The sequence below is a fragment of the Schistocerca serialis genome, chromosome 8 (genome assembly GCF_023864345.2).
Source record: "Schistocerca serialis cubense isolate TAMUIC-IGC-003099 chromosome 8, iqSchSeri2.2, whole genome shotgun sequence".
In the NCBI taxonomy this organism is placed as follows: Eukaryota; Metazoa; Arthropoda; class Insecta; order Orthoptera; family Acrididae; genus Schistocerca; species Schistocerca serialis.
Window position 1 is genome coordinate 119,068,721 of NC_064645.1, and position 288,358 is coordinate 119,357,078.

The 288,358-nt window shown below is 42.2% G+C and overlaps 2 protein-coding genes across 5 annotated transcripts in view; one reads left to right on the top strand and one right to left on the bottom strand.

Moving 5' to 3' along the window:
- Positions 1-36,264, top strand: part of LOC126416167 (synaptotagmin 1-like) — a 986,421-nt gene extending 950,157 nt beyond the window's left edge. For 2 of the 4 annotated variants that reach the window (XM_050083735.1, XM_050083734.1), the window contains 2 exons: positions 934-1,129; positions 33,025-36,261. In XM_050083735.1, coding sequence (XP_049939692.1) covers positions 934-1,125 — 192 coding nt within the window. In that variant the 3' untranslated portion in view covers positions 1,126-1,129; positions 33,025-36,261. Of the gene's footprint in view, positions 1-933; positions 1,130-33,024 lie in introns of all 4 variants that reach the window. The other 2 variants (XM_050083737.1, XM_050083736.1) reach the window with 2 other exon arrangements.
- A 60,588-nt stretch (positions 36,265-96,852) lies between these two features.
- LOC126416600 (astakine-like) lies at positions 96,853-219,540 on the bottom strand. The gene is made up of 3 exons (XM_050084356.1): positions 219,423-219,540; positions 110,278-110,400; positions 96,853-98,755 (listed from the first exon to the last, which is right to left on the bottom strand). Exons 2-3 carry the CDS (start codon positions 110,390-110,392, stop codon positions 98,562-98,564), a joined length of 309 nt encoding a protein of 102 aa, XP_049940313.1. The 5' UTR covers positions 110,393-110,400; positions 219,423-219,540; the 3' UTR covers positions 96,853-98,561.
- Between the last annotated feature and the right edge of the window lie 68,818 nt (positions 219,541-288,358).

Below are 288,358 nucleotides of genomic sequence, written 5' to 3' on the forward strand. Positions count from 1 at the left end.
ACTTGGAGCTCTGGTACTTTCCCAACACAGATATGACAATTTACAGCTGTTATACCAATGGTTCCTGTATCTACATTCTTCCTGTGTTCGGCCTGCACCCTTTGTGACTGAAGCCCTTCTTGTGTTTTCCTGAGACCCTCTTACCTAAAAAACTGCTCAGTCCATGCCACACAGCCCTGCTACCCATGTAGCCGCCTCCTGTGTATAGTGGACACTTGACCTATTCAGCAGAACCCGAAACCCAACCACCCTTTGGCGCAACTCGAGGAATCTGCAGCCTAAACGGTTGCAGAATGGTCTGAGCCTCTGATTCAGACCCTCCACTCAGCTCTGTACCAGAGGTCTGCAGTCGGTCATGTTGACTATGTTGCACATGAGCAGCTTTACCACTTCTGTTAGCCACTCAAAACCAGAGAGAATCTCTTCTGATCCAAAATTACACACATCATTGGTATCAATGTGGGCAACCAACTGCAGTTGGCTGCACCCTGTGCTCTTCATGGCATCCGGGAGGACCCTTTCCACATCTGGAATGACTCCTCCTGGTATGCACACAGAATGCACATTGGATTTCTTTCCCTTCTTGTCAGCCAAGTCCCTAAGGGGCCCCATAACGCGCCTAACGTTGGAGCTCCCAACTACCAATAATCCCACCCTCCGTGACTTTCAGATCTTGCAGGCTGAGTGGTTTCCTCTGAAACAGGACAGGCGACAGCATCTGGCTCAGCAATTGAATGTTTCTTAGCTTCATAGAAGTCTTCTATCTCCTCAGAATGTGAACATCTTGGTACATAGACTTCAAATTATTTTCATGGGATACATGTTAGTTATTTTTAAAAGAAATCATCTTATTCTGTCTGAGAGTCTTTGATATCAGGAATACTGTTTAAATTTTTATATGATACTAACTTTATATTTCATTTCAATTTTCAGAAAGTGCAGCTGGTGATAACTGTGGTGGATTATGATCGTATTGGTACCTCGGAACCCATTGGTAAGGTTGTTCTTGGGTACAATGCCAGTGGTACTGAACTTCGTCACTGGTCCGACATGCTTGCATCTCCACGGCGCCCCATTGCACAGTGGCATACTCTCAAGGATCCCGATGATGACAAGAAGGATTAAGGAGGTAGGCATGTCTTAGCAACATACAAGATTTATTTTCTCCTTTAACCTCAAATGATGTTATCTTGGATTTGCTGACTCACTTCCTAGAGATATAAGCTATAGTTCTTCTGACTCATTTCCTAGAGATATAAGCTATAGTTCTTTATAAGAGCTGCAGGATATTAGCCAATCAGTTTTTGGAACACCATACAAAGCTACAATTAAGGAAGGAAGTTTAGCATTTAATGTCCTGTCAGTGGCAAGGTAAAGAAGGAAAAATAAAAAGACGAAACACAGGCTGGAATGAAGAAGGACAGAGAAGGAAATCAGCCATTCATGACCTTTCCAAGGGAACCAACTCAGATTTGGGGGAAGCATGGTAAACTGAAACATGGTTAGGTGGATGCAGATTTCAACCACCATACTCTCAAATTGGAGTCCAGTGTCTTATCACTACACCACCTCTCTTTCTTTCCTCTGTTTGCACTACCATTCAGATTTCTTACATTTATGACACTATACCTATCTGTACAGATAGCTGTACCATAGGTTTAACCACAGTGGAGGGATATATGTTAAGAAGCAAGACAAATGTGTGGTTCCTGAAGAGGGGAAATATTGTTTTCAGTAGTTGCAGGTGCAACAGTCTGGATGATTGATTGGTCTGGCCCTATAACGTCAACCAAATCGGCCTTGCTGTGCTGGTACTGCAAATAGCTGAAATCAAGGGAAAACTAAAGTCATAATGTTTCCCAAAGGAATGCAGGTCTGTTGTATGGTTAAATGATGATGGCATCCTCTTGAGTGAAGTATTCTGAAGGTACTGTAGTTTCCAATTCGCATCTCGGGGCAGAGACTACTTAGCAGTATGTCATTAGGAGAAACAATACTGGCATTCTACAGGTCGAAGTATGGAATGTTGGATCTCTTAATTGGGCATGTATCTTAGAAACTTTAAAAATGGAAATGGATAGGTTAAAGTTAGATATAGTGGAAACAACTGAAGTTCAGTGGCAGGAGGTATATGACCTATGGTCAGGTAAATATGGGGTTACAAATACAACATCAAACAGGGTTAATGCAGGAGTAGGTTTAATAATGAATAAGAAAATAGCAATGCAGGAAAACTACTATGAATAGCATAGCGAAAGCATTATTGTAGCCAAGACAAACGTGAAGCCCTCACCCACCCCACTAGTGCAAATTTATATGCCAACTAGCTCCGCAGATGGTGAAGAGATTGAAGAAGTGTATGATGAGATAAAAGAAATCATTCAGATAGTTAAGGGAGATGAAAATTTGATAGTGATTGGGGACTGGAATTCAATAGTAGGAAAAGGAAGAGAAGAAAGAATGGTAGATGAATGTGGACATGGGGAAAGGAATGAAAGTGGAAGCCGACTGGTAGAATTTTGCACACAGCATAATTTAATCATTACTAACACTTGGTTTAAGAATCATGAAAGAGGGCTGTACATGTGGAGACACCAGAAGGCTTCATATTGATCATATACTGGTGAAACATAAACTTTGGAAACAGATTTTGAATTGTAAGACATTTCCAGGGGCAGTTGCGAACTCTGATCACAATTTATTGGATATGAACTGCAGAAGAAAACATAAGAAATTGCAAAAAGGTAGGAGATGGTACCTGGGCAAGTTGAAAGAACCAGAGATTTTTCATAGTTTCAGAGGGAGCATTGGGCAACGATTAACAAGAGCAGGGGAAAGGAATACAGTGGAAAATGAATGGGTCGCATTAGAGATGAAATAATGAAGACAGCAGAGGATCAAATAGGTAAAAAGACAAGGCCTAGTAGAAACTGTGGATAAAACAGGAGATATTGAATTTTGATTAACAGAAGAGTAAAATATAAAATGCAGTAAATGAAGCAGGCAATAGGGAATACAAATGTCTAAAAAATGAGATTGAGAGGAAGTGCAAAATTGCTAAACAGGAATTGCTAGGGGATGAATGTAAGAATTTAGAAGCGTATTTCACTAGGGGAAAGATAGATAGCATCTATAGGAAAATTAAAGAGGTCTTTTGAGAAAAGGGAAGCAGCTGTATGAATATCAAGAGCTCAGATGGAAAACCAGTGCTAAGCAAAGAAGGGAAAGTTGGAAGGTGGAAATAGTATATGGAGAGTCTGTACTTCAGGACAATATTAGAGAAATGGAAGAGGGCATAGATGAAGATGAGGTAGAGGATATTAGATGAAGATGAGGTAGGAGATAAGGTACTGCAAGAATAATTTGACAGAGCACTGAAAGAACTAATTCGAAACAAGGCTCCGGGAGTAGATGACATTCTGTAACAACTACTGATAGCCTTGGGAGAGCCATCCACGCCAAAACTCTTCAATCTGGTATGTAATATGTATGAGACAGGGAAAATACCCTCAGACTTCAAGAAGACTGTGGTAATTCCAGTTCCAAAAAAGCAGGTTCTGACAGGTGTGAATATTACTGAACTATCAGTTTAATAAGTCATGGTTGCAAAATACCAACTAAGTTCTTTACACAAGAATGGAAAAACTGATATAAGCTGACCTTAGGGAAGATGAGTTTGGATTCTGGAGAAATGTAGGAACACGCAAGGCAACACAGACTCTACAACTTCTCATAGGAGATAGGTAACAAAAAGCAAATCTATTTTATAGTATTTCTAGACTTAAAGAAAGCTTTTGACAGTGGTGACTGGGGTATTCTCTTTGAAATTCTGAACGTAGGAGGGATAAAATATGGGGAGCAAAAGCTATTTGCAACTTGTACAGAAACCAGACAGCAATTATAAGAACAAAGGGACATAAAAGGGAAGCAGTGGTTGAGAAGGGAGTGAGGCAGGGCTGTAGCCTGTCCCAACGTTATTGAGCCTGTAACGAAAACCAAAGAGAAATTTGAAGTAGGAATTAAAGTCCAGGAAGAAGAAATAAAAACTTTGAGGTTTACCAATGATATTATAATTCTGTCAGAGACAGCAAAGGACTTGGAAGAACAGTTGAATGGAATGGGCAGTTTGAAAGGAGGATAGAAGATGAACATCAACAAAAGCACAACAAGGATAACAGAGTTTATTCAAATTGAATCAGGTGTTGCTGAGGAAATTAAGTTAGGAAATGAGACACTTGAATTACTAGATGAGTTTTGGTATTTTGGCAGCAAAATAACTGATGATGTCTGAAGTAGAGCAGATATAAAACATAGACTGTTAATGGCAAGAAAAGCGTTTCTGAAGAAGAGAAATTTGGTAACACTGAATACAGATTTAAGTGTCAGTAAGTAATGAGACACTTAAAGTGGTAAAGGAGTTTTGCTATTTGGGGAGCAAAATAACTGATGATGGTCGAAGTACAGAGGATACAAAATGTAGAATGGCAATGGCAAGGAAAGCGTTTCTGAAGAAGAGAAATTTGTTAATATCGATTATTGATTTAAGTGTCAGGAAGTCGTTTCTGAAAGTATTTGTATGGAGTGCAGCCATGTATGGAAGTGAAACATGGACGATAAATAGTTTGGACAAGACGAGAATAGAATCTTTCAAAATGTGGTGCTACAGAAGAATGCTGAAGATTAGATAGGTGTATCACATAACTAATGAGGAGGTATTGAATAGAATTCGGGAGAAGAGGAGCTTGTGGCACAACTTGACTAGAAGAAGGGATCGGTTGGTAGGACATGTTCTGAGACATCGAGGGATCACCAATTTAGTATTGGAGGGCAGGGTGGAGGGTAAAAATCGTAGAGGGAGACCAAGAGATGAATACACTAAGCAGATTCAGAAGAATGTAGGCTGCGGTAGGTACTAGGAGATGAAGAAGCTTGCACAGGATAGAGTAGCATGGAGAGCTGCATCAAACCAGTCTCAGGACTGAAGACCACAACAACAACAACAAGTCTTTTCTGGAAGTATTTGTGTGGAGTATAGCCATGAATGGAAGTGAAACGTGGACGATAAACAGTTTAGACAAGAAGAGACTAGCTTTAGAAATCTAGTGCTACAGAAGAATACTAAAGATTCAATGGGTAGATCATGTAACTAATGAGGAGATATGGAAGAGAATTGGAGAGGAAAGAAATTTGTGGCACAGACTTACTACAAGAGGGGCATGGTTGATAGGACATGTTCTGAGGAATCACTACTTTCTTCATATTGGAGGGAAGTGTGGGGGGTAGAAATCATAGAGGGAGACCAAGAGATGAATACAGTAAGCAGATTCAGTAGGACGTAGCTTGCAATACTTATTTGGAAATGAAGAGACTTACACAGGACAGAGTATCATGGAGAGTTGTATCAAACCAATGCTTGGACTGAAGACCACGACAACACACAGCGTTCTCATTGAAGCTGAGGATACCAGTTTGCTGAGGCTGAGAGTTCTCTTACAAGGCATATATTAATGATCTCTCACAGAAAATGAAAGCAGCTAGCTTTATAATTAGAATAGTGATACATCCAAATTTACTAATTTCATTTGCTTATATTACTTGAGATTGATACCATGGACTTTTTTAAGGAGAACAGCAATGACACAAGAAAGAGGACCAATCTCTGTGTTGTGAGCAAACTCCTTGATTACAGTTGGATTTCAGTCCCAAGCTGTGAGTTCCATCTTGGCAAACTTATAACTCCATGCAATATTACTTTAAGTCCACTTAATTGTGCTATGGGAAGGTAATCCTTCCTAATGAATGAAACAGCAAATAATATTGTTGAATTATAAGTTTTTTGAGTATGTTTAATTGTGTCATGGTATCTGTAACTCATTGAAATCTATGAAAAAGTAGGAAAGCAGTTCATCAGAAGATGATTCAGGCTTGTTCATTTGATACAGCAAAACTGATTTGGGATTTCCATAATTTTCCAAAACTGAACCAGGCAAATACCAGGAGGGTTCCTGCAAATAGACTATGGGCATCATTTTCCCCTTTCCTTGTCTGTTATCAAGAACTGCTGTGTTCACTTTTTGTTTATGCCAGACTGCCGAAACTTGATTTTCATGTGTTCATATCTTCTATCTTTTTCTAACCACTTTTCATTGATTATGTTGTTGCCCTTGTAAGTGATGTTGATGGCCCACATTTTCTTGTTCTTTATGATTGTTATGTCTGGCATATTATGTTTCATTATTCAATCAGTCTGAAATCATAAGTCCTGCAGTACTTTGCCTTGTTCATTTTTGACCACTGTTTTTGACTAATGGTCCTCATATTCTGGATCACTATATCATTGCACGGGTTTCACACAAGATGAATCATTACAAGTTTTCTGTTTCTCCTGTCAAAGATATTATTACCACTAAATTAGCTGTGTCTGCCAAGAACCCAATGAACAGTTCTGCAATTGTTTAGTACAAATGTGTTCTGTAGTTGCTAACACTTGCAGGATGCAGTTTTATGTCCTGTAGGCCCTTCACAGTCCATTTTGGGACAACTCAAGTGTCCCGATACTACTACAGGGATGATATGTTCTGACTTCTGTTTCCACATGGTCTTTATCTCATTTGCCAAGCCCCTGTATGTAGCCAAATACTCATTGCAGGTGGTTTGAAAATTATGGGTGCTGGGTATGGCAGTGTCTGTGAGGAAGATGAGTTGCTTATGGTTATTTGGAGTATTCTGGTATTTCATATTTCCAATTTTTATTATTTAGTTTTCTTAATACCTTGTTATGACGTTGCATCGCTGTCACTGTTGCGCAGTTGAATCGAAGTTGTTATTGTTGCAGTCACCAGTTTGAAGACTGATTTGATGTAGATCTCCATGTTAGTCTATCATATGCAAGTCTTTTCATATGTGCATAACTACTACATCCCACATCCCTTTCAACCTGCTTACTATATACAAGCTTTTTTGAAAATACGTATTAATAATAACTTTACAAATTGTAGTGCATAGAGAACTACAACAAACAATCAACATTCAGAAATATAATGCAAATGTTGCTTGTGATGTATCTAGGGTTTCTTTCATTTGGGAGAACTATGGTTCAAACCCATGTCCAACCATCCAGATTTAGGTTTTCTGTGATTTCCCTAAATCACTCCAGACAAATGTTGGGATGGTTTCTTTGAAAGGGCATGGCCAGTTTCCTTCCTCGTCGTTGACACCACCCGAGCTTGTGCTCCATCTCTAATGACCTTGATGTTGACAGGACGTTAAAATCAATCTTCCTTCCTTCCTTCCTTTTTGTTTTCTTTCATCAAGTGAATAAACTCTCGACACTTTATAACACTTCATTCTCCTTTTTTTCCTTCGCATTCTTAGTTTTTTTTCTCTTTTCTCCCTTCTCCTTCTTCTTCGCCCTCTTATTCTTAAATATGGTCATGTGAGCATTGTGTTGAGCCAATTGCTAAATAATTGTCCTTAGTTCTTATGGAATATTATTATTTGATGTTCTAATTGTATGTGTGAGTAATAATAATTACACATGGCTAAGTGATTGTAAATTATGAATTAGCCATGTGTCTAATAACCCAAATTGGTATGTTGTTTTTGGATCATGGATGCCTTATCATTTCCATATTATTAATGCAATTTGGGGTTCTGCAATCTGTGATTATAAGTTTCCTTTGGATGTAATGGCAGATTTCAGATGCAGTTCCACAGGTGAACTTTCGAGTTAACATGTAAGTGAGACCATATGTTTCACATGTGAAAGTAGGGCTCTGGTAAATATTGCATCATTTGTTTCTTGGTTGCTATTTTTTCCATTGATGATCGTGTACCACATAGCTGACTGATAGAACAATGGTTTCTAAATTGCTTCAGATAATATTCCAGTTTATCTGAAATCGGTTCCCCCCTCCCACACTTACACACACACACAATTCACTTCATCATAAAATAACCAATCTTTGAAGCCTCCTTTTAGTGTAACCATACTTTTAGTCACACTGCACAATAAAGACCATTTTGCTGCAGTTCAGTTCAGTACCTCATCATTAATTACTTCATCTGCCAATCTCATCTATAGCATTCCATCCTGGATTTCCTATTGTTTAATCTCATCTGTAAGATGGATTGCTACTCACCATATAGAGGAGACATTGATTTGCAGATAGACACAGTTGAAAGATTGTTATACATTTAAGCTTTTGGCCAAAAGGCCTTCTTCCAAAATAGAAAACACACACACACACACACACACACACACACACACACACACACACACACACACACACACACACATTCTCACATCTCACACTCATATGCCCCATATCTTTGGCCAAACTGCAGACAGTAACTGCGCCTGATAGGAGCAGCAATCTGGCATAGGTGGTGCAGCTAAGCAGGAGGCGTAGGGTGGAGAGGGGGAAGGATAACAGGGTAGGGGTGGGGAGAGGTGTAGTGCTGCTTATGGAAAAATGCAGTGATGTGGTTGGAACAAGGTAGGGGTGTCAGTCAGGAGGTTTAGGACAGGGGAAGGGTAGTGAAAATGAGGAATATCCTACCCTCTGTCCTTCCTATCCCTCCTACAGTGATGTTCTGCTATCCACTGAACCTACAAAATATCATTGTCCCTCTTCTCTGAAGGGGGAAAAGGCTGTGGGGTGCATTGACAGAATAGAAGGCTGTGTACTGCTGCAATGGTAGCAGTGAAGGGGATAGGTAGGTGGAGGACAGTGACTAGCGAAGGATGAGAGCAGGGAGGTTACAGGAACATAGGATATTTTGCAGAGAGAATTCCCATCTGTGCAGTTCTGAAAAGCTGGTGTTAGTTGGAAGGATCCAGATGGTGCAGGCTGAGAAGCAGTCATTGAAGTGGAGCACATTGTATTGGGAAGCATATTCAGCAACTGGGTTGTCCAGCTGTCTTTTGGCCTCAGCGTGTCGGTGGCCACTCTTGCGGACAGATAGCTGCTTGTTAGTCGTCGTGTCCACGTAGAAAGCAGCACAATGGTTGCAGATTAGTTTGTAGATTTCTTGGTTTCTTTCACAGGTAGCCCTGTCTCTGAAGGGAAAGGAGATTCCTGTGACTGGAATGGAGTAGGTGGTGTTGCCAGAAGAATGTATGGGACAGGTCTTGCATCTAAATCTATTGCAGGAATATGAGACATGAAGCAAGGTGTTGATGGCAGGGGTTGAGTAAGGGCGGGCAATGATATTGTGTAGGTTTAGTGGGCAGTGGAATATCACAGTACGAGGGATGAGAAGGATAGAGAGTAGGATATTCCTCAGTTCAGCAGCCGTAAAATCTGTAGAACTAAGCTGCAACCACTGTGCTGCTTTCTGTGTGGGCATGACAACTAACAAACTGTCTGTCCACATGAATGGCCACTGACAAACTGTGACCAAAAGGCAGCTAGACCATCCAGTTGCTGAATATGCTGCCCGACACAATGTATTTCACTACAGTGACTGCTTCTCAGCCTGCACCATCTGGATCCTTCCTACTAGCACCGGTGGGAACCCTCTACCTGCAACATATCCTACATTCTCATACCTCCCTGCCTTCAACCTTCCCTAGTCACTGTCCTCTACCTCCCTATCCCCTTCACAGCTCCCACTGCAGCACTGCACGACCTTCTATTCTATTGACACACCTCTAGTCTTTTCTGCTTCTGTACTTCTCTCCTTTTCTGCTAATTTGTCCCTCTAGTGAACCTCCTGACTGCATCCAGCACCCCTACCTTATCCCAACCACATCCCTACATTCGTCCACAAGCAGCACTACACCTCTTCCCACTCCTACCCTCTTATTCCACCCCCTCCACATCCCATGCCTCTTGTTTAGCCACACCACCTACACTGGACAGCTGCTCCCGTCAGGCACAGTAGCTGTCTGCAGTTCAGCCACAATGGCCAGAGACACTGGGCATATGTGTGTGAGCTGTGTGAAGGCATGTGTTTTTCCTATTTTGCAAGAATTAATTTTGGATGAAAGCTTAAGTGTGTAGCAGTCTTTTTGTTGTGTCTGCCTGTGACTCAACATCTCTTGTATATTTTCACAAAATAATGTTGTATTCCATCTTAGACTTTGCATACTTTCATCTAATCAATAGCATTCTTCTGCAGCACCACATTTCAAAACCTCTCTGCATCTGTAAATAGGAAGTGTTGGAAAGCTAAGGCAAAATGGCTGCATGAAAAATGTGAAGAAATTGAAAAAGAAATGATTGTCAGGATTGACTCAGCATATAGAAAAGTCAAAACAACCTTTGGTGAAATTAAAAGCAAGAGTGGTAACATTAAGAGGCAATGGGAATTCCAGTATTAGATACAGAGGAGAAAGCAGATCGGTGGAGAGAGTACATTGAAGGCCTCTATGAGGGAAAAGAATTGCCTGATGTGATAGAAGAAGAAGCAGGAGGCACTAGGGAAGAGATAGGGGATCCAGTACTAGATCAGAATGTAAAAGAGGTTTTTAAGACTTAGAATCAAAAAAGGCAGAAGGGAGAGATAATATTACATCACAACTTCTAAAATCATTGGAGGAAGTGGCAACAAAACAACCATTCACATTGGTATGTAGGATGTATGGGTCTGGTGATGATGATGATGATGATCATCATCATCATCATCATCATCATCTGGTGATACACCATCTGTATTTGGGGAAAGTATCATCCACTCAATTCCGAAGACTGCAAGAGCTGTCAAGCGCGAGAATTATTGCACAATCAGCTTAACAATTCATGCATCCAAGTTACTGACAAGAATTATATACAGAGGAATGGAAAAGAAAATTGAGGACATGTTAGATGATAATTGGTTTGGCTTCAGGAACAGCAAAGACACTAGAGAGGCAATTGTGAAATTGCAGTTGTTAATGGAAGCAAGACTAAAGAAAAACCAAGACACGTCCATAGAATTTCTTGACGTGGAAAAAGATGTTCAACAGCATTAATTGGGCACCAGTGTTAAGATTTGCTGATGACATTGCTCTCCTCAGTAAAAATGAAGAGGAATTACAGGATCTGGTGATTGGAATGAACAGTCTAATGAGTACAGAATGTGGATTGAAAGTAAATCGAAGAAAGACAAAAGTCATGAGAAGTAGCAGAAATGAAAACAGTGAGAAACTTAACATCAGGATATGGTGATGAAGTAGATGAAGTTAAGGAATTCTGATACCTAGGCAGCACACGGAAGCAGCAAGGAGACTGTCAAAAGCAGACTAGCAAAAAGACTGGCAAAAAGAGCATTCATGTCCATGAGAAGTCTGTTAGTATCAAACATAGACCTTAGTTTGAGGAAGAAATTTCTGAAAATGTACGTTTGGAGTACAGCATTTTATGGTAGTTAAACGTGGACTGTGTGGAAATCAGAATATAAGTGAATTGAAGCATTTGAGATGTGGTGTTACAGATGAATTTTGAAAATTAGGTGGACTGATAAGGTAAGGAATGAGGAGGTTTTGCACAGAATCAGAGAGGAAAGGAATATATGGAAAACACTGACAGGAAGAAGGGACAGGATGATAGGACATATGTTAAGACATCAGGGAATGACTTCCATGGTACTAGAGGGAGCTGTAGAGGTAAAAAAGACAGAGATTGGAAGACAGAGGTTGGAACACACTGGGCAAATAATTGAAGATGTAGGTTGCATGCAAATGCTACCCTGAGATGAAGAGGTTGGCAGATTCTTCTTGCTGCCACCAGTTATTTTACTGTCCACATAACGAAACCCATCTACTATTTTCATTGTCTCATTTCCAAATCTAATTCCACCTTACTTAATTCAACTAAACTTCATTACTCTTGTTTTGCTTTTATTTGTATTCATCTTATAACATTTTTTTCAAAGCATTATACATTCCATTCAACTGCTGTTCAAAGTCCTTTGTTATCTCTGAAAAAATTAGTGTCTTAACAAATATTAAAGTTTTTATTTCTGCTACTGAATTTAATTCTCTTACAAAATTTGTCATTGGTTTCCTTTACTGTTTGCTCAGTGTACAGACTGAATTACATTTGTGGTGCAGGAGGGGGGGGGGGAGGTATTTTACAACTCTGCCCCCACTCTGTTCTCAACTACTGCCTCACTTTTATGTCTCTCAACTCTTAGGATAGTAGTCTGTTTTCTGCATGACTTCTACAGAGATGAAGTAGTTTTTGCCAACTTCCCATATTTTATGCTGTAAACAGTATTCTAAGCAACATTATCAACCACTGTTTCTAAATCTACAAAAATTATGTTTCAACTCAGGTATTTCAGTGCTCTGTCAAATTTTTCTCGCAGGTTTACATACACCATTTCATCTTTATCCACATCCTTTTCTCCTTCCATAATATTGTCTTCAAATATCTCTCCTTCATACTGTACTTCTCTATATTTTCTGACTTCTCAGTCTTCTCTTCTTTGCTAAGTAGTGCTTTGCCATCTTAGCTCTTCTGTTCACACAGTTGCTTTTCATTTCACTAAATATTTCTTCAATTGTTCTACAAGCAGCATATATCTCTTTTGGAGTCATGCATGTTTTATGGATTTTATTTGTACTCTTGCCCTTCCTCCTTCGCTGCTCTGCATTTTAGTGACGTCAATTTCATATTTTAGGAGTCACTTCTGCGTGTGTCTATCCCTTTTTCCTTTTTTTCCAATTTTCAATTTAAGTCTTTATTTCATAATCAATAAATTAAGACCAGAGTTCACATCTGTTCCCTGAAATATTTTGCAATTAAAAACCTTGTTTCTAAATCTCAATCTTATCATTACCTTTAAACTATTAGAATGTTCAGTGCCTACAGGTCTCTTCAAAATATCTTGTCTTCTTAACCCATAATGAAATTGTACTCTGTGCTTGTACAAGTGCTGCATCCACATTCCTATTTTCTTGCTTATTATTAGACATGCTGTTCCATTAACTCTGTTAGATTTTTTTATTTGTAACACTGTGCTCACATAATCAGGAATACCATTCCTCTTGCCACTCACTTCAGTAATTGCCATTACATCTAATTTCAATGTACTCATTTCTTTAACTTACCTACATGATTAAGAGGTTTTAACATTCCATTCTCTGACCCATAGAACACTAGATTTGTTTTTTCTGATGATAACATGATCTGGAGTAGTCTCCACCTACAGGTAATAATGGAGGACAGTTTTCCCCAGAAGGATCCCATCATCATTAAACCATACAGAAGAGGTACATATCCTCAGTTATCCATCCTTTCAACTTTTTAAATTCTTCTGCCACTCTTCAGGAACTATTTGTTTGTCAAGCCGCTCCAAGGATAGCCTTCTGATGTTGTTTGACCTATGGCTCACTTGTCTCCCTGGAGGATGAGAGAGATTGTGGGATGAAGGAATCTTGTGGGGCTGGAGGGGCAAATAGTGGGGCAGGTACAGAGTTGGAAGCATATTTAGGGCAGGAATGAGTGGAGATGGGCAATAGAAGTAATTAGGAGCTTAATCAGGCACTAAATGGGGTGGTACTAAGTGATGATTGCTCCTTTGTGGCTGCCTAGTGGGCATGGCTGATGAGTTAGCAGTGTGGAAAGGATTAAATGTGTGAGATTTGTTTTGTAAAACTGTATCTTTTTTTGGGGGTTGGGCAGAGAGAGGTTGGGGGGAGGGAAGTTGTGGTAGTTACTGTCTGAAGGCTGTGGCAAAGAGAAGAGTTATACAAGACTCCGTATGTTCCATCCATGGGTGTAAAGCTATGATGAGTCTTGTTGGTGTGGGAGGAACAACAGCTGTTGAAGTTTGGGTACAGTTGGTGGTTAATAGACTTAATTTGGATGGAGGTATTTATGAAATTATGAGAGAGTTGAAGGTAATAATCCAGTAAGGTGTATCATCAAGACAAAGAGTACCAGATAAAACAAATGTGACAAAGGGGTGATGCTGTAGTGAAATGATGACAAAGGTATTGACCCTATGATCATACCAATGAATTCAAATCAAGTGCAAGATTTAGAACTTTGGTTGGCTAAAAAGGACACCTATACTTGGAACATGAAAATGTCATGTCACTGTTCACAGCAATACTTTTTATTCTTCCCATCATCAAGCAACATAGTTGTGGATCACAATTTAGTATATCAAATATGTATTGAGTGATGCAGTTGGCATTAATCAGCAGTGCATAAGGAATGTTGATGTTTGATGTCAGCAAGAGGATGAGAATGGAAGATGGTGACAATCAGAAATAGTGCAAATGTTGAAAGTTGATGAAAGAAAGAGTTGATACCAGTAATAATGACCAGCAATGTAGTCTTAGTAAGTAACGCTATTGTTGGCCGTAGACATATCTGTCTCCCCCAATAGAATGAGCTGACCCCTATGTTTTCTCCTTCCCCTTGTAGGAAGGTATCTCTGATTACAACAGCTAGTTTTAGTGTCTGATTTAGATGTTCCTGTTGAGCAGCTATCTACCCTTATAGTCTCACAGCCAGTAGTGCATTATGATTTTACTATTGTCTATGAACCATGGGTGTAGCCACAATGGAGGGATATCTGTTGAGAGGCCAACCAAACATGTGGTTCCTGAAGAGGGGCAGCAGCCTTTCCAGTTGTTGCAGGGGCAACAATCTGTATGACTGACTGATCTGGCATGTAACATCGACCAAAATGGCCTTGCTGTACTGGTACTGTGAATGGCTGAAAACAAGGGAAAACTACAGCTGTAATTTTTTCTGAAGGCAAGCAGCTCTACTTTATGGCTAAATGATGATGGCATCCTCTTGGATAAAATATTCTGGAGGTAGAATACTCCACTATTCACATCTCCTATGGGTCAGAATATGGAATGTTATACACCTTAATTGGGCACATAGGTTATAAAATTTAAGTATGAAATGGATAGGTTGAAGTTAGATATGGTGGGAATTAGTGCAGTTCAATGCCAGCAGGAACAGGACTTCTGATCAGGTGAATACATGGTTGTAAATACAAAATCAAATAGGGGTAATACAGGAGTAGCTTTAATAATGAACAAGAAATTAAGAATGCGGCTAAGCTACTATAAACAGCATAGTGAATGCATAATTGTAGCCAAGGTAAACACTAAGCCAACACCCACCATACTAGTACAAGTTTGTATGTCAACTAGCTCCACAGATGATGCAGAGATTGAATACATGTATGATGAGATAAAAGAAATTATTCAGATAGTTAAGGAAAATGGAGATTTAGTTGTGATGGGGGAATGGAATTCAGTAGTAGGAAAAGGAACAGAAGGAAAAATAGTATGTGAATATGGAATGGGAGAAAGGCATGAGAGAGGGAGCCACCTGGTAGAATTCTGCACACAGCATAATTTTATCATTGCTAATACTTGGTTTAAGAATTATGAAAGAAGGTTGTATACATGGAAGAGATCTGGACATATTGCAAGGTTTCAGACTGATTATATAAGTAGAACAGGGGAAGACATATAGTAGAAGACAAATGGGTAGCTTTGAGAGATAAAATAATGTAGGCAGGAGAGGATCAAACAGGTAAAGAGATAAGACCTAGTAGAAATTCTTGGATATCACAGGAAATACTGAATTTATTCGATGAAAGGAGGAAAATAAAAATGCACCAACTGAAGCAGGAGAAAGGGAGTACAAACTTCTAAAAAATGAGATTGACAGAAACTGCAAAATGGCTCAGCAGGAATTGTTAGAGAGAAGATGTCAGGATTCAGAAGCATATTTCAGTAGGATAAAGATAGATGCTGTCTACAGTAAAGTTAAAAAGACCTTTGGAGAAAAGAGAAGCAGCTGCATCAATATCAAGAGCTCTGATGGAAAAGCAGTACTATGCAAAGAAGGGAAAGCTGAAAGGTGGAAGGAGTATATAGAGGGCCTGTACAAGGGAGAGAGACTTTAATAGAATATTGTAGGAAAGGAAGAGAAGGTAGATGAAGATGAGATGGGAGGTATGATACTGCAAGAAGAATTTGACAAAGCACTGAAAGACCCTATTTGAAACAAGGCTCCTGGGGAAGGCGACTTTCTGTCAAAACTACTGATAGCCTTGGGAGAGGCAGCCATGGCAAAATTATTCCATCCTAAGTGCAAGATGTATAAGATAGGCAAAATACCTTCAGATTTGAAGGAGTATGTAATAATTCAAATTCCAAAGAAAGCAGGTTCTGACAGATGTGAATATTCTAAACTATCTGCATAATAACTTATGGCTGCAAAATACTAACATGAATTCTTTACAGAAGAATGGATAAACTGGTAGAAGCTAAACTCAGGGAAGAGCAGTTTGGATTCTGAAGAAATACAGGAATACATGATGTAATACTTTGTAGACATAGGGAAATATTATTACAATGTTACCTGAAACAATCTCTTTGATATTGTGAAGGTAGCAGTGGTAAAATACTGGGTGTGATAGGCTATTTACAACTTGTATAGAAATCAGAAAACAGTCATAAGAGTCGAGGGTCATAAAAGTGAAGCAGTGATTGAGAAGGGATTGAGACAGTGCTGTACCCTGTCCCCAATGTTATTCAGTCTGTACATTGAGCAAGCCATAAAGGAAAAAAGCACTCTGTCTTCAGGCCACAAGTGGCCCATTGGGACCATCTGACCGCCGTGTCATCCTCAGCTAAGGATGCAGATAGGAGGGACGTGTGGTCAGCACACTACTCTCCCCATCGTTAAATGGTTTTCTTTGACTGGAGCCGCTACTATTCAGTCAAGTAGTTCCTCAATTGGCATCACAAGGCTGAGTGCACCCCAAAAAATGGCAACAGCGCATGGTGGATTGGATGGTCACCCATCCAAGTGCTGGCCACGCCCGATGGCACTTAACTTCGGTGATCTGACAGGAAACGGTGAATCCACTGTGGCAAGGCCGTTGCCAAGCCATAAAGGAAACAAAATAAAAATTTGGAGTAAGTATTAAAGTCCAAGAGGATGAAATAAAAACTGAGGTTTGCCGATGACATAATTCTGACAGAGATAGTAAAGGACTCGGGAGAGCAGTTGAATGGAATGGGCAGTGTTTTGAAAGGAGAACATAAGATGAACTTCCACAGAAAGCAAAACAAGGATAATGGAATGTAGTTAGATTAAATTAGATGATGGTAAGGGACATAGATTAGGAAATGAGTTTTGCTGTTTGGACAGCAAAATAACTGATGTTGGCGAAAGTAGCTAGGACATAAAATATGTACTGGCAATCACAAGAAAAGTGTTTCTGAAGAAGAGAAATTTGTTAACATCAGATATACATTGAAGTGTTAGGATGACTATTCTGTAGCTAGTTTTGGGGGATGCAGCCTTGTATGGAAGTGAAACATGGATGATAAAGAAGAGAATAGAGGCTTTTGAAATTTTGTGCTACAATGGACACTGAAGATTAGGTGGGTAGCTCATATAAGTAATGTAGAGGCATTGAAGAGAACAGAGGTGACAAGAAATTGGTGGCACAACATAACTAAAAGAAGGGATTGATTAATAGGACACATTCAGGTACATCAAGAGATCACCAATTTAATACTGGAGTGAACTGTTGGGGATAAAAATTGTAGAGGTAAGCCAGGAGATGAATACAGTAAGTGGATTCAGAAGAATGTAGATTGCAGTAGTTACTTAGAGATGAAGTGGCTTGCACAGGACTTCAGACTGAAGCCCACAACAACAACAGTATAACAATTTCCAATTGAACTGGAAGCCTCTTGAAGATAGTTGCAAACTATCCTGAGAAAGTCTATTAACAAAGTTGAAAGAACCAGCTTTAAATGATTACTCTAGGAGTATACTACAACCTCTTACATATCACTCATGTAGAGATTGTGAGGATAAGATTAGAATAATTACTGCATGCACAGAGGCATGCTAACAATCATCCTTCCCACACACCATACGTGAATGGAACAGGAAAAACCCTGATAACTGGCACAATAGAATGTACCCTGTGTCATGCACCTCATAGTGGTTTGCAGAGGATAGATGTAGATGTAGATATCTGATAGGTACTTCTACATCCTACATCACACTAATGTCTATGGTGATGAAGGTATGAATGATTATCTAAATATGACTCATGCTAAGTGTATGCAAAAGAGAACAGAAAGAAGCCCTTATTTGATGTATCTATAGCTTATTGCCCAGATGTCACATCTCATTAGAAATTTATATCTAAATCTGCACTTAATGTACTAAAACAGAAATACATCAATTTTGCTGTGACGTACGTCATGTCTAAAACTACTAAGCCAGTAACATGCATCTTTACAAAAGCCTTTTCACTGTTTATTGTTAATAAGCCTCCTTTACTTGTATCACAGTAGTCGATAACGTATTTCAACTTTGTCAATGTTACAAGGTTGAGCATTGGTATTTTACAGTGAAACACCAAAGGAACTGGTACAGGCATGCGTATTCAAATACAGAGATATGTCAATAGAATGCAGCACTGAGGTCAGCAATGCCTAAATAAGACAACAAGTGTTGCCGCAGTTATTAGATTGGTTGCTGCTGCTAAAATGTCAGATTATGAAGATTTAAGTGAGTTTGAACGTGCTGTTACACTTGGTGCACGAGTGATTGGGTACAGCATCTCTGAGGAAGTGATGAAGTGGGGATTTTCCCATACAATCATTTTACAAGTGTACCGTAAATATCAGGAATCAAGTAAAACATCAAATCTCCAACATCGCTGTGGCCAGAAAAAGATCCTGCAAGAATGAGACCAATCACAACTGATGAGAATTATTCTATGTGACAGAAGCACAATCCTTTTGCAAATTGCTGCAGATTTTAATGCTGGTCCATCAACAAATGTCACCATGTGAACCATTCAATGAAATATCACCAATATGGGCTTTTGGAGCTGAAGGCCCATTCTTGTACCCTTGGTGACTGCACAACACAAAGCTTTATGCCTTGCCTGGGCCCGTCAACACCAACATTGGACTGTTGATGACTGGAAAGATGTTTCCTGCTCAGATGAGTCTCATTTCAAGTGGTATTGAGCAGATGGATGTGTACAGGTATGGAGACAACCTCATGAATCTGTGGACCCTACATGTCAGCAGGGGACTGTTCAAGCTGGTGGAGGCTCTGTAATGGTGTGGAGTGTATGAAGTTGGAGTGATATGGTACCCTTGATAGGTCTAGCTATGACTCTGACAGGTGATATGTACATAAGCATCCTGTCTAACCACATGCATCCATTCATATCCATTGTGCATTCCAATGCACTTGGGCAGTTCCAGCAGGACAATGCAACTCCCCACACATCCACAATTCCTACAAAGTGGCTCCAGGAACACTCTTCTGATTTTAAACACTTCCGCTGGCCAACAAACTCCCCAGACATGAAATTATTGAGAATATCTGGGATGCCTTGCAACGTGCTGTTCAGAAGAGATCTCCACCCCCTCATACTCGTACGGATTTATGGACAATCCTGTAGGATTCATGTGTCAGTTCCCTCCAGTACTACTTCAGACATTAGATGAGTCCATGGCATGTCATGGCTCTTCAATGGAAAAGGACTCACATAAGATCACTATTGTATTAATGGAAAATCCTAAGTGACTTTCAAACTATGGAACTGGAAAATACAAACGCTCATCATTCAACAAAAAGGGTGGTTGGTTGAAGTCCTCCTCCTTCTCACCGCTGCATTGGTATGCAGAGGAAGCATTGAGAAGCTAACAGAAAAATAAACTATGTTTAGATTTAATTATCACAGTTTACAAGCTATGTTAAGTTTACTTAGCAGTAAATTCAGTGGACCTGGTCATAGTATTGAAAATTGTGATGTTTCTCAGATAGATCACTTGCAGAGTTTAACTTGGGCAGTGGCCTTGATTAACTTTAATAGAAAAGAACGATTTGAACCATGTTTAAATGAGTACACTTTAATTAATAACATTGCTGTTGTTGCCTTTAGTACGAAGACTGGTCTGATGCACCATACCACACTAGTCTGTCCTGAGCAAGCATCTTCATCTCTGAATAACTTGTGCAGTCTACACCATTTGAATATGCTTACTATATTCATGCCTATGTCTCCATGTACAGCTTTTACTCCCCACACTTCCCTCCATCTCCAAATTGACAATTCCTTGATGTCTCTGGATATGTCATATCATATAATCTCTTCCTTTAGTTCAGTCATGCTTTAAATTTCTTTTTTCCACAATTCACTTCAGTACCTCCTCATTGTTTATTTGATCTACCCTCAACATTCTACTGTAGCACTACATTCTGCAGCTTCTGTTACTTTCTAGTCTGAATTGCTTACTGTCCAAATTTCACTGCTGAAAATGCCAGACAAATACCTCAGAAATGACTCTTAACTCTTCATTTATGCTGAATGTTAAGAACTTTCTCTTTTTCAGAAATTCTTTTCTTGCTATTACCAGTCTGCCCTTTATACCTTCTCTGCCTGGGCCAACCTCAGTTATTTTGTTGCCCAAATAGCAGAACACAGAACATTGCCACACAGCATACTTAATAAGACTGCCAGAGAGATAAATCAAAGAGCAATTATTTCAAAACTACAAGTCAAGACACCAAATGTACATATTAACGTCATGCACAATCCATAACAACAGGAAAATAATTAACTCTCAAAACTCCCAGTTAATTATTTTTCACCTTAATTCTTTGAACATTTCATCCATCAGGTTTGAGATTGGTTGGTTGATTTGAGGGAGGGGACCAAACAGCAAGGTCTTCCATCCCATCAGATTAGGGAAGGGTTGGGAAGGAAATTGGCCGTACTCTTTCAAAGGAACAATCCTGGCATTTGCCTGTAGTGATTTAGTGAAATCATGGAAAACCTAAATCAGGGTGGCCAGACATGGGTTTGAACCATTGTCCTCCCAAATGCTAGTCCAGTGTGCTAACTGCTGTGCCACCTCGCTCAGTCAGATTGGAGCTCCCAACATGTTTTAATTTGACAGTCTTTTCTGTATGTTCAGAAATTTCAATATGCTGATATTATTTTTCTGTCATAGGTATTCTTCAACACATGTAAGGTAGCTTGATTGTCAACACACAGTTCTGTCAGTCGATTCAGACATGAAATTTTAAGTTCTCGTTGGAAACACAATATCCAGAATATATCATCTATCAAAAAGATAGCAACTTGGTACTCTGTTTCAGCTGTTGAAGTCAACATACACATTGTTTTTGAGTGTACCAGACAATGAGTCCACCATTTGTGATGAGAACTGCACTGGTGGAACATCTGACAGCGACATCAACTCCTAATCAGATCAGTAATGCAAGCAGTGTTGAGTTTCCATCAATAAATTTAAGAACATAGACATTCATAAATTTTGCCTAGAACAGCATATGGAAGCATGTGCAACAGAATTAGAATTTCACAAAAAATCCTTCATAATATTAAGTGTATATCGAGCACCTGCAGGTAACTTTAATCTGTTTGTAAACCACCTTGAAGCTGTACTGGCCCATTTAACAACCAAAAACAAAGAAATAGTGGTTGCGGTGATTTCAATGTAGATTTCCTTAAAGACTCTCCCAATAAGAACTTATTTGAGTTAGTAACACTATCATTCAACTTAATTCCCACCGTAAAGTTCCCCACTAGGGTAGCAACTTGCTCACAAACAGCCATTGATAATATCTTTATAGAAAAGTCCAATGAACAAAATTATATTACAAAACCAATAGTCAATGGCCTCTCAGACCATGACATGCAGTTCCTTCTGTTAAATGTTAATACTGAACAGGATATAAAATCTGTTAAATCTGAGCTCAAGAGGGTAATCAGTAAGCCAAAAATTGATTATTTTAGGACACTCCTCAGAGACATTCACTGGACTGATGTTTACAGTGCTCATGGCATGAATGAAAAATATAACACTTTTGCTAATAAAGTGCTTACCTTATTCGAACACTGTTTTCCCTCAAAACTTACCAATTTTAGAGCAAAGTCTACAAAAAAAGCCATGGATTGCTCGAGGAATAGGGGTATCTTGTAAAACAAAAAGAAAACTGTATTTGTCAATCCAAAACAGTTCCAATGTTGATGCTATAGCTCATTACAAGAAATACTGCAAAATATTAAAGACTGTAATACGGATGACAAAGCAAATATATTACAAGGAAAAGATAGTCATATCAGATAACAAAATAAAGACAATATGGGATATAGTGAAGGAGGAGACCAGTAGAACCAGACATGAAGAGGAACAAATAGCGTTAAGAGTAAATGATACATTGGTGACAGAAGTGTATAGTATTGCAGAACTTTTTAATAAACATTTTATAACTGTTACCGAAAAGATGGGGTTGTCAGGTTCGGTAGATGCTGCTATGGAATACCTCAGACCAGAAATTTCAAGCAACTTGCATAATATGAATTTGACCCTCACTACCCCAACAGAAATAATGTCCATCATAAGATCTTTAAAAACAAAAACATCTAGTGGGTATGATGAAATATCAACAAAGTTAATTAAAGAATGTGATTCTGAGCTAAGTAACATATTAAGCTATCTGTGTAACCAGTCATTTATCAGGGGAATATTTCCTGAATGGCTGAAATATGCTGAAGTGAAGCCACTGTTTAAGAAGGGAGATAAAGAAATAGCATCAAATTTCTGTCCAGATTCACTGTTGCCAGCACAATCAAAAATTTTCGAAAAAGTAATGTACAGTCGGCTTTATAACCATCTTATCTCAAATAACATACTGTCAAAGTCACAGTTTGGATTTCTAAAAGGTTCTGATATTGAGAAGGCTTTCTACACTTACAGTGAAAATGTGCTTAATTCATTAGACAAAAAATTGCAACTGGTATATTTTGTGATCTGTCAAAGGCATTTGACTGTGTAAATCACAATATCCTTTTAACTAAATTAGAGTATTATAGTGTAACAGGAAATGCTGCATAATGGTTCAAATCTTATATCTCTGGCAGGAAACAAAGGGTGTTATTAGGAAAGAGACATGTATCAAGCTATCAGGCATCATCCAACTGGGAACTAATTACATGTGGGGTCCCACAAGGTTCCATTTTGGGGCCCTTACTTTTTCTTGTGTATATCAATGACCTTCCATCAGTAACATTACCAGATGCCAAGTTCGTTTTGTTTGCCGATGATGCAAACATTGCAATAAATAGCAAATCAGGCGTAGTCTTAGAAAGATCAGCTAATAAAATATTTGTGGACATTAATCACTGGTTCCTAGCCGATTCTTTGTCACTAAACTTTGAAAAAACACACTACATGCAGTTCAGAACTTGTAAGGGGTGTCCCACGAGTATATGTCTAACATACGATGACAAGAAGATAGAAGAAGTGGACAGTGTTAAATTCTTGGGATTACAGCTTGATAATAAATTCAACTGGGAGGAGCACACCACAGAACTGTTGAAGCGTCTTAACAAATCTCTGTTTGCAATGCGAATTTTGTCAGACATAGGGGATATAAAAATGAAGAGGCTGGCATACTATGCTTACTTTCATTCCATAATGTCATATGGGATTATTTTTTGGCGTAATTCATCAAGCCAAGCTAAAGTTTTCTGGGCACAAAAACATGCAGTAAGAGTTATATGTTGTGTGAACTCAAGAACATCCTGCAGAAGCCTGTTTAGGGAACTTGGGATCCTAACTACTGCTTCCCAATATATTTATTCTTAATGAAATTTGTCATTAAAAATATATCACTTTTTCAAACCAACCGCTCAATTCATGGAATCAATACTAAAAATAAGAATAATCTTCACAAGGATTTAAAGTCACTTAGTCTTGTACAAAAAGGTGTGCATTATTCAGGAACACACATTTTCAATAACTTGCCAGCAGCCATAAAAAGCTTAACAACCAATGAAATTCAGTTTAAGAGAAGCCTAAAGGATTTATTGGTGGCCAACTCCTTCTACCCCATTGATGAATTTCTCAGTAAAACCAACTGATTTGTGTGTATATATACCAAAATTCAAGCTTTCGCAACAAACTGTTGCCTCATCAGGAAAGAGGGAAGGAGAGGGAAAGACGAAAGGAAGTGGGTTTTAAGGGAGAGGGTAAGGAGTCATTCCAATCCCGGGAGCGGAAAGACTTACCTTAGAGGGAAAAAAGGATGGGTATACACTCACACACACACACACACACACACACACACACACACACACACACACACACATATCCATCCACACATATACAGACACAAGCAGACATATTTAAAGACAAAGAGTTTGGGCAGAGATGTCAGTCGAGGCGGAAGTGCAGAGGCAAAGATGATGTTGAATGACAGGTGAGGTATAAGTGGCGGCAGCTTGAAATTAGCGGAGATTGAGGCCTGGTGGGTAACAGGAAGAGAGGATATATTGAATAGCAAGTTCCCATCTCCGGAGTTCAGATAGGTTGGTGTTGGTGGGAAGTATCCAGATAACCCGGACGGTGTAACACTGGGCCAAGATGTGCTGGCCGTGCACCAAGGCATGTTTAGCCACAGGGTGATCCTCATTACCAACAAACACTGTCTGCCTGTGTCCATTCATGCGAATGGACAGTTTGTTGCTGGTCATTCCCACATTGAATGCATCACAGTGTAGGCAGGTCAGTTGGTAAATCACGTGGGTGCTTTCACATGTGGCTCTGCCTTTGATCGTGTACACCTTCTGGGTTACAGGACTGGAGTAGGTGGTGGTGGGAGGGTGCATGGGACAGGTTTTACACCGGGGGCGGTTACAAGGATAGGAGCCAGAGGGTAGGGAAGGTGGTTTGGGGATTTCATAGGGATGAACTAATAGGTTACGAAGGTTAGGTGGACGGCGGAAAGACACTCTTGGTGGAGTGGGGAGGATTTCATGAAGGATGGAACTCATTTCAGGGCAGGATTTGAGGAAGTCGTATCCCAGCTGGAGAGCCCCATTCAGAGTCTGGTCCAGTCCCGGAAAGTATCCTGTCACAAGTGGGGCACTTTTGTGGTTCTTCTGTGGGGGATTCTGGGTTTGAGAGGATGAGGAAGTGGCTCTGGTTATTTGCTTCTGTACCAGGTCGGGAGGGTAGTTGCGGGATGCGAAAGCTGTTGTCAGGTTGTTGGTGTAATGGTTCAGGGATTCCGGACTGGAGCAGATTCGTTTGCCACGAAGACCTAGGCTGTAGGGAAGGGACCGTTTGATGTGGAATGGGTGGCAGCTGTCATAATGGAGGTACTGTTGCTTGTTGGTGGGTTTGATGTGGACGAACGTGTGAAGCTGGCCATTGGGCAGGTGGAGGTCAACATCAAGGAAAGTGGCATGGGATTTGGAGTAGGACCAGGTGAAGCTGATGGAACCAAATGAGTTGAGGTTGGAGAGGAAATTCTGGAGTTCTTCTTCACTGTGAGTCCAGATCATGAAGATGTCATCAATAAATCTGTACCAAATTTTGGGTTGGCAGGCCTGGGTAACCAAGAAGGCTTCCTCTAAGCGATCCATGAATAGGTTGGCGTACGAGGGGGCCATCCTGGTACCCATGGCTGTTCCCTTTAATTGTTGGTATGTCTGGCCTTCAAAAGTGAAGAAGTTGTGGGTCAGGATGAAGCTGGCTAAGGTGATGAGGAAAGAGGTTTTAGGTACGGTGGCAGGTGATCGGCGTGAAAGGAAATGCTCCATCGCAGCGAGGCCCTGGACGTGCGGAATATTTGTGTATAAGGAAGTGGCATCAATGGTTACAAGGATGGTTTCCGGGGGTAACACATTGGGTAAGGATTCCAGGCGTTCGAGAAAGTGGTTGGTGTCTTTGATGAAGGATGGCAGACTGCATGTAATGGGTTCTACGTAGGCAGAGATACGTTCTGTGGGGGCTTGGTAACCAGCTACAATGGCGTGGCCGGGATGATTGGGTTTGTGGATTTTAGGAAGAAGGTAGAAGGTAGGGGTGCGGGGTGTCGGTGGCGTCAGGAAGTTGATGGAGTCAGGTGAAAGGTTTTGCAGGGGGCCTAAGGTTCTGAGGATTCCTTGAAGCTGCGCCTGGACATCGGGAATGGGGTTACCTTGGCAAACTTTGTATGTGGTGTTGTCTGAAAGCTGACGCAGTCCCTCAGCCACATACTCACGACGATCAAGTACCATGGTCGTGGAACCTTTGTCCGCCGGAAGAATGACGATGGATCGGTCAGCCTTCAGATCACGGATAGCCTGGGCTTCAGCAGTGGTCATGTTGGGAGTAGGATTAAGGTTTTTTAAGAAGGATTGAGATGCAAGGCTGGAAGTCAGAAATTCCTGGAAGGTTTGGAGAGGGTGACTTTGAGGAAGAGGAGGTGGGTCCCGCTGCGATGGAGGACGGAACTGTTCCAGGCAGGGTTCAATTTGGATGGTGTCTTGGGGAGTTGGATCATTAGGAGTAGGATTAGGATCATTTTTCTTCGTGGCAAAGTGATATTTCCAGCAGAGAGTACGAGTGTAGGACAGTAAATCTTTGACGAGGGCTGTTTGGTTGAATCTGGGAGTGGGGCTGAAGGTGATGCCTTTGGATAGGACAGAGGTTTCGGATTGGGAGAGAGGTTTGGAGGAAAGGTTAACTACTGAATTAGGGTGTTGTGGTTCCAGATTGTGTTGATTGGAATTTTGAGGTTTTGGGGGGAGTGGAGCTGGAAGTGGGAGATTGAGTAGATGGGAGAGACTGGGTTTGTGTGCAATGAGAGGAGGTTGAGGTTTGCTGGAAAGGTTGTGAAGGGAGAGTGAGTTGCCTTTCCGGAGGTGGGAAACCAGGAGATTGGATAGTTTTTTGAGGTGGGGGGTGGCATGGTGTTCTAATTTACGGTTGGCCTGTAGGAGGGTGCTCTGAACAGCCGGTGTGGATGTGGGAGAGGAAAGATTAAGGACTTTTATTAAGGATATGAGTTGACGGGTGTGTTCATTGGCTGAGTTGATGTGTAGGTGAAGGATTTGGTGGGTGAGGGCAATGGATTGTTCAGTTTGGAACTGGTATAGGGACTAATGGAAAGAAGGGTTGCAGCGAGAGATGGGAACTTTAAGTGTGAGGCCTTTGGGGGTAATGGCCAATGTCAGAGAAGCCTGAGAAAATAGAATATGGGAACGTAATCTGGCTAGGGCGAAGGCATGTTTGCGGATGGAATGTAAATAAAACTTAATGGGGTCGTTGTGGGGGTGGTGTGAGGGTGACATGGTATTAGAAGGTGGAAAGTGTAACATGAGGCTGAAATGAAAATGAAAATAAAAATATATGGGGAGGGATAAAGGTGGACTGGAGAGTAACTGGAGATCTGGTGTGAAAAAAGGCGAAAAGGTGTAGGTTACAGCTGGGCTATGTTGGACTTGGGTTGGTAGACAACGATGTGCACAAAGGTTAGGTGGTTGTGTTGCCGCCAAAACACGTTAGAGGACGGAGAAATTCGGGAAAATTTCGAAAAAACTGCGAGTAATATATTAAAAGGAGTGGTTTTGTGGTGGCAGACTATGAAAATGGGGCTAACAATTGTCTGACGAAGAAATAATGACGTTAAAGCCTGTGGGAAGCGGCTAAAAATTATCAGTGATGTGGGAAAAACGGAAGTGGAAATAAAGCGAAAGTTATTAGAACTAGCCGAAATGGTTGTTTAAAAGGTGAAAGGAACTGTTTGTGAACTAGAAATGGTGGATTTTATAGCGGCGGTAGTGTTGAAAGCGGCAAAAAAAATTTTTTGGTTATGGTTTGGAAGTGGGTTACGTATTATTGAGTATATATATAGGCGGGATAAAATTGTATAGCAGATTACGGTAAAAAGGAGAAGGTGAATACAAAGTGAAACTACTGGCAAAAACAGAAAGAGAAAATAAGACGACAGAAAAGATTTCGAAATGCAACAGTGACAATAACAAACGTAATTGTTGGGTTCAAATTAATGATATCAATATAATAGAGGGAAACATTCCACGCGGGAAAAATATATTTAAAAACAAAGATGATGTGACTTACCATATGAAAGCGCTGGCAGGTCGATAGAAACACAAACAGACACATACATACACACAAAATTCAAGCTTTCGCAACAAACTGTTGCCTCATCAGGAAAGAGGGAAGGAGAGGGAAAGACGAAAGGAAGTGGGTTTTAAATACAATATAACTTCTGCGCAATTTCAGTGCAGTAATATTGTAAATGTGTGTGTGTGTGTAAGTACAATCTAACTTCTGCACCATTTCAGTGCAGTAATGTGTTCATTGTAAATAAGTATTATAGTAGTTGTATTACATGTATTTTAAATTCAGTGCATTAGTATTTGTAAAATGACTTTCATATAGTGTTCATTAAAAAATTACGATCATTCCACTTGGGACCTGTGGAATGGTACATTAGCTTATTTGTTTTAGTTGTAAATATTTGTCATGTATTGTTGTTTTTCTGACATGTTCCACATCCTGGAGGACCTCCTCACTACGGATCAATTGGAATGAAAGTAAATCTAATCTAATCTAAAGAATACAGCAGACATTAGAGTTTCTGAAAAATGTGTCACACTGTTTTCCAGTGACTCGCCATTGGTTTATTACAAACTCTGTTTAAGCAAGTAATAGTAAAACTGATCTCCTGGTGAAATATTATTGCAAGGTACAATAGACTGCTGATAGCTTATTAGCAGTATTCTTTTGCGTCCAGTGCCTCATAATTCACAAAATTTTATTTTCTGTCACAATTCCATGTTCCATAGGTATAACTACTGGATTGAAGTTATTAAGGTGAAAACATCCCAGGACATTCTCTATAAATATAGTTTGATTTTAAAAAATTCTCTGTGAAATTACTTTAATTTTCATTCCAAAATAGGACATTTGATTCCAAAACATACAGTCAAATGTTATTTCAAACTTTTGGCACCACTTTTTCACAACTTCCCTAATGCTGTCTGTCTTTTTTTCCTATAATTAGTTCATCCTCACCAAACAATGTTATAATGATGCTTTGTATCCATTGTAATAGATACAGTGATTGTCACCTGGATTTACATATTCAAATGTTATAAGAAAATTTGAAAATCTGGTGTTCTAAATCTCTGAAGTTTTTTTCTGGTGATATAAAATTTTCTTCAATTTACAAAATCTGTTTATACCATCATTGCATCTTTCAGCTTGATTCATGTAAACTCTTCTTGCAGATCACTTTATAAGAATGCTGTCTTAACATCAAATATTATGTTCTTTATTTTCGTAGCTATAAGATTAAGAAGAAGCAGTCTAATCAATTCGCAGTGCACCACGGAAGTAAAAATTTATAAATAGCGTATTCGTTCCTCCTGCTCGGAACCTCTTGCAACTAATCCAGCTTTAAAGCATCCATCTTGCTTTCAATGCAGAGCCCAACAACAGCTTAAACGTTTTACATTCTGTGGAAGTTCTTCAGTACTCCAAGTTTTCAGTTTTGTATTTATCAGAGTGTACTTTATGTTAGTTTCTTTTACTTTCAGGATAACTGAAACAGAATGTCTTCAGCTTTTTCTATCATACAAAGTTTGTGTTATTACTATGTTGTACAAGATTCATGTCGTAGCCTGCAAATCTGTTAGGTATCCCAAGGTTTCAAAGATAAAGTTTGAGTGGTGAGACTTTATCTAAGTTATCTGATCTATGCTACTGTCTTTTGAGACATCATGAAGTGAATCATCAGACTTCTGGTTTCCTTCATCTTGTCCTTGCAAAAATCTTAACTTCAGTAGTTCTTCTTTATTACTGTTTTTTTTTTTTTTTTTTTTTTACTAAAAAAAATGTCATTATCAGAGGCCAAAATGTCTTTTCCATGAAGTAGGTAGACTCTGTAAGAGGGTAAATCCAAATAATATAAGACAAAGATTCTTTTCTTTGATTTCTTTCTGGCCTTTCTTCATTAGCGATCTTCAATTAGAATAATGCATTCAGCCCCAGAACTTCTCAACTTTGAAAGTTCCATTTTATGTCCAGGTGATATTACAGTGTGACTTTTTCCTTTTACTGAACACACATCAGTTTGGTTTAGTGTGAAGATAGCAAACTTGTCATTTTGACCCAAAGATTTTTATTCATGTTTCCTGCATATGTTGTTGATCTGCTGACTTGAAAACTGTGTGGAGTCTCCTTCAGTTGTTCTGCTTTGTTGAAATGTATGTGTGTTCATCTTCGTGTGAGAAACTCTTAAGTTCATCTTGTATTTTAGGATGAGTATTCATCATTTTGGTACCATCGCCTGACTTTGAAGTCTCCGGTTTCTTCCCATATTGATTTTCAACTATTTTCATGGAAGTTTCTAATTTTTAAACAGCTTTGTCTTTAATCTTCAGAAAATAAATATATTTGAAGTGTGGAAAATAATCTTTGAACAATTAAATATGTCTTGTTCCCCTAATGACAAGATATTCATTTCACACTACTCAACATTAATTATATTGAGTGTATTCTCAGCTATCTTTGTGTTTGTTCAGTTATATTTGCGATGTTGTTTGCCATAGATACAGCCACCACATACTTAACTCTTCTAGTCATAAATATGGTCATGCCAATTCTGTTTAGTATGTCTTTGACATATTCCACACTTTGATATGGTAACTTTTCATACCACAAACTAATTGAAATTTCTGTCATACATTTGTTTGACTCTTCCTTAGGATACTTCATTTTGTATCGCTGACATTTGTGTGCTCTATTGATACACCCTGTATACAAATTCTGCACTAGGATCATCTTTACATCTACATGCATACTCTGCAAACCACTACGATGTGTATGGCAGAAGGTACATCCCATTGTACCAGCTAGTAGGGTTTCTTTCCGTTCCATTCACATATGGGGTGTGGGAAGAATGAGTGAGCGCCTCTATGTGTTCTGTAATTATTCTAATCTCATGATCCATATGTGAGTGATATGTAGGGAGCAGTAGTATATTCCTAGAGTCATTTAAGTCTGGTTCACGGAACTTTGTTAGTAGACTTTTACACCTCTCTTCAAGAGTCTGCCAATTTAGTTTCTTCAGCATCTCTGTGACACTCCCATGGCTCAAAAAAATCTTTGACAATTCGCGTTGCCCTTCCCGTGTATATTTATTATACCCTGTTCATTATATTTGGTATGGGTCCCACACACTTAAGTAATATTCTAGTATGGGTCACATGAATGATTTTTAAACAATTTCCTTTGTAGACTGAATTTCCCAGTATTCTACCAATAAACTGAGGTCTGCCACCTGGTTTACCCGCAGTTGAGCCTATGTGCTCATTCCATTTCATATCCCTACAAAATGTTAGACCCAGGTATTTGTATGAGTTGGCCAATTCCAGTTGTCATCAATATTATAGTCAAACGATACTATGTTTTTTTGTTTTGTGATGCGCACAGTTTTATATTTCTGAGCATTTAAAGCAAGTTGCCAATCTTTGCACCACTTTGAAATCTTACCAAGATCTGACTGAATATTTATGCAGCTTCTTTTACACAGTACTTCATTATAAATAACTGCATCCTCTGCAAAAAGTCTGAGATTACTGTTAATATTGTCTGCAAGGTAGTTAACATACAACATGAACAGTAAGGGTCTCAACACACTTCCTTGGGGCACACATGAGGTGATGACCCACCATGTAAGGTAACATGCTGTGTCCTCCCTACCAAAACATTCTCAGTCCAGTCACAAATTTCACTTGATACCCCGTATCATTGAACTCTGGACAATAAGTGTAGGTGTGGTACAGAGTCAGTTACTTTTCAGAAATCAAAAAATACTGCATCTACTGGACTACGTTGAGCCAAAGCTTTTAGTATGTTTTGCGAGAAAAATGTGAGTTAGTTTTCACATGACCAATGTTTCTGGAATTCCATACTAGGAGGAGATCATTCAGTTCAAGATATCTCATTATGTTTGACCTTAGAATATGTTCTAAGTTCCCACAACAAATCAATCTCAAGGATATTGGACAGTAGTTCTGTGGAATTTTTGTGCATACAGATGAGTCCTGTGCTTTCTTCCAACTAATGGCTACAGTTTTCCGTTTGTGGGGTCTACAATAGATTATAGTTAGAAAAGGGGCTAACCCAGTCGCAACTTCAGTACAGAATCTGTTACGGGTTCCATCAGACCCTGGAGCTTTGTCCAGTTTGTAATGATTTTGACTCCGGTGCCCTTCTCAGCATGGCGTTCCAAGTGGCCCCTTGTGTAGCTTGGACCTTGGTTCGGCACTGACCGTTCTCTATCTAAAATCTGATATTCAATATCCACCACTCCAGTTTCCTCTAATTCAGTAGTGTTGCCAGTCAACATTTTCATACGTTGACTCAGTATTACAGTATTTGTTAACCAGTACTTTCTTTAGGCTTTGTATGACATCACCACAATTTATTTTGGTCTACTATAACAAGTCAAACACTTCAACAGCATAAGTTACAAGATGAACTGCTGATTGTAATGATAGATGAAATTATCAATAGAAGGAAAGCAAGTTGAAACTCTTGTAGATTCTTTTATCACTAATGATTGGAAATTCCTAACACAATAATAATGATAATAATAATAATAACACCAGTTATGGGTTAAAAGTTATGAATTACAGTATGTTCTTTGTATCCACATTTGAATATACCTCATTCCAAAAGAAAAACAAAAATAAGTGCTAACACTATTTGAGACAGAGAAGGGGCTGGGGTATTTCCTCTATCTGAAACAGAGGATATGAGCACAACTGTTCAAGTTAAACAAAATTTGATAACTTTTAGAACAGAACTCCTTTCTAATGAACTTGTGTTTGGTGCAAATAAGGGAAAAACAAATAGGAACTTAAAGTGTAATGAGAGACACAACAGGAAACAAAATAAAAATGATCCTGTACCAAATACAGGGTACTTAAATACAAAATTTGTTGCAAACATATTACTGAAACACAGAATGTATTTTAATAATAATTTGTGAACTGTGATTTGCCAAAAGCATGTAGAATTTGCAGTTTTGTCAAAATATTGGTTTAAAAATATAATAAGAACAGTCAAAATTTCTTAGTTCCTCATATACACCATAAGTAAGTACAAAGTATCATGAATTATTTTTCTTGTTAAATATATGATTTGCTAATCAGTATGTTATTCTGTTTCAGACTGCCAAACTCCACACTTGTGAGAAATATGTTACTGTATGGATTCACAAAAAAGTGTTAAATGTCAAACAAATTCCTCCATAATCCTACCTTATTTGTGTCACACAACTCTGTTCAATAGAAATGTGCTTTAAAAAAGAACATTCTTGCAAGGAAATCTCCTTCAAGCTATAATCACTATTGTCCCCATACATTGTTCATTTTCTTAAAAAAAAAGATCTGTGTGCATATATCCTATATAATACTACAGAAGTTTTGGAGGTTAACTTAATTCCTATCTGCAGTTATCTGTATTTCCATAACATGCCTCACTGTTCATTCAAGTATTGTGGTTAGAAATTATATTACAGCAGTGATTCTGTATGGTGAGGTTAAGTAAGTAACTGACAGTTGCTGTGTCTGCAGGCTACCACCATTACTCTAAGCCGAAAAGCTGCATTCATTCTTTAAGATGTAAGCTGTTAAAATAATACTACCCACAAAAAAGTTTTCATAATATACCATTAAAAAGTTGTAATGTCGGTGTTTCATATCATGATTCTGGAGATGAAGAGCATTGTATCATATGAATAGGCACCAGAATTTTATCAGATAGGGCATAGCCTAATAGGGTGTAGCCAAAGAGGTTCGTTTTGTATACACATCAGTGACAATAGGACTGTAAGAGATTGCTATATGCAAATAAATAGTATCTTTTGAAGTTCACTAATCTATTCACCTTCATTGTGGCTTATCCAGTGATTTTTACTGGAATAAAAGTTAAAAAGTGCCATGCATATATATGTATATGCCTTCCCTTCCTCAGAAACAAACAGTTTTGATGAATATAATTTTAACCAAGCAGAGCTATTTTGCTACAACAACTGACAATATTGTGTACTGCTTCCCAATTTATAAAAACACCACTGGGTGATATAATAAAGCACCAATGGGGTCTGCGAAATTACATCTGTATCTGTTTAGCAAATTCTGGCAGAAGAAGATCTGCATTCTATAAATGACTAAATAGACAAAATAACTGCTGGAAATATATATAAATTTTAGTCGTTAAAGAAGTGGTGGGAAGTTTTCACTGCAGCTAAATAGCACAATGTTTGATGTAATGAGTTCTTCCATTTCTCAGAAAATGCTTTTGGATGCACCACATTTTTTTCTCAGTTTCTTCTAGTTTTGAAGAGGTCATATGCACCATTTGCATTTATCAGCTGCCATGATGAAGTAGTTTCGATCTCCTGATGTTCCACCTTTAACTATTAAAACTGGTAGTGTATTAAATAATTACAGATATTGTCAGTCAGGAACAATCTCACAGTGAATTACTTGCATATTTTTTTTCTTTTTTATTGGTGATCCATAAAATGCAGATTATAAATGAGAAAGACATGAGAAGCAACTTGTGCAGCAACCGCAGAAATGATGACCAAGCAGACAGAAACATGAAATCACTATACATTTCATATAAACATTTATTATTAAAGTTTCCCATTGGGAAACACTATGAACAAGATTATTAAACTCATAAATCAAGCCAGAGAGAACACTTTCCTTCACAGTGCAAATTCTCTCGAGATGCCAGGATTCTTAGACAGTTTATTTTATTTTAGGATTCCTGTTGTTTTCTTCATGTGGGAAGCCAATGTTAAAGGTTATATACTCCTTTAGAATTTTTTGTAAGATAATCATTTTTACAAACTTTTTTTTAACATATGGAATAGATCATCCATACCCTCCTGTTTGCAAATGAGAATGAGATGTGACTGCTAATGACATGTATTTCTGGCTTTAATCTGTTTTGTAAAAAGAGAGTATTGTTTATATATATATATGAATGTAATGAATAATTAATTCTGCAACCTTGTAAACAGAATGTTACTCAGAAAATTATGTTTAAGACCAGTAAATGCATTTTTATATGCAAAATTATTTACTGGAGGTTAGACAAGTAATACACTATACTTTTTATACAAACAGTATGGTTTTCACAATTTAATGACCCCTGCATTATAGGTTGTGGAATATATATGTGTATATATATGTATGTATAAAATATATTGATATGTGTGACTGTATGCAGCCTGAGAGAATGTAAGTAAATTAGCCTGTGTGTAGAACTTACTGTGTACTATAATAAAGCCGAATACTAGTCCAAATCAGAAAATAGAAAGTGCAGTTGATTCCATCCAGAGAAATTTACCAACTTTATCACATTACTACATAAAAAACATTCCTTCAGTATTTATAATTAAAAATGTAATTCAAGTAGCTACTCCACCCCTGCAAGTTTTTGGGCAACATAGTGTGCCACTTATGGAGAGAGATACTACAGCTGTTATCTCTTCAATTCTTCAAAACATAGACATTCATTTTCGTTTAAATTTATAACAAATAATGTATGCATTATATTTGTTCATTATATGTGTTACTCCTTTTTAGTACAAATGTGCTCATACTCAGTCATAGCTTTTCCCCTCCTCTATGTGGTCTACATCACAAAGCATACAACATTTTTTACAGCTTTCAGTGGATGTATTCTAATAGTGAGACCCATCTGCATTCTGAAAATGAAAATGTTCATTATTGTCTATGTTATTAGCCACCATGGATGTGGAAACATTTTTAATTATATAATTGAAAGGTTTACTTATAAGATCCCTCTGATGTTGTTTAAAATAGACTGTTTTTATGTCTATTTATATGGCTGGACAGTGAGAAAAATATGCTTCACAGGGGATACAACAAATGTGAGAATGTTAACTGTATATTTCTGGACAAAGAATTAAATATTTCAGATATTCCTGTAATATTTATATGACTTTTCAGAAGAATTTCTAACTGCTGACAGAAATGCATGCTATAATTTCTGAAGGCAACAGACGTACTGTAAAATGTTAATGGAATCAACAAGTATAGCAAAAGGACATATGTATCATTTATTGTCCTGAAAGGCATTACCATTTATCAGCAGTACCTGCACTTGTACACCTACTGAAATAGAAGTGTCTGACTTACACATTAATGAAAAATAAACTATATCACAGTTTCCAGAATGAATCTTTCATTCTACAGTGGAACATGCACCACTGAGAAACTTCCTGACAGATTAAAATTGTGGACAGATCTGGACTTGAACCTGGACCCTTGCATATTATGAACAATTTCCACAAAAGACAAGCCTTTGGATTCAAGTCTATTTAGAACACAGGTTTGATATAACTCAGTTCTCGATTCAAAAATCACTTCATTGAACAACGAAGAACCACAAAATCGAAATGAAAGAACATATTTTTTTCTGCTCTGATTTTACAAAACATGTTATTAAATATTGGTCTATATTTACATAGAGCAACTTTGATTTCTCCTTGTATGCTCAATCAAGTTTCTACCACATCCAATAATGCAGACTTCTGTTGTGCTCTGAAAAAAAGTATGTAGGGCAACTGGCAAATGAAATTTAATGGCAACCATTACCTCCAAAAAGGGCTTTGTTTGAGGCATACATAATTCCCAAGGTCAGCCCTGGTGAAAGACCTATCAAAAAATCCTAGGAATTCTGGCCACATGTAAAATCAATTAACAGACTCAAAATCATATTCCAACACAAGGATACTATCTCATACCAATTTTTTATTACTGCATATGGACAAAGATGAGAGAGATTGCAAAATGTCACCTAATACTGAAAATCAAATTATAAGATCATTCAAAGCAAACAATGTGTCAGGCCCTGACAAAATTGCTGAGAGATTTTCGTTGAATACACTAGTTCATTTGTTAGCTGTTGAAAAGTCTTGTATGACAGGAAAAGAACACGTCACATCTGTTTCCAAAAAAGGATAAAAAAGTGGATGCCAAAATAGACCAATATCACTAAAATCTACCCATTGCTCAAATATCATAATAGATGTGGACAAAAACAAGCTTCTCTAGAAATATTGGCATGGCTTAGGAAAAACTGCTCGTGCAGATTCTTTCTTTATTCTCACATTCCTTGCAAATAAGAAATGTAGTTAACAAGGCGAATTCCTACATTCACTAAAGGAGTTCAACACTGATCCACATTGTTGGCTTTGGTGAAAATATAATTATCCTGTGTGCTGCAATGACTGATACTGTAGACCTGAATACTGCTCACTGTCTGCATTCAAATGGGGTATCAAAATGTTAACGACAGAAAATGAGCACATAATGATGCACACATAATGATGACAGATTTACAAAACATATTTTAAATTTTAACAATGTAAGGAAAAGGATAAATTGCTACTCACCATAAAGATGACTTGTTGGGTTGCAGTCAGGCACAACAGAAAGACTCTTATTCATTTAGCTTTCAGCCAAAGCCTTCTTCAAAAGAGGACACACACACACATTCATTCACACAGGGAAGCACATCTCATGCACACATGACTGCCATCTCCAGCATCTCAGACCAAATGAATGTGTGTATGTGTGTGTATGTGTTTCCTTTTCTGAAGAAGGTATTTGCCAAAAGCTAAAAGTGTAACAGTCTTTTCATTGTGCCTGTCTGCAAGTCAATGTGTCATCTTTGCAGTGAGTAGCAATCTATCCTTTCCTTTACAATGCTGGTATTCCAAACTGGTGTTTCCATTCTTTGTTTTAAATTTCAGTTACACTTTTCACTGGATGTGTCAAAAATCTTCATAAGTCAATAGTTTTAAAATAGTAAGAAGTTTTTACTCTCAAGTTTTGTGTAATATTGTGTCTGATTACTGCTATCTTCACAGATGTTTGTATGTCTCAAAGACTTCATGGTTAATAGAATCCAGTATATTTTATTTGACAGGGAATGTTGGGCAGAAATGAAAGTGACATCAGGAGCTCCCCAAGGAAGTGTAATAGGGTTAATATACTCAATATACATAAACAATTTAGCAAGTAGGATCCGCAGCACTATCCAGCTGTTTCATGTTGTCTACAGGAACATATCTTTACTGGGCATTCATAAAATTTCCATTTGTTGTAATGAATAAATGCAAGATAAAATCTGACACAAAGAGAAAAAAAGTTGATAGTGTTAGATTGCAAGACTACTGATAAACTTCAAAAGCTTGTGACATCCTTCATATATTTAGAGGTAACACTATGAAACAGTGTGAGATGGAACAAACAGAAAATCAGTAGCACCTTGTGATATAATTCTATTCAGCTCACCACACTTCTCATAAATGTGAGATCAATTGTGACCGGTCAGTTTATTCCAGTTTGATTACTTCAGATGAAAACTTATTCATCTGTCATAAACTAAGCTTTTAGTATGAAAAGTTGTTTCTGATGTAATATAACAGACACTTTTAGCCTCACCATAAAATTGCTTGAAATTATTGGCCCTTTCCCTATCAATCTTCTTATTTACATTGTTTTATCAGCTTTCTAAGTGTGTTTCAAGTTTTCATGTTTGGTTTGTCTTTCAGAAATAACTGCCAGCTTCACTGGCCTGTATTGGAAGTTAGAACCACTTTTTATATATAGTTACATAATAGGTTTTGTGGAGGAGGGCTTGTGTCGACTAATCTTACAAAGCCTGATGTCGGAAAACTGTTCATCATAATTTTAACACTTATTAAGAAAAAGCCTTTGGAAGCAATGGATGTATTTCAGTAAAAGCAGGAGGTCAAAATATCTTGATTCTGACAGCCAGTTTCATTTAAAAGATAATGTTTTCCTTGCTGTTAATTAATTAAAACACCAATAAAGACATATTAATAACTTTCATAATACCTTGCTTAGACAAAATCAGATTACAGTTTTGTAATACCCTGACCAAATGGAATCACTTGATGTACATCATGATTACATTCTGTTGATTTTTATTTTGGTGTTTCTCTAGTGATCTTTGTTTTTGTAGTTTTGGTCCTTTCCACCCTTTTCTACTGGTTCAGTCAAAACATTATAAACAATTTGCATGCAACAAGAATCAGAAATTTGTGAGGGATTCTGAATGTCATTTGAATGCACTGAACAATCTACATTATTAGTCATCAACAACAAACTTACATCATACTTAATTTGAGACATAAGACTTATTGTATATCTGACGTACGGCTTGTCTGACATAATGAGAATGATGCCACCAGTCACAGCAGCTCCAGCTGATGGGGAACCTTTTTGGTGATAGCACACGTATCAGCAGTTTTCGTGGTGAGAGTCGTGGCAGTTGACTGCTGTGTGTATGTGTCCAAGATGGTGCTGCTCTGTTTTTGCTTTAGATGAAGGTGGCTACACTGGCTTTATGAAGCAATTGACCTGCAGCCCTGGGCAACAAATGTCTATAAGATAAGTACACTATCTGATCAAAAGTATCTGGACACCTTTATGATGGCTTGAACTATGCTCAGGGCACTTTTGGGGTCTGGAGCACAGCCAATGTTATAACTTATCCCAAAGGTGTCCCATAGGGTTCCATTTGGGACTCTGAGCAAGGAAGTCCATTTCAGGAGTGTTATTGTTCACAAGCCATTGCCTCATAGGCACTGTTTTATGGGAGGGTGTCTAATCATGCCAATAAGTCATTGTCTCCAAAATGTCCTCTACTGTCCGCAATACATGCTGCTTTGAAATGTGTTATTATCCTTCCACTCAAGGGCACCCATGCCCTGTGGCAGGGTGGAGGGGGGCTGAGGGCAGCTATCAGAGAAAGAAAAAAATATAGTGTAGTCAGGTGTTTGTCTTTCAAGAAAAGGATTTAGAAGTTCGTGTCATGCAGGTTTTTAACAGGGTCAGACCTGGATGTTTTTTTTATGACTACTTACAAGTCACTATTCATCTTCCAAAATATTAAAAATACTCCATAAACTCAAGTCCAGCCCCCTTACAAACTATCATATGGGTACTCTTACTTACACATTTATAGTTCTATTAAGCACAATAAGGGAACACAACTAACCATGAGAAACACCCCCACATCATAACATGAGCACCCCTGTACTCCACTGTTGGCACTATATATGATGGCAGGTAACATTCTTCAGGTATTCAGTAAACAAAAAGTCTTTCATTGTGTTGCCACAGGGTATATCAGTCATTTTCAGTCATCCACAACCCAGTGGCATCACTCATGTAGCGCCTCAAGTGTCACGTAGCATTGTCTTCACTACAGAAATGTGTGTCTTATGAGGAGCTACTTGACCATTTTGTCCCATTCTTTTTAACTCTGTGTGCACAGTCATTGTGCTAGCTGGGCTGCTGGCAGCACTTTGGATCCGATGAGTGACTTTTTCCTCTGATTTCATGTGATTTTACAACCGCTCTCTTCAATGCTCGAAGGTCCCTGTCCGTCAATATATGGTGTCTGCCTCATCCTGATTTAGCTGTGGTTTTCCTTCACATTTCCACTTTACAAGCACATCACCAACAGTCAATATGGGCAGCTTTAGAAAGGTTGAAATACCCCTGATAGATTTGTTACACAGGTGACAACCATTGACTAGGCCACGTTCAAGTCACTAAGCTATCCAGACTGACCCATTTTGCTGTTGCTGCTTACCTACTGACAACACAATACTCTCTGCCTCCTTCTGTACTTACAGGCCTGCCTCTCAAGACATCTAGTGGTCAATTCTGCTTCATAAAGGGATGCCAAGATACTTTTGATCTGATAGTTTGTATCCATGGGAGTTTTGGATTTGGGAATTAACATTATTAGTGGGAGCTCAGTAAAAAACCAATTAAAAATCAACAGTGACTGGATTTAAAGTTAAGGCCAACTTATGACTTAACTTTGTGAGAAGGGCTCTGAAAAATTACTGTGCCTCTGTAATGGACACCACATACAAGATGCCAGAGAACAATTCTAGAGTACTGTTTTAGCCTTTGGAGTTCTTTTCTTGTAGGAATAGCAGCAGATAACAGACTATATCAGACTCATGTGGGTAGGAGTGTAAAAAGTCAGTATGACCCATATGAAAGCTTAACAAACATGCTCAGAGAACTCAGATATGAACCACTTGGAAAAAAATGCAGATTTTCTCATGAAACAATGTCAGCAAATTTACAGACTGGGTATTTAAGGAAGATAGAAGTTCTACTGCCTGTATCATATTTCTTCTGTAGGTGTCACGAAAACTGATGGGAGAGCGTACACCAGGTACGGAGGCATATTGAGACAGTTTTGCCCTCAACAGAAAATTGTTTACATTGGAACCAAGTCCCCTCTGCCATGCACTTTACATTAACGTGTGCAATTTGAATGTAGATGTAGATGAATATGTAGTGAAACCATTTCATCAGATCTCTAACAGTACTTAGCAATGGAATCAGAAAAGTTATTCTTTCAAACAGACATAACCATTTTTAACTGTCTGTACCTACTGCTTGTGTCGGTTATAAGCTGCAAAAAACTTTATCATTAAAAAAACTATTATTGTAAGCAAAGATTTGCTTCTTTGTAGCCAACACATTAAAAATTATGTCTGACTTTGTTAAGATAAATTTCTTAAAAATGTCACCTTCTTCAACCATGAATAAAATAGTGATGCAGTAGCATAAACTTCATGTTAAAGTGTAGTCTCACATTATATCCCTCTCTGAAGCTAATCACTGGGAGAGAATTATTGGATTCTCAGGAGATGGAAAAGTATAAGTAAGTCACTTCCTTAAAATTTTCATTGTTTTTCGTCATGTGATTTTTTTGTATTGACAGTAATTTTTTAAATCTAAAAGAAATACATTCATTTACAAATATTTAGTTAACAGTACATCACATCTCCCATCACTACCTGCTACATTGATCCGTGCAGCAGCAAAATGAAACAAGAAAACAGAATCATCTGGTTCTGTAAATGCTGGCTACATTCAAAACAATTCTGTACATTACAGTTTCTCACACTGGTTGTTGTGAGGACATTTCTAGAGCTCATATAATGATCTGAAAAAGCAGTTGTTTGTAATTTTTAATCTTACCCTCCACATTTGACAGCAGTGTCAACATTGCTGTGCAGTAAAAGATTAATAACTTTATTGGTTACATCCATTCATTTCGTTTGTCGTATATCATTGCATACAGTCATAGTCACCAGTAACGATAATCATTCTAACTCATTTGTTGTGACATTTCGCCATTCTAGTGCCTCTACTCTCCCCAAAGTTTAGTTACTGCCTGTCAGGTTCCAACACTCACATTCGTGAACTAACCGCGTTGAAGTTTACTGTTGCTGCATACAAACAGTATGTAATCTGTTATATTAAATTATCTAGCAAACTTATTCAGTTTCACTCACAATTTTTGTCTGTTTAGAAATTTAGTATATATAAAACATAGGCCATTGTTTCAACCCTGGTTCACTGTACAAAGTCAGAAATGAACAAGTCAACTGTGTCAAGTTCATTGTTCTAGAGCCAAAAATATTCCAAAATATCTTAGCAATGAATAAGTGGTCAAATATATCAGAGATAATGGCAACAGATAATGCTGAAGCTGTAGATCCTGCAGTACTGGGGCCATCTAACTATAAAAGGTGCACTGATGAGGAAAGGTATTATGACCATTACCTGCTGTGAGACAATACCACCTAGTGGTGTTACAGGCACATGACTAATAAGGAAATTATATATGAAAGGCAGAGACTATGACAGATCATTCTAGTGATGACATGGAGTGCAGATGGGGAAATCCACTAGCATAATGGACTTTGAAAGAGGGCATATTGTTATGGTCTGGCACCTGGGAACGAGCATCTCAGAAGCAGTACAGCAGGTCACCTGTTTGTGCACTATTGTGGTTGAAGGACAGTGAAACCACAAGTAGGCTGAAAATTGGTGGATATCCATGACTTATAGCAAGATTGAATGTCAGAGGCTTGCCCATACTGTAAAGTGGGATAGGCAGTAGTTTGTGGCAGATCTGATAGTGCACTGCTGGTGCAGGCAAAAATGTTTTGGAGCATACCATTCAGCACTGACTGTTGAACATGGGGCTCCAAAGCAGTTAACCTCTATGTGTGGGGTCCTGCCCACTCATCTCTTACAGGGTGCCTAAAGGATGCTGCCTTCTCGGATAGCTATATAACAATTCAAGCAAATCACATTAATAGTTTTTATTACAATAAAGAAGACTGACAATACTTAACTTTGGATTTGCAACAAGTTGTCGCAAGTGATGGGCAACATGCAAACAGGTCAGTGTCCTTCACTATATACAATGCCCATGTAAGTTAAGCATTCACACTCACTCATAAGTCACTGGTATTCTTAATATCACTGCTCATCCAGGCCTCTCTGCTAATGTCTGTCTTCTCCTCCTGATCTACTCCTGTGCGGGTGAGACTGGCAGGAGTGGTACTTATATTCTCTTTGGCTAGAGGTCACTCCTGCCATGGTGCCGTCCTTGTTAGCGGGCTATTGGCTGACATCGTCTCACAGCCTTCTCAGATCTTACATTCTTCATCTTCATGCCAGCACTTGTCGTTAGGCCAGAGCAAATTGTGAGTGCAGTGAGCATGGCATCATTGAGATTTGACTGCAGTTCAGTGAAAGCATGTAGCTTGGATCAATGAATCACATTTCTTGTTACACCAGACTGATGGTTGGGCCTAGAAACATGCCCCTCACAATGCATGCAGGTTGGTGGGGGGGGGGGGGGGGGGCAATATTATGCTATGAGTGACTTACAGCTGGGCTTCCATTGATCCTGTGGTAGTAATCTAAGGCACTAAAATGGTTGTAGACTATGTGAACATTATTACCATCTGCGTCCCTTCACTTTTGATGTCTTCCAAAACAGTCATAACATCTTCCAGGGGGAAAGCGTCTGTGTCATCAGGCCAGAATTGTGCTACAATGGTTTGAGGTGCATGATAGTGACCTCATGTTTGTCTTGGTCACCAAATTTGCCTCATCTGAACCAAATGGAACACATCTTAGATGCTATTGGATGCCAACTCTGAGCCCACAAACCACCAGCTTTTAATTTACAGGAATTGTGTTACGTCTACTGCCACATACACCTAGAAATCTACCCAGGATTTACTGAGTACAAGCCACACTATGGTAATGGGATGTCCTAAATCACAGAAGGACGTAAATGATGACAGTCCAAAAATAAAATGTCTAGCATGACTTGGATGTTGTTCAGAACTTAATTCAGCAATATTGACAATGGATGATAGCCACAAAGTTCGCACACAGTGTTAGGAACAGCCGCAGCCAGAAGGAAATACTACAGCCACTGCTATTGGTTGGTGCACACTGCAGACAGAGTTCCAGACAAGGTGCAGACTGCAGAGGGACCACCTAGCACAATGTAGGCATTAACACCGAACTTGTTCCACACTGGAATCAGTATCAGACAGCACCTGAAGAAGACTCCGAGACACACAGTTGAAATATTGTGCAGGAAGATATGAATAACTGGCAGAAACCCAATTATTCAACATGACAACGCCTTGCTGGGAAAACCTGAAGAATTACATGTATTTTTTGTTTCCATTGAAGTAGTCAAATATCAGTTTTCATAGATGTAGCTTTAAAAGTGGTTTAGTAGTATTAAAATAATAATTTATTTACAAAAAAAAACTTTTGCCTCATATTTTATTCTCTTAGTGGTTAAATTTCCAAAAATGCTGATGTGGCATTTTTTTTATTTCCTGCCAAGAAACCATATGCCAATTTGCATAGCTCTAGTTCCAAAATTGCCTTAATAGCAATATATTTTGAGAAAACCTTTCATTCCATATTTTCCCTCCTTAGGGGCACAATTTTGAAAAATCCCTTCTGAAATGATGCCTAGAGTATGAGATCAACAACCTCCGCAAATTTCAAGTTTTAACACATGACCATTTGGGAATGGCCACTGATCAATCAGTCAGTCAGGCATTTCCTTTTATGTTGTTGTTGTTGTGGTCTTCAGCCCAGACACTTGTTTGATGCAGCTCTCCATGCTACTCTATCCTGAACTAGCATCTTCATCTCCAAGTAACTATTGTAACCTACATCTTTCTGAATCTGATTACTGTATTCATCTCTTGGCCTCCTTCAACGATTTTTGCTCTCCACACTTCCCTTCAGTACTAAATTGGTGATCCCTTGATGCCTCAGAATGTGTCCTACCAATTGATCCCTTCTTCTGGTCAAGTTGCACCACAAATTCCTCTTCTCCCCAATTCTATTCAGTACCTCCTCATTAGTTATGTGATCTACCCATGTAATCTTCATCATTCTTCTGTAACACCACATTTAGAAAGCTTATCTTCTCATCTTGTCTAAACTATTTATAGTCCATGTTTCACTTCCATACATGGCTACACTCCATACAAAATTTTTAGAAAAGACTTCCTGACACTTAAATCTGTACTCAATATTAACAAATTTTTCTTTTTCAGAAACGCTTTCTGTGCTGTATCCTCTCTGCTTCCTCTCTCCTTCTTCTAGGTCCTTTACTGTCTCTGACAGAATTACAATCGATCATTCCATGTCAAGTCATCCAGGCTATGACACCCATTATCTAGTTGTGAACTGAGATTTTGTCTACTGCTTTTGTATCTAATATTATGAACTTTTGTCAATTTTTGTTGCTTTATGTTCATTCTGTTGGTAGCAACTGCTGAAAGTTCAATGCAATACGTTACTTCAAAGAAAATTGTAAAAATTTGAAAATTGGCTGCAGTTTTTAAACAAAAAATGTTATGCTGACAGTTTTTTTCCCCTGAATATCCTTTTGGACATGTATTTCTGAAAACATGTTAGAATTGTTCAATTAAATTTTTATAAATTAATTTTATTTTATTTTATTGTTAAATTAGAAAAAAATATTTTGGACGGTTGCCTCCCTCTGGAAAACACTGGAAAAATTAGAAAGTGATCTACAAATAATAAAGTTTCATCACATCAAAAATGAGTTACTCTTCCACCAACTTTGAGGACTTTTTTCTGAGGAGACTGTTGCTGTGGTGATATAAACTTCACACAGAATATGAGAGAAAGAAATATCACAAACATCATTATCAGGCCAATAGAAAGACAGGGATGGTCATTGAGGATGCATGAACCATACTGTAACATCTCCTTCTTCACAATTCACCTTCTCAACAATCCCAAGTACCAAGAAGAGTCATATGCACATGCAACATAGCAGTTGCGCTGCACATTGCATTCTGGAATTAGTGGTGGAAGTGCATCTGAGAAATCATGCACTATACTAAAATCCATATCACAGCTCAGCCTTTTTGCTCCAGTCTTGGTTGGTGATATTGGTAAAATGTGATGCATAGATCATGTTCCAGGAATTTGCACTTGTGAAGCGCTGAGAAAGATAACGTCTGACTTGTGCCATTTCATCTTTTGAAACAGAGAGATCTGAAATGCCTTGCAGGTTCTCGTGACAGAATTCAAGTACCTGTGAAGCTATAAGTATTTGATCTTTATAAACTCTTTGCAAACTTGTTTTTGTGCCAAGTCTTTTAACAATGCCATCAATACCAACATAGGGAGATTTGCAATGGCTGGTAGCAAAAAAGGGCCAGGTGTACTTTGTGTTGAAGTCGTGTTCATTTTAGCAGATATTTATGAAATTCTTACAATATTTATATTGTGAAACATGACCATCAGTGAAATATTCAACATAAGCAAGATGAATTTCTGGAAATTCACATTTAAAAAAATTCAATAGTCTTCTGAGTCTGGTACACAAAGGCAACATCATGTTCTAGATCATCAGAAACGATACAAATACTTTTTGCATGCAACTGTTTGTCCTTTTTGTAATATATATGGACAGTGTGAAGAGTGCAGCAGCCATTGTTCCAATGGTACCCTTGTGCTTCATCTTGAACAACAAAATTGAGATTTTCACTGAAATCCATTAGAATGAACACTGATCCTTCATCAAGTGTTTCCTTCTCCATCTTCAGATAATCAGATTGTGATTGAGAAATAAAAGAGTGTGGAGTAAGTTTTTCAATTTTCTTAATTAGTGTGTCACAGAATCCTGATAGAGAAGTCATTTGAACACTTAAAGTCATTCTATCAGCTGATACCCATTGACTGTAATGAACCATCTCATCGGGATCATAGTCTTCCATTTTCTAAGTGGGTCTGAATCAATGAGCTGGTGGGGCATTTTTCACACAGATACTATTATTTTACTATTATTTTAATTAGATCTTTGTATGTTTCTTTAATAGAAATGGAATTTAGAAGCAATTTAACGTTTTGGTGGTAAATGCACACGCATATGGTAAGTGTTCCTGATGATATATACACTGTTTGGGTCAAAGAGAAGCAAATTTTGAGAATCCTACTTTGTTGGCAGCCCTGCAGCCAAGCGACTAGCGCGAGGTTTGGTGTTCTCGTAAAGATAAGTTATTTTAGATTATAAAACACATAGATTAGTACTGATTACATGGTAAATAAGTGTATTAGTGTGCCGTTTAAGTGTACCATTAAAGGTTTCATTTCTCATTACGTAATATAGCAGAAAACGCGAAAAGACCGTACAGTCGTATTTTCTGTTTACGTTCTGCTGCAGCAAATCTATAGAATTTCGTTTAGTTGTTCCTTGCTCTCTCCAGCAATTTAACTTAGCGTACCTCTTCATTATTTAACTAGCATTTCCGGAAAGTAGCGTAAAGTTTAACTTGTTGTTTCAGAAACTTTGCACTTTTGTTTTTGTTTACACACAGTTGCGTATAGGCCAAATTTGTGTAACCATATTTTCGTGTTTATCTGTAATTTAACTGACTTATTCTTAATAAATTATTACGTTTATCATGAGTGAAAAGTGCTTGACTTGCCGTAGAATTGTTAGGTCGGGGCTTTGGTGTGATGGGTGCTGTAGTTTTTTCCATGTGGGTGACTGTAGTGGCGTGGGAATAGGGGAAGTAAATGAGACTCATCAGTGGTTTTGTAGGATTTGTAGTAGAGATAGGAAGATACTGGAACAGGAGGGGAAAATTGCTGCCCTTCAGGCTGAGTTAGACAAGGCCAGGGGAGATCTTGACAGGTTAAGGAGGGAGAAGGGTAAAGAGAGGTGGGAAGTGGCAACAGGCAACAGGAGGAACAGGCCTAGAACTTTGTCTGACAGCTTTATGGTGAATGTGGAAAATAGATTTGACCTGTTGCTTCAGTTAGAAGCTGGTGAGCCTCAAGCAGTTACAGGTGTAGACAGGGCACAACAAACTTTCAGCAGCAAATTGAAAAGTAAGAATGTAGGGAAATCAGTAAAGAGAAAGAGAGTGTTGTTGTTAGGTAGTTCCCATGGAAGAGGTGTTGGCCAACTCTTGCAGGATGAACTAGGATCAGAATACCAGGTCACCAATTTTTTTAAACCTAGTGCTGGTCTGGAGCAGGTGACAGAGGATTTAGGATCACTTTGCAAAGATTTCACTAAGGAAGACACCGTGGTTATAGTGGGTGGGGCAGGTAACAGTATTGACAGAGATCCTGGGTACAGCATAGAGTGTGACCTGGCGAAGATTGCATCAGCATCGAGGCATACCAGTGTTGAGTTTGTATCTGTTCTTGGGCGCCATGACCGACCTCATTTGAACTCTTCTGTCAAGAGAGTTAATTTGGAGCTGGAACGGCTGCTCATGTCGGGTGCGGGGTCACACATTGGTGTGGTTCATGTTGATTCTGTCAGTAGGTGGGATTATACTAGGCATGGCCTTCACCTCAACAGGAAGGGGAAGGGTAAATTGGCTGGGGAAATAGCAGGAAAGTTAAAGGGGGGAGGCACTGTCATGAGTGGTAAAATACCAGTGGTTATAGGATTCAGAAAAGACCCTTTTTTAGGGTAGGGAGGACAGAAAGAAAACAAATTTTAAGAGAGGTTAGAACTGAGACAAACCTTCAGTTTGAGAAAGAAATCAAAAAACATAATTCCAGCTTATTACATCAACGTAAACAGCCATTGGTTAAGAATTTTCAACTGTCAGCAGATATTTTAACTCCATCCAATTGTAAGTCAGTCAATGTGAAATGTCAGCTATCTTTATTGCATCAAAATATTCGAGGACTGAGAAATAAAATTAATGAATTAACTATCTGCATAGATGAATTAGAGTCTTCAAACCCAGCTGACATAATCTGCCTCTCTGAACATCATGTGACCACTGGTATAGAACTTTTAAGTGTTACAGGGTTTAGGTTAGCATCTCACTATTGTAGATCAGAAATGGAGAAAGGAGGAGTTGCCACATTCATCAGGAACTGTCATAAATTTAAGAACATAGACATTCATAAATTTTGCCTAGAACAGCATATGGAAGCATGTGCAACAGAATTAGATTTTCACAAAAAATCTTTCATAATATTAAGTGTATATCGAGCACCTGCAGGTAACTTTAATCTGTTTGTAAACCACCTTGAAGCTGTACTGGCCCATTTAACAACCAAAAACAAAGAAATAGTGGTTGCTGGTGATTTCAATGTAGATTTCCTTAAAGACTCTCCCAATAAGAACCTATTTGAGTTAGTAACACTATCATTCAACTTAATTCCCACAGTAAAGTTCCCCACTAGGATAACCACTTGCTCACAAACAGCCATTGATAATATCTTTATAGAAAAGTCAAATGAACAAAATTATATTACAAAACCAATAGTCAATGGCCTCTCAGACCATGACATGCAGTTCCTTCTGTTAAATGTTAATACTGGACAGGATATAAAATCTGTTAAATCTGAGCTCAAGAGGGTAATCAGTAAGCCAAAAATTGATTATTTTAGGACACTCCTCAGAGACATTCACTGGACTGATGTTTACAGTGCTCATGGCATGAATGAAAAATATAACATTTTTGCTAATAAAGTGCTTACCTTATTTGAACACTGCTTTCCCCCAAAACTTACCAAGGTTAGAGCAAAGTCTACAAAGAAGCCATGGATTACTCGAGGAATAGGGGTATCTTGTAAAACAAAAAGAAAACTGTATTTGTCAATCCAAAACAGTTCCAATGTTGATGCTATAGCACATTATAAGAAATACTGCAAAATATTAAAGACTGTAATACGGATGTCAAAGCAAATATATTACAAGGAAAAGATAGTCATATCAGATAACAAAATAAAGACAATATGGGATATAGTGAAGGAGGAGACCGGTAGAACCAGACATGAAGAGGAACAAATAGCATTAAGAGTAAATGATGCATTGGTGACAGATGTGTATAGTGTTGCAGAACTTTTTAACAAACATTTTATAACTGTTACTGAAAAGATGGGGTTGTCAGGTTCGGTAGATGCTGCTATGGATTACCTTAGACCAGACATTTCAAGTAACTTCCATAATATGAATTTGACCCTCACAACCCCAACAGAAATAATGTCCATCATAAAATCTTTAAAATCAAAAACATCTAGTGGGTATGATGAAATATCAACAAAGTTAATTAAAGAATGTGATTCTGAGCTAAGTAACATATTAAGCTATCTGTGTAACCAGTCGTTTATCAGTGGAATATTTCCCGAATGGCTGAAATATGCTGAAGTTAAGCCACTGTTTAAGAAGGGAGATAAAGAAATAGCATCAAATTTCCGTCCAATTTCACTGTTGCCAGCATTCTCAAAAATTTTCGAAAAAGTAATGTACAGTCGTCTTTATAACCATCTTATCTCAAATAACATACTGTCAAAGTCACAGTTTGGATTTCTAAGAGGTTCTGATATTGAGAAGGCTATCTACACTTACAGTGAAAATGTACTTAATTCATTAGACAAAAAATTGCAGGCAACTGGTATATTTTGTGATCTGTCAAAGGCATTTGACTGTGTAAATCACAATATCCTTTTAAGTAAACTAGAATATTATAGTGTAACAGGAAATGCTGCAAAATGGTTCAAATCTTATATCTCTGGCAGGAAACAAAGGGTGTTATTAGGAAAGAGACATGTATCAAGCTATCAGGCATCATCCAACTGGGAACTAATTACATGTGGGGTCCCACAAGGTTCCATTTTGGGGCCCTTACTTTTTCTTGTGTATATCAATGACCTTTCATCAGTAACATTACCAGATGCCAAGTTTGTTTTGTTTGCTGATGATACAAACATTGCAATAAATAGCAAATCAAGTGTAGTCTTAGAAAGATCAGCCAATAAAATATTTGTAGACATTAATCACTGGTTCCTAGCCAATTCTTTGTCACTAAACTTTGAAAAAACACACTACATGCAGTTCAGAACTTGTAAGGGGTGTCCCAAGAGTATATGTCTAACATATGATGACAAGAAGATAGAAGAAGTGGACGGTGTTAAATTCTTGGGAATACAGCTTGATAATAAATTCAACTGGGAGGAGCACACCACAGAACTGCTGAAGCGTCTTAACAAATCTCTGTTTGCAATGCGAATTTTGTCAGACATAGGGGATATAAAAATGAAAAAGCTGGCATACTATGCTTACTTTCATTCCATAATGTCATATGGGATTATTTTCTGGGGTAATTCATCAAGCCAAGCTAAAGTTTTCCGGGCACAAAAACGTGCAGTAAGAATTATATGTGGTGTGAACTCAAGAACATCCTGCAGAAGCCTGTTTAGGGAACTAGGGATACTAACTACAGCTTCCCAATATATTTATTCCGTAATGAAATTTGTCATTAAAAATATATCACTTTTTCAAACCAACAGCTCAATTCATGGAATCAATACTAGAAATAAGAATAATCTTCACAAGGATTTAAAGTCACTTAGTCTTGTACAAAAAGGTGTGCATTATTCAGGAACACACATTTTCAATAACTTGCCAGCAGCCATAAAAAGCTTAACAACCAATGAAATTCAGTTTAAGAGAAGCCTAAAGGATTTATTGGTGGCCAACTCCTTCTACTCCATTGATGAATTTCTGAGGAAAACCAACTGATTTGTATATAAGTACAACATAACTTCTGCACAATTTCAGTGCAGTAATGTGTTCACTGAAAATTTGTGTGTGTGTGTGTGTGTGTGTGTGTAAGTATAATCTAACTTCTGCACCATTTCAGTGCAGTAATGTGTTCATTGTAAATAAGTATTACAGTAGTTGTATTACATGTTTCTTACCTTATAAATAAATATAAAACTTTTTTATTTTAAATTCAGTGCAGTAGTATTTGTAAAATGACTCTTAGTGTTCATTAAAAAATGACGATCATTCCACTTGGGACCTGTGGAATGGTACATTAGCTTATTTGTTTTAGTTTAAATATTTGTCATGTATTGTTGTTTTTCTGACATGTTCCACATCCTGGAGGACCTCCTCACTACGGATCAATTGGAATGAAAGTAAATCTAATCTAATCTAATCTTCAGGATACATTTTTTTATAGAGAGAATACAGTTCAGTTAAATACTTAAAACAAGACGCTTTTGGTCATAGGTATTTTTGTGCTGGAGCTCACTTTGGCTTTTTTTTACTTTTTGCACTGTATCACGTGGCAATGTCTTTCCTCTTTTCCGCTCAGCCATTGGTAAAATACCCTTCTCCATTAAAAAAGCTCTTGCTTGTTGTACCAAATATTCAGAAACCTGAAATTTGGAACTGACTTTCTGTCAAGACCAAGTTGTTGGCACAAGAATAAGTAACTGAATTTTTTCACAATTATTTTCATATTCAATTTTCTGTTTGATTTTGTCCATGAGTTCATCATGAGGTTTTGCCTTTTCTTCCAGTTCTGTTAAATCACTGTCAGGGATAATACTTGCATCAGCAGCCAGCTGAACTTGATATGTATGTGAAATTTTAGTTTTCATAACCCCAGCTGCTGATTCCAATTTTCGTTTGGCTGCTGTATACCGACTATGGCGAGCAACTGAATGCAGCTTTGCAGGAGATACTCCTAAGCTAGTTAAGCTAGTATTGAGCACAGTTTTTTCAGGAGTCTGCACCTTCACATTACTGTCATTTATATAGTCTGATGATGAGTCGTCACTTGCTTGTTTCTCATTAATAAATTTAATACAGGTTGGGAACATTTTCTCCCCAGGAATAATGCTAAAGCCTCTCGTTTTGAAGGTCTTTGCCTTTTCCAAACTAATTTCACTCATTCCAGATGAAACAGATCATTTGTGGAGCTTGAAGGCATGACAGAAAATTTTCTTTTGTAGAGAGAATCTGTTTAACACACACACAAATGAAACACTTAAATCACGGTATTAATGACTGTTGCTTTGCCATAATACAAGTTCTTGTTCTTCACTGGTCAGTTCATTTACACAAGTCAGGGCATTATCACAAATATCTTGCAGATACTTTCCAAGAAAACACTGCCTACTTGTACTTTCCATTCTGCTTCAGTCATAAAACCAATATTTGTCATAAATAATTCAGAAGATGATTGGTGTAACTTAAAAAGTAATTAAATAATGAAATATCATTCTATCCCATTGTTTCATTACAAAAGTATTTCACATTATTATTGTAACATTAGGGGACTTACTTTTGTTTTGGAATGAATAGTTAAAAACTGCAACAGTCGAATTTTTAACCAATAACTGACTCTCAGTACAACCCAGTACAAGAACTCAGAACTGCATGCTCAGTGAACACATGATTCAAAACAATGGTACTGGATGATGCAATACATGCAATGGCAATAAAACAGTGTTCTCAGATATGATTTGTTCCTAGGGAAATCCAGTGTAGCCAACTTCAGTAATTCAGTGGTGACATGGTTGTAATAAATTAGCAACTTCAATATTTCTTTTACAATAATGTTGTTTTTCACACTTCCCATTATTTCTACAAACTGATTCTCTTTGTGTGACGTAATTGAATATTTATAATAATATTGTAAATTTCTCAAAGGTATCTAAGAGGGGGCAATACCTTAAAAAATTATAATGTCCATGCATGGATTTTGTTTAAAAGGAATTACTTACAGTTTTTCTGAGTTGTAGATAATGGATATTCACTACAAGAAGCATGACTATAAAAATATAAACCTTCCTTTTTAACTAAAAAAAAAATTCAAGCTACCACTGCAAAAACTGTAGGAACTATTGCATATTTAAATTATGAAGGAGCTCACCTATGAAAGCCGGAATTCTTGAATCCATACAATTTCTTTGTATCATAAGTGAAAAAGTAATTGACCTGCAACATTTAAATTTTGGACATGTGAATATGTCTAGGTAAACTTCCACTACCCAAAATTTAAAGGATTTGCGTGACAGTGGGTGTCATTTCCTAAAATTTCTGGATGATTTGATGTGGAATGACCATAATGTTGTTGGCAAACCTGTAAGTTTTTATTTCTTCTCTGTGGATTTTAATTCCTACCCCAAATTTTTCTTTTGTTTCCTTTACTGCTTGCCCAATATACTGACTGAATAACACTGGGGATAGGCTACAACCCTTTCTCACTCCCTTCTCAATCACTGCTTCTCTTTCGTGCCCCTCAACGCTTATAACTGCCATTTGGTTTCTGTACAATTTGTAAATAGCCTTTCGCTCTGCCTCTCCTTAACCTATGTTCTAAAATAAGTCATAATGTTTGGGAAAACATAGTAGTGCTTCATTTTTTAATCCTAAGAGCAATTTTTAGAATGTGTCCCCTCAATAGCAACTACACTTCCATCTACAGTAAAAGTGTACTGAAATTAGATTCCATTTTACCATGTACATTTCCCAAGAGATGACTGTTACATGCATCACTTTTAATCAGACTAATAACAATAATTGCATTTCTTAACACAGAATTCAGATTTGAAGAAATTTTAATAGCAGACAAGGTTTCTCAATGAATCATGCAATTAGTAAAAGTATTAAGGACTGATAGTTACTTGCAGATTTAACTTTATCATGAAATGCAGCTGTTCTTTCTGCCATTGCCTCTGCACTGTCAGTACATAATGTAACACGTTTATTCCATGCCAAGCCTATTTCATAAAAAATTCATTCAGGTGTTCTATCTGAAGTCCTTGCTCCCCAGGAGTGGCTGCAGTGTTATTTTCAGGCCTATGGTGTTCAGATTGCCTCTCAAGACTTGGAAGATCATCGTCAGGTATTGTGTCTGTTGTCTGAGGTACCATTTCACACGTGTCCTTTGTTACATGTACTGGGCTATCATCTTCATACTTGTGTCCTATGAAGCCTTGATGTTGCTTCTGTTGTGTCTTCAGAAGCTCGAGTGCTGGGTTCCAAACCGAACTCTGTTGGAAGCTGTTGTCCCAATTAATGAGATTCTCTGTGACTTTAATCTCAATAGATTGGCTGATGATGCTGTCCCGGTGTCTCACTGTTTTATGTTAAAATCTTGGCATCATTATAGTTCATAGAATGATTGAGTTCTAAACAGTGCTCTGCAGTCACTGACTTGGTTGCCTGTCTCCGTCTGGTGTGCCTTTGTTGCTCTTTGCACCTGATGTCAATGGTCCTGGTTATCTGGCTGATGTATGCCATAGCACGTTCACATGGTACATGGTAAATGCCCAGTTTCTGTAGACACATGTCATCCTTCACATTCCCTAGCAGAGCCTTAATCGTGGTTGATGGATGGAACACACTTTTGATGTTATCTTTGAGGAGAATTCAGCTGATTTTGGCAGAAATTGGCTCAACATAAGGCAAATATGCAACCTGCTGCATTTCTTCTTATACCTCTTCAGGAACCTCTGGTAGGGACACAGGGTGCAGTGCCTTTTGAACATCTCAAGAAGAGTATCTATTAATGTAGAACACAGATTGCAGATGTTCTGTCTCTGTTGCCAAACTAACAGGATCTGACGGAGTTCATGCTCAGTGGACCATAGTTCTGAGTACATCATTTTTCTGTGCTGGGTTTTGGCAACTGCTGGCTTGCAGGTACAAGTCAGTGTAAGATGGTTTGCGGTACACACAGTGACTAAAGATACCATCTGCTTTCTCTTAACTAGTACATCTAGGAAAGGGAGTAGTCCATCCTTCCAGTTCCATGGTGAATTTAATGTTAGAGTGGCGTGAGTTTAGGTGGTCCAAGAAAACATTGAGCTTTTCCCTCCCACGGGGCCATATGACAAAGGTGTCATCCACGTACCTAGAAAAGCATTTTGGTTGATCTGGGGTCAACATAATTGCTTCCTCTCCAAATCTTTCCATAAAGAGATTGCCCACCATTTGTGAGATGGCTGCCCATTGCCACCCCTTCCATTTACTTGCAGAATTGACCCCCATACAGGAAGCATGTCAAGGTCAATAAGTGCCTGAGTAAGTCCAGGAGAGCACCGTCGAACTTTTCTCCAATCAGCTTAAGTGACTCATTCAGTGGTACGTAGGTGAACAGGGAGACCACTTTGAAACTGACCATAATATTAGAGTCCTTGATGGTGTTGTAGGAAATCCTCTGAGTTGCAAATGTGATGGGCACATTTCCCCACATATGGAGCGAGCATCTTCTTAATGTGTTGAGCAGTGAGGTAGATGGCTGTGCAAATATTTCTGACTACTGAACGTAGAGGAATCCCTTCCTTGTGTCTATTAGGCAGGCCATTAGGTGTGGTTAGTACTGGTGCTTTAGCCCTTATCTGTTTAATGATCTTTTCTGGAAGGCCAGTTTCCTTTATAAGAACCCTGATCTTATTATCTACCTTGTCTGTGGGATCCACTTCTTCTGGTGTGTATGCCAGGTCATCCAGAAGTTGTCGCACCTTCCTGTCACAATCTGCCTTCCTTAGGACAATGGTAGCATTCCCCTTATCTGCTGGCAACACCACAATGTTGTCATCTTCCCGGAGCTGTTTGAGGGCCAACCTCTCATCACCGGCGATGTTTGATTTGGGCAGCTTGGTTTTAGTGAGCACACTACACATCTCTTGTCGGATTTCTTCAGCCTCACTGGCAGGAAGTTTCAGGGTCACCTGCTCTGCTGCATTGACGAAGGCTGCAACAGGAAAATTTCTGTGGGTTACTGCAAAATTAAGACCCTTGTTCAATATTTTCAAGGTAGTCACATCGAATTCCTTCTCGCTCAGGTTGAATCATCTTCTACATCTACAGTCTGTGTTCTACAAAAATGGACAATCTTCTTGAGATGTTCAAAGGGCACTGCACCCTGTAACACAACATAGGCATAAATACCAGACTCGTTCCATATTGGAATCAGTATCAGACAACACCTGAAGAATACTGCGAGACATACAGTTGAAATATCATGCAGGGAAGAATAAGCAGCAGAAACCCAATTATTCAACAAAAAATACATGTTTCACTGCTTTTGGAAATTCAACCCCTAGAGGGGTAAAATAGGGGATGAAAGTTTTTTCAGAAATATTTTATTACAAAAGCATTTTTAAAACTAAATTATTGAAAATTTGTTTTTGGCTTCTCAGTTAGAAATAAAAAAATCTGTTTCAGTGATTTTTGGAAATTCAACCCCTGAGAGGTGTGAAGTAGGGGATGAAAATTTTTCATTGTGTTAAACCTCTGTTAAATCTAAATCTCCAGAAATTGGTATTTGTCTTGTAAAGAAATGTGTTTTAGGGAGGAAAGTTCCTATGGAAATATCATCACAAGGACTCCAAAGGCAGGATTAACAAAGATCTCCAACTCCAGCTACCAGAATCGCTTTTTGGTCAGAAGTACATTCAGAAAAGACCTTGTTTCTATAGCCTTCATTAGGGTGAAAAGTTTATAAGACGATGTAATTTGTTGACAGCATAAAAAAATCTGTGAAGAACAACAACAAAAGTATGTGCAGTCCATACAGGCTGCATGAGTGAAGCAGTGGACGCTAAGCTAGTTCTGAGTATGTCAGTTTTTTTACAAGGTTGGCTATTCATTTTTATTTTGTTAAGCATATCATAACTGATCATTTGGCATGTTGGAAAATAATTTGCAAAGCAATGTCCCACCAGAACAAAACAATCAGTTTCACTGGAGTCAGAATTATTTTTCCATTGGAATGGGACATACAAAACGTCTTTTGCTAAAATATCAGGAAGAATGTGTAGAAATGTTCTGTCTCAAATAAAAAACTGAAATTCTTTCAAAAAAACTGGAGCATAATTTATAGTACTGTCATTTGCTACCAATTATTAGTGTGATTCGTCATATTCAATAACGGTGGCAATTCATTAAAAACATTGATCAGGTCTTCAGAACAACAAGTGTACCATGAGAACCAGAAGTGACAAGTTTGCAGCATTATTTCAAACTATCATGTCAAATTAAAAAGTCACATCCATTGTATTACAGGTAACTTTATCTTTCTCCAGCCTTCAGTGGAATTTCTTTTTTATATTCAATTTGTATGTCATAAATTAATTAACAGTGTACCAATGAACTTTATTTTTGTTTGCTTCCATTGCTGGCATTTTAATCCACTACTTTAATCATAATAACAATAGATGTATCTTCTTCAAGCACTTTCTCTCAAATATGGTTCACACTTAAGAATTTAGTCACTCAGGATTTCAGCAAAGGAGGTCATTGGAATAGTGTTCATGCAGATGAATTTGTGCAGAAATCAGTATATTGATTGTTTGTATATGTGGTTAATACTAATTACACCAGTGAGTGGGGGCCGGTGAAGAAATGAACTTGTACAAAAGGAGTTGCCTAGGCAAATATTTGAGATGTATTCCTCCAGAAAATGTGGTAAACAAAATTTTTTCCTTCAGCTACTAAACAATGGTTATTTCCTAGTTACTTCTACTGTAAAATTTGGTGACATGAGCACAGATTGGTACATTGATAGTATAATGTGCTTGTTTTTACCTTTTACCTGTCTGCAAAACTTTCTTCAAAATTTTAAACAATTGTAGTTTTAATTAAGTTATCAACTGGAAAATGACTGAAATTAATGTACAGAATTAGATATCCAATAACTCAGTCATAATTGTCGCTGTCCTTTGCTCATGGTGATGACTGAAAGTGTGATATCAACCATCAGGTCAGAAAATCCATTTACTTAAGATAGGAAATGACCCTGCAAACTAATGGCAGCAGAGGTTTATTTACATTAAATATATTTATAGTAACTTCACCATGGTGCTAAGACTCAGCTCTGTAGAGATTTGTGCCTCCTCAAAACACAAACTAGAAGCCTAGGGGCCATTAATTTATAATGCAAGTACACAGCTCAATTTTTTTTTTTTTTTTTACATGACTAATTCCGTAGGACCAAATTGAGGAGCAAATCTCCAAGGTCATGGAATGTGTCAGTACATGAAATTACAACATAAATGTAATAATAAATAAAATAAAATGTTTATAAACCAAAAAAATTCAACAATTCGAAAGTATCCTGCTCTAATGATGACTGACAGAAATGGTGTAAGACTCGTCAATCTGTGTCGATCCTTCAATCTTCAGATAATGTTAACATTTTACAGACACAAGCCAAGTAAACAGAAGACTTGGTGATCACCAGGCAATGTGTGTGGAGAGAAACAGATTGATCACGTAGCAATCTCTAGGAGAGCAATTAAGGAAATAATAAATGCTAAAGTACAGAGAGGTGCCCAGTTTGACTCAGATCATTACCTATCCAAGATCAAAATGAATTTCATCCCTTTCAATAAGGCCGTGAAAACCAGAAATAAAATTGAAAAATATGACATTGCAAAGCTCAAAATCAATAAAAACATATTGGAACAGTACCACCAGCAACTGACATTTGAATCCCATAAATGGACGGACATTGCCTCCTAGATCCAACAAGCAGCTAATACTGCAATCCTGACAGCTAAAAAGAGAAAGCATAGATGGTGGAATGAGGTTTGTGATGAGGTGGTGGCCCAAAGAACAAATGCATGGAAAAAGTGGAAATCGACCAGGAGACCTGAAGATTTTGATGTATTCCATGAAGTTTGAAAATATGCAGCCAGAGCTCTACAAAGGGCTAAGCGATTGTATGAGAAACAGCAGTTAGAACAGATTGATCAGGATTTCTGGAAAAACAATGCCAGAGACTTCTGTCAGACGTTCAAATCAAATTTGAAAGGATACCAAGCCCGTAGTCTTTGTTTTCGACTCGTAAATGGAAAGCTCGACCTGACCAACAAAGAAAACTGCATGATCATGTCTTGTTATTTTGAAAACCTACTTAATTGTGATGAACTGAAAGGAAGATTCCCTGTATGTGCCCCGATCCACAAACTACCCAACTCATCTCCACCTAGTAAAGAGGAGATCAAGGAGATCATCAACAACCTTAAGAATAATAAGGCAGCTGGAGAGGATTCAATAGAGGCAGAACTACTGAAGCCGGCAAATAATGAAATTCTAGATGTACTAATCCAACTTTTTGAGGAGATCTGGAGAACTGGGATGATACCAGCTGAATGGCAGTCAGCTTTAATCCATCCACTACATAAAAAAAGGTGATAAAAAGAATGTCAATAACTATAGGGGCATCTCATTAATATCTGTTCCATATAAGATTCTCTTCAAAGCGATACAGAACAGAATATAAGGTCATCTTGACCAACTGATAGGGGAATATCAAGCTGGTTTCCAAAAGGGCCGTTCTTGCCCAGAACAGATCTTTAACCTGAAGAACATCATCAGGTACAAAAAAACTGGAGGAAATAACAACGAGGTCATGTTTGTTGTTTTTCAGAAGGCATATGACTCCATCGACCAACAGTCATTAATGAATATTTTGGAAGAGTTTGGGATAGATGATACATCAAGAAATCTGATCAAACAAACTCTCACTAACTCAGTGTCAAAAATAAAATTTATGGGTGAGACATCAGAACCCTTTACAATCAGAATGGGCATAAGACAAGGAGATGGACTATCCCCACTCCTTTTCAACTGAGTCTTGGAAAAGGTCATTCGAGAGTAGAGAAAATTGTTAGCCCAAGAAGAAACAAATGAAGAGTGGTTCAGACTTGGTTCTAAGGACAAAGGGGTGTACATTGACTGCTTGGCTTTTGCGAATGACCTGGCCATTTTTGCTAACAACTTAGAGTCAGCAGTCAACAAGATCAATAGGCTGTCAGAAATTGCTGAAAAAGTTGGACTCCAGATCTCTGTTCAAAAGGCAAAATATATGACGAACATCTGTGATGGACCTGAATGGACGATCACCAGTGGGAAAAATCGGACAAGAATATCAGGTATCTCGGTGAAGTCATCCAGGAGAATGGATTAGAAGAAGAAGCAATTAATGTCAGGATGAGGAAGTTAGACCAAGCATATCAACCGAGAAAGAATACCTACAGCAAAAAGTCTATGAGTATAGGGGCCAAGTTGTGACGTCATAATACAGTTGTAAAACCTGAGGGCTTATATTCATCCGAAACTTTGACCATGAATAGACAAGGTCAAGCTGAGCAGCTGGAAAAGCAAGAGTGTAGGTTATTAAGGAAAATAGTAGGTAATAGATAGGTTGATGGACAATGGCGAATGAGAGCAAACGAGGACTTGTGTAGCAAGACAGAAGCTATCACAGCATCCATTAAGAACAGATGATTGCTATTTTATGGTTATCTCATGAGGATGGATGGTGACTGACAACAAAAAGAATTTGGAATTTCATTCAATCTAAGAAAAAAAGGCCAAGATGCTTCGAAGAATGTGAAAAAGATCTTAGGCAGATTGGTATCTCAGAGAGAGAAATTCCAGACAGGAACGAATTTAGAAGATTGGTGAACAACTGCAAAGGTTTTAAAATGGCATCAACACCCAAGAGATGGAGAGGACCATTATCTGAAGAGCATAGACAGGCACTTCTTTGTGGGCTCAGAAGATACTGGCAGGAAGTCAAAGCTGGAACAAGAACAAGACCTAGACACTAAAATGAAATTGGTTGTTACCACACAGTCCATAGAGGCTCAACTCAATAATTAATATATATATATATATATATATATATATATATAGTTATAATAGAGGGAAACATTCCACGTAGGAAATATATATCTAAAAACAAAGATGATGTGACTTACCAAATGAAAGTGCTGGCAGGTCGACAGACACACAAACAAACACAAACATACACACAAAATTCTAGCTATCGCAACAAACTGTTGCCTCATCAGGAAAGAGGGAAGGAGAGGGGAAGACGAAAGGATGTGGGTTTTAAGGGAGAGGGTAAGGAGTCATTCCAATCCCGGGAGCGGAAAGACTTACCTTAGGGTCTGCTTGTGTCTGTATATGTGTGGATGGATATGTGTGTGTGTGTGCGAGTGTATACCCGTCCTTTTTTCCCCCTAAGGTAAGTCTTTCCACTCCCGGGATTGGAATGACTCCTTACCCTCTCCCTTAAAACCCACATCCTTTCGTCTTCCCCTCTCCTTCCCTCTTTCCTGATGAGGCAACAGTTTGTTGCGAAAGCTAGAATTTTGTGTGTATGTTTGTGTTTGTTTGTGTGTCTGTCGACCTGCCAGCACTTTCATTTGGTAAGTCACATCATCTTTGCTATATATATACAGGGTGATTCAAAAATGCATGTAAATATTTCAAGGGTGTATTTGTGAGGTAAATATAAGACAAAAATGTTCTATACAATTTTTTCCATACTTGGCTTATTACAGAGTTATGAACAAAACAGGATAATACATTCAATACAACGTAAGGTATTTAATTCCCAGAGTTCACAGTTTAATTACAGTGCATTTGGACTAACAACGCAAACTGATAAATAAACATGACGTAACAAACTGAAACAATTCCTCGCGAACACTGTATTAATTTAGGTCCTGTTGATTGAACTACAGCAATGCACAATAACTAAGGAAAATTGAAGCATTTTACAGACTGTACTGTACTGTACTGTATTTGCACAAATCTTAATGCAATGCATGTTCAAAATGCTGTCCCTGAACTTGCAGACAGACCCGTGCTCGTCGCATCAATGATCTCTGCACATTACACAGTCCGTTCAACTCTCCACGAATAATTTCACAACCACCTTCAATTCTTTGTTGTAGCACTTCTCTGTTCGGTACTGCAGAAGAATACACCAATGTCTTTAGTCGGCCCCATAAATAAAAGTCTAAAGGGTTCAGGTCAGGTGATCTGGCTGGCCAAGCAATTGGTCCTCCGCGACCTATCCATTGATGTGGATACGCAGAATTGAGGTACGCCCTTACGTTGCGGCTGTAATGGGCGGGAGCACCATCGTGCATAAACCACATGGTGGCTCGTGTTGCAAGAGGGACATCCTGTAACAATCCAGGCAATTCTCCCTCCAAAAATTCGCAGTACGCGTGCCCATTCAGCCTTGGAGGCAGAACATGAGGTCCGAGTAAGTAATTCCCCACAATACCACACCAAATGTTTATGGAGAATTGATGTTGATATCCACGCACAATTCTCGCGCCAGGATTCTCGACAGCCCACTGGTGCATATTATGCGAATTGATTACACCCGCACGAGTAAACATGGCCTCATCTGTGAATAATATCCACCGAATGAACATTGGATCATTCAAATGACGCTCTTGTAACCACTGGCAGAATTGCTGACGGCGAGGATAGTCTTCAGGTGTCAATTCGTGCACTTTTTGCAGGTGAAATGGATGCAACTGTTGTCTCCGAAGCAGCCGCCATACAGTAGATTGTGGAAGTCGTACAGCTGCACTAATTTGTCTCGTACTGATAGATGGATCTTGGTCTACCAGGTCCAAAACATGTTCCTCGACGTTCACTGCATGCTCAAGTGGTCGACCTGAATGTGGCCCAGGACGAATGCCAAACTCCCGCATACGTCTGTCCACAGATACAAACGTCTGATGACTTGGTAACCGTCTTCCTGGAAACAGCTCACTGTACCTTCGTCTTGCTGCAAGTGCATTTCCATCTGCTGCACCATACACAAGGTGCATATCAGCATACTCACTGTTTGAGTACATCATGTGCACGAAACCTTTAGCCTTCCGACGATGAATGAACGACAGGACGTACTTTTCCGTTACCAACAACATCAGCGCCATCTTCCGTACAGTAGGAGTAAACATCACGTGCAAACAAAAACAAACACTATTCATGCAGTTTCGAATCAACTGTTGGGAGATACGTATGTGAATTACGTACCAGAATATGGCATCCTGCTGCTTGCACTGCCGTCGTTTTGATACGGACATGACTTTCGTATTTAACGATAACTCTGGAATTAAACGTTTATGGAAAAACATTTATAGAACATTTTTGTCTTATATTTACCTCACAAATACACCCTTAAAATATTTACATGCATTTTTGAATCACCCTGTATATATGAATGAATTGGCGCAGTCCATAGAGGCTCAACTACCCAAAATTCAAGCTTTCGCAACAAACAGTTGCTTCATCAGGAAAGAGGGAAGGAGAGGGAAAGACGAAAGTATGTGGGTTTTAAGGGAGAGGGTAAGGAGTCATTCCAATCCCGGGAGCGGAAAGACTTACCTTAGGGGGAAAAAAGGACAGGTATACACTCGCACACATACATATATATATATATATATATAATAGAGGGAAACATTCCACGTGGGAAAAATATATCTAAAAACACAGATGATGTGACTTACCGAACGAAAGCGCTGGCAGGTCGATAGACACACAAACAAACACAAACATACACATGAAATTCAAGCTTTCGCAACAAACTGTTGCCTCATCAGGAAAGAGGGAAGGAGAGGGAAAGACGAAAGGATGTGGGTTTTAAGGGAGAGGGTAAGGAGTCATTCCAATCCCGGGAGTGGAAAAACTTACCTTAGGGGGGGAAAAGGACAGGTATACACTCGCACACACACACATATCCATCTGCACATACACAGACACAAGCAGACATTTCAAATGTTGCAGTTTGACTGATCAGATGCACATTTTGTGAAATTAAAACGTTGGGTTTCGTAAATAGTGTGTTAGAAACAGTAAAAACTGAGTCGTACTATGATTTAGCTTAGTTTATTTTTTACAAGCCATGAACATATTTCACGAACTGAACTATTTGAAACAGAGCCAATGTTGCACACAACATCCTTTACTACCAAGCTAGTGTCATCATCAAACAGAAATATTTTAGAATTACCTGAAATGCTAGAGGGAAATTGCCTGTAATACTAGAGGGATATAATTGATATAAATAAGGAACAGCAGTGGCCCCAACACTGATCCCTGGGGCATCCCCCATTTGACCATGCCCCACTCAGTCCCCACATCACAGCCCTTCTCAACACTGTGAATAATGACGTTTTGCTGTCTGTTGTTAAAGTAAGAAGTGAACCAATTGCGAGCTACTCTCCCTATTCCACAATGGTCCAACTTCTGGAGCAATATTTTGCGATCAACACAATAAAGCGCCTTAGTTAAATCAAAAAATATGCCTAGCATTCGAAACCTTTTGTTTAATCCATCCAGTACCTCCTGGACAAAAGTTGTTTCAGTTGTTAAACCGCTTCTAAAGCTGAACTGTAGATTTGACAGCAAGTTATGTGACATAAAATGATCAGTTATCTCTAAATACACAGCCTTTTCAGTAAATTTAACAAATACTGATGGCATAGAAATAGATCTAAAATTGTCTACTTATCCCTTTCCCACTTTTTATAAAGCGGCTTTACTACTGAGTACCTTAATCATTCAGGAAACTGACCAATCTCAAAGGAAAAATTACAAATATGGCTAAGTACAGGGCTAACATATGCAGCACAGTACTTTAATATCCTGCTAGGCACTCCATCATATCCATGAAAGCCCTTGGTCTTCAGTGATTTAATTATTGACTCAGTCTCTCCCTTGTCAGTACCACAGAGGAGTATTTCAGACATCAATCTCGGAAAGGCATTTCCCGAGAGAGTTACATGATTCCCTGTAGAAACTAAGCTTTTATTGAATTCATCAGAAATGACCAGAAAATCATTGTGAAAGACTGTACATATATCTGACTTATCAGTAACAGATATATTTTTACTATGAACTGACTTTATACTGTCAACCTTGTGCTGTTGACCAGACACTTCCTTCACAACTGATCATGTGGTTTTAATTTTATCCTGTGAATTAGCTATTCTATTTGGATACCACATACTCTTTACCTTCCTAATCACATTTTTAAGCACCTTACAATACTGTTTATAATGGGCTACTGTAGCTTGATTGTGACTTCTTCTAACATTTTGATACAATTCCCACTTTGTTATACTTGATATCCTTTTCCCAGTAGTCAGTCACCCAGGCTGCCTTTTACTGCTAGTATCCTGTTTAGAAAGTTTTAATGGAAAGCAACTCTGAAAGAGCATGAGAAATGTTTAAAGGAAAGCTTTATGTTTGTTACCTTTGTTATCAGCACTACAGACATCCTGCCACTCTTGCACCTTAACAAGGTTTAAAAAGCTCTCTATTGTCATTGGATTAGCTTTTCTACATAGTTTGTAATAATATATAACATTTGTTTGAGTACAGTAGCCTTTTAGTGTTAAAATTTGTGCCATTCACCCTTTTACTAACAATGCACACCTAGTAATGAAGAATGAATAAAAATATTGTCTATGGTTGTGCTACTGTTCCCCTGCACCCTGGTTGAAAAAAAAAAACAGTCTGCATCAGATCTTATGAGTTTAGGAGATATACCAACATCCCTTTTCTTGCACAGTCACATACAAAATTAATATTGAAGTGACCACATGTAACAAATGTTTGGTACTTCCTATAAAGTGAACTAAGAACTTTCTCTAGCTCAAGCAGAAATGCTCTGAAGTCAGTGTTAGGGGACCTATAAACAACAACAATTAGAATACTTTCACTAAAGTCAACTACCCCTGCACAACATTCAAATACCTTTTCAGCACAGTGCCATGACTCGTCTATGGACTCAAACAGAATACTGTTTTTTACATACATGGCCACTTCCCCACATCACACAGAACTCCTTGAAAAACAGCCAGCAAATCTGTATCCTGGTAAAGGAAGCCACTGAATTGTCAAATGACTTAAGTAGTGCTTTGATATACCAATATTGTCAGAGTCAACACCTATAAGCAGTTCACTAACTTTATCTCAAATACCTGTTATATTTTGATGAAATATGCTAATTCCTTCTCTGCTTGGATACCTGACTTCCTCTGAAGATGATTCTGTTGTTAGAGGGACTTTGTTTAAGCAGGTATACATATTAGATGACTTCAATCTAAAAAAGGTGCAGCTTTGACACCAACTACTACAGGAATTTTTCCATGAGTGATCCCACCACCATCCACTACACTGTCACCTTTAAGCTTCGCCAACCTCTCCTTCCCATACCTATTGAGCTGCAGGCCATGCCTAGTGAAACCCGAACTATTGATAGACTCTGCTGGCACCACTGCAATGTGAGCCATGTCCTCCACCATCAGTGCCTTCTCCAGCATCATATTAACATGCCTAACAGCAGCATTAAGATGACGCCGATCATGTCACTGAAACAGTTGCAAGAAGTTTGAGTAGCTATCTTTACCAGATCACTACTTCATCATATTCCCTGTCCCTATCCGGACTATTCCCTGTTCCACCCACAGTCACTATGTGATCCTCTTTCGTAAAATTCCTATATAACTCCCATATGCTGTCAGTCACCTGAGCCAACCCTGCACTAGGCTTCACAATGCTGGTGACCTGGTACTCACGCCCCGACACTTCCTTCAACTGCTGGCCCACACATCTACTGTGCGAACTACCTAGCAGCAGAACCTTCTTCTTTCTGTCAGAATTTGCAGCTGACTTAGGCTTCTTAACTGCTGAGGACTGCTGCATGTGTCCTACACCTACCTCCACAATAGGCTCCTCTCCACTCAACTCTGACAGTTGGTCAAATCTATTGTGTATACATGAAGTACAACTGTCTAATATATCCTCCTCCTAGCTGCCTTCTTACTGACTGCCAGTTCCCATTTCCCAACACCCTTCACCCTCCTCAACCTATCTAGTTCTTCCTTTGCATCTTGTAACTGCTCCTGAAGGGCACAGATCTTACACTCCTGCTGCTCTAAAACTACACTGCTCTCTGAGACTGCAGATATTTGTGCAAGTTGCTCTTGCGTGAGTGTGTGTTTGTGTGCGTGTGTGTATGTGCGTCTACTGCTGAAAAAGGCCTTAATGGCCGAAAGCTATGATTGTGTGAACTTTTTATTTTGCCTATCGTGGCTCAGCATCTCAACTATATGGTGAGTAGCAACTTTCCTTCTCTCGTATTGTTACATTCCATCCCGGATTTTCCATTGTTTGATTCAATTAACATTTCTATGTGTCACACAACAGAAGTTTAAATTATTTTATGAAGTGCAAGATGACATACAAACTCTGGAATTAAAACATTATTTTCATTAATGATATACACAGCATGGCCTTTAGCATTCTCCTAAATGTTCATACCACTTTGATTATCTATCAAGAGAAAGAAAGAAAGAAATTCTTCATTTGCAATGAGACGTACATTTTTGGGGACTCCATTGCATTTCAGTAAAATTCACAAATATTCAGTTGCATGCTTCTCAAAAAATGTATAAGTGATGCAGTAATGTCACAAAAAATATTTTGAGAAGCACAACTGAAATTATGAGAAACAATTTCACCCAGACTTGGGGTGAATTTTTTTCCATTTGTAAATACTGTGTTCGTATGTGACTGTTCAGTTGTGGTATAGTGGAACAGTATTACCTAACTGACAGGTACTGTCTTACACGATTGATCCTGAAAAAAAACTTGATATGATCATCAGTATTTATGCAGATTAACTGACCGCAAAGTGTGAATTTCAAAATGGCAGATGTAGTGCAGCTGCCATTTGCATTCGGCACTACCAACTTTAGGTTCATACAAATTTTTATTGCATACTGGCAGAAAAACTCGGCACTGCCTGCATATTTATTTATTCCATTTTTTTATTGGTCTATATCCTCTCTCTCTGCCCATCTCCTCCTGCCCCCTCTGTCCATCTCTTCCTCTCCCATATCTCTGCCCATATGCCCCTCCCCCTCTCTCTATGCATCTACCACTCCCCTCTTTCACATTCCCACCTGTCTCCGTCCACCTCCTCCGCCTCTCCTCCTTCTCTGTCCATCATACTCACGCCAATGGGAGGTTGGCGATTTTTACCACTACAGTGTTTCTTTTCACATAGTGAGTAATACAATGAGGTGACAAAAGTCATGGAATAGTGATATTCACTTACACAGATGGTGGCAGCATTGTGTACACAAGGTATAAAAAGGCAATGCTTTGGCAGAGTTGTCACTTGTACTCAGGTGATTCATGTGAGAAAGTTTCTGACATGACTATGGCCGCATGACAAGAATTAACAGACTTTTAACATAGAGTGGTAGTTGGAGCTAGACACATGGGACATTCCATATCAGAAATTGTTACGGAATTCACTTTTCCAAGATCCACAGTGTCAAGAGTGTGTTGAGAATACCAAATTTCATGCGTTACCTCTCACTACAGACAACACTGTGCCTGACAGCCTTCACTTAACAACTGAGAGCAGCAGCATTTGCTTAGAGTTATCAGTGAAATGAAATGATCGCAAGGCATAGATGGCCAGGAGCCCCACCAAGGGAAGTTCGGCCACCGAGGTGCAAGTCTTGAAGAGCAAAGGACGGACGCAGTCAGCTTCAGGCTGAGTGGAGAGAAGGTGGGCAGGGGTCGAATCTCGATGTCTGACCACGACACCCCCGACCCCCCTTCACCTGTCACTATGCTCATTCTACACATGATACTGGCATTTTTCTAATTTCTTATCTTCATTAATTTTTTTGTTGAAACCTCACAACTGCTATTCAAAAAGAAAAGAAACAAAATCAGACTTAGCAACAACAACAAAAAATTCATTTCCAGTCGTGGCCTGCAACAATTTTTGTTGATTTTTTAAAATTAATTAAACAAAAAAAAAACAAAAAAAAAACAGGAAGGCAAAAATGAAATTAACTCTCTACCAATACACCTAAAAAGAGACCATAATGTAAATACCAAGAGGACCAGTTAACTCAACACATCCTTTTTTGTCAGTTTTACTAAAAGCAAGATATCAAGAATGAAACATTCTAACACAAAAGGCATTCCTCATTTCATCCAACTCCTTGATGATTAAACACCAAATACAGCATATTCGCAGAAAAGCTCATGGTAGTGTGGCATCCTTTGGTATGTCCAATGGACTGTAACCAAATATAGGTAAAAGGTACAAGGGTCCGGCTCATACTAGCTCCCTACCACATAATGAACGTGGTGCCTGACAAACCACATAACTGTATTGTTCTTCGTTCTGGAAAAGAATGTTGAATTGGTAGAAAGAGAATCTCATTGGAGATTGCCTCTTCTCTTATCCTGGCAAGAAAGGCCAATTGATGGTGGAGCTAACTCCAATGTCTGTATACGCAGGTGACCAACCGATGGCACAATGTATCCATTTCATGGCAATGGTAGCACCCACCTGTCTCACTAAGGCCAATGTGACAAAGTCGAACATTTGTGGGGAGAAGGTTATGAACGACTTGGTACTGTGAGGATGCCACTTCCATTGGAAAAATAGGTATGCTGACATTGGGCCAAACAATCTTCCAGTCTTTCTCTGGCGTTAGGGAGAAGCATGATTTGGAAACGTCCGATGACATAGCAGCGTTTTGACAGAGAGATGTGACTGGGAAAGAATATCAATCCCCAAATAACTGATTCACGAATATGCCTTAACTTATTATTTATCCTACCAGCATCTATTGAAGGGGTTAAGCTTGCAGGCCAGAGACAGGCAAAGAGGCGAACTTAAGACACATTAAAAAATAAAGCAGAAGCCTTGGCCCGTACATCAGGGAGGCTCAAACTGTCCCTCAACCAGGGTCTCACAATAACCTCGTAGCGCACCAGAAAAATATAATTTAGTCATCATTGTAGCTGTCGTGACATCATCGCAGGAAGGGGAAAAATTTGGGCAACAAAATAGGTTTTGCTCACCACATAATTTTCCATAGTCTGAACCTTAAGCAGTAACGACAGAGAGCAATGCTCATGTTCAAGGATCACTCCTCGAATCCTGTCAGAGACGCACTACCAATTGAAAGCAGCCATCTTCATCGGACAATGATCTGTTATAACGCCTAACGATCGACAGCGGGCGACCTCCACAGCTCATGGAATCTAAACGCGTCAAATCCCCACGTATTGAGTTACCGACACTCCCAGTCGTTTAGCTGTGCTCCGGTAAGATGTCAAAATGCATACATTACCATAACGTCGTCAGCATATACACGAACGATGACTGTTTCTTCCAATAACAACCAGCCATCCCACCGAACAATTTTCGGATCACAGTAAGGGTTCCAGAAAGAGGACTCCCCTGCAGGACACCTCGACACACGGCTATTCACGTCAATAGATGCCTGATTGCCAGTAGCTAGGCAGGTGAATATTCGCCGTGCGGCATCATCAAAACCAACAGTCGCAACAGAAAATCGTGACTGTCTCGGCCAAACGCATGATAAAAATCAATAAAAAGTAAAGCTCCCGACACAGGAACAGTGGAAGCAATCGACATGAGATCATGACACTCAGCAACGTGAATCAGGAGAGTACGACCAGGGAGACAACTTTGATAATGCGCAACAATGTCAGCAAGCAAAACCAACAAGCGGCTGTTTGTCGCCCGCGCTACGATTTTATAATCAAAATTGAGTTGCATTATCGATAGGACATGATTCACGGACAGTCGTCCCGTATTTTTGGGAATTACAATTTTTCTGACCTTAAAAGAAGGCAGGAAGTGTACTACTTTCACCACTTCATTCACCGTATATGTTATTGTTATCTCCTATCAGAGGCCAAAATCGAATATAAAAAACCCGGCACTTTGCAGGAAGGAGAGCGAACTACAATGTCAGATACCTCATCACGGTGAAAAGCTACCAAACTCCTCATGGAGAGCTGGCGTAGCAAAACCATCAAGGAGGGAAGTAAAATGAGCAGACGGTATACTGCCTGATGCCACTGTAGTTTAAAGATCGGAAAAATGCTGGGGAAGTTCACCCGTTGTTTCAGGTTGAGGCGACACTCACGTCTATCTATAGAACGAACGGTACTGACATTCATCCTTTGAGATCGCGTTCGAAGCCGAATTAAATGATACATAGACGCCAACTCATCATGGAGAACCGAACGTGGCTGGGATCGCAAACGAAGACCATCTAATTGTAGTCTTTTGAGTTTCAGGAGTTTCTCCTTGATGCGGTGAACTTCGATAATTCTTAAACGGGCGTCTCGAGCACTGCCTTAAAAATCACGAAGGACAGTGTAACAAAATTCCCAAGTCCTCCTCATTTTAATCGCTTTACTAGCGCTAAAACGCATGAGTGCAGTGTGAAGCCGAGGCTTGGCAATGGCAATCCACCATTCCATATCTGAGGGTAACACACTTGAGAATAGATTGCTCGCCCCCAGACGGCACCAATGATATCATCCAGAGAGGGGTCCACCAGATATAAAATATTTAGCTTCCAAATAGGACGAGAAATATGTACCCACTGCAGGATGTGGTTCAGAGCCATTGAAATAGCAGTGGTCAGTGAATCTGGCAGGAATTACAGCAATTGACAAAAGATGGCTACATTAGGAAGCAGACGAATAAAAAAGGTCCAGTCGACAACTAGTAGTAGCTGTAAAATACTTAAAACGCACTAATGTGGGATATCTGCAGATCCAATCATCCTGTAGACTCGACGACGCCACCATATCACTGAGTTCACGGCAATAGTTGTTATAGTTAGGAGTCTGATCCACAGGACGTACGAACAGTTGAAATCTCCCCCCATCAAAATGTTTCGTGGATTTTGACGAAGTAAATAAATGGCGTCATCCTTATAAAAGCGCGAGCGATCATATGTACGACCAGATCAAGATGGAGCATAAAGAAAAATTAAGGCGAGATCATAAAACGGACACCCTATGCCCCGACCGTTATCCAGCGTTTCAAAGTCTGTCATCGGAATACCATCCCTATAAAGTATGGCCATGCCATTACAACTTTCTGGTGTAACATTAAAAAACATAGAATATATAGAGAGACAAAACTCATCAAATTACACTTCTTGCAAAAACACATCAACTTGAGAATCACAAATGAACTATGTAATGCAGCAAGCCGTAATGGAGAGCTTATACTGTTAACATTTAGGGTAAGGTAAGTACATGCCTGCATTAGCTAACACAGGCATGCAAGTAGAACTAGACAACAAATTACGCATCACGTCCCACTCTTCACAGTATCGGTAGACGGTGGAGACAAAGGTACAGGATATGATTCCCCTCTGCCGGAAGGTGCAGATTCAATGGTTCAAATGGCTCTAAGCACTATGGGACTTAACATCTCAGGTCATCAGTCCCCTAGACTTAGAACTACTTAATCCCAACTAACCTAAGGACACCACACACTTCAATGCCCGAGGCAGGAATCGAACCTGCGACCGTAGCATCTACATCTACATCTACATCCATACTCCGCAAGCCACCTGACGGCGTGTGGCGGAGGGTACCTTGAGTACCTCTATCGGTTCTCTCCCAGCAGCGTGGTTCCGGACTGAAGCGCCTAGAACCGCTCGGCCACAGCGGCGGGCCGTAGATTCAATCCGAGCTGTACGCTCAGTTTGGGAACGTTGTCACACACCGTGACAACATAACTTTTTGACACGGAATGGTAGGGGGCTCATCAAGGTCCGCAGTGGGGAGGGATGCGTCCTCACTCCACACAATGGAATGCGACAAACTACCAGGAGCGATAAACATCATCATCAGATAAAGAAGACATAGCGTCTGAAGCTGTCTGCATCATGTGACTACCCGAAGATAATCCGCAGTAACCCGTTGCTCCATCGTATCGTATTGAGGAAGGAATCACATTTCACTACAGCACTGGAAAGGCAGAACAGCAGACGAAGTTTCCGTTAAATGATCGGAATCCACCGGGTAAGTAGCACCTACTCCCAGGAGTGTAACAGCACTAGTGTACGTGTGCTACAGATTCTGGCCAGTCATCGCGTTTTTGTTTGTTTACGTCAGGTTTAAGTTCATTACCCTTCAGGATTTGTAAATTAATGCTAGTACGAGCGGAATAGCACCATACGCGAACATTAGAATACGTCTTGCGCTACTGACGCTTCTCCACAGTGACGTCACGCGGAAGCACGCGATCGCTGACGAACGCATTGGCCCTATCTTCTACGTAGGATCCTTGGCCGAAACGGCCGCTTTGATGGTGTCAGTTCAGAGAGCAAAGATAGGGCACAGGTGGCCTGGCCTGGGAGACTTGGTCGCTACTTTCACACAGCAGGGGCCCCAGCCATGTGCAGAGAAGGGCTCTTAGTGCGCCACAGCACCTTGTCCCAGAGGTTTGCAGCATAGCCTTTTACAACTTCTTTACCTGGTCTTAGTGGGCCACAGCACCTTGTCTCAAAGGTTTGTAGCATAGTCTTTTACAACTTCTTTACCCGAGTTATGATGGATCAGCGTTCTGACAATTTATCCCTGTTGAGGAGAGTGCAGTCTTCAGCTGGTATCCTCCTGCTGTAAGGATCGTGAAAAAATTTTACTTCAGTAGCTGAAATGGGCTGGCCCAACAGGATTGCCGGCACACTGTAACCCAGACAGATGTTGCGTTCTTAGGAGTCATGTAGGCACCCACGCCAAGTAGTTTCCCTTGTGAGCAGAGAAACGGTGCCTTGATAGGAAATCCGATGATGACGTCAGAAGACATACTAGAGAATATCTGTTCTCTGTCGCGGAAAGTGATAGGATAGCTTCGACCATAAATATAATAGACTGGCCCTGGCGTCATTTTCGTGGCTCCAACATCTCTGGGCTAAAGTCACGTGAATGTTGGCAAAACATGGTTGTTTCGTGTTGCGCTTATGGCTGTACTCAGCGTTTTGTCGGGGGAAATGGCATTACATTCCACGTTACATTTAAACGCAGCCAAAACCTCTCAGACAAACAGAAGCTAAACGATGTCAAAGTTAGCGTAAGGAGGGCTATGCGTGAAGCGTTCATTGAATTCGAAAGTAAAATTCTATGTACCGACTTGACAGAAAATCCTAGGAAGTTCTGGTCTTACGTTAAATCAGTAAGTGGCTCGAAACAGCATATCCAGACACTACGGGATGATGATGGCATTGAAACAGAGGATGACACGCGTAAAGCTGAAATACTAAACACCTTTTTCCAAAGCTGTTTCACAGAGGAAGACCGCACTGCAGTTCCTTCTCTAAATCCTCGCACAAACGAAAAAATGGCTGACATCGAAATAAGTGTCCAAGGAATAGAAAAGCAACTGGAATCACTCAATAGAGGAAAGTCCACTGGACCTGACGGGATACCAATTCGATTCTACACAGAGTACGCGAAAGAACTTGCCCCCCTTCTAACAGCCGTGTACCGCAAGTCTCTAGAGGAACGGAGGGTTCCAAATGATTGGAAAAGAGCACAGATAGTCCCAGTCTTCAAGAAGGGTCGTCGAGCAGATGCGCAAAACTATAGACCTATATCTCTTACGTCGATCTCTTGTAGAATTTTAGAACATGTTTTTTGCTCGCGTATCATGTCATTTCTGGAAACCCAGAATCTACTATGTAGGAATCAACATGGATTCCGGAAACAGCGATCGTGTGAGACCCAACTCGCCTTATTTGTTCATGAGACCCAGAAAATATTAGATACAGGCTCCCAGGTAGATGCTATTTTTCTTGACTTCCGGAAGGCGTTCGATACAGTTCCGCACTGTCGCCTGATAAACAAAGTAAGAGCCTACGGAATATCAGACCAGCTGTGTGGCTGGATTGAAGAGTTTTTAGCAAACAGAACACAGCATGTTGTTATCAATGGAGAGACGTCTACAGACGTTAAAGTAACCTCTGGCGTGCCACAGGGGAGTGTTATGGGACCATTGCTTTTCACAATATATATAAATGACTTAGTAGATAGTGTCGGAAGTTCCATGCGGCTTTTCGCGGATGATGCTGTAGTATACAGAGAAGTTGCTGCATTAGAAAATTGTAGCGAAATACAGGAAGATCTGCAGCGGATAGGCACTTGGTGCAGGGAGTGGCAACTGACCCTTAACATAGACAAATGTAATGTATTGCGAATACATAGAAAGAAGGATCCTTTATTGTATGATTATATGATAGCGGAACAAACACTGGTAGCAGTTACTTCTGTAAAATATCTGGGAGTATGCGTACGGAACGATTTGAAGTGGAATGATCATATAAAACTAATTGTTGGTAAGGCGGGTACCAGGTTGAGATTCATTGGGAGAGTGCTTAGAAAATGTAGTCCATCAACAAAGGAGGTGGCTTACAAAACACTCGTTCGACCTATACTTGAGTATTGCTCATCAGTGTGGGATCCGTACCAGGTCGGGTTGACGGAGGAGATAGAGAAGATCCAAAGAAGAGCGGCGCGTTTCGTCACTGGGTTATTTGGTAACCGTGATAGCGTTACGGAGATGTTTAATAAACTCAAGTGGCAGACTCTGCAAGAGAGGCGCTCTGCATCGCGGTGTAGCTTGCTCGCCAGGTTTCGAGAGGATGCGTTTCTGGATGAGGTATCGAATATATTGCTTCCCCCTACTTATACTTCCCGAGGAGATCACGAATGTAAAATTAGAGAGATTAGAGCGCGCACGGAGGCTTTCAGACAGTCGTTCTTCCCGCGAACCATACGCGACTGGAACAGGAAAGGGAGGTAATGACAGTGGCACGTAAGGTGCCCTCCGCCACACACCGTTGGGTGGCTTGCGGAGTATCAATGTAGATGTAGATGTAGATGTAAGTGTTTCTATGATATTGCAGATGCGTTTATTGAAATCTGCTGACGTGACTTTTATATGTTTTTTACACTTGAAATAGGGTATCAGGTAAATTAAAGTGTTGAAAGTGATGCCTGTAAAATCAGACTCATACAACATTTTGGAAAGTATCTGTGATAATTCGGTTACAGAAGTAAGTATAACTGTTTCTCGTTCCTACTCATAGGTTTCCTACGGATGACAACCGAAGGCAGCCTTGGATACAGGCCCTGCAACGGAAAAACTTTAAGCCATCTGCACATACGCGCCTTTTTGTATATACAAGTGAAATTATAATAAGGTAAGAGCACCTATAGTCGACACATGAAGAGAATTTTTTTCTATCTTCTAATACTATTAAATAAATGTAGGCTCCAAAATTATTTTCTGAAACTTCAAAGTCTCACCTTTCATCTAAAATATCATTTTTTTTTAAACTGATAGTTTAAACTTTTGTAAAAATAGTAGGAACCGAACCTTTGAAGTGCACCTAAAATTGATACTCTAAAATGGACCTGTTCCTAAAGTCGACAATTTTGGCACCTATAGTTGACATAATTCCCACATCCCATTTTCTTTTATAAGTGACTAGAGCTCAAAACGCGGCGAATTCAATGTTTAAAGTTTTGAGACGAGCCCACTCTTACTGTTTGAAAGAATTTTAACGACATTTTACTTTAATTGATAGTTTATAGTAATTTCGTCCCGCTGCCCACCAGAGGGGCGTTCGATGTATTTTTTTAGATTTTATAAATGGTAGTGTGAACAAATCCAGGTCAAATGTTGTTCTGACATAATTTTTCGCAAATAAAAAAGTAATTTTTGTTGGAAGCGTTTGGCAGTCAACTGAGAAATGTGGGTAAAATACGATACAAACATTTGAAATCCCGCCACGTTTTGCCAACAGTCACGTGGTTTATGTTGGAGCCACACCAGCCCTATAGCTACTGCACAGCAAGGCCAGTCTACTAGTATCTATGGTCGAAGTAGGATAGGCGGAAAGGAATCTTTGTGTCTCCTCGAGGAAGGCTATACGGCGAGAGGAGAATCTGGGACTGGTGTAAAGAAGTGCTGCCGCATTTAGATTAGTAGTTTCAGTTTCTTTGAGCGTACTCCATATGGAGTGTTTTTGGAAATGGTAGTGAAGAGACAGAGAAATTTTTATCGGGCGAGTGAGATGAAGATTCTGACTTTTGACGTGGATCACGTTAGATCGTGGTTATGGACTTCGATCTGGAGGTATGGTCATGGGTCCTGGGACGAGAGAATAAGATGGAGATCCACCGTTCGAGTCGATGCAGAGTCATGGTGGTGGCAACACTGCAAGTGCAGGTGTATGGCGAGCATTTTGCAGCTCTGGCGCAATAGCAACCTTGAAGATGAATTTTCCTCATCCGTGGCGTGCTCTTTCAAACAGGAGCAGTCACTGTTCAATTTATGTATATTGTGGTAGCTCGCAACTTTGCAGTTCACAATCACTGTCACCTGAAGTAGATTCAGCCAGATCACGTTATCCATATTTAAAAACAGAGGCGTGGTTAATTTTCCACCCATTCCCCTACTTTGTCAACCGTATATCAGATGTACTTTGTATTATTAGACAGGTGCTTTAATGTAATTATTGTTGTTAACTTCTGTTTATGTCTGATGTCACCCTAGTTCATTTGTAATAAATCTATAGTTATCTTGAATATTGTCTCTTATTTCAGACGATACAATTCCTTGACGATTTATTGATTTTACTTATTAATGCGGGAGACAACAGAAGTATTCTGGAGTGCAATAAATCTTAAACTTTAGTTTCACTGCTCAGGGCTCGAAATATGCCACTTGCATACAAACCTTCCATTGTGTTTAATTTCACAGTGGTCTAGCTGAAGGGGGGATCTGTGTCATAGAATATTCCTCGGCAGAAATTTGTTACAGGTATTCCCACATGGCATTCCCATCGGACACACTGCATAGTTTTTTGGACAACATGGTTGTGGAGAGAAGCACCGATTAGTATGATTAATCAGTAACTCAAAAAAAGTATTTATCGCAATTATTATCATTATTATTATTATTATACCGCCAACCGGTTTCAACCCGACGTTGGGGTAATCTGAGCGTTTACACTGTGAAGTTATAGATATCCGTCAGAAAGACTCTATTATACAACAGCTAAAATTACGTAAATTTAAAATATGTTACCCATCGGTCGACTGCTGGTGGTGTTATTCGTGTCTACATAACGGCAGGAAACTATGCGAGACTAACCCTTCGTATGGGCTTAAATAGCGTACTGAGACCACGTGAATAGACGGCAACACCCCTAGCGCCAATCAACGGCATTTAATACAGTTTATTATATGTAATTAGTAGTCACCTTGGTTTAACATAAATTTTAAAGTGACAGTAAATAACAGAAAACGGAACCACTCCATTTAAAAAGAGTTACACTTATAGTGTTAATTATAAAATAATAACAAATGTTCCGTAGTCAACTCGTAAAATTCGTAAAAATATATTACATTATTGCCATAATATAAAGTAAAAGAATCTGTGACACACAAAAACTGGTGTCGTCTTGTACTATAATATATCTATTCGTACATTTACGTAGAAAACATTTGCGTCAATTTACTAAAACGGTTAATATGGAAGGACTACAACGCCTTCTACTCCTTGTGGTAGTCTCGCATAGTTTCCTGCCGTTATGTAAACAGGAGTGACACCACCCAGCAGTCGACCAATGGGTAACATATTTTAAATTTACGTAATTTTAGCTGTTGTATAATGCGTCTTTCTGACGGATATCTACAATTTCACAGTGTAAACGCCCAGAAGATGACCCCCACGTCGGGTTGAAACCGATTGGCGGTATAATAATAATAATAATAATAAATGCGATTGGTTCAAATGGCTCTGAGCACTATGGGACTAACATCTGTGGTCATCAGTCCCCTAGAACTTAGAACTACTTAAACCTAACTAACCTAAGGACATCAGACACATCCATGCCCGAGACACGATTCGAACCTGCGACCGTAGCGGTCGCGCGGTTCCAGACTGAAGGGCCTAGAACCGCTCGGCCACAGCGGCCGGCTGTCTGTGAGGAAGGTGGATTACTAAGCTTTGATGATAGCTGTTCTGTCAAGTCTATTAGAAAGTATTGTTTCATTGGTTATTGTGCTGACTCCAGTCAATAATGAAAATTCCGTTCCCCTCAACAGTGAGAGGATCGTATCTGTTAATTGATACAGCTGTCTAATCGTCTGGTAGGTTAGTTTGCTGGCGTCATCGTGCCTTCTCAAATATGCTGTTGGATTCCATGGTTTTACATCCAGATGTAATGTGTGATATGGTCCCCTTTCAATCCCCACACTTTCTGCAGCTATCGTCTGTATCTTGCTCTTTCATTGTGTACCTCAAGTGGTTCCTGGTTGCAATGACCTGATCTTATATCGCTGTCGGAAATCCCACCAGTTTCTGCTAGCAAACCTGCTTGCATGATCCATTTGTTCGATGCCTGCAAATCGATATTATTCTGGGTGAAGTCATTTGTATGTAATAACAATTATTGTTTTATTATTATGTAATGCTCATATTCTAAGCATATTGTAATGTTTATTATATCTCCTCCTTCTTCTGCCACTACTACTATTCTGTACGCTCAATAAGGACGTATTGTTAAATACTAGAGTTGGTCTGAAGGCCACGCGAAATTAATGCATAGACTAAATAATGAATATCTCATACTCAGTTTTTTTTATCCTTTCGTTTTCTGACCAGCTCATTAGAATGGGCTATTTAACATTCGACTCATTGTAGATCTCATTTCCTTTCGGTCAAATGGCAGAAAGTGACAGCTGGGCACTGACATTCACAATTAGGAGTGGATTTCCACTTTTCAGGATTACATTACACGAAATAGAAACCTCACGAAAACCTTGGTTGTAACTGAGGGACTGAAGCCGTTTTTAATTTCTTTCTGTGATAGTGGGTCCCAGACAAAAATTTGTATACCTATCTTGTGCATGCTTAGGCTATCTGCTAGTATATCTAACAGAGAGAAGTTGACGACCTGCTCCAAGGGTGTAATGATGTAAGAAAGTTCGCATACTACGGCAAAATACTCTTTTCTTTGCATGCTGCCGTTTGCCAAAAATTCGTTTTGCTGTACTGAACAGTTTTGAGATATTGTTTGCACGTGTCGGTGGAAACGATTGCATTATTTATGATCGATTTTCTGGAGTTTGGAAGTAGATAAAGATCTCCTCTAAGTTGAAGGAATAATTCAGTATGTTAACTCATTCCAAGCCAAACGTAAACTGACAGAGACTCCTGTTTTTTCATTTCTAACTGTACGAATTTTGTACAGTGGGTTGATTTCGAAATGTCTGAATAACCATGTCTTTAGCACTTTCAGACCTGGATTTTTTCTGGAGGAAGGAAAATTTTCCTTTACGTGCAGTGCTCCTAGGTGACTTTTTAATGGTTGTAGATGGAAGATTTATACAAAAATATGTACCCGTTTTCAAAACACACTTTGTCCGTTGACTTCATTTATGGACTAAAATAAATAATTACGGAATATTATCTATTGTAATAAGTAGTAAAATGGTCATTCGATAATCACCATGCAAAATAACAATATTTAGTTATTTTGGAATACAACCAACTAACAGCAACTGTGTATTCTGATGGTTGCGAGCTGCTGCGCACTGCTACAATGACTTGCTGATATTTTCGTAGTGATGCCCAACAGTTGGTAGCACTTACGCATGATGAGAAGGTTGATATTCACAAATGTGTACCTCAGTTTTCCAATGGGAAAAAAATACTTCTGTTGCAGCTAAGACACAGTAAAAGTTGTTGTACACAGTTGTAGCCAGACGGTCTGGAAGGGTTACAGAGAATATAGGCAGTTCACCTTAAACTCATCAGCGAGGCTCTAGAAGGCGAAAAAACTTTTTACTGAATAGTTTACTTAAAATCATACGGCAAAAGGTGCAGAACAGGCGGAGTATGTGCGACGCTCTGGTGGGGCTGGTACTGTTAACAGCGACTGACAGGTTAAACAGCGTCGTCCGTGTGTATTTGCTGTCGTAACTACACCCCCCCCCCCCCCCCCCCCATGAACCATGGACCTTGCCGTTGGTGGGGAGGCTTGCGTGCCTCAGCGATACAGATGGCCGTACCGTAGGTGCAACCACAACGGAGGGGTATCTGTTGAGAGGCCAGACAAACATGTGGTTCCTGAAGAGGGGCAGCAGCCTTTTCAGTAGTTGCAGGGGCAACAGTCTGGATGATTGACTGATCTGGCCTTGTAACATTAACCAAAACGGCCTTGCTGTGCTGGTACTGCGAACGGCTGAAAGCAAGGGGAAACTACAGCCGTAATTTTTCCCGAGGACGTGCAGCTTTACTGTATGATTAAATGATGATGGCGTCCTCTTGGGTAAAATATTCTGGAGGTAAAATAGTACCCCATTCGGATCTCCGGGCGGGGACTACTCAAGAGAACGTCATTATCAGGAGAAAGAAACTGGCATTCTACGGATCGGAGCTTGGAATGTCAGATCCCTTAATCGGGCAGGTAGGTTAGAAAATTTAAAAAGGGAAATGGATAGGTTAAAGTTAGATATAGTGGCAATTAGTGAAGTTCGATGGCAGCAGGAACAAGACTTTTGGTCAGGTGATTACAGGGCTATAAATACAAAATCAAATACGGGTAATGCAGGAGTAGGTTTAATAATGAATAAAAAATAGGAGTGCGGGTTAGCTACTACAAACAGCATAGTGAACGCATTATTGTGGCCAACATAGACACGAAGCCCATGCCTACTACAGTAGTACAAGTTTATATGCCAACTAGCTCTGCAGATGATGAAGAAATAGATGAAATGTATGACGAGATGAAAGAAATTATTCAGGTAGTGAAGGGAGACGAAAATTTTATAGTCATGGGTGACTGGAATTCGTCAGTAGGAAAAGGGAGAGAAGGAAACATAGTAGGTGAATATGGATTGGGGGGAAGGAATGAGAGAGGAAGCCGCCTTGTAGAATTTTGCACAGAGCATAACTTAATCATAGCTAACACTTGGTTCAAGAATCATAAAAGAAGGTTGTATACCTGGAAGAATCCTGGAGATACTAAAAGATATCAGATAGATTATATAATGGTAAGACAGAGATTTAGGAACCAGGTTTTAAATTGTAAGACATTTCCAGGGGCAGATGTGGATTCTGACCACAATCTATTGGTTATGGACTGCAGATTGAAACTGAAGAAACTGCACAAAGGTGGGAATTTAAGGAGATGGGACCTGGATAAACTGAAAGAACCAGAGATTGTAGAGAGTTTCAGGGAGAGCATAAGGGAACAATTGACAGGAATGGGGGAAAGAAATACAGTAGAAGAAGAATGGGTAGCTCTGAGGGATGAAGTAGTGAAGGCAGCGGACGATCAAGTAGGTAAAAAGACGAGGGCTAATAGAAGTCCTTGGGTAACAGAAGAAATATTGAATTTAATTGACGAAAGGAGAAAATATAAAAATGCAGTAAATGAAGCAGGCAAAAAGGAATACAAACGTCTCAAAAATGATATCGACAGGAAGTCCAAAATGGCTAAGCAGGGATGGCTAGAGGACAAATGTAAGGATGTAGAGGCTTGTCTCACTAGGGGTAAGATAGATACTGCCTACAGGAAAATTAAAGAGACCTTTGGAGAGAAGAGAACCACTTGTATGAATATCAAGAGCTCAGATGGCAACCCAGTTCTAAGCAAAGAAGGGAAGGCAGAAAGGTGGAAGGAGTATATAGAGGGTTTATACAAGGGTGATGTACTTGAGGACAATATTATGGAAATGGAAGAGGATGTAGATGAAAACGAAATGGGAGATAAGATACTGCGTGACGAGTTTGACAGAGCACTGAAAGACCTGAGTCGAAACAAGGCCCCGGGAGTAGACAACATTCCATTAGACCTACTGATGGCCTCGGGAGAGTCAGTCCTGACAAAACTCTACCATCTGGTGAGCACGATGTATGAGACAGGCGAAATACCCTCAGACTTCAAGAAGAATATAATAATTCCAATACCAAAGAAAGCAGGTGTTGACAGATGTGAAAATTACCGAACTATCAGTTTAATAAGTCACAGCTGCAAAATACTAACGCGAATTCTTTACAGACGAATGGAAAAACTGGTAGAAGCCGACCTCGGGGAAGATCAGTTTGGATTCCGTAGAAATGTTGGAACACGTGAGGCAATACTGACCTTACGACTTATCTTAGAAGACAGATTAAGAAAAGGCAAACCTACGTTTCTAGCATTTGTCGACTTAGAGAAAGCTTTTGACAATGTTAACTGGAATACTCTCTTTCAAATTCTGAAGGTGGCAGGGGTAACAGGGAGCGAAAGGCTATTTATAACTTGTAGAGAAACCAGATGGCAGTTATAAGAGTCGAGGGGCATGAAAGGGAAGCGGTGGTTGGGAAAGGAGTGAGACAGGGTTGTAGCCTTTCCCCGATGTTATTCAATCTGTATATTGAGCAAGCAGTAAAGGAAACAAAAGAAAAATTCGGAGTAGGTATTAAAATTCATAGAGAAGAAGTAAAAACTTTGAGGTTCGCCGATGACATTGTAATTCTGTCAGAGACAGCAAAGGACTTGGAAGAGCAGTTGAACGGAATGGACAGTGTCTTGAAAGGAGGATATAAGATGAACATCAACAAAAGCAAAACGAGGATAATGGAATGTAGTCAAATTAAGTCAGGTGATGCTGAGGAAATTAGATTAGGAAATGAGACACTTAAAGTAGTAAAGGAGTTTTGCTATTTAGGGAGTAAAATAACCGATGATGGTCGAAGCAGAGAGGATATAAAATGTAGACTGGCAATGGCAAGGAAAGCGTTTCTCAAGAAGAGAAACTTGTTAACATCGAGTATAGATTTAAGTGTCAGGAAGTCGTTTCTGAAAGTATTTGTATGGAGTGTAGCCATGTATGGAAGTGAAACATGGACGATAACTAGTTTGGACAAGAAGAGAATAGAAGCTCTCGAAATGTGGTGCTCCAGAAGAATGCTGAAGATAAGGTGGGTAGATCACGTAACTAATGAGGAGGTATTGAGTAGGACTGGGGAGAAGAGGAGTTTGTGGCACAACTTGACTAGAAGAAGGGATCGGTTGGTAGGACATGTTTTGAGGCATCGAGGGCTCACAAATTTAGCATTGGAGGGCACCGTGGAGTGTAAAAATCGTAGAGGGAGACCAAGAGATGAATACACTAAGCAGATTCAGAAGGATATAGGTTGCAGCAGGTACTGGGAGATGAAGAAGCTTGCACAGGATAGAGTAGCATGGAGAGCTGCATCAAACCAGTCTCAGGACTGAAGACCACAACAACAACAACTACACTTGACCAAATTTTCACCTACATTGGCGCTTGGCTGTGTTAGGAGTCAAAACGCAACTTTCTTCGCTCGGCTAAGAGTTGGACCACTTGGTGAGACAGATCAGTGGCGTGTTTAAAAATGCGCCGCTATACAGCAGCTCCCATTACATGTGAGGAAGTCCTTTTGTGATCAAACGTGGTGCAAAAGTAATGCTGTCATTTTCGTTTTAGTTCTGGGGAGTTATCACGTTCTCTGTTTTAGCAACCCGAAAAGTTTTATCCTGTAGTTACATTATTTTAATATTATGGCTTAGTTTGCACAATATTGAAGCAACTTTTTGCTGCAACGTTGACAAAGGTGTAGGCATGAAACGAAAGTAAAATGGCCGGCGTCGGTATGGTACTGGGTGATCAAAAAGTCAGTATAAATTTGAAAACTGAATAAATCACGGAATAATGTAGATAGAGAGGTACAAATTGACACACATGCTTGGAATGACATGGGGTTTTATTAGAACCAAAAAAATACAAAATTTCAAAAAATGTACGACAGATGGCGCTTCATCTGATCAGAATAGCAATAATTAGCATAACAAAGTAAGACAAAGCAAAGATGATGTTCTTTACAGGAAATGCTCAATATGTCCACCGTCATTCCTCGACAATAGCTGTAGTCGAGGAATAATGTTGTGAACAGCATTGTAAAGCATGTCCGGAGTTATGGTGAGGCATTGGCGTCGGATGTTGTCTTTCAGCATCCCTAGAGATGTCGGTCGCTCATGATACACTTGCGACTTCAGGTAACCCCAAAGCCAATAATCGCGCGGACTGAGGTCTGGGGCCTGGGAGGCCAAGCTTGACGAAAGTGGCGGCTGAGCACACGATTATCACCAAACGACGCGCGCAAGAGATCTTTCACGCGTCTGGCAATACTTTTTTTTGTTCCAATAAAACCCCATGTTATTCCAAGCATGTGTGTCAATTTTTACCTCTCTATCTACATTATTCCGTGGTTTATTAAGTTTTCAAGTTTACACTGACTTTTTGATCACCCGTTATATCTCTCCCAGACAATAAGGAGATACGGATCACGAGTTTTAATGTAAAAGAGAAGGAGCACTATTAAATTCAGCTTCAAGGCATGTGGAATAATCTCACTGAAAATGGTTTCAGTCCCAGACTATGCTTATTTGTCGGAAGATATGTCTGTGCCAACAAACAGAAGAGCAGACTCACACACACAGGCCAACCATCCACTTCAAAGCTCATTAAGAGAGCAGAGTTATCTGCTCAAGTCAAATTCCTCCATGGACACAACTTCGGACTCCACTCTTACTAAACCTGGAACTTCCAGGATTACCACCTCAAAACTGACTGCTCCTAAGCCAACACAGACAAAACTTCTGGAAGAAACGTCATTCGTTTCTTCTCCTGATAAAACCATGAGTTTCAAGAGGCAGCAACTGTATCTAAAGGGCTAAACTCTGCTGAAAATATTGAAACTGAAAAGGAGGGATAAGAAAAGAAAGGCAATAGAAAAAGGGCACAAAAAGATCACCAAAGGCAAATACTAGTGGAGATAAAAACAGTCTGAAGAAATTAAAAAAAGAGAAAGACTGCGAATAGTTCACTGTGTTCACCAGGTGCAGACATTATAGAAAATTATGAAAATAATGTTGATGAATGGGATGAAGATGAATGTGTTGGGTGTAGTGAAATCTATTACGAAAAAAATAAAAATGACTATTGGATTGAGTTTGTTTCCTGTTCCCGGTGGTCACATGAATGTTATTCAGCATTTGGTAACAAGTGTAACTGCTGTGGTGAGAGAAAGACAGGCGTTTGAGTAAACCTAACAACTCATTAGAAAAGCCAATGTTGAATCAAGATTTTTAATGAACTGATAAAATGTTTAACAGCATAATTCTATAATCATTACAACACATTCCAAATAAAAAATATGTGACTGAATTGATTCTTTCCTTCATTTATAGCCATTTTCATATGGTCCATCCCCCCAGTACACTGGTCCATATCACCCATAGACTACATATATGGGTGAGATAGGCCACTCATGTATATGTTCATTTTATCTTATCTCCAGTATTTTAAATGGTGGTGTCCCAGTAATATATTGTACTTAAATTCATATGACATTCTACAGTATATGACCATGCTGCCGGAAGTCAAAAAAATCTGAAAAACACACATTTTTTTCGCTGAAGAAGAAAAGTGGTCCAACTCTCTCGGACTTACCCTGCACCGAGACGCAAGGGCAGCAATACGCAGAGCAGTGCGCGTAAGACCAGGAGCGCCAGTATACGGTAGTTACTGACTGGGACACAGACAACCCATGCATGGAGTCTTATGCATCTTCACGGCACACCAGCCCACAGTTTGCAATTGCTGGTTAGTTAGAATCTGAGGCACGACGCTCATCATAGAAAAATACATCGCAGCTTTGAATCAGAATCTGATTTTGACACATTTATTGTAGAGTTTTTCCAGTTATAAGCAAAACTTCTGGCAAAGCAAGTACGTTAAAAAATGCAGTTCTCGTGGACTTTTTGTATTCATGTGTGAATTTTCTGGTGACCAGTTTAAAAACAGCGCAGTGCAGTTCTTAGCTTGATAAAGAACGGCACTTTCGAAGAAAGTTGAAATTGTTCATCATAAACTTAATTGAAAACCGCATCTGCTTTTCGTTTCTCTGTGACCTGTAAATACTGCATGCAGTAGCACTTTTCCTGTTTTCCTTCTGATTGGATCTCTGTGGTAACTGCACACTTTCATACACGAGGCTTTGACTACTGTATTCGATTAGTCTTATAAACGAATTGGCTATAGGTACAGAGTGAATGACACAACAGTCTGGAATTGTCAGTGCTGTAACATGTGCAATATGGGAAGATACGAAGGGTAGTCATAAAGTTTCAGTTACAGTCACGAAAAGCTAAAATTAATGCTTTGTTTGTTTGCTGAATAGTTACATGTCTGCAGTCCTGGTACTCGCTGAAATTCCCATACCATAGTACCGCAGCAAGCAGCTAGAGCAACGAAAACAAAATGACGCAACCCACTGATGAAGTGGAGATGCGCTGCACTCTAGCGGCGTGCTATAACAAACACTACGGGGCGGGTATATCGGTGTGTACCAGCAATGCAGACAGACACTGTGGACAACTCATGAAACATAGAGGAAAATTGCTGTCGTCCTCCAAATTACGTGTAAATTCTCGCGTCGCTGTGGTGAAACATACAACTGTAACTACAGCAGCAGTATGAAATTTGACATTGTTTGCGATGAATTTGAAATACATTCTTTTACTCACAAATGTCCTGACTGCACATGATGGATAGATTACAGTTAACTACTTTCGCCTCTAATGAGTTATATTCAGAACTAAAAGCCCAGTATCTTGCTATGAAATTAACCCATTACGTAGGCATCAAGCACACTTTATTGCAATGACAGGACTTGAGAGATAAAAAGCGTGCTAAGCTTGAGAGGGATTGTGTAAGCTGTGTTCACTGTGTGTTACGGCACAGACAATTCACCGCAATCCGCGCGCTTGAGAATTAGCGTATTTCCAGCTGCGAAAGAAAGTAGCTGCGAAAATACACTCTGTGTGGGTGATGATATTCTTTGCTGAAATAGCGTCCTTGACACTGGATTGATAATACTTTTTACTATGGCTTGAGATACTGGAATAGAAAGACGGGTTGTGGAAGCGGATCTAAACGTATTGCTGCACGACAGCCATTTTAGTTAGAGAATTAAGCTTATTTGAGCACTGTGGCATAGTATCTTGTGAATAGAAATACGAGAGTGGTTCTTTTGTTAAAGAGAACTATCGTATAAATAAATGTTTATTCAAATGTGAGCAATTTCACCATTTTAAGAACTTCGGAAATTTGTGCATTTAGTTTACATATAAGCAGAAATTCATTTCTGCAGCTTTGTGAGTGTCAGTTCGAGCCTCAGTGCGGTCCAGTTCCGTATCAATAAGTCGTCTTTGCAATGGAACTGTAGTTTACTAATATTTTCTCCCCCCCAAAGCTGAGCCGACTACAGTCATACATTCCAGAGTGTGCTACGAGTGTAGGTGGTCATGCATGTCTAACGTGAGAAATAAATAAGGTTTTCAGGAGAGCGGCACGCAGCAGCAGCGGTGCGGAGTCGGGAGGCTACAGCTTAATATCACTGCCATTTAATCATTACGGCGATTGTACGGACCTACATCATACAAGCAAAATTATGAAACGTAGGCACAGCTGGACAATCCTGAAAGCTTAGATCCATTCAAAGGCACTCTTAATTAAGTTTAAAATCTTCTTTGTGAAGCATATTAACATTTAACTTGAGATTCAAGTGACATTCATTCCAACTTAAACATTTCGAGTTTCATATTCACTGAAGAAGATCGCAATTTAAACTTCTCTCCCTTTATTTTTCTGTCACCATATAAAGTTGTGATAACTTAACATCAACTGGCAAGTGACTACAGTGTGCTCTTGATGACAAATTAACGAATTACCAGCTGTGGTAAAGTCGTCTGCCTTATCGCACTTGGGAAACAATATACGTGGAGTGGCAACACTGCAGGATGGGGAGTTGTGTGCAGCGAAGGCTAACCCCACTGAAAAACCAAAAAGTACAATAGTGAATACCGAACTGTAAAAAGAAAATTGAAGTTCAGCATTGTCATTATTAAACTTTGTTCTTTGTGCGTTCAACCATAATATAAGCAAATGCCCTCTCAGCTCCCTGAGTGAATATGAAACAGTTATTTAGCTCGTGGCACGCAGTTACGTAGGCCTATGTGAGTATGGGCAAAAATAAAATGAAAAATATTATCTTATTTATTAATATTCCCGAGGATAGGTCGACATAATCTAGTGTTTAATTCATACTAGTTGCCCTGTGCAAATAATTTACAGTCTATCCTGATCAGTCACTAATAGCAGTAACAAATTATAGTCTCACTGTAAAAATCGACATCATTACGTGCACTATGGTTAACTGTAAAACATAAAAAGCAGATACAGGCGTTGTCATATAAATTTAATTTTTTTAAGCTTCTGTATGTAATTTCTTTTAGAAAAATGGTAGTAGTTATAGTGTGATCATCGTTTAGTCGTTTTGGCTGTATGTGTCTTTAGCACAAAATACATATGACTGGCTGTGCCATCTCGTGAGAAACCCACATATAACTGTCCATGCGAGAAACCAGGTTCTGCTAAATACAAATCTACCCTTTGAAGCGTTTGACCTTGTACTTCTTTAATAATCATAGTGAAGCCTAGTTTTATCGGGAATGTTGTCTTATTTGGAAAGGCATGATTGACTTAGAAGGCGTGAGATTAGTGCAGCGTTTGAGCACAGTTTTATCGTAGGCAGTGAATTTAGCAATGATGAACTCGCTTGAGTGAGTTACCACTAATCACAACATTAATTGACTGATAAGCGTTAGGATTATTATGTTAATATAATAACATCATTTTTCTTTAAAAGCAATTGATGAAGCGGGAAACTGATCGGATTCAAGGAGTTAAAAAATTCTTTGTGGTATTCCTGAACATTGCTTTTTCTCTTCTAGTTGGACAGAATCAGAACATAAGTACACTACTGGCCATTAAAATTGCTACACCAAGAAGAAATGCAGATGATAAACGGGTATTTGTTGGACAAATATATTGTACTAGAACTGACATGTGGTTACATTTTCACATAAAATTCAGACACACACACAGAGAGAGAGAGCACCCAAAAAAAAAAAAAAATCACACACACACACACACACACACACACACACACACACACACACACACACACACACACACACATACACAAACGCACACACAAATGCATACACGAACAGACCACAGATACTTCAATAATTACACTCATAAGTTTCGATCTTTGGCAAAAACATTTGACAGTCGGCAACAGAAACAAAAACATTGCATTAAAACAAGCGTTCAGTGCATAGTGCTGTGGAATGTGGGAAAAAACCGCAAATTGGCGTTCATAAGAAGAAGAACAACACCAAAAATGTAACAGGAGCATAATATGTAACAAATTGTCCACGCAACCTGTAAGTACAGTTCAAAACATTACTATTTAATAGGAAATAGCAACCACCAGAACTGTTTATGACCTATAGGCACAGTGACAAAAATGTAAATAAAATAGCTATCATATGTACATATTCCAGGCCACTGATGATGCCTTGTAGAAAATAAAGGCGAAACGCGTATGGCACTAAAATTGTGTTTTATTCAGTTGCTGTCAGACGGTCCATACGTACAAATTATCATATACCGTAATATTACACGCAACTGAGGAAGACAGGACTACAAAAGTTGAAGATGTCAATACAGCTATGTCAAGCATTCCCTGTCAACGTGTACAACAGGTTCAAGAAAATACATCTGAGACTCCATAAGACGATACAGCACATAAAATTCAACAAAACATGCAAAAAGAACGATTTAATTCCAAGTTACATTAATGTAAAGGTTAAAAACAGCTCTACAGTGGCACAAAAGTCGAAATCATTTGCAGAACGATATTGGATACTACATGAAGGTAAGATGCTCTATTCGAAAAAACAACACCTAAACATGATGCTCTATGAGACTTATTTAGAATTGGCAAAAATGTGGGAAACGCCGCAGTTTTCATGGCACTAGTAGAAAAAACTTAACACAACACATACACAGCAATGAAACATTTACAAAACAAACACAAACAGAAGATAATGAAACTAACAGTGAAAAAGATGCAAAAATACATTTACATTTTAAATGTGAAACCACAAGAACACCAACACACTTTCCATCCACGCTTAGTTAACCTATCAGAGACAGAACTACACGAAAATGAAAAAATGCTCTCGGAAAAAGGTTTGAAACACTGCACCAATAGCAAAGTGAACAATCAATACATAGCAAATCTCATAGTAGAAACTGAACACATCCTTACACGTGAAGAACAACAAAATAAATGTGAAATAAACATAGGACTGACAAGAGAACTAGTAAAAGAAGAAATAAAAGGCATACTAAAACAAACACAGCAGACACACAATAAGAACAACCAAACAGAAGCAGCCACTATGAAAAGGTTAAAACAAAAGTTAACAAACAATAACGTATTAATAACAAGAGCAGACAAGGGAAATGTAACAGTACTCATGGATAAAGAGCAATACATCACAAAAACCAAGGAATACATAAACACCAATGCCATACAAAAACTGAAGTCAGATCCAACTACACGATTCCAGGCAAATGTGAAACGAACACTGAAAAACATTGAACACACACTCACAGAAAAACAGAAATACTACTTAACACAGAAAAACCCACAAGCACCAACACTCCGCAGTCAACCGAAAGTACATAAAGACGGAATGCCAATGAGAGCTGTTATCACCTTCAAGAAAGCTCCAACATACCGCGTAGCCAAACACCTCCAAAAGTTAGTTACAAAACACTATAAAGTAGATAACAACAGAACAGTGATAAACACAGGAAACCTAATACAAAACATACAGAACATACAGGTACCACACACAGCCCACTGATTTCATTCGATATAGAAGATATGTATACCTCCATCCCTATCACAGAAACAATAGAAATCATAGAACAAAACCTCTCGTCCCACAGCAACCTCACCACAGACGCAATAAAAGAAATAACAGATATGCTCAGACTGACAACTGAACAAAACTACTTTCAGTTTGAGAAAGATTATTATCTACAAACTGATGGACTGCCCATGGGATCCCCAATATCAGGAACACTAGTAAACATTTTCAGCAGTCACCTAGAAAACCAGATATTTGAAAAGATAACCACAAATGAAAGTTTCAAAATCATATATTGGTACAGATATGTGGATGACATTATTTGTCTGGTAGATGAGCCAAGTGAGAAAATAGATGAACTCCATTCAGAAATAAACAAAGCTCATCAGAACATAAAATTCACACTTGAAAAAGAAAATCAAATAAATTTTCTTGACATTACAATTAAAAAAGAAAATGGCAAACATACATTTAACGTCTTTAGAAAACCAACAGCCACAGACACAATAATACATTCCACATCCAACAACCCCCACAGCCAGAAACTTGCAGCACTAAGACACATGTTACATAGATTAAACAGAATCCCACTCAGCAAGAGAAACTATGAACAAGAAATGAGAACAATCATACAAACAGCTAGGAACAACGGGTATGACACACATGTGGTACACAGGCTCAATCAAAAAATAAAAACACAAATAAAAAACAAACACAACATTTCCAGAATACAAAAGAACTCACAAGCTGAAAACTTACAAACACACTCAACAAACACACACAATGACAACACCACATAGAAAAGAACCAGATGGTACACCATGACCTCCACACATAAACTAACACACAGAGTTGCAAACATCCTAAAGAGACAGGGCTTCAAAATAGCATATAAGCCTGGGCAAACCCTTCAATCACACCTAAGCCAGCCAGCTACCAAGAGGGACAAATTCCAACAATCAGGAATATATAAACTTGAATGTCAAAGTTGTGATGCAGTATACATAGGCATGACATGCAGGAATTTTGAAACAAGATACAAAGAACATATCAGATGTTGGAAGTATGAAACAAGCCATTCCACATTTGCAGAACATTCAAAACACTACAACCATCATCCTACAAACATGGAACAAGAAATGAAAATAATGAGAATAAGCAACCATGACAAACATCTTATACAAATACAAGAAAACTTCCACATCCAGAAAGCCATAGCAGAAAACAAACATGTGATAAATGAACAAACACACATCAGCACAGGCTCCCTACTACACTTAATAAAGGAAATGATAACATAAAACAAAAAAACTCTTCCCCACACCATCTGGACACACACACACACACACACACACACAAAAAAGAGAGTAGAAAAAAATTATACCACACAAAAATTCAGACACACACACACACAGCATTTAAAAAATATATATGACACCAAAACACATACACACACACACACACACACAGCACAAAAAATAAATAAATAAAATAAAATATTACACACACACACACACACACACACACACACACACACACACACACACACACTCACTCACACACATACACAAACGCACATACAAATGCATACACGAACAGACCACAGATACTTCAATAATTACACTCATAAGTTTCGATCTTTGGCAAAAACATTTGACAGTCGGCAACAGAAACAAAAACGTTGCATTAAAACAAGCGTTTAGTGCATAGTGCTGTGGAATGTGGGAAAAAACCGCAAATTGGCGTTCATAAGAAGAAGAACAACACCAAAAATGTAACAGGAGCATAATATGTAAGAAATAGTCCACGCAACCTGTAAGTACAGTTCAAAACATTACTATTTAATAGGAAATAGCAACCACCAGAACTGTTTATAACCTATAGGCACAGTGACAAAAATGTAAATAAAATAGCTATCATATGTACATATTCCAGGCCACTGATGATGCCTTGTAGAAAATAAAGGCGAAACGCGTATGGCACTAAAATTGTGTTTTATTCAGTTTCTGTCAGACGGTCCATAAGTAAAAATTATCAATATACCGTAATATTACACGCAACTGAGGAAGACAGGAATACAAAAGTTGAAGAATTTCACGCAGTTTGGGTGCATAGATCCTGAGAAATCAGTACCCAGAACAACCACCTCTGGCCGTAATAACGGCCTTGATACGCCTGGGCATTGAGTCAGACAGAGCTTAGATGGCGTGTACAGGTACAGCTGCCCATGCAGCTTTAACACGATACCACAGTTCATCAAGAGTAGTGACTGGCGTATTGTGACGAGCCAGTTGCTCGGCAACCATTGACCAGATGTTTTCAATTTGTGAGAGATCTGAGAACGTGCTGGCCAGGCACTTCTGTCTGTGATGCAGCGTCAAGGGTAACCGCAGCCACGGTCTCCGAGGTGATAGTCCGTGCTGCTGCAAACGTCTTCGAACTGTTCGTGCAGATGGTTGTTGTCTTGCAAACGTCCCCATCTGTTGACTCAGGGATCGAGACGTGGCTGCACGATCCGTTACAGCCGTGCGGATAAGATGCCTGTCATCTCAACCGCTAGTGATACGAGGCCATTGGGATCCAGCACGGCGTTCCGTATTACACTCCTGAACCCACCGATTCCATATTCCGCTAACAATCATTGGATCTCGACCAACTCGAGCAGCAATGTCGCGATACGATAAACCGCAATCGCGATAGGCTACAATCCGACCTTTATCAAAGTCGCAAACATGATGGTACGCATTTCTCCTCCTCACACGAGGCATCACAACAACGTTTCACCAGGCAACGCCGATCAACTGCTGTTTGTGTATGAGAAATCGGTTGGAAACTTTCATCATGTCAGGACATTGTAGGTGTCGCCACCGGCGCCAGCCTTGTGTGAATGCTCTGAAAAGCTAATCATTTGCATATCACAGCATCTTCTTCCTGTCGGTTAAATTTCGCGTCTGTAGCACGTCATCTTCGTGGTGTAGCAATTTTAATGGCCAGTAGTTTAAATCACTGCCTCTCCTGGTACCGAATTGGAGATGATGTATTCGTTAACTGTTGTACAATCATAATTTTTTGGGCATAGAATCGCCGTTGAACAGAACCGCGAACCATTTTGTTCATTGACTTCTGTGGCGTTGAATATGGTGGTAATAAAACTATCGTAAAGACAATAACAGCGGTTAGAAATTTTGATGGTACTGAGGTTAGTAGAAGTGTAATGGTCCTTTTGTAAACGCTGTTAATTAACGAAGAATTAAGTTATAAAAGTAAATATGTGGATTAATGGTACTGAGGTTATCAGAAATGTAACGTAACATTAAAAACCCTGTGAAGTAATGACTAATTAAAAGTTAAATAAAGTAACCGTGCTTACCTGTGATGATGAACGTTGATATAATTCAGTTTATTTGCGCAGTACACAACGCTTTTTTAAATAAAGTAAACAACACCAACTGCTGTAGTGTATAATGGTAAAATTAGATTGTCGATAGATGGATCCTTCTAAATTCACTACATCCACGTTTGTGACCGAAATCGCGTCATAGACTACACTTGCATAAAGAATCGAAACAACAGCAATGGCTGTCACGCATGTTAGCTAAATAGACTATCAACAGATGGCATCTTCTACACTGGCTTTATAAAAAGTCTTCAAAATAAAGTTTTTTTAACGAAAACAATAACATTAAGCTAATTGTGTACATTTCGTCATAAGTGGTGAACGAAATCTTGGAAATGATGTTTCAGTCATTAATTGCGATTAAGAAAAACGCGAGATATGGCGTACCGCCAAGAAAAACCATTGAGAAGTGATATATATGATATGATTACGAGCGCTAGTAAAGCAAACACATCTAAATACGTTAGGGAGACTTATTGCCTCGTACGTAATTAACAGAATTGGAAACGGGGCACTCATTGAAACTTATAAGTTCCCAACAACTTCCTTTTCCTTTGAGCATGTTACTATCATTCGTAAACACTGTCCTATGTTTCCTTTACTTTTACGGGCAGCGTGGACGGCGCAGGAGGTGAAGGTCGATATTTTTGAACATATACTGACAATATGTGTAAATTCAGCGCCAAAACAACTCAATATACCATAATACAGCATGCACAAGCTTCTAATCTTCAAAAGAATGAACTCGGATGAAATGTATCAATCCAGTCAATAGTCATTTTTTATGCGAAAGAATGAGAAATATCCAGTTTTGTGAAACCATATACAATTTTATTTATACTTGATTGGTGTCATGTCTTACAAACACTGTACACAGCAAATATAATAGTGGAGCTCATTCTTCACTTCTGTGTGCAGAATAGTCAAATTACTATACAGCAACTTAAAAGTAAGCCGCAGCAAGTTAACAGTAAGTTAACAGCATGGTCAATGTGCGATACAATCTATTTGCGTAAATAAGCAATATTTTTATTTAATTTCCCATTCACGTAATTTATTGGCGAAGAATGGGCACTTAGTAAAGATGAATGATGGGATGGAAACGCAAGCAGAAATTTTTATGGAATTTATCATGGTTAGCATTTGACCATTTCCAGACAATAAGGGGCAAAAGTACAAGGAATCTACGGAAAGAAGTGTCACGATGTATTCTATAAATAGCTGAAACAGGTGCGTAAGTTTCAAAAATCAACCATTTTCTGCAAAAAAATTTATCGGACACGGGATCTCACTGATAAAATCAGTGGAAAATGCTGGCATTTTGAGCATCACTCCAAATCATGAGAGGCACTACATTTTCAACATGAGAGACACTACATGTTCAAGATCACAAATGCACATTTGACTGTATGACCGTGTTAAAAGGGAATTTATTGACAAGTGATGTAGTTGTTTTCTTTGTAGAGGCCAATACCAGCCTGTGTACTTCGATTTCTGAATTTGTTAACGCGAATCCATAGAGGGACAAAATTAGGGTTCAACGTAATGTCACGATGGCTAGGAGATTGGAGTACAAACTCTGACTGTACAAGGATCAAGAATGTGGCAGGAAATCGGCCAAGGTTTTCTCTTTTATTCCTGGAGAGAACTATCTCGGCATTTGACTTGGGTGATTCAGGGAGACCAAAGAACATCTTAACTGAGATGGGCAGAAATTTAATTTGAACGACATTCACCTGGAATACGAAACCGAAGTCCCTCACTCGCAGCGTAGCCTCACTCGATACATTCTACATTATGTATTCCAGTCGTATACTATTTACGTGTAAAACGACAGATACTGTCTTCTCACACTAGGGCTGAGTCTTGGGCAACATAGTGCACCAGAAAAAGGGAGCGGTGATTTGAGATTGACAGATAACGCTTGAAGAGTTTCGTTTTCGAGGTGATGCTTTATTATGGGTAGAGTATTCTGTTCGATTAATGTCTTGAAATGTCCTTAATAGGAAGTGCCCTTAGAACATCTAAAGTGTTCCTGAAGCATATCTCGATGTATAATTTAAGCGTGAATAATGCTCCGAATACCATAAATGGGTTTAATATGTACTAACTACAGTGCTTTGATGAAAAACTCAGCGACTGAGCGCGATATGAGACATGATGAGATTAAGCCTAGGTGGGAGAGGGGTGGGAACGGTGCAGAGAGATGATAGTCGATTAACAATAACAGTCTACAATGTATTAAGGTGAGATACGTTTTTCAGTTGGAAGTGTCCACAATCTGGCAACTACAATTCCATTAAAGTGACTTCATGATTGACGACAGACGGAAAGGATGGTGGCAACGGTGATATCAGATGAAACCTGTGGCAAAACAGCGTTCGTCCACTTGACTGCCGTGACGTATTGTACGTTGTACTGGTTTTCTACTCTCTGAATATTCCAAAGTATGAATCTTCGAGTTCGCTCCGTCGTGCTGATGAAGTTGTCGCGGTGAGTCGGTGAGCGGTTGAGGCAGCTAGATGCAGGTTCCACCGGCGCACTCCAGGCCCGACTGGCAGGGACATACGGCCCAGTAGACGTCCGTGTACAGGGCAGCCGCTTCGAATGGGCCGGCAGACAGCGTGAAGTTCTGCGGTTTCGAGTGTGGCCGGCAGGTGTCACCACTGGCGCGCAGAGGGTGACAAGAGGGCGTGCCGTATCTGACGCCGGCTGTAACAAGAAGGAATAGTCAAGATTGCAGTTCGGATTCACAGCTGCGCCGTCCGCAGCAGGGGAAGAACATGTTTATATTAATTAAAAGGTTGTATAGGGAAAGTATGGCCGGCGGCCGCCGCTTTGGATACATCGCGCTGCTGCCCGTACGTCGTCCGCTACGGTATACAGCATTTAGCTATTTCTAGTACAGAAGCGAGCCGAGTTGCCTTATGTGCTGCTAAGGTAGAGATCAGCTTGGAGCTGAACGTCTCGAATCCTCAACAACAACAAAAGTACGCATAACCTGTCGAAAAATATCTGCCTCACAAGGGCCGTTTCTATCATTAGGCAACACTATTAGGCTGCCACCTAGGGCACCAAAATTTTAGGGACGGCAAAGGGCTGAAAAAATTAATTTCAAACTAAACAGCGAAAAAATGGAGCAAATGAGGGTGAGAAAATTAAAAAAGACAAAAAACTAAAACCCTGGAACTTTTTCAGAAGCATACAGAACAGCTACTTAACTCTAGCAACACCAATGTATTTTCCACAAGGCGTAATACCAAGGGCGGGGGAGTATACCTTACGCCGACCACAAAGGTAGAGATCAGCTTGGAGCTGAACGTCTCGAATCCTCAACAACAACAAAAGTATGCATAACCTGTCGAAAAATATCTGCCTCACAAGGGCCGTTTCTATCATTAGGCAACACTATTAGGCTGCCACCTAGGGCACCAAAATTTTAGGGACGGCAAAGGGCTGAAAAAATTAATTTCAAACTAAACAGCGAAAAAATGGAGCAAATGAGGGTGAGAAAATTAAAAAAGACAAAAAACTAAAACCCTGGAACTTTTTCAGAAGCATACAGAACAGCTACTTAACTCTAGCAACACCAATGTATTTTCCACAATGCGTAATACCAAGGGCGGGGGAGTATACCTTACGCCGACCACAAAAAAAAAAAAAATTAAATTAAAAATACAAATATCGTCAATTATCGTTAGGTTTTTAACAAAATTTTTAAATGAACACTGATGTATAAATATGGTCCAGAATCTGAAAATATCTTTCAGGACATTCTTAACAATACCAAAGCATTTTCTGTAATGAGTGCACAGAGAGGAATGGTGCTTCATGACAACTGCAAAAGATTAAAAAAATACAAATATCGTTAATGGTCGTTGAGTTTAATGCAGATTAAACTTTTAAAGCTATATTGATGCGTAAGAAGAATCCTGAACTTGAAAGTATGAATGTGACATTTGTTGCGAAAAGTTATGTTCAAAAAATTTGTGTGAAATCTTACGGGACTTAACTGTTAAGGTCATCAGTCCCTAAGCTTACACACTACTTAACCTAAATTATCCTAAGGACAAACACACCCATGCCCGAGGGAGGACTCGAACCTCCGCCGGGACCAGCCGCACAGTCCATGACTGCAAGCGCCCAAAACCGCACGGCTAATCCCGCGGGGCGCGAAAAGTTACATTCACTACTATGACTTAATATTTTGGGTTACGTTTTACTGAAAAATTTAAAAAATTAAGAAATCGTTAAAACAATATATATATTCTTTTTCAAAATTTTAAAATATAAATTAACGACTAGATTACAACATGGGTATAAAGTAATGCCCCCCCCCCCCTCGCTTGATACTTTTTCTGCATGTCTCCCATCAGCACAGCACAAATTCTAGGAAAAATTAATTCGCATCAGAAATTAGTTCCACACCATTATTAGTCCATTTTCTTGCAATTAAATAAAATAAGTTATTGATGCAAAATTTGGTTGAACTTTTATATGAATTCGCATCAGTTCAGATTACACTGAGGTAATTAAACTAGGAAACGAAACTCTGAAAGTGGTAAAGAGTTTTCTACTTGGGCTGCAAAAATGAATGACTGTCGCAGAAGTAAAGAGGAGTAAAATAAAGAATGGCTTTTTTAGAAAAGAGAAATCTGTTAACATCTAGTATAAATTTAAGTTGCACGGCTGTCGGTAGCTTTACAATATCGGAAGTAAGTGCATCTTTGACAACACCGTAACAGGTGTTTTAGTTGTCAGGCTGCAGCACTTAGAATATGTTACGATGGAGTACTGCTTCTGATTTATCTATGTGACATAAAAGAATGTGATGAGGGCGATATATAATACATGACATAGCAAATGTGCTTGATAATGTCTCACGGCTGAAATTAGCTAGTAGCTCGACTTTAATAAAGCACAATACAGCATACAACGGGCAATGTATTTTTTATTAATTCAGTCAGCGGCAGGCAGAATTACAATTTAACGTGGACTGTGTACTACAGGTAAACTTACAAGTCAGTATTTTTCACATTAACAAATCACCGTCAGACGTGTAAGGATAACAAACCCACGTTGCTCAACGGTCTGGTGCAAGTGAATCAGACGGGTGACGACGGCGATTTGCATGTCGCTAACCGACCGTTGTAATGCTGCTGGGGAAATGAGACGTACAGTTTGCAGTTGAATGCAAACCGCGTGTCATTTTTGGAGAATCTTCACACCACTGTAAGGTGAAGGCCAGGTTAAAGGCAGACGGAAATATGCAGCATTCCCACACCCCTGAGTAGCCAGGCGTGGGCTTTCCTGTAAGACCACGAGGCCCGACTTTGCTATTGCTGAAAGAAGCTATGACCGACAGAAAAAAGTTGATTACAGCTATCTCTAGATCAAAAACTAATCCTGAACCTCGATCTACTAACGACTCAAAAAGAAGTTTGCAGTAGGCTACTAAACTGCAAAATACAGAAATTGCACATCACGAGACTCTTCAGCTAATTTGTCTCATTTTCAACTTTGGACGGTATCACACGGCATCATGTACAACCTAAAATATTGGAATCCTGACCAGCTACAACATCGCAGGGGTCAGCACTTCTGCGGACGGCCAGCTATGCGACTAACAATAGCAGAGTACATTGCTGCCAAAAATAATTATTCAGATCCAGTGATTGAAGTAGGGTAACTTGAGCGGAAGGGAAATTTCCGACCCCCCCCCCCCCCCCCCCCCCCGTCCTGCTGAAATCACACTGTTGCTTAACACATTCCATTTCGAATCAGCTCGTGATTTCCTTTCACAGACATCTGCATCTGCCACCTACCCATTTTAGTGCCCTACAATCCTTTCCCATCTTCTCCTTCTCTTTCTTCTGTGTCTACTTCTCCTTCTCCCTCATTCTTCTTATTTTATTTTGCGCTTCCTCAATGTATTTTTGCCAATTACATTGATGCCCAGCACAAAAAAGACGCCCTAGTTGCCGTACCCTTCAGTAGAATCGGCGAAAGAAGGGCCCTCGTAGATGGCACTGCTGTTGCCAGCTTTCAACCGCGAAGTGTGAATATCTGCATTTCGTGGTCAAAGTTCTTTGACATATTTCTTATGAACCAGCTCTAACTTTTATAAGAGATACAATAAAAGTACCACAGTGCACCCCCAAAGATTTTACGAAATGTCGCTTATAAAAGATTTTAGCTGAGTACCTGTGGTTGCCTGAGTATCTTATTATTCCATTCTTCCGTTCATCCATCTGATCTCCCCCCCCCTGTCCTCCCCCCTCCCCCACTCTCTATCCATCACCTCCCTCCGTTCTCCCTGTCCATCTGCTCCTCACCTTCACTCTGTTGATAATCTCCGGTCCCCCTCTAAGTCCACTCCTCTTTTCCCATTATCTCCTCTCATCTTCTAAGTTAATCTCCTCCTCCTCCCCGCTTCCTTTGTCCATATCCTCCCCCTTCTCTCTCTCTTTGTCACTCTGACCATCATCTCCCCCCTCTCTCTTACCATCCCCTTCTCCTGCCCTCTCTCCGTCCGTAGCATTCTCTTCCCTTTCTCTGTCCAGTTCCTCCTCCCGTCTCCCTGTCCACCTGTTCCTCCCCCTAACTATGTCGCATCTACTCCTTCACCCTCTCTGCCCATCTCCTCCTGTCCATCTTCATTCTCCATCACCAAGTTAGCACACCCATCACAACAACAGGCTGGTGATTCTTACTTCCACAGTATTCCCTTCGAGATAATAACTACACTATTGGCCATTAAAATTGCTACACCAAGAAGAAATGCAGATGATGAATGGGTATTCAATGGACAAATATATTATACTAGAACTGACATGTGATTACATTTTCACGAAATTTGGGTGCATAGATCCTGAGAAATCAGTACCCAGAACAACCACCTCTGGCCGTAATAACGGCCTTGATACGTCTGGGTATTGCGTCAAACAGAGCTTGGATGGAAATGGAAATGTCGTGTGGCTAGGGCCTCCCGTCGGGTAGACCGTTCGCCTGGTGCAGGTCTTTCGATTTGACGCCACTTCGGCGACCTGCGCGTCGATGGGGATGAAATGATGATGATTAGGACAACACAACACCCAGTCCCTGAGCGGAGAAAATCTCCGACCCAGCCAGGAATCGAACCCGGGCCCGTAGGATTGACAGTCTGTCACGCTGACCACTCAGCTACCGGGGCGGACAGAGCTTGGATGGCATGTACAGGTACAGCTGCCCATGCAGCTTCGACACGATACCATATGTAACATCCACGAGATAAATTTTTGGCTACAGTGCGACGAGAGGAAATTATGCCTCTAACAGTTATAAACATTATGTATTCGACGTATGAAAAAACAGTAAAACTTATAAATATTAATTATTTATATAATATTCTATGATGTAATTAGACATATCGATGTGTATCATACAAAGACAATGATAATTGTAAATTCCATTTATGATCTGCGTTTGTCTTCCTTTGTTTTTACCTTTTGTTGGTTGGCTTATGTAGATTGCGGACGCATATCAAACTGAGGTCTGTTAAGAAATTGTAATTATTTGTTAGTTATTACTTGAAAATAGAGTTCGTTATTATTGTAAATATGAGTGAATAATTATTTGTAACTCTAATTCCTCTCTCAGTAAGCATTATCTGTGTTAATTATTTCTTTGCGCTGCAACGAGCGCAGCCATTGATGATAGCGATTTGTATCGCGTTTTTCTCTGTGTTTTCCTTAGAAACAAATCAAATGTTTGCTTGATGAGGTCTAAATAGTGCACAATATGGAAATATAGTTCGTAGAGTTAAATAATCATTTCCAATACTTACTTATTTGGTCTAACAATAGAAAGTCTCTATCAATTGTCTGCCGCCATCTTCACAATTATCTCAGCGGCAAATTCAAATTTCGCAACTCTGCATAAAAGCCGAACGTAATACAAATGTGTAAAAATAAATGTGCACCGGTGGTCCCGAACTCATTTGAATGAAAATAATTCGAATCAGATTGGTTCTTTAAAAACAGTGCTCATAGCACGATCGTTATAACAAACTTTTCTAGCTGATGTATGGAGCCGAATTTAATTACGCACGAGTTGCGAATAATATTGTTTCAGGTAACATACGTCAGTGTTGTGCACGGCTGATATTCTGTAGTTTTAATGATCATTTTGCTGAAGATAACTATTTCCATCATATTCAATAGTTGTATAGAATATGTTGTATGAACTGTGGTTTAGAGACACTTCACAACTTACAGACAACACTTTAACACGACGTTAACTTGGAGTTCTTTAGCAATTTGATCAAATCTTTAGCCGGGAGAAAAATTATTTAGTAATTACTCAATGTAATAAAATAAGATTATCATTTCCATTTACAAATTAGTTAAATACCAAACCACTGAATAACCCAGCGAACGCCACACACAGTTCATCAAGAGTAGTGACTGGCGTATTTTGACGAGCCAGTTGCTCGGCCACCATTGACCAGACGTTTTCAGTTGGTGAGAGATCTGGAGAATGTGCTGGCCAGGGCAGCGGTCGAACATTTTCTGTATCCAGAAAGGCCCGTACAGGACCTGCAACATGCGGTCGTGCATTATTCTGCTGAAATGTAGGGTTTCGCAGGGATCGAACGAAGGGTAGAGCCACGGGTCGTAACACATCTGAAATGTAACGTCCACTGTTCAAAGTGCCGTCAATGCGAACAAGAGGTGACCGAGACGTGTAACCAATGGCACCCCATACCATCACGCCGGTCATACGCCAGTATGGCGATGACGAATACACCGCGATGTCGCCAAACACGGATGCGACCGTCATAATGCTGTAAACAGAACCTAGACTCATCCGAAAAAATAACGTTTTGCCATTCGTGTACCCAGGTTCGTCGTTGAGTAGACCATCGCAGGCGCTGCTGTCTGTGATGCAGCGTCAAGGGTAACCGCAGCCATGGTCTCCGACCTGACAGTCCATGCCGCTGCAAACGTCTTCGAGCTGTTCGTGCAGATGGTTGTTGTCTTGCAAACGTCCCCATCTGTTGACTCAGTGATCGAGACGTGGCTGCACGATCCGTTACAGCCATGGGGATAAGATGCCTGTCATCTCGACTGCTGGTGATACGAGGCCGTTGGGATCCAGCACGGCGTTCCTTATTACCCTCCTGAACCCACCAATTCCATATTCTGCTAACAGTCATTGTATCTCGACCAACGCGAGCAGCAATGTCGCGATACGATAAACCGCAATCGCGATAGGCTAGAATCCGACTTTTATCAAAGTCGGCAACGTGATGGTACGTATTTCTCCTCCTTACACGAGGCATCACAACAACGTTTCACCAGGCAACGCTGGTCAACTGCTGTTTGTGTATGAGAAATCGGTTGGAAACTTTACTCATGTCAGCACATTGTAGGTTTCGCCACCGGCACCAATTTTGTGTGAATGCTCTGAAAAGCTAATCATTTGCGTATCACAGCATCTTCTTCCTGTCGGTTAAATTTCGCGCGTGTAGCACGTCATCTTCGTGGTGAACAATGTTAATGGCCAGTCGTGTAACATGTGTACCAGGTTTGATTGAAATCCATCCAAGGTTTTAGAAGTAACTTTTTACTTGCATCTTTGTCAGAGTATGCACATATCACATATATTTTTTACATTTAATACATATTTCTACACGTATTTTAGCCGTATCTGTAGCGAATTTCGCCCTGCAGTTTCGTATTCACGCAGCTAAATCTTTATGACGTCATGTCTCCTGAACATTTTATCGTACAATGTTATAATTTTGCAGGTACATTTGCCTCTGTCTGTGAAATGTTCTGCGAATACTGTTAATAGCAAAGAAGTAATAAATTAAAACGTCATGCCTGATGGGGCAGTTTTTGTGGCTCAGCAGCAACAACATAGTAAGAGACGAACTATTTTCCTTTGTCATTTTGTGGAGGTTGTCAGCCAGGAAAAGCTTAGTAATGGTTTAAAATTGTGTGTAAAGTCTGTCGCAAGTCGCTTAGAGCTCTCATTCTCAAAAATTGCCTGAGTAAAGAGTGGGTATTCGCACGTAGTGGGCTACTCTTCTGTTTCACCCCCCACCGCTTCCCCTTTTATAGGTAGATGGTTATTACCCCCACAGCAATTCTTTTCAGGCAGTAAGTGATACGTGACCAAGTTTGGTTTAATGGTTCAGTGGTTTACGAGGAGATGTGGAATAGCATACATACATTTTTATAGAATGAAATTTTCACTCTACAGCGGAGTGTGCGCTGATGTGAAACTTCCTGGCAGATTAAAACTGTGTTCCGGACCGAGACTCGAACTCGGGACCTTTGCCTTTCGCGGGCAAGTGCTCTACCGACCGAGCTACCCAAGCACGACTCACGCCCTGTCCTCACAGCTTTAATTTCTTCTGTGATATTGCAGAAAGGCTTTGCAGGAGTGTAGCTACTCTACATGACTGCTGGCAGTGGTGGTCATGAGAATGTGCGGCTACAAGAAGACCGGGCTCCAGAAGGCCACGTGGCACTACCGAGAGGGAAGAACACGGGTTCGGCGTACGGCTCTGGCGTGTCATCTGCAATAGCAATCTGAGCAGCAGCTGGCACCAAATTGGCACAACGAACTGTTGCATATCGGTTACTTGACAGAAAACTCCGAACCAGCCACGCTGTGGCGTGCGTGCACCGACCCCAGTCCCTGCAATTTGCGCCTTCAGCGGTGTCAAGCAAGAGCTAATTGAAGGGCAAGGTGGAGACAAGTGGTGTCTTCTGATGAAAGCTTTTTATGAATCGGTGCAAGTGTTTGGCGTGTGTTGGCCGGTTGAGGGACTGCAACCAACCTGCCTCGTGCTGGGCACACTGGACCTACACCTGGAGTTACGGTCTGGGGTGTGATTTTGTATGAGAGCAGGTGGCTATCCCATGCACCCTGTGCGCACATCTGAACGTCAGTCTGGTGATTAGACCTGGCGTGCTGCCATTCAGGGGGCGTTTTCCAACAGGATAACGTATGCCCATAGACCGCTGTTGTAACCGAAGATTCTCTGCATTGCCTTGGTCTGCTCGACCACCTGATATGTCTCCAATCGAGAGCATATGCGATGTCATCGGGCGACTCCCGTGTCATCCACAAACAGCATTAACAGTCCCTCTACTGACCGACCAAGTGAGACAGGCATGGAACCCCATTCCATAAACCGAAATCCAGTACCTGTTCAACACAATCCATGCTCATTTTCATGCTAGCATTCGACATTCTGGAGGTTATACCGGTTAAAATTGTACCAGCATTTCACATTTTTATTATCTGTGTGGCTGTATATACGCAGACAGAAGCGACGAATGAAAATTTGTACCAGGACCAGGATTCGAACCGGAATCTTCTGCGCACAAGGTAGATCTGCTAATCACTACACCACCCTGGCTCGGTGCCTTTGTACAACTGCACAGGCTACTGTAGCACACCTCCGTCCTCCATCCAAATTCCTATTCATGCCTCAGACCATTTGGTATTCCCTCTAAACTCAAACAGCATTGCAGAGGCTCTCCAGCAATATTGGAACAGCTCCTCAGCATCGAATGAAATGGGAGATCCTGCCTGAAACCCAGGCACAGATACCTTAAGCAAAGGAATCTATATGGTTCCAGAGACCTTTCCATGTCTCAAATATCTACGATGTATACAGGGTGGTCCGTTGATAGTGACCGGGCCAAATATCTCACGAAATAAGCGTAAAACGAAAAAACTACAAAGAACGAAACTTGTCTGGCTTGAAGGGGGAAACAGATGGCGCTATGGTTGGCCCGCTGGATGGTGCTTCCATAGGTCAAACGGACATCAACTGCGATTTTAAAAAATAGGAACCCCCATTTTTTATTACATATTCGTGTAGTACGTAAAGAAATATGAATATTTTAGTTGGACTACTTTTTCGTTTTGTGATAGATGGCGCTGTAATAGTCACAAACATATGGCTCACAATTTTAGACGAACATTTGGTAACAGGTAGGTTTTTCAAATTAAGATACAGAACGTAGGTACGTTTGAACATTTTATTTCGATTGTTCCAATGTGATACATGTTCCTTTGTGAACTTATCATTTCTGAGAGCGCATGCTGTTACAGCGTGATTACCTGTAAATACCACATTAATGCAATAAATGCTCAAAATGATGTCCGTTAACCTCAATGCATTTGGCAACACGTGTAACGACATTCCTCTCAACATCGAGCAGTTCGCCTTCCGTAATGTTCGCACATGCACTGACAATGCGCTTACGCATGTTGTTAGGCGTTGTCGGTGGACCACGATAGCAAATATCCTTCAACTTTCCCCACAGAAAGAAATCAGGGGACGTCAGATTCAGTGAACGTGCGGGCCATGGTATGGTGCTTCGACGACTAATCCACCTGCCATGAAATATGCTATTCAATACCGCTTTAACCGCACGCGAGCTATGTGCCGGATCCATCATGTTGGAAGTACATCGCCATTCTGTAATGCAGTGAAACGTCTTGTAGTAACATCGGTAGAACTTTACGTAGGACATCAGTATACATTGCTCAATTTAGACTGCCATCGATAAAATGGCGGCCAATTATCCTTCCTCCCATAATGCCACACCATACGTTAACCCCCCCAAGGTCGCTGATGTTTCACTTGTCGCAGCTATCGTGGATTTTCCGTTGCCCAATAGTGCATATTATGCCGGTTTACGTTACCGCTGTTAGTGAATGATGCTGCGTCGCTAAATAGAACGCGTGCAAAAAATCTGTCATCGTCCCGTAATTTCTTTTGTGCCCAGTGGCAGAACTGTACACGACGTTCAGAGTCGTCGCCATGCAATTCCTGGTGCATCGAAATATGGTACGTGCGCAATCTATGTTGATGTAGCATTCTCAGTACCGGCGTTTTTGAGATTCCCGATTCTCGCGCAATTTGTCTGCTACTGATGTGCGGATTAGCCGCGACAGCAGGTAAAACACCTACTTGGACATCATCATTTGTTGCAGGTCGTGATTGACGTTTCAAATGTGGCTAACACTTCCTGTTTCCTTAAATAACGTAACTATCCGGCGAACGGTCCGGACACTTGGAAGATGTCGTCCAGGATGCCTAACAGCATACATAGCACACGCCCGTTGGGCATTTTGATCACAATAGCCATACATCCACACGATATCAACCTTTTCCGCAATTGCTAAACTGTCCATTTTAAGACGGGTAATGTATCACGAAGCAAATACCGTCCACATTGGCGGAATGTTACGTGATACCACGTCTGTGACTATTACAGTGCCATCTTTCACAAAGCGAAAAAAGTGGTCCAACTAAAACATTCATATTTCTTTACGTACTACACGAATATGTAATAAAAAATGGGGGTTCCTATTTAAAAAAACGCAGTTGATATCCGTTTGTCCTATGGCAGCGCCATGTAGCGGGCCAACCATAGCGCGATCTGGTTTCCCCCTTCAAGCTAGACGAGTTTCCTTGTTTGTAGTTTCTTCGTTTGATGCTTATTTCGTGAGATATTTGGCGCGGTCACTATCAATGGACCACCCTGTATATGGAGACCAAAGTGATGAATTAAAATTTGTATGAAGGTCTGGATACGAAGACAGGTCTCCCGCTCATTAGATGCACTAACCACTACACCACCCTGGTGCAGTGACTTCGTACAACTGCATCGACTAGCGTAGCATGCCTCCTTCCTCAATCCAAATATTGTGCAAAGCCACTGTGCAAGGGTGGCATAGTGGTTGACACACCTGCCTACTGAGCAGGACACTCGGTTTCGAATGCCGACCCTGTACAAATTTTCCTTCGTAACTTCAGTCTGCATAGATGTCTGAGACTTGAAAAGGTCTCTGGAACCATATAGGTTCATTTGAATATGTGGGGATTTGGAAATATATTTTACAGCATAATACAGGCCCAACCGATGTAGGGAAGACAATAGTCTTTTGCAGAGCTGTGACTACACTGAGGCGCTGTCACAGAGAAGTAAAAAAAAGTTACATCATGTGATTGGTTGCGGTATACGTGTGAATCATCTCCGATGATCCCGCTTCATAGATCTTCTTTCGCCGACTCTACCATAGCTATGCCACCGTTCAGTTCCTAACATGAATTACAGACAGTTTTGTGCCGAAAAATGGAACAAAGACGCTGCTCGCTGTTCCGGTAGCTGCGAAACGTGAGCGAGGTTGTAGCAGGAAGGGTCGTCTGGAGTACTTACTGATCATGCAGCACTCGCCATCGGGACATGGCTCGCCCTTGCCGCAGGGCTCGTACTGCGCTTGCGCCCTCAGCACGATGGTAACAGCAAAGATGGCGACTACAGCGGTCCTCATGGTGGCACCTGCAACAACACCAGCGGACACATTCTTCAAGAGTTATGCACTTGCAATTGTTAGTTTCCCACTTAGACAATGAATGGACATCATTTAATTCCAATATGATGGGCGAAAAGGAATTACGGGCAAAGTTTAAACTGATTGTAAATCGCGACATGGACAAGTATGTACTGAATTGAATTGAATTGAATGAAATTTTATTGTCGTTTAGCTATTACAGCAATTGACAAAGTCAAGTTACATATATACAAGTTATACAGCGTATATACATGAAGATCAATATGTCACTGTTGGTTTTCCATAAAATACAGCATTTAAAATCAAATAATATGAAAACATTGCATCGTAAATTACTCAGTTAAAGAAATTAAGCTGTACTCTCCAAACCAGTACCACTATGATATTTTACAGTCATAAAATTCCTGAAGTGAGTAGCAAGGATTCGTAGCTAACCAACTGAATAATTTGTCTTTAAATAAATCAAATGTAGCTTCTACCCATTCTAGTGGCAGTTTGTTAAACATCTTCATACCCACCACTTCGTAGCTGTTCAGTGACTTTGATAATCTGTAGTAAGGTATGTCAAGATGGCCACTATTTCTGGTTCCATGAGAGTGTGCATCTCTTCTACGCTGGTATTCTGATAAGTTGCTCTTTATATGCAGTAGGGCAGTGTAAATATACAAGTTTATAACAGTTACAATTTTTAAGTTGATAAACAGTGGTTTGCATTGGGCCAGTTTATCACTGTTTGTGATAATTCGAATTACTTTCTTCTGAAGCACCAAAATGTCCTGTAGGTGTCAGCTATTGCCCCATATTAAAAGCCCATAAGATATATTGCTTTGAAAAAAAAACCGAAGTAGGCCGATCTTACATAGGCCGCAGGTACATGGTTTTTTAAAATCCTTAACAAATACACCACTCTAGACAGCCTTGCACTAATGTATTTAATATGTGGCTCTCAAGTCAATTTACTATCTATAACAACACCTAAGAACTTAACACACTATCCATGAAGTCTGCTACTGGCAGATCTCTTAAACTAAATAGAATCTTTTGAGTTTTACTCTCCTTAAGCAGCAACCCATTAGCTCGAAACCAGACTGATGCTTGTGAAATTGTCTCATTTGTGACAGTTTGGAGCATATCCATGTCTGAGCTGATACTGAAAAAAGTGGTATCATCTGCATAGAGAATGGAGGGAGTATTTATGTAAGATGGTAGATAGTTTGTCATTAGGATAAATAGCAGAGGTCCTAATACTGAGCCTTGTGGCACACTGCGCTTAACTTCAGCTAGCTGTGATCTCTGTTAACCAATACAAACAATTTGTTTACGGTTGCTGAGGAAAGGTTCGAAGATGTTGTCAACTTCACTGTTTGTGATTCCATAATACACTAGTTTGCTGAGGAGTGAAATGTGCTCCACACAATCGAAGGCTGAAGATCACAAAAGGTAGCTTGAGCAAAATTTTTTCCTTCATAAGCATTAAGCACTTTTTTAATCAGGGAGTCAATGGCATGGACTGTGGATTTGCCCTTCCTAAAGCCAAATTGTACCGCAGTAATAATGTTATTACATGTCAGATAATCAACGACTGGGAGTTGATGATGGATTCCAAAACTTTAGATAAAATAGGTGTCAGAGATATTGGGCGATAGCTAGATGGGCAATTTTTGCCTCCTTTCTTGTAAATGGGCACTAGCCTGGATAATTTTAATATATGAGTAAATGGATTAAGGACAGAAAAGACCTACTGTGGTTTAAAACACTGGTGTCCCAAATTAAAGCAATAAACCTCTATTTCCCCGTCCTCTGTTTAATTCACTATATAATGGTACAAACTGTCATCAGATGTCCGTACGAATGTGTCCTGCACGGAAGATGGCACTCCGGTCAACGGACAACCACTCCAGCCGTGGCGTCATGGCACCTCTCAAATGGCATACTGTTTGCCGCGTAGTCCCATATCCACAATCACCGTGTACACAGCCACAAACGGTGCACCTTGGCACAGAAGACGCCTACCAGTCTTCCTGTGGTGGAGAGTCGTAGGAAGAATGGAAGCAGGACAGTCGCATACTGATGTGGCCCGACGGCTTAACGTGAATCATTCTGTTACTTCTCGGACGTGGCGTTTACAGAGACCGAAACTCTATCCCGAATACCAGGCCAGGTCCCACCACTTCTGACATCAGAGAGAGAGGACCAGTTTTGGCTGTAAGGGCACGACAGCACCGCCTAGGTACTGCACTGCAACTGGCATCTGACCTCATAGCATCCAATGGACGTGTTATTTCGAGGCAAACGGTGTACATAAGGCTTTGACAGAGTGGTGTTTACTGTAGGAGATCCGATGTTTGTGTACCTCCGACGCGTCTTCACTGAGGAGAACGGCTAGAGCGGAGTCGTCAACATGCCATCTGGACGGTCGAACACTGGGTCAATGGTCTTGTTACAGATGAGTCCCGAATTTGTCTGGAGAGTGATTCTCGACGGATTCTCATCTGGAGTGAACGTGCAACACGATTTCGGCATCCAGACATTGTGGAAACAGACCGATATCGAGGAGGATCCCTAATGATGCGAGCACGGATTATATTGGCCAGTCGAACACCTCTTCACAAAATTGTATGGGGGAATCAGCAAGGTTTTACTGGTGACGAAACCTTGGGACCTCACGAGTGGTTGTTGCGAGGAGCTGTGCGCCCAGACTTCGTACTGATGGACGATAATGCTCGATCTCTTAGAGCACACGTGGTTGATGTTTCCTTGGAGACTGAAGATATTGCACGCACGGTGTGACCTGCCCGCTCTCCCGACTTGAATGCCATAGAGCATGTCTGGGATGCACTATGGAGACGCGTCGCATCACACCTGCATCCACCAACCACTCTCCATGACTTGCGAGTAGGTCTGTAGGACTAACGGGCGTTATTGCCGCAACATCAGACATGATTTACAGAGTTCACAGTCGATATCAGGCCTGCATTGTTGCCAGAGTTGGTCATACCCCATACTGAGCACACTAACAACTTGTCAGAATGTGTGTGCAAATTCGACAAGTTGGAAAAAACAACGAACATGATTGTCTACCTCTATGCATGTTGCAGCTGCTTACGTTCTGTATTGTTTACATTGTTTCTACTTTACTATCACCTGTTCATACTGTTTTGTGGCAAAATAAACGTAACCTTGCAAAATTTCCGTTTGTTTCTCTAATTTTGGACACCAGTGGATTATTATTATTATTATTATTGTTATTATTATTAGAGTCATCAGTCTTAGGTGATGCTGGCCGCCACAAATTCCTCCCCTGTGCCAACCTCTTCATCTCAGAGTACATCTTGCAACCTACATCCTCATTTATTTGCTGGATGTATTCCAGTATCTTACTTCCTCTACAGTTTTTAGCTTCTGGAGCTCCCTGTAGTACCATGAAAGTTATTCCCTCATCTTTTAACAAACGTCACATCATCCTGTCCCTTCTTCTTGTCAGTGTTTCCCATATATTCCCCTCCTAGCTGATCTCCGGAGAACTTCCTCATCCCTTACCTTATCAGTCCATCTAATTCTAAACATTCGTTTGTAGCACCACATCTCAAATGCTTCGATTCTCTTCTGTTCCGGTTTCTCCACAGTCCATGTTTCACTACCAATTGTTCATTCCGAGAAATTTCTTCCTCAAATAGAGGCTTTGTCTGATACTAGTAGATTTCTCTTGGCCCGTTTTAATAAAAAAAATCGGAAAATACTGAGGAAGCACAGACTGTTGCACTCTCGTTTCAACAACGAACACACTAACGTCGACAGGCAAAAGTTAGTAGAAATTCGTGCGTTTGTAAGAAGATGGATGCCTGAAGCATGCCAGCACTTCTACTGTTATATCTCAACGAAAGATGTTGCCGATAATCTGAGAAAATTCTGGTCATTCGTAAAACCGCTAAGCTGTTGGAAGGCTTCTATCCAGTCACTCATCGACCAGTCTTGGATGGCAGCAGAGGACAGCAAAAGGCAAGCTGATGTTTTAAATTCCACGTATAAGAAATGATTCACGAAGAAGGTCCATACAAACATGCCATCGCTTGTTGCACAGGCTCTCCATGGAGGCATCACTGGCGTAGAGAAACAGCTGAGAAAGTTGAAAACAAATAAGTCACCAGGTCTGGATGGAGAAGGCTGCCAGCTCGGCATTGGTCCATTACTTAGCTTGCATTAATGGCGAATCTCTCTGCCAGTCCAAAGTCCTAAGGGACTGGAAAAAAGAGCAGGTGGCTCCTGTATATAAGAAGGGTAAAAGAATGGAGCCGCAAAATTACAGACCGATATCCTTAACATCAGTTTGCTGCAGAGTTCTTGAACACATTCTGAGTTTGAATATAAAAATTTTCCGTGAGACAGAAATGCTTTTGCCCATAAATCAGCACGGATTTATAAAGCATGACTCGTGCGAAACTCAGCTTGCCCTCTTCTCGTGCGATATCTCCCAAACCATGAAGATCAACAGGAAGATTCTATATTCTAGATTTCCAGAAAGCGTTTAACGCGGTACCCCATGCCAGACTATTAATGAGGGTCTTAGCATACGAATTTGGTTCCAAGATATGAGAGTAACTAATACACTCCTGGAAATGGAAAAAAGAACACATTGACACCGGTGTGTCAGACCCACCATACTTGCTCTGGACACTGCGAGAGGGCTGTACAAGCAATGATCACACGCACGGCACAGCGGACACACCAGGAACCCCGGAGTTGTCCGTCGAATGGCGCTAGCTGCGCAGCATTTGTGCACCGCCGCCGTCAGTGTCAGCCAGTTTGCGGTGGCATACGGAGCTCCATCGCAGTCTTTAACACTGGTAGCATGAAGCGACAGCGTGGACGTGAACCGTATGTGCAGTTGACGGACTTTGAGCGAGGGCGTATAGTGGGCATGCGGGAGGCCGGGTGGACGTACCGCCGAATTGCTCAACACGTGGGGCGTGAGGTCTCCACAGTACATCGATGTTGTCGCCAGTGGTCGGCGGAAGGTGCACGTGCCCGTCGACCTGGGACCGGACCGCAGCGACGCACGGATGCACGCCAAGACCGTAGGATCCTACGCAGTGCCGTAGGGGACCGCACCGCCACTTCCCAGCAAATTAGGGACACTGTTGCTCCTGGGGTATCGGCGAGGACCATTCGCAACCGTCTCCATGAAGCTGGGCTACGGTCCCGCACACCGTTAGGCCGTCTTCCGCTCACGCCCCAACATCGTGCAGCCCGCCTCCATTGGTGTCGCGACAGGCGTGAATGGAGGGACGAATGGAGACGTGTCGTCTTCAGCGATGAGAGTCGCTTCTGCCTTGGTGCCAATGATGGTCGTATGCGTGTTTGGCGCCGTGCAGGTGAGCGCCACAATCAGGATTGCATACGACCGAGGCACACAGGGCCAACACCCAGCATCATGGTGTGGGGAGCGATCTCCTACACTGGCCGTACACCACTGGTGATCGTCGAGGGGACACTGAATAGTGCACGGTACATCCAAACCGTCATCGATCCCATCGTTCTACCATTCCTAGACCGGCAAGGGAACTTGCTGTTCCAACAGGACAATGCACGTCCGCATGTATCCCGTGCCACCCAACGTGCTCTAGAAGGTGTAAGTCAACTACGCTGGCCAGCAAGATCTCCGGATCTGTCCCCATTGAGCATGTTTGGGACTGGATGAAGCGTCGTCTCACGCGGTCTGCACGTCCAGCACGAACGCTGGTCCAACTGAGGCGCCAGGTGGAAATGGCATGGCAAGCCGTTCCACAGGACTACATCCAGCATCTCTACGATCGTTTCCATGGGAGAATAGCAGCCTGCATTGCTGCGAAAGGTGGATATACACTGTACTAGTGCCGACATTGTGCATGCTCTGTTGCCTGTGTCTATGTGCCTGTGGTTCTGTTAGTGTGATCATGTGATGTATCTGACCCCAGGAATGTGTCAATAAAGTTTCCCCTTCCTGGGACAATGAATTCACGGTGTTCTTATTTCAATTTCCAGGAGTGTACTTCTTAACTAACACAACTCAAGTCTGACAGGACCGTTATCATTTTCTGTATACGTAACTTATCTGTCAGACAGGATGAGTAGAAATCTGCCGCTGCTTGCTGATGATGCTGTGGTGAACAGGAGGTATCGTCGTTGAGTGACTGTAGGAGGATACATGACGACTTAGACAAAAATTTCTACTTGCTGTGATGAGTGGCAGCTTGGTCTAAACATAGAAAAAATGTAAATTAATGCAGATGAGTAGGAAAAATGATCCCGTAATGTTAGAATACACCGTTAGTAGTGTGCACCTTGACACAGTCTCATCGATTAAATATCTAGGCGTAACGCTGCAGAGCAATAGCAACACGAAGGAAGGATCGAAACAATTCAAAGGCGTGCTGCTACATTTGTTACTGGTAGGTTCGATCAGCATGCCAGCATTACAGAGATGCCACATGACCTAAAATGAGAATCCCTGGAGAAAAGGAGACATTCTTTTTCGAGTGATACTGTTGACAAAATTTTATCGAACTCGCATTTGAGCTGACTGCAGAGTTCAACGTACATTTCGCTGAAGAACCATGAAAATAAGAGAAATTAGGGGTCGCGCCATTTGCAAGTGGAATAGTTGTGATGAAAGGTACCCTCCGCCATGAACCGTGCGGTGCCTTGCAATGAATTGGTGCACAAATTCGTAGCGTTTTTCCACATGTTTAATCAGCACAATCGATACACGTAATAGGGACTTCAGTCTTCAATAATTATTCTCACTCACTATTTACAACTGTCTGGGTAACTTGGTCACATAATCCAGATACCGATTGCTCCAGTATGCCGATAACGACTCATTTGAATGTTTGTACGTGAGGTGCACATGGGGACTGAAGATGGCATATTGAATTGCCGAAACTGGTTGTGTAACTAAAATAAAATAACTTCTCTAACTGTGTTACTGTTTGGCGATTTTACTTGTTAAATATTGACCAGCCGCTGTCCCACATCCACAATGGATCACCACCAAGTTTCTAGACATGTGGTTGCGGAGGCGACGTTAAAATGTTGCTATCACACTGGCTGTGATCTTTTCAATTTGCTAGGTGTTGTGGGAAACAAAGTGCAAACACATTTGCATAGCACGAATTATACCTAAAAAGTGTAATTCAAACACACGTATAGTTAGTAGCTGCAAGAGTTCTTTTGTCGGGATTACGTTTTCGCCTTTCTCTTGGTTTAACTCTTGTTTTTAAACACCCATTTGAGAAAGATGTTGCCTGCACTAAATTTACAACAAACTTAGTGAGACTGCAGTTTATTCACTTGTATATATGGTGCCTGTTCTTTCTGACATCGGGAATCGGCGAAACGCCGCGAATAATGGGGATAATGGACAGAGGCATTACGTCAGTAGCGTGTGGATAATTTGAGAATTTGCGCCTGACGGAAGGGATTCGTTTCCCCGTGTGGCACAAATTTTCAACTTTCCCTATTCATGTAAATCAATACCCACTAGCAACTAAATGTCATAATTCCTTTGTATCTTTATTCACATGTAGCTCAGATTTCATACATGATCCTTTCATGCACATCTACCAGTCCACTTTCTGATCTTTTGCCATGTACATTTTTTAAAGTTATTCGCGGAGGAGAATGAGTTTCTGTCGGTCCCTTACACGGTACAATATATTGCACAATATGTTGAAAGAGCGTCAATATTTTTAAACCTTTACAATCTTCTTTAACATATTGGTAAACAGTCGATACCGTTCTTAGATGGTCAGTACTATCGCACATTACTTATTACCGTGCAATAAATATTCAGTGCTGTGAAGGGTCCTTAAGGATCACACCTTCTCCCATATTTACAGATCTTATTTTAAGACACAAAGGAATTACCGACACTGGCTGCGAGCAGGTATTAATTGAAATCAATGGGGAAAGTTGGAAATTTGTGTCTGCCCGGGATTCGAACCCTGGTCTCCTTTTAGGTAAACAGATGCACTGAGCACTGAGCTAACTGGACACAACGGTCATTGCAAATGCACTGTCTATCCCAGCACGCCTCCCGTCAGATTCAAATTCCCAACTTATCCACACGATGCTAATGTAGTCCCCCTAAGCCCATTATCCTCATTACCGGCGGCATTTCGCCGATTCCCGTAAGAGTTCGAGCCTGTCGTGCTTCTGCACTGAAGAGATCATTGGTCGTCTCGCCCTATAGATATCAGATGGTCATGTGGAAACCGAGTAACCATCATTATGACCTCATAGAGGGTACAAAAGTCGATGTCGGCTATGCTCAATCTACTTTCCTCCTTATGCTAATAGATGTACAGCTGCCATTCACGCCCGATATCCACATGATGAGCTGGTACCATAGAACAGCCCGAAGATGATGCAATGAGACACCGAAATTGATTGCAAATAAAATAAGAGCTATAAATGGAGCTGGAGGAGTAATGAGCGCTACATAAAGATGAAGCTGATTATGTCTTTCGTTGAAATATTGTCCGTAAAAATGAAATCGTCAGCTGTAAGCCTTAAAACTTTATTTACACTACTGGCCATTAAAATTGCTACACCACGAAGACAACAACCATCTGCACGAACAGTTCGACGACGTTTGCAGCAGCATGGACTATCAGCTCGGAGACCATGGCAGCGGTTACCCTTGACGCTGCATCACAGACAGGAGCGCCTGCGATGGTGTACTCAACGACGAACCTGGGTGCGCGAATGGCAAAACGTCATTTTTTCGGATGAATCCAGATTCTGTTTACAGCATCATGATGGTCGCATCCGTGTTTGGCGACATCGCGCTGTACGCACATTGGAAGCGTGCATTCGTCATCGCCATACTGGCGTATCATCCGGCGTGATGGTATGGGGTGGCATATGTTACACGTCTCGGTCACCTCTTGTTCGCACTGACGGCACTTTGAACAGTGGACGTTACATTTCAGATGTGTTACGACCCGTGGTTCTACCCTTCATTGGATCCCTACGAAACCCTACATTTCAGCAGGATAATGCACGACCGCATGTTGCAGGTCCTGTACGGGCCTTTCTGGATACAGAAAATGTTCGACTGCTGCCCTGGCCAGCACATTCTCCAGATCTCTCACCAACTGAAAACGTCTGGTCAATGGTGGCCGAGCAACTGGCTCGTCACAATACGCCAGTCACTACTCTTGATGAACTGTGGTATCGTGTTGAAGCTGCATGGGCAGCTGTACCTGTAGACGCCATCAAAGCTCTGTTCGACTCAATGCCCAGGCGTATCAAGGCCGTTATTACGGCCAGAGGTGGTTGTTCTGGTTACTGATTCCTCAGGATCTATGCACGCAAACTGCGTGAAAATGTAATCACATGTCAGTTCTAGTATAATATATTTGTCCAATGAATACCCGTTTATCATCTGCATTTCTTCTTGGTGTAGCAATTTTAATGGCCATCAGTGTATGTTGAGCGTCAACTGTCAGCTGACGCACCAGAATGTTCGTCCTGTATCTGAAGATCTTCCTTTATTTCCCAACAATTTCCTGGTGCTACATTCTCTCTGTGCACAACAACGTCAAGCAAAGGTGTCCGTAGAAGCCACTGGCCGTGTACTTTATCGTCCTCGCTGTTGGCACCCTCTCTTTTTTCAGTCGCTGAGTCGCGGCCCACTTGAAAGCGACGGGAGCAGGTTCTCCGCCGCACAGCTGCTTAGCATGCGAGGGACAAGGTCACACTCTTGACACACTGCCTTAACGCATCACGACTGGCGGCACGTGAGTGTCTCCGAGAAGCAGCCAGAGCAGCCGCCTACGCCCGAGGGAATACCGCCTCGTGTCTTATCGTGCCCTGCTGCTTGTTTTTGTCTCGAAGTTATTCCTTCATTGTGTCTACCGTCGTTTTCCCGTCCTGCCGTGATAGCGTAATGCTCCGTGACTTAACGAGCGCCTAGTGCGCAACCGCTCTCAGCTTGGAACACAGTTGCAGACCCCCCTCACATCCCAACATGTTGTTAATCTCTAGTAATGGTGGCAGCACTGAAATATGACATTTTTCCTCCACATGCTATGCACGTTGATGAGTTAGTACACCTTTGAAGCGCAATACTGCAGCGATTCTGCACGGCATTGATTCGACAAGCCCTCGATAGGTTTACGGAGGTATGTGGCACCAGACGCTCCCGTAAATTGCGGCCCAGGGACTTGTGGGTGCGGAGACGAAGTCCTATAGTGTCCCAGATATCAGATGTGTTCCATAGGTTTTAGTCCAGGCAAACTTGATGGTCAAAACATCTACGTGACTTCATTATCATGCTCCTCAAACCACTGCAACACGATTCTGGCCATCGGCGTGTAAGACGCGTATATTTCTATTGTCTATTGTCAAACCACAATTTATGAAAGATGTTTATACTTTATAAATAGGATTAAGTAGGAATAATTAATATTTGTCATTTCGGAAATAATTATGGTAGCTGGGAATGTCTCCACCAAAGTATTGTTGGCGGCAGAGATCGCACATTGATATAATTTTAAAAATGACGGGAGAGACCGCGTATGGATACATTTTAAGAAAAGAGCGGGAAAGACCGCGCATTGATACATTTTGTAATGGTAGCAGCGATTGTCTGCACCAGAAAGCATTGTTGGCAGGAGAGACCGCATTTTAGCGTTCGCAGGAAGTCAGTAGTAAGCGAGATAAGAAGTGAGTCGGTAACAGGTCTGAAGCGAGAGGTTGAGAGGAGCGATGTGCCTGCCAGCCACTAGCTATGATTTACAAGAGATTATAAACGGATGTACAGAGACATCAGCTAACTATTATCATAAGATGAACTAATATTATTGAATTATTTTTTTGAGAAACTCAAGACTACTGAAGGTATGTTTGCGCAATGCTAGTTGTAAGATTATTGTAAAAAGTAAGTCCCATTTGAACGTTTGTAAAATCATTTCATTACTAACAGTAAATACCTGAAGAATCGTTTTCAGAATATAATTAATTTTTGCCAGCAATATTGCATTACAGATTATTATCCATCGCAAAAACCATCAACGTAAAACTTTGCAAAATTTTATTGCTGTCAAGAAAAAGTTTAACAATGAATTACGTAACTTTAGTCAAATTAATTAAAGAATAGCGTCAGCTTTACTATTAAAGAATAACGTCAGCTTTGGTAATAAATACAGCCACTTATTATGACAGCCCACCAGCAGCTAATATAGTAAAACAGAGTAAGTATATTCACGTCGCAGTTCGATGTAGCAGTCAGATGGCGATCCAGTAACAGTAAAAAAAGGTAAGGAACAGTTTTGGCTTATTGTAGGTAAAGACTGAGACCCACGACAACGACACATACTATGTTTCGTCGAAATAATTAGCAAATCACTTTTAATAAGCAGCATTTAAATTTGTATGCGAAGACTGCACTTATTATTATTGAGAAAGAGAATTAATTTCAAAGGGAAGATTTCATCTGTTATTATTAAGCAAGAGATAGAAATCCTAAGGGAAGGTTTCATAGGTTACTGTAGAAGGGAAGGTTGCATAACAAATGAGATATAAAGGAGACGGGAAGGTTTGAGGCGTCAGGGAAGACATCAACGATGAAGGGATGCGGGTGGTCCGAAATGATATTCACGTCATTCGCAGATGTCACAGCACCTTACACTCCTACCACAGGTCCAGGGATGCTCATATGAATGCCCCCATAGCATACTACAACCTACACGGACCTGCGCCCATGGCACGGTGCATTCTTTCGAGCAGTCGTTCGCCTGGTTGACGGCATGTTTGGACACGACCACAAGACCAGCGATTCATCCAACCAGGCGACACGTTTCTGTTGATCCACGGTCCAATCTCGATGATCCCGTAGCCCTTGCAATCCTAATTTACTATGTTGTTAGGGCAATATGGGAAGACGTGGGGTCGTCTGGTGCAGCGCCCCAAGTACAACAATGTACACTGAAAGGTGTGTTCTGAAATGCCTGAACCGGTAATGTACTCTGATATGAGATCTCCCACAAATCACTATCTACCCTGTTCTGCGTTGTAGGCAAGCCTCTGGTCTCCACGTTCTGTGATGAGGAGGCGTGGATTTCCAACACTTTCTCGTCTTCTCGCGGTTTCACAGTCCTTCAGTCGCTTACATTAGATGCTCGCAACCGTAGCAAGCGAACCGCCGACCAGTTTCGCTGTTTCCGAGATGCCCATTCGCAGAAGCCAGGCCTTAACAGTCTGCCCTTTGACACAGTCGCTCGTATCAGGGAATTTGTCCAATTGCGGTTCGCACCCTCGCTAGAATGATTCCCTATTTTTCTCTGACCTGCTAATAAACTTTCCTTAAAGCGTCACGCGTTTTCATTGCCATTATGCAGCATTCGCTCTTGCCGTGGCAATCGCCTTAATGTTTTGGCTTATCAGTGTAATGAACCCGTTAATACGTTTTCTGGGCTCTAGTATTTGAAATGGCTGGATGCTCTTCTCTATCATCATTTACGTCTATATTCCATATTACATATTTGCTGCTCCAATCGCAAATAGCATGCGAAAGAGTGATTGCCAGTAAGCCTCCGTATTCTTCGAATACCTCGGATTTCCATTGGGCTCCCAGAGTAATTTCACGAGACGTGTGTGCTAGAAAGCAGTATATCCTCCGACTCTTCTTCGGACGTACGCTCTCGAAATTTTCACAGTAAACTTCCACGTGATATTCAACGCTTCTTAAATAACGTCTGCCACAGGAGTTATGACCATCTCCATGAGGCAGCAACTGGAAACGTACTCCAAAAGTACGAGAGACAGTACGATTCACGTGGGCAAAACGTCTAAACTGCACACAGATTTCGGCGGTATATGGACCAAATGTAATCTTGCGTCCTGTTGTATTGAAATGATGCCAACAATTTGACTAAGGCCGCATAGAAGTGAGTAATGCTTACTGGGAAAGAACGCCATCGATATCGCCGCCAGACGACAATGTCCAGGCCGTCTAGGAACTGATTGGTAACAATCGCAGATATACTCTGTGATCGAAAGTATCCGGACACCCCCAAAATCATACGTTTTTCATATTAGGTGCATTGTGCTGCCATCTACTGCCAGGTACTCCCATATCAGCGGCCTCAGTAGTCATTAGACATCGTGAGAGAGCAGAATGGCGCCCTCCGCGGAACTCGTGGACTTCGAACGTGGTCAGGTGACTGGATGTCACTTGTGTCATACGTCTGTACGCGAGATTTCTACACTCCTAAACATCCCTAGGTCCACTGTTTCCGATGTGATAGTGAAGTGAGAACGTGAACACGTGGAGCACAAAAGCGTATAGGCCGACCTCGTCTGTTGACTGACAGAGACCGCCGACAGTTGAAGATTGTCGTAATGTGTAATAGGCAGACATCTATCCGGACCATCATACAAGAACTCCAAACGGCATCATGATCCACTGAAAGTACTATGACAGTTAGGCGGGAGGTGAGAAAGCTTGAATTCCATGGTCGAGTGGCTGCTCATAAGCCACACATCACGCTGGTAAATGCCAAACGATTCCTCGGTTGGTGTCAGGAGCGTAAACAGTGGGCGACTGGACAGCAGAAAAACGTTGTGTGGAGTGACGAATCACGGTACACAATGTGGCGGTCCGATGGCAAGGTGTGGGTATGGCGAAAGCCAGCTGAACGTCATCTGCCAGCGTGTGTAGTGCCAACAGTAGAATTCGGAGGCGCTGGTGTTATGGTATGGTCGTGTTTTTCATGCAGGGGCTTTGCACCCCTTGTTTTTTTGCGCCACGAATTTGTAAGTCATTTTCAGCCAGGTGTCCGGATACTTTTGATCACATAGTGTATTTCGACGATGAGGACGTTCACACGGCGGTTTTCGAATGGCTCCGTGACGATGGAAAGGATTCCTACCGTCGTGGAACTGAACCATTGCTATAACGTCCCGACTATCGTTTGGAAAGCCTTGGCTATTGTTTGAAAACAGCATCACGCACTTGTGCCACTTTGAAGTATGGAACAGCATTTCAGAAAAGTTATTTGACCTGCCATAATAATATGTAACTTACCTTTTTAAGTCACCTCGTACCTCCTTCGCAAATGACATCCTCTTTCTTAGAATTATTCTTGTGATTGTCATTCTGAAACTTACTTTTTCTACTACTGGTTTTATGTGTTTGTTCCGTTTAAGGTCGCTCTGGGCTGTTACTTCCAAACATTTTACGGTTGTTACAATTCCAGTGATTTTTCCAGTGATTAGCCCTTACGAACCGTCAGTCCCTTGCTGGCTTTCCTACATTTCTCTACAGTTTTCTTGTCCCGAAATTTCCTGTTTTATGCTACAATCTTCATCTTTGTATATGCCACTTTCAAGGGTACAGAAACGGTAGCCACGTACCACCGCGAAGAAAAGGTGATGGACAGTTTTGAGTTTTAAAATAGTATTCAAAACTCCTCCCTGTAAGTTATGGCTTTCACTGATGCACTTGATCAAATGGTACAGTTTATAATGTCACAAATGTTTTCGAGAAATTTACCCCAGATAATGTAACTATGACAGACATCTATCGATAATATATCGGTAATCATATAAAGATCATAATGTGTAAATCATAACGTGTAATTAGTATAAATAGTAGTGAAACAAGGGAACAGCTCTCTTTTGCTCTTTCCTTTTTGCTCTTTACTCTCTTGGTTAACTTGATTCATGTTACGCAGTTAATTCTGCGGGTTGATGAAATGGTCGTAGGAGATGTTTCTTGGACTGTTACTTGATTGTTTGCAACTGCAACTCTATTAGTAATCAGAACATCTAGTGCGTTCATTTGAACATCGCGCGTTTCATGTAGACGATCTTTTGTTTAAAATATTAGCCATCAAATGTTTGCTGTGGCGAATAGAGTAAGTTGACAATTATGGTTATTATAGTTTACGTCCACCATTTCATGGGCCGAAGTCTTTTGCTGTGAAATACTATTGAACCTGCAATCACTTTAATATCAGGAATAAATTTAATACTAACTTCCGCAGGGAAACGTATTTAAATTCAGGATCAGTAACATATTTTACCAAAATATTTCCTCTCCAAGCGAAAACTTTCAGAAGAAATTGCATTAACTTTCGTGAAAGTTCAGAATTAAGTCAGTCATTTAATGACAGAGGCTTCCGTTTTTTATAACGTTGCCGCCTTTGCTTTTCATTTGAACATAAAAAGAGTTCACAACCCGAAATTACCTTTCATATTAATTGCAAGTAAAATAATTAAATCTCAATTAATGGGTGGCGATGTTAAAAGTACCAGCTCAAGAAGAGATATGAAACTGTTACAACGCTAACGTACATGCTGGGTAATTAGATGAAGCCAGTAGTATTCTCCGAAAAATAAATTTGTGTGTAAATAATTACTGTATTTAGATATTTAGGAATCTATAGTCGTTTGAAAGGCATGTTGTAATTAATTAATTATCTAAATACTGTGGAGAGCAGCGTAAATAAAGTTTTATGCTGTGATGCAGTGATATGGTGCTGGCTTATTTTCATGTATAGCTAGGAAAGAGGCGCAGTTTATTAGAATCTGTAAGAGGGGTCATAAGGCCAAATGGAGGACTCCAGAGGGGAAATTTCTTACAGTACCTGTAACCTCGTCGTACTCCTGATTCCTTAAATAATCTAACTCTCATGTAGAAAGCAACTTCAAACTGTGATTACTTTACAAGTGGGTTAGTGTGTCTAATATTTGACGTTAAGTATGTGAAACTTTTATGATTGAGGGTGATAAAACCTAATTATGTTGGTTTTATTAGTGTAGAATTATTCAGCCATAGTCTAATAAAAAATATGAAGATGGTATCTGTTCCCGAAAGAACAGATACCATTGATGACCGTGCAGCTTCTCTAGAATGAAATGATAGTTAAATCAAAACCCTTAGCTGCCGACAGGTGTTGTTGATGTACATCACTGGGGACAGGTGAAAATGTGTGCCCCTACCAGGTTCATGTCCCGGTCGGGGCACACATTTTCACCTGTCCCCAGTGATGTATATCAACAACACCGGTCGGTAGCTAAGGGTTTCGATTTAATTATCATTTCATTCTAATAAAAAAGTCAAGTTTTTCACGCAGTGTTTATAACGTCCTATCTCTTGGACTATGTATCGTGCAATGACGTAACTTTGCACTACAGTTGGTGGTTTATGTGGATACTGTTTGCAAAATCTCTTAGGAGTAGAGTTTATAGTAAAGAAGTAACAAATCTAAACCTCATATCTGATGTTGAAGTTTTATTGCGTGAACAGCGAAAATATTATGCTCGGGTAGGAACACGAAGAATGAAGTGCTGGGATTTAATCTGTGTAACACAGGGATGCAGTCTTCCGCCTCTACTGTTCAATATATACATCGAAGAAGGAATGATAGGTATAAAAGGAAAGTTCAAGAGGTAGATTAAAATAAAGGACGAAAGGATATCAGTGATAAGATTCGCTGATGGTGTTGTGGTACTCAGTGAGTGTGAGGAAATGCAGGACCTGCTGAACAGTTAATGGACACATAATATTGACTGAGAGCAAAGCGAAGAAGGACGTAAGTAATGAGGAGCAACATAAGTAAACTTAACATCAAAACTGTAACAATAAATGCTGCAGATCCCACAATACAGAAACTTATGGCAATATCTTCATACAAAGAAAAAGGGATGTTCCTGCGATTAATTCGCTTAAAAGTAAAACTGAGTAAAGCCACTGCAACATAAAATCAGCGATGTTTCAAACTCAACATCATCCTTCTCGTGTGTGCATTAAGGTAACAACATAAACTTTCACAGCAACGCAAGGACACTATTGTCACTTTCTTTCTGTTTGCCGTCTTTCCCTTAGGTGCTTTAAATTCTTGGTGGTATGTACCGTCTATGCAACCAATTGAAAGCAGTTTGTTTGTTGCCATACACGTTTCGCTTCATTTATCCGGGAAGCATTATCAGTGGCCTGTAATACATTTTCCTTTTTTACATACAATACACGTATTATGTGGTAGATATAATATGCAGCTGTATTACATTTTGTAGTGTCTTTCTCTTGCTTTTTAGGTTAAAATCAGCTTTTGTAGCACAAAGTTCGTAATGCCAGAAATCGGCCAGCTGGAGTATGGAAACTAACGAATACATTCTAGGACCACACACATGTGTTAACAGATTTGGAAATCGTAAGTAACACCGAACGATAAGTTCAGATTACGAACTTTGCTCAGCAAACGTTGATTTTAACCTAAAAGACAAGAGAAAGACACTACAAAATGTAATATAGCAGCATATTATATCTACCACATAATACATTTATGGTAGGTAAAAAAGAAAACATGTATTACAGGCCATTGATGATGGTTTCCAAATAAATGAAGCGAAACGCATATGGCAACAAACAGACTGCCTTCAGTTGGTTGCATAGACGGTTCATACCTCCAAGCATGTACACTAATTTGGGACAAGACTTCAGGTGTAACAAGAAATCAAGACTAAACTACGATACAAACAAGATTTGAACAAGAAGGATATTTGGCGAGTCGGCATACGAGCAACAGTGTTACTCTTCTAACAGGATGATTGTACACGTGTTAAGACATCAGAGAATAACTTCCGTGGATCTACAGGGAGCTGTAGAGGGCAAAAACTGCAATGAAAGACAGAGATTGGAATATATGCAACAAACCTATGTAGTATTCAACAGGGTTCCTACCGATCAGTCACAACCTAACAAACACGTCAAGTTGTCTTGATGATGGTACACAGCAACCCTCTAAATTAGTTTCGTCTCTTCCTTCAGGCTGACTGAGTGGTACTTCCAATCACCAATTCATTCTGCAGGAGAGCTTCTCTGGAAAGTAAGAGACGAGGTACTGGCGGAACTAAAGGTGTGAAGATGGGTCGCGAGTCGTGCTTGGGTAGCTCAACTACTAGAGCATTTTGCTGCGAAAGGCAAAGGGCCCGAGTTCGAATCTCCCTCCGACACACAGTTTTAATCTGCTGGGAAGTTTCAAACCCATAATAGTTCCAGTCATCGAACCAGTAACCAAGAACGGATGTGCCCCACTTTTCCAACCTACTACAATTTTCGAGTCCTCAAAGCGCACAATAGAGCGGGACTATGCCGAGCTGGCGACCATGGTGGGCGCCGTTTGCCGCATGCAGACGGAGGGCCTGTAGCGGAATAATGGCCCGTTGTTCCGCCTACTACCGCCGCCTACCACTGGCGCTGCCGTCGCCACCCTCGGACCCGCAGTCTAGGAGCGGGGCACCTAACGACAACACTGCTGAGACACTTTGTATCGAAACCTGGCAGAAATTCAAAAGAGATTCTGGTCGTATGTGAAGTATGTTAGCGTCAAGAAGCAATCAATGCCTTCTCCGCGAGATAACAACGGAGATACTATCGAAGACAGTGCTGCCAAAGCAGAGTTACTAAACACAGCCTTCCGAAATACCTTCACAAAAGAAGACGAAGTAAATATTCCAGAATTCGAATCGAGAACTACTGCCAACATGAGTAACGTAGAAGTAAATATCCTAGGAGTAGTGAAGCAACTCAAATCACTTAGTAAAAGCAAGTATTCTGGTCCAGACTGTATTAAAAAAAAAAAAAAAGTTCAAATGGCTCTGAGCACTACGGGGTCATCAGTCCCCTAGAACCTAGAACTACTTAAATCTAACTAACCTAAGGACATCACACACATCCATGCCCGAGGCAGGAGTCGAACCTGCGACCTTAGCGGTCGCGCGGTTCCAGACTGTAGCGCCTAGACTGTATACCAATTAGGTTCCTTCCAGAGTATGCTGATGCATTAGCTCCATACTTAACAATCATATACAACCGTTCGCTCGACGAAAGATCCGTACCCAAAGACTGGAAAGTTGTATAGGTCACACCAATATTCAAGAAAGGTAGTAGGAGTAATCCACTGCCCGCATCTCGTGGTCGTGCGGTAGCGTTCTCGCTTCCCACGCCCGGGTTCCCGGGTTCGATTCCTGGCGGGGTCAGGGATTTTCTCTGCCTCGTGATGGCTGGGTGTTGTGTGCTGTCCTTAGGTTAGTTAGGTTTAAGTAGTTCTAAGTTCTAGGGGACTGATGACCGTAGCAGTTAAGTCCCATAGTGCTCAGAGCCATTTTTGAGTAATCCACTAAATTACAGGCCCATATCGTTGACGTCGATATGCAGCAGGATTTTAGAACATATATTGTGTTCGAACATTATAAATTACCTCGAAGGAAACGATCTATTGACACACAGTCAACGTGGATTTAGAAAACATCGTTCCCGTGAAACACAACTACCTCTTTATTCACATGAAGTGCTGAGTGATATTGACAAGGGGATTTCAGATCGATTCCGTATTCCTGGATTTCCGGAAGGCTTTTGACACTGTTCCACGCAAGCCGCTCGTAGTGAAATTGCGTGCTTATGGAATATCGTCTCAGTTATGTGACTGGATTTGCAATTTCCTGTCAGAGAGGTCACAGTTCCTAGTAATTGACGGAAAGTAATCGAATAAAACGGAAGTGATTTCAGGCGTTCCCCAAGGCAGTGTGATAGGCCCTTAGGTGTTCCTTATCTATATAAACGTTTTGGGAGACAATTTGAGCAGCCGTCTTCGGTTGTTTGCAGATGACGCTGTCGTTTATCGACTAATAAAGTCATCACAAGATCAAAACAAACTGCAAAACGATTTAGAAGAAATATCGGAATGGTGCGAAAAGTGGCAGTTGACCCTAAATAACCAAAAGTGTGAGGTCATCCACATGAGTGCTAAAAGGAACTCGTTAAACTTCGGTTACACGATAAATCAGTCTAGTCTAAAAGCCGTAAATTCAACTAAATACCTAGGTATCACAATTACGAAAAACTTAAATTGGAAGGAACACATAGAAAATGTTGTGGGGAAGGCTAACCAAAGACTGCGTTTTCTTGGCCGGACACTTAAAAAATGTAACAGACCTACTAAGGAGACTGCCTACACTATGCTTGTCCGTCCTCTTTTAGAATACTGCTGCGCGGTGTGGGATCCTTACCAGATAGGACTGACGGAGTACATAGAAAAAGTTCAAAGAAAGGCAGCACATTTTGTATCATCAAGAAATATGGAAAAGAGTGTCACAGAAATGATATACGATTTGGGCTGGAAATCATTAAAAGAAAGGCGTTTTTCGTTGCGACGGAGTCTTCTCACGAAATTCCAATCACCAACTTTCTCCTCCGAATGCGAAAATATTTTGTTGACACCGACCTACGTAGGGAGGAACGATCATCATGATAATATAAGGGAAATCAGAGCTCGTACGGAAAGATATAGGTGTTTATCCTTTCCGCGCTCTACGAGATTGGAATAATAGGGAATTGTGAAGGTGGTTCGATGAACCCTCTGCCAGGCACTTAAATGTGATTTGCAGAGTATCCATGTAGATGCAGATGTAGATGTAAAACATTCTCTCACACGCCATCCTTAAGTACAGGTGTTGAGTTTGCAACATTACTTTACTGCGGAAATAACAGTTACCACCAAAAGCAAAAGAGGCTCGTTTTGCAGTCTAAGGCAGTCATTTGTCCTTCAACTGGCCTGCGAGGCCTAACATTGCTGGACGTTATCGGTTGAGGTTTGCATCCTTAGCTTTTGGTAGTCCCCTGCCTTGTCAAACCTGCAAGGCATCAGGTTCCCCTCACACCGTGCGTCTAGTTGACCAGCATCATTGCCCAGGTGATAGCTCTAGAAGATAACAAGTGAGAGTTGGATGTCTGATGTGTGCCAGTCAGCCAGGTTTGCCTTAGGTTAAGAGATATTCAGACAAACTCGAAAGATACTACCTCTCCCAAACACTCAACAACACGTCGTCTAGAAATTTACACAACAACCAAACAGGTCGACAACAAAGTGCAAGCCGCAGAAATGAACTCCTTACGAACTATGGTCCATAAAACTAGGGCGGATATGGTAAGAAATAAGAAATTAAGGGAAGAAGGTACATCGTACACATTCTTGAAAGTAAGTCACAGGGTCCTATTAGAGATGGATTTGGCAAGTCAAATGAAAGGACGAGGGAAGGAGAACAAAATAATGGCTATACTCAGATGTGATTAGAAGAAGATTATGGAGAAGATGGCTGGACCAAGTGATGGGGGATACAGGAAAAGGAGGAGTCAGTTGGGATACAGTCCCGAGAGAAGATTATTGTACGAGTATATGGACAGACGGAAGTGGAGAGCGCTCGTAATTCAGACCCGGGCAAATGGATTGGAGAACCGATGATGATGATTACAACCAAAGAAGGAAAATCACTATTACATTTAATTTAACACGGATTTAATTTGTTAGTCAGAGAGTCTCCGTATAATAGCAGGGAGTGTCGACACAGCCACACTCCTCCTCCCAGCCCCAACTGTCACTGGTATTTAGGGCTTAAATGAAAGTGGTGTCCAGAACGTATAATCACTGGATGGTTTTCGTGCCGTTGCGATGCTGCTGGCATATTCACACGCTCACGCAGGAATAAGTGGGGTGTCGTGTTTGTCCTCCTTGGTCCCCTTGTCGGCGTTCCCCCTGACGTCAAGGCTGGTCTTAACCTATAGCCCGAAATGGCGAAGTGTGCTTGTGGACGTCAAATGTCTTTCACAACTTGTGAAGATTTTATTGGAATTATCACGTTCAAGATCTTACGCAGGATCTGAATCCTCCTATTTTTCTATACAAGTACAATCGTTAGTGCTTATTCCTATGAAAGACAATATCATTGCAGCAACATTTTTATTTTATTTTGATGTTTATCTCGCGTACGTACAATTTCTGAATGTAATACTTGACTTCCTGTGTTCAAACGTTCCCGTTAGATTATACACTGAAGCGCCAAAGAAACAGGTATAGGCAAGCGTATTGAAATACAGAGATACGTAATCAGGCAAAATAGGGCGCTGCAGTCGGCAGCGCCTATATAAGACAAGTATCTTGCGCAGTTGTTAGATCTATTACTGCTGCTGTAATGGCAGCTTATCAAGATTTCAGTGAGTTTGAACGTGGTGTTACAGTCGGCGCACGAGTGATGGGACACGGCATCTCCGAGGTAGCTATGAAGTGGGGATTTTCCCCTACGACCATTTCATGAGTGTACCGTGAATATTAGGAATCCGGTAAGAACTCTCCGACATCGCTCCTGCCGGAAAAAGATCCTGCAAGAACGGGACCAACGAAACGACGACTGAAGAGAATCGTTCAACGTGACAGAAGTGCAACCCTTCCGCAAACTGTGCATATTTCAATGCTGGGCCACCAAAAGGGTCAGCGTGCTAACCATTCAACGAAACATCATCGATATGGGGTTTCGGAACCGAAGGCCCACTCGTGTACCCCTGATGACAGCACGATTCAAAGCTTTACGCCTCACCTGGGCCCATCAACACTGACACTGGACTGTTGATGACGGGAAACACATTGCCTGGTCGGAGGAGTCTCGCTTCAAATTGTATCGGAAGGATGGTCGTATACAGGTGCGGACACAACCTCACAAATCCATGGAGCCTTCATGTCAGCAGGGGACTGTTCAGGCTGGTAGAGGCTCTGTAATGGTGTGGGGCGTGTGCAGTTGGAGTGATATGGGACCCCTGACACGCCTAGATACGACTTTGACAGGTGACACGTACGTAAGCATCCGGTATGATCACCTGCATCCATTCATGTCCATTGTACATCCCGACGAACTTGGGCAATTCCAGCAGGACAATGCGACACCCCATATGTCCAGAACTGCTACACAGTAGCTCCAGGAACACTCTTCTGAGTTTGAACACTTCCGCTGGCCACCAAACTCCCCAGACATGAACATTATTGAGAATATCCGGGATGCCTTGCAACGTGCTGTTCAGAAGAGATGTCCACCCGCTCGTACTCTTACGCATTTACGGACATCCCTGCAGGATTCATGGCGTCATTTCCCTCCAGCACTATTTCAGACGTTGGTCGAGTCCATTCCACGTCATGTTGCGGCACTTCTGCGTGCTCGCGGAAGGCCCTACACGATATTAGGCAGTTGTACCAGTTTCTTTGACTGATTAGAAGAAAGACAGTTCCGATGACAATTCGTCCAGATCAAGTACGATACAGTCAATATGCAAATACTTCACATTGAAGCAATCATCGATATAACCAACAGCAAAAGAAAAAAATAGACGCAGCTGGTTGACTGAGAAAACAAAGTCTAACACAATAGTTCACGGAAGAAGCAGAATCAGAGCTACAGTCAACAACAATGCTTGATGCTTCTACGTCAGGCCAACAATTACACAAGATGGGCGCGTCAGAGACTAACAGATATCGGCTACATTACCAATTGACCAGCAACAAACAAGACACCTCAACTTCCGCCGCTCGCCAATATAGAGGCGGCAGATTGATCAAAGACGCCGAATCCTGTTACTAGCCGCGCGGGAATAGCCGAGCGGTCTTAGGCGCTGCAGTCATGGACTATGCGGCTGATCCCGGCGGAGGTTCGAGTCCTCCCTCGGGCATGGGTGTGTGTGTTTGTCCTTAGGATAATTTAGGTTAAGTAGTGTGTAAGCTAAGGGACTGATGACCTTAGCAGTTAATTCCCATAAGATTTCACACACACAATCCTGTTACTAGCCTATTCAAGAGATAGCAGATGAGGAGATTACACGTCGCCTGGGGTTCCCGTTGCCTAGTCATCCGAGAGGCAGCCGAGGTAGCAGCTGATCAGACTGTGATTACACCCAGCACAGTCTGGTCCAACTCCCTTGCGAGCAAAACGACCCGAGGGGGAATTGAGCGCTGTATGTAGACCGTCGTCTCAGACGTACTATCTGCCCACTCTCCGATTGTAGCATCAGAAAAAAAACGAAAAATAAAGATTGTATATATTTCGTAATATTATTGTTATGCCATATTGTGAATTGATTTAGCGATGAAATTTATAGACACGGCACTTAAACTGGGCCATTCTTAAATTATTGAACCATAAATGGAAATATTTAAACCTTGAATTATTTAGTAAGCTCTTTCTTAGGCTCGAAATACTTTAATATCAGAATAATTAAAATGTGAAATATTTAAACAGGCAAATTTCTAAGGTCTTCATAGTATTAACCATGAAATACTTAAATTATTAGTTCAAAAGATATGAAATTCTTAGACGGGCAACATTGTTAGGCCCACAGTTTAAAATATTGACAAATACCATTGTATTATAATGAAGTTTGTACTATGCAATAAGGAAGTACCAATGACAGTCCGACAATCATCGCACCCCACTGTAGAAACAAAGGGGATTGCGCTCATTACTGTCCGGGGGGCGTTTCCTTTAGACGGAAAATGAAGAATATAAAATAGTATCCCGAAGCCCTAAAGTACCAAAAATCAAGTTCCAAATTTTATAAATGAAAAAAAAGAAAAAAAAACAAAGTCCCATTTGGAATAATGTTGCTTGAATAGTAGCACGTGGACAGAAAAAAAATTCAGTACCAAGTAGCTTAGCGTTTTGAAAGAGAGAGAAATAAAAACGATAGAATCCCATTAGTTTCAAAATAAAATCATAGTAGATCGCAAAGAAATCACGGAGTAGGACGAACGATGTGTTACGAGAGTTTGCCGAATCAAGTCGTACCTCAGCGTGTGCTCGTTATACGTGGACGCGACGTGTTTTTTTTTTTTTTTTTTTTTTTGGACGTTAAAGATTTGCGATTTACTACGACGCACTGAACTTGTAAAAAGTGAATCAGTAACATCAGTAACTTCAAATAGGACACCACGTAGAATCCAGACAGTGAAAGATTCGAAATTGTCTTAAATTGAATGTTTTCCACAAAAGACTGGACATTACGCAAAGTCATAAACTATTAATGATGGACCGATATAGAGACTAAACTTTGAAACCGAATTTTGAGAAAAGAATTAACTTTCGTAAAATCAGTTAATGGACTCTGGAACTTGCATAATATCTTGGACTTCAGTATACGTCATTAATTCCACCCAGATAGGAAAAGCTACTTCCTTACGGCAGTGTTCGGATGTGAAAACAGTGCAATAAACCAGCGTTCAGTGTTATTACTTCGTTAATAACTTCTTTCAACCCATTCAGTATTGTGTACTCAGTAAACAATTATCTGTGCGACGACATTGATTGTCCAAGGAACGCGGCGTGCGTAAGTACTCTTTGCCGCATTAACAAATTATCGCTCTGTTACGAACTATCAGGCTCTAGTAAACTAAAAAACTTTAGTGGAGATATTGGTGTTGTGTAGGTAATGAAGCTATGACTAATACCGGAATAGCAACTGATATATCCCTACGTGTAACTGTGTTTAAATACACCGGGGAGCACGTAATTGCTTGGCTTGATCGAGACAAATAATACGCACTCGGTGGGATTTCAGCGCAGCCCAAACAGACTTCTTATGTTGTGTTGTGGTCTTCAGTCCTGAGACTGGTTTCATGCAGCTTTCCATGCTACTCTATCCTGTGCAAGCTTCTTCATCTCCCAGTACCTACCGCAACCTACATCCTTCTGAATCTGCTCAGTGTATTCATCTCTTGGTCTCCCTCTACGATTTTTACCCTCCACGCTGCCCTCCAATACTAAATTGGTGATCCCTTGATGCCTCAGAACATGTCCTACCAACCGATCCCTTCTTCTGGTCAAGTTGTGCCACAAACTTCTCTTCTCCCCAATCCTATTCAATACTTCTTCATTAGTTATGTGATCTACCCATCTAATCTTGAGCATTCTTCTGTAGCACCACATTTTGAAAGCTTCTATTCTCTTCTTGTCCAAACTATTTATCGTCCATGTTTCACTTCCATACATGGCTACACTCCACACAAATACTTTCAGAAATGACTTCCTGACACTTAAACCTATACTCGATGATAAAAAACTTCTCTTCTTCAGAAACGCTTTCCTTGCCATTGGCAGTCTACATTTTATATCCTCTCTACTTCGACCATCATCAGTTTTTTTTCCTCCCCAAATAGCAAAACTCCTTTACTGCTTTAAGTGTCTCATTTCCTAATCTAATTCCCTCACCATCATCCAACTTAATTCGACTACAATCAATTAGCCTTGTTTTGCTTTTGTTGATGTTCATCTTATATCCTCCTTTCAAGACACTATCCATTCCGTTCAACTGCTCTTCCAAGTCCTTTGCTGTCTCTGACAGAATTACAATGTCATCGGTGAACCTCAAAGTTTTTATTTCTTCTCTATGGATTTTAATACCTACTCCGAATTTTTCTTTTGTTTCCTTCACTGCTTGCTCAATATACAGACTGAATAGCATCGGGGAGAGACTACAACCCTGTCTCACTCCCTTCCCAACCACTGCTTCCCTTTCATGTCCCTCGACTCTTATAACTGCCATCTGGTTTCTGTACAAATTGTAAATAGCCTTTCGCTCCCTGTATTTTACCCCTGCCACCTTCAGAATTTGAAAGAGAGTATTCTAGTCAACATTGTCAAGTCTACAAATGCTAGGAACGTAGGTTTGCCCTTCCTTAATCTAGCTTCTAAGATAAGTCGTAGGGTCAGTATTGCCTCACGCGTCCCAACATTTCTACGGAATCCAAACTGATCTTCCCCGAGGTCGGATTTTAGTAGTTTTTCCATTCGTCTGTAAAGAATTCGCGTTAGTATTTTGCACCTGTGACTTATTAAACTGATAGTTCGGTAATTTTCACATCTGTCAACACCTACTTTCTTTGGGTAACATCAATATATACAGCTCTACTGCTAGTTAGCCAGACTGCGACGTTATACGAGTAGATTGTGACAGTATTTTGCACTTTTAAATAAATCCATAACTGTTACTGCATCTGCGATCTGGTAACCGTTTGACCATTTTAGCTGATTAGTGATACAGATTAGCACTTATGATCAAGAAAAGAAGGAGACAGACGCACTGTCTGTCGCAGCGACTCGCGTGTCAGCTGAAAAGACCACCTACATCTCACAACGTATGAACAAACAGTGGAGCGGTGATAAACTTCTGGAGTACATGGCCCGGGAACGTCAGCACTTGTAAATGGGCAGCGTTATTCTTCCGCTGGCTGCGCCGCGCACTCAACCTGTCCCGCCGAGGTCGCGAGAACGTGCCTGCGACACTCCTGTCGTGCTGTCTGCTTGCTATGGCGGTTGCGTCTTGACCTCGAGCTGCGCTTTGTGGCCTTGCCCCGCCCACTTTGTTGTACACCAGCTGAGCTGTTCTCCGGCTCAGCTGCATCAGTTTTCTGACTCCCACGTTCCGCATATCCAGCTCTTTGAGAGAGAATCATAAATCTGCAGTTGAAACTTCCGGGCTGAGAGGCCGTGGGCGATGTATAAAATTTCTACCTGACGTTTCGTCTCAATCTGTTACATTAAAAACTCGGCGCATTTTATTGAAAAACTGAGGGAGATTAACGTCAGCCCAAGTGATATTCTTGTTAGCTTCGATGTAGTGTCTTTGTTCACCATGGTGCCTGTAAACGAAGCTATTTCATATAAAGGGTGTTACAAAAAGGTACGGCCAAACTATCAGGAAACGTTCCTCACACACAAATAAAGAAAAGGTGTTATGTGGACATGCGTCTGGAAACGCTTAATTTCCATGTTAGGGCTCATTTTAGTTTCGTCAGTATGTACTGTACTTCCTCGATTCACCGCCAGGTGGACCAATTGAAGGAAGGTAATGTTGACTTCGGTGCTTGTGTTGACATGCGACTCATTGCTCTACAGTACTAGCATCAAGCACATCAGTACGTAGCATCAACAGGTTAGTGTTCATCACGAACGTGGTTGTGCAGTCAGTACAATGTTTACAAATGCGAAGTTGGCAGATGCCCATTTGATGTACGGATTAGCACGGGGCAATAGCCGTGGCGTGGTACGTTTGTATCGAGACAGATTTCCAGAACGAAGGTGTCCCGACAGGAAGATGTTCGAAGCAATTGATCGGCGTCTTAGCACGGAACATTCCAGCCTATGACTCGCGACTGGGGAAGACCTAGAACGACGAGGACACCTGCAATGGACGAGGTAATTCCTCGTGCAGTTGATGATAACCCTAATGTCAGCGTCAGAGAAGTTGCTGCTGTGCAAGGTAACGTTCACCACAGCACTGTATGGAGAGTGCTACGGGAGAACCAGTTGTTTCCGTACCATGTACAGCGTGTGCAGGCACTATCAGCAGCTGATTGGCCTCCACGGGTACACTTCTAAGAATGGTTCATCCAACAATGTGTCAATCCTCATTTCAGTGCAAATGTTCTCTTTACGGATGAGGCTTCATTCCAGCATGATCAAATTGCAAATTTTCACAATCAACTTGTGTGGGTTGACGAGAATCCGCACGCAATTGTGCAATCACGTCATCAACACAAATTTTCTGTGAACGTTTCGGCAGGCATTGTTGGTGATGTCTTGATTGGGCCCCATGTTCTTCCACCTACGCTCAATGGAGCATGTTATCATGATTTCATACGGGATACTCTACCTGTCCTGCTAGAACATGTGCCTTTACAAGTACGACACAACATGTGGTTCATGCACGGTGGAGCTCCTGCAAATTTCAGTCGAAGTGTTCGTACGCTTCTCAACAACAGATTCGGTGACCGATTGATTGGTAGAGGCGGACCAATTCCATGGCCTCCACGCTCTCCTGACCTCAACCCTCTTGACTTTCATTTATGGGGGCATTTGAAACTCTTGTCTACGCAACCCCGTACTGTGGACGGCTGTGATACAATACGCCATTCTCCAGGGCTGCATCAGCGCATCAGGGATTCCATGCGACGGAGGGTGGATGCATATATCCTCGCTAACGGATGACATTTTGAACATTTCCTGTAACAAAGTGTTTGAAGTCACGCTGGTACGTTCTGTTGCTGTGTGTTTCCATTCCATGATTAATGTGATTTGAAGAGAAGTAATAAAATGAGCTCTAACATGGAAAATAAGCGTTTCCGGACACATGTCCACATAACATATTTTCTTTCTTTGTGTGTGAGGAATGTTTCCTGAAAGTTTGGCTGTGCCTTTTTGTAACACTCTGTATAGCAGATATTTTTACGACTGACATGGTGGCTTTATTTAAACACTGCCTGACGACAACTTATTTCCAGTATAACAACGAGATTTACGAACAGATCGACGGGGTGGCGATGGGAAGCCCTCCCAGTCCAGCTGTTGCCAATTTATTTATGGAGATCTTCGAACAGCGAGCGCTGCAGACTGCCAGTAAAAAGCCTACTAAATGGTACCGCTATGTTGATGGCACATTTGTAGTATGGACTCAAGGTGAAGAAGAGTTGGATGTCTTCTTGGTGCATCTGAACAGCACTAACCCGAAGATACAGTTTACGATGGAGAAATAGAGCAACGGTCAACTCAATTTCCTGGATGTGACGGCAATTAAACGGGTGGGTGGGACGCTCGGCCACAAGGTATATAGAAAGAACATTCACACGGATCGATACCTCCACAAGGAATCTAACCATCATTCTAGGCAAAAAAGAGGTGTCATGAAAACCTTGGTGGACAGAGCCAACAAAATCTGCGAGCCGGCTTACTTACAAGATGAACTGAATCACCTACGGCCAGCCTTTATGAAAAACGGATATACCAGCAAGGAAATTGATCGAGCCTTCCATCAAAGAAGAAAAGAAGCCAATAGTCCAGAGCAACAACAGTCACCTACTGGAAAAGTTTTCCTACTGTTCATTAATAAGGTCACGGACTATATCGGGAAAGTTCTGGCCAAGTATGGGATCGAAAGAATCTTCAGACCCACCAAAAAGATTAAGGAATATTTAAGAACTGCAAAAGACGCCCGACATCCCCTAGCAACACCTGGGATATACAAAATTCCATGCAGTTTTGGACAAGTATATATTGGAACAACGAAAATATGTGTGAACAACCGCTTAGCCGAACATAAAAGAAAATGTCGCTTAGGACACATCGAAAAATTAGCCGTAGCTGAGCATGTTTTTCGAGATGGTAATTGTGGTGTCACCGCCAGACACCACACTTGCTAGGTGGTAGCTTTTAAATCGACCGCGGTCCGGTAGTATACGTCGGACCCGCGTGTCGCCACTGTCAGTGATAGCAGACCGAGCGCCACCACACGGCAGGTCTAGAGAGACGTACTGGCACTCGCCCCAGTTGTACAGCCGACTTTGCCAGGGAAGGTTCACTGACAAATATGCTCTCATTTGCCGAGACGATAGTTAGCATAGCCTTCAGCTACATTTGCTACGAGCTAGCAAGGCGCCGTATTCAATTGATAATTAATATTATGAAGCATGTAACGCAACGAGAGATGTTCTACAATTATGGATTAAAGTTAAGTATTCCAGAAGCTACGTACTTTTCTTTATAGCATTCATTACGTATCCTGTTTCAGACCTCACGCCAGCCTGCGTGAGTTTAAGCGCGTGCCTTTCGGCTTCCTCTCATTGTGTCTAGGCTGTCTTGTCTAGACACAACAGTAATCACGAAATTAAATTTAATGAGACAAGCGTTCTAGCACGAACGTCCCAGTATCATGCGCGCATGTGTAGAGAAGCAATAGAAATTCACAAACACCATAACAATTTTAATAGGAAAGAGGAAGTTTTAAAGTTGTCCAAAATATGGATGTCGACGTTGCGCCAGCAGAATGACAATCGATTACTCTTAATCGAGGATGCTGACGCCTTCCAAAGATAAGCATACCGTCGGCATCACGTGACGAATGGTGGTGCGCTCTATAAATGCGAGAGTACCTGGAGCCTCAATGGCAGTAGCCGGACGATCTCAGAAGATGTCTCCCGCAGACGGAGACGAAACGTCAGGTAGAAATTTTATACATCGACCACGGCCTCTCAGCCCGGAAGTTTCAACTGAAGACAACACCGGCCGTGAAAGCCTACATTCTAGAATCATAAATGTTCGGGGTAATGGTCGCACTATAAACACCTACTTGAGGTATACTTCCACTGAATTGCTAAACTGGTTTAAATACATTCTCATCCGCATTTGGATGCAAAATTCGTCTTGCGGTGTGCTGTCGAGAGATGTCGACTAACATCTCACCCTACAAGAGGTTCGTTCGAAAAAACGTCACCCAACAGCAAGTGGCAATGTACAGAATGATTCTACTACATCTACATGGATACTCCGCAAATGACACTTAAGTGCCTGGCAGAAGGTTCATCGAACCACCTTCACAATAATTCTCTATTATTTCAATCTCGAACAGCGCGCGGAAGAAACGAACACCTAACCTATATCTCTCCGTGCGAGCTCTAATTTCCCTTATTTTATAATGACGATCGTTTCTCTATGTGTACGTCAGCGTCACCAAAATTTTGTAATAACCAGGTATTTAGTTGAATTTACGGCCTTTAGATTTGACTGATTTATCATTAACCGAAGTTTAACGGATTACTTTTAGGTCAAACAGTTCAAATGTCTCTAAGCACTATGGGACTTAACATCTGAGGTCATAAGTCCCCTAGACTTAGAACTAAGTAAACCTAACTAACCTAAGGACATCACACACATCCATGCCCGAGGCAGGATTCGAACCTGCGACCGTATCAGCCGCGTGGTTCCGGACTGAAGCAACTACAACCGCTAGGTCACAGCAGCCGGCGATTCCTTTTAGTACTCATGTGGATGACCTCATGCTTTTCATTATTTAGGGTCAATTGCCAAATTTCGCACCATACCTATGTCTTTTCTAAATCGTTTTGCAATTTGTTTTGATCTTCTGATGACATTACTAGGGGATAAACGACAGCATCATCTGCAAACAACGTAAGACGGATTCTGAGATTGTCTCCTAAATCGTTTATATATGTAATAGCAGAGAGCCTATAACACTACCCTGGGGAACACCAGAAATCACTTTTGTTTTACTCGATGACTTTCCGGCAATTACTACGAACTGTGACCTCTCAGATTAGAAATTACAAAAAAAAAAAAAAAAAAAATGGCTCTGAGCACTATGGGACTTAACTTCTCAGGTCATCAATCCCCTAGAACTTAGAACTACTTAAACCTAACCAACCTAAGGACATTACACAAATACATGCCCGAGGCAGGATTCGAACCTGCGACCGTAGCGGTCACGCGGTTCCAGACTGTAGCGCCTAGATCCGCTTGGCCACTCCGGCCGGCTAAGAAATTACAAACCTAGTCACATTACTCAGACGAAATTCGATAAGCATACAATTTCACTACAAGCCGCTTGTGTGGAACACTTTCAAAAGCCTTCTGGTAATGCAGAAATACGGAATCAGTTTGAAATCCCCTGTCAATACCACTCAGCACCCCGTGCCTGTAAAGAGCTAGTTTCACAAGAACGATGTTTTCTAAATCCGTGTTGATTATGTGTCAATAGACCGTTCTCTTTGAGGTAGTTTATAATGTTCGAACACAATATATGCTCCAAAATTCTGCCGCATATCGACGTTAACGATATGGGCCTCTAATTTAGTTGATTACTCATGCTACCTTTCTTGAATAGTAGTGTGACATGTGCAACTTTACAGTCGTCGGGCAGGGATTTTTCTTCACGCGATCGGATGTATATGATTGTTAAGTATGGAGCTATTGCATCAGAAAATTCTGAGATGAACCTAATTGGCATACAGTGTGGACTTGCTTTTATTAAGTGATTTAAGTCGCTTCGCTACTCCGAGGATATCTACTTCTATTTGGCAGCTGTCGTTGATTCGAATTCTGGAATATTTACTTCGTCTGCACTGGCGGAGGAATTTCGGAAGGCTGTTTTTAGAAACAATGCTGTTCACCTTTGGTATTTCCTAAACTGTTTAAGGTAACTTAATTCTGTTTTCACTCAAATGAACTGAGAAAAAATCCTTACTAAGTTACGTTTAATTCTCTTTCAGTATCTATATTAGTTACGGAGATTCAGTATGAATTTCGCTTTTTCATATGGATCTATGGTGATTTCTGCTGCTAGTATCGTAATACTAAAAGAAACAAATTCAAAATTCGATTCTGAGGGTTATTTCAAAAGTCCTGCGCACAGCGTATGTGCGAGTACTGCGGTGGCATGATCAAGTTGAAATTCATGTCAAGATGTGAGCGCGACTTTAGACGTGACGATCGTACACTGATCAGCCGGAAAATTATGATCGCCTACCTAATTACTGGCATGTACACATTTGGCACGGAACAGCGGCGATACGTCGTGGCATGGAAGCAATGAAGTCTTGATAGGTCGCTTGAGGCACCGCATCTGCCAACACGTCACCTAACTCCCGTAAAATCAAGGGAGTGAGACGATAAGATCTACATCTACATCTACATCCATACTCCGCAAGCCACCTGACGGTGTGTGGCGGAGGGTACCTTGAGTACCTCTATCGGTTCTCCCTTCTATTCCAGTCTCGTATTGTTCGTGGAAAGAAGGATTGTCGGTATGCCTCTGTGTGGGCTCTAATCTCTCTGATTTTATCCTCATGGTCTCTTCGCGAGATATACGTAGGAGGGAGCAATATACTGCTTGACTCTTCGGTGAAGGTATGTTCTCGAAACTTTGACAAAAGCCCGTACCGAGCTACTGAGCGTCTCTCCTGCAGAGTCTTCCACTGGAGTTTATCTATCATCTCCGTAACGCTTTCGCGATTACTAAATGATCCTGTAACGAAGGGCGCTGCTCTCCGTTGGATCTTCTCTATATTTTCTATCAACCCTATCTGGTACGGATCCTACACTGCTGAGCAGTATTCAAGCAGTGGGCGAACAAGCGTACTGTAACCTACTTCCTTTGTTTTCGGATTGCATTTCCTTAGGATTCTTCCAATGAATCTCAGTCTGGCATCTGCTTTACCGACGATCAACATTATATGATCATTCCATTTTAAATCACTCCTAATGCGTACTCCCAGATAATTTATGGTATTAACTGCTTCCAGTTGCTGACCTGCTATTTTGTAGCTAAATGATAAAGGATCTATCTTTCTGTGTATTCGCAGCACATTACACTTGTCTACATTGAGATTCAATTGCCATTCCCTGCACCATGCGTCAATTCGCTGCAGATCCTCCTGCATTTCAGTACAATTTTCCATTGTTACAACCTCTCGATACACCACAGCATCATCCGCAAAAAGCCTCAGTGAACTGACGAGACGTTCAGTTAAATCGCAGATGTGTTCGATCGGCTTCAGATCTGGCGAATTGGGAGGCCAGCACATCAATTGGAACTCGTCACTCTGATCTTCGAACTACTTCATCACTCTCCTGGCCTTGTGACTAGGCTCATTATCTTGCTGAAAAATTTCGCTACCATTGGGAAACACGATCGTCATGAACTGCTGTACATGGTCGGGAACCAGTGTACGATACTCCTTGGCTGTCGTGGTGCCTTGTACGAGCTCCACTGGACCCATGGATGTCCTCGTGAATGTTCCCCGAACATGAAGGAGCAGCCTCCAGCTTTTCTCCGTTGCGCAGTATAGTTGTCAAGTAGCTGTACCCCTGGAAGACGACGGATACGTCCGCCCCCCCCCCCCCCCCCCGCTCCCCCCCACGCCCCTTGGCATGATGAAGAAGGTATCGGGATTCATCAGACCATCCAACGCTCTACCATTGCGCCAATACCCAGTGCCAATGGTCACATGCCCATTTCAGTCATACTTCCCGATGTCGTGGTAGTAACATTGGCACATGCATGGGTCGTCGACTGCGTAGGCCCATTTGATAGGAGTGTTCGGTGCAATTTGTGTTCAGACACACTTGTACTCTGCCTGGTGTTAAAGTCTGATAATAGTTCCGCCACAATTCGCCACCTGTTCTGTTTTACCAGTGTGCCTAGCCTTTGACGTCCGACATCTGTAATGAAGAGTGGCCACACATCCCCACAACGTCTGGACGTGATTTCACCTTGGTTTCGCCGCTTGTTGAAGACGCTTACCGCAGCATTCTTCGAACATCCAACAAGATGCGCGGTTTCCGAAATGTTCGTGCCGAGCCTTCGCACCATCACAATATGGCCTCGGTCAAACTCTGATAGATGGCGCGTCTTCCCCATTCCACACACGGACAGCAGGTGGAAAGTACCCAATGGAAATTTACAACGCTTTGAGAGAGGTGTGTGCGAATACTGTAGTAGATCATAGCGTACCATGGTGATCTGCTCGTTTCCTTGAAGGTCAGGTAAGCACCGATAACAACCCAAGAAGTGGAAGGCCATAAACTTCAAAAGCCTACAGCTCTCAGGTTATTGTTAATGACATTTTGAGAGAGGGTAGACGAAAAACGAGCGAGGAGATTGCATATGAGGCCAGACAGAGAAACGCTTAGCAAATATGGATGGGAAATACCGGGTGATCAAAAAGTCAGTATAAATTTGTAAACTTAATAAACCACGGAATAATGTAGATAGAGAGGTAAAAATTGACACAGATGCTTGAAATGACATGGGGTTTTATTAGAACAAAAAAAAAAGTATTGCTAAACGCGTGAAAGATCTCTTCCGCGCGTCGTTTGGTGATGATCGTGTGCTCAGCCGCCACTTTCGTCATGCTTGGCCTCCCAGGTCCCCAGACATCAGTCCGTGCGATTATTGGCTTTGAGGTCACCTGGGGAGTCGCAAGTTTATCGTGATCGACCTACATCTCTAGGGATGCTGAAAGATAACATCCGACGCCAATGCCTCAACATAACTCCGGACATGCTTTACAGTGCTGTTCACAACATTATTCCTCGACTACAGATATTGTTGAGGACTGATGGTGGACATATTGAGCATTTCCTGTAAAGAACATCATATTTTCTTTGTCTTACTTTGTTATGCTAATTATTGATATTCTGATCAGTTGAAGCACCATCTGTCGGAAATTTTTTTAACTTTTGTATTTTTTTCGTTCTAATATAACCCCATGTCATTCCAAGTATGTGTGTCAATTTGTACCTCTCTATCTACATTGCTCCGTGATTTATACAGTTTTCAAATTTATACTGACTTTTTGATCACCCGGTACTTCCCCACACACCACACAGTCCTGATATGAACCCACCAGAGTTTGATTCGTTTCCTAACGGAAGGAACAACTTCAGTTCACAGAATCATAACAGAAAAGTTAAAGATGAGAAAAGCTGTCGCCATATGGGTTCCGCATGATGTAATTGAAGAGTGGAAACCAAATCGCGAAAAAGTCGCAGACGAATTGCTTCGGCGTTATCAAACCGAAGGAGAAATGTTTCTGAAAACAACTGTTGCACTTGATGGGACATGGGTACGAAAGTTTGAGCCAGAACTGAAGTCTAAGCCGTCGCAATGGAGAAGTTCCGAATTTCTACGCACGAAAAAATTCCTCCGCCAACAGTCAAAGGTGAATCTGATCATTATCTTGACATGTAACACGAATGGAGTCGTAGCTATAGAGTGCCACAGAGAACCTCAATAACAGGTGCATACCACAAGCTGTTACTGTAAAATGTTTTGCACCCGAAAATTCGTCAAAAAAGGCCTGACATACTTGCAGCTGGCGTACTCATTTTGCACGAAATTGCAGACCTGCACGTTGCCCCACCAGTGAGAGAAACGATCGGCAAATAAGGATGGTAAATACTTCCCCATCCACCACACAGTCCTGACATGAACCCATCAGAGTTTGATTTGTTTCCTAAATGGAAGGAACAAATTCGTGGAAAACGTTTTGATACAACTGATGGAGCTTCCAGTGAGGTGACCCGAGAAATCAGACAGCTCAACAATGAAGGTGCCCTATCCGAAACACAGAAGTTACCAAGACGATGGGAAGCTGTCATAACTAAGAATCGAGATTATACTGAAGGCCCTGATTAGGCATAGGCTTCAATACTAATACTAAACCTTCTTTAGCAAGTTCTAAGAGTTTTGGCATCTGATGATGGCAGTGGCCGAAACGGTGTAATGAATAAAGAAATTTTATTAATCGATGTTGACGGTTTTACTCGCAAAATGTTCACAATGATCGCGGACTCATAAGGGAAACATATCTTTTGATTGTAACGATGAGCAGTTATAGACAGTGATGACCATCTTCTGGCTGACATAAAAGCACTTACAAATGATGAAATGTGAATGTCTATGAGCTTTTCAATTATTCACACATTGTTTTATATTTTTAAGTGTAAGCAGGTGCCGGCCGGGGTGGCCGAGCGGTTCTAGGCGCTTCAGTCCGGAGCCACGCGGCTGCTACGGTTGCAGGTTCGAATCCTGCCTCGGGCATGGATGTGTGTGATGTCCTTAGGTAGGTAGGTTTAAGTAGTTCTAAGTCTAGGAGACTGATGACCTCAGATGTTAAGTCCCACAGTGCTCAGAGCCATTTGAACCATTTGAACCACTCAATGAAACATCATCGAGATGGGCTTTCGGAACCGAAGGCCCACTCGTGTACCCTTGATGACTGCACGATACAAAGCTTTACGCCTCGCCTGGGCCCGTCAACACCGACATTGGACTTGATTGGAAACATGTTGCCTGGTCGGACGAGTCTCGTTTCAAATTGTATCGAGCGGATGGTCGTGTACGAGTATGGAGACAACCTCATGACATGGACCCTGCATATCAGCAGGGGCTGTTCAAGCTGGTGGAGGCTCTGTAATGTTGTGGGAAGCGTGCAGTTGGAGTGATAAGGGACACCTGATACGTCTAGATACGACTGTGACTGGTGGCACGTACATGAGCATTCTGTCTGATCACCTGCATCCATTCATGTCCATTATGCATTCTGACGCACGTGGGCAATTCCAGCAGGACAATGCGACTCCCCCCCTCCCCCTATGTCCAAAATTGCTACACAGTGGCTCCAGGAACATTCTTCATCACATCCGCTGGCCACCAAACTCCCCAGACATGCACATTATTGAGCATGTCCATTATGCCTTGCAACGTTCTGTTCAGAAGAGATTTCCAACCCCTCGTACTCTTACGGATTTATGGACAGCCTTGCAGGATTCATGGCGTCAGTTCCCTCCAGCACTACTTCAGACATCAGTCGAGTCCCTGCCACGTCGTGTTACGGCACTTCTGCTTGCTCGCGGGGGACCTACACGATATAAGGCAGGCGTACCAGCTACTTTGGCTCTTTGAGCAGGTAAGCACTAAATTTACTTGAGTCTACAGAGCCGGATTTATTATTTCCTAATGCCGCTTCTGCTTGGTTATGTCGGATTTCGTCTTCCACAATCGACAATCGTTCCCACGTAAACGCATGATCACTTCAAACGTGCTTGTGTTTTCAGGATCATAATTGCTTTAAAAATGACGTCTGGTCTGGTCGAAGAGAAGAAGAAATACTGCACTGTTCAGTAAGTTTCCCACGTGTATTTAAATAACGAGAAGCGGCCATACGCGCTGACTGAATCGAAACAGCAGACTAACTCTCTGTAGATGTAAAACAACGATCGGAAAACAGTTATCTGACGGTGCGGTTCACGCCTTAGCATGTAAACTCGTCAGCGAACGTCAATTTCCAACGATTGGATTCCTCCTTCCAGAAGTTTTGTTGCCTGTATCCAGTACAGGATACGTTTACTAACTAATGGAGACCAATATTTTATACTTACTTTTACTATCACTATATTCTACGATTAGATTACCCGTAAGTGTGTCATACATGCTGTTCAGCCGCGCGGGATTAGCCGAGCAGTCCAGGGCGCTGCAGTCATGGACTGTGCGGCTGGTCCCGGCGGAGGTTCGAGTCCTCCCTCGGGCATGGGTGTGTGTGTTTGTCCTTAGAATAATTTAGGTTACATAGTGTGTAAGCTTAGGGACTGAAGACCTTAGCTGTTAAGTCCCATAAGATTTCACACACATTTGATCATTTTTGAACATGCTGTTCAGAAGCTAAGTTTTCACGTGGTCTCTTGTTAGGCTGTTTCCTTCTTGTGGCGGTGCAATTAATCTACCCACCAGTCTCTCTAATGCCCCTTTTCACCGAATCGAACAGAAGCGAACGTGCAACCAAAAAAAATGGCTCTGAGCACTATGGAACTTAACTTCTGAGGTCATCAGTGCCCTAGAACCTGGAACTAATTTAATCTAAGTAACCTAAGGACATCACACACAACCATGCCCGAGGCAGGATTCGAACCTGCGACCGTAGCAGTCGCGCGGGTCCAGACTGACGCGCCTAGAACCGCTCGGCCACACCTGGTTCGGTTGAGCACAGCTCTTTTTCAAAGTATTGGATACATCAATGAGCTTACAGTTGCACATTCTGAAATCCGGCGTCAGCTATTTCCTAGAACATCTAAGTACTGTGCGGGAGGAACAGGGAGAAATGGAATGGGGGCTACCAATGCCGATAGGACGTCAGCAGGACAGACAGCTGACTACTGCCGGATGTGTCCTTAGTCAGTGGATAGAAGAAAACGCAACGGATATACGTGTGGAAGAAGAAGACAATTAAGATTTATACCTTTGTATTAGTCCTGAAGAATATAATACTTGCCGGCTGGTGGTGGCCGAGCGGCTCTAGGCGCTTCAGTCTAGAATCGCGCGACCACTATGGTCGCAGGTTCGAATCCTGCCTCGGGCATGGATGTGTGTGATGTCCTTAGGTTAGTTAGGTTTAAGTAGTTCTAAGTTCTAGGGGACTGATGACCTCAAATGTTAAGTCCCAGAGTGCTCGGAGCTATTTTATGAACATAATACTTCATTATAATGTTCGTAGTACCTTACTTTATCATGTGTTTTTTTAATAAAGTATTTTTGAATGTATGGGTTGCGTAAGAATTTTCTGAATCTTCATCATTTCTTGTAAAAAACACTCCCTTATCTCATAGAGGAAAACCCTTAAGCATTTCTGAACTTAGCATAACAAAAACATTAGAAATTGTTAAATAATTAAGAAAAAACTGCAAAATATAAATTTGTAGACTTGTGTAATTTAAATAAATTGTACACGAAAGAGTTACACTTTCTTCAGTAAAACAAATATTTCGCATATTAATCAGAGGAAAAAAAAAGATTTCACTGGTTAACGAAGATGGCAATCTATAAAACATTACAGAATGTATCCTGTAACACTCGGAAAGGAACCATGCTATTGAGACATGCTGGAAAGAGAGACGTAAACATCGAGAAGCGACAGTGGAACAGATAGAGAGGGGAGTGTTGTTTAGCCTACAGGCAGCAGGACTGTAGACTGTGGACCGGCGGCTCATTTTCTGAACGCGTGAATTGCGAAGGCAATTTGCGCCTCTCGAACGTCACCGTCTGTACTTGGAGCTCTTACCACTCATTTGAGCGCATGTTTTCTCAGTATAGTAGGCAGCTAAGAACTAGTTGCGATGTTTTAACAGAATACACCGAAATCTTTATCATGACGAAAAGACATATTTCAGTAGTTACGTAAATGGTATCAGTATTGATAAGTTATTGATACAGCAGCTAGTGATACTACAAAAATAGTTCAAAAGGCTCTGAGCACTATGGGACTTAACATCTGTGGTCATCAGTCCCCTAGAACTTAGAGCTACTTAAACCTAACTAACCTAAGGACATCACACACAACCATGCCAATAGCAGGATTCGAACCTGCGACCAGCAGTTGCAGTGGTTCCGAACTGAAGCGCCTAGAATCGCTCGTCCACCACAGCCGGCAGTGTACATTGTGTATTGATACAATTGTTTCGGTGCAGTTTATTGTGACTTGTTTCATTTGGTCTGAATTTGTTGCAATATACACTACTGACCATTAAAATTGCTACAGTCGCGAAATTTAACCGACAGGAAGAAGATCCTCTGATATGCAAATGATTAGCTTTTCAGAGCAATCACACAAGGTTGGCGCCGGTGGCGACACCTGCAATGTGCTGGCATGAGGAAAGTTTCCAATCGATTTCTCATACACAAACAGCAATAGACCGGCGTTGCCTGGTGAAACGTTGTTGTGATGCCTCGTGTAAGGAGAAGAAATGCGTACCATCACGTTTCCGACTTTGATAAAGGTCGGATTGTAACCTATCGCAATTGCGGTTTATCGTATCGCGACATTGCTGCTCGCGTTGGTCGAGATCCAATGACTGTTAGCAGAATATGGAATCGGTGGTTTCAGGAAAGTAATACGGAACGCCGTGCTGGATCCCAACGGCTTCGTATCACTAGCAGTAGAGATGACAGGCATCCACATGGCTGTAACGGATCGTGCAGCCACGTCTCGATCCCTCAGTCAACAGATGGGGACGTTTGCAAGACAACAACCATCTGCAAGAACAGGTCGACGACGTTTGCAGCAGCATGGACTATCAGCTCGGAGACCATGGCTCCGGTTACCCTTGACGCTGCACCACAGACAGGACCGCCTGCGATGGTGTACTCAACGACGAACCTGGGTGCACGAATGGCAAAACGTCATTTTTTCGGATGGGTCCAGGTTCTGTTTACAGCATCATGATGGTCGCATCCGTGTTTGGCGACATCGTGGTGAACGCACATTGGAAGCGTGTATTCGTCATCGCCACACTGGCGTACCACCCGGCGTGATTGTATGTGGTGGCATTGGTTACACGTCTCGGTCACCTCTTGTTCGCATCGACAGCACTTTGAACAGTGGACGTTACGTTTCAGATGTGTTACGACCCGTGGCTCTACCCTTCATTGGATGTCTGCGAAACCCTACATTTCAGCAGGATAATGCACGACCGCATGTTGCAGGTCCTGTACGGGCTTTTCTGGATACAGAAAATGTTCGACTGTTGTCCTGGCCGGCACATTCACCAGATCTCTAAAACGTCTGGTCAATGGTGGCCGAGCGACTGGCTCGTCACAATACGCCAGTCACTACTCTTGATGAACTGTGGTATCTTGTTGAAGCTGCAGGGGCAGCTGTACCTGCACACGCCATTCAAGCTCTGTTAGACTCAATGCCCCGGCGTATCAAGGCCGTTATTACGGCCAGAGGTGGTTGTTCTGGATACTGATTTCTCAGGATCTATTCATTCAAACTGCGTGAAAATGTAATCACATGTCAGTTCTAGTATAATATGTTTGTCCGATGAATACCCGTTTATCATCTGCATTGCTTATTGGTGTAGCAATTTTAATGGCCAGTAGTGTATCTGTTACTTCATTTTTCAATAAAATGATCTTGTCCTTGAGGTTGTCACATTTTATTTCCGGCAGTGAACCTACACACAGATCGAGAAATTGAGTGATTACTTTGGATCTGTCAGTACACTGAAGAGCTGGCACTAACTAATACATCGACATCGCTCGAAACCGTTCACAGTTACAATGTTGCGTGATTTCCATTCCTGAATATGTTTTCTAGAATGGAGCCTGCTGTTCTGTCTAGAGAACGTCGTCGGCCTGTGGCTGCTTTTACGTCGCATGCATTATTCCAAGCTGCGGACGCTACAAGACTTTCGACAATAAGGCGGCCAGCATGAGCTCCATTATGCACACGACACAGACGTTGCGTGTTGGCTGGGTACACAGATAACTGACGAGGATGAGGTCCAGTGATCCTGTCGAGTCATGTTTAAAGATCGGTCCCAGCAAGAAATCGACGTACTGTTTGTTGTGTTTGGCACTATTTCCTATTACTACCCCCAATGTATGATCCTACGAACAAACTAGGTCACTCTTAGAAGTGCGTTCTGAGGGAACCTTGTAGATCTTTTACCTGGCTGCTCGTAAGGCCAACAACATCACACAGCGGGTGGATAGAAATATAGAAGCACTACAAACACAATACGTTACCATGCCTAACGCAGTATAGGAAAGCAACTTCTAGTTTTCACTGAAGGATAAATACTGGTCCTGAGTTTTTTTTTTTTTTTTTTTTTTTTTCAGGGAATGGTTCAAATGGCTCTCGATACTATGGGACTTAACATTTGAGAACTTAGAACTACTTAACCCTAACTAACCTAAGGACTTCGCACACATCCACGCCCGAGGCAGGATTCTAACCTGTGACCGTAGTGGTCGCGCGGTTCCAGACTGAAGCGCCTAGAACCGCTTGGCCACACCAGCCGGCTTCCAGGGAATGTTATACCATATGTAAGTAGGCTGTTTAGGTTTTTATGATGGTAACGCCACGTAGCACTCTGTATGAAAATCACTGACCGTGCTGTGTGCAGTCTGTGGCTGGTTTGCATTGTTGGAAAATCTGCTATTGTAGTGTTGGGCAGTCGGATGTGAACAGCACGTAGCGTTGCGCAGTTAGAGGTGAGCCGCCAGCAGTGGTGGATGTGGGGAGACAGATGGTCGAGTTTTGAGAGCAGATGATCTGGACGTGTGTCCATCACAAAGAGTAAATTTGTAAGACTGGATGTCATGAACTGATATATATATATATATATATATATATATATATATATATATATATATATATAATGGCTTTTGAACACTATTAACGTAAATACATTGTTTGTTCTCTATCAAAATCTTTCATTTGCTAAGTGTGCCCATCAGTAGTTTACGCTTTCAGTAGCTAGAATCTTTTATTTAGCTGGCAGTATTGGCGCATGTTGTATTGCATTAGTTCGAGTAACGAAGATTTTTGTGAGGTAAGTGATTCATGGAAGGTTTAGGTAATTGTTAGTCAGGGCCATTATTTTGTAGGGATTATTGAAAGTGAAATTGCGTTGCGCTAAAAAAATAAAAATAACGTGTGTCTGTTTATTGATGATCAGAATAAGTAAAGAGAGGAATGTCTGAGCACGTTCAATTTTGCTCAGCTATTTGAAAATCAAATAACGTAAGAGGTTTACCAGCACAGTCATTCATAATTTTCTAAGGTGACGTTTCACATTCTTCCTGCGCAGTAGTGGATCAACTCCAGGTGACTGTGATGGGGGTGGATTGCGATCATATATCCTTCGCACCAAAGCAGACGACAAAGGATATTGTGGTGTGGTGACTGTAATGGCCAGGGGATATGCGACAACTCATCCCTGTGCTCGCAAAAGCAGTCCTTAGTGATGCGAGCTGTGTGAACGCGGGCTCTGCCGTCTTAGAACACAGTATCACCATTGGGGATCGAACATTGTAACATGGGATGGAACTGATCATCCAAAATGGTCACAAAATCCTTGGCATTAATCCGACCTGCAGGCTATCAGCGGTGCCCCTGGAATAACACGATATGGCTGGCAAAATCATCACAGAACCACTACCACGTTTCACTCTTGGGACGTAAACACGGCCAGAAGTTGGGAACAGTGTGAAATAAGACTCACCCGACCAAACGACTTTCTTCCATTGCTTCATATTCCTAGTTTTATGGCTTAGACACAGGTTTTCCTGTTGCGGGCATTTGCGTCACTAATGAATCGTTTTGGAATTCCAGTCTCTGCTTATGGAACTCCCTTAGTGTTGTTTTAGTGCTCACAGGGTTCACTGCAGCGACCTTTCCTGCTGCCTTCCTCTTATTTCTTGTCACAATCGAATTCAGTGACTGTTTGTCACGATCACTCGATATACACTTTCGTCCGCGTTGTCAGTTGCCGGACAATATTTTTCGTTTTCGCTCTATGCTGTGTATATCTTCGAAACCGAGCCACTTTGAACACCAAACACTTGTGCTATATGTCTTGGTTACGAGTGCGTCTACCATACGATCACCAGCAATGTACGACGTTCTAATAGACTTAACTTCGTCATAATGCATAAACAGAACACTTTTCTGACCACTACTGACACGTGAAACGTACTGAGGACATTCCACAGGTCCCGTTCGTGGCCAATTACAACAGCACGGCCTCTAGACCTCACTAGCATCTGTATTTATTCTCAAGGAAGCATTTATCGAAGTGTTTCCACATTTTTATGCAACCCATGTACAGGGTGTCCGAAAAGACTTTCCCTGATTACATAAATTGATAACTCAAGCTAGAAGTAAGATACAAATATGAAACTTGTGTCGAATTGTTTACAACTATCAAAGTTTTTTTTTCTGTTTTAGGTTCGCAGTGCGTAAGTAGTGTATGAGGTGCAGTGGCCAAGAAGCCATGTTAACCAATCAGGAGAAGGCACAGTGTGTCCTGTGGAACCATGAGACACGATCAGCAACCATAGTGCAGATACACTTCCAGACAACATTTGGAAGGAATTCAAAGCATTAAAGCCTGGTATGAGAAGTTCAAGAACTCAGGATCCGTTGCTGCCCTTCCGAGGTCTGGTCGACCAAGAACCTCAGCAGACAGGGTGGAAGCTGTAAGGCAGTCTTTTCTGCGAAGTTCGAAGAAATCGGTGCGCACGGTCTCACGTGAATTACAGCTGCCAAAAAGCTCTCTCCATGACATTTTACACAAACGTTTATTGTTTCGTGCATACAAAGTGCAAATCGTTCAGGCCTTGTTGCCCAATGACAGTGCACGTCGATATGACTTTGCGGTCGAAATGCGTATTGAGGACGATGATGGTTATCTCAGACGAATTGCCTTTTCCGACAAAGCGACCTTTTTTGTCAGTGGAGTCATGGCGAGGTCATGGAGTGCACCAGAGGCAGTCCAAATGTGAATGTTTGGTGCGCGCTATTGCACGATCGAATTATCGGGCCATTCTTCTTCGCTGAGGCTACCATCACATCTGCAGTGTATCTGAACATGTTGCAACTGTATGCTGTTCCTCAGCTGCTTCAGTATCACTCCGATGTCTTGTTTCAGCAAGACGGTGCACCGCCTCATTGGGGTTTGGACGTCCGTGCCTACCTCGATATGACCTTTCCTGGGCGATGGATTGGTCGTGATGGGCCAACGGTTTGGCCTCCACGCTCTCCTGACATAACCCCATTAGACTTCTTTTTATGAGGTTATGTCAAGGACGAGGTCTACCGAACACGTTTACCAGATCTTGAAACCCTGCGGCAACGGATAACCACAGTCGTTGAATCGATCCCTCCAGTGATGTTGGCTAATGTGGGGACGGAAATTGAATATCGCCTAGATGTGCTACGTACTACCAAGGGCGCTCATGTGGAAGTTTACTGATGTGTGAAAAATAAAAAAAACTTTGACAGTTTGTAAGCCGGCCGGAGTGGCCGAGCGGTTCTAGGCGCTACAGTCTGGAACCGCGCGACCGCTACAGTCGCAGGTTCGAATCCTGCCTCGGGCATGGATGTGTGTGATGTCCTTAGGTTAGTTAGGTTTAAGTAGTTCTAGGGGACTAATGACCTCAGAAGTTAAGTCCCATAGTGCTCAGAGCCATTTGAACCATAGTTTGTAAACAATTAGACACCAGTTTCAGGTTTGTATCTTACTTCTAGCCTGAGTTATCAATTTATGTAATCAGGGAAAGACTTTTCGGACACCCTGTACTATGGGTATCCCTCTGCTGACGGTGTCCTCCTTCATACAAAGGAACGTGTCCAACGGTCATCGCAATCTTGGTGAAAAATTGTGAAGTAACAGTACATCAAAACTGAAATCATCCCTAAAATACTTCGGCACTTAACGAATAACATTAAATAGTTTCCGTTTCTCTCTTCTCACGGGAACACACAGAATATCGTCATTAAAATTTCAACATTGTAATTAAATAATAACTCGCAAAGCAAAAATTTGGAAATTTGTGGTAAGGTCTTATGGGACCAAACTGCTGAGGTCATCGGTCCCTAAGCCTACGCACTACGTAATCTAACTTAAACTAACTTGCGCTAAGGACAACACACACACCCATGCCCGAGGGAGGAATCGAACCTCCGACGGGGGTAGGCATACGGACCGTGAAAAGGTCCTGCTAAACAAAATTTTACTCTTCAATTCAGTTGCGTGTCCCTGCACTTCGGCCATAAATTTGTATTAAAACCTACATCCGGTGTGTGACACTTTACTATTTCCCTATACCACTAGCACAGGCAATGGCACAAAGATGACAGCTCATGTTTGCTGTATAGCGCAGTTCTTCGGAAGGTTAATCCCTGTTCCTGCAGGCCTGCAACGCGAATACTCTCGTATTCATGTATTCTGGCCGCCAAAGATAATGTCACGACCTAAGCTGGTTGCCGGGCGAATGTGCTGACGTGGAAGATAATACCACGGGAACAATCTCGCATCCAACGGCGAAGAAGATAGAAAACAAATTGTAATTTTTAAAACAGTGTTGTTAAGACATGTATAGTCACTGTTGGTTCTCAGAGCGGATGTGTTACAGGTGTGCCTGTACTCCCTTGCGGAGAAGGAATCTGTACTGATAGTACAGACGACTCTTTTATATAAATTCTTTTCTAGGAAGCTGGATAGCTAAAGAATTTACAGTTACTAGGTTCCTTAATATTTGAGGTGGCAGGCCATGCAGCATATGTAATTTTAGTAGAGGAAAGATCATTCTTTATTGCAGCCACGACTGAATTCTTTCTATAACATTACCACGGTTGCTGTACCAGTGCCATAGAGTTTGAGAATGGAGTGGAATGACTTTTGAGATAATTAAGACGTTAATTTTCAGTAGAAAAAGAAAGAAAAGAACATTATTTAATTTCTAAAGAGGAGACTATTGATAATTATAGTAAACAGATATTACTCTTACAGAGTCAGCGAACGAGGTGGCACGGTGGTTGGTACATAGAACTTGCGTTCGGGAGAACGACAGTTCAAATCCACGTCCGACAACCCAGATTAACGTTTACGTGAATTCCCTAAATCGCTCCAGGCAAATTCCGGGGTGTTTGCTTTGAAAGAACGCGGCCAATTTCCTTTTCCATCTTTGACACAATCTGAGCTTATGCTCATTCTTTAATGACCGCGTTATCGACTGGAAGTTAAACTTTAATCTTCCTTGCTTTCTCATAGGGGGTAGGCATTGTTACGCATCGGGACTGGCAGATTTATTGGCATTAGGGTGCCTGATGCCTTTGCTGATCCTCCCCCTCCCTCCCCCCCCCCCACCCCACCCCATCCCAAAAGAAGAAATCTGTGCACCATCTGCCTGCGACTTATGTCTATCTCATGGTCAAGTGTAACAACATTTTCTAACCTAACACAGCTGTATGGCTTACCCTAGTAACTCTCCCTGATATGAGTTTAGAAGGGGAACATCAAAATTGGCTGAGGCGTGAATTGGCGTTTGTGTTAGGGAGGGAGACGTTCTACGGCAAGCCTCGCAGCTGTTAGCTGCAGTGCCAGGGTGGCGCAGTGGTTAGCACATCTCCCTAGTAAGAAGGAGACCCAGGTTCGTATCCCAGCGTTGGTACGAATTGTAATTCATTGCTTCGCCCTGTATTCATAATCATAAATCAAATTTAATAACCTTATACCTGATTAATGGTAAGTGGACGAAACACCACCTTATCCAGATTTTCCACATCACTTGTGAGATATTTTATGAACACTTGGACAGTGTTTCATCTATAACCACTCTTCTGATGATCTTGGGTTAAATAACAAAAATATGATTTTTATACACAGTAATAAGCAGATCTGACTGAATATTCCGACACTCTTCAAGAAGCAACATCAGATTTACAAGCTTTGAGTGATCCAGCAATATCTTTCTATCCATTGCTCATTTACGAGATCATTGATCAGAAGACCACCACTGTAATCGCGTATTAGTAATGCGAATAACGCCATTTGTTCTGTTGCTAAATCCCCTCGTTTTTCTTGCCACTTCAGTCTACTGTGTGTCTGCTACGTTGTGTTAAATTATTGTCTCTTCATATACTAGCTCCAGCTACGATCTGTCGAAGACACCACCATATTCTCAAACAGTAACATCAGCAACAAGAATGACAACATAGTATACGTTCATCGTAGGATGGTATACGTCAGCAACGTTCACCTCAAAACTCGCGTCTTTGAAAATGTGTTAAGATCGTGTACATAGGTTGTACGCAATAAGACTGCTTAACATCTATTTTTAGTGGCTTATTTTGTCAGAAGCCTTCGTTTTTGTAACAAATTCATACTATGATTACTCCGCAGACGGAGGCAGTGGAAAATATAGATTGGTATTAATGAAAGTCCGTCAACTGTCTTCATTTCGCTTTTGTATTGACCTACACAGCAAAAGCGCCATTCAAGGATGTAATTGAGGCTCATCGCCTAGAGCTGATGAGTCAGTCGCAACGAAAAGCTGCTCCGTTATTTCTTCGTTTCTCTTCAGTATCGTTACAACAATCAGATATCTCAAAATGCGATCAATATTTGCGTACACCAGTTTATACTACGACTCTTCGCTACTGAGTCGTGTGAAGCAGAGTCGAATGAAGACCAGACTAGACAGGCACACAAAACGATTCTCTTTCACGACTTTGGGCCGTCCCACAGGGATGCCCTTGCCCATGAATCGGAATTCGAAATGTTTGATCCACCATGTTTTCCAGATATAGCGCCAAATAGATAGTGCCTGTCATCAAAAACACCTCGTAATTACGTCACATGTGGACTTGCATCGTTCTGCGTGAAATAACAGTGGGTCTTTTTATTAGTAGTTAGTTGTCTATCTGAAAAAAAACTTTACAGTTGTTTACATACATAAGGGAAGTTCCACTAATTCGCGTTGCACATGCACTAATACCATACTGTACTCCTGTTTTTACGTTATGTAAAGGCTCCTGATGTAACTTGCAAGCATTTTCGACGTCGATTGTTCTGCGAGTACAAACCTCCCGACAAATGCAGCCAAGCTTCGCCCGAAAAAAAGAACATTTCATGCTGTAAAAATCCGTTTGCACTATTGACATCGAGGAACAGTATCAGTATTGGCCACTCTAATCTCTACTTTTGCTTTGTAAGGTTTCAGTTACAGTTCTTGCACAGCTCACACACCAAACAGAAGTGCGGAATGGCGCACAGGTTTATCGCTCGTAACACCTAACTCCCGGCGGAAACCGATACACCACCTGCTTCAATGTCCTTGTAAGGGGCCGGACCGGCATGCGATGATCAAGGCCTGCCTACGGGGACATTAGTTTAACCGCGCAAATATCTCATATGGTAGTTCTGTGATCACGGCCTCAAAATAAAGAAATGAGTACCCAGGAGGAGACGAGGAAACTACATGAAGCCCCACTGGTTGTGAGGATTAGTGAATTTGATGCAGTGACTACATAATAGTCACATTCTCAAAGATATTGGCAGTATGAGGCCACTTATCAGCTCCTCATGCCTGAATTCATGCAATGATTCGGCTGGAAAGGGTGTCACCAAACCGTGTTGTAACTGGTGCCCAGTTATCTGGATACTGAGAGAGTTGGCGTCCGAGTTAGTCCCATACATGTCCTATCGAGGGCAGGGCTGGCGATCCTTACGGCCACAGGAGAACATCGACATAACATAGACGGTTTATAGAGAGAGATACTTGCCATTTGTGAACATTCATTGTCCAGTTGAAAAATGGCATCATGAAACTGCCGCACGACACACGACACACTAAACACCTTTTTCCAAAGCTGTTTCACAGAGGAAGACCGCACTGCAGTTCCTTCTCTAAATCCTCGCACAAACGAAAAAATGGGTGACATCGAAATAAGTGTCCAAGGAATAGAAAAGCAACTGAAATCACTCAACACAGGAAAGTCCACTGGACCTGACGGGATAACAATTCGATTCTACACAGAGTACGCGAAAGAACTTGCCCCCCTTCTAACAGCCGTGTACCGCAAGTCTCTAGAGGAACGGAAGGTTCCAAATGATTGGAAAAGAGCACAGGTAGTCCCAGTCTTCAAGAAGGGTCGTCGAGCAGATGCGCAAAACTATAGACCTATATCTCTGACATCGATCTGTTGTATAATTTTAGAACATGTTTTTTGCTCGCGTATCATGCCATTTCTGGAAACCCAGAATCTACTCTGTGGGAATCAACATGGATTCCGGAAACAGCGATCGTGTGAGACCCAACTCGCTTTATTTGTTCATGAGACCGAGAAAAGATACAGGCTCCCAGGTAGATGCCACTTTCCTTTACTTCCGGAAGGCGTTCGATACAGTTCCGCACTATCGCCTGATAAGCAAAGTAAGAGCCTATGGAATATCAGATCAGCTGTGTGGCTGGATTGAAGAGTTTTTAGCAAACAAAACACAGCATGTTGTTCTCAATGGAGAGACGTCTACAGACGTTAAAGTAACATGTGGCATGCCACAGGGGAGTGTTATGGGACCATTGCTTTTCACAATATATATAAATTACCTAGTAGATAGTGTCGGATGTTCCACGCGGCTTTTCGCGGATGATGCTGTAGTATACAGAAAAGTTGCAGCATTAGGAAATTGCAGCGAAATGCAGGAACATCTGCAGCGGATAGGCACTTGGTGCAGGAAGTGACAACTGACCCTTAACATAGACAAATGTAATGTATTGCGAATACATAGAAAGAGGGATCCTTTATTGTATGATTATATGATAGCGGAACAAACACTGGTAGCAGTTACTTCTGTAAAATATCTGGGAGTATGCGTGCGGAACGATTTGCAGTGGAATGATCATATAAAATTAATTGTTGGTAAGGCGGGTACCATGTTGAGATTCACTGGGAGAGTCCTTAGAAAATGTAGTCCATCAACAAAGGAGGTGGCTTACAAAACACTCGTTCGACCTATACTTGAGTATTGCTCATCAGTGTGGGATCCGTACGAGGTCGGGTTGACAGAGGAGATAGAGAAGATCTAAAGAAGAGCGGCGCGTTTCGTCACAGGGTTATTTGGTAACCGTGATAGCGTTACGGAGATGTTTAATAAACTCAAGTGGCAGACTCTGCAAGAGAGGCGCTCTGCATCGCGGTGTAGCTTGCTGTCCAGGTTTCGAGAGGGTGCGTTTCTGGATGAGGTATCGAACATATTGTTTCCTCCTACTTATACCTCCCGAGGAGATCACGAATGTAAAATTAGAGAGATTCGAGCGCGCACTGAGGCTTTCCGGCAGTCGTTCTTCCCGCGAACCATACGCGATTGGACCAGGAAAGGAAGGTAATGACAGTGACACGTAAAATGCCATCCGCCACACACCGTTGGGTGGCTTGCGGAGTATAAATGTAGATGTAGATACGTAACACATGATGATGCAGGATGTCCGTGAGATACCGTTGTACCATCAGGGTTTTCCAGCTGTGACCTGACGTCGTACCCAACGGCTCCCCACAACATGACGCCGAGCCTAGCACTTCTGTGCCTCACCAAAACAAAGGAAGAATGCGACCGCTCTCCAGGTCATATTCGCCAACGATGGTCTTCTGGGGTAGTACAAAACTGCAGTTCATTGCACAACGTATTGCGACGCCATTCGTGAACAGTACATGGTTTACGGTCTCAGCACCACCCCAAATGCAGCCGCTTGTGTTGTGCTGTTAACGGCAGTCCACGCATAGGACGGTAGTTCCCTAGAATGGCAGCCACTTGTCTTCAGCCGATGGTGTGGCTTGCCACAGAATGTTGCAGGGAGTCCATTACTTCTTCTCTGGTGGCATCGCAGACGTTAAGGTTTAATACGTGCTTCGTGTACAGTACAGAGATGCTCATTTGTTTTGATAACATGTGGCAGACTGCAACATTGATGAAGAGTATGGCTGCCGTCGCGTATCTATGTGGACCAACATCTCGCCACTGTCGCATCTGAGTGTCTCAAAAGTCTGTAGACTTCATCATTCGACCGGCCAGCCAAATGAAGCCCCACAACAAGGCCCCTTTCACACTCTGTCAGGCGCTGATAACACTGTATCACATTAGTACTTGGCATCTCTGTGTTCTTCACAGTGACCACTCAACATGTGTGGCTGTTTACGCCCCCTTCACGTTAAACAGTATAACAACACTAAACATGAACAATCACTGATCGTTTCCGTTTACACGACACTGTCAAAAATGTGTTGCTACAGCTGTCTTCTGTGCACTTCGGCACCTGAACAATGAAAGTGAGGTTATGAGGGGCCATCTTTTTTTTTATTGATTCGAGATATAGTAACAGAATGAAAGAACAAGAAAGGTAATCGAGTTCACTAATGACAAAAGCAAAATTTATAGTGGATGTTCTTGTCGAATGTCATATCATAAATTTTCCACATTACTGAAAACTGGAAGAATATAAAATGGGTCGTCCTAACATTTCAAAACATCTAAATTTAGTTGATCAAGAAAATGTACACTTACAAACACAGCAAACAATATTTAGGACACTGAAAATATCGAATTTTTACTTTATCCCTCGTTTTCGTTTTGAGTACCAATTGTTATTTCACCGTTGAAACAATTTTCATTAAAATGTTCATTCACTTATGTTTTTATTTATTTATTTTATTGTCCAAGTATTGTTAAATGTGTTTACTTTACTGCTTTGATATTTCGTCTTCTTTGAGGAAGAGCGCTAGAAGGAAAAATTAAAATAAATTTTTAATATAATGCCTTTTTAACTCAGACTGAAAAGTATAAAATAATTTCTCCTATCCCCACACTCATTGTTTTGAAAATATGCGATTGTGAATTTTTAATAGCTCTGAGAATACCTTTAAACATTTATAATGAAATGTATGTGCCACATGCAGTTCACAATTGATACATGAATTGTTCATATCCTATTATCTACTGTGCCTGATGTTTCTTATTATAAAAGTTACAAGTATTTTCATAGCTATACATTAATCATTCGCATTTACAAATTTTTGGAACTATCAATGTGGGTTTAGGAATCTATATGGGGCAATGAGAAATTATTTTAGGCATTTTAGTCAGATCTAAAAATGTATTATATTAATATAATAATACACTGGCTGAACGGCCAGCAACTGTAGACAGGAGTTAGCTGACTGTGAACAGCAGGACAACAAGAGAAAATGGACGATACTGACGACACTGCAGAATAAAATGAGTCAAGTGTGGAAACCTAAGGCATAGTGAAATCAGAGACCAAACCAGACATGTGTAATGAGAACGAAACATGAGTGTAGCGAGAACAAACCTGACCGCGAACTTTAGAACGTGACTGCGAGCACTAATTGGCTAGCGAGGTGGGCGTGGCCGTGCGGTGACACGACTCTACTGCTGCAGAGGCGACACTAGCGCTCACGGATGTAGCAGTGCCGTCTAGCAGCCGTCATCGAGTTCCTCCTCGTGCCGTACTACCTGGGTCGCGTTCCGATACTATGTGCACAACACACCAGTCCTACAGGGCAGCTGAGATATCAGGCGTTACCAACCCTTTCAACTCCACCCTCACCCTATGGGAGCTAGGTGGATCAGACATGCAAGAAAGCGTGTTAATACTGCACTGACATCCTGTTCTGAACCATTTAAAAATTCAAGTCTGTAGCCCGTCGGGAAATTAGGTCAAAATCAATTTCAAAATTGTACTCAACAGACAGACAGACAGACAAGAAAGTGACTTACAGTGAAGCGACAAGTCATGGGAGAGCGATATGTATATGTATAGATGGCGGTAGTATAGCGTACACAAGGTATATGAGGGGCAGTGTATTGGCGGAGCTGTCTTTTGTACTCTGGTGATTCATGCGAAGAGGTTTCCAACATGATGGAACGAAGGGAGTTATCAGACATTGAACATGGAACTGTAGCTGGAGCAAGACAGCTGGCCGCTGTGGCCGAGCGATTCTAGGCGCTTCAGTCGGGAACCGCACGACCGCTACGGTCGCAAGTTCGAATCCTGCCTCGGGCATGGATGTGTGTGATGTCCTTAGGTTAGTTAGGTTTAAGTAGTTCTAAGTCCAGCCTACTGATGACCTCACAAGTCCCATATTGCTTAGAGCCGTTTGGTGCTAGACGCATGAGACATTCCATTTTGGAAATCGGTAGGGAATTCAATAATCCGAGATCCGTGGAGTGTGCCAAGAACACTAAATTTTAGGCATTGCCCCTAACCAAGAACGACGCAGTGGCCGACAGCCTTCACTCAACGACGTAGAGAATTGTGAAGGTGGTTCGATGAACCCTCTGCCATTTAAATGTGATTTGCAGAGTATCCATGTAGATGTAGATGTAGAGTACCGGCGTTTGCGTAATTGTCAGTGCTAACAGACAAGCAACGCTGCGTGGAATACCGGAGAAATCAATGTGGGGCATACTACCAACGTATCCGTTAGGACTGTGGGACGAAATCTAACACTACGGGGCTTTGGCAGCAGACATCCGACGCGAGTGCCTTTGCAAGCAGCATGACATCACCTGCAGTGCCTCTCCTGCGCTCGTGACCACGTCCGTTGGACCATAGTTGATTGACAAATGGTGGCCTGCTCAGACGAGTCCCGATTTCGGTTGGTAAGAGCTGATGGTAAGGTTCTAGTGTGGCTCAGACCCCACGAAGCCATGGACCCAAGTTGTCAACAAGTGGGTGGTAGCTCCAGATTGGTATGGACTCTGTTTACATGGAATGGACTGGATCTTCTGCTCAAATTGAACCGATCACTGACTCGAAGACGTTATGTTCGGCTACTTGGAGACCATCTGCAGCCATTATGGCCAGGGCAAAGATGACACCATACGAACACACTAGCTGCTACCATGACGACGACGTCCTCGCTACACAGACTAGAGGGCGCCTGATATACGCTTTATAATCCATGGCAACGGCGTCCTCACCACAAGGAGTAGAGGGCGTTGTAATCCTTCCATATTAGCCGTTTTAGTAAATTGACTCAAATGTTTTCTACATAAATGTACGAATAGATATATTATACAGGGTGATTCAAAAAGAATGCCACAACTTTAGGAATTTAAAACTCTGCAACGACAAAAGGCAGAGCTAAGCACTATCTGTCGGCGAATTAAGGGAGCTATAAAGTTTCATTTAGTTGTACATTTGTTCGCTTGAGGCGCTGTTGACTAGGCGTCAGCGTCAGTTGATGCTAAGATGGCGACCGCTCAACAGAAAGCTTTTTGTGTTATTGAGTACGGCAGAAGTGAATCGACGACAGTTGCTCAGCGTGCATTTCGAACGAAGTATGGTGTTAAACCTCCTGATAGGTGGTGTATTAAACGTTGGTATAAACAGTTTACAGAGAATGGGTGTTTGTGCAAAGGGAAAAGTTCTGGACGGCTGAGAACGAGTGATGAAAATGTAGCACGCATCCAGCAAGCATTTGTTCGCAGCCCAGGAAAATCGACTCGCAGAGTTAGCAGAGAGCTGCAAATTCCACAATCAACTGTATGGAGAGTCCTACGAAAAAGGTTAGTTATGAAACCTTATCGTCTGAAATTGGTTCAAGCACTGTCTGCAGCTGATAAGATTAAAAGAATCGATTTCTGTGATTTTATCCTTGCTCAAATGGAAACAGATGAATCTTTCGTTTCAAAGATTGTTTTTAGTGATGAAGCAACTTTCCACACTAACGGGAAAGTCAACCGTCACAATGTCTGTATATGGGGCACTGAGAATCCGCGGGAAACAACTCAGTATGAACGTGACTCGCCTAAGGTGAACGTTTTCTGTGCCATTTCAGCCAATAAAGTTTTTGGTCCCTTTTTCTTCGAAGGTGCTACTGTAACTGGACTACAGTATCTGGAGATGTTAGAGAATTGGCTGTTCCCTCAGCTCGAACAAGAAGCACAACAATTCATATTTCAGCAGGATGGAGCGCCACCACATTGGCACTTATCTGTCCGTAACTACCTGAACGTCAACTACCCGAGGCGATGGATCGGCCGCCAGGCAGCCCGTGACAGAGCACTTCATCACTGGCCTCCAAGAAGCCCTGATCTTACCCCCTGCGATTTTTTCTTATGGGGGTATGTTAAGGATATGGTGTTTCGGCCACCTCTCCCAGCCACCATTGATGATTTGAAACGAGAAATAACAGCAGCTATCCAAACTGTTACGCCTGATATGCTACAGAGAGTGTGGAACGAGTTGGAGTATCGGGTTGATATTGCTCGAGTGTCTGGAGGGGGCCATATTGAACATCTCTGAACTTGTTTTTGAGTGAAAAAAACCTTTTTAAATACTCTTTGTAATGATGTTTAACAGAAGGTTATATTATGTTTCTTTCATTAAATACACATTCTTTCATTAAATACACATTTTTAAAGTTGTGGTATTCTTTTTGAATCACCCTGTAATACAAGGCGACACATGTTTTTGTGTGTCACAAATTGTTTTAATTTACACTCCTGGAAATGGAAAACAGAACACATTGACACCGGTGTGTCAGACCCACCATACTTGCTCCGGACACTGCGAGAGGGCTGTACAAGCAATGATCACACGCACGGCACAGCGGACACACCAGGAACCGCGGTGTTGGCTGTCGAATGGCGCTAGCTGCGCAGCATTTGTGCACCGCCGCCGTCAGTGTCAGCCAGTTTGCCGTGGCATACGGAGCTCCATCGCAGTCTTTAACACTGGTAGCATGCCGCGACAGCGCGGACGTGAACCGTATGTGCAGTTGACGGACTTTGAGCGAGGGCGTATAGTGGGCATGCGGGAGGCCGGGTGGACGTACCGCCGAATTGCTCAACACGTGGGGCGTGAGGTCTCCACAGTACATCGATGTTGTCGCCAGTGGTCGGCGGAAGGTGCACGTGCCCGTCGACCTGGGACCGGACCGCAGCGACGCACGGATGCACGCCAAGACTGTAGGATCCTACGCAGTGCCGTAGGGGACCGCACCGCCACTTCCCAGCAAATTAGGGACACTGTTGCTCCTGGGGTATCGGCGAGGACCATTCGCAACCGTCTCCATGAAGCTGGGCTACGGTCCCGCACACCGTTAGGCCGTCTTCCGCTCACGCCCCAACATCATGCAGCCCGCCTCCAGTGGTGTCGCGACAGGCGTGAATGGAGGGACGAATGGAGACGTGTCGTCTTCAGCGATGAGAGTCGCTTCTGCCTTGGTGCCAATGATGGTCGTCTGCGTGTTTGGCACCGTGCAGGTGAGCGCCACAATCAGGACTGCATGCGACCGAGGCACACAGGGCCAACACCCGGCATCATGGTGTGGGGAGCGATCTCCTACACTGGCCGTACACCACTGGTGATCGTCGAGGGGACACTGAATAGTGCACGGTACATCCAAACCGTCATCGAACCCATCGATCTACCATTCCTAGACCGGCAAGGGAACTTGCTGTTCCAACAGGACAATGCACGTCCGCATGTATCCCGTGCCACCCAACGTGCTCTAGAAGGTGTAAGTCAACTACCCTGGCCAGCAAGATCTCCGGATCTGTCCCCCATTGAGCATGTTTGGGACTGGATGAAGCGTCGTCTCACGCGGTCTGCACGTCCAGCAGGAACGCTGGTCCAACTGAGGCGCCAGGTGGAAATGGCATGGCAAGCCGTTCCACAGGACTACATCCAGCATCTCTACGATCGTCTCCATGGGAGAATAGCAGCCTGCATTGCTGCGAAAGGTGGATATACACTGTACTAGTGCCGACATTGTGCATGCTCTGTTGCCTGTGTCTATGTACCTGTGGTTCTGTCAGTGTGATCATGTGATGTATCTGACCCCAGGAATGTGTCACTAAAGTTTCCCCTTCCTGGGACAATGAATTCACGGTGTTCTTATTTCAATTTCCAGGAGTGTATATTATGGCACATAATGTAATATATGTTTACGAATTTTACGAGTTAACTACGGAACATTTGATATTGTTTTAAATTAACACTATAATTGTAACTCTTTTTAAATGGAATGGTTCCGTTTCTGTTATTTACTGTCACTTACATCTATGTTAATCCAAGGTGGCTAGTAATTACATGTAATAAACTGTATTAAATGCCGTTGTTCGCCGCTGGGGGTGTTGCCGTCTATTCACGTGATCTCAGCCCGCTAATTAAGCCCATACGTAGGGTTAGTCTCACAGTTTCCCGCCCTTACGTAGACAGGAGTGACACCACCAGCAGTCGACCAATGGGTAACATATTTTAAATTTACGTAACTTTAGCTGTTGTATAATGGAGTCTTTCTGACGGATATCTATAATTTCACAGTGTAAACGCCCAGAAGATGACCCCTACGTCGGGTTGAAACAGGTTGGCGGTATAATAATAATAATAAATGCGATGAAGACTGTTTTTGAATAATTGATGTATCACATGACTTTTCTCAACACAGTGTAATAAAGAAGTAATACAAAATGTTAAAATACAAGGGCATCGAGCAACCTCCGCAATGTGTTAGGAAAACAAAGCGAACAACAAGATAGAGATTAAGAAGATAGAAGACCCATTACAATGACAGGAGTGAGCTCGGAGATGATAGACTAAGTCCATGTGTTAGCAGACGAAGCTCCTATTTCTGTACATGCCCGGTCTGCGTCATATTAAAGATTTTAGAACTCGACACATCGGAACAAATTGATCACTGACGTCACTGATCCACTCGCTATGTGGTTGGCCGCTGGTTTACAAGGCCTGTGACGCGCACCTGTGACGAGTAGTCGAATTTGGCCAGAAAATCGGTGGTGTAGAACGCACGCAGAAGACGATCCGCTGGCGCTCTACGTACCTGGGCTGCGAGCATCAGCCGTGGCCACGCGCACTGGAGCCGGCGGCGGCAAGTGGTAAACTGCCGCCTCACGAGACGAGAGGGCGCATGCGCACCCGGTCGCGAGGATTTCCCGCGGAACTGGCCGCCCGGCGGCGCGGGCAAGGTCTCGCTACGTCACGCCAGCAGCTACAGCAGCTATCAGCTGGCCCCCTCCTCTCTAGCTAACCATCAGTCACACAAACGAGCCTCCCTGTGTGGGAACGGCCTCCTGGCTGCATCGTGGGGGTCGTAGCATTGCAGGTGCTCAGCGTTTCTGTCCGGTGCCTGCCCGCGGACGACTCAGCGTGCTTCCCTCGCGCGTTACGTCACCAGCCCATTGCGCAGCAGCTGGCTGCGTGTCTTCTCTACGTAACGTGGGGAATCCGGCACCGCGAACTATCTCTTTGTACGAGCGATATTCGAAAAGTAAGGTCCTATCGGGCGCGATATGGAAACCACAGTGAAAATCCGATGAAGCTTTGCGCAGATATGTTGGGCAGTGTTTCTGCACTCTGTTCATAATACGACTAAACCTGATGTAAACATTGCGCCATATATTCCTCCCCGTTTTCTTGAATCTCATTCGATTTCGTTTCACGTGGACCGGAAGCCAAGCTGCACCCAGTACAGCCAAGCACGATCGTAAGAATATGTCTTGTGCTGTGTTGCACGCTCGGAGACTGGGCGATAATGCGTGACAACAGGAAGTAACACATAGAAAATGTTGTGGGGAAGGCTAACCAAAGACTGCGTTTTATTGGCAGGACACTTAGAAAATGTAACAGACCTACTATGGAGACTGCCTACACTACGCTTGTCCGTCCTCTTTTAGAATACTGCTGCGAGGTGTGGGATCGTTACCTGATAGGACTGACGGACTACATCGAAAAAGTTCAAAGAAAGGCAGCACGTTTTGTATTATCGCGAAATATTGGAGAGAGTGTCACAGAAATGATACAGGATTTGCGCTGGAAATCGTTAAAAGAAAGGCGTTTTTCGTTGCGACGGAATCTTCTCACGAAATTCCAATCACCAACTTTCTCCTCCGAATGCGAAAATATTTTGTTGACACCGACCTACATAGGAAGGAACGATCACCACGATAAAATAAGGGAAGTCAGAGCTCGTATGGAAAGATAGAGGTATTCATTCTTTCAGCACTCTATACGTGCTGGCTGGAGTGGCCGGGCGGTTCTAGGCACTACAGTCTGGAGCCAAGCGACCGCTACGTTCGCAGGTTCGAATCCTGCCTCCGGCATGGATGTGTGTGATGTCCTTAGGTTAGTTAGGTTTAAATCAGACTAAGAACAGCCGACCAGTTGCAAAGGATAAAGTAATCTTTACCTAGGTTTCAATAGATATAAATCTATCTTCTTCAGAAGACGGCAGTATTATAACATGAAGTGATATGTCCTTATCGTTTAGGCAAACATCCGCATAGTTACATTAATCATATAAAATATAGCCCTGAAAACAGGGTTTGTCAAACAAATAAAATAGGTACATAGAAGTTGCAGAGCGCCTAAGCGACTAGTTAGGTTTAATCAGTTCTAAGTTCTAGGCGATTGATGACCTCAGAAGTTAAGTCCATAGTGCTCAGAGCCATTTGAACCATTTTGAACTCTATACGTGATTGGAATAATAGAGAATTGTGAAGGTGGTTCGATGAACCCTCTGCCAGGCACTTAAATGTGATTTGCTGAGTATCCATGTAGATGTAGATGAACAGTTTCAACGGCGGATTAAACTTGGACAGCTCTGGCCAGCCACCTGATCCAAGTAACATGCAATGTGAGCAGTTGCAGTTGAGACGTAAAAAGAGACGAGCAAAGAAACAATATAGCTTCGAATGTCCTTTAACTTTTAAAGAGAATGAAACAATATTCGCCAAAACTCCAGCAATGTCGCCCGCTTCTTAGGTGATCAGACGGAAACCATAAAACGCTCTCTTTCTCACCTAACATGGTATTCTAATTACAAACAAGATTGATGCAAATTTCTAACTTAAATTCAGGATAATGTTTCTGAGGGAGCTATGTGTGATGCAAAAGCATCCTGCAGCGATTTGACCGTGTTGTTTAATACTGAAGCCACTGAAGGTATTAATTACAGTCAGTTGTCTAGTAGTCACTTATTTCCTCCCTTATCCGAAAAACACATTTCAGTTCTGGAATTGTCAAATGTTCAAATGTGTGTGAAATCTTATGGGACTTAACTGCTAAGGTCATCAGTCCCTAAGCTTACACACTATTTAACCTAAATTATCCTAAGGACAAACACACACACCCATGCCCGAGGGAGGACTCGAACCTCCGCCGGGACCAGCCACACAGACCATGACTGCAGCGCCTTAGTCCGCTCGGCTAATCCCGCGCAACTGGAATTATCATTTTCTACGTTTTATAACGAGTCGATCAACAGCATAATCAACGAAGCCACACAGCCGCCGCATTTTCGCCTCTTCTTTTATGACATGCCGTTCTATATCCCTCCAGCGGTCGGCAGTGACATGTGAGAAGGCTGCCTGCTTTAGTTCCAGCTTAACAGTGTTATTATTGTTGCGGATTGGCAAGAGAGCCAACCCACTATGAGAGGAAGCCGAAAGGCACGCGTTTTAGCTCACGCAGGCTGGCGTGAGGTCTGGAACAGGACAAGGTATTTAGACTTCAGAAAAACGGTGGTACTTGGTGGAATACTTAACTTTAATCCATTAATGTTGAACGTAGCTCTTGTCTGTACATTATTTACAATATCAATAGCAACTGATAATGGCGCCTTGCTAGGTCGTAGCAAATGACGTAGCTGAAGGCTATGCTAACTATCGTCTCGGCAAATGAGAACGTATTTTGTCAGTGAACCATCGCTAGCAAAGTCGGCTGTACAACTGGGCGAGTGTTAGGAAGTCTCTCTAGACCTGCCGTGTGGCGGCGCTCTGTCTGTAATCACTGATAGTGGCTACACGCGGGTCCGACGTATACTAACGGACCGCGGCCGATTTAAAGGCTACCACCTAGCAAGTGTGGTGTCTGGCGGTGACACCACATTTATTTCTCGGGAGAAATCCCTTAACTCGGCTCCAGATCAATTCTGTCGGGTTCATATTGTAATGATACAGTGTGAAATGTAAAAATGCAGCATTTGTACAGGGTACTCGATGCTTGCGGCGGAATCTTCTCACCAAATTTCAGTCACCAACTTTCTCCTCCGAATGCGAAAATATTTTGTTGACGGCGAGCTACGTAGGGAGAGACGATTATCATAATAAAAAAAAAGGGAAATCAGAGCTCGCACAGAAAAATGTAAGTGTTCGTTTTCTCTTTCGAGCTGTTCGAGAGTGGAATAATAGAGAATTATTGTGATGGTGGCTCCATCAACGATTTGCAGAGTACCCATGTGGTTGTAGATGTAGATAATGAAACGAAGAAAAAATTATCGCTTACTAAATTTTCGCTGTTTATACAGCCGCGGTGGCCGAACGATTCAAGGCGCTTGAGTCCGTAACCGCGCGACTGCTACGGTCGCAGGTTCGAATCCTGCCTCGGGCATGGATGTGTGTGATGTCCTTAGGTTAGTTAGGTTTAAGTAGTTTTAAGTTCTGGGGGACTGATGACCACAGATGTTAAGTCCCATAGTGCTCAGAGCCATCTGTTCGCAACAAAGTTTAGAGACAGTAGCCAAATATACCCCTGAATGTACCTGCAAAATTCTCTAACTGTACGACAAATAGTTTACCATGTATGATGTCATAAACACTGAGATGCGTGAAAACTAACTTTTGCTTAAAACGGAGTGCAAATTTCGTAGACTGTACTTGTCCAGTGTTTGATAAAGAGGGCAGTCATGGATTTGCAACAATAAACACAATTTCAAATGTTTTGTAAACGTTTCCTGGCTTACCTTCAAAACGTCAAATACATCGAAGCGTCAAAGCAACGGGTATAGGGCCGATCGAAGTGGCCGAGAGGTTCTAGGCGCTACAGTCAGGAACCGCGCGACCGCTACGGTCGCAGGTTCGAATTCTGCCTCGGGCATGGATGTGTGTGAAGTCCTTAGGTTAGTTAGGTTTAAGTAGTTCTAAGTTCTAGGGGACTGATGACCACAGATGTTAAGTCCCATAGTGCTCAGAGCCATTTGAACCATTTTTTGACATTTGTTAAGCTGCTTGTTACCTCGCGAAAATTCAGTAATCTGTTTCCAGTGCTTAAGCTACTAAATGCTCTTCTCCGATTAGTGCACTGCTGTCATAGAGACTGATTGCACTAATTGTTGCACGCACGGAGGCACAAAGTAATCACTAATCCCGTACCCCGTCAGTTGCTGGAACGGAAAGAAACTTTCCTATATGGCACAATCCAATGCAGCCTCTTTCACACAACTTATAGTTGCTTACAGGTGAAGATGCGGATCGACTACGCCACGACCACGGCCGGTGTGAGAAGGACAGACGCTGCGAGGTGCTCCTGTGGTTCTCTCCAAGTCCACTCACGAACGTCGGATAGCGACGCCCTTTGTTTTAAACACCTGGCGCTGGGACAGCGCGATTTGTAACACAACTCTTCCGTGAAAGGACGCACTCAAACCAGCGATTCACTCTTTGTTCGTCCTTCCGCCGATATCCGTGAAGTTATCTCGCAGTCCTCATCACATAACAATGAGCGTCCAGCACACGCTTTAGCCTTGTCTCAGTTGCCGATTATCCACACAAGTGCGCGCAAACTGTCGTCTCTTCTGAGACTCGATCAGTAACTTCTCGTGGCGACATTCTTCATTGCTGCACGTACTTCGCATTTTCGAGAAATGAAGGCGAAGAAAGCGAAAAATGATTTACAGATAGCGGTGAACCCGCAACAGACATTGCGCTCATCTTCACTGCTGCCTTTTTCGGTCTGTGTGTGTGTGTGTGTGTGTGTGTGTGGGCACGCGCGCGCAAGTCCCTTATGAGATTGAAGAAGGAAAGAAGGTTAGATTTTTTACGATCACATCGACAGCGATGCTATTAGAAACGCATGGGGAAGAAAACCGTATGTGTCCTTTCATAGGAACCAATCCGGAATTTCCCATAAGTCATTTAGGGAAGTCACGGAAAATATAAAGTGCATAGCATGTCGGGGATCTCAACCGTCGTCCAATCGTATACGGCTCCAATGTGCCAACTGCTGCGCAACTTCGCTAGCTTGCAAACTTTATTATTTGTCATGAGTTGTAGGCTTATAGAGTTCTAAGTTGCTTTACTCAGTACGGCTGCAGACACACCAAATAAGCTTAGGTCGACAGAGAACGTTTTTCACCCTTTAACTGACAATTTTGCTCTCGGGCACCTCTGATATCCAATAGCAATTGTAAGAGCACCAGCAAGACAAGTATGCCAACTCGAACGACCAAAAGCAAATGAAAATGATTTTTGAAGTGTGTCTAGTCTAATACCCATCAAGATCTTTCACCCGTGAAACTCTGGATTAGCGTACAATCGATTTTCAGGCATAACGAATATAAAGACTACACGAGCGAGAGTTTCTGAAGAAACAATACCGTGTAACAGACAGCTAAGATCAGAGTCGTAAATGAGATAAAAGCTAAATATCCGAACACGTCGATATTACTGCTTTCTGTCGCTCACACGAAGTCCACCTGTTAAAACACATGTAGTAACACGTTTTTTCCATAGCCCATCATAAGAATATCAGAGAGAAACTTAAAACAGAGTCTCGTGTCAAGCCTGTGGTATCACTGCTAGGTACCACTTGGCGCACGATACTCTGTTTTTCTCTGATATTCTGATAATAGGTCATGGCCACAGCTGTGGCAGAAGCGCGTTACTAAAATAGTTTTGCCGGCCGGTGTGGCCGAGCGGTTCTAGGAGCTTCAGTCTGGAACCGCGCTACCGCTACGGTCGCAGGCTCGAATCCTGCCTCGGGCATGGATGTGTGTGATGTCCTTATGTTAGTTAGGTTTATGTATCTCTAAGTTCCAGGGGACTCATGACCTCAGATGTTAAGTCCCATAGTGCAAAGAGCCATTTGAACCATTTTTGAACGAAAATAGTTTCAACGAATGAGCTCCTACAAAATAGTTAACGCTTTCGCGACCACTTGTTGAGTAACTGCCTGTTGGCTTCTGTTTCGGATTCTTCGGCCGACGTTTGAAGATTTTTCTGGCGGTTTTACCAGCCCGAGTGGCTGGCAATGTCAAAGCTATGTGTAGTGGAGGGTGAAGCTTGGACAATGAGGCTAGTCCTGGTAGTAAAACCATAAAAAAAAGGCAAACAAACGTCGCCCGAGGAATCTGAAATAGAAACTAACACGCAGTTTGTCAAATGGGCACTTGTTATGGAGGACGTAAGCAGTAATAAGGGCAGGCTCAGTTATTCATACAACGGCAACAGAGCCTTAGTGCGGGTTTATGTTGCAAATTTAACAAATTATGTAAAATTTGTTATTGACCGTAACGTCTCCAGCATAAGACATTATCTACCCTGTATATATATATATATATATATATATATATATATATATATATATATATATATATATAGGGTGTTACAAAAAGGTACGGCCAAACTTCCAGGAAACATTCCTCACACACAAAGAAAGAAAATATGTTATGTGGACATGTGTCCGGAAACGCTTACTTTCCATGTTAGAGCTCATTTAGTTTCGTCAGTATGTACTGTACTTCCTCGATTCACCGCCATGATTTCATATATCAAACAATGGAAAATCCAAGGTGGAATTAGCAATATTATGAAAAGGAAAGTTGCTGCTGTCACTGTGACAGTCTTTTTGCTCTGCCTATCTGTGACTCAGCATCTCCCCTATATGCTGAGTAGGAACTTTTCCTTTCATATTGCGAATGAAGGATTGAAGACTGACACTACAATTCTGGCAATATGCCCCCCATGAAACATGGACCTTGCCGTTGGTGGGGAGGCTTGCGTGCCTCAGCGACACAGATAGCAGTATCGTAGGTGCAACCATAACGGAGGGGTATCTGTTGAGAGGCCAGACAAACGTGTGGTTCCTGAAAAGGGGCAGCAGCCTTTTCAGTAGTTTCAGGGGCAACAGTCTGGATGATTGACTGATCTGGCCTTGTAACACTAACCAAAACGGCCTTGCTGTGCTGGTACTGCGAACGGCTGAAAGCAAGGGGAAACTACAGCCGTAATTTTTCCCGAGGGCATGCAGCTTTACTGTATGGTTAAATGATGATGGCGTCCTCTTGGGTAAAATATTCCGGAGGTAAAATGGTCCCCCATTCGGATCTCCCAAAAGGGACTACTCAGGAGGACGTTGTTATCAGGAGAAATAAAACTGCCGTTCTACGGAGCGGAGCGTGGAATGTCGGATCCCTTAACCGGGCAGGTAGGTCAGAAAATTTAAAAAGGGAAATGGATAGGTTAAATTTAGATATAGTGGGAAAGCGAAGTTCGGTGCCAGGAGGAACAAGACTTCTGGTCAGGTGAATACAGGGTTATAAATACAAAATCAAATAGGGGTAATGCAGGAGTAGGTTTAATAATGAGTAGGAAAATAGGAATGCGGGTAAGCTACTACGAACAGCATAGTGAACGCATTATTGTGGCCAAGATAGATACGAAGCCCACGCCTACCACATTAGTACAAGAAATACACTAAACAGATTCAGAAGGATGTAGGTTGCAGTAGGTACTGGGAGATGAAGAAGCTTGCACAGGGTAGAGTAGCATGGAGAGCTGCATCAAACCAGTCTCTGGACTGAAGACCACAACAACAACAACAACTCTGCAACGTAAAAGATGCATTGGAAGACTGTGTAAGCATAGAATTGTACTGTTGACTATCGATAGTTGCCTCTCTGTCGAGCGTAGCTCAACAGTGGAGAGTCGTGGCGTAGCTTTCGTGGAGTGTAGGCGGATGTTGCGGTTGATGCCGTGGCTGCAGCGCGCATCTTACAAGTTATGGTGAAGTAATTGAAAATATCTGCCACACAAGTTTTCGCTTTTAATTCCAGTATTCGCGTTGCAGTATCATTGTTTATTCAAAAGGTGATGTTTCTCGGTTTCCTGCGTCATCTCGGGAGAACAACAATCAACCGTGTCGCGACAGTTACGGAAAAATAATGTGAACTGGTATCATCCTAATTGCAATTTCTAAGTTTTTAAGACGTGTATATTTCTATTGTCTATTGTCAAACCACTATTTATGAAAGATGTTTATATTTTATTGATAGGATTAAGTAGGAATAATTAATATTTGTCATTTTGGAAATAACTGCCAGCCACCAGCTATGATTTACAAGAGATTATAAACGGATGTACAGAGACATCAGCTAACTATTATCATAAGATGAACTAATGCTATTGAATTATTTTTTTGAGAAACTCAGGACTACTGAAGGTATGTTTGCGCAATCCTAGTTGTAAGATTATTGTAAAAAGTAACTCATATTTGAACGTTTGTAAAATAATTTCATTCAGAATATAATTAATGTTTGCCAGCAATATTACATTACTGATGATAATCCATCCCAAAAACCATCAACGTAAAACTTTGCAAAATTTTATTGTTGTCAAGAAAAAGTTTAACTATGAATTACGTAACTCCAGTCAATTTAATTAAAGAATAACGCCAGCTCTGGTAAGAAATACAGCCACTTATTATGACAGCCCACCAGCAGCTAATAGAGTATAGTAAAACAGAGTAAGTATATTCATGTCGCAGTTCGATGGAGCAGTCAGATGGCGATCCAGTAACAGTAAAAAAGGTAAGGAACAGTTTTGGGTTATTGCAGGTAACGACTGAGGGCGACGACGACGACACATTATATGTTTCGTCGAAATAATCAGCAAATCACTTTTAATAAGCAGCATTTAAATTTCTATGCGAAGATTGAGAAAGAGAATTAATTTCAAAGGGAAGATTTCATTTGTTATTATTAAGCAAGAGATAGAAATCCTAAGGGAAGGTTTCATAGGTTATTGTAGAAGGGAAGGTTGCGTAACAAAATAGATTTAGAGGAGACGGGAAGATATCAAGTGAAAGAGACGCATATCGTATATCATACCCGAAATTTTATGGAACATTCGCGTCGCGATTCGGTCACGCTATTGAATTGTTTAGTGCTGTTGGAAGAACTGTGCCAATCGTCGACCGATAAAAACATCCGTTGAACAGTGATTATTTTGTGTTATATGCACCGTGTTTTTGCATTGGATGCCATCATTTAGACAGCAACCTTATACGTCACAACGGACACGTGCTTGGAGTACAAATACTGATCACGTCCATTGTGGAATAATGTTAATTGTGAACAGTGCAGCCCCACCCTGTGCGAGTGTTTAAGAGAATACAGCGAATTCTACCAGATCAACTTGGTATTGTTGGTGTGATTGGCTCCCCTCCCTGCTAGACAATAGTTACTACAGGACACATCATAGCAGGCAGTGCAGATAGCAGCAGATCAATCGGTTTAGGCACATGGGCCGTTAAATATCCAGTACCGTCGATGTATCTAGGGAGTGTTGTAGAGTCTCGAGTGCTAAAGGCTAGCTTTTGTTAGCACTACATATCTACCCCCTTTCCTCCCGGGCGTGTTACAACTGGAAGACCAGTAAAAAGATGGAAGGAGCAAATGTAGCCAGAACAGGGCGAGCAAGGCCTAACGCACGACAGAAGAAAAAGATTAAACAAAGAAGACTGAACAAAGAAGCTAAACATTTTCTTGAATCAATATACTCTGATAAAAAGTACCCTGACCCCTGTCAGTGGACGTTAATGTTGGGTTTGTCCACAGTTTCAACGAGACATCTGAATGTCCGTGAGGGAATGGCAGCCTATTCCTCCTCAAGAGACGAAACTAGAGAAGGTAGCGACTTTGAACGGCTGGGTCCTGGATCCATGTCGATGCTGTGAGTCACCCCAAAGATCTTCTATTGGATTCAGATCTGATCTTTGGGCAGGCCAGATCATTTCAGGACTGTTATCACCCACAGACCACTGCCTCATAGACGCTGCTTTATGGCAGCGTCAATTGTCATTCTGATACTATTAATCGTCGTCTCCGAACTGTTCATCTACTGTGTGCAGTACACAGTGCTGTAAAATATCCTTCTGTATTTCTTAAGTACAGTAAGAGGACCACACCCTAACCACTGAAAACACCCCGATACCGTAATACCACCTCCACCATACTTCACTGTTGGCACTACAGATGGTGGCAGGTATCGTTCTTCAGTCATTCGCCAATCCCAAACCCTTCCATTGGATTCTCACAAGGTATAGCGAGATTCATCACTCGTTTCCAGTCATCCAATGTCCAGTGGCGTTCCTCTGTGGACCACCTCAAGCGCGAGAAGTGTGTGGCTTACGAGAAGCTGCTCGATCGTCATACCCCATTCTTTTTAACACCCTACGCACAATGATTATGCTGGCTGGACTGCTGGTAGCACTTGGGAATTCACGAGCGATTCCTGTCGCTGACTTCATGCGGTTGTTTTTACGGCCGTTCTCTGCAATGCTCGACGGTCCAGTCCGTCACTATGTGGGGTTTCTCTGGTCTAGGTTAGCTGTGGTTGTTCCTTCGCGTTTTCATTTCATAGTCACACCGCCAACAGTCGACTTGGGCAACTTTATAAACGTTGAAATGTCGCTGGTGGGTTCGTTCCTCAGGCGATATCCAATCAAAAAAGCACGGCTGATTTCATTCCCTATACACTCGTAGTCAGGGACTGCTCCGTCTCTAACGACCGCGCTATCGGCGGGACGTTAAACTCTAATTTTCTTTCCTTCCTTCCAGTGACTAGTCCTCATTCGAAGTCACTGAACTCTCCTGATCAACTGCTTCTCCGCCGAGAACACAGTAGTTCCCACCTCCTATATTGCCTTCGCCCCTCATAACACCTAGTGGCCAATTCCACATTACATATGGGTACCCGGACACATCTGATCAGATAGTGTGATTCTGTCAACACACGCAGTACTTGCAAAATCCTATTTCCCCAAAACAAAAGTTGCTGTGTTGCGTGTTATTCCCTTATTCCTCATCAAAGAGTAAATTGGAGTTGCAGTGAAATGATTAAAACTCATCTATATGGTCTGAACGAATATAAGATTGTGAAACCGGAGAATGTTTATCTTAACTTAGCTGTGACGGCTTCATTTCACCTTTCCTTCCACCTTCACCTGATGGCGTCCCGCTAGATGGCAGGAATTACCCTTAGCTTCCGGTGCGTTATCTTGAAAACATGCAGGAGTGTGTCCAGAGGAGTGTGTTTGGGTACGTGGCGAGAGGGCACCAGGGACATTGGTCGACCCGTCGGCTGGGTGGGCCGTTGGCTCTGCTTGTACGGAGATCGGGTGATTGTGAGTGTACTGTTAGTGGCTGCATCGAAGTTCTCACCGCACCCTTCAATGTGCTTCAGCTGAATTGTCTTCCCTTAAGTCCATGCTGTGCGCTTTTGGATGTTGGAATTTTGCACTTGATTGACATTATGGAATAACGACTTCTTTGTGTCACAATGGTTGGTATCGCTCGCACTGAGATGTGCCTGCCTCTGTGACTCTCGCTTTATCGATCACAAAAACAAAATTCGCCCATTGTAATTATTTCTAACCAGAACTGGTCTGTTTGAGTTTGCTCCATTTAATGGTTAATGCTTGTTCCGCACGCGTAACGGTGGCTGCTTGCCATTATAAGTGCTACTTGAAGTTTTGCTTTACTGTTAGTTGTTTACGTCAAAAGCTGTCTGGTACCATAAATCTGGTACCTCTGAAATTAGTGTTATTTTCCTGTGAGTGGGTAGGGCATTTGTCGTTACCCTCGTGTCTAATGAGCTTTGGTATTTAGTGCTGTTAAACTGTTCATAAGCTCTGTGGTAAATCTGGTTTATTAAGTGGTTGTTTTTAATGCCTTGGGATATTTTGTGGGATTTATTGTTTAACCTTTTAATTATTTTCAGGAAATTTGTCGAACTATGTCTATACTATATCTGGATCCCACTCCAGCTACTGCCAGGTCTGGGTGCTGACGAGTCTTCTCCATTTGGCTCGGTCCTCCCACCACTTTTCTTCCTCCACTTGGTGCCAGGTCACACCTCTCCTTTCCACAGACATTCTCACTCCCGTTTTCCACCGTGTTCTTGGTCGCCTTCTAGGTCTTTTTCCGTCCATCTTTAGTTCTTCCATAATTTCCTCTTAACAAGCCCGTACCATCTTAATCTCCTTTTTTTCAATTTCTTCCTTTGTACTTTCTTGTTTAAGGTCCTTTCTAATATCTAAATTCCTTACTCTGTCCATTCTTGTTTTTCCCTTAACTGCTCTGAGAAATTTCATTTCCCCTGCTTGCAGTCTGCTCCAGTCCCTTTCTGTCATTGTCCATGTTTCTCCTCCATAGCTGCAAACAGGGAAGTAATAACTTTTATACATAAGCAGTTTTGCTTTTCCTGAAACTCCCTTCTTCCAAATCAGGTGTTTTATTGTTTATTAGAACTTGCCTCCCTTCTGTAACCTCCTATTAATTTCGTTGGTTATTCTTCCATCACTAGATATTTCACTCCCTTAGTAAGTGAAACTGTCTACCACTTTGGGTGGGGTTCTCCATTCAAAGTAATATTCCCTTTGATTCCTCTGTCTCTTCCAAATACCATTACCACCAAATACTTCCAAATACCATTACTACCATTGATTGTGGCACCACACACAATCATTAACCCGGCTCCAGGGAGGCGGAGTCCCCTTCCCTATTCCTCCACTGGGGTAATTCCTGTCTGGCACGTCCACGTCGCGGGGGTGGGCATCCTAAACTTCAGTAGGACGGAGTGATAGGATGGCTGAGTTCAGGCAGGGACCCAATCCCGTGGCATATAACACGAAACCCATGTCCAGGGTTACGGGTGAAGACCTTAATGGCAGCTACGGCGGAGAAGAAAGACTTCGGAATGGCGAAGCTGGCAGATGAGGCAACCCTCCTTTCTGGAGATTAAATGAGAAGGAATCCTTTATTGTATGATTATATGATAGCGGAACAAACACTGGTAGCAGTTACTTCTGTAAAATATCTACGAGTATGCGTACGGAACGATTTGAAGTGGACACTCCATATAAAATTAACTGTTCGTAAGGCGGGTGCCAGGTTGATTTTCATTGGCAGAGTCCTTAGAAAATGTAGTCCATCAACAAAGGAGGTGGCTTACAAAACACTCATTCGACCTATACTTGAGTATTGCTCATCTGTGTGGGATCCGTACCAGATCGGATTGACGGAGGAGATAGAGAAGATCCAAAGAAGAGCGGCGCGTTTCGTCACAGGGTTATTTGGTAGGCGTGATAGCGTGACGGAGATGTTTAGCAAACTCAAGTGGCAGACTCTGCAAGACAGGCGCTCTGCATCGCGGTGTAGCTTGCTGTCCAGGTTACGAGAGGGTGAGTTTCTGGTTGAGGTATCGAATATATTGCTTCCCCCTACTTATACCTCCAGAGGAGATCACGAATGTAAAATTAGAGAGATTCGAGCGCAAACGGGGGCTTTCCGGCAGTCGTTCTTCCCGCGAACCATACGCGACTGGAACAGGAAAGGGAGGTAATGACAGTGGCACGTAAAGTACCCTCCACCACACACCGTTGGGTGGCTTGCGGAGTATAAATGTAGGTGTAGATGTCTATGAACCAATGCCTTGTGGTGGAGGAGAAACTCCAAAGGCTAAGGGAGACAACCCCAACGGAAAATCTAAAGCCTAGCAAGCCTCGAGCTAATGCATGCTGTTCAAATTGTGTTTTATATCGTTCTGAAATCTAAGTGCCATGGCAGAGAGCCTGACTTGTAAATACTAGCAGTTAAGTACCGTCTTCTAGAGGTAAGCTCCTGTTTCTCATTGAAATTACAGCCTGGCAGTGTAGCCTCGGTGATTTATTCTTTTTCTATTTCGAGCAACTATCTGAGATAAATGATTTCACCCTATTCAGTTAATTTGTTTTGTAGGGGACGCTTATTACCCCATCATTTTACCGTTTTATGTTGTTAAGCAGTGTTTGCTGTGCAGTTTTGAGTAACATTATTGTTTGATTATTATGGCAGATTTAAAGGTTTTATGTCATTAAGTTGTTAAGGCCTGGGCGAATTACATTTTCTTAACTTGTACCTTTTAGCTCATGGTTCAGCTGAATGGCGTTTGTTAACAGCTCTTAGTTTTATGAGTTGCGAGTCTACTGTGCGGAGCGGGACTTGGCTGCGAGGATCTGTTGCTGTTACACACCGGCATGGTGTTTTTCGGGAGTGTTTGTGGCTGCCCGACATTACTTTAGTGGAGCTGTCCGCGCTAGCAGCGTATTTCTTGTTTAGCCTACGCTCTTACTTACAAGCTGTTACGTTAATATTTTCTGCCAAATATTTCACGTCTCTCCTGAAATGGGTAATATTGTTCGATTTTTGATTAACCTTCAGATTTTCTAAATCAGACTATTTAAGCCCGTACTTATTGTGCTAATATTTGGAAACTTTAAGTTTACTTTCTCTAGTGATCAACGTCTGTTGACCAGCCGGTGTGACCGATCGGTTCTAGGCGCTTCAGTCTGGAACCGCGCGACCGCTACGGTCGCAGGTTCGAATCCTGCCTCGGGCATGGAAGTGTGTGATTTCCTTAGGTTAATTAGGTTTAAGTAGTTCTAAGTTCTAGGGAACTGATGACCTCAGATGTTAAGTCCCATAGTGCTCAGAGCCATTTGAACCATTTTTTTGAACCCAATGTTTGTTGTGCTTTTCTATTTATCTTGCTATCGCTTCCGTATTGTATTCATTCCATGCATGTAAAAGAAAATCTTACTGGATTGTAACTGTTGGCACTTAACTTTCATGGTTCGTCTTTTTGAAGACTGGTTAAGATTGTACTCCGTTCATTACCGTGATATGTTCCGTAAATAAATGTGAACTGACAAAAGAAAAAAGTGATGTGATTGACGTCGGTCCGCCCTTCCATGTTTCCATTTCCTTTCCCATCTTATGTAAGAGGATTTCGTTAACCTAAACCTCGAAGGACAAACGAAAGAGAAGAAGAAGAATGATCTTCTACACCGAGGGGTCCAAGAAAATGTATCCACTGTTTAAAAGTCCATTACTTGCAAACTAATTGAAGGAGTTGTCTCATTTTTGGTGAAAGTGTAGCTTAAAGTCTAACTTAAAAATATCTCTGTAGGTGTTCGAAATGGTCGCCATTAACATCCTCACATAAACGATGCCGCCGAACTGCAGCACGAACAAATCAGCGTTCAATCCACTCCCTTTACAAGGCAAAGTTTGTCTCCAGTCTGAATCGCCGTAGCGCGAGCAAATAGAGGAGTGTTTTGCTTCGCCACAGTCCACGTCCGGAAACGGACGAGCCGCACATTATTTGTGACCTTAGCGGGCAGCTATTACAGCGCTTCATCACCGGAATCGCGATCTGGCGAACGTGCTGCCGTCGTCAGGGAATTCCAGTCTCGTATTGCGGGTCTGGAGGACGGACATCGCGTAGGAATGCGAGCCGCAGCGTGGGAATCGCCGCGGCAAGATTTACGAAACGAGGTGACTCTTGCCGGCAGTGGAATCGCCATCTGCGCGTTTTTCGACTCTGACCACCACACGAGCACCAAGAATTTGCCCACGTTTGAATTCACTTAGCTGCGGTATTTAGGACAATCTCAGTGCCGTTCATGGTCAAATACAACAGCACAACATGCAGGCTTGACTAACATTTGCCTTTACGTTCAAGAATCCATTTCTCGAAAAGTTTCCGTACATTATTGCGACCCCTGTACATTTTTAAGATCTGAGGCAACTTGTTTCATGTACGAAGTAAAGCACAAAAGAATAAAAAAACTGAACAATTGTGAGTAGGACACGCTCTCTGAGAGTTCCGTTCCAATTTATTTATGTACGTAGATGATAATACACTCTACTGGCCATTAAAATTACTAGACCACGAAGATGACGTTCTGCAGGCGCGAAATTTAACCGACAGGGAGAAGATGCTGAGATATGCAAATGATTAGCTTTTCAGAGCATTCACACAAGATTGGCGCTGGTGGCGACACCTACAACGTGCTGACATGATGAAAGTATCCAACCGATTTCTCATACACAAACAGCAGTTGACCGGCGTTGCCTGGTGAAACGTTGGTGTGATGCCTCGTGTAAGGAGAAGAAATGCGTGCCATCACGTTTCCGACTTTGATAAAGGTCGGATTGTAGCCTATCGCGATTGCGGTTTATCGTATGGCGACATTGCTGCTCGCGTTGGTCGAGATCCAATGACTGTTAGCAGAATATGAAATCGGTGTTTTCAGGAGGTTAATACGGCACGTCGTGCTGGATCCCAATGGCCTCGTATCACTAGCAATCGAGATGACAGGCATCTTATCCGCATGGCTGTAACGGATAAGCCGGCCGAAGTGGCCGTGCGGTTAAAGGCGCTGCAGTCTGGAACCGCAAGACCGCTACGGTCGCAGGTTCGAATCCTGCCTCGGGCATGGATGTTTGTGATGTCCTTAGGTTAGTTAGGTTTAACTAGTTCTAAGTTCTAGGGGACTAATGACCTCAGCAGTTGAGTCCCATAGTACTCAGAGCCATTTGAACCATTTTTTTTTTGTAACGGATAGTGCAGCCACGTCTCGATCCCTGAGTCAACAGATGGGGACGTTTGTAAGACAACAACCATCTGCACCAACAGTTCGACAACGTTTGCAGGAGCATGGACTATCAGCTCGGAGACCGTTGCTGTGGTTACCCTTGACGCTGCATCACATACAGGAGCACCTACGATGGTGTACTCAACGACGAACCTGGCTGCACGAATGGCAAAACGTCATTTTTTTTATGAATCCAGGTTCTGTTTACAGCATCATGATGGTCGCATCCGTGTTTGGCGACATCGCAGTGAACGCGCATTGGAAGCGTGTATTCGTCATCGCCATACTGGCGTATCACCCGGCGTGATGGTATGGGGTGCCACTCGTTACACGTCTAGGTCACCCCTTGTTCGCATTGACGGCACTTTGGACAGTGGACGTTACATTTCAAATGCGTTACGACCCGTGGCTCTACCCTTCATTCGATCCCTGCGAAACCCTACATTTCAGCAGGATAATGCACGACCGCGTGTTGCAGGTCCTGTCGGACATTTCTGGATACAGAAAATGTTCGACTGCTGTCCTGGCCAGCACATTCTCCAGATCTCTCACCAATTGAAAACGTCTGGTAATGGTGGTCGAGCAACTGGCTCGTCACAATACGCCAGTCACTACTCTCGATGAACTGTGGTATCGTGTTGAAGCTGCATGGGCAGCTGTACCTGTACACGCCATCCAAGCTCTGTTTGACTCAATGCCCAAGCGTATCAAGACCGTTATTACGGCCAGAGGTGGTTGTTCTAGGTACTGATTTCTCAGGATCTATGCACCCAAATTGCGCGAAAATGTAATCACATGTCAGTTCTAGTATAATATATTTGTCCAATGAGTACCCGTTTATCATCTGCATTTCTTCTTGGTGTAGCAATTTTAATGGCCAGTAGTGTAATAATTTCGTGTGACTGAATCGCGTGGTGCAAACCCTCGACGACTTGCGTCTCCCTGACTTACGCCACTTACATAATCGGGGAAAGGGGATCTATAGATAAACGTGCACTTCCAAGTACGTGTTGTTTCTGGAAAATCCTCCCATTTTTGAGAGGTCAAGGGCAGCAGGACTAAAAATTCCGTATTCCGAACGATATTCGACACCGCGACCTCCCGGTTTCTAGCCACGTTCTTTACCGTTAAACTATCAGGGTAGACTTGTGGATAGATACTTCATACAGATTTTGATGAGAGGGTTTTAATGTATTGAAATATGTGGCATTAGTGGCCTATCTTTTGTTTGCATTGATTAGAAGCTTTTATTTATTCACCACCGAGGTGCTATAGATCTTAGTACACGACATAAATAACAGCTTGGTACATCTACTTGTTTCTGAGAAAAAGGATCTTAACAGAAGGATCGGCAGACACCGAGGTGATCCTGTAAGGGTTTTTATCGACTGAAGTTGGAACCCTAAAAAAAATCAAAAATAAAAATGAATTTAAAAAAAGAACAAATATTGTATATTAGAGCAGAGAGAAAGTAGACGGCTGAAAACATTTATGCACTTTGCGCAGAGGCTGCCATCGAAGAGAGTGCGGCGAGGTAAGTTCGTTAGGCTGAAACAAGGCCTTTATCATGTGAAAAATTCAGCATTTCCAGAAAAATTACCGGTTGTCTGACACGTCAGTCCATGATGATTCTCGTTATTCAACCTGAAAATTAACGCATGTTATCGGCTACGACCACTCAACAGTCATAACAGTTTGGTGTTTTATGGACTAGTTTCGAAAATGCAGTAGAAACGTCAAAGCTCTCCAGGTGATCTTTTTTATACTTATGTTTGATGGTATTCATTCAGCTACATAACATAACATTTTGCTATCCAAGATCGTCGTTGGTGACGGTAAATGCTGTAGTTAAGCCAATAAAAAATGATTTAAATCAGTATTCGGAGAGATAAAAAAGGTGTTGTATACGGAAAATCCTTTCGTACAAACGTAGCCCTAAGCGGTTACGTTTATTGCTAACAACCCAGACGGCTGGCTGCTGCGCTTCAATAAAAATGAACAACACAAGCCGGCATCTGCTGTTGCTGCAACACTATGATACACCACTGCGTGCTGTTCAAGTGATGAAAGCAGCTCTTGAAGACCTTGGTTGGTAGCTGAACCACATCCCCTGTTTTCTCTCGAACTCCAGAAGCTGCCTGTATTTTCAAAATTCATCCGCAGGTGTTCTTCGAAACCGAAGAAACTTTCAGATTTCTTCACTCATTCCGCCGCGCGGGATTAGCCGAGCAGTCTGAGGCGCTGCAGTCATGGACTGTGCGGCTGGTCCCGGCGGAGGTTCGAGTCCTCCCTCGGGCATGGGTGTGTGTGTTCGTCCTCAGGATAATTTCGGTTAAGCAGTGTGTAAGCTTAGGGACTGATGACTTTAGCAGTTTAGTCCCATAAAATTTCACACAGATTTGAACATTTTTTTGACTCATTCACCTTAAATCCAGCAGAATTCTTCCGACATGGAAGCGAGGAACTACTCAGGTAATGGGTGAGACTACTATATCGCATTACTAAGGACCCATTTATCCTGGTTTAGTAGAGCACATCGATCAGATACCGCATTGGTTAGCACATCATTTCGGAGGACGACGGTTCAAACCCGCGTCCGGGCATCCTGATTTAGGCTTTCCGTGATTCCCCAAATTGCTTAAGGCAAAAGCCAGGATTGTTGCTTTGAAAGGGCACGGCCGCTTTCCTTCTCCATCCTTCCCTATTCCGAGCTTGTGTTTCGTTTCTTATTACCTCGTTGTCGATGGGACGTATAACACTAATCTCATCCTCCTCCTCCTTATTAGTACACGACTAGCTCTCTACTTTGATACGTGTTTTTCTTGGGATTTTAGGCTAAGCGACTATGAGAAATCAGTGGTGGCCGAGCAGTTTTTTGAGATAGACCATCTACTAAAATGAATGAAGGGGGAGTTGGAGGTACTACGCATAGTTAAGAAGAGAAGGAAACTTGGCAGGGCTCGAAATAGCTGTCTACCAGCACGGAATTGAAAAGACGTCTAATGTACAAAAGGGAGACAATCACAACAGGTTACTCAATTGTTTGATAGAACATTTTGCATGTAAGTGTAAAGACAACATGCTAGAAATTTAGCAGAGAGAACTATTACTCATGTTCTGCTATCATCGTACTGGGCCAGACTGTCAGTTTCTCGGGGCATTCAGTTGGCACTACTACTGTATCACTACACAAACTGTTCCGCAGAGTCTGCTGAAAGGATAAACAGATGCGGTTGGAAGGATTGCAGAATAATGGTTGGCATTGTGCACATCGAATGGTTGTGTAATGTACCAGAAGGGACGAAAAGGACAGACATAAATGACAGACGAGAAATTTTCGTTCTAATCATTCTACTTCATGACTGCAATGCGAGACAAAGGCTTCTTGTCCAAGCGGTTTAGTGAATGCTGTTCCGCATCTGTTGTCAACGGCCTTGCCGCAGTGGTAACACCGCTTCCCGTCAGATCACCGAAGTTAAGCGCTGTCGGGCTGCGCTCGCACTTGGATGGGTGACTATCCGGTCTGCCGATCGCTGTTGGCAAGCGGGATGCACTCAGCCCTTGTGAGGCAAACTGCGGAGCTACTAGATTAAGAAGTAGTGGCTCCGGTCTCATAAACATACGGCAGGGAGAGCGGTATGCTGACCACATGCCCTCCATATCCGCATCAAGTGATGCCTGTGGGCTGAGGATGACACGGCGGCCGGTCGGTACCGTTAGGCCTTCCAAGGCCAGTTCGGATAGAGGTTCGCATCTGTTAATGATTTAGTAATGAACTATCAGTAGATGAGAGCATGACTACGGAAATGAGTTGCTGCGTGTTTTCATTGGTTAATCGTGATCTATATTTAACCTGTAGGCAGCAACAAGTCGCATGTAACTTTCTTTCGTTTACATGTTTCACTCGACAGCCGCGAGCATCGTCAGAAATGAAGTAGCCATGGGCCACATGTTAAATATATCTGCGAGTATATAGCGCCGTCGCCATACATAAAAATGATCTGTACTATTAAGCGGCTAAAACGGTCAACCCTTCATCTGGCTGCAGATGCCAGTTACTTATGTAACAGCTGCCAGGGGCAACAAAAATTTGATTTTCGTGATTCACATAATTATTGACCGAATTAAAAAATTAAAATGCTATCAAAATCTACTCTTTAAGGGGTGTAATCTTACGTTACACATTGAACACAGTAAGTTTAGTACTGAAGTTAGTTAGACTCTTACTATACATTATGAGGCAGCATACCTCAGGACACGCAGATTACCCAGACTATATTCATCCACAATTTGAGAAGGAGAACTCTTAATGACCTGCAACAAACTTTACACATAATTTCAAATCTTTTCGGAACTTTTTCTCGCTGATGCATTCTACAGAGTAATGAAAGGGAAAAAGTTTATCGCTTATTGCACTTTCGTTGTTCATGCCGCAAAACTTCAGCATCAGTCATACGTTTTAATTTATTTCTCTTTTGTTACTGACTCTATCCGCAACACATTTTTCAGGCAGTATAAACATATGTCACTGAATATGCCTGCAACAAATGGATACGAGGCATAGATCACGAGGAATGACATTAGTTTGGAATGCGCGTAAAATTGGCTTTTCTTAAAAGGTGTGTTACGTGTTTAACGCCAATTATTAAACACATTAATTCATTTGTAAAGCAAATAGCCATCAGAAGCTATTTTGTACGTGAAAGTTCGGTTCTTTAACGAACTGGGTGTGTCAGGAATATTAGTTCCATAAAGTTCGTGCTTAAGTTCTTAGCGTTTTTAGTACGTTTAATAAACACAACAGATACACATAACACAGACTATATTCATCAATAATATATTCTCCTTTACTATTTACAGCAGTGTGCCAACGGAAGGGTAACTTTTCGACTCCACGACAGTAAGAAAGAGGTGGTTGTGAGGCGAAGAACTCCTCAAGCCTTGTTCGGAGCGCATTTCCATTCGGGAAGGGAGTTCCTTGTAGGGTGTTATAGATAGTGTTTTTTGTCAGTCTGGCAGAATGCGGGCGGTGGTTACCGCGGAGTAACATCACTTCACGCAGTCTTTCTGATAGTTATTCTTGGACTGTGTCTGCAAGATGTCTCAGTTGTTGACGGTAAATATCAGCAGTGATGGGTTCACCTCGGGTAAGTCCACCAAATGTATAACATTACCATTTGTGAATACGCGAAGGCCTTTGAATGGAGAGCTCCTGCTTTGTTTGGGCTCAACCATTTCTTTCTTTTCCTTTGTTAGCATAACGATAGCATTTCTCGTCACCAGTAGCGATACGGGATAGGAATGGTCGGTGTTGGCGCGAGTCAGTTGATGACGAATAAGCAGAAATGCACATATGGCCAACCGATGATTTTAGTGATTTTCGCTTAGAGCATGCGGCACCCATACGCCTGATTTTTGAACGTTCCCCATTGTTCGAAAATGTAGCACGATGGTGGAATGATCGCAGTTCTTCACATTTGCCACTTCTCGAGTACCCTGAAGTGGAACATTGTGGACTAATGCATCTGAACTATCATTAAACCCCGATGGTCTTTCTGAACATGGATAGCCACTTATGTCTATAGGATCCTCTTTAACACGAGAAAACCATTTTCTTGCCGTCCTCTGTCCAATGTCATTACTGGGGAGTCGCTAATGTCCAAATGATCCTCTTTACAACTAGAAAACCATTTTCTTGCCGTGCTCTGTCCAATGGCTCAAAAACGGTTCAAATGGCTCTAAGCACTATGGGACTTAACATCTGAGGTCATCAGTCCCCGCCACTTACAACTACTTAAACCTAACTAACCTAAGGACATCACACACTTCCAAGCCCGAGGCAGGATTCGAACCTGCGACCGTAGCGGTGGAGCGGTTCCAGACTGAAGCGCCTAGAACCGCTCGGCCACAGCGGCCGTCTGTCCAATGGCATTATCCTCATATACCGTCCACAATTTCTGGCTGCCTCCTCCGTTGTCATCCCTCTACTGAATGCTAACCGAAAATTACGCTGGAAATGTTCCAATTTCTTCACTTGGCACTCTATTTTCTAGCGTCCACAGCTCCACTCATTATCTCCAAACCACAATATGTAAACTCAAGTAGTAACAGTGAACTACAGGTAAAAAATGACAGTCGATAAATAAACCCACAGCAACCGGACTACCAACATGCAAAACAAAAACGCTTTGAACCTATGCGTCATCCTAGTATGTTAAATAAATATAAGGTGGTCAGAAACAGTCTGAAAATCTTGTAATGGTGTTGCAGGGTAGGTTGTGCTGCGAAGTAACTGTCAAGAAAAACAGCCGATACGTTGGGCCGTTTCCGAGTTAATTAGTATTCAAAGTTGGCCAATATGGCCGTTGCGCTCGAAAAATCAGGCAGCCCGCCAGATGCAATTGGTGGCAGGTATTCTCACGACACCGTTGAGACTTTGGTTCAGGTTAGATTCTTATTACCGACCTAAGTTGAATTTCTGAATGGCACTCTTGTTCGGTTTTATTAAAACAAACGAAGAATATGTTCGGTAACACCATCTCTGGCGGGTCGCTTGAATTTGCGCTTATAACGGCCCGATTGGCTAACATCGATGCTAATTAACTCGAAAACGGCACAACGCATTGACTGTTTTCCTTGACAGTTATTTCTCAGTACAGCGTACACTACAACACCATTAGAAGCTTCGCAGACTGTTTCTGACTACCGTGCATAACCAACTGCACTTCAGAAACCACTAGAAGAAAACGCATTAAACCTTACCGGCTCCCGCAGGTGAGAGAAAAAATAACAGTCGGAGTTTCTCGTACACGTCGCTGGTGGTATGTGTTGTAGCTCACAGGCCGATGCGGTGGACTGAAGAGTTCTATGCACGCTGTTGTCTAATAAAGCCCGTAGGCGACGACTTCCTCACGAGCAACGAGTAACTAGCGTGTCTTAACGTTCCTGGAAACGGCGTCATCTGTGAGTCGGACGCGCAAGAGCAGAGCTTTCTCAAGCAGTGCAGTACATGCTGTGTGTGTGTGTGTGTGTGTGTGTGTGTGTGTGTGTGTTTATGTGTGGCACCGTCTGTCACGCTTCTTTAGCGCTGACTGCGGGCACGTCACTCTGCCAGGCACTACACGATGAGTGTGCAAACGTGTACTGCACACGTTGTTTCGCTAGTATAATTTGTTTTACTGGATACTTCAGACACAATATTTCTACTTTTATTTCTACTTTTGTATAATCGAATCACATCAGTAGAACATGTACATGCATAGCCGTCTGCAAGGGATGCGGGGAGGGGGGGAATCAGCCCCACACTTGACCCCTTCCTGGTATCCGTAGTAGACTTTTTATTAATTTAAAAATGCTCACGTACTTCTTGAAAATAACTACCTCTGATTCTGCTCAGTCGCATGAAAGGCGTAATACAGCGGCTTCAGTAAATGCTATATTCTTTGGTTATCAGCTTGTTCACGGGATATCATACCGATTTGTTGCATAGCAGCGTTTTCGGCGTTGTTTTGCAATATTGGGATATGTGAACCTTTACAGAACACTGTCGAAAAAGAGTACTCGATCTTTTCTCTTTCGCTTCCTTGTATGAGGGGCGTTTGAAAAGTCCGTGCAAAAATAAAAACTACTTACGTATTTATTTTTCGACATAGTCTCCTTCTAGACTTATACACTTCGTCCAATACTGTTCTAATTTGTTGATCCCTTCCGAATAACAGGAATTGTTCAAGTCTGCAAAATAGCTATTAGTTGCTGCATTCACCTCCTCGTTTGAATGAAATCTTTGTCCCACCAGCCATTTCTTCAAATTGGGGAACAAATACTAGTCCGAGGGAGCCAAGTCTGGAGACTAGGGCGGGGGGATGTGTAACGAGTTGGAATCCTATTTCCAATAATTTTACGACCACAAATGGTTCAAATGGCTCTGAGCACTATGCGACTTAACTGCTGAGGTCATCAGTCGCCTAGAACTTAGAACTGATTAAACCTAACTAACCTAAGGACATCACACACATCCATGCCCGAGGCAGGACTCGAACCTGCGACCGTAGCGGTCACGCGGTTCCAAACTGAAGCGCTAGAACCGCAAGGCCACACCGGCCGGCCGACCACAAATGTTGAGTTGTGTGCTGGTGCATTGTCGTGATGAAAAAGGACATTTTTGCTGTCCAATCGCCTGCCTTTTTTTTTGCAGCCGGTTTTAAAACGGTCCAATAACGATGAATAATATGCACCTGTAATAGTTTTACCCTTTTCCAGATAGTCGATGAGGATTACCTCTTGCGAATCCCAAAAGACAGTCGCCATAACCTTTCTAGCCGAAGGAATGGTCTTCGCCTTTTTTGGTGCAGATTCTCCCTTGGTAACCCAATGTTTAGATTGTTGTTTGCTCTCAGGAGTTCAGTAATGTATCCATGTTTCATCCACAGTGACGAAACGACGCTTAAAGTCCGGCGGATTCTTCCTGAACAGATACAAACCATCCTTGCAACACTTCACACGATTCCGATTTTGGTCAAGCGTGAGCAATCGCGGAACCCATCATGCGGGTAGCTTTCTCATGTCCAAACGTTTATGCAAAATATTATGTACCCATTCATTAGAGATGCCCACAGCACTAGCAATCTCACGCACCTTAAATCTTCTGTCATCCATCACTATATCATGGATTTTATCAATGATTTCTGGAGTCGTAATCTCCGCAGTGCATCCAGAACGTTCAGCATCACTTGTGCCCATATAGCAACTCAGAAAATTTTGCAACCCCTTATAAACTGTTCTAATGGAAGGTGCAGAGTCACCGTAATGTTTATCTTTAATATCCTGAGACGTTTGGCCTTTCATAAAGTAGTGTTTAATCACCACACGAAACTATTTTTCGTACATGTTTTGACAATCACTCGACTTCCTTGATTCACACGAATGCCAAACACAAAGAAATAGACCAATATGGCTGAAAGTTGGAGTGCGTTCTTTCCAAAGATGCTACTAACTAAACATGATCTCGATACGCGCCGGTGGTGCCATCTCTCGGACTTTGCACGGACTTTTCAAACGCCCCTCTTACATCCGTTAATGAACTACAGAAATGGACAACTCCAACCCCCAGCACAATATACACCCACTTTACAAGAGTCATGCGTCACCGATACACACTTTTACAGATGGCGGTAGTATCGCGTACACAAGGTGTAAAAGGGAAGGGCACTGGTGGAAATGTCATTTGTACTCAGGTGATTTATGCGAAAAAGTTTCTGACGTGATTATGGCCGCGCGACTGGAATTAACAGACTTTGAACACGAAATAGTAGTTGGACGTAGACGCCAGGGACATTCAATTTCGGATATCGTTAGGGAATTCAATATTTCAAGGTCCACAGTGTCAGGAGCCTGTCGAGAATACCAATTTTCAGGCGCTATCTCTTTCCACTGACAACGCAGTGGCCAATGGCAAAAGCGTTTGCTTAGTGTTGTCAGATCTAACTGACAAGCACCACTGAGTGAAATAACATCAGAAACAGTTGTCAGTGCTAACAGACAAGCAGCACTGAGTGACACAAAAGGGGAAATCAATGTGGGGCGTACGACGATCGTATCCGTTGGGACAGTGCGGGAAAATTTCACGTTAATGGGCTATGGCAGCAGACGACCGACTAGAGTGCCTTTGTTAGGGGCGCGACACCGCGTGCAGCGTTTCTTCTGGTCCCGTGACGATACCGGTTGGACTCTTAAGACGACTGGAGAACGTGGTCTGGTCAGATGAGTTCCCATTTCAGTTGGTAAGAGCTGATGGTAGGTTTCGAGTGCCGTGCAGACACCACGAAGCCAAGGATCCAAGTTGTCAACAAGTCACTGTGCAAGCTGTGTTTATATGGAATGGACTGGGTGCTCTGGTCCAACTGAACCAATTATTGACTGGGCATGGTCATGTTCAGCTACGTGGAGACCATTTGCAGCCGTTAATGTTCTTGATGTTCCCAAACAACTATTCGTCATGTCACTGGGCTACAACTGTTGGCGATTGGTTTGAAGAACACCCTGGACATTTCGAGCGAGTCGTACAGATCGCCCGACAGGAAACTCATCGATCATTTATGGGACAGAATCAAGAGGTCAGTTCGTGCGCAAAAGCCTTCATCCGAAACGTTTTCACAATTATGGATGGCATGGCTCAGTAGACTTCGAACAAAATTTGTTGAGTCCGTGCCACGTCAATTTGCTACGCTATGTCGGACAAAAGGAGGTCCGCCACGCTATTAGGGGACATCCCACGACTTTTCTCACCTCAGAGTAAAAATGAATGCATTATACCTGCCCGATATCCGTTGGAAATTCTCAACAACCCCTCCGTTTACAAACATCTTGCTCTCAACAGTAACTTTGCGTTTGACCTTTCATGGGTTCCTGAGTCTTCTTTCAGTTATACACGGTGGAGCTAGCGTAGTAAAGTATGCAGAATACTGTGTATTCCTCTACAGAGATGAAATACAAACTTTAAAGCTCGACGATAGAACAAAATTGTGAAATATCAAGGTCGAAGAGGTGTTTTGACCTTCTTAAAATATATGGTTCTCAAACTGTATGCGGGGCAACCCTGCACGACATCGAGCCATACAGTTGAGTTTTGTAGTCGAGTTGGCTTATCTACACAGTAACGTGACGAACCAGGGAGACGAGGACCAGTTTGGTCGAGTCCTTAAGCTGTTAAGAATTTTTTCTACTGATGTTTGATGGTTATATTAATAATATGAAAATATAACCTCTCCCCAGATCGCCGCGATGCTCGTCGATGATGATCATTCACGGTAGTGCAGAACCGCTAGTTGCCGTTGACCACAATGCGGCGCCGCTCGTGAGCAGTCCATGGTGGCCGACCACGGCAGCACTCCCAACACAGCTGTCTGTTAATCTTTATTTTGGCTGGAGCCGTAGTCATGGTAATTATTTTTGAATGATGCTGCAGCCATATGACTGTAATTATTTTTATTTTATTGTTATACAATCCAGATTTCGGCTATAGGCCTGGAACCTGGTAGTCAAGGAAGGCAGGATTCCGTTACGATTGTGGGCGAGCCCGTAATCAGTTACTGTTCGTTCCCTTTTGCAATTACACATAGTTATTTTAAAATGGTAATTCCAGACTCAGCAATATATAAACATGTTGTTGTTGTTGTTGTGGTCTTCAGTCCTGAGACTGGTTTGATGCAGCTCTCCATGCTACTCTATCCTGTGCAAACTTCTTCATCTCCCAGTGCCTACTGCTACCTACATCCTTCTGAATCTGCCTAGTGTATTGATCTCTTGGTCTCCCTCTACGATTTTTACCCTCCACGTTGCCCTCCAATGCTAAATTTGTGATCCCTTGATGCCTCAAAACATGTCCTACCAACCGATCCCTTCTTCTAATCAAGTTGTGCCACAAACTTCTCTTCTCCCCAATCCTATTCAATACCTCCTCATTAGTTACGTGATCTACCCACCTTATCTTCAGCATTCTTCTGTAGCACCACATTTCAAAAGCTTCTATTCTCTTCTTGTCCAAACTGGTTATCGTCCATGTTTCACTTCCATACATGGCTACACTCCATACAAATACTTTCAGAAACGACTTCCTGACACTTAAATCTATACTCGATGTTAACAAATTTCTCTTCTTCAGAAACGATTTCCTTGCCATTGCCAGTCTACATTTTATATCCTCTCTACTTCGACCATCATCAGTTATTTTACTCCGTAAATAGCAAAACTCCTTTACTACTTTAAGTGTCTCATTTCCTAATCTAATCCCCTCAGCATCATCCGATTTAATTTGACTACATTCCATTATCCTCGTTTTGCTTTTGTTGATGTTCATCTTATAGCCTCCTTTCAAGACACTGTCCATTCCGTTCAACTGCTCTTCCAAGTCCTTTGCTGTCTCTGACAGAATTACAATGTCATCGGCGAACCTCAAAGTTTTTACTTCTTCTCCATGAATTTTAATACCTACTCCGAATTTTTCTTTTGTTGCCTTTACTGCTTGCTCAATATACAAATTGAATAACATCGGGGAGAGGCTACAACCCTGTCTTACTCCTTTCCCAACCACTGCTTCCCTTTCATGCCCCTCGACTCTTATCACTGCCATCTGGTTTCTGTACAAATTGTAAATAGCCTTTCGCTCCCTGTATTTTACCCCTGCCACCTTCAGAATTTGAAAGAGAGTATTCCAGTTAACGTTGTCAAAAGCTTTCTCTAAGTCTACAAATGCTAGAAACGTAGGTTTGCCTTTTCTTAATCTTTCTTTTAAGATAACTCGTAGGGTCAGTATTGCCTCACGTGTTCCAACATTTCTGCGGAATCCAAACTGATTTTCGCCGAGGTCCGCTTCTACCAGTTTTTCCATTCGTCTGTAAAGAATTCGCGTTAGTATTTTGCAGCTGTGACTTATTAAACTGATAGTTCGGTAATTTTCACATCTGTCAACATCTTCTTCCTTTGGGATTGGAATTATTATATACTTCTTGAAGTCTGTGGGTATTTCGCCTGTCTCATACATCTTGCTCACCAGATGGTAGAGTTTTGTCATGACTGGCCCTCCCAAGGCCATCAGTAGTTCTAATGGAATGTTGTCTACTCCCGGGGCCTTGTTTCGACTCAGGTCTTTCAGTGCTCTATCAAACTCTTCACGCATTATCGTATCTCCCATTTCATCTTCATTTACATCCTCTTCCATTTCCATAATATTGTCCTCAAGTAGTTCGCCCTTGTATAAACCCTCTATATACTCCTTCCACCTTTCTGCCTTCCCTTCTTTGCTTAGAACTGGGCTGCCATGTGAGATCTTTATATTCATACAAGTGGTTCTCTTCTCTCCAAAGGTCTCTTTAATTTTCCTGTAGGCAGTATCTATCTTACTCCTAGTGAGACAAGCCTCTACATCCTTACATTTGTCCTCTAGCCATCCCTGCTTAGCCATTTTCCACTTCCTGTCGATCTCATTTTTGAGACGTTTGAATTCCTTTTTGCCTGCTTCATTTACTGCATTTTTATATTTTCTGCTTTCATCAATTAAATTCAATATTTCTTCTGTTACCCAAGGATTTCTATTAGCCCTCGTCTTTTTACCCACTTGATCGTCTGCTGGCTTCACTACTTCATCCCTCAGAGCTACCCATTCTTCTTCTACTGTATTTCTTTCCCCCATTCCTGTCAATTGTTCCCTTATGCTCTCCCTGAAACTCTCTACAACCTCTGGTTCTTTCAGTTTATCTATGTCCCATCTCCTTAAATTCCCACCTTTTTGCAGTTTCTTCAGTTTCAATCTGCAGTTCATAACCAATAGATTGTGGTCAGAATCCACATCTGCCCCTGGAAATGTTTTACAATTTAAAACCTGGTTCCTAAATCTCTGTCTTATCATTATATAATCTATCTGATACCTTTTAGTATCTCCAGGATTCTTCCAGGTATACAACCTTCTTTTATGATTCTTGAACCAAGTTTTAGTTATGATTAAGTTATGCTCTGTGCAAAATTCTACAAGGCGGCTTCCTCTTTCATTTCTTCCCCCCAATCCATATTCACCTACTATGTTTCCTTCTCTCCCTTTTCCTACTGACGAATTCCAGTCACCCATGACTATTAAATTTTCGTCTCCCTTCACTACCTGAATAATTTCTTTTATCTCGTCATACATTTCATCAATTTCTTCATCATCTGCAGAGCTAGTTGGCATATAAACTTGTACTACTGTAGTAGGCATGGGCTTTGTGTCTATCTTGGCCACAATAATGCGTTCACTATGCTGTTTGTAGTAGCTAACCCGCACTCCTATTTTTTTATTCAGTATTAAACCTACTCCTGCATTACCCCTATTTGATTTTGTATTTATAACCCTGTAATCACCTGACCAAAAGTCTTGTTCCTCCTGCCACCGAACTTCACTAATTCCCACTATATCTAACATTAACCTATCCATTTCCCTTTTTAAATTTTCTAACCTACCTGCCCGATTAAGGGATCTGACATTCCACGCTCCGATCCGTAGAACGCCAGTTTTCTTTCTCCTGATAACGACGTCCTCTTGAGTAGTCCCCGCCCTGAGATTCGAATGGGGGACTATTTTACCTCCGGAATATTTTACCCAAGAGGACTCCATCATCATTTAATCATACAGTTAAGCTGCATGTCCTCGGGAAAAATTACGGCTGTAGTTTCCCCTTGCTTTCAGACGTTCGCAGTACCAGCACAGCAAGGCCGTTTTGGTTAATGTTACAAGGCCAGATCAGTCAATCATCCAGGCTGTTGCCCCTGCAACTACTGAAAAGGCTGCTGCCCCTCTTCAGGAACCACATGTTTGTCTGGCCTCTCAACAGATACCCCTCCGTTGTGGTTGCACCTACGGTACGGCCATCTGTATCGCTGAGGCACGCAAGCCTCCCCACCAACGGCAAGGTCCATGGTTCATGGGGGGAAATATAAACATATCACACGTTATTAATGAAGGAATAAACAACTGTGTAATTCATAGTGCTTTCAGTGCGTTACAATTTACCAAATGAGTATAAAATACAGACACAGCAAATAATGTTTTAAAAACAAGCCAATGTGATCCCAATTAGAATTTTAAGGCAAGTAACCAGTCGCGGCTGAAGGCCTTTAACGTGAAGAACGGCAATTATAAAAAAAATTTAGCAAACATACTGTAAAACAGCAAATACAACAGCAAAGGTTAATTTAAAAGGACGAGCAACTGATCACCAAACAGGTGAGAGAAAATGATGGTAAACTTGGTAGCACACTCATTTAAACCTGCTGTAATGCCATGAATGGAAATTGTATAAAAAAATTTAGAAACGTACAATAAAACAGCAAATACAATAATAAAACACAAGGGCCAGTCACAGACGGTGCACCAGGAATCGACCTCTGAGTATGTCCCGGAAAAAACACTTTCGCAACCGCTGAGATAGGCAGTCAAGTGTTGCATTCACTTTATAAGATGGTAACTCAGCCTAGAGGAAGTCTAACGAATAACTAATGATAATCGTGCTGATTCTACCTGACATCCAATATATCAATTGCAAGGGTGTAAAAATACTCCAAAGCCGGAACCGGCGGTCTGGACTCCGTCCGCAGAATACTGTGCTCAGAGTGCCCAGAACGAGAAAGGAATCACTACCAGCAGAGTAGAAGAATCGGCAACCAACCTACAACCAACAAAGCTGTCAAAACTAAACGCCTCACTGGACAGCCGCGGCAAGGCGAGGAAATGTACACTTCTCTTACATACACTAATGCCCAGGGCAGGTAACTGGGGCGTTCGCGGCCAAGAGGCAGGAAAAATACCGTTGGTTGAACTTAACAAATAGTAACAAACTCAACGCAATAAATAGTAATTAAAAGTCCAGGAAAGCTAATCAGATCCGCCTTCCCCAAGCACTCCACTCGCTTCTCTTCACCTTGGCAACACTACGAGCAGCAAAACGAACCCAAGTCACTGGGGAATCGCACGATCTCACAATGGTGGAGGTTTCTTTACTTGAATACAAATGCACTCAACTTAAAGCTTGCAGGATCCGGTTTACAACGAGGTTGTGACCACAGGCCTTCGATCCGGGAGTCCATGTGTGCCACCAGCAGTCCCGGCGTGTTCGATCCTGCTCAGTCCCCAACCGAACTGCACACTGACACGACCCAGAAAAACAACGACGTCGCCCCAAAGGTAGAGCCACAGTTACTACATATCGATAACCGCCGCTGCTGCCACTAGCGGACAGGCAACACTTGCGAAACCAAGTGGCACCAGTCAACACGAGAAGAAGATAAACAAGCGCAACCATCTCAACTAAACGATACGGTCTCGCCTCCAATAGAGGACGGAAACCTACAAACAACACCAACGCAAGCCGCAGCATGGCTCAAGGCCATTTTAAGTAAAAAAGCTGTTTTACATGTCAAATGGCATCAGACTGGTATGAAATACAAATCCTATGGTTTTCTGGCGGGGTCTTGTACTTCATACCAGTTCGATGTCTTTTGACATTTAAATAAGTTTTTGTACTTGAAAATGGTCTAAGGCCGACATCTAGATTGATAACAATAAAATAACAATTATTACAGTAGCTGTTTGTGTTCTGGCGTTAATGACAACCCTTCCATGAGGCGGTAATTCCCTAGTCCGACTGCTGCTAGTCTCTGACAAATGATATGGGATGAAGCAGAATATTTCAGGAAGTCCATTATTCATTCTCGGATGGCAGGTGCAGTCTTCTCCTGTTGACCAAACGATATCGTGAATTACAAATGCAGTGGACACTGGATCTTAGTCGTCATACAGTGGTTTGACAAGCATGTCTTGGCCACCAAATTCCCCTAATCCGAATGCAGTGGAACACGTCTGGAACTCCAATGAGTTCCAGCTCCGCACCCATAAACCGCCGTAATTTACGGGAGTGTGATCTGTGCGTAGACATCTGGTGTTGCATACTGTTGTGACTGACAATCCGCAATTTTTCACAAACACAGCTTTTATTGATGTAAGTTCACAAGGTTGATGACTAAACAATAAACGAAAGCTAACAATAACGATGCCAGTAAAAGTCTTCTAATTGAGGAAAACAAATGTTCACTTCTAATTTTCCACAAAGGTTCGTGGTAAAACACATACACACACACACACACACACACACACACACACACACACACACACACCCACACACACACACACACACACACTAGTAACAGTCCAATTCAGAGACTAAGACGTAATCTTCAATGGTCGCAGTACACGAGGCCGGCATCCGGCGTGAACTGAACTTTGGGGCAGGTTCCAGCCCCTAAATAACTGTCTCCAGCTAATCAGGTTTTGGCGTAGTGATACTTCCTGCAGGCCGTGGTTCGAGCTCCCCCTGCAGGAAGTAGTGCTCGGAATGTCTGTTTCCATTATCATGTATGTAAATAGTCGGTGTTTACCATGGTGCTTTTGGTACGCCTTGGGCATAGACAACCTCGTCCACTGTGGTGTAATATGGGTTGCCGACCGTTAGGGGCTACCTTGGCTCCGGTATAACACATACTTTTCGAATATATTCTGCGCTGAATTGTTGCTATATTGTGTTCCTTTGGAAAGGTTGACAAATACGCTGTTAAGCAGATGGTCATAATGTTTTATCTCGAATGTATTTTTTCACATGTAATAACCGCTGACCTATTTCTCACTTGCTAAATTGCACTGATTGCGAAGTGGGCGATCAAAAGTTTTTGTTTGATGGCGTTGCTGCAGCGTATATGCAACCGAGCGCAAATGTATGAGGATGTACAGGGTGCTTCCGTAAGAGCGTGCAAAAGTTTAACAGGACATAGAAGATGCTCCACTGAACAATTTGAGGTAGGGGAAACTGGATTCGAATAAGCCGGCTTAAGGAGATAATAGGAATAAAATCGCATTGCTGTGCTCTTTTTTATCTACGTTACTTACTGTTAATTGAAAATACCGTCACTGACAGAATGAACGTATCATTTGTACTGTGTCTTATAATATGTGCTGAAACTGACAGCCAGCAATCTCAATGGAAGCGTGATATCAGCGAAAAAGATTCTGACGCACCCTAACAAAAATTCCTGGTGTGTTTCGAATCACATCTCAAGCAGCTACAATTCTGGTAACTAGTTCCAACCCGTATCCACTAGGGTCTATACAAGGGCGATGTACTTGAGGACAATATTATGGAAATGGAAGAGGATGTAGATGAAGATGAAATGGGAGATACGATATTGCGTGAAGAGTTTGATAGAGCACTGAGAGACCTGAGTCGAAACAAGGCCCCGGGAGTAGACAACTTTCCCTTAGAACTACTGACAGCCTTGGGAGAGTCAGTCCTGACAAAAATCTACCATCTGGTGAGCAAGATGTATGAAACAGGCGAAATACCCTCAGACTTCAAGAAGAATATAATAATTCCAATCCCAAAGAAAACAGGTGTTGACAGATGTGAAAATTACCGAACTATCAGTTTAATAAGTCACAGCTGCAAAATAGTAACGCGAATTCTTTACAGACGAATGGAAAAACTGGTAGAAGCCGATCTCGGCGAAGATCAGTTTGGATTCCGCAGAAATGTTGGAACACGTGAGGCAATACTGACCCTACGACTTATCTTAGAAGACAGCTTAAGGAAAGGCAAACCTACGTTTCTAGTATTTGTAGACTTAGAGAAAGCTTTTGACAATGTTGACTGGAATACTCTCTTTCAAATTCTAAAGGTGGCAGGGGTAAAATACAGGGAGCGAAAGGCTATTTACAATTTGTACAGAAACCAGATGGCAGTGATAAGAGTCGAGGGACATGAAAGGGAAGCAGCTGTTGGGAAGGGAGTGAGACAGGGTTGTAGCCTGTCCCCGATGTTATTCAATCTGCGCATTGAGCAAGCAGTAAAGGAAACAAAAGAAAAATTCGGAGTAGGTATTAAAATCCACGGAGAAGAAATAAAAACATTGAGGTTCGCCGTTGACATTGTAATTCCGTCAGAGACAGAAAGGACTTGGAAGAGCAGTTGAACGGAATGGACAATGTCTTGAAAGGAGGCTATAAGACGAACATCAACAAAAGCAAAACGAGGATAATGGAATGTAGTCGAATTAAGTCGGGTAATGCTGAGGGAATTAGATTAGGAAATGAGACACTTGAAGTAGTAAAGGAGTTTTGCTATTTGGGGAGCAAAATAACTGATGATGGTCGAAGTAGAGAAGATATAAGATGTAGACTGGCAATGGCAAGGAAATCGTTTCTGAAGAAGAGAAATTTGTTAACATCGAGTATAGATTTAAGTGTCAGGAAGTCGTTTCTGAAAGTATTTGTATGGAGTGTAGCCATGTATGGAAGTGAAACATGGACAATAAATAGTTTGGACAAGAAGAGAATAGAAGCTTTTGAAATGTGGTGCTACAGAAGAATGCTAAAGATTAGATAGATCACATAACTAATGAGGAGGTATTGAATATAACTGGGGAGAAGAGGAGTTTGTGGCACAACTTGACAAGAAATAGGGACCGGTTGGTAGGACATGTTCTGAGGCATCAAGGGATCACAAATTTAGCATTGGAGGACAGTGTGGAGGGTAAAAATCGTAGAGGGAGACCAAGAGATGAATACAATAAGCAGATTCAGAAGGATGTAGGTTGCAGTAGGTAGACGAAGAAGCTTGCGCAGGATAGAGTAGCATGGAGAGCTGCATCAAACCAGTCTCAGGACTGAAGACCACAACAACAACAACAGCCACTAGGGTCTCATACACAAATGACTCTAAATGTCCCCACAGGAAATAGTCAAGGGAATTCAGGTCAGGTGACCTCGCAGGCCATGGAATAGCACCTCTCCTTCCAATCCAGAATGAGATGGTTGCGGACATGCACACTGAAGTGAGGCTGTGCAATTATCCACATCGTCTCACGAACAGCCAAGAGAACGGTCTCCAGCAACTCAGGTAGACTTCTTTGCGCGAATCTCAAATACAGGTGGCCATTCAGACGGTCAGGTAGGAGATATGGCCCAGCGAGATTGTCACCTACGATGCCAGGCCAGATATTCACAGCGAAACGTACCTGATGGTTTGACTCTACTACAGCGTGAGGGGTTTTCCTCATCCCACACATGGCTATTCCTGCTGTTTGAAATACCAGCATGATCAAATGAGGCCTCGTTCTATTTGGAGGAAATGTGCTCGATCAATTCATTGTTGGTGCAACCACTGACACAGTGCGATTCTTGGTGACAAGTCAGTTACAAGCATTTCATGGACTCGTTCTGGGTGATATGGGTGTAATTTTTGTTCATGGAGTATTCGCCTCACGCTAGTATGTGCAGCGCCCATTTCGAGTACTTCTAGTGGGATCCACTGCAACATGTTCCAGCGCCTCTTATTCAAAATTGGGTGTGGGAGTGGTCCTCATGTTGCCAGGTCCCTTGTTTCTTCTTTCTAATTAAACAGTCTCCCGCATTCGTCGATCGAGAGGAAAAAACGATCGTCGTGATGGATGATGCCTGTTAGGAAATCGTTTCCTTGCCCTTGTGTCGTATGGTCTCTGTTTAAAAAAAAATATTTAAAAACGAATGTGACGAAACATCCTTCAAAGGGTGGCAGTGGCTTGGTCAGCTCCAAACGGAAAGACTTCATTCTGCTTGATTTTAAAGAAATGTCAAATTTGTCAATACCTGAACATGGTAACCAACGTGGCTCGATCGCTCAGATTCTTGAGAAGAATACAGTAATAGAAATTACAATAGTTTCCGTTGAAATAGCATCTAATGTGAATATGCTGAGCGTAGTGTATGAGTATATGCGAGTCTACAGCTTTCACTACACCTCATCATGATATGAGAAATTCAAAATTGAATGAGATCAGGCAAGGTAAATCCATATCACCAAAACTGTTCTCAGCAGTCCTAAAGGAAGTACTGTTTATCTCTAGTGCAGATAGATTCTAACAATGAAAACGACGGCTTGGTAAAGCAAGTTTGAAAGCAGACACAAAATCAGTTTCGATGGCACTATAATAATGTAAGGCCAGGATATCGGGGAGAGAACCGTACATACTAGCAGCGGAGTTAAAGACCCAACTGATGAGCTTATGTTTTCAGGACGGATGACGACAATGACAATGAACAGAAAAAGAAATATACAGAAGAGCTGAAGTGGTTGGACTGCTTTTTCTAACCTAAGTAGGAGCTTAAAAGCAAAGTTTTCGATGCTTCTCAAAATTAAAAGTTGCAGTCAGAAGGTATTGCGTGCATGGACACATGACAAACAGACGTAGACTTTTAAAGCCTAAACACTTAAAGCCGTGACGCCTCCTCAGAGAACAATTTAAGAGTTACGTTACTGAATTTCCAGGAAGGGCAAAGTGAAACTGGACCAGAAAGTACTACATGCACATTAAGAAAGGCAACCCAACTTGTCGCAGATGGTGTAAACTGGGTTGCCTTAAGGTGCGTGAAGTATTTTCCGGGCCACTTTTATTTGCCCACCTTGTACCAGGAGTGAGTGAAGCAAACAAATTGTGAACAGATTGGAGTGGGATGCTTAATTGTGAGTGCAATCACAGTGAAATGGAGGTAGGCGGGACATTTAGTTTGTCGAATGTATTTTCTTCCGTAGACCAAGAAAATTCTCCGCTGGGTTCCAAGCAATGAGGATAGTCTGGAAAGGCAACCTGTGGGATGGTGGCTGGATATCATTGGACAACAAGCAGGACCGACTTGGATGTGTTCAGATGAAGATAGTAATGAGTAGATTGGGGCAAGCCTTAGCCAGTAACGGAAGTCAAATGGCTGATAAAGCCGATTTTCTATCATACTGCTTTTCTGGGCATGTAAAAATGGTAATACTGGTTCAATGTAAAATTTTTGGTCGCCCTTATAACTTGGTAAGTGAACTAAATAGTTTATATTGTCCAGTCGAAGAGGGGAAGAAAGATTAAGGTTTGGCATTCTGTCGACGACGGCGTCAATATAGATGGAGCACAAACTCAGGTTGGGGAAGGACATACGCCGTACTCCCTCAAAGGAACCAGCCTGGAATTAGTCTTAAGTGATTCGGAGAAATCACAAGAAAGAACATAAATATTGATGGCCGGATGAGAATTTAAACAAACATTCTCCTGAATCCGAGACCTCTGGCTTAACCACCTTGTCTGGTTTTATCACTTCCGTGGAACAAAAAGGCATGCAACATTCTGTAGTACCAATGTTGGAAAAGCACTGCGCTGTTGGACCATATCTGTTAGCCGATAATTTCTTTACAGAATTGACGAACACTTCATATCATTACAGCCAGCTTTGTTAGGTTACATAGGAAATAGGAAAGGGACTGTATCCCCTGCCGAAAATATTCAGAATGGTTCTCAATTTGAGTAAAGATTTTAAATTCACACAAAAAAAATGTGAACCTGCTTCTACTTTTCTCCGATGAATTTAGATACTTAAGTGTACAGTCAGTGTGGACGCCTATTACCCGTCTTGTCACTTACATCCGCGCGCCCGCAGAGAAAAGTGCGATCTGATGCTAGCCTTCCGTGTTTGATGCACTTTACTAGAAAAATTGAATTATTATAAAACAAGCTGTGATCAGAGCCGTCCAAAGGAACGATCAGAGCTCGTGATAAGATTCTAAATCGGTTGGTGTATGGAGAATTACAGAATGCAAGCTATTAGTGTTTTGAGAACATTGTTTGGAGATTTCTTCTACCGCATCTTTACCTATTACTTCCTCCGCGCTATTGTAACACTATTTTACGCGGAACTCCGATTGAAATGATCCTTTTTCTTTCAGAAGCTGATAGATTTCTTTCTTTGCGTTGTACCTATAAACTGTTTGGATTGGTACGCTGTGATGGCGCGTGTCATCAGCTTTTCTATTGCCACATATTTATTACGTCGTATTCTGATGTAGTGTTCGGAGAAGAAGTGATAAACAATTTATCTGGCGTCGTTCTTGGGACTGTATTTTCTCATGTCCGGGAGGCAGTAAGATAAACAACAGGTTTTCCTCCTTTAAGACCCACGAGCGAAGACACAGATTCCTTGACAACCGGTTTTAACGAGTTATTTCGATGTACTGTGTGTTTCCCCCTTTTCTGTGTACTTTGTCCTAATGTATTCATTTCTATATAAATGCTATAAACTACATCTTCAGTTTTGAATATAGAATATTCTACTTTTTCTTTCATCCCGTTTGCTTTTTTGCCACGGTAATCTCCTTTCAGTTAAAGACATGTGGCAGGTAAAACAATAACCGACGTAGTTTTGCAACCTCATCAACTATAACTATACTGAAATTTTCCTGCTGACTAAAACTTTGTTACAAATGGGCACTCAACTCCATGAGTAGCAGTCCCGCAAATTATGCGACGTAACTTCTGCGAAATTTTGAAGGAACTGGGCGAGAGGTACTGCTGGAAGTTAAGTTGTGAGGGTGGATCATGAATGGTGTCTTGATGGCTCACTCAGTGGAGCAGTTGCCCTTGGAAAACGAAGGTTCTGGGTTCGATTGTCGGTCTGGCACACAGTCTGAACTTTTCTGGAAGTTTCAGTTTAAAGTACACTCCACTGCAATGTAAAAATTCATTGCGGATGTACGTAATTATACTGTTATTTGGCTGCGAAATAACAGTTCCGGATATTAGGTGATGTGTAATGCAGTTGCTTCCTAGGTTTATAAAAGGTTGTGGTATAAGAATACTTTTACATTTTGAGCTGTTTTATTAGTACTGTTGAAAGTCACTATTCTTCTCGTTTTCCTGGGGGCTTGTACTTCTTTACAGTGACTGGAATTCTGTCTTCTTCCATGTGTTTAAGATGTTGCCTCTGTTTCTCCTTTTATTCTTCCACTTTGTTATTTAGTCTATGTTTCTGGATCTCAACGCATATTCTCATTTCTTACAAATTAACTTCTCGAGCAACCTTCAACAGATCTCAAAAATCTCATTTCTTGCATGGCGCTTTTGTCTTTATTTTCTTTTCAGTATAAGTTTCACTGCCACGGAGCAAGACAGGCACAGCCATTGTTTTGCAAAACTTTTTTTTATGTCTTTCCTCGTCTTGATCTTTCAGGTATTATTTGTAATTCCATATATGTGCTGAAATTTAGTGCTCCTATTCTGTACGTCATTATCGTTACTTAAGTTGATACCACAGCCTAAATATCTAACCGGAAAACTTGTTCCAGTGCCTCATCTTCAATAACAAATTTTAATCGGACTGGTTGCCACAGTTCTCAGTGCAATAAATATGAGTTAGCGAGATAACAGTATGACGCCCACAAAACGATTTGCGACTTCAGTGGTGTCAAGCGAGAACTCATTGGAGGGCAGGATGGAGGACTGTCGTGTTTCCTGATGGAAGCTGGTTCTGCCTTGATGCCAGTGATGGCCCTGTATTGGTTAGAAGGACCAGTTAAGAGCATGTACCCAACCTGTCTGTGTGCTAGGTACACTGGGACTACAAATGGAGTTATGGTTTGGGGTGCGATTTTCCCAGGGGGTGTTTTCCAACAGCATAACGCTCGTCCACAGGCTGCTGTTGTAACCTAACATGCTTTACAGAGTGTCGATGCGTTGCCCAGGCCTGCTCGATCACCAGATCTGTCTCCAATCGAGCACATATGGGACATCATCGGACAACAACACCAGCGCCATTCGCAACCAGCATTAACCGTCCCCGTATTGACCGACCAAGTACGGCAGGCATGGAATCCGTCCCACAAAATGACAACCGCCGCCTGTAAAACACAAAGTCTTCACGTTTGCGTGCTTGCATCCAACATTCTGGCGGTTACACCGGTTATTAACGTGCAAATTTGCAATGGACTACCTTGAGCTTGCATTAAACTGTAATCTTGCAGTATTAATCACTTACCTTTCCCGAAGTTTCATTACTCTACATTAACTATTTTTTGTGTTGAGGTTTTTTCCGTCAGTGTATAATCGGACAAGTACGTCTTGGACTCGCGGTCTGAGGATTCCACAGAAACTGATGTATGTTTACCGAAGCGCCAAAGAAACTGGTATAGGCGTGCGTATTCAAATACGGAGATAAGTAAGTAGGCAGAATATGGCGCTGCGCTCGGCAACGCCTATATAAGACAAAAAGTGTCTGGCGCAGTTGTTAGATCGGTTACGGCTGCTACAATGACAGGTTATCAGGATTTAAGTGAGATTGAACGTGGTGTTATAGTCGGCTCACGAGAGATGGGTCACAGCATCTCCGTGGTAGCGATGAAGTGGGGATTTTCCCGTACGTCCATTTCACGAGTGTACTGTGAATATCACGAATCCGGTAAAATATCAAATCTCCGACATCGCTGCGACCGGAAAAAGAACAGGAGCAACGACGACTGAAGAGAATCGTTCAACGTGACAGAAGTGCAACCCTTCCGTAAGTTGCTGCTGATTTCAATGCTGGACCATCAGCGTGCGAACCATTCAACGAAACATCATCGATATTGGCTTTCGTAGCCGAAGGCCCCCTCGTGTACCCTTGATGACTGCACGACACAAATCTTTACGCCTCGCCTGGGCCCGTCAACACCGACATTGGACTGTAGATGACTGGATGATACTGGTGTGGAGATAACCTCATGAATGCATGTTCAAGTTGGTGGAGACTCTGTAATGGTGTGGGGTGTGTGCAGTTGGAGTGATGCGTCTAGATTCGACTATGACAGGTGACACGTACGTAAGCATTCTGTCTGATCACCTGCATCCATTCATATCCATTGTCCATTCCCACAGACTTGGGAAAATGCAGCAGGACAATGCGATACCCCACATATCCAGAATTGCTACAGAGTGGCTACAGGAAAACTGTTCTGAGTTTAAATACTTCCGCTGGGCACCAAACTCCCCAGACATGAACTTTGTTGAGCATATCTGGGATGCCTTGCAACGTGCTGTTCAGAAGAGATCTCCACCTCCTCGTACTCTTACGGATTTATGGACAGCCCTGCAGGATTCATGGTGTCAGTTCTCTCCAGTGCTACTTCAGACATTAGTCGAGTCCCTGTCACGTCGTGATGCGGCACTTCTGCGTGATCGCGGTGGCCCTACACGATATTAGGCAAGCGTACCAGTTTCTTTGGCTCTTCAGTGTATATAGATAATAATAATTATCCTTTTTGGCTCAATAGCCTGGCACAAATGTTTCTACTGGATGCCGCTTCGACGACTTGTATGTTCCAAAGGTACCCCATTTATCCAACCAGTGAGAGGGGACCTACAGTTTAACGTGGAGGCCGGCCGGAGTGGCCGTGCGGTTCTAGGCGCTACAGTCTGGAACCGCGTGACTGCTACGGTCGCAGGTTCCAATCCTGCCTCGGGCATGGATGTGTGTGGTGTCCTTAGGTTAGTTAGGTTTAAGTAGTTCTAAGTTCTAGGGGACTGATGACCACAGCAGTTAAGTCCCATAGCGCTCAGAGCCATTTGAACCATTTGATTTTAACGTGGAATCCGATCGAGGATATCACATGACATCTATTTTATTCTGTCAATAAAAACTTAGTTTCTTGTTACCGTCCTCTCCCATGACCGATCACGCTGGGCTACCACGCCGAATCCGCACGACCACCAGGACAGATTTGTAAACATGGCGGACAAATAAATGCCGCAATTGGAGGTCGGCATACGATTCCCCAGTTCAGTTCAAGACAAAAGCGCATCTAGCAAAACCTAGTCTCGCCAATAGGTTTAATAGAAACGCGATTTCAAAAACGAGGCTCTGGCAACGATATAACTGCGTGTAACGTGGCCAATAACAGGCAGCATTTTCTCTACGATGTGCAGCAGCTATCCCATTAACTCAATGGGCCGAGGAGCTGCCTTGGGGAAAGAATCTGTGGACTTATCCTGTTCGAGTGGCGTTCGTAGCAAACGCTTTTGTTTATTTCTTTCAGTTAAAGTATAAATTGCATCCGTAATGCTATCTTGTATATTTCTCTCGGTTAGCGTTACATTTATTTAACGTTAAGACATAACGTGAACTTCGTACAGTGGTAAACATCCACTGTGTTTCGTCCGTGATACAAATAAAACCAACTGAAAATGACAGTGGCTACACTAACATCGTCTGTATCCGATGAGATACAAAAAACACTATAGGTAAGCCGCACTAGACTACACATTATGCTATGTACAATAGTTCCATTCTGTACGTTTGAAGTCCAACCTTATCTTCACAGAGGTGGTACGTACCGTACGAGCAACGTTCTCTTTAGAGAAGATGTTCAAAGCGACCACCTTACATTTAGAAACACTTCGTCACTCGGTGTATCATACTATGTTGGACTCTACGCAACAAACCCGCATCCACCATTGTTGAAGCGTCATGCACGCGATCTATTAGATCGTGTATGTCCGTAGGTGGAGTACTATAAACTTGGTCCTTTAAGTGACCCCACAAATAAAAGTCTAGTGAATGAAGGTCCGAGAAACGTGGATGCCGGAACATTGGACCTCCACGACCAATCCATTTCCCTGGAAAACCTTCATTTAAAGAGTTACACACATTCATTCCAAAGTGTGGAGGTGCGCCTTCATACTGAAGCTATACCTGCCACCGAACGCCAAGTGGAACGTTTCCTTATGTGTCAGGCAAATTATTGCAAAGAAAAGTACATTACAGGGGTGCATTCAACTTGTCAGGCAATAGGTAAGAGTTCAAAAGCACTTCTCCCACGATTCCAGCACACAGACTTATAGTGAAACGTGCCAGAAAGCCACATTCACGCATGACATGTGGGTTGTGTCAAGACCAATAGTGACTGTTGTGGAAGTTGAAAATAGCTTCACGAGCGAAGCTAGTCAGTCAATATCGCTTTATTTATAAAATGTCCATCGTCTTCCGCTTGGTGGAACGCCGTCTTCTGGCGTGGAGTAGAGGTACACTGTACATAGTTCATTTAATTATTTTTCTTTTCGTTCTTTTTTATTTTTATTTATTTATTTATGTTTGTCATTAATACCACCGAGAATTTCAGGAAACAGGCATCACGCGAGGAGGAGGGCGCAGCAAGACGTCAGACTAAGAAGAAAATTCCGAATACCACTGAATATATCGGTTCCAAGATTGGAAGAGGTGGGGATCAACTCTTCATGACAGGAACATCAAGCCCTGGGATGGGTTAAGGAAGACACTGCAGAGGAAACTGAAGAAAAATTGTCTGTATTTTGGATTGCGGACAACTGGACAGTGGCGTTCATTAAGAAACTGTCAAAAGTCAAGGATACATTTCTCGCCATCAATGAACAAGTAGTGTTGCGTGTGTCCACAAATCCACCTCACAGAGTTCGTCTTTGCTTGCAGGAAGTAATCCGTGTCCGGAAAGAGGAGCAGTTGAGTAAGTACCTCAGTGCGCTACGGTGGCTGCAAAGTGGTGTGGGATGATACACGTTGCTCTTGCCATTCCGATGCGCTGCACAATGTGATAGTTTAGCCAGTTCTCCGTGTTAATACGTTTTCCAAAATGCACCCAAGGTAATTTTGCTAGATAAAACTGTGTCTTTAATCTGCATGAGTAATCGCAAGTGCGGTATTTTTTCTTCACCCTGCATCCGTTCTAATAAGTGAATTTGCGAGTAATAAAGTGTGATATATATGGCATTAGGATCTTGCCTAGCAAGGCGGTGCGGGTTTCCCGCATCGTTCCCCTACGCTCTGTAAAGAAGCATGGGACTTCATTTCCATTTTTATATATGGCCGTATCTTTTGACTGCATTGACTTAGAAGTTTAAATTATGTAACCGCCAAGGAACAATAGCACTTAGTATTTGTCATAAATTTCAACATGATATCTCTACCTGTTCCTGAGTAAAGAGGGTCCTTACAGACACAGCTTGGTTATTGGATGCATCGAAAGCTTATCGACGTATTCATTGTTTGAGTACTCCATCTTCTGATTTTTTAAGGAGGATTTTTTTTCATTTACCTGTACTGTGAAACCTAGTTTCCTGCCAAATTTTATTATTTTAGGTCAATGACAAGTAGTCTAGTTTTTGATGAGTGAATTTACGACTATCGAAATACGAGGCGTAAATGGTCATATCGTTTGATTGCGTTGGCTTAGAAGCATATATGTTTTACATCGCCACGGGACTGTAGACCTTAGTATGCGACATAAATTTCAAAATGATACCTCTACCTGTCACTGAAAAAAGGGATCCTAAGTGTCGGACAGTAACAGGTAGACGGAGCACAAAGTGATCCTACAAAGGGTTCCATTTTTACCGGTTGAGGTACGTATCATAAGTCTGTCTGGGAAAATATCACTATGGACAGCTTTATTAGATAAGTAAGTGAATATATTGCAAAGCCCAGCTCAATAACATATTTATACTGTTTCAGTATAGAAACAAGGGTAGCTGGGGTAACAGGTATACAAAATCTAACGAACAAATGTCTAAATCGCCACTGGACTGATATTATCAAGCGAAAACTCATAAATCTGTGAAAGTTTTCTATGGTGCAATTAGTTTCGTCAATTTGCATCGTTACCAGGAAGACTTAAAAGTTTAAAATCGTTACTCTACATGTCCACTATTGCAAATTATGTTACGTATCTAGTTATACCAGTCACAGCCAGCACGACAGACTATAGAACCAGAGAGGGCAACTTATCGTTAAGGGCATCTCAGCCCGAAACAAGAATAACCAATAGCATTTGAGAGTAGAAAGAAACAATAGGATTGCTTCGTTTCGTAAGAGCCTGTGTGCGGAGTGGTGTAGACATTTTTGTCTTTAGTGTTTTGTAGGCCCTGTGTAGATATTAAGAAAGCAGAACATTTATATGTGAAACACTGCAGTAACAACTCGTGAGCAAATGACTCATGAAATTTTGTCACTGCCGCTGTTTTTGTGAACAAGGGGAGGGAAGTAAAAGTTTGTCCTTATTTTCAATACGTGAGTGGTCGTGTTGCTGGTTTCTGCTTATGGAACAATCACGTACTGTAAGATTCACCTAAATTTTTTTGTAATTTATAGCAGTCAATGCATTGAATAGCAGTCTTGGCGCATAGTATTGCTTGCTACAATTGTGTGTTCTTACTTTGCTCCTAAATGATCATTTGGCGAGTTGTGAAAGGTGAAGTTAAAAAACAAAGTATTTCTGACAAGCGAGACTAGAAACATGATTGCTGCGTGTTTCGCTCGCAGCAATTGAAGCTGTCTTCTTCGGTTCCTGCCAATCTACACTCTCGAAACACTGTGAAATGTTCGAAGCGAACAGCAAAGTATTATTACAAACTAGAGTACAAATATCATTGCTGGTCGCTTCGCTTGCAGGAGTTTCATCTTTCGTTTTTTAATCGGACTGAAATAATGAAGTCGAAGCAAATCTTCCCTCAGAGAGCTAACTCTTGTACAGTCTGTTCGGAAATTCCAGTTACAAGTTTCTAGGAATGGAGGGGAGTGAGTACATAATATTTTGAATAGGAACCCATGTCCGGAAACACACCGTTTCCGTACCACAGCCGTTTGAAAACTGTTTTTGCTAGGTACAGGGTGACAAATATTGAACTATATGAAAATAAACGTAAATTAGTTATAAACTACGGCGTGCACACACTTTATTCAACATGCAAACGTCACTACAGATATTCGGATTTAGGTTATGACATGTTCGATATGCCTGCCGTCATTGGCGATGATGTGGCACAGACGAATAGCGAAATTCTGCATGACCCGCTGAAGTGTCGGAACATCGATGCTGTCGATGACATACTGAACTGCTGCTTTCAGCTCAGTAATGGTTTTGGGGTTATTGCTGTACACCTTGTCTTTAATGTAGCCCCACAAAAAAGAGTCGCATGTGTTCAAATCTGGAGAATACGGCGGTCAATCAAGGCCCGTGCCAGTGGGCTCTAGGTACCCTAGAGCCAGAATGCGGTCCCCAAAGTGCTCCTCCAGGACATCAAACACTGTCCTGAAACTTCCTGGCAGATTAAAACTGTGTGGCGGACCGAGACTCGGATTCGGGACCTTTGCCTTTCGCGGGCAAGTGCTCTACCAACTGAGCTACCCAAGCACGACTCACGCCCCGTCCTCACAGCTTTACTTCTGCCAGTACCTCGCCTCCTACCTTCCAAACTTTACAGAAGCTCTCCTGCGAACCTTGCAGAACTAGCACTCCTGAAAGAAAGGATATTGCGGAGACATGGCTTAGCCACAGCCTAGGGGATGTTTCCAGAATGAGATTTTCACTCTGCAGCGGAGTCTGCGCTGATGTGAAACTTCCTGGCAGATTAAAACTGTGTGCCGGACCGAGACTCGAACTCGGGACCTTTGCCTTTCGCGGGCAAGTGCTCTACCAACTGAGCTACCCAAGCACGACTCACGTCCCGTCCTCACAGCTCAGTTGGTGGAGCACTTGTCCGAGTAAGGCAATGGTCCCGAGTTCGAGTCTCGGTCCGGCACGCAGTTTTAATCTGCCAGGAAGTTTCATATCAGCGCACACTCCGCTGTAGAGTGAAAATTTCATTCTGGAAACACTATCCTGCTCCGATGGTTTCCAGATCCGTCTTTCAGGAACCACTTATTGTCGAATCAGGGCCAATTTGGATAACGGGGATGAAATCATCTTCCAAAACCTTCACATACCATACGGTAGCCACCGCGCCATCAAGGAATATCGCACCGATTACGCCGTCACTGGACATTGTACACCACACAGTCAGCCACTGAGGGCGCAGAGACTTCTCGATCGCGAAATGCGGGTTCTCAGTCCCCCAAATGCACCAGTTTCGCTTATTGACGAACCCATCCAAATGAAAGTGGGCTTCGTTGCTAAACCGAACCATGCATACGCATACTAATTCAGCCGGCCGGTGTGGCTGAGAGGTTCTAGGCGCTTCAGTCTGGAACCGCGCGCCCGCTACGGTCACAGATTCGAATCCTGCCTCGGGCAAGGATGTGTGTGATGTCCTTAGGTTGGTTAGGTTTAAGTAGTACTAAGTTCTAGGGGACTGATGACCTCAGATGTTAAGTCCCATAGTGCTCAGAGCCATTTGAATCATACTAGTTCCTATAGTGGCCCGTGGCCAACCGTGCAGTTTGAACGTCCTAACGCAAACCGTTCAGAAGTTACGTCGATTTTATTTCATATAGTTCAATAACTGTCCCACTGTAGGTATGCAACAGGGTAGTTATGGAGTTAGTTATTTTTTTTTTTTTTTTTTTTTTTTTACATCGGATGGGCTGTCTTGAATGTTAGAGCAACATGGTCGAGTACGTGTTTGCAGAATCCATCGACATGATCCTTCTGAATGGCGAAGTTGCTCGTCCCCTTTATGATGATTGTTCTCCACAAAGCCCACTTCATCGCTAGCGTTTTCACCACAATTATGCAACGGCTTTGAGAGAGGCAACCTCCTCCGTCACCGAGCGGGGTGGCGCAGTGGTTAGACACTGGACTCGCATTCGGGAGGACGACGGTTCAATCCCGCGTCCGGACATCCTGATTTAGGTTTTCCGTGATTTCCCTAAATCACTCCAGGCAAATGCCGGGATGGTTCCTCTGAAAGGGCACGGCCGACTTCCTTCCCCATCCTTCCCTAATCCGATGAGACCGATGACCACGCTGTCTGGTCTCCTTCCCCCAACAACCAACCAACCAACCTCCTCCGTCAGCAGGCATGACAGTGGTCTCCAAGGAGACGCCGGACGACCTGAATATGGAGAGCTCGTACTGCATCACGTTGAAGAGAACTCTTCGACGAGTACACGAGCAATTTCTTTGGCTATTGGTGAGTGGAACTGTAGAACAAGTGATGTACTGGGTCAAACCTAATCAGTTACTTGTAAAAGTGGTCGCGCTGTCACATGTTTTCAAATGGTTATAGCATGGAAACGCTATGTTTCCGGACATAGGTTCCAATTAAAAACTTCATCTACTCACTCCCCTCTACAAGTCCTATAAGTTTTTAACTGGTATTTTCGAACACCCTGTACCTAATAATATCGAGTATTGCAAAACACACTTCTATTTAATGTATGAGAAAGGACCAGAATCTGTTGAAAACACGAAAATGTTGGAAAAAATTAGCATATAGCAAAGCGCCAACCTACTTCCTCCACCACCAAAACTACATGTCTATAACCATAAGATCACGCTGTTCACAGGCAGTTTAAAGCATTATTACTGTTTATCTTGCGCTCTCCTGAAGGCTTTTCATCGTTGATGTGTAGTTAACTGACATTCAGATGTAACAAATCGTACCAAGAGTGACGTTTGTGGTAAATCATCAGTTCACCATTGACTTGAAACGGCCTGTTGTCATATCACGCATGTTTTAATCCAAAAACAACAAAATACAAAGAAATCCAGTACGGAGTCTCCAAAGTAGGAAGCGAGGGGTATCATGTGACCCTACCCGAATGCCGTGAAATGCTCTTGCTTATTCTTGTTTCGTGCCGAACCGTCCCTAACGATAAGTGAGGCGAACTGGCGAAGGTTCTCTCACCCGACTCACCTGCGTTGGAGCGAATGGCTGTGGCTAAGTGGGCGGTGGTCTCTGGCCGCGAACAGACGGGACTGCTTTGCGTGCGGGGCCGGCGCTCCGGGTATATACTGGCGAGGATGCGGGCGGTGCCAAGGTAGCGAGGCGGATGGGGGCTGCAGGAGGGCGCTATCTGCTCACTGCGCCTGTTTTCCGGCGGATTAGTTTGTTTGCCCGTGTTTCCCTCCGGTTTTTATCTCGAGAGCAAGCCGGCTGCGGAATGTGCGGTTTTGAAACTGTAAGCGTGTTTGTCTTCTGTTTAAATTCTGGGGTCAAGTAGTAATCACTTAATCTTAAAACTGACTGAGCTTTTAATTCACCATAGAGGAGCAATGCATGTGATGTGGACCAGTAACACGGACCTCTTCAGGGACTGTAGTGGTTTATTTTCGTGCATCACGTTTTTATTCTACCTGCTAGGCTGACTTGGTGTATGCAAGGTGCGAGATATCAGACCTAAGGTCCTATCTTAAGCATTTGTCATGGTAAATATTATGATTACATCCTTTGGTCGCGCCATAGTAGAGATGGGTCGTTCGCGAACTAACGGGTTCAAAGGAACGGTTCACCAAGATGAACGGAACGAGCGAGGAACGAATTCTGGGGAAAGGTCTTTCATAGTTCACTTCGGTCGCGGATTTCTGCTTATAGTTTCCGGGAACGGGAAACGGTCGGTCTCGTTCGCAAACGGCACGTCGGCCGGTCTCGTTCCAGCCTCGGTCACGTTCCCGTCTGTCTCGGTCTCGGTCTCGCTCGGCCAGACTCGTCCTTCTTCGCGTGGCCGCTCGTCGCAGTTCCATTGCCGACTGCTCATAGTTCAGTATCGAGTTGTTGTTCGTTTCGTTCGCTTCGCACGCCCATTCTAGATCTGTTTCAAACCTTGCTTGAACTCTGAACGTCTGGTTCTTTTCGTATTCTATTCAGCGTCCACGACCGGTAATTAAAATGTATTTTGTAATTACGTAAACTACATAAAAATTACGTGGTATGTAATACATGCATCTTTTCAGGTAACAAAACGGCGTATCGGCTTACTTCACTATTTCGACAAACAGCAGAAGAAATACTTGTAAAAAGGCAAGATTTTTTGTTATGACACGTGCAAAGGACGTGTGAGGAGGGCTATGCGAGAGGCGTTCAATGAATTCGAAAGTAAAGTTCTATGTGCTGACCTGGCAGAAAATCCTAAGAAATTTTGGTCTTACGTCAAAACAGTAGGTGGATCAAAACAAAATGTCCAGACACTCTGTGACCAAAATGGTATTGAAAGAGAGGATGACAGACTAAAGGACGAAATACTAAATGTCCTTTTCCAAAGCTGTTTCACAGAGGAAGACTGCACTGTAGTTCCTTCTCTAGATTGTCGTACAGATGGCAAAATGGTAGATATCGAAATAGACGACAGAGGGATAGAGAAACAATTAAAATCGCTCAAAAGAGGAAAGGCCGCTGGACCTGATGGGATACCAGTTCGATTTTACACAGAGTACGCGAAGGAACTTGCCCCCTTCTTGCAGCGGTGTACCGTAGGTCTCTAGAAGAGCGTAGCGTTCCAAAGGACTGGAAAAGGGCACAGGTCATCCCCGTTTTCAAGAAGGGACGTCGAACAGATGTGCAGAACTATAGACCTATATCTCTAACGTCGATCAGTTGTAGAATTTTGGAACACGTATTACGTTCGAGTATAATGACTTTTATGGAGACTAGAAATCTGCTCTGTAGGAATCAGCATGGGTTTCGAAAAAGACGGTCGTGTGAAACCCAGCTCGCGTTATTCGTCCACGAAACTCAGAGGGCCATAGACACAGGTTCACAGGTAGATGCCGTGTTTCTTGACTTCCGCAAGGCGTTCGATGCAGTTCCCCACAGTCATTTAATGAAGAAAGTAAGAGCATATGGACAATCAGACCAATTGTGTGATTGGATTGAAGAGTTCCTAGATAACAGAACGCAGCATGTCATTCTCAATGGAAAGAAGTCTTCCGAAATAAGAGTGATTTCAGGTGAGCCGTAATGCAGTGTCATAGGACCGTTGCTATTCACAATATACATAAATGACCTTGTGGATGACATCGGAAGTTCACTGAGGCTTTTTGCAGATGATGCTGTGGTGTATCGAGAGGTTCTAACAATGGAAAATTGTACTGAAATGCAGGAGGATATGCAGCGAATTGACGCATGGTGCAGGGAATGGCAATTGAATCTCAATGTAGACAAGTGTAATGTGCTGCGAATACATAGAAAGATAGATCCCTTATCATTTAGCTACAATATAGCAGGTCAGCAACTGGAAGCAGTTAATTCCATAAATTATCTGGGAGTACGCATTAGGAGTGATTTAAAATGGAATGATCATGTAAAGTTGATCGTCGGTAAAGCAGATGCCAGACTGAGATTCATTGGAAGAATCCTAAGGAAATGCAATCCGAAAACAAAGGAAGTAGGTTACAGTACGCTTGTTCGCCCACTGCTTGAATACTGCTCAGCAGTGTGGGATCCGTACCAGATAGGGTTGATAGAAGAGATAGAGAAGATCCAACGGAGAGCAGCGCGCTTCGTTACAGGATCATTTAGTAATCGCGAAAGCGTTACGGAGATGATAGATAAACTCTGCAGGAGAGACGCTCAGTAGCTCGGTACGGGCTTTTGTTAGGGTTTCGAGAACATACCTTCACCGAAGAGTCAAGCAGTATATTGCTCCCTCCTACGTATATCTCGCGAAGAGACCATGAGGATAAAATCAGAGAGATTAGAGCCCACACAGAAGCATACCGACAATCCTTCTTTCCACGAACAATACGAGACTGGAATAGAAGGGAGAACCGATAGAGGTACTCAGGGTACCCTCCGCCACACACCGTCAGGTGGCTTGCGGAGTATGGATGTACATGTAGACGTAGACGGCGGCACGGCACACACGAGTGGCCATTTTCCGTCTTTTTTTGATCCCAGGTAAAAGAGCATGTTCATTGTTATGCAAGACAGACCGACTTACAGCCGAATGAAGCCCGCGCTTCGTAATCGAGTGTATGGTGTCACATTTTGTAAAGAGAATATGATAACTCCTACAATATTATTTCAGTGGCACAGGGTGGCGCACGAAAAATCGGCCCCGAGTACTAGACTGGTCATTGTCGCTTACCATTCGTCATTTGTTGTTTCGAAGTTGTTTGCATTACCTTATTTGTTATTTCTTCACTGCCTAATTATTACATGTTTATCTATTCTGCTCGTAGCGGTCAATAAATCGTGCATTATTGGCGAGCAGTCTGTACTCGGGGCCAGTTTTTCGTGCGCCACCTTATATTATTTCACTGCGATCAGCCACACAACGCTGCAGTTGGCTAAACTGTGTGAGAATTCTGTTATGAATAAAAATTTTGTACTCCAGGGGGAGGCAACTCCCCCTCTTGGCGCCTTCCATCTTCAGTCACCTAGGCTACTAATTTTCAGTTTTTCATAAGAATCATGTACCAAGCACAATGAACGGTGAACGAGTAAACATGAACGGTTCCCAAAAAAGAGCAATCACCAGTGAACTAGTTCCCAAGGATGAACGAGCTTGCCCATCTCTACACCAAAGTGAAGCCTTCAGCGTCGATACTGAAGTTATAAGGCGCAGTCAAACGAAAACAAGACTGGTGGAAAAGAAGTGGTAAACCGTTTACTACCGCAGACGGAATCGCCATAACTGTTAATACACGTATCCGATTGTGAGACAAGACCCTTAATGCCCTTCTGGAGAAATGTTTGCGAAGACTCCAAAACTATGAAAATCGCACAGGGAGAGATCGGACTGTATGGAGAATGTGTAAGGGCTTCCCAGCGGAACTTCTGCAGCGCAGTCGGTATAACATGCACGCCATCTCCGGGAAAGTCACGATGAACTTTTCCTTTGACGGGAAGGGCCCGCTGCTTATTGAGTTTCTGCTACTCGGAGCCACAGTTAACGCACAGCGGTACGAGGACACTTTGCAAAAATCGTGGCCGGTACACCCTGGAATGTTGCCGGATGGCATCATTATGTTCGAAGATAATGCCCGCCTTCATATTGCCAAGGGTGTTTCGATTACACTCCGTAGAGTACCGATCTCTCCCCATGCGATTTCCATGGGTTTTTTTGTTCTTTTTTTTGTTTTTTTGGGGGGGGGGGGCGCAAAACTGCTGTGGTCATTAGCGCCCGCTCTGTAACTTAGGAAACGGTAAAAAAAGGAAATTGGGAACGAAACTAAAAAAAGTGGAGAAACTAAAAGCAGAAGGAAAGCTTAAAAATCCACTACAGAAAGGGGTTGGTTTTCCCCAAAAAGAGCTTCAAATGACTGACGTCATCTCACTGCCACTAATAAACTCGAGAACGCGATCGGCCGAGCGCGTGTCATCTGCTAAAATGGACGATATATCAGGCGACAGCTGTAGACGGGCGCGTAACGGAGTAAAATAGGGGCACTCAATTAAAAGGTGCCTTACCGTCCACAGCTGAGAGCAGTGGGGACAGAGTGGGGGAGGATCGCCCCTTAAAAGATGTCGATGGCTAAAAACACAGTGCCCTATCCGGAGTCTAGTTAAAATTACCTCCTCCCGACGACGCGTTCGGGAGGAAGAGGTCCAAGCACAGGGAAGAGCTTTCACGTCCCGCAATTTATTATGGGGAAGTGTCGACCAATGTGCGTGCCATAAAAGAACAACACGACGACATAAAACACTCCGTAGATCGGCGAAGGGAATCGATCGAATAGCTGGCCGAAGAAGAGAGACTACAGCCTTGGCCGCTATATCGGCCGCCTCATTTCCACAGATACCAACGTGTCCTGGGATCCAGAGGAACGCCACCGAGACGCCCCCCAAGTGGAGCAAGCGCAGGCAGTCCTGAATCCGGTGGACCAGAGGGTGGACAGGGTAGAGAGCTTGGAGACTGAGGAGAGAGCTGAGAGAACCGGAACAGATGACATACTGTATCCGCTGATGGCGGAGGATGTATTGGACAGCCTGGAGAACAGCGTAAAGCTTCGCAGTATAAACCGAACACTGGTCGGGAAGCCGAAATCGATTTGGGGTGTCGCCAACAATATAGGCACTCGCTACATCTAACGATGTTTTTGAGCCATCAGTGTAAATAAATGTGGCTTCCTTCATTTGTGCACATAGAGCAGCAAATGCCCGACGATAAACAAGTGAAGGGGTACCATCCTTGGGAAATTGACAAAGGTCACGGAGCAGGCAGGTCCGGGGACGGAGCCAAGGCGGTGCTGTACCCCAAGTTGTCAAGAAGGTTTTAGGAAAGCGGAAGGAAAGAGAATGGAGCAGTTGACGGAAGCGGACTCCTGGTGGTAGTAGGGAGGAAGGGCGGCCTGCATACCCTACATCCAAGGAGGCATCGAAAAAAATGTCATGGGTCGGATTAGCAAGCATGGAAGACAGATGGCTAGCATAACGACTCAGAAGGACTGATCGCCGATCGGACAGCGGAGGTTCAGCGGTCTCTGCATAAAGGCTTTCCACAGGGCTGGTGTAAGAAGCTCCAGACGCTAAACGTAATCCACGGTGGTGGTTAGAGACGCCGAAGAATAGACGACCGAGCAGAGGTGTAAACTATGCTTCCATAGTCCAATTTCGAACGCACTAAGGCGCGATAGAGGCGGAGAAGGACCACTCGGTCCGCTCCCCAGGAGGTACCATTCCGGACACGGAGGGTGTTGAGGGATCGCAGACAGCGAGCCGAAAGATCGGAAACGTGGGAGGACCATCACAGGTTTCTGTCAAACATAAGACCCAAGAATTTAGCGACGTCCGAAAACGGAAGGTTGACAGGTCCTAGATGTAAGGAGGGTGGAAGAAACTCCGTACGACGCCAAAAATTAACACAAACGGTCTTACTGGGAGAAAAGAGGAAGCCTGTTTCGATGCTCCGAGAGTGGAGGCGATCGAGACAGCCTTGAAGACGTAGTTCAAGAAGGCTGGTCCGCTGAGAGCTGTAGTAGATCGCAAAATCGTCCACAAAGAGGGAGCCTGAGACATCGGGAAGGAGACAGTCCATAATTGGATTTATGGCAATGGCAAACAGTACAACACTTAGCACGGAGCCCTGGGGTACCCCGTTTTCTTGGGAGAAAGTACGGGAGGGTGACCTCATCGTCGACGCTAGGAAAGTGACGGTCAGCGAATGTCGCTAGAGACGAAAAAAGTGTCCAATCGGCTTGGGCAAACTTCCAGCGTCTCGGGCGCATATATGGCAGTTGTGGCTGCAATCGAAGGACACATGGAAAGTGATCACTCGAGTGTGTATCAGCAAGGGCGAACCATTCGAAGCGCCGAGCTAGCGGAACAGTACCGACCGAAAGGTCCAAATGAGAGAAATTTGTCGTGGAGGCAGACAAAAATGTAGGGTCCCCAGTGTTGAGGCAAACAAGATCCGCTTGGTGGAAGACGTCTAGCAATAGTGAGCCACGCGGACATGGATGTGGAGATCCCCAAAGCGGGTGGTGGACATTGAAGTCCCCAACCAACAAATAGGGGGGTGGAAGCTGACCAAGAAGATGAAGGAGATCAACTCGTGTCATTGATGTGGACGATGGAATGTATGCAGTACAAAGAGAGAAGGTGTATCCAGAAAGGGAAAGACAGACAGCGACTGCTTGGAAGGAAGTGTTTAAGGGGATTGGGTGATAATGGAGAGTATTATGGAGAAGAATCATGAGTCCTCCATGTGCTGGAGTGCCTGCAACAGAGAGGAGATCAAATCGGACGGACTGAAAATAGGGGAGAACAAAGGGGTCGTGGGGATGCAGCTTTGTTTCCTGAAGACAGAAGATGACCGGCGAATAGGATCGTAGGAGGATCGTCAATTCATCCCGATTGGCTCGAATGCCGCGGATATTCCAATGGATAATGGACATAGGATGGACAGAAAATGGAAGAATGTGACCAAGGTTGCCGTCAACTCAACGACTGCTCAGAGCTTGCGACCGACAGCGTGGAACGGCACTCAGCCGAAGGCAAAAGATCCTGATCCATAGGTTGTTCGGTAGCAGCTCCTGCCACCAGCGATCGGCCGGTTGATTGGCCGCCAGCAGTGCGCCTCGGCGACACAGAAGACGGCTGAGGGCGGTTACCGCCAGGTGGTGCTGTAGATGAGACACGCCGTGGCGGAGAAGGAGAGGAACTGAGTTTCTTATTAGCTTTCTTGCAAACATGATGTTTAGATGAAGGAGGAACCGATGGTTGTGAAGTTGGGGTATGTAAAAAACCTTCACGAGTATGCTCTTTTTTGGAAGTCCGGGCCGCGCAGGATTAGCCGAGCGGTCTAAGGCGCTGCAGTCATGGACTGTGCGGCTGGTCCCGGCGGAGGTTCGAGTCCTCCCTCGGGCATGGGTGTGTGTGTGTTTGTCCTTAGGATAATTTAGGTTAAGTAGTGTGTAAGCTTAGGGACTGATGACCTTAGCAGTTAAGTCTGATAAGATTTCACACACATTTGGAAGTCCGGGTGTCTGACTTTTGGGATCGAGATTTACCGGAACCCGATGAAGGGTGAGCCATAGATTGAGCAGGCGAAAGTGGGGAGGTTGAACGGGCGATCTTTGCGCTGGTCGATCTGAAGACCGTGTCACTAAAAGTGAGATCACAAGTTTGCGTGCCCGCCTCCATTGTTGGCCGAGGAGAGGCAAGGACAGTGCTGTATTTTCCTGTCTGAGGCACAGTGGGCTTTCGACTTGCGAATAATTTTCGAGCAGCAAAGGTCGACGCCTTTTCCTTCACTCTGATTTCCTGAATGAGCTTTTCGTCTTTAAAAATGGGGCGATCTCGAGAGGAAGCAGCGTGGTCACCCATACAGTTGATGCAACGAGGGGATGGAGGTGGACAAGCACCCTCATGGGCATCCTTGCCACATGTAACACATTTAGCCGGGTTGGAACAGGACTCGCTGGTGTGATTGAATCGCTGGCACCGATAGCAACGCGTAGGGTTTGGGACGTAGGGGCGAACGGAAATTATTTCATAGCCCACTCTTATTTTCGATGGGAGTTGAACTCTGTCAAATGTCAAGAAGACAGTACGGGTTGGAACAATGTTCGTGTCAACCCTTTTCGTAACTCTATGAACAGCCATTACGCCCTGGTCAGACAGGGAGTGCTGAATTTCCCCGTCAGACAATCCGTCGAGGGAGCGTGTATATACGACGCCACGTGAAGAATTTAAAGTGTGGTGCGCTTCAACCCGGACAGAGAAGGTGTGGAGCAGTGAAGTACGCAGCAATTTTTGTGCCTGAAGGGCACTGACAGTTTCTAACAACAAGGTGCCATTCCGTAATCTGGAACAAGACTTTACAGGACCTGCAATTGCGTCGACACCTTTCTGAATAATGAAAGGGTTGACTGTGGAGAAGTCGTGACCTTCGTCAGACCGAGAAACAACAAGGAACTGTGGCAACGATGGAAGAACTGTCTGTAGCTGAGGCTCAGTGAACTTACGCTTGTGAGCAGACATAGTGGAAGATGAGGAAACCATTGCGAATGAATCCCCCATGATTACCGGCGTCTCCGATGGCGCGCTCCTCCCTTGTGGGGGCCCTCTCAGAGGGCACTCCCACCTTAGGTGATTGTTCACACCTCAGGTCACACCTCCCAACAAACGGACGGAGGGACCAATCGGCACTTTCGGAAGGTATCAGCTCGGGTAATCACCCCTCCCTGGGCCTGGGCGTTACCGGAGGGTACGTACGTGTCCTACCTGTCTACCTGGGGTGGGGAATTACGCGTTACCCCGTCACTGGCTACGCACGAAAATGCGTGGGTCGGCCTTCAGACACGCACAGGGAGGAAGAAAGAGAAAGGGAAAGGGAAAAACAAAGAAAAGGAAAGAAAAGAAGAGAGGTCTCAAACGCCGCAGCAGAGAAAAGGGTAAAGAGAAGAGGTAAGGAAAAGAGAAGGACAAAGGAAGGATAAAGACATACAAGCAGAGAAGGCGAAGAATGCGTAACATTTACGAGTGTCCGTCTCCGGACGTAGGCACAAACCATACTCCCTGAGGGGGAGAAGGGGAAGGAAAGAGCCAGTGGTAAGGGGACGGGGGGGGGGGGGGGGGCAAGATGGGGGATAGGGAAGGATGCAGAAAAGGAAGGTATGCAGCATGGAAAGGAAGGAGGGCCACATTAGCTCGGGGTCCCGTGCTCGCTACGCACGTATCCACAAAAGAGTTGTGGACCCCCTGGTGGGGGATTTCCATGTTTGTCGAATCCTAAAGAAAGACATTCTTGGTTGTCAATTTACTTGGGATGAAGAGGTGCACTCCAGGATATAATCACGGTTCCGCAGACAACAGCAAACATTTTCCCATCAAGGCACTGACAATCTTGTCTCACAGTGGGATATATGTACTAACAGTAATGATTATTTTTTTGAAATAAAAGTCTACTTGCTTTTATTCCAGTCTACCTCTTTTTCATATGATTACCCCCTAAATTTATGACGCGAGTATCGTTAAAAGTGCTGAAAATCTAGAAAACTCAACAAAGCCATCAGCTCGCTCACTCGCACCTCCCCCGCCCCTCTCCCTCTCTCTCACACCCGGCCGGAGTGGCCGAGCGGTTCTAGGCGCTACAGTATGGAGCTGCGCGACCGCTACGGTCGCAGGCTCGAATCCTGCCATGGGCATGGATGTGTGTGATGTCCTTGGGTTAGTTAGGTTTAAGTAGTTCTAAGTTCTAGGGGACTGATGACCACAGCAGTTAAGTCCCATAGTGCTCAGAGCCATTTGAACCATTTTGAAGAGGAAACAGGAGTCGCTAGTAAAGAGATACGGCATCCAGTATTAGAAACAGAATTTAGAAAAGCTGTGGAAGATTTAAAATCAAATAAAGCAGAAGGGATAGATAACATTCCATCGGAATTTCTAAAATCATTGGGGGAAGTGGCGACAAATCGACTATTCACGCTGGTATGTAGAATGTATGAGACTGGGAATATACCATCAGACTTTTGGAGAAACATCATCCACAGAATTCCGAAGATCGCAAGGGTCGACAAGTACGAGAATTATCGCACGTTCACTTTTACAGCTCATGATGACAAGAAGACACAGAAGAATTGAAAGAAAAACGGGGAGCTGTTAAATGATGAGCATTTTGGCTTTAGGAAAGGTAAAGGCACTGGAGAGGCAGTTCTGACTTCGCGATTTCTAATGGAAGCAACACTGAAGAAAAAGTAAGACACACGTTCATAAGATCTGTCGACCTGGAAAAAGCGTTCGACTGTGTCAAATGGTGCAAAATGTTCGAAATCCTGAGAAAAATAGGGGTAAGCTGTAGGAAAATATGAGTACTATACAATATGTACAAGAGCCAAGAGGGAACAATAAGAGTGGACGACCAAGAACGAAGTGCTCGGATTAAAAAGGTTGTAAGACAGGGATGTAATCTTTCGCTCCTGCTGTTCAATCCGCACGTCAAAGAAGCACTGAAGGAAATAAAAGAAAAGTTCAAGAATAGGATTAAAATTCAAGGTGAAAGGATGCCGATGAGATTCGCTGATGACATTGCAATCGTCAGTTAAAGTGAAGAAGAATTACAGGATGTGATGAATGGAATGAACAGTCTAATGAGTACAGAATACGTATTGAGAGAAATACGAAGGAAAACGAAGGTAATGAGAACTAGCAGAAACGAGAACAGGGGAAGACTTAACATCATAATCGCTGATAATGCAGTCGACGAAGTTACGGCATTCTGCTAACTAGGAAGCAAAATAACACATGATGGACGGAGCAAAGGGGAACGTAAGAAGCAGACTATCACTGGCAAGAAGGGCATTCCTGGCCAACACAAGTCTGCTACTAATAGTATCAAACATAGGCCTTAATTTTATGAAGAAATTTCTGAGAATGTACGTATGGAGGACAGCATTTCATGATAGTGACACGTAGACTGTGGAAAAACCGGCACTGAAAAGAAAAGCATTTGAGATGTGGTGCTACAGTAGAATTAAGTGGACTCTTAGGGAATGAGGAGATTTTCCGCCGACTCGTCTAGGAAAGGGACGTACTTATGGGACATAATTACGCAAAACACTGACAAGACTAACGGACAGGATGGTAGGACATCTGTTAAGTCATCAGGGAATACATCTGAAGAGGGTAAAAACTGAAGTGAGAGACAGAGACAGGGATAATCCAGCAAATAACCGAGGACGGACGTTACAAGGGCTGCTGTGAGATGAAAAGGTTGGCACAGGAGAGAAATTGTTTGTAGGAGACATCAAACCAGTCACAAGACTGATGACTCAAAAAATATTATTATTATTACTTTTATTCGCAATGCACAGATGCATCTGTATTGCACACATCTTTTCTAAAAGAACATCACTATAAGGTTTGCGCATCACTATAAAGTGTTCAGTGCCAACGGCCTTGCCGCAGTGGTAACACCGGTTACCGTTGGATCAACGAAGTTAGCGCTATCGGGCTGGGCTAGCACTTGGATGGGTGACCATCCGGTCTGCCGAGCGCTATAGGCAAGCGGGGTACACTCAGCCCTTGTGAGGCGAACTGAGAAGCTACTTGATTGATAAGTAGCGACTCCGATCTCGTAAACTGTAATACGGCCGGGAGAGCGGTGTGCTGACCACATGCCTCTCCATATCCGTATCCAGTGATGCCTGAGGGCTGAGGATGACACGGCGGCCGTCGATGCCGTTGGGCCTTCCAAGGCCTGTCCGGACGGAGTTTAGTTTACCTTAGTTTAAAGTGTTCAGCATTAAACTGCATTGTTGAAAAAAGGATGTGTGATTTGATACTAGAAAGGGAAGCATGGAATCCGTCAACCACCGACTTTCGTTCTGAACTTTGCTGATATTATGTAAGGAACTTACGAGGGTGTCTGGAGCTGAGAAATATGCATGCTAAGGAAGACAATTTGCAGTGGTCTTTGGTGACAGACTCAATGGTTGCTGCGGTTGTTGTCTTCAGTCCTAAGACTGGTTTGTTGCAGCTCTCCAAGCTACTCTATCCTGTGCAAGCTTCTTCATCTCCCAGTACTTACTGCAACCTACATCCTTCTGAATCTGCTTAGTGTATTCATCTCTTGGTCTCCCTCTACGATTTTTACCCTCCACGCTGCCCTCCAATGCTAAATTTGTGATCCCTTGATGCCTCATAACATGTCCTACCAACCGGTCCCTTCTTCTTGTCAAGTTGTGCTACAACCTCCTCTTCTCCCCAATTCTATTCAATACCTCCTCATTAGTTATGTGATCTACCCATCTAATATTCAGCATTCTTCTGTAGCACCACATATCGAAAGCTTCTATTCTCTTCTTGTCCAAACTATTTATCGTCCATGTTTCACTTCCATACATGGCTACACTCCATACGAATAATTTCAGAAACGACTTCCTGACACTTAAATCTATACTCGATGTTAACAAATTTCTCTTTTTCAGAAACGCTTTCCTTGTCATTGCCAGTCTACATTTTATATCCTCTCTACTTCGACCATCATCAGTTATTTTGCTCCCCAAATAGCAAAACTCCTTTACTACTTTAAGTGTCTCATTTCCAAATCTAATTCCCTCAGCATCACCCGACTTGATTCGACTACATTCCATTATCCTCGTTTTGCTTTTGTTGATGTTCATCTTATATCCTCCTTTCAAGACACTGTCCATTCCGTTCAACTGCTCTTCCAAGTCCTTTGCTGTCTCTGACAGAATTACAATGTCATCGGCGAACCTCAACGTTTTTATTTCCATGGACTTTAATACCTACTCCGAATTTTTCTTTTGTTTCCTTTACTGCCTGCTCAATATACAGATTGAATAACATCGGGGACAGGCTACAACCCTGTCTCACTCCCTTCCCAACTGCTGCTTCTCTTTCATGCCCCTCGACTCTTATAACTGCAATCTGGTTTCTGTACAAATTGTAAATAGCCTTTCGCTCCCTGTATTTTACCCCTGACACCTCTAGAATTTGAAAGAGAGTATTCCAGTCAACATTGTCAAAAGCTTTCTCTAAGTCTACAAATACTAGAAACGTAGATTTGCATTTTCTTGATCTTGCTTCTAAGATAAGCCGTAGGGTCAGTATTGCCTCACGTGTTCCAACATTTCTGCGGAATCCAAACAGATCTTCGCCGAGATCGGCTTCTACTAGTTTTTCCATTCGTCTGTAAAAAATTCGCGTTACTATTTTGCAGCTGTGATTTATTAAACTGATAGTTCGGTAATTTTCACATCTGTCAACACCTGTTTTCTTTGGGATTGGAATTATTATATTCTTCTTGAAGTCTGAGGGTATTTCGCCTGTCTCATACATCTTGCTCACCAGATGGTAGAGTTTTGTCAGGACTGGCTCTCCCAAGACCGTCAGTAGTTTCAATGGAATGTTGTCTACTCCCGGGGCCTTGTTTCGACTCAGGTCTTTCAGTGCTCTGTCAAACTCTTCACGCAGTATCGTATCTCCCATTTCATCTTCATCTACATCCTCTTCCATTTCCATGATATTGTCCTCAAGTACATCGCCCTTGTATAGAGCCTCTATATACTCCTTCCACCTTTCTGCTTTCCCTTCTTTGCTTAGAACTGGGTTTCCATCTGAGCTCTTGATATTCATACAAGTGGCTCTCTTTTCTCCAAAGGTCTCTTTAATTTTCCTGTAGGCAGTATCTATCTTACCCCTAGTGAGATAAGCCTCTACATCCTTACATTTTTCCTCTAGCCATCCCTGCTTAGCCATTTTGCACTTCCTGTCGATCTCATTTTTGAGACGTTTGTATTCTCTTTTGCCTGCTTCATTTACTGGGTTTTTATATTTTCTCCTTTCATCAATTAAATTCAATATTTCTTCTGTTCCCCAAGGATTTCTACTAGCCCTCGTCTTTTTACCTACTTGATCCTCTGCTGCCTTCACTACTTCATCCCTCAGAGCTACCCATTCTTCTTCTACTGTATTTCTTTCCCCCATTCCTGTCAATTGTTCCCTTATGCTCTCCCTGAAAATCTGTACAACCTCTGGTTTAGTCAGTTTATCCAGGTCCCATCTCCTTAAATTCCCACCTTTTTGCAGTTTCTTCAGTTTTAATCTACAGTTCATAACGAATAGATTGTGGTCAGAGTCCACATCTGCCCCTGGAAATGTCTTACAATTTAAAACCTGGTTCCTAAATCTCTGTCTTACCATTATATAATCTATCTGATACCTGTTGGTATCGCCAGGATTCTTTCATGTATACAACCTTCTTTTATGATTCTTGAACCAAGTGTTAGCTATGATTAAGTTATGCTCTGTGCAAAATTCTACCAGACGGCTTCCTCTTTCATTTCTCTCCCTCAATCCATATTCACCCACTATGTTTCCTACTCTCTCTTTTCCTACTGTCGAATTCCAGTCATCCATGACTGTTAAATTTTCGTCTCCCTTCACTACCTGAATAATTTCTTTTATCTCATCATACATTTCATCAATTTCTTCATCATCTGCAGAGCTAGTTGGCATATAAACTTGTACTACTGTATTAGGCATGGGCTTCGTGTCTATCTTGGCCACAATAATGCGTTCACTATGCCGTTGGTAGTAGCTTACCCGCACTCTTATTTTTTTTATTCATTACTAAACCTACTCCTGCATTACCCCTATTTGATTTTGTATTTATAACCCTGTAGTCACCTGACCAGAAGTCTTGTTCCTCCTGCCACCGAACTTCACTAATTCCCACTATATCTAACTTTAACCCATCCATTTCCCTTTTTAAAATTTCTAACCTACCTGCCCGGTTAAGGGATCCGACATTCCACACTCCGATCCGTAGAACGCCAGTTTTCTCTCTCTTGATAACAACGTCCTGCTGAGTAGTCCCTTTGCGGAGATCCGAATGGGGGACTATTTTACCTCCGGAATATTTTACCCAAGAGGACGCCATCATCATTTAACCATACAGTAAAGCTGCATGCCCTCGGGAAAAATTACGGCTGTAGTTTCCCCTTGGTTTCAGCCGTTCGCGGTACCAGCACAGCAAGGCCGTTTTGGTTAGTGTTGCAAGGCCAGATCAGTCAATCATCCAGACTGTTGCCCCTGCAACTACTGAAAAGGCTGCTGCCCCTCTTCAGGAACCACACGTTTGTCTGGCCTCCCAACAGATACCCCTCCGTTGTGGTTGCACCTACGGTACTGCCATCTGTATCGCTGAGGCACGCAAGCCTCCCCATCAACGGCAAGGTCCATGGTTCATGGGGGTGGGACTCAATGGTAGAAGTGAAGATTAAAAATATCTTACGATTCACAGTGACAATATTTTTTTTTTTTTTTTTTTTTTTTTTTTGTACAGTTTCTCTGAGCGATGCAGAATGCGATTTGAGCGTACTTTTGCATCCTATTGTCTCCTTAGATCCAACGTTTGCTAACAAAATTCATACAAAGTATGTATGGGAGAGTGTTGTACCTGGAGAATAGCGTACCCAGGAACACATGATGTTTTCTGGTCGACGTTTCAATCTGGTGACGCAGGAATGAGCGCTACACATTGCCACAAACAGTTTCCGGCGTTTTACACTGTTTTGGTTGTTGTGTGATATGAGATTTTATTTTTGCAGCGTTTGTAAATATTAGCAGCTCTAAATATTTATGTAGTGTATAGCATATTAAAGTTATTTGTAAAATATTGTTAATTCTTCCGTTACAGAGTTTTATGGTGTACCAAATTCTGTGTATTTTTAAAACTAGCTACACAAGAAGGCGACAGTTAAGCCATACATTGTTGGTCATAAACTATCTTGACCTTGAAACAGAAGGTCTTCTATGGGACGCATGATATTTGCAAATTAAGTGAATTTTTTTTATGTTTCAACAGTTTTCCTTATTTTGAAAATAATAATATCTTTGTTGTCAACACCTTATATTTCGAAATGATTTCAATTTGTAAGAGATTTTTAATGATGCCTCTCACTGACCTGATTTCACTTACAGATTGTTGGTGTGTATTAGAGAAACAATGTAATACACAGACTATTAGATACAGTATTAACGAGATTTTCTAGACTGAACACTACTTCTAAATTTGAAGAGAACTTTTGTTCGTAGGTACCTGACCACGCTGTACCTTGGAACAGATTTTCAGATTTGTAAAAACCTTACTTATCCGGAGTAATTTTTGTGATTTCAGGAAAACGCTACGGTACATACAAAGTGAATGCTGTCATTTCCGAATGGAGTGAGGAAATACGTTTAACTTCTACTACAGAGCTGGCTAGAGACGAAACACTGAACAGTGTTCCAAAACAGAACACCCTCCGCTGGTAGATGGCGCACTGCCAGTGATAAATTGTAGCTTTGAGTAATTGTCGGAGCAGCGATTTTGGTAGGCCATTGTCTGAAATAAACAAGTGCCTCGGTTTGAGACCCTCTTTGGCTCAAAGTTGTGTTCTCACTTAACGATCAACCAGGATTACTCTCCACAAAGAGAGAAAAGAATTCTTTCTCAGTAGCACATCGCCATTGTCAAGAAGACGTATTTTCTGTCATGACCATTTTTCCCGTGGCATTGGTCCCATGTTGAAGCTTTGAGTAGATGCGATGCATATAATCATCAACGTACGAGTAGGATACTCCTCAGAGGAGTGCGTTACTGCTTTTGGCTTTTTTTTTTTTTTTTCGAATCCCACCATGAGTGGAAACAAAACTGCAATGCACGGACTGGATGTAGCCACGCATCCGTGATCGAAGTCCAAAGTGAGAGCGATTCTCGCCAGTTGGAAGCGCCGCGCGGGGTAGCCGTGCGGTCTCAGGCACCTTGTCACGGTCCGTGCGGCTGCCCCGCTCAGAGTTTCGAGTCCTCCCTCAGGTATGGGTGTGTGTGTGTTGTCCATAGCGTAAGTTAGTTTAAGTAAGATTAAGTAGTGTGTAGGCTTAGGGACCGGTGACCTTGGCAGTTTGGTCCCACAAGACCTTACCACAAATTTCCAATTGGAAGCACTTGCGCACGGCCTTGAGGGACAGATTCGACCTAAAGATGACAGATGTTCTGTCGTATGGAAATCTGTCGTCACCAATACCTGTAGCGACACTTTACGTAAACTGCGTCGCTCACTCCAAAACAAGCGACGTCATGTCGAAACGGAGTTTTGTCTGTATCCACGATAAAGCCCATGCTTGCAGCCGACTACAATGCAACGACTCATTCAAAACTTCGGTTGGGAACTTGTTATTGATTCTCCTCTACATTACCGACCTAATCGCCTCTTTCCGATGCCACCGAACGATGTGGCGCAGAGGTAAGAAAACCGATTTGTATTCCGGAGAACGGCGGTTCGGATCTTCGTCAGACCATTCACACTTAGGTTCTATAAATTTCCCAAAGTAGCTTAAGGCAAATACTGCGATTATTCATTTGGAAAAAAAGGTCAAATACAGTCAAAAATTTTGTGAAATAATTAGTCTAAAAGTAAGAAATAAAATAGATTAAAGAAACAATTGACGTACCTTTGAATGATGCAAGAAACCAGGTACAGCAAACCAATTGCTGATTGAGAATAAAGACAAAAATATGTCTCGGCCACACAACAGGAGACTCCGCGGTATTTTTTTTTTTTTAAGTTGGCGCCATCCGAAACATTTATTGTTGATTGTGGTTTGTTAAAGACCGCTGCCAACTTCGGCCATGTAACAGTTGTGGCACCATACAGGATTACGTGGCTAAGACAGGGCGCCCCAAATATATCCAGAAGGAATAAATATATTGAGGTGTGGTTTTTGCCAAATTATGGCGGACAATATGGTAAATTTCCTGATGTTCACAAGTAACTTTTATCGTTTTTAGTCGTCGAATTACGACACCAACTTGGCTTTACCTAGTGCAACTGTATACTTTCTTCTGTGGAATTTGAAAGAAGATTTTAAGAGAACCTGTACGACATAACAGAATGGGACTTGTTTAGGGCCGGCCACGGCGTGCCAAACTTCACGCGGGCCGAGTGTGTGGGCCACTGTAATAAATCGCAACTTATTAAAAATGTAAGCGATAAATAAAGGCGAAAAATGTTGCACTTTAATTTCCGTAAACTTGACAAAAAATATAAAAGGAGAATGGTTGTTGTTATTATTTATCTCTTTGTTTTGAAAGTTCTTTAAGTTTAATACGAAGTTCATATAAGCTGGACTATACAACAGTGTTAAGAAAACGATCTCCATTTCACGTAATAGTACACGTTTGTTCGCGCAAAAAAAGTTGACACTGGGTGCGTTGGCTGATGGGAGCGACTGTAAATGGGGAATGCCTTTACGGTCGCTCCCATCAGCCATCGCGCCGAGTGTCAACTTTGCGCGTGTAGCAGTAGTAGTTAAAGTAGAAGTTAAGTCGAACGTCTCACAACAATGACTATTTGCTTAAAGATTTGCTTCATAAGAGTTTGACGACGACTATTCTCTTAAACAGCAGATTAAATAGGAATACATGAGCTATCTTATTTTCAGGGTAAATGTGGTTTCTGCATGTACGGCTGCTAATGCCCTAGACAACATTTACAAGTAGCTGAGAACGGCAAAATAAAATGAGCTGCGTCGTTTAACATAATGCGGCTGGCTGCGTCCTGGTGCACCCGAAGCAATTTAAAATTCTGACCGTATGTGCTTCTATTGCTTGCAGATTTTACTTCTCTTGATTAATGAAACTAGTTTTTAGCGAATATGTGAGCTCCACGCCCAGCTTCAGGTGAATTTAGAGAATGTTGCAGCGATTGCTACCAACAGCTAACGTACATCTCCAAAACTGAAAGTGACAATAACTCGGAGAAAATGTGCTTTACACACATATGAACATTAAATAAAATCAGTTATTTTATGTTACTGAACAATGATTCTGTTAAAACAAACGGAAATTATTACTTCACAAACCTGTCCATCCACGTAATACAATGTTAGCGTACAAGTTTGCTTCTTATTCTTCCAAAGACGCTTACAGAAGTAAGTGTTAATAGTATTACAGTCTTTGCACAATGTTAACAATGAAAAGTGTATATTCTTTGATTTTGTTGCGTCACGGATACGGCTATTATCTTAGTTTTTTGGATTCTGTGCTTTGTCACCTCGTCTCTTTTCACAAGGAAGAAAATATTTATTTAGCACTTTTCCCGTTCCCAGACGACAATACACCACGGGTGAGTAAAGGCTCCGCCCGTCTCGGCATTGCTCGTTCATTCCCGGAAATAGCTGGTACAGCGCGACATTTAATATAGTATTGCGGTGTGGAATTTCCGATCGGTGCAACTCTCTTCAGTTCGGCAGAATCGTGATGTCAATGGTGTTTACCCTTTGCTATTTGGTCGTGGTATGAGGGAAGCTCACACGTCATCTGGATGTTTGCACAAAAAAGAGGCAGTCTAACGATCGATCTTCAAAAGTTCTTAAAAATGCATGGAATTGGCAGAAGAGAGGGATGAGAATTCTCAATATATATTATGCAGTCACATAAGCGAAGGGGACTGCATATTTGCTAGAAAATGGTATTATAATACTGTGCAAAAAGAATTTAAAGATTTTGACAACGGAAGAACAAAGAATATCAACCATTGACAAATGGGATTCACTGTTCACTGTTGATGTTGATGAAGAAGCACTCTGGGCTAAACTTTCAGTCATGCAACACGTGAACATATTGGTGGTAGGAATATTAAAATTTCCGAAGTTACACACATTATTCCAGTCAATCGGAACAGTTTTCGATTAGACTGAACGAGGAGTTTGGAGACTTTATATATTATTGCAATGTGCGTTGGTTAAGTCAAGGGGCAAGCCTGGAATGATTTTTCGATTTAAAAGTCGCTATTGTTGAATTTGTGAAGGAAAAAGGAGGGCAGGAACGAAAGTTAGAACATCAGAAATGGATTGCAGTCTTCGCATGTTAAGTGGATTGACTGCAGACTGCCCACAGTAAGATATTGGAAGATGAGGAACAACTTCTTTCTGATTTGGTGACCACAAAAAAAAAAAAAAAGACAAACCCGTTATAGCAGGGACGCATTTTGAGAAACACAGTCCAGTTCCCTAAGCTCAATGCCGTTAAGGAAACCGGTATCTTTGAGGAATTCATTGTGACCTTGAAAGAATTACGAAGATAGTTTCCTAACCGTTTTGAGGACACTGGCAGTCTTACAGCTTACATCAGTTTTCGAGCTGTATTCGAGGCGGTTCGCCGTTTCAGTTGAAAGCAGCCTTGCGCATGTGTAGATATAATTGATTGACCTGCAATGGAATCCCCGTTTAATGACAAATCCTTTCACTTTAAAATTGTCCAGGACGTCTACGTTGCTTTCCTGAGGCAGAGTTTCACGTCTCCATATTAAGGTTGAAAAGTACGCAATATTTCGATAGACATATTTGTGTGAAAGACCTCTTATCGATTATGAAACTAAACAAGTCGTGATTAGTTGGCAACTTGAGTGCGAAAATTTGTGAAAATGTTTACGTCTTTCCGTACGCCGACAGCTTGTTTCAGATAAAAATTATGTCTTCAGCGCCCCACAAATAACTGAATAATACTGAAAACTTGTTTTGTTTTTTGTCTATGTTGTTGAGATATGTGAAATATAAAACCAAGTCGTACGCAGTGAGACTTCAGTGCCATTTAAATGCGGCGTGATCGTAGTTCCCCCCCCCCCCCCCCCCCCTCATACACTGAGGTATGGGAATGGCGTTGTTGTGAGGGGTGGGGGCGGGGGAGGTGAAGAAACTTGAAGTGAAGCTGAGCACGATGGCACTCGAGTCAGGGCATGGATCGCGACCTGAAACCTTGGCCGCCCTTGGACTTGATCAAATAGTATCAGGATAACTGCGCAGCAAACCAGTTTCCCGCCGTCAGGAAAAGAAGTTACACAAACGTCAGACCTATTACATCAGATATAAGCAAACACGCAGCACAAATGTGGTTCTTATGTTTACTTAAAGCCCATCGGTCTGTCTTCTGCTGTTGCAGCCAACAGAAAAACTTCCTCGCACAGCTACTGAGACATTCACAATGTATATATCAGGTCCCTACATTCCGTATCATTTCGCTGCATCTACAGCTTCATAGCAATAACTTCCAAAACTGGTTACAGTTCCCCGTAGGTGATCCACCAAATGTCAGGGCATGGACCGCGACCCGAAACCTTGGCAGCCCTTGGACTTGATGAAATAGTATCAGGATAACTGCGCAGCAAACCAGTTTCCCGCCGTCAGGAAAAGAAGTTACACAAACGTCAGACCTATTACATCAGATATAAGCAAACACGCAGCACAAATGTGGTTCTTATGTTTACTTAAAGCCCATCAGTCTGTCTTCTGCTGTTGCAGCCAACAGAAAAACTTCCTCGCACAGCTACTGAGACATTCACAATGTATATATCAGGTCCCTACATTCCGTATCATTTCGCTGCATCTACAGCTTCATAGCAATAACTTCCAAAACTGGTTACAGTTCCCCGTAGGTGATCCACCAAATGTGCAAAATGATGCAGCGTATCTATGCAAAAGGAAGAAACATCATTTACAAACAATGGCCAAGTCAATCTTCGCAATATGCACTAATCGTCAGCTAAAAATCCACGCTGACTCAAAGAAGTGGATGAAAACAACGCTCTTGGTCTATCAACGTTTGGTGCATGTTTTACAAGACCCGCATTAATGGTCCCTGTCTTACTGATGGGAATCTAAATACACTCAAGTATAACGAGCTCCTAAGGTGTGCTGCTGCCACAGTTATCGCAAGGCATCCCACTCGACATAAGGCAATCAGTATGGTACCAACATGACGGATGTTCCTCCATTTTCCACACGTAATGACAGACGCTCTTCAGAGAATATATATATATATATATATATATATATATATATATATATATATATATATATATATATATATACAGGGTGAGTCACCTAACATTATCGCTGGATATATTTCGTAAACCACATCAAGTACTGACGAATCGATTCCACAGACCGAACGTGAGGAGAGGCGCTAGTGTAATTGGTTAATACAAACCATAAAAAAATGCACAGAAGTATGTTTTTTAACACAAACCTACGTTTTTTTAAATGGAATCCTGTTAGTTTTGTTAGCACATCTGAACATATAAACAAACACGTAATCAGTGACGTTTGTTGCATTGTAAAATGTTAATTACATCCGGAGATATTGTAACCTAAAGTTGACGCTTGAGTACCACTCCTCCGCTGTTCGATCGTGTGTATCGGAGAGCACCGAAATACGTAGGGATCCAAAGGGAACGGTGATGGACCTTAGGTACAGAAGAGATTGGAACAGCACATTACGTCCACATGCTAACACCTTTTTATTGGTCTTTTTCACTGACGCACATGTACATTATCATGAAGGGTGAGGTACACGTACACACGTGGTTTCCGTTTTCAATTACGGAGTGGAATAGAGTGTGTCCCGACATGTCAGGCCAATAGATGTTCAATGTGGTGGCCATCATTTGCTGCACACAATTGCAATCTCTGGCGTAATGAATGTCGTACACGCCGCAGTACATCTGGTGTAATGTTGCCGCGGGCTGCCACAATACGTTGTTTCATATCCTCTGGGGTTGTAGGCACATCACGGTACACATTCTCCTTTAACGCACCCCACAGAAAGAAGTCCAGAGGTGTAAGATCAGGAGAACGGGCTGGCCAATTTACGCGTCCTCCACGTCCTATGAAACGCCCGTCGAACATCCTGTCATGGGTCAGCCTAATGTTAATTGCGGAATGTGCAGGTGCACCATCGTGCTGATACCACATACGTCGCCGCGTTTCCAGTGGGACATTTTCGAGCAACGTTGGCAGATCATTCTGTACAAACACGATGTATGTTGCATCTGCAATGAAGTGAGGACCAATGAGGTGGTCGCCAATGATTCCGCACCATACATTTACAGTCCACGGTCGCTGTCGCTCCACCTGTCTGAGTCAGCGAGGATTGTCCACGGACCAGTAATGCATGTTCCGTAGATTCACTGCCCCGTGGTTTGTGAAACCCGCTTCATCGGTAAACAGCTAGAACTGCAACGCATTCTCTGTTAATGCCCATTGACAGAATTGCACTCGATGATTAAAGTCTTCACCATGTAATTGCTGATGTAGCGACACAGGAAACGGGCGAAAGCGGTGACGATGCAGTATGCGCATGACACTACTTTGACTGGGTCCACCGGCTCTCGCAATGTCCCGTGTACTCATGTGTGGGTTCATGGCAACAGCAGCTAACACACCAACTGCACAAGCTTCTCCTGTGACGGGCCTGTTACAGACCCGTTTGCATGCTACGACCATACCTGTTGCATACAGTTGGCGGTAGATGTTTTGCAATGTGCGGCACGTTGGATGCTCTCTGTCCGGGTACCGTTCTGCATACACCCTGCAGGCTTCAGCTGCATTTCGTCGACACTCGCCATAGATGAGTATCATCTCCGCCTTTTCAGAGTTCGAATACACCATGGTCACAGTTCCTACAACACTACACTATCACAGACGTCTGGTAACACTGTGTACTACAGTTGGTCTGCGTGCGGAGACGAATGCAGAATAACAATAGCAGCAAGCGCTACATGCGGACACTGCGACAGCTAGACCAAACCACAACAGTGCACTACAGCCACACTCGTAAACACGGTCGTAATCGTAAACATGTCCCTGCAGATGCTGCTCGCCGACCGTGGCCCGTGTTTGTTACAACACGCAACTGAACGTCGGAGTTTTCAAGCGTCAACTTTAGGTTACAATATCTCCGGATGTAATTAACATTTTACAATGCAACAAACGGCACTGATTACGTATTTGTTTATATGTTCAGATGTGCTAACAAAACTAACGTGGTTCCTTTTTAAAAAACGTAGGTTTGTGTTAAAAAACATACTTCCGTGCATTTTTGTATGGTTTTTATTAAACAATTACACTAACCCCTCTCCTCACGTTCGGTCTGTGGAATCGGTTCGTCAGTATTTGATGTGGTTTACGAAATATATCCAGCGGTAATGTTAGGTGACTCACCCTGTATATATCCACCCCGACGGACGACAGCGTCAGGCCGGCGGTCTGTCACGCCAAGAGGCCCGGGTTCGATCCCCGGCTGGGTCTGATATTTTCTCCGCTCAGGGACTGGGTGTTGTGTTGTGTTGTCCTCATTATCATTTCAACATCATCAGTGGAAGGCAACGGGAAACCACCACTGGAATCACTTCCATAGACGCTCGTGCGGTGGACCTCTCTGACAGGGCTTCCCCCATGAAAGGCCTGCCGTAAGGCAGAACACAAAGTTTTATATATAAAAGGCAATGTCCTGGCTGACTCATCGCCCAGGCTAAACCACCAAGGGCAGAAACTTGAAATTTGCAGAGGGTGTTAATCTTATACTATACGAGTCGTTTAAGAAGAGAGTTTCCGAAATTCCATCCTCTTACGAAAGAATTTTGAAAATATGTCACCATCAACGCAATTTTGAAGTTAGACCTACAAAAATTGGTATTTGGTTTCTCGGTCAGAAATGAATAAATAAGAGTTTCAGCATTTTTGGAAATTTAACCTTTGTGGGAGTGAAATAGTGGGTGAAGTCGTTTTTTGAAAATAAATCATTGTTAAAGAACTAATAAAGTGTTTTTAAAGCTTCATCTACGAAAACTGGTATTTGCTTTCGATTACAAATAAAAAATACGTGTTCCAGTGTTTGTAAATTCAGCCCCCTACTGGAGCGAACTAGGGAATGAGAAGTTTTATGAAACAATTATGAAAGTATTGTCAAAGTTAAATCTATGAAAATTTGTATTTGGCTTCTCTGTTAGAAATAAACAAAAAATGTGCTTCAGTTTTAGTAATTTCAACTCCTACGGGGTTATAACAGGTGATGAAAATTAGGAAAGTATTTCGTTATATTAAAAAGGTTTAAAGTTAAATCTATGAAAACTGGTATTTCACTTCTCGTTTAGATACAAAGAAATATGTGTTTGGGGATGAAAGTTCCTTTGGAAATACCACCACAAGAACACAAAAGAACGATTAACAAACTTTGAACTCCAGCTACCAGAACCGTTTTTTAATTATAAGTTCTTTCAGGAAAGGCCATGCTCGTATGTCCTTAATTAGCGTGAAAAGTTTAGAAGGTGCTACGATTTATAACGATTTATGAACAACATAAAAATTCGCTCAACGAAAATTTAAAAAATTTTGCAGACCATACAGTCTACGCGAGTGAAGCAGCGGGCACTGAGCTAGTTTGGTATAATAGGGCAGACGTTTGTGGGACCTCTTCCCCTGAAGGCGGGACACGTTAACAGCTCTGTGATCTTGATACTGTCTGATCAAGTCCCGTACATCTTATGTCGTGCTAGTTCTCTTACAAGCTTCTTTCAACTGCTTCAGAATAAAAAGTATATATCTCCATTGGGAAAAGCGAAATCGCTGTCGTAATTCGGCTACTATAAACGATAAAAATTACCTGCTGAAACGTCCCCTTAGAAAAATTATAAATGACTGTGCTTAAACTGACACACAATATTTTTTAGCGCAACGCAATCTGACTTTCAAAAATCCTTACAAAAGAATGGCCCTGACTAACAGTAACCTATACCTTTCATGAATCACTTACCTCACAAAAATCTTCGTTACTCGAACTACTGCAATACAACGAGCGCCACTACTGCCAGCTAAATAAAAGATTCTAACAACTGAAGGGACTAACTACTGATAAGCATAGTTAGCAAATGAAAGATTTTGATAAAGAACAAACAATGTATTTACCTTAGTAGTGTTCAAAAGTCATTATATATATATATATATATATATATATATATATATATATATATATATCTCAGTTCATGACATCCAGTCTTACAAATTTACTTTCTCTGATGGACACACGTCCAGATCATCCGCCCTCAAAACTCCGCCATCTCTCTCCCTACATCCACCACTGCTGGCTGCTCACCTCCAACTACGCAAAGCTACGCGCTGTTAGCAGCCAACTGCCCAGCACTACAATAGCAAATTCTAACATTGCAAACCAGCCACAGGCTGCACACAGCACAGTCAGTGATTTTCATACAGAGAGCTACATGGCGTTACCAACATAAAAACCTAAACAGCCTACTTACACTGCGAACGTCAGGAAATTCGCCATATTTTCCGCCATAGCTTGACGAAACCGCACCTTGATATATTTATTCATTCTGGATATAGCTGGGCTGCCTCACCCTTTAGTTCAAAAATGGTTCAAATGGCTCTGAGCACTATGGGACTTAACTTCGAATGTCATCAGTCCCCTAGAACTTTGAACTACTTAAACCTAACATCACACACATCCATGCCCGAGGCAGGATTCGAACCTGCGATCGTAGCGGTCACGCGGTTCCAGACTGTAGCGCCTAGAACCGCACGGCCACCCCGGTCGGCTCACCCTTTAGTTGCTTGGTGATGTGTCGTTGGTTCTGCTATGTTTACGAATGGGTTTAATTAAGAATAGTATTTGCACTTACATTTCATTGGAACATAAAAGCTTTTATATATGATCTAAATGTCAGGTTTCTTCTAGACATACGTTCCATTACAACAGCGTTAATAAGAGTCCATTGCTATACATAAATATCACGTTTGAAGACGACCGTCTCTCCAATGCACATTCACGCATCCGTGTTACTTCCGTGTGAAAATTTAAGTTGGTACGAATCGCGCATACCCGTGAGATGTCAGTTTTGGAAGACAAACAATTAAACACATACTCTAACCACTATTTTTAGGTCTTTGAAATAAGCGGCCATCTTTATTTAGCTCTCAGCCGAATTCATCAAACGTCAGTTGAAACTAAGGACATCTTAGAATATTACTGTTCCTGTAAGCATTTTTGTTTGTTGCTGAGCAGATGAACTCCACCTTTAAGAATCTTTTAACGTTAGTTGAACGATTTTACATGCACCTGTTAGTTTCTAGATGCATATTACAAAAAAAAAAGAAAAAGAAACAGCTGAGTAGTTGATTGGGGCCGCAGTTTAACGACCACTAGTCTAATCTACTTTATTTCTTACTTTCACGCAAATAATTACACAAAACATTTGACTGTCTTTTTCAGATGTTATATTTTACTTTTTAATTTCGACTTCTTGTTATGAATTACCTCCACTTCTTTCAAGCAATTAAATATTTCTCTGAAGAACTAGACCTCATTCTGGTGAATCTGATACCACATTTACCCATTTTTCCACTCTTTTGGCTATGAAAATTAGGCCAAAAATCCATTGTGTAATTTCTAGGGAGGCTTGCCTTCGCTCCGCTCAAAGATTTGATCAAAAAGGACAATATGGATTCCGCAGCTCGTGGTCTTGCGGTAGCGCTCTCGCTTCCCACACCCGGGTTCCCGGGTTCGATTCCCGGCGGGGTCAGGGATTTTCTGTGCCTCGTGATTACTGGGTGTTGTGTGATGTCGTTAGGTTTAAGTAGTTCTAAGTTCTAGGGGACTGATGACCATAGATGGTAAGTCCCATAGTGCTCAGAGCCATTTGAACCATTTTTGACAGTATCGATTCGTTTTTCCATGCTTCCAGAATTCTGATGTCAGAGGTGGGTGACATCAAAATGAGAAAGCTGGTTTACTTCGCTTCCTTTAATTCCTTAATGGCATACGGGACAATGTTTTTGGTAACCCATAAATCTAAGCTGAAGTGTTTCTGAGTCCAAAAGCGTGTAATACGTATTATTTCTGGTTTGAATTCAGAAACGTCGTGCAGGGACATGTTGAACGAACAGCGACTACTGCTTTCGAAAATATTTATTCCTTAATGAAATTTATCAAAATTGTACACCCGTAACACTTTTTTTAACCAACAACTCATTTGATGGAACCAAAACTAGAAGAAAATAACTGACTTTGGCCCAGAAAGATGTTCATTATTCAGGAGGGCACAATAAAATGGCAGCAGCTATAAAAATTTTCGGTGCAAATAAAAGGCAGTTTAAGAGGAGCTTAAATATTTTATTGGTGGTCATAGACGAATTTCTTACTAGAACCAGTTTAAGGTGAGTGTCATGTAAAACCTGACATCGGCACATCTTCAGTACAATATTGAGGCCGGCCGGAGTGGCCGAGCGGTTCTAGGCGCTACAGTCTGGAACCGCGCGACCGCTACTGTCACAGGTTCGAATCCTGCCTCGGGCATGGATGTGCGTGATGTCCTTAGGTTAGTTAGGTTTAAGTAATTCTAAGTCTAGGGGACTGATGACCTCAGAAGGTAAGTCCCTTAGTGCTCAGAGCCATTTGAACTATTTTTACAATATTGTGATCACTGTAGTGTAGCAAACGTGTCCCTGTTTGATGACACATGGCTTCTTATAAACTTCAATGTATATACGTTTTCATGTTTATAATAAGTTTAGTTGTTTCAGACTTTTGAGCTATTCTGTACCTCTGAAGACCATTTCATTTAGAATATGTGGGAAGAAAATTAGTACCCATCCAATACTTGTAGACGTTCTACATATGTGAGGATTCGTTCACTAAACCTCTTTAGAGCGAAAAGTGCATCTGCTCATGTATCTATCCGAGCTTTCACTCCTTCTCCACTGAACTCGTTGACGGGACATTAAATCCAAATTCCCCTTTCGTTTTGCACCTGAAGGCTTTCCTTGCCGATAAGATGGTTCAAATGGCTCTGAGCACTATGGGACTTAACATCTAGCTCCTATAACCGCTAGGCCACGACGGCCGGCTGCCGATAAGACATTAGATTTAAATTCCAGGATGCTCTCAAATGAAGTGTTATCACTTCGTTATCATTACAGGAAACAGTTCTTCGACACGAGGAAATGATCGAAGTTCCAACATAAATTTCAGTTACGTCTACACCAAATGCATATCCAGTCGGCGGTACAGCATTTACTTTTTGTATTCCCTTATCTGACTAGAAAACTTACTTTCTGCATAATGCTCGTAGTTTTAAATGTGATGCTAGCTTGCTGCCTTTGACGGGAAGGCAATCCGGTGTTACACATGACTCAGATATGATGTGAACCTATATAAGGTCACGTGCACTTGGTAGGCATTCTCCAGAAGTGAGTGTACCGTGTTCGCGCACTTAACACACGTTCTCTTGTCTTCGGTGGATGTAACTGTCATCTTGCGACAGGCTAACATTCCAACGGTATTGCTAAGGGCAGTTGTACGCTACAGACGACTGCTAACAGATCCGCATTTAACTGCAACGCGCCCGTGGGGACGAGAAACTTTTAATCCTAATTGTATTCACAGATTCCAAGTATTCGTTTGTGCTACAAACCAGCACAGTTTAGAACGACACTACAAAATAATATCGTACGTCCCTGAGTGGGAAAGTTCTCGATTCGTGGAACAAACTGTACACTTAACGTTTCATACTCAGTAACTGTATCATGAGGTGCCATTTCTAACAATAAATTTCAAGGTGAGCACAGAAATGATTTCCTAGTTGCAGTATTAAAACTAACATCGGCCTACAATGTAACCGTTCGACAGATTCCTCCAAGTCACAAAGTCTTCCAGACGAATGTTTGTCTGCCTGTTTCTAGCTGTTCAGCTCTCTGGGATCTACACTTGTTCTTCTAGTCCCGTTGACTGTATTCGTCTTAGAGGTTTTAAAGCTTTATCAGAATCACCGTAAGTGAGGAACGGATCTTCATTTACCGATCACCACAGAATGTCCACGTCATCTCGAAACAGTCATTGGACTAACGAAAAAGCAAGAATATCAACTCTAAAGAAAAAAATCTACATTGAGCAATTTATTTCAGCTTGTTGTACAAATTACACGACCTGAGAGCGTCTCTCGCGTTCAATGTTTGTAAATAAACTGTAATTCAAATGGATATTAAAAACATTTCATACAGTCTTTTACACCATTGGCTCACATGTCGGAAAAAAAGAAACACGTTCATTTTACGTTTGACAACAAGAAGCTATAATTCAAGAGAACGTACATGTTTTGTACACTATGACAGGTCCCCTTTTAGCAACGCAATGCTATATCATAGTAGCGTTTATGAAAGACATCGTGAGAGCCCGTCTCGCCCTGTGTGGGCGGGAGATTGAAATTTCGTTAAAAGATATCGCCGCAACGAAAAACTACTGCCATATATATATATATATATATAGGGCTATTACAAATGATTGAAGCGATTTCATAAATTCACTGTAGCTCTATTCATTGACATATGGTCACGACACACTACAGATACGTAGAAAAACTCATAAAGTTTTGTTCGGCTGAAGCCGCTCTTCAGGTTTCTGCCGCCAGAGCCCTCGAGAGCGCAGTGAGACAAAATGGCGACAGGAGCCGAGAAAGCGTATGTCGTGCTTGAAATGCTCTCACATCAGTCAGTCATAACAGTGCAACGACACTTCAGGACGAAGTTCAGCAAAGATCCACCAACTGCTAACTCCATTCGACGATGGTATGCGCAGTTTAAAGCTTCTGGATGCCTCTGTAAGGGGAAATCAACGGGTCGGCCTGCAGTGAGGAGGCAAGTTTCACGCGTAGCCCGCGGAAGTCGACGAATAAAGCAAGCAGGGAGCTAATCGTACCACAGCCGACGGTTTGGAAAATCTTACGGAAAAGGCTAAAGCAGAAGCCCTACCGTTTACAATTGCTACAGGCCCTGACACCCGATGACAAAGTCAAACGCTTTGAATTTTCGGCGCGGTTGCAACAGCTCATGGAAGATGATGCGTTCAGTGCGAAACTTGTTTTCAGTGATGAAGCAACATTTTTTCTTAATGGTGAAGTGAACAGACACAATGTGCGAATCTGGGCGGTAGAGAATCCTCGCGCATTCATGCAGCAAATTCGCAATTCAACAAAAGTTAACGTGTTTTGTGCAATCTCACAGTTTAAAGTTTACGGCCTCTTTTTCTTCTGTGAAAAAAACGTTACAGGACACGTGTATCTGGACATGCTGGAAAATTGGCTCATGCCACAACCGGAGACCGACAGCGCCGACTTCATCTTTCAACAGGATGGTGCTCCACCGCACTTCCATCATGATGTTCGGCATTTCTTAAACGGGAGATTGGAAAACCGATGGATCGGTCGTGGTGGAGATCATGATCAGCAATTCATGTCATGGCCTCCACGCTCTCCCGACTTAACCCCATACGATTTCTCTCTGTGGGGTTATGTGAAAGATTCAGTGTTTAAACCTCCTCTACCAAGAAACGTACCAGAACTGCGAGCTCGCATCAACGATGCTTTCGAACTCATTGATGGGGACATGCTGCGCCGAGTGTGGGAGGAACTTGATTATCGGCTTGATGTCTACCGAATCACTAAAGGGGCACATATCGAACATTTGTGAATGCCTAAAAAAACTTTTTGAGTTTTTGTATGTTTGTGCAAAGCATTGTGAAAATATCTCAAATAATAAAGTTATTGTAGAGCTGTGAAATCGCTTCAATCATTTGTAATAACCCTGTATATATATGTATATATATATATATATATATATATATATATATATATATATATACACTACTGCCAAATATATATATATATATTTGGCAGTAGTTGGATTACACTCACCAGATAGGTCAAATGGGAATCCGTGGAGGGAAGACGATGTTCTTTTCGAGGAACACTACTGAGAACCGACATTTGAAGCTGACCACAGAGGGATTCTACAGCCCACAACATACATTTTGCGTAAGAACTGCGCTATTCAAAACAGGATCGTAACGGCCATGTTACCGTCACCCTGCATAAAAAGTGGTCTTGAGTCTACAGCGACACACACGAGTCACTGCTAGTGTTACGCTTTCAGGTAGAAATGCTGACTGTGATTTGTAATCAAGTCTATCCATTCTACCACGAACTTGTATCTTGTAGAGACGTCTTTTAATGATTACAGCCACTGGTGAACCATTTTCGTACCACTCTCATATCTCGAAACGAGTCACGTTTTTCGAACCTATCTGCTACGGGAGAAACTCCAGCACTATTTTTTAGACAGTCTCTTTGCATCTTGGTCGTGATCGAACTCGCTTCCACAGATCGACGTAAAGTTTCATCTCCTGTACTGTAGGGTGGCCATATCGACGTTTCTCATTGACAAAAACGTGAAAGACATCGCGACATATGCAAACTGGAAGAGTTTGCGGTATTGTAAAGCACTTCCAACGGCTATTTGAAGGTGATTACCTGAACAGTTTATCTCATCTTCACCATCGACAGGGTAGCGGATATCTCGGTGTTACATTTCGAAAAGCATTGTTCCTTCATTTTGCAGTCATGTACATGATTACTGTTCTGGTGTTGACCATCGTTGGAAGGTGCTGTTCACAACACGCTTGGGGTAGAATAAATAAAAATAGGTACTGTCACCTTACTGGAGAAAAAAAAAAAACTTCTGCAGGGCATCGCAACAAATGGAAATAGGACCAGTCTGTGGCACTGAGGAAAGCTACCAAACAACTGTATGGAGGTGATGACCTCTATATTTGATACCATGCTGCACAGTGTCAAGTAGCACGTATTTGATGTTCTGTCAAGGCTCCCTCCATCTCAGCCGACTGGCGTCGGTCAATCATTATGCGGTAATCATCAGCGTACTCAGTGGACAGTCGGGATAGGAAAGACATCGTTGATATGGAATGGCGTACTGTAATACACACTGCAGTTGATAGCAAGATAAATTTTACCCAGAAGTCGGAGAGAGCTATATCCACCGCATTCTGTAACCCTTGTAGAAACAGAGTGAGCTGAGTTAATGCTATAGGACCGTGTTTTGATCTCTCGGTGGAAATGCGAACGATGTGTAAGGTCAGCGCCAAACGAAGCCTGCTCCTGCAACATGACGTAGTATGATAGACTGTAGGAACAGTTATGGTGGTGTTTCTTATCGGGAAAATTAGGAAGACTCAACATCATACAGTTACTGCAGGTCCGCATCCCTCAGGGTCCATTCATGTCTATCACCCCAACATTCTATCATCGTTATTATGTACCATCCAACAGAGAAAAATTACGAACTATAGAGGCTCCGCTAACTTCATCCAATAGATTTTTACCGCATCTCTCTCTACGGATATATCGAAAACGAATACCATCTATGTGCCGGCATCGAGCATATGCAGCGATCCTATTAAATATACAGGCATTGATTCACTGGAGCAGGTCACCACTGGTGGATGTCGCTTGCACAGAGCAGTGTAAAGCTTCATCGCCTGTACTGCATGAGAACCACCTCTCACAGTTTATCAATCACAGGAGAGGGTCGCTATTTCATTGTTTGATAAACTGCTTTTTTATGGTGTAACACACTTTGTACACTGCCATACATTTTCTTTTTCTGCCATGATTTCGACGTCTGTGTCAGATTCTAAACTGACATTAAGACGTTTGGGTCCTCTGGCTTTCCCAGGAAACTAGACATTGCATGGTGTAAATCATGTTGGTGCTGCTGATGCCGCAACACACCCACGTACTGTGTGATTGAAATAAAAGACAGTCACAACATAAGGAAACTGGAAGAGTTTTGAGGTATTGTGGAGCGTTTCCAAACTGCTGTCTGAAGGTGACTGACGACATGTACATTTAAAGTCATCATTCACACTGACAGGATAGCTGATGGCGCTGTGTTCTGTTTGAGTGAATCCTCATATTGCTGCCATGCACACGACCACTGTTCCAGTGTTAACCATCCCCGGTAGGTGTTGCCTCCTCCACCAAGACTCTTTCTACATCTCAAACAAGCGATGTGAGTCAGTCATTATGTGGTAATCAACAGTGTACCAGGGAGTGCTGGGATGGAAAAGACACCATCGATGTACTGTAATAATAAGCATCATTGTTGACAGTATGATCAATTTTAGTAATTTTATCGTAATTTCAACACTGACCACTGACGCAGCAGCATGTGTACCAATTTCTGTCTCATCATTAAACAGCCCAACCACTACTTTGCGAGTACCATCCCGAATGTAAATAGATGACTGTCCGATACGTTCATTCATTGTTAATTCTCGAACATACACACCAAAGTATACCAGAGAGCAACCTACATATCTCTAGCACTTCGATCGGAGTGCATAATTTACGATCTTTCTCTATTTGGATGGGATTCACAGGACATTCTCACATTCTTAGGATAAAGCTAGAGACCGAAAGACATCCTCGCATTGTCTTTGACCAACGCTCCCTGCAGCACTGGAACCGATTTAATATGCAGTTGACCAGAAGTAGACCGCTACGTACCACGTTTCGTGTAGGAACAGTGCGAACCGAGGCTGTAACTGCTGTCCCACACCCATCCAAGAGCACAAGATTTCTCCAGATGCGCGAATGTCGAGGAGGTTAGCACGCCTTATCAGTGTATAGTAGATATGAATCTGTTGTGATGATATAAGAGACGGTTAAGAACAAGAAACGGGTGGTTTTTATTCAAGATGGAGCTCCAGACGGATTGAGGTTACTACATTTTACATAAATCAACTGTGCTATCAATTCTTAAGTATTGTTCTAGTGTCTGGGATAATTACAAAGAAGGTATTGGTAAGAGAGTGTTTAACAGGTTCGCGGTGCTTCCATTTCAACGTTTTTCCGTGGGGCACACGGGCAGGCTGAGAAAAACACGTGACGTCATCTGGGACGGGGGTGGTCGCGGGCGGGCGTGATTAATTTATCAATTTAATTAATTTACATATCAATTTCATATTAAAAATGTCCTCGTAACCGCAACTCCCTACTACTTACCTCACAGTATGTAGATTCGACTGTGTAAGTGGTACGGTTATATTCTATCAGTGCCCATTGTTTGGTGAAAATTGAATTGCTCTTAGAGTGGTCACCCAACCCCGTCCTATGCAGCCCGAGGTGTCAACCTATATGCGAGGAAGAAATTTCTGAGGATGTACGTTTGGAGCACAGCATTGTTTGGAAGTGGTTCATAGATTGTGGGAAAACCGGGAAAGCAGCCAATCGAAGCGCTTGAGGCGTGTTGCTGTAGAAGAATGCTGAAGGTTTAATGACAAGATAAGAAATGGAAAGGTCTTCAGTAGCACTGAAGTGAACGGAAACACGTGGGAAATATTGACGAGAAGAAGGGACTTGTTCTTCAGTGCTAAGTGTTGATGGAAATTCTTTACTGAAAGGATATTTGACTCAGTTACATTGATCAACGCCTGGAAACTACTTCAGAAAGTAGTCACTGAGATCAGTTACATGATCCACAAACGCATACTGTAACTCTTGACTCAACTGAAAGTCACTGTCTTCCACAACCATGTGAAGAACAGGGAAACGAAATGCGTATCTTTATCAAACCAACATTTTCTTCCACAATACTAGAGTGTCATTTATCACGCTGCCATAGTAACAGCACTTACTTGAAGGCTCGCTAGATATCACTACTAGCGCATATGTCAGAAAGCAAATAAACCAAATTGCTATTTTTATGAAACCACCGCAATTCCCCTGGGACTCGCGAAGCACAGTCTGAAGACGCTGTAATAAACCAAGATTTACGCAACTGGGTCAACCGAAGGTTCTGATTCCATCTTCTTTTCGGTACTGTTTATTTCAATTATCAGCTGTAAAGTACGAAATTTATGTTTTTCACTTAATTACGCAACAGGCTGGTGCATTTCCGAAATTTTATACTGTTCTAAATTTTTCCTTAAATTAGTAGCATTTTTTTGTGTTTCTGTGTTACAATATTGAGTTAAACAAGTTAGTTATCCTACAAATTTATAATAACCCAAATTTAAAATAGAGCATGTACCCACGCAAAACGTATAATAGTTCAAATGGCTAACATCTGAGGTCGTCAGTCCCCTAGAACTTAGAACTACTTAAACCTAACTAACCTAAGGACATCACACACTTCCATGCCCGAGCCAGGATTCGAACCTGCAACCATAACAGCAGCGCGGTTCCGGACTCAAGCACCTAGAACCGCTCGTCCACAACGGCCGGCGCAAAACGTATATCTGGTTTTCATTTTTGCTTCAAATCGTTCATAGCTAATGCCACGTATGTATGACTATTTCCCAATTTATGTAACGATAAAAAGGACCTTATTGTTCATCAAACTAAGAATCATCATTACAACAACACACTTAGCTTCTTCGGAAATAAATTATCTCGATGTAAAAACTAAATACAAACAATCTTTGTGACATGGTGCATTATGAAAATTATTGAATTTATTTCGTAACTCTTGTTTCTACTTGCTTGAGAACTGTTGAAACTGTTGCAAAAAGTAGAAATTGAACAACTTACTGTTTTGATGCACTGAAGTTTCCGGAACATTCCGGAAGCAGTGCTTTTTCATATGTATATATCGAAACTTGCGTCACACCACTCACTGCACTTCTGGTGAACCCTCAGTGTGAGTCAGACAGGCTGAGTTCTGTAAGAACTTGTATAGGGCGTATAGAATGTCTTTCGTTTTGGAAAAGTGTTACCAAAATGTCTCTATTCTGGGTAAAAATTATTGTATGTAGTGATTTTGATGTAATCAAGACGTGTGATTAGAAATTGTCGAAATGAAAATGTTACAGTTAAATATCAACTAAAGTGTTTCAGTCTTTTTTAACAAAAAACACAGATGGACATTGATATGACGAAGACTGTTATCAGTAATTTTTCCGTAGACGCTGACGGCAAATAAAGATAAGTACTGATGTAATATCTCCTCTTGAACATTGAATAGCAAATATTAGTAATACTCACTACAAGTACGTGTAAGTAGTTTTAGTAGGGGGTGGTTGTAACCCATGGGTTTGTAAATGAACCTCAACAAAAGCAAAACAAGGATAATGGAATGTAGTCGAATTAAATCAGAATTTCATTGGCAAATGAGACAATAGATGGAGTAGGTGAGTACTCTACATCTACATCTACATGACTACTCAGCAATTTACAATCAAGTTACTGGCAGAGAGTTCATCGAAACGGTTACTTTCAAGCTATTTCTCTGCAGTTCCACTTTCGAAAAGCGCAGGGGAAGAAAGAACACTTAAATCTTTCCGTGCGAACTCTGATTCCTTTTACTTTATTACAACCACCATTTGCCGGCCGGAGTGGCCGAGCGGTTCTAGGCGCTACAGTCTGGAACCGCGCGACCACTACGGTCGCAGGTTCGAATCCTGCCTCGGGCATGGATGTGTGTGATGTCCTTAGGTTAGTTAGGTTTAAGTAGTTATAAGTTCTAGGGGACTGATGACCTCAGAAGTTAAGTCCCATAGTGCTCAGAGCCATTTGAACCTTTTTGAACAACCACCATTTCTCCTACGCAGGCGGGATCAACAAGATATTTTCGCATTTCGAGTAGGAAGTTAGTGATTGAAATTTCGTGAGAAAATCCTGCCGCAGCGAAAAAACTTTGTTTTAATGACTGCCACCCTAACTCACTTACCATATCCGTGGCTCTCACTGCTCTTTCTCTCGTTATTAGAGAACGAGCTGCCCTTCTTTGAGTTTTCCGATGTCCTCCGTCAGTCATATACTCCGTAAGATGACGGACAAGCGTAGTGTAAGCACTCTCTGTAGTAGTCCTATATCTGCCAATAAATCTCACTCTTTGGTTCGCTTTCCCTGCGACATTTGCGTGATCGTTCGAATTTAATTTATTCGTAACTGTAATCCCTACACACTTAGCTGAATTCACAGCCTTTAGGTTCGTGTGATTTGACGTGTAACTGAAATTTAGCGGGTTCCTTTTAGTACTTACGTGAATGACCTCGCACTTTTCATTATTTAGTGTCAAGTGCTACTAACTGGGCATCAAAATAACTGACGATTGTAGAAGTAGAGAGGATGTGAAATGCAGACTGGCATAGCAAGAAAAGTGTTTCTGAAAAAGAGAAGTTTCTTAACATCGAAAATAAATTTAAATGTTAGAAAGTCTCTTCTGTGGATGTTAACCTAGTACGGAAGCGAAACGTGGACAACAAATAGTTCAGACAAAAAGATGGTAGAAGCGTTTGATAACGGTTCGAGCATCTGATTAGGACGTACTGAATCGAATTGTGCAAAAAAGAAGTTTGTGGCAAAACTAAAACAAGTTGATAGGACGTTTGCTGAGTCGTCAACGAATAGTTAAAATGGTTATGAAGGGAAGTGTGGGGGTAAAAATTGCACATGCTCAGCAAGACGTCACTGCAATAAACAGCTTCAAATGGATATAGTTGCGGTAGTTATGCAGAGACGAAGATATTTGCACAGAAGAGGCTACTAGCATTAGTCTTCAGACTGAGGCTACAGCAACAATAGCATAAGCGTATATCTGCACCAACAATGACTTGGTGGTTAAAAATTAAAGGGTAGTGCCAGCATTGCGGTATTTGGTCTATTTTTGCGTAACAAGCGATCTATAATAATGACGTATTTTTGTGTAAGCCATCATTAGGCCTATTATACGCTCAGAACGGGTTGCCTATAAGAGGGAGGAAAATTAATAGAACTGACAACTGCAGGGAAGGATTTCTGACTGGCAATGGAGGAATAAAGGTCCTATAAACATGTGTCCCGTCCGCAGCTCGTGGTCGTGCGGTAGCGTTCTCGCTTCCCACGCCCGGGTTCCCGGGCTCGATTACCGGCGGGGTCAGAGATTTTCTCTGCTTCGTGATGACTGGGTGTTGTGTGATATCCTTAGGTTAGTTAGTTTTAATTAGTTCTAAGTTCTAGGGGACTGATGACCACAGATGTTGAGTCCCATAGTGCTCAGAGCCATTTGAACCAACATGAGTCCGGAAATGGACGATGTGCGTGCAACGACAACAAATCGTCCCGGAACACAGTACAGAGCAGCATGACATTCATGTCACAACAGATGATCAGAGTGACCTCCATAGGACTGCAGGTGACAGGGATAGTAGCCGTTGCCGTGCAGGATACACATAATCGTACTTTGGCTTACACCATGTTGCCGGACCGCTTGCCTGGAGCTTATACTAGGGTTAATCTCAATATCCTGGTGAAGCCGATGCTCCAAATCTGGTGTATGCACAGTCCGCCGCTCCATGCACGTTCGTCTGTCTGAAAGGACCCACAAACACCCAAAAAGGGACTGGTATGTTTTGCGATGTGATTGGAAAAAAATGGCTCTGAGCACTATGGGACTCAACTGCTGAGGTCATTAGTCCCCTAGAACTTAGAACTAGTTAAACCTAACTAACCTAAGGACATCACAAACATCCATGCCCGAGGCAGGATTCGAACCTGCGACCGTAGCGGTCTTGCGGTTCCAGACTGCAGCGCCTTTAACCGCACGGCCACTTCGGCCGGCGATGTGATTGGAGTCTGTGAGGTTACTTGTTTTTGTATAGCCGTGTTGCCTCTCGACCATTTCATTCTGCTAGGCCGCACACAAACACCGTCTCGGCTTGCTCCCGACATGAATACCAGACCATTCTGCTGCTTGCAGTACGCTGCGTCAATCACACAGCCTGCACCACAAGGAACACACGGCACATGGTCAGAGGAACTTTCACTCGTCAATGCCGTCTACCGTGGCAGCGATGCATTTCGGGATACATGTTGATAGTATCTTTTTTCCTCCATTTTCAGTCAGGAATCCGTCCCTAAAGTTTGTCGATTTTATGTTCACTCCATATATTAACAATAATGCGCAGTATCTTGCAATCGCTGGTTGCGTTGTTGACCTCTGCGACATTGACATAGCTATCTTTCTGATTTTACGTACAAATCAGAAAGATCGTCATGTCGCCTTTTACCAGCACCTGCCATACATCTGATTCATCCATGTTTTAACAACAACATGGGAAGGAGAGATGGCTACTCAACATACAGAAGACGCGTTGAATCGCAGACACGCACCATTAAAAAGATTGATTTTTCGTTGCGCCTTCTGTGACTCAATGTTTCCTCTATATGGTAAGTAGCAACGTATTCTTACCATGCTGTTGTTATTCCATCCAGGACATTCCACTCTTGTTTCATTCCCGTTTCATTTACATTGTCAGGGGTCACCTGCATAATTACGGAAAGATGTCTCGAGGCAGCTGTTCCAGCGCACACCATTCATAGCCTGACTGCTATTAGTAATATCACACATGTCACAATGTTCAGTATAAAACTAGTGACGCTATCATCGTTCCTCGTAAACACGAGAACAAATTGCGAAACTTATTACAATGAGAAGTGTGGAACGTTAACATGATTTAATGTAATGGGCAACGGAAGCATATTTGATAAACCAACTATATAGCTTGCAAGGTTCCTTCTAAGCTTTAAAGACGGATTTTCTGTGAAAGGAAGTCCGGATATGTGCTGAATTAAGAAGAATTCCCAATTAAACACGATGTTAAGACACTTTAATCAAATTACTAATTCGATCTGATTGCAAAGAATTTGTTGAAAATTGCCTACAAAAGTTAACACTTTCATGTTTGCCGAACGATTTGCAATGTAATAGCAAAAGGAAATCGAATTTAAGTGGATATGAGCAGAGGCACCAGATCTCATTAATCATAAAGATATGTCAATCATCGGGACTTACAGCTGAATGCAGTGCAGTGAGCGTGTGGATCCAATCTGTTGCAACGAATTACAGATACAAGGCGTCAAATAAGCACATTTTCTGTCGAGTAAAGCATTCTGTCTATGTCGGCAGCGTCAATTACGGTAGCTACCTTTTTCGCTGAATAGCATGCAAAGAAATACGAAGTATCGTATTTGTAGTGATTGCTACCACTGTTCATATTAACTGTAGCAAGAAATCCCTAGGTGTTCTACCAATTGCTCATAGTTACGTATGAATCACTCTTCACTGTAAATGATCAGAAAGACCGTATTGTAAGTATGTGCACTGTAACATATATCTTACGAAATAATACTCGCGTTACTCCTGGTTTTGGTAAGAGATTACGTAATGGTACTGAGAAAGCAATAGCGCGGAATATGAATCTTTCCCAATACGGACATGACTCGCTGGTCACTAAAGAAAAAGATACAGCTAATTACGGCCATGTTAAAGCCCCATTCGTTATTGATTGCTCGTAGAGTGCACTCTTATTATAACGAAAATATTTCTACAGTTTGCAGTAGTAAAAATAATTGTGCGTCGGATCATAATATTGCGTAGAGAGTTCTTGTTACATTTCTTCCAGTTCAGAAAATATCTCAATCAAAAGAAGTGATAGTTTTCAAAGAATTTCAGAGTAACTGTTTACCGACAAACTGCAGTGACGGATTCCTGACTGGAAATGTCGGAAAAAAGGTCCTATGAACATGTGTCCGGAATTGCATCGTTGACACGGTAGGTGGCGGTGACGAACGAAGTTCCTCTGTCCACGTGCCGTGTGTTCCACGTGTGTTGCAGGCTGTGTAACTGATCCAACGTACTACAAGCAGCAGTATGCTCCGGTATTCATGTCGGGAACAAGCCGAGATGGTGTTTGTGCACGACCACGCAGATGGAACGGTCGAGAGGCAGCACGGCTATACCAGAGCAAGTACCCTCATAGACACCAATCACATCACACAACATTTCAAACCCTATTTGGGCGTTTGTGTGATCATGGGTCCTTTTAGACAGAGGAGCGTGCAGGGAGGTTGTGGGCTGTGCCTGCGCCAGATTTAGAGGGCCGGATTCTACAAGTTATTGAGACTAAACCTAACACAAGCTCCACGCAAGTGGCCCGTCAACACGGGGTAAGTAGAATTGCAAGTGTGTCCGTTGACATATGTCTTACAAAATAACAGAAAACTCGTGTTGCCTCTGGTTTTGTTTAGAGATTACGTAACGGTGCAGAGAAAGCGATTGTGCGGAATATGAATCCTTTTCTATACTGACATGTCTCGCTGGTCACTAAAGTATGCAGTATGAGTATACTGCATGACAGCCGCTACTATACCTATCTCCTGCAACGAGTACAAGGATTATCAGCAGCAGGATTTTGTCGATGGCTTTTGCACCAGACAATCACAATTATGGGATTTCTGTCATCAGTCCCCTTTACCGACGAAGTAGCCTTTACCAGAACTGGCCGCGCGGGATTAGTCGAGCGGTCTAAGGCGCTGCAGTCATGGACTGTGAGGCTGGTCCCGGCGGAGGTTCGAGTCCTCCCTCGGGCGTGGGTGTATGTGTTTGTCCTTAGGATAATTTAGTTTAAGTAGTGTGTCAGCTTAGGGACTGATGACCTTAGCGGTTAAGTCCCATAAGATTTCACACATATTTATTTATTTATTTATTTTTTTACCAGAACTGGCATCATCAATCTGCTTAGCCGTCATCTGTGGGCTACAGGCAATCCTCAGGGATTTGTTGAGCCGTCTCATCAGCAATGGTTCGCAGCAATTTGCGGGTAGGGATTGGTTCAAATGGCTCTAAGCACTATGGGACTTAACATCTGAGGTCATCAGTCCCCTAGAACTTAGAACTACTTAAACCTAACTAACTTAAGGACATCACACACATCCATGCCCGAGGCAGGATTCGAACCTGCGACCGTAGCGGTCGCGCGGTTCCAGACTGAATAGCCTAGCCGGCCGGTGTGGCCGTGCGGTTCTAGGCGCTTCAGTCTGGAACCGCGTGAGCGCTACGGTTGCAGGTTCGAATCCTGCCCCGGGCATGGATGTGTGTGATATCCTTAGTTTAGTTAGGTTTAAGTAGTACTAAGTTCTAGGGGACTGATGACCACAGATGTTAAGTCCCATAGTGCTCAGAGCCATTTGAACCATTTTTTGAAGCGCCTAGAACCGCTCGGCCACACTGGCCGGCGCGGGCAGGGATTCTTGGCGACCACATACTTCGACCGGTTTTCATCCCAGAACCCCTCGACGAAGGAACGTACCTGGACTTCCGGCGTAATTCTCTGCCTGGGTTGCATGAGAATGTTCCTTTGGCCATACGACAGGATATGCGGTTTCTGCATGACGGAGCCCCACCCCACTTCCGAATTGCAGCTCGCCGACACTTCAAAAACATCTTCCCAGGACGTTTAATATGACGCGGAGGCCTTGTAGCGTGTCCTACTAGATCATCGGTCTTAAGCTCCCTGGATTTTTATCCCCTGGTGCATCCGAAATGCAGACCCTTCAACAGTATGTTCCCGACGCCTGTGACGCTATTCGGATAGAGGTGGAACGCGCGAAAGAGTGCGACAACCCATGATGCGACGTGTGAACAAGTACGTTGCATCCCATGAAGGCAACTTTGAACATCTGTTGTGACGTGGGTGCGATGCTGCTCTGTACTGTGCTCCGGCGCGATTTATTGTCGTTGCCCGCACACCGTCCATGTTCATGTTCATGTTCATAGCACCTCTTTCCCTCTATTTCCAGTCAGGAATCCACCCCTGCAGTTTGTCGGTTTTATTAGCGTTCATCGTTTACTCTGTGTGAGATTTGTTAGACATTACCTAGAAAGGAAGTTACATGAGACGACAATCCAGTGCTCATATCAAATACGACAGAAAACAAACGTGCAACCTTATCCATTTGTTTAGAGATTATCTTATACTACAATAATATTCAGAACAATTAATTTCCTAGTTAACCGTGTGCCATAGCCCACGCGAGGATAATACTAATATTGCGTCTGCAATACGCATCCCAAACTGTATCGCAAAACAGCCAAGCTACATATCACCAACAGCCGAACAACAGCCAACGGCGTCAGACACCAAAACACCACCTACCTCGAGCACATCAGAACACAAGTCTTCAAACTCACACTCCGGCATTCTGAGCGAGGCGGATGCTGAGCCGACTAGACCGCAAAATCCCCAAGACTGTCTAAGTTTCACGGAAGCTCGAAATTTAGTGCGGATGCCAATGCGAGATGCTTTTAATACGTTCCACAATGAAACATTGTCTCAAAATATGGTAGAAAATCCAAAGAGATTCTGGTCGTATTTAAAGTAAACCAGTGGCAAAAAACATTCAATACCGTCACTGCGCGATAGCGATGGAAATGTTGCCGATGATGGTACCACTAAAGCAGAGTTACTAAATACAGTGTTCCGTAATTCCTTCACGAAAGAAGACGAAGTAAATATTCCAGAATTCGAAACCAGAACAGCTGTTAGCATGAGTGACATAAAAGTAGATATCTTAGGTTGCGAAACAACTCAAATCACTTAAGAAAGGCAAGTCTTCCAGTCCAGATGGTATACCAATCAGATTCCTTTCAGAGTATGCAGACACAATAGCGCCTGTCTTAGCAATCATATGCAGCCGCTCACTTGATGAAAGGTCTGTTCCTAAAGACTGGAAAGTAGCACAGGTCTTACCAATATTCAAGAAAGGAAATAGGAGTAACCCACTGAATTACAGACACATATCACTGACCTCAATTTGCAGTAGGATTTTGGAGCATATACTGTACTCGAACATTATGAATCATCTTGAACAAAATGACTTATTGATACATAATCAACACGGATACAGAAAATTTCGTTCTTGTGCAACACAGCTAGCTTTTATTCCCATGAAGTAATGAGTGCTGTCGACAAGGGATCTCAGATCGGTTCTATATTGCTAGATTTCCAGAAGGTTTTTGATACCGTTCCTCACAAGTGACTATTAATCAAATTGCGTGCATATGGATTATCATCTCAGTTGTGTGACTGGATTCGTGATTTCCTCTTAGAGAGTGATAGACGTAGTGATCGAGTAGAACAGAAGTGATATCTGGCGTTCCGCAAGATAGTGTCATAGGCCCTCTGCTGTTCCTGATTTACATAAATGATCTAGGTGATAATCTGAGCAGCCACCCTTAGATTGTTTTCAGATGACGCTGTAATTTACCGTCTAGTAAAATCATCAGACGATCAATTCCAATTACAAAATGATCTAGAAAGGATTTCTGTATGTTGCGAAAAGTGGCAATTGGCACTAAACAAAGAAAAGTGGGAGGTCATCCACATGGGTACTAAACGAAATCCGATAAATCGCACAAATCTAAGGGCTGTTAATTTGACTAAATACCCAGGAATTACAATTACGAGCAACTTAAATTAGAAGGACCACATAGATAATACTGTGGGAAAGGCGAAACAAAGACTGCACTTTGTTTGTAGAACACTTAGAAGATGCGACAAACCAACTAAAGAGACAGCCTACATTACACTTGTCCGTCCTCTGCTGGAATATTGCTGCGCGGTGTGGGATCCTTACCAGGTAGGATTGACGGAGGACATCGAAAAAGTGCAAAGAAGGGCAACTCGTTTCATGTTGTCGCGCAATAGGATAGTGTCACTGATATGATACGCGAGTTGGGGTGGCAGTCACTGAAACAAAGGCGGTTTTCTTAGCTGCGAGATCTATTTATGAAATTTCAATCACCAACTTTCTCTTCGGAATGCGAAAATATTTTTTTGACACCTACCTACGTAGGTAGAAATGATCATCATAATAAAATAAGGGAAATCAGAGCTCGAACTTAAAGATTTAGGTGTCCCTTTTTCCCAAGGGCCATTCGAGAGTGGAATGGTAGAGAAGTAGTATGAAAATGTTTCGATGAACCCTCTGCCAGGCACTTAAGTGTCAATTGCAGAGTAACCATGTAGATGTAGATGTAGACAGCGCAGTCGGAACTCAAAGAAAGCTCCCTAAATACCTCAGAGACTGGCCAAAAAATAACTGATTTGTTCGGAATGCATACTATGTACAGCAATGCATCTTTCCAGTAAGTCTGTAGTAACTAGTATACGAAAAAAACCGAATTGTGAGAAGAGCAACTTCAATATTAAAACTTGCAATTTAGCAGCCAACTTTCAAGCTAACATTTAACAGTATCCAAGATGTGACGACAGATTCATTTGACTTCCCAATGGTGAGGAAGCAATCTGCAGAAAATTTCACAAAATACATTTCTTATTACGACATAGACGTGCAACTTAAGGAACGTATCAAGAACATGTATTAAAATTTCATTAAAACGTGGTCACGAAAGGCCTCTACACACTTAGTCTCTGTAATGTGAATTACGAGGTCCGACTTCAGCAGATAAAATTCAGCCCAGATGCAAGTCCATCATCACAACTCCATAGTATGGAACGGGATAAGTTACTTAAAATATTTTAATCTCCGCGGATGTCTGTAAATAAATATGCGGTTGCGTAAGGAATGCAGGTAGCATTTTTCTTATCCGCAGACCTCCACAAATAGCAGTTGCTGACAGTGTAAAATCCAAATGGAAACGCCACCTCTGAACAGCAATTGATCTCCGCTCTTCCTCGTAACACACAATCCCTGAGACGCAGTCCAAATAATGCGGTCTACCACCAACGAGGATATTGTTTGTCGCTCAAGTTGACGGAACGTTTCAGGGGAAGAGAGTCAGATTATAGTTGAAAGCCTTGTGCCACTTTGCGTTGTTCGGGTACGCGGAAGAGCCTTATCAGCTTACGAAACTTACGGCTGCACAGGAAACAGCCTCATCGGCGTAGTTGTGAAACTGTCTTGGCCTTCGCTGCTTGCGTGATTTAACGTGGCCTAATAATGGAAGCACACTCGACTATCGCCTGGGACAGACTCCCCGCTTTGTCTCCCTTTTTAACGCTATTTTTTTGCTGTACTTCCCTAAGTATAGCCTGTTATCAAGTGTAAGGTTCACCTTAATTTCGTGCTTAGAATATGAGCATTTCCCTCGATATTATTCCAGGATATTTTATGTAAACACATAGTTCTCCAATACCCACTTAGTTTACTCAACTTACTGGTGTCATATTGTTCCCTCAAAGAATTATCCATTGATTCCATTCGTCTCTCATGACAACTTTGAAGGGTTTTTTAATGCCGACATCACTTGCCTTTAGTTGGGATGTGATCACTGAAGCTGCTCTATATTATTTCCGATCAGTAATACAGATATGCTGATGAGTCTACCTGGTCTCGTGCTTCAGACTATCTCAAACCAGAACTAAATTTTCACTCTGCAGCTGAGTGTACGCTGGCTCAAAATGGCTCTGAGCACTATGGGACTTAACATCTATGGTCAGCAGTCCCCTAGAACTTAGAACTACTTAAACCTAACTAACCTAAGGACAGCACACAACACCCAGCCATCACGAGGCAGAGAAAATCCCTGACCCCGCCGGGAATCGAACCCGGGAACCCGGACGTGGGAAGCGAGAACGCTACCGCACGACCACGAGATGCGGGCAGTGTACGCTGGTTTCTTCCAGTTGTGCTACTCCTGCAAGATTCGCAGGAGAACTTCTGTGAAGTTTGGTAGGTAGGAGACAAGGTACTGGCGGAAGTAAAATTGTGAGGAGGGGTCGTGAGTCGTGCTTGGGTAGCTCAGTTGGTAGAGCACTTGCCCGCTAAAGGCAAAGGTCCGGCACACAGTTTTAATCTGCCAGGAAGTTTCTATCTCAAACCAATTTTTCAACCTATTTTGACCCAGTTAACCCTTTTCATGAACGTTGATTAACATTCCTCGCACTTTCTTCATTTTACATTGTTTAGCATCTGAAAATCAGCACGGCAGGCAATCCGATTTCGTCTGAAAATCGAGCTGGTTAAACAGTGTAATGTCTCGTTTAAGGACTACTTGCCTAGACAATTAAAATTTTTACCCCCTTTCTTACCAACAGTTCAATTACTTGGGACATTGAAAGTGTAGATTGTACGTGTTTGTAATACATCCCTACACAAACTGAGTTTTCTTCAGTTAATGGATGACAAAATGATGAAAGTTGAGGATCTTTTGCTCATAATTTCAAACATCTTTCGTGCAACCTTGTAACTGTAAACAACTTTATTGCATCACGTTTTATGTACCTGAACCGCTAGTTATGTCTTCCTTTGAAGTCAGTAACTGGTTTTCTAACAACTCTTATTAATAAAACATTCTCAGCTCGTGGGAAGTAAACCACTCGACGCGGCTTGAAACCCAAGGATATTTTATTAACGGAATCGCCATGAAAGCGTGCATTCGCATATAACGATTCTTATTGTCTCTATTAGAACCATTAGTGTGTAGTCAGAATTTCGATTTGCCGCTTAGTCTTCAATCCATATCTTCAAATGGATCTGTACATCAGGCCATTTTGATGAGAACTTCTTCTGCCGTGACATTTTATGCTTCGATTTCCTTCCTGCTGCTAGTCCTGGATCGTTTTATCAGCTGTTGGAGCGCTAAACTTAGATTCCTGCACTGCATGACTTCTAGATCCTATCCAACTGAATTTGGAAATATTTTGCGAGATATTCTTAACCTAAAATATCGAAAACACGCTTTTGCACATTAAAATTGCAACACCAGCAAAATAATGAAATTTTACTTAGTGCACTTGTACAATATAGTACGCAGATTACGTTATTTGCAGATGATTTGGAGACATACAAGGTGTGCAGTTAAGGGGACATTGTAGCCTATGTGAAATTCGCTGAAATTTGACATTTTCTGTTTTCTATTCCGTATGTACATTTTGGTACATAATACATTAAAATCAGACAATTGTGAGACCTTCAAATAATACGAATGTTGACGTGTGACTGTCAAATTTTGCAGCTACGCATATACTGCCACAGTTGAGCAGTCATATCTTGGGAACTACACAGTCTAGAAGGCTGTGGATTGCTTTGTTTTGCGCCTACTGCTACGTCTCAGAAGTTGGCATTATGAATAAAAAAAAATCAGTCCTTTGTTTCTGATACTAGTTTTCGTTGAAAGTAGTATTATTATCGGCTATTTTTGTAGTAAACTAACTTCTACTGCTTTTTATACGTAAATTAAATGACTAAGAGTAAAAATAACTTCAAGAAACGCATATTTGCGGGTAACATATGTGACACTTTCATCTTCTTCTGAAGTACTTCAAAACACGTACCGCGCGGAGTGGCCGTGCGGTTTGAAGCGCCATGTCAAGGATTGCGCGGCCCCTCCCGCCAGAGGTTCGAGTCCTCTCTCGGGCGAGCGCGCGCGCGCGCGCGCGCGCGTGTGTGTGTGTGTGTGTTGTTCTTAGCATAAGTTAGTTTAAGTGGTGTTTATGTCTAGGGACCGATGACCTTGGCAGTTTGGTCCCTTAGGAATTCACACACATTGGAACATCAAAACACGTGTGTTAGCAGTGAAAGGAAGGACGATAATGTTTCTGAAGTGACCACACCCCCTAGTAATGATATTATGGACAACGTCATTATTGATCTACAAATCCGTTCAAAATTTCTTTCTGAAACTGTCTCTAGCTGTCTTTGTGGTGGTGAAGTTAAACTTCATGAGAATATTGGAGCTAGAATACTTGTCTTGTCGAAATTAATTATTAAATGTCAGAAGTGTAAAAACGAAAAAGCATTTCATACTTCAACAAAGTGTTCAGGTAATGAATTGTATTAAATTAATGTGAGACTGTTCTATGGCCTTAGATCCATTGGTAAAGGTGCAAGGGCTGGTAATGTTCTCTGCACCGCGTTGAATTTGCCAAAACCACCTTCTAGGTGTACGACATATGTAACAGCAATTGGGGACTCTGTAAATGCTGTGTGGCTGAAAATTCAATGGTTGCTGCTACATCAGAAGCTGTTGAACAAAATGAGGGTGACACAGACATCAGCATTGCTGTGGATGGATCCTGGCAAAAGCGTGGGTTTAGTTCTAAAAATGGTTTTACATCTGCAATAAGTATTGACACTGGAAAAGTTTTGGATTTTGAAGTTCTAAATAAGTACTGCAAAGGTTGTACAGTGAACCAGAAGAACAGATTACTTCATAAGCAGCAGTGTATAAAAGATTATGATGGCACAAGTGACGGAATGGGGGTAAAAGGAGCAGTTAACATTTTCCAGCATTCGTAGAAGCAGAGAGGTGTCAGATATGTGAGTTACATAGGTGATGGAGACGGCAAGGCTTTCATTGCAGTACAAAACGGTAAGCCATAGGTTGTTCCTATACAAAAACTTGAGTGTGTAAGACACGCCAGTAAAAGGATGGGAACACGTCAGCATAACCTAAAAACTAAGCGGGGTAACACAAACCTGTCTGATGGCAAGACAATAAAATGCGCTGGAAGACTAATGGACAAAGTAATTGATGAATTACACGAATATTATGGGAAGGCCATTAGAGATAACTGTGACAATTTAGGGAAGATGAAAAGAGATGTGTGGAGCACTTTCTTTCATTGAGTATCAACCGATAAAATCCATGTCATGCTTTGTGTCAACTTCCACCAAACACTTGGTGTAAATATAGGCAAGCTGAATTTTCTGGCACCCTGCATGAATTTACACATAAACATTCTCTTCCTTTGGCAGTAATGGAGGCAATCAAACCTATTTACAGAGATTTGGCAACTCCTGGGTTACTAAAGAAATGTTTACCTGGGAAAATCCAGAATGTGAATGAGTCCTTCAATAATGTTGTGTGGTGCTGTTTGTCTAAAAATGTAGTTTTTGGCCTTATGACTCTAAAGTTAGCAGTGTCTGATGCTGTAATAACTTTTAATGGTGGGAACTACGAAAGACTTAAGGTTCTGGAGAAGGCAGGGGTAAGATTTGGACAGAGCACAGCTAAAGGACTGTGGGAACTGGATGAGCTTTGTGTACGTGAAGCAGAGTTAGCCGCTTAGCAAAAGACAAAAGAAGCAAGAAAGAAAAGGAGAAGGCAAGCACTGGGCTGTTGTGACACTGAAGAAGGCACAGACTATGGGCCAGGGCAATTCTAGTGAATAAAAGACGCAGAAATGTAAGTCTGTATAAGAATCTGTAATAAAAAAGTATCCACCTCAATATTTCTTAACTAAATTTTTTGCAATAAATGACCCATGTTCTAAAGAAGTACTGATGGCAGAGACATAAAATTTTCGCAGCATGCCAAGTGTGAGATTCAACACATATGGAACTCGAATAATTAAAATATCCTGAGTTGTTTTGTTTTTATGTTCATTTACTTACAAAATTCTGTCAAAAAATTGAGGTTTTGTAAAAACAAAGATAACATGCCCCACAATACAATTTTAGTAATAATTCCAGTTCAGTGTATCTAGAAAAGAGCATTCAATAATTATGGAAAATTGTAAGTTGGTGTCTTAAAGCGTTTCCGAGGTAATGGGTCACAAAATTCGATAATTTAACGTTGGTGACATAGCATATACAATGTCCCCTTAAGCGTATGGAGCTGAAAACCTTGGCAACAACATTGGCTCTGATCTGATTGGTGAGTGAGTAGAACTGAAAAGGGCTGTGTCATTACACGCTGCTTCAAATCTATGCCATATATGATCAATCGCAGTGGTGTGCCAGTTTCTCGGCAATGCGTGACAAGATGTTTTCAGTGAGTGAGATCTGTAGGAAGGGCAGGCCAGGGCAACAGTGAACACGATCTGTATTAAGATATTACAGCACAGCCATCAAGCAGTCTTGCGTTATCTTGTTGAAAGTTTACGTCATGGAGGCCTCGAAGATAGGCCACAGACACTGGCCTTATCACAGCAATGTAACGGCAGCTGTCTAAGTTAATGGCTATACGAACCAGAGATGATCGTGCAGTGGTCGTTTAGTGCACCAAACTGTCGCGCCACTTGCTTGGTCTCTAATCACCTCAGAGTCTCCGAGCCTACACTCATGGATAAAAGCGTCTTCCACATTTCTCCATCCAATAATGCCTTCAGTTATTCACATCTATATTGCTACAGCACTTTCTAATATCATCCACACGCCTTCCCCCAAGCCGTCGCCTCAGCGGTTTACACTGAGGCGACAAACGTCTTGGGATACCTCCTAATATCGTCTCGAATCTCCTTTTGCTCAAATGGTTCAAACAGCTCTAAGCACTATGGGACTTAACATCTGAGGTCATCATTCCCCCAGACCTAGAACTACTTAAACCTAACTAACCTAAGGACATCACACACATCCATACCCCAGGCAGGATTCGAACCTGTGACCGTAGCTGCAGCGCGGTTCCGAACTGAAGCGCCTAGAACCGCTCGACCACAGTGGCCGGCTCTCATTTTGCCCGGCATAGTGCAGCAGCTCGACGTAGCATGGACTCAACAAGTTGCTGGACGTCCCCTGCAGAAATATTGAGCCATGCAACCTCTATAACCATCCGTAATTGCGAAAGTGTTGCCGGTGCAGGATTTTATTCAGCAACTAACCTCTCGATTATGTCCCATAAATGTGCGATGGGATTCAGGTCATCCGATCGCTGTGACCAAACAATTCGCTCGAATTGTCCAGAATGTTCTTCAAACCAATCGCAAACAATGCTGGCTCGGAGATGTGGCGGTCATCCATAAAAATTCCATCGTTGTTTGGGAATATGACGTCCATGAATAGCTTCAGATGGTCTCCAAGTAGCTGAACAGAACCATCTCCAGCAATGATCGGTTCAGTTGGACCAGAGGATCCAGTCCATTCCATGAAAACAGACCCAACACCATTATGGAAACACCACCAGCTTTTTGACAACTTGGGTCTTCGTGGACTTTGCGCCACACTCGATATCTTCCATCAGCTCTTACCAACTGATATCGGAACTCATCTGACCAGGCCACAGTTTTCTAGTTGTCTAGTGTCCAACTGATATGGACGTGGGCCTAAGAGATGCGTTCCAGGCAATGACGTGCTGTTAGCAAAGACAACCGCATCGGTCATTTGCTATCACAGATCATTAACGCCAAATTTCGCCCACTGTCCCAACGAATACGTTCGTCGTACGTCCAACATTGTTTTCTGCTGTTATTTCACGAAGTGTTGTTTGTCTGTTAGCGCTGACAACTCAACACAAACGCCGCTGCTCTTGGTCGTAAAGTGAAGGGCCTCTGCGTTGTCCATGGTGAGAGGTAATGTCTGAAATTTGGTGTTTACGACACACTTCTGACACTGCAGATTTCGGAATACTGAATTGCCTTACGATTTTCGAAATGGAATGTGCCATGAGTCTAGTCCAATCTACCATTCCGCGCTCAAAGTCTGTTAATTTACGTCGGAAACCTCTTTACATGAATCACCTGAATACAAATGACAGCTCCGTCAATGCACTGTCGTTTTATACCTTGTGCACACGATACCACCGCTACCTGTGTATGTGTATGTCGCTAACCCTTGACCTTTGTCACCTCTTTGTATCTCTTCGAATCCACTACAGTACTTCATTGGTGCAACTGCCATACATTTGCAGGGCTTCGTATTATTATAATTATATCTACCGTAGCAGTTTGTTCCCTGATTCATTTTTTACTGTGTCGTTCCATTTCTAATTGAGCAACTCTCACTCGATGAATGCTTTCGGCTTTAAAATTCCATGTCTCACTGCAGTCAGCAAAATCGGCCATTAAACACTGGTATTCCTGCTACTTCATCGAGCGATAAGATGTACGTTACCGCCGCGATGCAGCCTGTCTCCAGCGGCTAGTTCTCTACAGAACAACGCCTGTCGCCTGTTATTTCCAGTGATCCCAGGTTTCCCTCCTACTCAAAAGGGGACCCTCCATACTGTAAATCACGGATTTTGATGCGCTTCAAATATGTTGTAGAGACACCCCGAGTACCTGTCTATCCGGTTTTTTGGCGACGGGTCTTGGTTTTTGAGAAAATCGATTCTGAAGTTCATTGCGCGCTTTGTATACCCTTAACATTACAAATATTCCGAGCAAGTCAGCGTAGCGCAACGGTAAAGGTTTAGGGCTACCGCGCTGGAGGTACCGTGTTCGAATCCTGCTCGCGGAGTAGATTTTCGGCATATTTAATGGCAATTGTGATTTCGCCGTTTGATTCTTGGTTCAACTCTTCCACTTTGGATCTTCTTCTGGCTGCACTACTGCAGAAACGCTTGGTTCTTCCATTTCACAGAATTTTTCTAACGCACGGCACTAGAGACGCTTTGCGAGCAACTGACGCTGTAGTTAGATGCGAACGTAAAGGAATGCAACTCGCATCCTCATTGGGCGAAACTAGGAGCGTGGGTTCCCGTTACGGCTAACGGTATTCACGGGAGAGGGGACGATAATGGGTGGAGATCGATTTCAGGTAATACAAGAAATTACCATTGTACGTACATTCGGAACTCCAACTGCGAACCACAAACGGAATGGTTCAAATGGCTCTGAGCACTATGGGACTCAACTGCTGAGGTTATTAGTCCCCTAGAACTTAGAACTAGTTAAACCTAACTAACCTAAGGACATCACAAACATCCATGCCCGAGGCAGGATTCGAACCTGCGACCGTAGCGGTCTTGCGGTTCCAGACTGCAGCGCCTTTAACCGCACGGCCACTTCGGCCGGCAAACGGAATGAACATTTGAAAAATTAATAACAATATATCTTTACAATTTCGCACACCTTATACTGTTTTTTGATATTCTTTGAAATAAAATTCAAAAATTCGGTCGATTTTGAAGAAAATAAGTACACAAGCAGGATTCGAAGACGGTACCTCCAGCGCGGTGGCCGTGAAACTTTACCGCTGCGCTACGCTGACTTGCTCGGAATTTATGTAATGTTACAGGTGTACAAAGCACGCAATGAACTTCAAAATCGATTTTCTCAAAAACCAAGGCCCGCCGCTAAAAAAACCTGAAGCGCATCAAAATACGTGATTTACAGTATGGAGGGTCCCCTTGTCAGTCATACTCTTCTTTAGTTTACCTCCTTATAAACCACGCTTAGGTCTCACTAAGCATACCTTTGTCCCAGTTTACCCGTGGCGTGTTCATTCGGATAGAGGCGTACTATCTGATTTACGAGCCTGTTTACAAGGTTATGTTTGTTTCTTCGTGAACCAGTGCAGTGACATGTGCTCGATGTTTTTGCTACACTGTTACTCATATTTTCTCTGGATTAGTGGTGTAACATGTTCTGACATAATCCATTAAATTTCGGGCATGCAGCGCTGCAAATTCTACGTGTTCCGCCGATATTCCGGCCACGAATTTTCCGGCCATCCATGGGGTGAGCCAAGAGACTCTTGACTTAACAGAAAGTGGCCGGAAGAAACGAGGCTGAAATATCACATGGATAAAAGCCTCTTCCGCATTTCTCCATGCAATAATGCCTGCAGTTATTCACATCTATATTACTACAGCACCTGGAATTTGCATGGTTACATGCCTGAAATGTAATCGATTATTCACTAACCGGGAAAAAGTTGGAAATGCACATGTTCTGATACTTTTGTCCTTGTCCTGTGTCCTGATGGTGGAATGTACTAGATTTCACCAGTGTGCCTGTTCATTTAGTTTACTCTGTCCCGTGTGATAGGGCTATTGTCAGGAAGAGTAAGAACGAAGTACTCGGATTCAAAATGGTTGCGTGCTTCGTCCCTGCTTTTCAATTTATACATCGAAGGAGAAATAACGGGAATAAAGAAAACATTAAGAGTAGAGTTAAAATTTAATATTACACAATGTCAGTGATGGAATTAGCCAATAACGTTGCTGTTCTCAGTGAAAGCGAGGAAGAATCACGGGACATGTTGAATGGAATAAATGGTCTAATGAGCACACAAAATGAATAGACAGTAAACTGTTGAAAGACGAAAGTAATACACACGAACAGAAGCAAGATTAGCGATTAACTTAACATAAGCACTGGGGAACACGAAGTAAGCTGAAGGAATTGTGCTATCTTGCAGCAGGCCGGAGTGGCCGTGCTGTTCTGGGCGCTACAGTCTGGAGCCGAGCGACCGCTACGGTCGCAGGTTCGAATCCTGCCTCGGGCATGGATGTGTGTGATGTCCTTAGGTTAGTTAGGTTTAATTAGTTCTAACTTCTAGGCGACTGATAACCTCAGCAGTTAAGTCGTATAGTACTCAGAGCCATTTGAACCATTTTTTTTTTTTTTTTTTTTTGCTATCTTGCAAGCAAAACCATACTTGATGGCCAGTACAAAGAGAGAAAAAAAAGCAGACTAGCGCTCCCAAGAGGCCAAATGAAGTGAACAACTGTAGGGCAAGATAGAGATTCGAAAACATCCAACAAATAATCGATTATGTAAATGAATTTGTCAGAACCATTAAAAATTAAGTCCGCAATAATTGGGAATGTTTCTTCCTTTATTTTAACATTAATAAGCAGATGCACTCGTGGTCTAGGGATGCCGGCGCGGTAGCACAGTGTGTTGGGTCAGAGGTCTGGCTGCCCTCTGTAATAAAAAAAATTAAGTGAAGTATTCAAAGATGAATTCGGATCTCCAGAAGGGGACTGCCAAGGAGGTGGTGATCTCGAGAAAAAGACAGAATAAACAACGAAAGGGTAGCGTTCTACAAGGCAAGGCGTGGAATGCCAGAAGTTTGAACGTGCCAGGAAAGCTAGAACACCTGAAAAGGGAAATGCAAAGACTCAATTTAGACATAGCGGGGATCAGTGAAGTAAAATCGAAAGAACGCAAATTTCTGGTCCGACGAGTATAGGGTAATAAAAACAGCAGCAGAAAATGGTATAACGGGAAAAGGATTCGTTGTGAATTGGAAGGTAGAGCAAGAGAATGTGTTACTGCGAACAGTACGGTGGTAGGGTTCTTCTCATCAGAATCGACAACACACCAAACTGACAACAACAGTTCAGATACACATGGTGAATCACCTAAAATTTGCACCACAGATATTGCGGAAATGGAAAGTGCTATTGATGGGCGGTTTTCACAGAATGGATTGGTAGTCAGGGGCTCGTACTGTTAGCCAATCAACAGATGGTAATAATACTTACAAAGTGTATTTTTGTGCAAACGTACGCTTTTTAAATGGAACAATGCCTGTTGACATTAACAAACTAAAAATCGGGTAAATTAGAATGTCAGTGAGGTTTTTTGCAGGTTTCTAATGCGAGTTGGTTACGAGATATAGTATTTTGAAAAGTTTCATACGGTTCAAATGGCTCTAAGCACTATGGGACTTAACGTCTGAGGTCATCAGTCCGCTAGACTTAGAACTACTTAAACCTAACTAACATAAAGATATCACACATCTATGCCCGAGGCAGGATTCGAACCTGCGACCGTAGCAGCAGTGCGGTTTCGGACTGAAGCACCTAGAACCGCTCGGTCACAGAGGCCGGCCACGAAAAGTTTACACACCGACACTCGTTTGTGCCAATGAACCTGGGCAGCTGCTGGGCACAATGCTGTTATGTTTGCTTACAGTGTTCTTATGTGTTCCTTGTGTGTGACTTTGCTAGTCAGTTAGTGTGTGACAGTCCAAGCAGTAGGTAGTGAGTGGACGATGGGTTTTACCAACGCAGAAAAAACCAGCATGCTCATGGTGTATCGAGAGTGTAGTTCGTTCTTGTGCAGTGTATGCAGCAAGACACTCTAATAAACGTCAACCAACTCGGCAATTATTTACCAACCTCTTCAAGCAGTTACGTGAAAATTGTAGTGTATCGTACATACAGCATAACAAAAGGAAACAAGTGACGACAGAAGATGGGGAAATTAATGTTCTTGCTGCTCTTGCAGTTGATACGCAATCGCACGAGAAAGTGGCACCAGTCGGGCAAATGTCCTACACATTCTCCATCGAGATAGGTTCCATCCCTATCACTTCTATCTCCATCAAGAGCTGCATGGAAACGATTATGAGAATCGTTTTAACTTATGTGCAAGGGCATTAAGACAGCACACTCCAGATGTATCATGTATCTTGTTTATTGATGAAGCAACATTTACCAGTCATGGCACAAAAATAGAGCACTGTATTTCTTTTATTGTTGAATCGTTCTTTTCAAGGTAAACTAATAAGGAAAAATATATTTACACTGCTGGCCACCGTAAATGCAACACCAAGAAAGACAAGAGGTAGCACAACAAAATTTATTTTGTAGATAAAATGTTGACCAAGTATCAAATGATTACGTTTACAGACGTCTGTGACATGTGGTTCCTGCCAGAATCAGTAGCCAGAGTAGCCGCCATTGTTGGAGATCACCGCTGCCACACGTCTCGGCATTGAGTCAAAGGCCGGCCGGTGTGGCCGTGCGGTTAAAGGCGCTTCAGTCTGGAACCGCGTGACCGCTACGGTCGCAGGTTCGAATCCTGCCTCGGGCATGGATGTGTGTGCTGTCCTTAGGTTAGTTAGGTTTAATTAGTTCTAAGTTCTAGGCTACTGATGACCTCAGAAGTTAAGTCGCATAGTGCTCAGAGCCATTTGAACCATTGAGTCAAAGAGACGTTGGATGTGTTCCTGGGGTACAGCAGCCCAAGCAGCTTCCACACGTTGCCAAAGATCATCTGGTACGGCAGCTGGGGATGTAATCTGGGTCACTCGTTGAGCAACCACGGACCACATGTTTTCTATCGGCGAAAGATCCGGAGAGCGAGCCGGCCAGGGAAGCAATTCAATCTGGTTATTGACGAAGAACCTTTGGACAATGCGTGCCACGTGTGGTCGCGCATTATCCTGTTGAAATATGGCTGTGGCCGAGCCCTGAAGGTAAGGAAGGACAACTGGCTCCAGCACCTCGGATATGTAGCGCCGGCTATTTAAAGTACCGGCAATGCGTACTAGAGGCGTGCGAGAGTAATATCCAATACCGCCCCATACCATAATACCCGGTGCAAGACCAGTGTGGCGGTGCATAATGCAGCTTTCCGGCATCCTCTCTCCACGGTGTCTCCACACTCGAATCCGACCATCGTGGTGCTGCAGACAGAAGCGTGCCTCGTCAGTAAAGACAACGTCATTCCATTCTGGCGTCCACATCCGTCTGTCATCACACCATTGGCGACGGAGACGTCTGTGGTTCTGCGTCAATGGTAGACGAAGCAATGGACGTCTTGCGGACAGACCACTCTGCTGTAAACGGCGTCGAATGGTACGCGCAGACACTGGATGATGCGTTACAGACGCAATGTGCTGTGCTATGGTTCGGGATGTCACTGAGCGATCCGTCACTGCCATGCGCACAATTTGCCTATCAGCACGTGCAGTGGTGCACCGAGGTGAATGCGATCGACCATGTCGGTCCGTCGTACCCTCCTGCATCCAACGGTCACATATCCGCATTACAGTTGTTTGGTTTCGTCCAACACGACTAGCGATATCTCTGTATGATAATCCACAATCTCGGTAAGCCACTATCCTTCCTCTGTCGAACTCGGATACTTGATCAAAATATGTTCGCTGTTGTCTACGAGGCATAACTGATCGTCTTGTGAAACAACCACAAGGTAAACACAAGTGCCGAACGTACACTCGTCAAAATCGCCAAGCCTTAAATGGCGCTATGAGGTGGCGTCACAGGCGCGCGTATGTGCGTCTGCGCTGAAATTCTAATCAGTTGCATACCTCTTCGCTGCAAACGCATGGTGTAAATTTCACTTGATTCGGATGCTTCCTTCAGGGTGTTGCATTTACGGTGGCCAGCAGTGTATGTACAAATACACCGCTCCAGGAAGTGCTGACCGGACACGGAAATGAATGTATGGCTGGCTCTGAGCACTATGGGACTTAACATCTGAGGTCATCAGTCCCCTAGAGCTTAGAACTACTTAAACCTAACTAACCTAAGGACATCACACACATCCATGCTCGAGGCAGGATTCGAACCTGCGACCGTAGCAGTCTCGCGGTTCCGGACTACAGCGCCTAGAACCGCATGACCACCACGGCCGGCAAATGAATGTATGAACCGCTACAGGACGAGTATTATTCGCATTTTTACTTGGTTTGCTCTTCCGACGTGAGGATGTTCAGACATTCATTGCCCTGATGGCAGCACATTGAAGGTCCAAAACTCCTTTCATCACGGTCGTCAAATGTTGTGTCAGTTGGATCCAACTCACACCACTTTGTTGAGTGGGGCTTAGAACTTTCAAGTTCGAGGGCAATGAATATCTGGAGATGTTCGATTCAGAAGACCGAAACTAGTAACAAAGCAGGTAATACGCGGTATATGGTGGTTTTATCTGTTCATTAATTTCTAAAAGCAGCTGTTGTCCCGTGTAAAAGATGCTTGCATTCTCCCTTAAGGGAAAGCTTAACATTATTTTTCAAAAGCAGAGTGCTTTGCATACCATGTCGTATCCTTCGACAAAATTCTAAGTATATTACAAGGTAGCTTTTAAATGGATGTAGTTTAAACCAACATCATACTGAGTTAGGAAGTGTAACTTCACAATAAAATTCAAGCCGACGGATTTTTTCATCTAATGGAATAAAAAGGTGATAAATAAAGAAACATAGTGTTCACCGTTTGTTCTCAACGAGGGTCTTTCCGGAACTAACGTATTGACCCAGTGTTCGAACTATATTACGTACGTTGACTACTAATTTTTGAGTCCTTCCATTAATCTCTTGTTGGTTTCTTTGTCCTGCGACAGGCAACACCAACGTTCGGAAATGGTTTCTGACATCGAGATGCGTATAAAACATGAGTCATTGAATTCCTCATTTCTGAACGAACTGCACTAATTCAAATCCTTAAATTCTTGCTGGAAGTATATGGAGACGATACACTGGATGTGAGTAGTGTGAGTTTATGGGTACTCCGTTTCAGTGATGATGGATGTAACATTATGCAGGACTCTGTCGACCCCGCTTAGCTGCCTTCACTCAAAGCGTCTATCAACTCATTCGCGACGACTAAGGAATTGTCTGCAAAGCTGAATGTCTGCTGTAATGTCTCAGACACGATTTTAAGCAAACTTGACTGTCAAAGTGAGTGGGAGATGGGTCCCTCATATGCTTAAGCAGTGCCGAAAGAATCATCGAATGGAATTTGACGGGACCTTCTGGACTAATACGAGGCTAAATGTGGAAGTTTTGTGGACACCCTCATCGCCGGAGATGAGAAATGGCTTCGACAACACGAGCCGGAATCAAAAATACAGTCCATAGAGTGGCAACATACGATTTCTCCAACAAAGATGACGTTCAAGACACAGCCGTCAGTAAAGTGATGCGCACTATCTTATGGAGGAGCACGAGCATGGTTGCCTTGGATGTTATGGAGCTTAAGGGAGCTGACAGTTCAGTACGCTACAAGACGAGACTGACTAGGCTGAAACCTCTAATAGTTAGTTAGATAGTTGCATGTTCCATACATCATTTGAATGACTCTTTTATACAAATTATGTGGAACGAGGCATTTAATACGATATGTATACACGACTGGTGTTAACATTAATGAATGCTTTATTATTTTTAGTCCTACAAATGCAACTACACTCTTTTATTTTCTTTATTTATTATTTTCGTTCACTGGTTATCAGTTCTTAAGAAGAAATTCGTTAATGGAATAGAAGAAGTTGTCTAGGAGGAGTGATTTTAAGTTAGATTTAAAAACGTTCTCTGCTACTTGTCAGACTTTGGGTAAATGATCATAAATCTTTATTGCTGCATATTGAACTCGTTTCTGAGCCACTTCCACCTTTGACAATGGGTAGTGAAGGTCATTTTTCCATCTAGTTTTGTAAGTATAGACACCAATGTTCTTCTCGAATTGTGGTGGCTTAGTTATGACCAATTTCACTAGGGAATGTATATATTGTGACGACGCAATTAAAACACCTAGCTCCTTGAAGAGGCCGGCCGCTGTGGCCGAGCGGTTCTAGACGCTTCAGTCCGGAATCGCGCCGCTGCTACTGTCGCAGGTTCGAATCCTGCCTCGGGCATGGATGTGTGTGATGTCCTTCGGTTAGTTAAGTTTAAGTAGTTCTAAGTCTGGGGGACTGATAATCTCAGATGTTAAGTCCCATAGTGCTTAGAACCATTTGAACCATCCTTGAAGAGGTACCGACATGACGTCCGTGGCATAACACCACATATTATTGTTACTGCTCGCTTCTGTGAGATCAATACTTCCTTCTTTGGTATGTTTTTCAAAATTTAGGGAGAGTCCACTTTCGGAGAACCACTTAATAATTGTTTAGAAAATATATACTTATCCAACTCTGCTGTTGCTTTCGCTCTAATGGAATTTGTTATAATACTAGTGATCATCTGGAAAAACTACCAGTTTTGCTTGTTGAATGGGGAATAGGAGTGGCTTCAAAATTGAACCCTGTGAGACTCCTTTTGTGACTTTTTTCCCCTGTCACTAAAATTTTGTATCTGTCGACACTGTCTGAATTATTCAGCACAACATTTTGCGTTTTGTTTGTATGTGAAGCTATCAATTCCATAAAACTGGAGTTTTTCTGAGACAGTACATGATCTACATAATCAAAAACCTTGGAAATATCATAAAAATACCAACTGTCGATATTTTATTGTTTAAGGCTTGTACTATTCGATGAGTGAATGTATAAATAGCATTTTCAGTCGAACAACGCTTCTGGAATCCAAACTGTGATATGGTAAGCGAATTGTTCCCACTTAAGTGTGCCAGTATTCTTGAGTATCTTACTTTTTGAAACAGTTTGGAGAAAAAAGGCAGTAAGGAAATTGTACGATAATTGTTTAAGTCGGCCTTGTCACCATTGTAATGAAGTGGTTTGTCAATTGTGTATTTTAACCTGACTGGAAGAATTCCCAGAAAGTTCTAAACCAGAGAGGAAGATCAGGTTTCGTTTGCAACACGATAACAGCAGCACCCACAACAGCTCTTCGACAATGGAATTCATTGTCAGATTTCGTTGGTCTGCCCTACAACATCCGCCTGACACTGCTGAAATAGCACTATGAGATTTCCACCTCTTTGGCCTTCATAAGTTGTATACGTGGCCAACATTTTCCAGACTCTGATCCTGTTGTCAAAGCTGTCAGACAATGACTTTCTCAAGCTGGTTCAGGTATTCACAAGGGTGGCGTGCAGGCTTTGGTTCATCGTTGACATGAGTGACTAACGAATGACTGTGACTATATGCAAAAATGACTGTAGCTGGAATTCTCATGGTTTTATCGGTTTTCTGTATCTCTTGTAGTTTCCATCTAAATGAGAGGAATGACCCTCAAGTTGCTATAATTTATCTATTTTTATTTATTTTTTATTTAACCTCATCACATTATGGCCTCTGGCCCTCTGTTGGCATAAGACGTCGCCAGCATACCAGGCAGCAAAGAGGTTATGAGAAGATCGATAGTGTGGCCCAAGCAACGAGAGAGGCGAAAGACAAACTCGCAAGAAACTTACCGCCAACGCCCTCTTGGTCGCCAGTATTTAGATCGCCGCCACGGAACAGAGACTGCAGTCAGTCATCCAGTGAGTCAACGAGTCGAGTCGTCAGCTCAGCCTCTAGCGCAGAGATAGTCAGTACCTAGGGACCAGAGTAGTGTACACAGCGAGACTTGTACTTCACCAGCAGTGAGGCTAATGTGGACTATTATGGAGGATCTTGTACCACAACAAGTAGCTTAAGTAGCTACACTACTGGCCATTACAATTTCTACACCAAGAAGAAACGCATATGATAAACGGGTATTCATTGGACAAATATATTATACTAGAACTGACATGTGATTACATTTTCACGCAATGTGGGTGCATAGATCCTGAGAAATCAGTACCCAGAACCTCTGGCCGTAATAACGGCCTTGATAGGCTTGGGCATTGAGTCAAACAGAGCTTGGATGGCGTGTACAGGTACAGCTGCCCATGCAGCTTCAACGCGATATCACAGTTCATCAAGAGTAGTGACTGGCGTATTGTGACGAGCCAGTTGCTCGGCCACCATTACCAGACGTTTTCAGTTGGTGAGAGATCTGGAGAATGTGCTGGCCAGGGCAGCAATCGAACATTTTCTGTATCCAGACAGACCAGTACAGGACCTGCAACATGCGGTCGTGCATTATCCTGCTGAAATCTAGGGTTTCGCACGGATCGAATGAAGGGTAGAGCCACGGGTCGTAACACATCTGAAATGTAACGTCCACTGTTCAAAGTGCCATCAATGCGAAGAAGAGGTGACCGAGGCGTGTAACCAATGGCACCCCACACCATCACGCCGGGTGATACGCCAGTATGGCGATGACGAATACACGCTTCCAATGTGCGTTCACCGCGATGTCGCCAAACACGGATGCGACCATCATGATGCTGTAAACAGAACCTTGATTCATCCATTCGTGCACCCAGGTTCGTCGTTGAGTACACCATCGCATGCGCTTCTGTCTGTGATGCAGCGTCAAGGGTAACTGCAGCCACGGACTCCGAGCTGATAGTCCATGCTGCTGCAAACGTCGTCGAACTGTTCGTGAACATGGTTGTTGTCTTGCAAACGTCCCCATCTGTTAGGGATCGAGACGTGGCAGCACGATCCGTTACAGCCATGCGGATAAGATGCCTGTCATCTCTACTGCTAGTGATACGAGGCCGTTGGGATCCAGCACGGCGTTCCGTATTACCCTCCTGAACCCACCTATCCCATATTCTGCTAACAGCCATTGGATCTCGACCAACGAGAGCAGCAATGTCGCGATACGATAAACCGCAATCGCGATGGGCTACAATCAGACCTTTATCAAAGTCGGAAACGTGATGGTACGCATTTCTCCTCCTTACACGAGGCATCACAACAACGTTTTACCAGGCAACGCCGGTCAACTGCTGTTTGTGTATGAGAAATCGGTTGGAAACTTTCCTCATGTCAGCACGTTGTAGGTGTCGCCACCGACGCCAACCTTGTGTGAATGCTCTGAAAAGGTGATCATTTGCATATCACAGCATCTTCTTCCTGTCGGTTAAATTTCGCGCCTGTAGCACGTCATCTTCGTGGTATAGCAATTTTAATGGCCAGTTGTGTATCTTATTCTTATGAATAAAGGACCCACTTAATACATACGTGCAGTTGTGTTACGGAAAGAGAATACCGGCCACCAAACAGGATCCTCTCCTTGCTTCTCATACTAGAGGTTGACAGTGACAACCAGATGACACGCAACCCTCTCTCACATCAGACCTGAATTCCACACATACAGTTTCTTTTTACATCATAGTTATCTACGAAATAACAATTTTAATATGACAAATAGTAATATAATAACTTTACCAGAATTAAAAATGATTTGATTATACGTAGAGATAGTGTGAATAAATAGTAGTAACAACGAATTAAGTTGATACTACCAGTATTATTACTAAACTGCTGCTGCTGATGCTGTTCCCACTATAACAACAATAATAGTCGCAGTGGCAGACACAAGAAAGTAGCTACAGGAGTGAAAAACTTAAGTTTTTTGATACAGCGAGATCTGTGGGAGGAAAATTTGAGTACGCTGCGTCAGCTCAAGATGACTGAGGAATGAGGAAGATCTGGTTGGAAAGAAAGATGTAATTGGGTAACGAGTGCGTACAGAGACAAAGATAGACACTATACTTGCTTCAGTACATACGTCGTTAATTGTCTTTTGAAACTGGAGATGTTATTAAGTTCTCTGATATGATAAGGACCTCGCGAAAATGGAATGAATTCGATTGCGGCAAACACCATATAAAAATTTCGTAGAGATGTGCACGAGGAACGCGTGGACTTAGGCTCACGTATAACGCTAAACGCTACATGTTCAAGCCATGCAGTTCCTTACCTTATCGGCAGGCCCGCTGGATCTGAAATGAGGTGCTCTCACTCCAGCTGGGTGATAAGCTCGCAGCGTGCGGATGCGGCTATCCGGTTTCTCTGCTTCGTCCAAAATCTGTGGAAACTTACCGCGAGGGCGAGGTTGGTGTTCCTGTCGCAGTCTGCGGGAACTAAGGTGGCTTTGCTTTTACTATCGCTGAGTGGTTTCCCCTCCCCCCATGAACCATGGACCTAGCCGTTTGGGGGGGGGGGGGGGGGGGGAGGCTTGCGTGCCTCAGCGACACAGTTAGCCATACCGTAGGTGCAACCACAATGGAGGGGTATCTGTTGAGAGGCCAGACATACGTGTGGTTCCTGAAGATGGGCAGCAGCCTTTTCAGTAGTTGCACGGGCAACAGTCTGGATGATTGACTGATCTGGCCTTGTAACACTAACTAAAACGGCCTTGCTGTGCTGGTACTGCGAACGGCTGAAAGCAAGGGGAAACTACAGCCGTAATTTTTCCCGAGGGCATGCAGCTTTACTGCATGATTAAATGACGATTACGTCCTCTTGGGTAAAATATTCCGGAGGTAAAATAGTCCCCCATTCGGATCTACGGGCGGGGACTACTCAAGAGGACGTCGTTATCAGGAGAAAGAAAACTGGCGTTCTACGTATCAGAGCGTGGAATGTCAGATCCCTTAATCGGGCAGGTAGGTTAGAAAATTTAAAAAGGGAAATGGATAGGTTAAAGTTAGATAAAGTGGGAATTAGTGAAGTTCGGTAGCAGCGGGAACAAGACTTCTGGTCAGGTGAATACAGGGTTACAAATACAAAATCAAATAGGGGTATTGCAGGAGTCGGTTTAATAATGAATTTAAAAAAAATAGGAGAGCGGGTAAGCTACTATAAACAGCATAGTGAACGCATTATTGTGGCCAAGATAGACACGAAGCCCACGCCTACTACAGTAGTACAAGTTTATATGCCAACTAGCTCTGCAGATGATGAAGTAATTGAAGAAATGTATGATGAAATAAAAGAAATTATTCAGATAGTGAAGGGCGACGAAAATCTAATAGTCATGGGTGACTGCAATTCGGTAGTAGGAAAAGGGAGAGAAGGAAACGTAGTAGGTGAATATGGATTGGGGCTAAGAAATGAAAGAGGAAGCCGCCTGATAGATTTTTGCACAGTGCACAACTTAATCATAGCTAACACTTGGTTCAAGAATCATAAAAGAAGGTTGTATGCACGGAAGAAGCCTGGAGATACTAAAAGGTATCAGATAGATTATATAATGGTAAGACAGAGATTTAGGAACCAGGTTTTAAATTGTAAGATATTTCCAGGGGCAGATGTGGACTCTGACCACAATCTATTGGTTATGAACTGTAGATTAAAAATGAAGAAACTGCAAAAAGGTGGGAATTTAAGAAGATGGGACCTGGATAAACTGAAAGAACCAGAGGTTGTACAGAGTTTCAGGGAGAGCATAAGGGAACAATTGACAGGAATGGGGGAAAGAAATACAGTAGAAGAAGAATGGGTAGCTTTGAGAGATCAAGTAGTGAAGGCAACGGAGGACCTAGTAGGTAAAAAGACGAGGGCTAGTAGAAATCCTTGGGTAACAGAAAAAATATTACATTTAACTGGTGAAAGGAGAAAATATAAAAATGCAGTAAATGAAGCAGGCAAATAGGAATACAAATGTCTCAAAAATGAGATCTATAGGAAGTGCAAAATGGCTAAGCAGGATGGCTAGATGACAAATGTAAGGATTTAGAGGCGCATATCACTAGGGGTAAGATAGATACTGCCTACAGGAAAATTAAGGAGACCTTTGGAGAAAAGAGAACCATTTGTATGAATATCGAGAGCTCAGATGGAAGCCCAGTTATAAGCAAAGAAGGGAAAGCAGAAAGGTGGAAGGATTATATAGAGGCTCTATACAAGGGCGATGTACTTTAGGACAATATTATGGAAATGGAAGAGGATGTAAATGAAGATGAAATGGGAGATATGATACTGCGTGAAGAGTTTGACAGAGCACTGAAAGACTTAAGTCGAAACAAGACCCCGGGAGTAGACAACATTCCATTAGAACTACTGACAGCCTTTGGAGAGCTAGCCCTGACAAAACTCTACCATCTGGTGAGCAAGATGTATGAGACAGGCGAAATACCCTCAGACTTTAAGAAGAATATAGTAATACCAATGCCAAAGAAAGCGGGTGTTGAAAGATGTGAAAATTACCGAACTATCAGTTTAATGAGTCACGGCTGCAAAAAACTAGCGCTAATTCTTTACAGACGAATGGAAAAACTGGTAGAAGCCGACCTCGGGGAAGATCGGTTTGGATTCCGTAGAATTGTTGGAATACGTGAGGCAATACTGACCCTACGACTTATCTTCGAAGATAGATTAAGGAAAGGCAAACCTACATTTCTAGCATTTGTAGACTTAGAGAAGGCTTTCAACAATGTAGATTGGAACACTCTCTTCCAAATTCTGAAGGTGGCAGGGGTAAAATATAGGGAGCGAAAGGCTATTTACAATATGTACAGAAACCAGATGGCAGTTATAAGAGTCTAGGGGCATGAAAGGGAAGCAGTGGGTGGAAGGGAGTGAGACAGGGTTGTAGCCTATCCCCGATATTATTCAACCCGTATATTGAGCAAGCAGTAAAGGAAACAAAAGAAAAATTTGGTGTAGGTATTAAAATCCACATAGAAGAAATAAAAACTTCAAGGTCGCCGATGATATTGTAATTCTGTCAGAGACAGCAAAGGACCTGGAAGAGCAGATGACCGGAATGGACAGTATATTTAAAGGAAGATATAAGATGAACATCAACAAAAGGAAAACGAGGATAATGGAATGTAGTCGAATTAAGTCGGGTGACGCTAAGAGAATTATATTAGGAAATGAGACATTTAAAGTAGTAGATGAGTTTTGCTATTTGGGGAGCAAAATAACTGATGATGGTCGAAGTAGGAGGATATAAAATGTAGATTGGCAATTGCAGCGAAAGCGTTTCTGAAGAAGGGAAATTTGTTAATATCGAGTCGTTTCTGTCGTTTCTGAAAGTATTTGTATGGAGGTTGGCCATGTATGGAATTGAAACATGGACGATAAATAGTTTGGACAAGAAGAGAATAGAAGCTTTCGAAATGTGGTGCTACAGAAGAATGCTGAAGATTAGATGGATATATCACATAACTAATGAGGAGGTATTGAGCAGAATTGGGGAGAAGAGAAATTTGTGGCACAACTTGACTAGAAGAAGGGATCGGTTGGTAGGACATCTTCTGAGGCCTGGAGGGATCTTCAGTTTAGTGTTGGAGGGCAGCGTGGAGGGTAAAAATCGTAGAGGGAGACCAAGAGATGAAGACACTAAGCAGATTCAGAAGGATGTAGGTTGCAGTAGGTACTGGAAGATGAAGAAGCTTGCACAGGATAGAGTAGCATGGAGAGCTGCAGCAAACCAGTCTTTGGACTGAAGACCACAACAACAAGAACAATTGGTTTCTGCTCTCTGTCTGGTGGCGGGTGCCAAGTACAAGCGTTCGGCTGCTGTATGAGTTCTATTAAA

Bases quoted from the DNA above. Each gene is read 5' to 3' on its own strand.
- LOC126416600 (XM_050084356.1), bottom strand. From the start codon at position 110,392: ATGAGGACCGCTGTAGTCGCCATCTTTGCTGTTACCATCGTGCTGAGG. The intron at 98,756-110,277 runs GTAAGTACTCCA...TTCTTGTTACAG, and splicing joins TGGCGAGTGCTGCATGATCA to CCGGCGTCAGATACGGCACG.